General features: G+C 36.7%; 7 protein-coding genes across 8 annotated transcripts; 3 read left to right on the top strand and 4 right to left on the bottom strand.

Moving 5' to 3' along the window:
• Window positions 1–1,531: 1,531 nt before the first annotated feature.
• On the bottom strand, window positions 1,532–39,143 carry LOC121431999 (carbohydrate sulfotransferase 15-like). 2 transcript variants are annotated; one of them, XM_041629807.1, is made up of 9 exons: window positions 39,038–39,143; window positions 23,662–23,791; window positions 19,595–19,683; window positions 17,605–17,830; window positions 16,596–16,691; window positions 15,139–15,292; window positions 10,336–10,489; window positions 3,633–3,777; window positions 1,532–2,317 (listed from the first exon to the last, which is right to left on the bottom strand). In XM_041629807.1, exons 2-9 carry the CDS (start codon window positions 23,783–23,785, stop codon window positions 2,130–2,132), a joined length of 1,176 nt encoding a protein of 391 aa, XP_041485741.1. In that variant the 5' UTR covers window positions 23,786–23,791; window positions 39,038–39,143; the 3' UTR covers window positions 1,532–2,129. The 2 variants fall into 2 exon arrangements, with proteins under 2 accessions (XP_041485741.1, XP_041485742.1); XM_041629808.1 differs by lacking the exon at window positions 23,662–23,791.
• A 14,165-nt stretch (window positions 39,144–53,308) lies between these two features.
• Window positions 53,309–84,051, top strand: LOC121431926 (carbohydrate sulfotransferase 15-like). Its single transcript, XM_041629704.1, has 9 exons — window positions 53,309–53,535; window positions 54,529–54,652; window positions 59,348–59,496; window positions 60,801–61,017; window positions 61,623–61,718; window positions 62,779–62,932; window positions 80,469–80,622; window positions 81,360–81,504; window positions 82,728–84,051. Exons 2-9 carry the CDS (start codon window positions 54,532–54,534, stop codon window positions 82,913–82,915), a joined length of 1,224 nt encoding a protein of 407 aa, XP_041485638.1. The 5' UTR covers window positions 53,309–53,535; window positions 54,529–54,531; the 3' UTR covers window positions 82,916–84,051.
• Window positions 84,052–87,413: 3,362 nt separating this feature from the next.
• LOC121432059 (mushroom body large-type Kenyon cell-specific protein 1-like) lies at window positions 87,414–106,691 on the bottom strand. The gene is given in 3 exon segments (XM_041629886.1): window positions 87,414–90,130; window positions 90,132–91,318; window positions 106,538–106,691. Coding segments are annotated over 2 exon segments (1,518 nt in total). The 5' UTR covers window positions 91,230–91,318; window positions 106,538–106,691; the 3' UTR covers window positions 87,414–89,710.
• Window positions 106,692–112,146: 5,455 nt separating this feature from the next.
• LOC121431621 (SPARC-like) lies at window positions 112,147–130,956 on the bottom strand. Its single transcript, XM_041629203.1, has 6 exons — window positions 130,482–130,956; window positions 119,970–120,108; window positions 119,459–119,707; window positions 116,900–117,110; window positions 115,811–115,959; window positions 112,147–113,334 (listed from the first exon to the last, which is right to left on the bottom strand). Exons 1-6 carry the CDS (start codon window positions 130,533–130,535, stop codon window positions 113,318–113,320), a joined length of 819 nt encoding a protein of 272 aa, XP_041485137.1. The 5' UTR covers window positions 130,536–130,956; the 3' UTR covers window positions 112,147–113,317.
• Window positions 130,957–134,883: 3,927 nt separating this feature from the next.
• On the top strand, window positions 134,884–142,889 carry LOC121432069 (visual pigment-like receptor peropsin). The gene is made up of 5 exons (XM_041629911.1): window positions 134,884–135,445; window positions 136,665–136,775; window positions 139,413–139,592; window positions 140,647–140,987; window positions 142,096–142,889. Exons 1-5 carry the CDS (start codon window positions 135,370–135,372, stop codon window positions 142,399–142,401), a joined length of 1,014 nt encoding a protein of 337 aa, XP_041485845.1. The 5' UTR covers window positions 134,884–135,369; the 3' UTR covers window positions 142,402–142,889.
• An 11,408-nt stretch (window positions 142,890–154,297) lies between these two features.
• LOC121431620 (WD repeat and FYVE domain-containing protein 3-like) lies at window positions 154,298–259,517 on the bottom strand. The gene is made up of 71 exons (XM_041629202.1): window positions 259,395–259,517; window positions 239,925–240,190; window positions 236,683–236,806; window positions 231,029–231,342; window positions 229,872–230,064; window positions 228,381–228,567; window positions 227,581–227,747; window positions 226,547–226,602; window positions 225,980–226,224; window positions 224,750–224,925; window positions 221,491–221,592; window positions 219,918–220,111; window positions 218,494–218,632; window positions 217,367–217,467; window positions 216,552–216,694; window positions 215,848–215,934; window positions 215,027–215,327; window positions 214,224–214,438; window positions 213,210–213,667; window positions 212,476–212,697; window positions 212,004–212,182; window positions 210,888–211,116; window positions 210,134–210,285; window positions 209,074–209,185; window positions 208,243–208,433; window positions 207,178–207,330; window positions 206,350–206,585; window positions 205,077–205,192; window positions 204,112–204,238; window positions 202,874–203,091; window positions 202,174–202,361; window positions 201,502–201,636; window positions 200,296–200,475; window positions 197,209–197,241; window positions 196,301–196,406; window positions 195,612–195,733; window positions 194,838–195,039; window positions 194,595–194,666; window positions 192,736–192,822; window positions 191,772–191,904; window positions 190,069–190,273; window positions 189,511–189,548; window positions 186,867–186,914; window positions 185,641–185,737; window positions 184,865–184,963; window positions 183,094–183,171; window positions 182,357–182,578; window positions 181,627–181,810; window positions 181,010–181,170; window positions 179,754–179,902; window positions 179,103–179,223; window positions 178,298–178,383; window positions 178,044–178,127; window positions 176,840–176,894; window positions 176,225–176,344; window positions 175,357–175,474; window positions 173,696–173,725; window positions 166,714–166,820; window positions 165,586–165,739; window positions 164,870–164,961; window positions 163,933–164,145; window positions 163,478–163,610; window positions 162,833–163,080; window positions 161,535–161,597; window positions 160,851–161,030; window positions 159,712–159,834; window positions 158,708–158,767; window positions 156,697–157,381; window positions 156,209–156,320; window positions 155,293–155,490; window positions 154,298–154,823 (listed from the first exon to the last, which is right to left on the bottom strand). The coding sequence occupies exons 2-71, from the start codon at window positions 240,108–240,110 to the stop codon at window positions 154,697–154,699; spliced, it is 10,971 nt and encodes a 3,656-aa protein (XP_041485136.1). The 5' UTR covers window positions 240,111–240,190; window positions 259,395–259,517; the 3' UTR covers window positions 154,298–154,696.
• A 3,833-nt stretch (window positions 259,518–263,350) lies between these two features.
• LOC121432039 lies at window positions 263,351–268,957 on the top strand. Its single transcript, XM_041629858.1, has 2 exons — window positions 263,351–263,871; window positions 266,499–268,957. The coding sequence occupies exon 2, from the start codon at window positions 266,499–266,501 to the stop codon at window positions 268,782–268,784; it is 2,286 nt and encodes a 761-aa protein (XP_041485792.1). The 5' UTR covers window positions 263,351–263,871; the 3' UTR covers window positions 268,785–268,957.
• Window positions 268,958–274,224: the final 5,267 nt, after the last annotated feature.

Genomic DNA, 274,224 nt, shown 5'->3' with positions numbered 1-274,224 from the left:
TTAAGTGATCACTAAAGTTATATATTTACGTTTCATTTCTGCGAGCGTAGAGAGCAAGCGGTTTGGGGGAAAAGTCAAATCTGAAGATGTAAAATTCACCTTTTTAGTCAATACTGTTAAAAGGGCATCCTTGTGAGATGTTGCGAGCGAATCACGTGCTCAAACTTTTGGAAATTAAATGTGGGCCTAGAATGATAATATTGATATAGATATCATTTACCCAGGGAAGCCACTTCAGTTCTGAAAACTATTCTCCCAGCTATTATTATTTTTTTTACAAGAATGCTTAGAATGTCCAGTTTTCAGGTTGGAAAATCGGAAAAATTTGGCTCACGTTTCTCGCTCGCATCAAGTATTGTTTATTGAGGAACTCATTCTATTCCTGGTTACAAAAAAGAAGTATGAAATGTCCAGTTTTCAGGTTGGAATACCACAAATTTTAAGCTTGCGGTTCGCGCTCTCATTATTTAGTTCGTGAGATATATATTCTATTCATGAGTCACTAAATGCAGTCCTTAAAAGATTACTTTCTGAAGCCTGTTGCATAAAACTTTTTACCTGAGAAAACTCTGGTAAAAACTGAAAACTAAGGTTAGTCTGATTTCCGCCAATGACTTTAGTAGAGGGCAAAAACTCCTGTAAAAACAACCTGAATTTTCTCAGGTAAAACGTTTCATGCAACGGGCCCCAGGTCAGTATATAAACAAATTACAGCTTGCCCTCGCATTAATTCTTTAAAAAGATACACGTCTTTCTCACGATTACAAAAAATGCTCCGAATGCTAACTTCACGTCTTGTTACATGAAATGTCTACTAGTTTCAGCTTGCGATTCGCGCTTTCAACATTTCACAAGGATCATTATTAGTATTATTTTTATTACCAGCAGAAGCTGTAATTTAAAATGACATCCCCTCCAATACAAATCCTATTATCTAGAGGTTGCTCGCACGCTTCCAACACACTTGATCCCCTGCATCTTTAATTAAACCATTTGCTTATAGGCAGCAATTACTCAGATAAAATCGAAATTAGCATATGCTTGATCAGGGAGCCATTCTTAAATACATGCTTTGGCCCCAACACACGCATGTATCATCGATCGATATTACTATCATTGCATAATATCGTGTAATCTTGTAATGACAACATCGTTTTTGTTACCAAAATGAATTATTTTCATTTTCGGATTAACGAACCTTATTTCGTTTTCGGATTAACGAACCTTATTTCGTTTTCGGATTAACGAACCTTATTTCGTTTTCGGATTAACGAACCTTATTTCGTTTTCGGATTAACGAACCTTATTTCGTTTTCGGATTAACGAACCTTCGGAATTACGAACCTTATTTTGTTTTCGGATTAACGAACCTTCGGAATTACGAACCTTATTTTGTTTTCGGATTAACGAACCTTCGGAATTACGAACCTTATTTCGTTTTCGGATTGACGAACCTTCGGAATTACGAACCTTCGGAAATACGAACCTTCGGAATTACGAAGCTTCGGAATTACGAATGTATGCGGAAAATTTGGCGTGTGAGAAAAGGAAAAGATTAGTACGGGGTTTATAAAAAAATCCCGTTTAAAAAGACTAGAAAACGTATACCCAAGACAAATGAAAATGGAACTGTTACATCAATAACCTTTAAACCATGGCAAGCATTTTTCAAAAACACAAATATTGCGTAATTTTTCAAGAAATAAGTGTCAACCAAGCCGAAAGTCAATATACACTGCCATAGTATATTCCCCTGATCAACAGCGTGCATCCACTTACATGTATCTTTAACTATAGAGATGTTAAGGTGGAGTGTAAACTTCTAAACCCAAGCCGAACTTCTGATAGAGTCTATTATTTTCTAAAAATGTAATCAATTGCCGTTGAACGAATCTTTCAAGTAGTTTTTATACAGTGGGTAGAATTGAATTAGGACGGAAGTTATAGGAAGATTTTCTGTTACTAGATTTTTGTCAAGATGTTGATTAACCATTTAGATCAGAGTTCGTGGATTAAGAAAGACCTCGGAATAAGGGTTGATTCCAACGACCGTGTTTCTGAAGCACCAATGATTTTAAATATTAACAATTTAATAAATTAATGATTGGCAGTATAAGCACTATCTGGTGTCATTGCTTCCACAAATAGCGACCATCGCCCAACATTTTACTCAGTTCTCGGTTTGACTCTGCGTAGAAATTCACTAGCAGCTGACGTGTTTTGTTCATCATTGCTCCAATCTTCACTAGCTTCTCAGTTCCTGAATTTGGAATTCTTTGAGAACAAATCTCCTTCAAAGTTTGGTCCGGTAGACTATCTGTAAAGTACATAATGAAGTTTTTAATTACTCTGATTAAAATGCACTCATTGGTGATTGTAGAGCCGCAATTAAAAAAATTTAACGTTGACCAATTAACTTAACGTGCTTATTCAGTCAGGAGGAGGGTAAGAAAAATATTAGTGCCAATGAAGATTATTCATAAAGTGGTAAAACAGAAGTAAACGAATTTCTTTCTCTTCTCCATTCACTATTTTTCCTCCTCATTATTTGCTGTTTTAGTGCCTGATTCATTCTATAAGGTTCTTGTGATTTAGATGATTTCTGAAATTACTAATAGCGTAGCCAACTGATGATGAATGGGGGGGGGGGGGGTAATATTGAATGAGGAGAGAAATGGCGCAAATTCTAAACCAAGGGCGTAGGCTGGCTTGAGCATGCGGAGTTAAACATCCTGGGGGGGGGACTAAAGTGGTATAAGGTGTACACATCTTGGGGAGGTGGAACAAAGATTGGAAAATCAGCTGTTAAAAGCAGAAGAAGGGGTAGAAATTTCGTTTTGCTTGCCAGTGTCGGAACTTCACTGCCTCAGCGAAAGGGAGCACATGCACCCAGCCTATGCCCTTGAAAACATGATTCGAATGGGTTTTCCTTCAAAATTTAAAGCGAAATTCCGTTCAATCTGCCCCATATCCATACTTCATAAAGCAAGTGTAACAGCTCGGTAATGTGCTGTTATTGTGATGAAAAATATTAAAATTTCTTCAAATGTGTTTCAAAGACGATTGTCACAAAGTTTTTTTTTAAAATGCGAAAGATTGAACTTCATTGAATTTAAATGAAAAGTTGTCAATATTATCTAGCCATGTTGACATATAAATAAAATAAATAACAACACTCAATTTTAGATCTACAGAGTGTGCAGCCGTATCAGCCTGGATTCGTTTCCAACCGGATGTGCAGTGTACGTGCACGCTATGGATTTAAAATTAATTCTCGCCAATTACATTTTTAAAATTTCATCTTGGCGTATATCAACCTCTCAACAAGTCGATAGTACTCGAAAGCTTCCGTAGATACTTTCCCCAGTTTTAAAGGATTCCAACCCTATGAAGTGTTGAGAACGGCTTTATGGTACAACCTAAGTGGCAGAACCCCCCCCCCCCCCCGGATATATTTTTTAAGACAATCGAAAAGTGTACAAATACTCGATGACTTACCGGAGACCGGAGGGGGGGGGGGTGAAGGAAAGACTATTTTTTGGCTTGTGGACCCCCTTTCCTTTTGGTGCCCCTGCACCAAAGACTCGGGTCCACCGCTGGGGCTCTATTCATGCTACATGTACCATACTTACCAAGTTCTAGAAACTTTAATACTTCTGAATAAACCTTAGGGCAGTTTTTTCTCCAGTCATCAAGTCTTTGAATCCGTATTTGTTCCCATGGAAATACCTTCGCCCAGTCTCGAATGAAAACGCTGTATAGGCCAGTATTTAATGTCTGTATTCAGCGAGATTTTGACAATTGAAGAGAGAAATCATAATAAACGACACTAGAATTTGAATTGTTACAAGATCACCAAGTTATACACATTTAGAAAACATGAAAAAGGGGGCTCTTAGAAGGTTCCAAACTTGTTTCGTATTTGGAACCTTTAAAGGTTCCGTAAAATGTTGTAAATCACTTCAAACGGCCTCTTTAGAACCGAAGTCGAAAAAATTCTAAGTTCACGAACATGACTTCAGGTCAGGTGACTTAAAGTGTCCTGACTTGAGGTAAACTCTTAGGTGAGCATTTCCATTACTGCATATACATATATATGTATATATATAAAACCCAGAGAAGAACAGAAGGAAACATACACAGCAAAAACTGTGGTGTTAACTGGTGTACATAGGGGACCACACCATTTATGTTACACCGGTGTTAAATTGGTGGTGTTAGTTTTACACCTATAGGTGTTATTACAACACCTTTGGTTGTTACATTTACAATCTTTGGTTTTATGTTCAATTTTTAGGGTGCAATTTTAACACCTCAGGGTGTGGTCCTCTATTAACACCAATTGGTGTCAGTTTTAACACCGCAGTTTTTACAGTGTATGGATTCAAGAGCACAGCGTCTCCACCACCCATACTTCAACTTAAACACTTCGAAGACAGCATCCTGAAGTTGATCGAAAATATCAAATTCAGAAAAAACAACTTCCAGAACAAACTCAAGGAAGACTCAAGAAAGATTCGAGACGAGAAAAACATGCTAGAACCAGCCGACAAGACAAACAATTTCTACTCCCTCAGCCCACATCAGTACGACACACTGATGAGAAACAACGTTACCACTACATACCAGCAGGCCGACCAACAATCAGTTCACACAACCAACCTGGAAGCAAAAAGAATCACCAACAAGCTAGAACTGGCTGACAGGATCGATGTACTCGCTCAAAAACCTGCATACATCACACTCAAAGTCCGTAAGGAAAACTTCAGAAGCCACCCCACATGCAGACTAATCAATCCTGCAAAGAGCGAAATCGGCATTATATCAAAACAAATACTGGACCGGATCAACAAAAGAACACTAGAAGCTACCAAGATCAACCAGTGGAAGAATTCTGGAGCAGTGATAAACTGGTTCAAAACTAGACAAAAAAGATGCAATTTTCCATTCATCACATTCGATGTCGTCAACTTCTACCCATCCATCACGAAAGAACTGATGGTCAAAGCACTCCAGTTTGCAAAGAAGTTCACAAAAATAACGCCAACAGAAAAAGACATCATCATCAAAGCGAAAAACACCTTGCTGTTCCACAACAACACTCCGTGGAAAAAGACAAACTAATCAGACTTGTTCGACGTCACCATGGCTCATATGACGGAGCAAAAACATGTGAGATGGTGGGAACATACATCCTCGCCGAAATCAACAGCATCATACCCAAAGAAAACATCGGCCTCTACAGAGACGACGTATTAGCCGTGATCAGCAAACCACCAGCCATAGCTGAACGCATTAAAAAACGGCTCTGTGACAAATTTCAACAACTAGGCCTCCAAATCACAGCCACAGCTAATGCAACAGTCACCGACTTCCTCGATGTCACTTTCGACTTGACCAAGATTGAATACGCCAAACCAGGAAACACCCCTACGTACGTTCATGTTGAATCCAATCACCCAACCAGCATCACCAAAAGAATACCCAAATCCATAGAAACCCGACTCTCCAATATCTCAAGCAGCGAGGAAATATTCAACAATGCCAAACCGGAATACGAAAAAGCCCTGAACGAAGCCGGCCACAATGCTACCCTCACCTACAATCCCAAGAACAACACGGATACAAGGCCAAGCCAACAGAAAAGGAAAAGGACGATAACCTGGTTCAACCCGCCATATAGCCAAAATGTCATCACAAAGATCGGGAAAAGATTTCTGGCCCTGGTAGACCAACACTTCCCCAAGGAACATGAACTCCATAAAATCTGCAACAGATACACCCTAATAATCAGCTACAGCTGCATGGATAACATGGGCAAATTCATAAAGGCACACAACAACAAAGTATCGAATACAGAAAAAAGCCGAGAAACCGAAAAGTGCAACTGCCGGAAAACAGAAGACTGCCCTCTATCAGGAAAATGCACAACAAAAAACGTGATCTACGAAGCTAACGTTACCACCCCCACGACCAAAAATCCTACATCGGACTGACCGCCACCACATTCAAAACCAGACATGCATCTCACAAAGCGTCATTTAAAGTTAAAGAGAAGAGGCACAGCACCGAGCTCAGTAAGCATATCTGGAAACTGAGATGAGGGCACACCCCACAAGATAACCTGGAGAATCGTACGCCATGCATAATAGTCGATTTGAAATTTTCCGAACCTAGAAATGTTCTTTCCGATGAAGTTTTTTTCTTGATTCGTGTTCCTATGGGGTCCTAGAACAAATTCAGCTTGGTTGCCAAAAGTTGCCGTTTGGGCAATTTTGCTAATTTGCATAAATCCAAAATCGCCGCCAGATGCAATCTTGAGAACTTAACTTTTGAACCCCTGTCCACAAAATGATGGGTAATGAGTCGTTTTAGGGGTTTAGAGATATGTAGAACCGATTTCTGTAATCATTTTTGCAATATAAGGTCATCTTCAGGTCAAATCCAAGATGGCCCCCAAATGCCATCTTGAAAAATTTACTTTTGTTCCCCTTGCCCCAAAATGACGAGTAATACCTCTATTTAGGGGTTTTGGGGTGTGTAGAATCCATTTCTGCTTTCTATTTTGCAATATAATGTCATCTTCAGGTCAAATCCAAGATGGCCGCCATCTTGAAATATCAATTGTTGAACCCTTTGCCCCACAAATCATGAATAATAACTCTATTCATGAGTCATTTGGTATGTTGATTCAATTCATGCAGTTATTTTGCACAAAGGATAATCTTCAGATCAAATCCAAGATGGCCGCCGACCGCCATCTTGAAAAATTACTGTCCGAGGCTTATACGTGTTAGAACTAATGTAAAGGGATTTCAGTTAGAATACTGAATCTTTTATTAATTCTCAAGTTCAAGGTCAAGGTGAAGTTACATCATAGATGTCAGATATCAACATTTATTGCTCAACTTAGAATGAATCCTCTTTAGGTTTGGGCTATGATCCATTTCGAGTGTATTTTTTATTTTTTTAAGGTCCATCCATACCTTTGTACTGAAGAGGCTTTTAGGGTCTTATTTGAATTTGAAAGTGTTTTATCAATATTTTTTTCTAAATCAATGTGTCCAATGATTGGTAGGCATCAGTTCGCCTTAAAAGACGATGGTGTAGCGCTAGACCTTACATTTTCGAGAGTGACTACAGAGCTCTAGAGTGGCAGTCTCTAGAGCAATTTTTTTACAGATGAAGGAGGATGGCGCTGGGACACGTTTATATATAGATGCTGTCCTAGCCTTCCTCCTAGGCCTTTGGTCTGCCAATTTAGCATTCCGATTATTTTCTGACGTCTTGACCCCTGTACTTAGTAGCTCTCCATAGAATGGCGACTATCATCTACACCTTCATAAGTGTTAGTGTCTATGCCGGCAAGTTTTATGTCACGTTTGCAGGGGTCTTTATAACGGAGGTGTGATCTACCGATGGGGTGAGACCAATCACACAGCTCACCTTACCTTGGCGAATCCAAGAAGGGATTCGCCAAGGTTTCATGCGGCAAACATGCCCCAACCACCTGAGGTGCCTTTGACTAAGGAGCCAGAATAAGCTTTTCAGCAGGTACGCTGAAGGGCCTCTATATCTTTCACTTTGTCCTGCCATTTAACGTGCATGATACGTCCGAGGCAGTTGACATGGAATGTGTTTCCCCACTTTTCTTGGTCGGCGTACGTTTTCCAGGACTTACTTCCGTGTAGGAGCTTTGCCATGACTGTGACAGATTTTACAATCCTGATGCTTATATGCTGGTCCTGTGAAAGGGGGCAAGAGACATAAAGTCGGTCCAAGGTAGGTGAGGAGTCCACCACAACCAGACAAGTGTGTGCTGTTGATATACACATCTGGAGGACAGTCGGTGTCTTGAGTCTATCAGGATTTCTGACTGTCTCAAAGGCTGATGGATGATCCAAACCCCTTTCATGCACAGGACAGGCAGCTGTTATGTATATTCCACTTGAGAGGCATGGGCGACATCGTTTTCGTGAAATATTTCACGAATGAGAACAATCCTGACCGTGGAACAGTCTTGGGGAGCCTATCTTCTGCAGGAGGCTGAAGAGTGCACTCCTGCTGACCAAGTCAATGGCTCTTGTCAGGAGGAAAAGTCCAATAATAATTATAAAGGAAGTTAATAAGTTAACTATTTTTTTTTGAAAAAAAAATAAGGAGAAATCACTTTTTAATTCAAATAATACTTTAAAGTCATTTCACTGGAAAAGTATGGTTGCACTGAAATAAAAAAAGATCAAGACTCCCGAAATCATAGCCCAAACCTTGAATGGTTTCATTCTAAAGTAAGCGGTTGATGACGAAATCTATCAACCATCTGACCATCTTAGACATGACTTGACCTCGAACTAAAAATGGAGTGATTAAAAGAAATGAATCATTCTCACTGAAATCCCCTTACATGAGCTCCAATACATAACAACAACCTTATTAGGGAGAGCACTTCTTCAAGGTTCAATAGTCTCGGAAGTAGTTTTTTTTCTTAATATGGCGTTTAGTGGTCATGTTGGATTATTTTGACCTGGAGATGATCCTATGTTGCAAAATAATTAAAAGAAATGGAATCAACATAGCAAATAACTCACGAAAAGAGGGATTATTCATGATTCTGGGACAAAAACTTGAGAATTAATAGAAGAAATGAGCATTCTTACTGATATCCCTTTACATTAGCTCTAACACGTATAAGCCTCGGAAAGTAATTTTTCAAGATGGCGGTTGGCGGCCATCTTGGATTTGATCTGAAGATTATCCATTAATATGCAAAATTACAGCATGAATTGAATCAACATACCAAATGACTTACGAATAGAGTTATTATTCATGATTATGGGGCAAAGGGTTCAAAAGTTGATATTTCAAGATGGCGTCATATGGCGGCCATCTTGGATTTGACCTGAAGATAACATTACATTGCAAAATAGAAAGCAGAAATGGATTCTGCACACCCCAAAACCCCTAAACAGAGGTATTACTCGTCATTCTGGGGCAAGGGGATCAAAAGTCAATTTTTCAAGATGGCATCTGGCGGCCATCTTGGATTTGACCTGAAGATGACCTTATATTGCAAAAATGATTACAGAAATCGGTTCTACACATCTCTAAACCCCTAAAACGAGTTATTACTCATCATTTTGTGGACAGGGGTTCAAAAGTTAGGTTTTCAAGATGGCATCTGGCGGCCATTTTGGATTTATGCAAATTAGCAAAATTGCCCAAACGGCAACTTTGGGCAACCAAGCTGAATTTGTTCTAGGACCCCATAGGAACACGAATCAAGAAAAAACTTCATCGGAAAGAACATTTCTAGGTTGGTGTATTGAGCCTATGAGACTATAACCCTACTCTCCACTCACAAAACGCTGAAACCTCTGCCTATTGGAGAAATACTTCATCATCACCGCAAACAAAAACAACAATTTGAACTCTCGAACTTGCACTCATATCTACCTGTAGACATAAGACAAAGTTCCTCCTTGCTGGATATGGATAGCCCCACCAGCCCCCCCCCCCTATTGTAACCATGTAGTAATGACCCCTAAGTTACCCTTATGTAATAAACAAAGCACATGTACCCCTTCAGCAACCCATTCATCTCTGTCAACCCAATGTTATACCCTAATACCATGGTCACATTTGTTCTACGGCGGCCGTACGGCGAGTCAAAAACAGCCGTTTTAACATTTTTTGTGCCAGCTAAATATAGGTGGTTTGAATAAAAATTAATAAAACGGCTGTTTTCGACTCGCCTTACGGCCGCCGTAGAGCAAATGTGACCATGGTATTATGCACATGATCTATATACTTTATTCTGTCCCAAAATTGTGTTCTTCATACTAATCAGCCGCTGATGAGCCTTATGGCCTAATCATACCGCCCGAGAGTTGTTGGGGCGGTCGTGGAGCAGATAGAAAAAATCATTACCGCTCTCAAATTGGGGAAAAAAATCGAAAAAAACAAAAAAACAATCGAAATCGAAAATGGTGAACGGTAGCGAGCGGTGATGATTTTTTTCTCTCCGCTCCACGACCGCTCCAACAACGCTCGGGCGGTGTGACCAGGCCTTCAATGTTTTCTTAAATAAATTGCAGTAATCCCGCATCATTTAGAGACTAGATTTCGGTAAGGGAGGCCTATGGTCAAAGCATATGTGCAGAAATTGTATGCCTAATCCTTGCCTGACGGCGTAATTTCTATCACTGAGGGAGGATTAAAAAATATGCAGATATTTTGCTAATATTCTAAGCGCTATGCTGGATTGTATTGCGCCTCTGTTTAGTCAAACCAACCTAGTTTAGGGTGGATTTGACCTCGGGTAATCGGATACCTTACCACGAAATTTCGGCGCCTCTCTGCATAAGCACACGCCCGTGCACTCAGACGAGTCCGACATTTTTTATATTCTGCGATTTCCGAAACCACGCCTTCGTGAAATTCTTCAACTGATCCCTTCTCGTGGTTGAAGTGCAGGTAATGGGAGTACAATCTGTCGGAGAAGACAGTCAACACAAAACAAGAAAAAAATGATGTTTGTGATTGGGATATTACAGCGTTTTTCACTGTGAGGGGGTGAAACCTTCTCCTATTTGCCCAATAAGCCAGTTCGTAGTTCCTTTCTGCGCATGATCAAAAGATTCTATGCATGATCAGAGGAAGGTCATTGCTACTAAAGTCACATGGTGGTATAAAATCTAATGAGATAAGCACCAACTTTGATGTCTTGATTATTCATATATTCTTTTGAATTGTTGTTTTCATTTACATCCACAAAAACAACAATGCGTCCACGAACGACTAGTATTTCACAGTTTGCCAAGTACATTGTGCAACATGCTATGATATGATTTTAAAGTAGGAATGCAACAAATACTTTCATAAAGTGTTCATTGGTGTGCTATTCTAGTCACCTAGTCTATTCAATTTCTTAATCCTGCTATGTAAGGCAAGCTTACGTAATATCTTGCTTTGAAATCTGCCTATCATGATGAAAGAAATGAAAGGTCATTTAACCAAAATTGTCCATGAAGTAACTACGAACTGGTCTATTCCGCTACAGCGGGTTTGGGCAAATAGGAGTAGGTTACTTTACATCGATGACCACATTGATCAACGTCCCCATGTGGATTGCTCATTGTGTAAAATTTGATGAAATTTTCATGGATTTTGTCATGGACGAGTAACATAGCTTTAAACTCATTGTTGTGATCTCGTGAGGTCTAAAAATGCCAAATTCTTTTGGATGCGCAATTCTTAATAATATCATTCATTTTGAAGCTCTAGAGTGCGTATCAAAAAAAAAAGTTTACACTTTGAAAAAGAGTTGGGAATTCAAAAATATACAATTGAGTATTTTTTTCACATATATTCTTGGGTTTGGGTCTCATCTGTCAAATGGAAGTAAAAGTTTTGACAGAATGTTATTTTGGGTGAGCACTGTCTATTTTTTGTAAAGCTCGCAGAAATCTGTTTGCGCAGAAATGCTTTTTTTCACGCTTTGCAAAAGGGGAAAGGGCGAAATCAAACTTACCGTGCGAAACACTTCTCATACATTTCCCTTTCACTTTTAGTTAATTGAAATAAAACGGATACATTCAAGCGTTTTGTAAAAATTTTGCCACCCAAATTGAGATTTCAACGTTTAGTAAGGACAACCCTTTTTGTGCCAGCTGGATTTGAGGACATAACTGAATCTGTACAAAGTTTATATCAGACATCTCCAGTATTTGTCACTAAGGTTTTATCATTTGAAGTGGTTTAAATTTCATTTTTCATCTAATACTTGTTTCGCCACACTTTTCCCAGGCTTGACAATGATTAACAAAATTAAATCAAGCCTAAGCCATTTCATGTAAATTACTTCTCAGTGTAAAGCTAATATCGTCCCGATAGCCTCGGTGTGTTGGAGAGTGGGGTGGGGCGCAATGCACTCTTTGCAGTGTTTTGGGCAAGGAAACAAGTTAAAAAGGTTAAAGATATCTTCAAATCAATTTTACTAGCTAAATTCCACGTTTTCTTCATGATTAAAGTCTACTTTTATTTGCATAACTATTTCAAAGTTCTGCGCAAATCATTTTTCACTAAATTTTCAAAAGTAAGCGGTGCTCACTCGAGCGGAAATATTTTGCGACAGTTATATCGTCATTTGCTTAAATGGACCAGGGGGGTGTTTCACAAAGATTTAAGTATGACTTAGGTCGCACTTAAATGTCGACGCGTACATGATATGCAACGCGCAATCTTATTGATCAATACGCAGTAGTGCGCGTCCTCCTGGCATGATCTCACCAATGGTGTCATGCCTTTTATACTGCGCGCAACTAGACATTTAAGTGCGACTCTAAGTCATACTTAAATCTTTGTGAAACACTCCCCTGTACTTATGTTAAAATGTGGAAAAATCTTCAGGAAACTACAAATGTATAATTTTACAGGATTTTTTCAAAGTGAAAACTTTTTTTTGATACGCACTGTATAGCACAAAATCAAGCACAGGGGCCCTTGTTAATTTTTGCAGATTTGGAATGATCAGGTGCTAAAGTATCTTTGTGCAAAGTATGATGAAAATGACATGGATTTTCAATGTTTGGGAGCAAGACTACGGAACCATTCGCATTTTAGACGGTAATAACAGACTTTTGCTTGTTTTCGGCGCATTCTGGGCTATTTCAAGCCAACTTGCAATTCTTTGGACACTGATAATTTAAAAATGAGCACATGGATCCCATTTTTTTTTATAAATATTTTAACGTCTTCAGAATATATTCCTCTACAAATCTAGAGAGTATGATAAAAAAAAATAACATAGATTTTGAATGTTTGGGAGCAGAACTACGAAACCATTTGTATTTCAGACATTTTGGGCGTTATTATCAGACTTTACTTGTTTTCGGCACACTTTGGGCTGTTTCAAGCCAACTCGCAATAGTTTAGACGCTGATAGTTTAAAAGCGAGCACATGGACCCCATGTTTTTGATATTCTAACGTCATCGGAATATATTCCTCTACAAATATGGAGAGTATGATGAAAATGACATGCATGGATTTTGAATGTAGGAGCGAAATATGGAACCATTTGCATTACAGAGGGTATCAAGAGACTTTGGCATGTTTTAGGCAATTTTTAGGCGATTTTCAAGCCAACTTGCAACACTTGGGACACTAGCAGTTTAAAAACAAGCACATGAACCCCATAGTCTTAATATTTTAATATTCTTCTACAAATATGGAGAGTATGATAAAAAAGGACATGGATTTTGAATGTTTGGGGCCAAAAATACGAAACCGTTCGCATTTTAGACGGTATTATTAGACTTTCACGTTTTGGGCGCATTTTCGGCGATTTTCATGCCAACTCGCATCACTTTGGACACTCACAGTTAAAAAAACGGGCACATTGACCCCATATTTTGTTTAACTTTTCTACACCTTCGATATGTATTCCTCTATAATTTACCAATAGTTTATAAAAATGACATGGATTTTGAAAAAAGTGCAGGTTACAAAATACTTTAGTTTTTTATTTTTGAGTAGATCCACGTCTTTGAAGATTTGTTTTTTTTCTGAGTGTTTGCACCATTCTTGCCAAATGAGGGCGCTTCTGACTCCTAATAGATACAGTTTTATCAATTAAACGACTTTCTCTTACTTTGGTATACACTTTGTTATATATCTTGAAAATTTGATGAAGTTTGATGCGGTATCCACTGAGTAAAGATGGCTTAAACTCATTTGGTGAATTCGTGAGATTTGAGAGAGGCATAATTCTCTTCTTTGCGCAAGATTTCATATCATTCAAAAAAACGGCGACTTTGAAGAGCCGAAGAAACAGAAAAATAAGCACATGAACCTATATCATATTTTGCATTTTCATAATGCTTAGATACCAAAGTAATTCTGATTTTTTTTTGGTGAAAATGACATGGAATTCATTTTAACTTTGGAACGTCCTTAAACCGTTTAGAAACGACTGTGAGGGTCACATAGTAAACAGTGTTTTATATATATATATATATATATATATATATATATATATATATATATATACAGCGTTTTTCACTGTGAGGGGGTGAAACCTTCTCCTATTTGCCAAATCCCGCTACTACTAACTTTATATCGATGACCACATTAATCAACGTCCCAATGTGAATTGCTTGCTAAGTACTAACGCTCTAGTTTCGGACGATTTGGAATTGACCGCAACGTCCTTGCGACGCTCCAATAACCAATGTTTCAGTTAATGTATCCATTTTTAAAGAAGCGTTTTCCTCCTTATTTCGTGATTAAAATGGTTGTGATTTTTTTATTCAATTAGTTATGAAAAATCATAATTTACAACTGTCTATTTTCACTTATAAATACAATATGCTTTATGCATTGACGTCATTACGCCGAGGCTGAAGCCATTGCCTGCATGCGTTGGTGGTCTTCAGCTGGCGCATCTCCGACAACTCGGTTTACGCGTAATTCTGTATCCTCTAAAGGAGGGCACCATGAGATTATGACGACATATGCATAAGATCTATAGCCTCGGAAATAATAGCTTGCGTTTTCACCTTCACCAAGATAATGCTTACTATTCCTACTCTCAAAATCTAACAAAAAGTCCTTATATCCGATCAACAAATTTGAACCAATTTGGCACCCTCTTTTTACCTGGGTCTGCCCAAACTTGTTTGATGAATAATTTATATACAAACACCACCTATGAAGATTTTACGGCACTATTTTTACCCAAGTGGAGAGGTACCGTGGCCGAGTAATCTAAGGAGCCCGACCATACATCTATCAAGTCCTGGGTTCAATTCCCAACACGGTCCCTGATTACGGGATTTTAACTGCATCGCTCCTTTAACTTGCGTCAAATAAAATGAAATATGCTAAATGCATTGACGCGTTTATTATGCTTGAAAAGTGCTTTCATACCAAAATAATTTCGAAAATTACTCAAACATTCTTAGACCTGCGTTGGTAATCATGACAATTTTGCCGTTTAAATATAAATATTGATAAATAGCAGATTTTCAAACATGTCGGTTTTTTTACACTCTGTGCTCTCTTACTTCATCTGACAAAGAATTCACACTTTGAGCATAAAATGTAAGGATATACTAATTTATAAAATCTATATAACCCACCTGTCAATTGGATCTCTAAGTGTTATGATGAGTTTTGCCTGTGGTTGTGCCGCATAAAGAAGGTCTGCTGTGGTACACTTTGGACCATCATAATTCTCGCCAAAAAACTTCCTCCAGCTATAGAACTCATAGATCGTGGTCGGAGACCCATCGGCTTTGAAGGAAATCATAAAGACAGATTAACATCACAGAACTCTACATGGACCAAATTGTTTAATAACAAGTATGAAAGGTATAACGCAGACTAGTTTTATATCTCACCAGTGGCGTAAGAGGCGGGGGTGGGGCAAGTTGCCCCCCCCCCTGACGAGTCACAACCCATGCAAATGGCATATCCCTGCCCCCCCCCGACGAGCTTGAAAACCTATTTTGCCCCCCTGACGAGCTTGAATACCTATTTCCCCCCCCCCCCCTCTGACGAGCTTGAAGATTTTTTTTGTTTGCTTGTTTGCTTGTCAATTTTTTTTCTGGTACGATTGAAGACCTTTGTGATTGAAGACCTTTTTTTTTTGCTTGTCAAAATTTTCACTGGTTTCCCCCCCCCCCCCGCTGGGAAAATCCTAGTTACGCCACTGCCCCCCCCCCCCCTGCCGGAGTTCACCGGGAAAATAAAAAAACGGGAAAAAGAAAAAGGGGAGAAAGAAAGAAATGGAAAGGAAGGGAAAAAAGAGGAACGGGAGAAAAGAAAAAGGAAGGGGAAAGAAAACTAATAAAAACATAGAAGGGAAAACGGAAAGAAAACGGGAAAAAGTAGGAAAGAACATGTGAGAAAAAACAATTCTCCCGATATACAAATACAATAACATGATTAGTAAGGCAGGGAAATAAATTAAAGATGACAAAACGGCGAAAAAGCGGGAAATTGATGTAGAATGGAATGTGCCTAAATTGGAAAATAAAGAAAAGGGACAAGATAAAACTACCGGGCTGCCGAGGATTGACGATAATTATCATCATAAACTTGCTAAATCTCCAAAGCTACCGGGGGCTCTGTCCAAGACCCCGTGCAGTGGGGGCTCTTCACCTGTAACCTTTAAAGGGCTCTTTAACGGACCCTGTATGTACCCTTCCTGCATTGAACTTTGTGTTTAACAGCCAAGGGGAAGTTTGGATTGGTGACGTCATGAACGAGCAACTGCCCCATATGTTATGCAATATGAATTGCATATTAATCTCATTTTTCAATTGTTCGTGGTGACTTAATGTTGTTTTCATTTTAGGAAGGGGTATAACATGATTTGTTTACTGATACACTGAACGTACAGTAAAAACCATTTTCATTCTCCCCAAAATAACATTTCATTTATTTTTAACTATGATTCTAATAACTTTTTTTTATTCTTTGATGGATTTTTTCTCAAACCTTAGAAAAAAAAATTATTTTTTTAATGCTATTTTTAACGTCAGGGTGAACTTCCCCCTTAACATTTCAGCTTATTGTTGATACGACGACGTACCTGTCACAAGCCATTTTCTCAGAGATTCATCCCGCTGGAACTGTTCAACCATTTTCGCTGACCTTAAATCCAGGTAAGTTGAGAAAGGCATAAGCTCTAAGAGACAGGGAAGAACATAATTATGACGAAATACATTTGAAAATAACAACTCATTGCTGCGACGCTTCGCCAATTATTAATTGGCTTCTGCGGGTGAATGGCGATCCCGGTGAAGAGGAGGTCCTTATTTTGAATCTATTATGAAGTTGTATCTGTATCCAGAGCGCGAAAGACGGCTTGGAATCTTTGGAATTGCCCGCGGTCCCACACGTGGGACAAGTTGAAGCCGAGGTCGTCTTTCGCACGCTGGACAAAGTCCATTGATGTTCTATTCTTCTCATATGGTTTATGCATTTTGTGCATCCTGCTATGTCGGGCTACCTTGCTTTGAAATTTGCCTACCCTAACATGGAAATAAGAAAACGTCATTTGAGGAAAAAAATGCCCATGAGCATGAGGTATCTCCAAACAGGGGCCCATTTCATAAAACTTGTTATAAAAACACATTTACAAAATCAGTGTTAAGCTACTGAAACCATGCGATTTGATAGGCTAGTTGTGAACTTTCTGTAGAAATTGTGCATTTGTTACTACAACACGTCACATTTAATTGATTAGTTGCGTGCGGTAGAAAAAGGCGCAAAAAGGTATGATGACCGCATGGTCTGGGGACCGTTTTTCACGAAAGGACTTGTCGGACGTTTCATCCGACAAATCCTGTTTTATCCGACAGTTACCACTAAAACAGTGCCTCTCAGCCAATCCAAATCTAGGGAAGATGTCAGATCTGACAACTTGTCGGACAAAAATGTTGATGAAACGCTCGCAAGATCATGTCAAGAGGACGCCTATACTACTGCATATTGATCAATAAGACTGCGAGTTGCGTATCATGTTCGCGTCGGCATTTAAGTACGAAATGTAAGTCATACTTAAATTTTGGTGAACCACACCTAGGTCTATTTCTTACGATTTCTCTCCGGCGTCCACCATTCAGACTCCTTTTCATCAGAACAGAAGGAAAGTTGAGGGTGTGACTGCAGTTTTTCCCACAGTTCAGTGGTTCCACACTTCGTAATTCCGATGATATAGAAATGAGGCAAGCACCGCAGCACTTCTTTGCCTTTCTCTCTGATCATAAAACACGGACCTTTATATCCCGGAAGAAACTCGTTCGGGATACCCTCGAAGAATCCCTGAAAGTGAAAATGAACATGAGCATGTTCAAGTGATAATGATATTGGGAATATATTCAGAAAATGCATGCCCCCACACTAATCACTAATTAAGCAGTGGCCGCAGAATGGAAGCGCCCCTTTTCCCTAACCACGTAGGCCTACAAAACACGTAAGAATTACCATCTGATTGTGATTTTGGCATGGTCAGCCCCAAAATTTCTGCTCAGCCCCCCCCCCCACACACTTTCAAAATCGCCCCTATTAACCTCCCTACACATACAAAGAGACGAGCACTCAATGCATTCATACACTTAAAGAATAAAAGAAATTAGATGACCTCTGAGTTCAAAGATCTTTAATGTAGCAGGCCTAACTTATTTAGAATGATATGGATGTATCTAATAAAGTAAGGTGTAGTTTTGATGAAAGTTCTCACCAGCTTTCGTCCGTTTTTTTTAAAAACTTAACTCAGAACGCCACGGTGCAGTAGCTTTAACCACTAGACCACCGAAAACCACTGGGAAGGTCGCGTGGTCAGGGGCCCGTTGCAGAAAGAGTTGCGATCGATCGCAACTCTAAAAATCATGCGCAACTTGATTTTCAACCAATCAACAGCGCGCATTTGGGACTTGCGTTAGATCTTTTGACTTGCGTTTAAACGCAACTCTTTCTTCAACAGGCCCCTGAGCGAATAAAACGAATTAACAGCTATTCAACCTCACCGAACCTTTCCGGTGACACGATATTTGCTCCTGCGACAATTACTCCGATCTTATCTAACAGGGAATAGGGATAGAGTTTTTGGTTAAGAATAATGTAAAGATAAGAATTAGGGTCTATTCATTTTGGGAGGTTATAGCTTTATGATCGGCTTAGTGCGCATATTTGCCATCGGAGCAATTGTCGCCGGAGCAAATGTCATGAAACCTTATTTCCTTTGTCGGGTGTAGATGAATTATGAAAAAAAAAGACAGATCGCCATGCCTTTAGTTTGATCTAACCGTATGATTTGATGTTTTACTGTAAGAAACAATGATTGCTAACATTGGAAACTATTATACAAAACATTATGCGAGTTGTTTCACAAAGATTGAAGTATGACTTATGGGGCAGTGCGTGTGTCCAAAAAATCAATCATGCATCTATATAGGTTCGTTAATTGCATATTAATTTGGTGCTTGTATTTTTCTTGTAGCAAGCAAATTTACATTTCAATCATATACTTGTCATTTACTGCAAGTATCTTCTTTCAACGCCCCTTTCAGTTGCGTATGGTATATGTGTATAACGTATCGCCGCATTGGTCAGATCATGCGCATGGGGCGCGCATTCAAATCGTATAATCAATTAGATAACGCGTAACAAGTGCGCGTAGAGGCTTAGGGATGACTCTTGCGAACCACCCTCATGTTGTTAAATAATTGGGGATAGATAATAGGAGGCGTTGCTGAAAAAGGTTCATCATGATTTTTAGAGTTGCGTTTGATTGCAACTCTTTCTGCAACAGACCCCAGAACTGTCTTCTATCTTGGTATCGTCTGAGGATATTTTGGCATGTTTCATCCTACCGTCCGAGCTGACTCTGCAAAACCGATTGATAACTGTTTTCCAATCGATCTAACCGGTCTGTAAATAGTACGAATATCGTAACATCACAGTAGGCCATCCTTAGAAGATCGTACGATAACCAACAGGGTACAATATCTCTACGTGGTTTCTATGGAACTTTTAGACCAAACAAAAATGGGGCATAAGCGACAATTTTCGTATGACAGTTCTTACCGGTTTCCCCATTCTCTGTAGACTATTCGATGTGCACTTGTTCTCCTGTCGAAAATCGGGTCTCACCGGCCTCTCGGCTCTGAACACTCCTAAAATAATCATTTAAAATATCATTAGCAAGTTCTAGCACAGGGAGGCAGAGTGAATTGACGAAGATACAAATGGTATCGAAATAACTGTCAGATGACAATGAACAGCTGGGATGTGTTTGTCGAAAATTGGTGAACGGAATAGCAGTTCGTCCTAAGGTTCGACTGACGAGAAATTGCAGGTATATGTCGTTTGTCCAGAATCGAGGAAGAAACTGCTGTTCTGATCGCCAATAATAATAATAAAAATAATAGGCATTTATATAGCGCCATCTATCTAGAAATATTCTATTCCGAGGCGTGTTGTTATTATTATTACCCCCACTTTAGCTCGAGCTGCCTTTTAGCGTTCATGCATTCAAGGAATAAATCCTGCCGGGTACCCATTCACCTCACCTGAGTCGAGTGCAGCACAATGGGGATAAATTTCTTGCTGAAGGAAATTATGCCATGGCTGGGATTCGAACCCACGACCCTCTGTTTCAAAGTCAGAAGACTTATACACTGGGCCACAACGCTCCAATATTCCACAAATATTTCTTGGTCGCGCAATGGCATGAAGGGCATTCGACAATACATTTCTTATGTTCTTAAAAGCATTCTGCGTCGCGGTGCTTATCAATAAATTGACCAATATACACTGCAAAAACTCCGGTGTTGATTAACACCAGCCCAGAATCTATATTATATCCACACCAGAGAAGTACTGAAACAACACCAGTTTGGAATCAAACCGATGCCGTTTTAATGCTAATTGGTGTTGTATAACCATCTGGTGTTAGACCAAAACGAAACTAGTGTTAAACGTGAAAGTGAACCCCTTGATTAATGACGACCAGGATAGGACTTGGAATTCATCAATATATAAATGACTTGTAGAAAATCATATCGGTATTGTTTGCTTGATTGATTGATCAGACATGTAGATTGATTTATTGATAGGAATTTCACTTCAAAGACTTGTTATAATAACAAATGCAAGATTTCTATAACAAATTTAGTATCAGCCAATCAGATCGAAGAATTTCAGTGGTTTATAACTGTTATTTGTATTTTTTTATTGTAACAGGTTTTGTGAGACCGACCCCAAAACTATTAAAACATAATGAAGTGAAAGAGAAACCTTCTGCGAAGCATCTCTTGTTACTGAAAGTTTCCTCATAGATAAGACATGAAAAGGTGAAATGATATTATCATCTGCAGTTTTCAGTGCAAAGACAAAAACAGGTTTCTTTTCTCTCTTGATTTTTTTTTATATAAATGTAAAGAATACTCTGCTGATGGTGGGTGCTTATTTTAACACATGGCTGACTTCTCATGAAATTAAAATGTCACCGTGCATACAAGAACCATGTCGTACATCATTACAAAGACATATATAGGCCCGAATTCACAAAGGTGGTCTTGAAAAACCAAAGGTCGATTTCTGTATGAATTACGCTTAATTTAGCGCGTATCGGGCGCGTGTATAAAAATGTTAAATGCTGATGCGCGCTTTTGACATAGTGCGCCAAATTGACGCCTGTTACCATGGTTAGATACGCTATTTTATTTATGAGTCCACTGTTTGAAGAGTGGACTCATGAATAAAATAGCGTATAGGAAATCTGCATAAACCATGGACTCAATCGTGGGTTTTCAAAACCACCTTTTTGAATTCGGGCCATATATTTTCATTTTACTTGGGTTTTATCAATTGAAAAAACGAAGGAATTATGCAGGTACGTGGTATCTAAAAGTACCGTGCGAGTAATAAAAAAACACCTCACAAAGGCCTGGTCAAACCGCCCGAGCGTTGTTGGAGCGGTCGTGGAGCAGTAGGGAAGAGGGGGTCGAATTTCGCTCACAAAATTGGGGAAAAATCGGAAGAAAAAAAATCGAAATCGAAAATGGTGAACGGTAGCGAGCGGTGATGATTTTTTTCTCTCCGCTCCACGACCGCTCCAACAACGCTCGGGCGGTGTGACCAGGGGACCGTTTTATCAACATTTTTGTCCGACAAGTTGTCAGATCTGACATCTTTCCTTGATTCTCATTGGCTGAGAGGTTCTGTTACTATAGTAACTGTCGGATAAAATGGGACTTGTCGGATAAAATGTCTGACAAGTCCTTTCATGAAACGCCCCCCCCCAGTCCTTAAAGGGAAAAAATGTCATGAACGCCTAATCATTACGGCTGGGAAGCGTATCCTTTCCCCCAAAAGTGATACCATTTTTGTATGATCCATGTCTTCACCTTGGATAAGTAGTATGATGGTGGGCCCCAAGTCTGCGCACCTAACAATTTGAGTTCAGATTTAACATGAATTTCTTCTTATTTCACAAAATCTTTCAGTTGATAATGTTCCTTACATCATAATGAGTTAGTGTGCCAAATATCTCATAAAAATTTGAAAGAAATATATAATTTTCTTAGAAAAAATCTCGGGCAGTCATTTTCAGATTGAAAAAAAAAATGGTACCCCATGTCTGCGCACTCATTCACTTTGCACACGATTCGAGGATTTTGATGACAAAAGCTGTATTTTGAGGCTGTCACATGAAATGCCCTGAATTCATTATTTTTCCACCATTTTGAGTCGGATTTTTTTATGAATACCTGTCTATGTAGTGCCTGTGTAAAGTTCGTGCTCGTTGCGTATCTTCTGTAACTAAAATCGCGCAGATACGCGGGTGCGCAGAGACCGCGCAGACATGGGGGAACTGATCATAGGTATTATTTGCAGCGATGTCAATGTTGATTTGCTCCAAAGTATGAAGACATGACTACAATGAATGAATCCAAATGTCAATGATGTCATAATCCTACATGAGTAAGCATACCTGCTGATCCCTTTTCACTGAGATTAATTTAAGAATAATTTATGCTAAAAAATTGTTCCGCTATAACTATCATGTTAATTATATAAAATTGTTTTGAAATGGATTTTAATGCATTATGACATCACTGACATTTAGATTCATTCATTGCAGTTGTGTCTTACTTTGGCACAAATCAAAATTTACATCGCTGCAAAGAATACATTTTTATCAACCAAGCGTTAATACATACCACATAAACATGGCATCAAATTATTTGATGGAACGTACTTCTTCAGGCCATATATAACAATTATGTGTTCATGGCGTATTTTTTCCTTATATTGGGGATTTGTTAGGTGTCAAGTTAGTTTTTTTTTTACTCACATGGTAGTTTAACTGACTTTATTCGAAGGAAATCAATCACACGGATGGGAGAGGACGAATCAATTTCATCACCGTTTGGTCTCCTTTACTTAACCGCAAGGCCTTTACTGCTTACAATTTTTTCTCTTTATAAAAAGATGTCTCGACATTTAATGTCGAGATTTAATGTTTTATTCAAATCATTTTGTACACTTGATTTGGGTTTAATAACACTAAAATCAACTGGGTTTATTTTCGTCCTACTTAACGGTTTATTTCGTCCGGTAGAGAGATTTACAGTATGTCAATGTGATTTGGTAATTTTGTTTGAAAGACGAGCTGCATGACCCATCGTGCATGGTATAAAAACATGTTATGCAACACGTCCTTTAAGAAAACGAGGACTTATGATTGACGAATGACACATCATTACAAGGCTCATTGGGTATTATGGTAATTGTAGATTCAAAGAAAATGCCATAATTGTCATCATTATTTGATTAGCCTAGTTTTTTAGATCATATAAACCATGGACCTACTAGTAGGTCCATGATCCAACCAACCGCATCTATGGAAAGCCAGAAGCTCCAATATATAAAATGCATACCGTATTTGTTAAAAGTTTTTTCTAGATAATGATGTATATACTCATATATTCCTCATTGTTTTAACAATCGAGCGTGATTCTGCTTTGTTAACCAAGGACGTTGTGCACATTTCTTGTAATAAAACAATTTTGACAATGATGGATTTCCATAGAGTGGAGGATGGTTGGATCTTTTACAACTCTTTGTAAATTGGGATCCTAACGTACCTCTAATGATTTCAAGGTAATCTGCAGTATTCCTATGCTGGATGTGTCTGTACCACACCGCTATCGATCCGGAGAACGCCACAACTAAAGCAAGGCCAATAATCTTTCGGCGTGGTAGATGCATATTGTGCTGATAAAAAAAAAGATGTAAGTAAACGAGACGCTCAATAACAGTAATAATAATAATAATAATTAGACTTATATTGCGCCAAATCCACTCTGTAGAGTGCTCATGGCGCTTTTAAGGAAATTATAAAAGAAATTAAGAAGAATTGAGCAAAAATGTTTTGAGGTAACTTTTGAAAATTTCAGAAGTCAAGCACTGCTTGGTGTTATGAGGGAGGCTATTCATAGCTTAGAGGATGAGTAAACAAATGATCTTTCACCCCAGGTTTTTGGACACTTTGGGGGTAACAAGAGAATTGGAAAAGGAGGGACGTAAGGATCTTGAAGGGGTATAACGTTTGATCAGGTACTGGGGAGATGAGCCATGAACACAATGGAAAGTTAACAACAAAATCTCAAACACCGCTCAATGACACCGTACAATTCCGCAATTTAAAGGAAATTATGTCATTAACAGGTTATTGCCATAAATTGCCTGAAAAGGTATTTTTGCCATCATAATTTCATACCACACCTCTGTGATATGTGTTAAGGCGTGGATAATCAGGAAGTATACTTTAATACTGAGAATGTTTACATGCACCAAAGTAGTAAGGCATGGCTGCAATGAAATAATCCAGATATCAATAATGTCATAATCCTACAAGAGTCGTAGTAAACGTCACTGCAAACCCATTTTCAAAACAATATAGTCGAATCTAATAAGTGCTGATAAAACATGCCAGTTATTAAGTTAACAAAATTTTGCATTCGATTTTACTGCATAATTTTTGGAATGGACATTTAGAATTATTTAAATCGATTGCCTATGATTTGTATTTTTAGAGGAAAGTTGAATAATTTTGTTTTTTTTAATTCAGAAGTATTAAATATCCTGTATAAATGTGTAATTCAACCTTGTACAGATTATGCAATCTAAAATTGGAACAACTGTCAAACATCCTATATGTCCCTAACATGCCTATTAGATTGCCAAAAAAGAGCTACATTATGTACCTCTATCAAATTGTAAGTGGCAGAACACTGAGTAATAAACTTTCCTGGCAAACTGTTGATCGTTGTCAGGTATTTTTTTTTTGGGGGGGATATTCTCATGTACAAGTGTATCAGGGCGACGCCCCTCCCCGCTTATCTTATGAAATTGAAATGTATTTTGATCGTCATGGCATGAATGCAAAAAAAAAATATTTTATTTTATTTTATTTTTTTTTAATTTTTTTTTTTTATTTTTTTTTTTTTTATTTTTTTTTTTATTTATTTTTTTTTGTACTCAAAAATGCAACACCGGAATGCGGAATGCGGATCCTGTGAAAATCCTGTGAATATTCCTGTGAAAATTGTTGAAATTGTGAAATTTGTCATACTAAACTGAAAACTATCTTGCACATCAGTGAACTATCATCACGGAAAGCCGAAACTGACTTTAGGAGTATTTCTTAGCAAGGAAATGTGTTTCTAAGTATGCGTATGACCATACTCATTTATAACATCGGACATCTCCATAGTCCCATGTGTGCATCTTATGAAGCACTGGACTCATATTCGGCAATTTGCAATGGTGAGACATAATAACTATCATCTCTACTTATATATATTGCTATATCAGAACTTTGTCCCCTCAACAAACTTATAACAATGGGCAAGCAAATGAAGATGAACTCGTGTAAAGGTATACCTGGCAATCTCAACTTCAAATATAAGTTGCCAAAGTATGTCACAAAGTCTAGCTTGTCAGTAGCTATATATCACATTCATCAGTCGTATTGTGCCAGACCTCGGAATGTCATGAATGAATCTGATTTCATCGAAAATGAATTATGCCGAATTATGCCAAATATAGAGAGAAAAATCTGTAGACATTTTGTACTAGTATCTTCACCTGATGAATACCCTCCTGATGTTTCGTTGATGGAAAGTGAAGATGATGTAGGCCGCCATCTTGAAAGCGACAATAGTCTGCATGAAGACTTTCAGACAAAAGAAACTTCGGAAGAAGGGGAAACAAAAGATGACGGACAATGCATTTGGTGCGGTGAACCCACTGACAGTGATTATGACAAACCCCTATGTCAAAGCTGTGTTGCCATCCCTGACAGATTAGGAGCCATTGAATGCAAGTTAAACTCCTTAGCTGATCTCGACAAAGGATCTCATCAAATAGTCACTTCTCCGTCAGTAAATCTAAACAGTGAGAAAGGGACACAAATCCAGTCCATCAATAATGGCAAAGAAAACACAATCATTCAAAAGGTTAATGACCTTGCCATTAACATAGATGAAATCAACTCAAAACTTAATCTACTTGTCGCCGGAGATGCACCCACCCGAAAAAGAACGGAAATCACCGAACATACGGAAATCACCGAACATGCTGAAATCAGCACGGACAATGTTGATAAGAATGAAGAATCCAACGATCAATTTGTAAAACAAAGTCTCAACTTCCAAATACGTGAATATAGACAAAATCAACGCAATCAGTTTAATAACTCAAAACCGAAGACCGATGTACTCATAATCGGAGACTCGATGATCCGGAAAGTCAAGCCCAAGAAACTTTCAAACTCTAAACGTGTAGTCTGCAAAACAGTCCCAGGTGCCAAAATTGAGCAGATATGTGACATTGCTGTTCCAATTGCCAATGATCTTAAGCCCGAGGAAATAATCGTACACATCGGGACAAACAACGTCGAGCTAAATGATCCACAGGAGATTGTGACAATGGTCGAGTCAATGGGGCTCCATCTAATAAAATCCTGCCCTTCTGTGAAACAACTAGGCATAAGTTCGATCATATCAAAGAAATCAAGTCCAGAAAAGACGATATACATCAACAGAGAGATGAAATCTATGCTTGATATGCACGGATGGAAATATATCGACAACTGTAACATCCATCCCGATCTACATGTTGGAGCAGACGGAACACACCTGAACAGAGATGGAGTTCGGCTCCTTGCCAGAAACCTCATCAGCTACTTGGACAACAATGAGATTGACGAATCTGGAATCCTTCATCAAATAAACCGTAATCTCTACAGCAACATTGTGAAAAACGGAACACAACGATCACAATATACCAGAGAAACACAATATGAAGATTACTCAGGCTGCTACAATTGTGGTGAGATGAATCATAACAGAGCCAACTGTAGACACAACACTATGATTCAATGTCGACAATGTTTCCTCTGGGGGCATAAAGCTAAAGCCTGCCCATCCGTCTACCAATACTAACAACTTGGCCAGGAAGAGAGTGCCGGTTCAGACACTGATGAACTTGGCCCTGAACACCACCATTTCTTGAAAGACATAGGGCATGTTGAGCGAAGTGATCAATTCATAAATCCAGAGGCTCATACCAACGATTACCATCTTTCTACTGATGACGACCTGATATCAAATAAAGAAATTCATGATGATCAATTTGTTCACCAACCTGTACAACAACATGTTTTTACTGATGACCTATTATCAAATAATGGAAATAATGATGATCAATTTGTTCAACACCCTGTACAACAAAATCCTCCTACGGATGACGACCTATTGTCAATAATTAATGGAAATCATGATGATCAATTTGCTCACCAACCTGTACAACATGGTGATGAAGAAGAGCATGTATTAACAAACAAACGATATCCAAATAACAATATAGCAATTAACAATAAAAATGGTCTGAGAATAGCGCATCATAACATAAGATCACTTCTCCCGAATTTTGATGAAGTGAAAGTTACGACCCAGGAACACCGCTTCGATGTGTTAGCACTAAATGAAACTCGTCTTTGCGAATATATTAATGATGCCAGAATTGCCATAGATAACTATGTTGTCTACAGGAAAGATCGTAATACTCGCGGAGGAGGAGTACTTATTTATGTGAATGAGAATAGATTGAACCATAAATTGAGGCAAGACTTGATGATGGATGAAGTTGAACTTGTTGCCGTTGAAATAATGCAACGTAATTCATCACCAATTATAGTAATTGCCTGGTACAGACCGCCTGGCTCTAATATTAGGTTATTTGACTCTATTGAAGTGATCTTAATGAAAGCTGATGACGAAAATAAAGATATAATATTCTTAGGAGATTTCAACTGCGATTACCTTGCAACAGACTCTAATAATTGTTACACGAATAGATTAAGAGTAATATGTGACTATTTTCCTTTAACACAGGTCGTTGAAAAACCTACAAGAATCACTTCTGATACATCTACGATGATCGACCTAATTTTCACGAGTAATGAAGCAAAAATTGTTGAAAGTGATGTTATGCATATTGGTACAAGTGACCATTCATTAGTTTATATCGTCTGGGGGAAAACCAGACATTCGATAGCCAAACACGTTTACAGAACCTACAGAAGTTATAAGAATTTTGATGAAAATGATTTCTGCTATGCATTGAGTGAGATTGACTGGAATACAGTTTATTACCCACAAGATGTAAACCTGTCACTACTTGCATTTGAATGTTTGTTTTCTTTTGTGTGCAATGTGCATGCGCCTGTCAGAACAAATAGAGTACGAAATAACAAGTCACCCTGGATTGATGTCGAAATATTGAATTTAATCCATGAGCGAGATTATCTTAAAAAATGTGCCATAAAAACGAAAAAGAAAGAAGACTGGGAAACTTTCAAGAAAATGAAAAATTATGTAAATACAAGAATAAGATCTAAAAAAAAGACAAAAGTTTCAAGAAAAAATAAAAACTTCATGTGGCAATGTAGGCCAAACGTGGAAAAATCTTAATCTTTTGATCCCTCGTAAAAAGAAGGGTAATAAGATTACATCTTTAATGACAGACTCGGGAGAAATCAATGATGCTCAACTAATCGCTCATGAACTAAACGAATATTTCGTCAGTATAGGACCAAACTTAGCGAATCAGATTATACGGGATTTTGATATTCACTCATGCTTGTACATAGACAAACCCGTGTTCAGTTGCTCCTTTGATTTTACTCCTGTCGCAACTAATACTATTTCAAAGCAGATAGGTAATTTGTCTAACGACAAGGCCATGGGAAACGACTTTCTACCGATTAGATTGATAAAACTAGCAATGCCATACATAAAAGAACCACTTACGCATATAATAAACTTGTCCACAACTTCTGGGATCGTTCCAGAAAATTGGAAAGTTGCTCGGGTGGTGGCATTGCATAAAGGTGGAACGAAGGAAGCATGTAATTATAGGCCAATCTCAATCCTTCCAATTCTATCAAAGGTTTTAGAAAAAATAGTATTTAATCAACTTTATGAATATCTAAATAGTAATGGAATAATTAACAAGTATCAATCAGGCTTTAGGCCTCTTCACTCTACAACCACGGCACTTTTAAATGTAACTGATGACTGGCTTAAAAGCATCGAAGATGGACATATCGTGATTGCTGTAATGCTAGATTTTAGAAAAGCTTTCGACACAGTAGATCACGATCTCCTCCTTCAAAAACTGAAAAACTATGGCATTCAAGATCGCCCTCTACGATGGTTTGCCAGTTATCTGGAAAATAGATCACAAGCAACGTGTATAAATGGCAAAGTATCTGAGTTTTCAGCTTTAAAATGCGGTATCCCTCAAGGGTCAATACTAGGCCCCCTAATGTTTGTACTTTATATTAACAGCCTACCCGAAGGACTCAGATATTGTAAGGTGAGCATGTATGCTGACGATACCGTCTTGTATCTGTCTGGTAGTAATGTTTCTGTCATGATAAATCAAATTAATAAAGATCTGGAATATGTAAGGCAATGGCTCGTCCTTAATAAATTAAGTTTAAATGTAAACAAAACCGAATATATTGTACTCGGTACAAGACAAAGATTACAAAAAATTGAAGATGAGAATATTGATATCAATATAAGTGGAAATTCTTTGAAACGAGTGCAATCATGTAAACATCTCGGAGTTATAATTGACGAAAATCTCACATGGCGAGGTCATATTGAACTATTGCAGAAAAAAACTAATTCAGGATTACATATGTTAAGAAGTATAAGAAATATAGTAGACAAAGAGTCACTAAAAATGGTTTACAATGCATTGGTATTTTCTCACCTAAACTACTGTAACGTAATATGGGCAAACTGTGGAAAAACGCTGTTAAACATCTTACAAAGAATTCAAAACCGAGGTGCCCGCTTAATAAACAACACTCCTTGGTTTTCATCAGGAAAGGAGAACCTTAACCTACTTAACTGGGAACCTATTGTTAAAAAGTTAGAAAATGATACTGCAATAATTATGTATAAAGTTATGACAAAACAAGTGCCTCCGTACATAAGTGAAAAGTTTAAATTTCGAACAACTATTTACAACACGAGACAAAGTAACATGTGTGTTGATGTACCTCGCCCCAAAACTGAATCTGGTAAACGTAGGTTTTTGTATAGAGGTGCTCAAATATGGAATTCACTTACTGAGGATACTCAGAAGTCTTCAAGTATTGGTATTTTCAAGTCTAAATTAGCTAATTAGTAATATAGAATATGTTTTGAACTGAATCATGTCAAAGAAAGTTTATGAAACTGTTTAAATAAAAATGATATGGTGGTATTTTGTTGCAGTAAAATCATTTGAATGGCCTTTCAGATAACATTGAACATTCTATTGATTGTAATTCAGATGAAAACAACAACTCTATGTATTGTGAGAACGGGATGGAATATGTGCACTAACTTTTTACTATTTACAATTTAGTATTCATTAAAAACATTTAATATCCTTATAATATTATATTATTCATCTCATATATACGTTCATCAGTCAAACCGTCTGTTTTTTGTTATTTTTTATAAGAATTCTTTTATTCTGTTTTACATTACTTGCAATTTTGTGTTATTATATTATTTTTGAGTTTTTCATACATTTTAGTCCGTATTATACCTCCTCTATTTCAATAATTTAATAAGTTTGTGCATCTCACTTTACTGCATTAATTTGTTTTTATAACTTACATGTTATCATGGTATTAGGCATATTTAAGTAAGCCTTATATATTTATTTTATTCATGACATAAATTATAGTTCTATGCTTTTTATTTATTCATATTTCCTTAGATAATCTTAAATACGTTGCAATTTTGTAGCTTAACGAAATTTATAATTGTATGTTTTCATTTTACATATACACAATTTGATTTTACTTTTCATTTTTCCTTTATCATTGTGTCATCGGTAATTCCTATTTTCATTGAGTTCTGTATAATATGTATCTCTATTGTCATGCATGTTTTATGTATTTGTTATTTTGCACGGCCCCTTTGTAAACCAGCCTAGTAGCTGAACAGGGCTTTTACCGTCAATAAATAAATGAATCAAATCAAATCAAATCAAATCAAATGCAAAATCCATAAATGTAGTTTTTCCAAACCCAACATATCCCTATAAAAAAACATTATGCAGGAGCAGTGATTTATAATATAAAATATAAAAAATCTCGTTTAAATCATTAATAATTTTACTTTCTTACTTCATAATATTGCTATAATCATGACCAAGAATACCCATTTATGATATCCCTACATGATTTTTTTTTACATAATCTTTTTTCTATTCTCTCATCAAACAAATTTGAAAATAGTAAAATATTACATTCATGATCATTAATTCAAAACAGTATTAAATCAAATTACCTCATAAATACAAAGCTTGATTTTAACGTACAAATATTTTGATCAACACATCCATACTTTTGAGAATTCTTAACGAAAACGAAATAAAACGATCTCATTAATAAATTCTAAATGAATTCCATTTGTTCTCAAGATACCTGATATATACATTTTTAACAAGATTGATTCCATAATTATTTGTTTTCCAGGGAATATATATTCCTTTCTCTTACATTTATAGCATACATGATATATACTTTTCACTAAATTTAAACATGATATGCGGCATAACCTAAAATCAAATTATTTTCCATTCCTTGATGGCCGTATCGCACAAAAAAAATCTTGAATCCTGTAAAGAATACAACTTATAATTCTCCTAAATGCACATTCCATAATTCTAAAAGAGCTGCAGTAAAATCCAATGTAAAAACTTTTTTAAAAATCAATAATTAGCATTAAAATTGTTGAATTAACACTTTCTAGATTCAACTTAATTTTATTGAAAATGGGTTTGCAGTGACGTTTACTACAACTCTGTCTATTGATATCGATATAATTCACGATTTATGAAATATCTTTCGTTTCACTTCCCACCTTTTATCTCACACTAAGCCAAACCTTTGCCTGTTTACTTTTGTGGGTTTTTTTCTTCTTTTCGTTGTATTGTATATATTTATAACTATTTTGTAATCTTACCTTTTAACTCGTGTATTTCCCTCTTTATGCAGGTCATTTATGGGAAACAGTCTGCGAGCTGATTAATGTATAATCCAATGTTTGTTTTACTTTATAACACAGATCTAATTTTGTGATGGATTTATACATGATATTTTAATATACATAAAAAAGGAAACCCGTTTTTAGAGATAATTTAACAATTATTATATATGTTTTATTATAAATTTGATACTTATGGCAAGAGTGGAATCCAGCAGCTTAGTGAATTATTTACGCGTGGCAGGTTACAAACAATAAATATCAAGGCCTATCATAAACGATTTGCACAGAAACTCACGTTAAAATCTGAATAGACTCTCATTTCAGGGATCAGTGAAACTTCACAAATAATACAAAAGAACTGCTAATGAGTCAATTGTCGAATAAGCAAGGTTGTCGTATATCACGAACCAATATTGTCCATTTTTTCTGCGCAACCTGATTTTGACATTAAAACTTTTAACTCGTCTTGCTCAATAATGTGTTCGTCACATATCAGGTATCAAAACGTACAAGAATAATTGAACTGCATGATGATATAAATGGAATATCATTAATTTGCCATCGGAGAAAAAAAAGATGTGGGAATTCCGGTTCTTGTTTTTCTGGGACTCACTGTATATCAGATCGTCTTTCACCCTTTTTCTTTTCTCCTTCTGTCTTGGCTGTGAAACGTTTTAGGGATCTATGGTCCCTAAGTTCCATATCTGTACACCAATAGGACCAAATTTCAAGTGTAATTTTAGCTTTATTTCTACAACAAGACGAGGACTGCTGGATCAATAAGTCAAGCGCGAAGCGCGGGCTGAATTTTTTGAAACATTGACCTAAATTTAGCAATTTTTTAGGACTCTTGAACACTTCTCATTTCTTTTGTCTGTTCTCCGCTTATTTGACATCATAAATCTGAAAAAAGGAAAACTAACAAAAAATTAAGTGATATTGAATTTTATTTTTTTTCATTTCGTTTTTTTTCCAATTTCACCATTTATAATTTGTTTCGGATATGTTGATATACAAATATACATGTCAACAAGAAACATAAAGCAAATTGCTACGTACAAAAATCAAAGTAAAGATTAGCATATAAACAGGTTTCGATTGAGAAAGCTGCTAAAAATGGTACAGCCGCCTATTAAAAATAATCTTGTGAATAGTACAAAGACAACCCACAAAATGACAACTTGAGCATAAAACAAGTTAAAAGTAAAATCAGGGGGGGGTCAAAATAAGAAAGAAAATGAGAAAGGGTGGTTAAATAATCGGGCCACATCCATGCGCTTGGTTGCGGGGATGGGTCAATAAAAAAAAATGATGTCATGTACAAAATATATACACATGGACATGTTATTCTATTTCGTCATGGATTTTTTTTCATCATTCATATGTAAATGAGTGGTTTCCTCAATGGCAATAAACATGAGAAAATTATGGGGGGAAACAGTAACAGTTATATCTGTTTGCATACGTACGATATCCAGCACAATTGTCATAAGAAGCTTGGTTATTATCATAATTACTATTATCATTACTATGAGGATGATTATAATATATTTCTCATATGATTGACTGAACAGTTATGATGTTCGATCTGAAATTATTGGGGGATGACAAAACAGGCCACCCCCAACTGAAATATCTTCTCATTTTTTTTTTTTTGGGGGGGATATCCCTCGGAATCGATACACCCATCATGCTGATGTCATTAAAATGGGAGTGAATCCACGGTCAGTCGCATTACACTTTTACGTGTCTTTTCTATTAATGATTTACGTTTTACAGAGCCGATTCTTCTATCAAGTTAATACCGTGAATTTTACTTGACAACCAAGGCTTTAAAACAATGATACGGAAGGGTAACAGCCTGTACATTTTGGATGCCATGACATCATAAAAATCAATCAGTCGCATTAGACAAAAAGGACATGGAAAAATGTAAATTGTTGATAGTTCTTTCAAATCAAAACATTTTTTCCAATTTCATTACATGCAAAGCACTATAAATCTAAAAGTCTAAAATAAGACATTTGAATTTGGTAAGCAACTTCGTCTTTCTTTTGTGGACAGAAAAACTCTGGTCATTCGCATCTAGTATCCAGCACCACTAATCTGATATTTTTAATACCCTTCCCACAAATTATGTTTGAATACTTTATATTTGAATTAAGTGTAAAAAATAATGTATCAGTATAGTCCATATATGTCATGTATTGTATGGTTCGGGTTCTCCTATAGGGATATGCGTAAGGCAAAGTTTTTTTTTTAGGCCGACCATGATCCCTTGTATTCATGAAAATCCATAATGACGTTAGGTCGAAAATTTTGAGCCAGTCACTTGTTCACTGCAACCACCCTAGCTGGCTGTGCATGGGAATTCTACATGTAGATCTATGATATGCCAATGCAGTAGGCCTACACAGCACGCACTTAAAAAGGTTCACTAAAATATCACTTTTCTAACCAAAAATATCAATTTCCATATACAATTGCAATTTATTTTTCATTAGTAACTTGGGGATCATATATCCATTGATTGACCATCCTACCAGAATCACGGATGACACAATCTCTTTACTTGATAATATAATCACCAATGATATACATGCAGACAAAGTTGAATCGGGAATACTAATAACTGACATCAGTGATCATTTACCTGTATACTCTATTAGTTGGAACGACATCAACACAGCAAAATTTTGATAAACCGCTTCGAATAATCAATGACAATAATTTTAAGTGTTTTTTAAGATCTCTTCTAATGGTCAATTGGTATTGCCACAATAATAATCCAAATGCAAATTACGTGCAATTTTTAGGTAAGTTTTTAAATGTATATAATTCATGTTTCCCCTTGGAATATTTGAAGAAAAAACCTAAAAAGAATAAACCATGGATTAATTTTGATATTCGAAAGTTGTCAAAGAAAAAATGTCGTTTATATCGACTTTATCTAAAAAAATCCATCACCATATCGAAAAGAAGTGTACAGAAAATGTAGAAATAAAGTTAGTAATATGATTAAAGAAGCTAAAAAACATTATTTCTTTGAAAGTTTTGCAAATTCCAAAGGAAATATGAAAAAAACTTGGAATACTGTTAATTGTGCAATGGGTCATGCAAATAAAAAGTGCAATATTGATTTTTGAAATGTAATAATCAAGTATTATATGATACCTCTGATATTTGTAATGTATTCAATGAATATTTTATCAATATTGTAACTGAAATTAATTTTCCTGTTGATCAGGGTAATAATTTAAATTTGAATTTTTGTAGATATTTGGATAGAAATCCAAGGACTTGTCCTTTCAAACCAATCACTTGTACTGAGATAATTGATATTGTGTCAAACATAAAAAGTGATTGCGGTCCTGGGTATGATGATATAAGTATCAAGGTTATAAAAAAATCAATACATATTTTATGTCAACCCCTTTGTGCAATATTCAATCAATGTTTAGATCTCGGTATATTTCCTGATGAATTAAAGATTGCTCGTGTTGTTCCTGTATATAAAAATGGTCCAAGTGAAAATGTTTCAAATTACAGACCCATATCAGTCTTGCCAATTTTTTCTAAGATTTTAGAAAAGTGTATGTATAATAGATTATTTGATTTTACTAACAAGTGCAATATATTATCTCTCCATCAATACGGTTTTCGTGCTGGTCATTCAACTTCTTCGGCTCTTATTGATTTTGTCCATACTGTTACCAACGCACTTGATGATAAGAAATATTTGATAGCAATGTTTTTAGATTTGAAAAAGGCTTTCGATACAGTTGATCACGCTATTTTATTGAAAAAACTCGAATTTTATGGCATAAGAGGTAATGTACTTAAATCATATAAAAGTTATCTATCCAACAGAAAACAATATGTTGAAATATCCAAATGCAAATCACAGCTTCAGATTATCTCATGTGGGGTTCCTCAAGGATCTATTTTAGGACCGTTGTTGTTTCTCCTCTTTATTAATGATCTTAGTAAAGTATCCAACTTGTTACATTGTATTATGTTTGCTGACGACACTAGTCTGTTTTTATCTCACACAAACTATCATGTTTTACATAATTTATTCAATTCTGAACTTGAATTAATATCTGAGTGGTTTTATGCAAACAGAATGATAATTAATCTTGCCAAAACCAATTATATGATATTTAGTAATTTATGTTGACCAGATAGTCTTTCAATTAGAATGTGCAATACAGATATTAAGTGTGTATCGTCAGTAATTTTTTTAGGAATAACAATAGATAATAAGTTTAAAACTGATGTATTATGCTATTATATATCCATACCTCAATTATGGTATTCTAGCCTGGGGAAGTGCAAGTAGCATTCACATTTATAGATTATATATTTTAAAAAAACGTGCAATAAGAATTATGTCTCATGCTCCTTATCTTGCCCATGCGAATCCTCTATTTGTCGAATTGAATGTATTAAAATTTTGTGATATTCACGCATTTCAAATTCTTACATTCATGTATTTATGTAACAATAACCTCTTGCCAGATTATATCAAAACATTCTTAAAGTTCAATAGTGATTTCCATGGATACAACACTAGAAATGCAAAGGATTTTCATCTACCTAAGCCTATGTGGAGCGTTGTGGCCCAGTGGATTAGTCTTCGGACTTTGAAACAGAGGGTCGTGGGTTCGAATCCCAGCCATGGCGTAATTTCCTTCAGCAAGAAACTGATCCACGATGTGCTGCACTCGACCCAGGTGAGGTAAATGGGTACCGGTAGGAAGTAATTCCTTAAGAAGCTGTGTGCGCTATGAACGCCTAGCTTAGCCGGGTAATATAGGATCGCCTTGAGCACCTAACAAGGTTGAAATGTGCGCAATATAAATATCCTATATTATTATTATTATTATTAAGACTCTCATCTTTTAAAAACTCAATTTTATTTCAAGGACCACTACACTGGAATTCTGTTTCTGTAGATATCAGGCAATCAGTTTCATTAAATGTTTTTAAGTCAAAATCAAGGCAAATTATTTTAAATAGTTATTCATAAAGTTTGTTTGTATAAATTTAATTTAGGCATATTAGGCAACCCCGCACATTTATGTTGTAGTTAAGTGATTTTTTTTTCTTTGTTATTAAAGTATGATTATTATGTTATAGGGTCAGCTAATCACAAGGCTCGTTCCTTTCTTGCTTTCCCTCTCATATTCAATCCAATGTTTATTTCTATTTGTTGTTGTTGTTTTTCTATTTTGTTAATACGATGCTTTGTATATGTTGTGTTTTTGTATGGATTTTTATAAGAAAATAAATTGAAATTGAATTGAAATTGAATATATGCTATGTAACTACAAGAATATTTATTAGGAGGTTGCACTCTACAAGCTCCGCTTTTTAGCAGCCTCCTCCATTTCCAACCTGATATGTAACAATCTTGAATATATTTTTACATGGATACTTAAAATATGTTTTATTTATATGTCAAAATGTACAAAACAAACTGTAATTGTTGAAAATGGAAATAAACGAAACGAAATGAAAAACAAAAATCAATTTTGTAGGCTATTCACCAGTGTCAAAAATGATATTTTGGCATATTTTTTGTACGCTTTCTATTGTTGAAAAGTAAAGTTGCAAGAAAATTATCATTTTCAATCTCTATTTTTAATTTAGAAAAAAACAATCAGTTTACTTAAGAGCCAAGTTATATGATGAATAGCTGTAATGAAATCTGAGAGTGTAAAAAAAAAATAAAAAAATAAAAATCAAGCCTTTGTCCTCAAGAATAAGAGGTAATAAGCCAAACATTCCCAACCTTATTTCCCCACATAGGGCAGGGGCCGCGAAACGGTTTTCAAAGTGTGGGGGGGGGGCTGACCATGCTAAAAGTCACAATCATATGGTAATTTTTACGTTTTTGTACACGGTTTTGGAACTTAAAGTGCGGGGGCTGAAGCCCCCTCCCCGTTCCCTGGCCCCTGTAGAGAGTAGTAACCATGATAACAGAGAGCATCGAATGAGTGGAAACAGTCTTGAAAAGAGCAAAAGTACAGGATTCTGATGTTCTCTTCTGCTTGGAATGATTTAAGGCAGTTTTTGTTTTAAATCATATTTCATTTCTTCCTCATATTACATGTAAAAATAAATATAACATGACATCATTAACATAATTGTTTCAAGTTTACGCATAAACCTTTTAACATGGTAAGAAAAGGAATATATATGAATTTCAAATGTAAACTTAGAATCAATCTGCTCACATTTCTTTGAAACTTATAATCACGAAGGGATTGATACAGAACAGAATCCGGGTACAGCAACAACAGCAAAAATCTCTATTAGCTGAATTACGGAAACACACTTATAATCTGTATATAAAACTCCAGTTATACAAGATTCTTTTTTCCTCACTCGTTTACCATACTCTTCAATTAAACTGATTAATGAGGAAGTTAAATAAAAAAAAATACACACAACTTAAACCAGACCCTTCGCTACACTTAATCCCCCCCCCCTATATACCCCCATAAAAGACGAATAAAGAATAATAATAATAATGGTAATAAAAAAAAATAATTTGAGAAGAAGAAAAAAAAATATACTAAGTGGTGGAAGACTGTGAGGCTGATTCGTCAAAGTGCTCACATTTTCTTAAATGAAATGCCTAAGTTTCCCTTTCGGTAATGGCCGTCGACGGATGCTCGATATTCATTTAAAATAAAATCATCCTCACATCTATAGGCTGGTTTACCTGTAGTACAGATGAAAATCACTCGAATACAATGCACAAATACAGCTCCAGTGGCATATACATCCATATCGATGATGATGAGGATTTCAAATGAATATAAATATATATGATATTATTCATTTGGTGATAAAATCATGGAACTCAAATTCATTTACTTACCAATTAGTTGTACTCCTCTATATCAAATTCAGCTCCGAACAGCACGCCGACGCGACGTTTGTGTTGTGATGCTCGATCTCAAGGGCGACTACAAATACATGCTGACGCAAATGTCATATCATTGTGTTGATTGGTGAGCTGGCATTGCAACGTGCATACACACACGATACGACATTCGACCATTACACGCGCTTTTCCAAAATCTTCACAGAACAATGCAGCCATAATAATGAACATATACGAATGATATGATAAATATGCAACTATTATACGTCTACTCAGAGTTCAAGTTCAAGTTCAAGTTTATTTTCCATTTCCATTATCAACATTACAAGCAAATACAAATCAAACATACATTATAAATATAGACAAAAACAAATGAAATGTGATAACAATGATTACAAATCAATTACAAGTTACAAAATATTTGTAAAATAGTTTTAACAGAATCTGATATGGAAATGAGGGGATCCACTAAAAAGCATTGCTTGTAGAGCGTGGATCCCCTAAGAAAGTATATCAAACATTTGAGAAATGGGACTCATTCGCAGGTGTAAATACAATAAGTTAAAATAGAATATTGGAAATAATAACAAGATGGTGAGTGATAGCGAGAAATGATAAAAAGATGACAGAGATACAGGACGATACTAAAAACTAAAAAGAAAACAGACATGATAAAGAATAGAGGGAAGAGAGAAGGAATAAAGTACTGAAAGGGGAGCGAGAGGGAGAGAGAGAGGGCAAAGATAAGTAGGGAGGGGGAGGGAGAGAGATGGATGCACACACACACACACACACAGACAGACACAGATTATGTGGAGAGAGAGGGTCAGAAAAAGAGAGAGATAAAGGGGGGGGGGGGGCAAGACCGAGAGTACAAACGTGGATCAACGAGAGTGTGACTCAATAGATGTAATTGCAGAATGATGTAATTGCAGAAGTAAACAATAAAATCAAAAAAATAAAAAATAGCGTGCTTAGATAGTACTAAAAATATACAAACTAATTAATTACTTTGGTAAGACAGTAAAATAATTATTTTTAGTTTTCTCTTAAAGGAGTGGATAGAGGGGGCCTGTTGAACATCTTTATGGAGTGAATTCCAAAATTTGGGGGCGGTGAAAATAAAAGTATTTTGCGCAAAACGAGTTCTTAAGATAGGCAGATGAAAGTTATCGGCTTGTCTGGTAGGATACCTATGAAAATTGTTATTTTGAGAAAACAAATGATTAAATGCAAAAGGAACCATACTATTTTTATACATAAACATAAACTGCCCAAGCTGAAATTGGTATAAGTCTTGAACCTTTAAAATTTTGTAATCAAGGAAAAGCGGATCAGTGTGAGAACGGGGGTGTGAGAATGAAATAATACGAAGGGCTTTTTTTTTGTAATAATAATATTTTGTTAAGTAAACTTTGATGGGTATTGCCCCAAACAAGGATCCCATAGTTGATGTATGGTAGTATAAGAGAAGAATATAATGTAAGTAGAGAAGTAACAGGAATAAACGTTTTCAACCTATTTATGATGCCTATAGTTCACACCTATATTCCCACCGTCAGTCGCATGCATGGGTGGATGATATCAAAGCAGGCCTAACCAAAATTCTTCCGCGTAGCTATATACAGGTAGTCTGCAGACAGAGACACTGATGGGAACTTTGATCAACAAGTGTGTCTCCAGACAAAGACTAGAACATACAAAACTTGCTGTTCGAGATGAGCCTTCAGTACACATAGCAGGAGTAGGCTGCATAGTCAGACCATTAACTCGCGTGACGGGTTTGCCCAGCATGCGCGGATCCATGGGGGAGGTTAAGGGGGCCTTGCACCCCCCCCCCCCCCTCAAAAAAGGAGTGGGAGGAAGAGGGGGAAAGGAATAGAAAACAAAAAGAGAGAGGGAAAGGGCAAAATAGAAGAAAAAGGAGAGAGAAAGTGGGGGAAGGAAGGGAAGAAAAAGAGAGAGGGAGAGATCGGGAAAGGAAGAGAAGAAAAAAGAGAGAAGAGAGGAAAAGAAAAGAAAAAAAGTGAGAGGGAGAGGTGGGAAGAAAGAGAGAAGGAAAAAAGGGGGAAAGGGGAGAAAGGAAGGAAAAAAGAAGGGGAAAGTGGAAAAAAAAGAGAGAAAAAAACGAGAGGGAACAGAGAAAGAGGGGAAAAATAACTTATAAATGAGCCTAAGTGCCCATTTGATGTTGACCGGGGCGCCAAATTGATGTTCAAACTAGGGGAGCGCCGAATTGATGTTTGACCAGGGGCGACAAATTGATGTTCAAATTAGGCGACGCCAAATTGAATTGAATTTGAATTGTTATGGTTTATTGGAAATACATGTAAATATCAAACAGGCAGCTAGCAAGCTGAAAATGTTCAATTTACAAGCAAAAAATCAACAGAGATATATCATTATACAATGGTGAGAGAAAAAACATAGATTAAATAAACATTGATAAAATGCCAAATGCAAATGATAGAAATAATAATAAATTAATATTCTACTATTATGTTTGAAATCAAAATCGAGAAACAAACAAATAGGTATAAATGAACAACAATGAACAAAAGCAGAAAATGATTGGTGTAGTTAAAGCAAGGGTCAAGTGATTAAAATTTAAATAAAGTACATGTGTTGTGTAGATAAAAACAGAATGAATATTACTTCGAGTTTAAATACTATCAAAAGAAACAGTAAATTCATTGTGCAGCAAAGTGTCCATGTTAAAGGAAATTTGATGGTGGCTCGGTGGTAGAGCGTCCGCCTCATGAACGGGAGGTCGTGGGTTCGATCCTCGGCCGAGTCATACCAAAGACTTATGAAAATGGGACCTTCTGTCTTCTTGCTAGGCGCTCAGCATTTAGATTGGAGAAGGGTAATAATAACATATTATGTTATTATTACCCTTGCTAGGCGCTCATGCATTTAGATTGGAGAAGGGTAATAATAACATATTATGTTATTATTACCCTTCTCCAATCTAAATGCATGAGCGCCTAGCAAGAAGACAGAAGGTCCCATTTTCATAAGTCTTTGGTATGACTCGGCCGAGGATCGAACCCACGACCTCCCGTTCATGAGGCGGACGCTCTACCACCGAGCCACCATCAAATTTCCTTTAACATGATATTATTATGTTATGCAGGGCCCGCTGGAAGAGCAGTTTCCTAATTGAATTAATGGCAGAGGTAAAAATGGCAGAGGTAAAAATGGCAGAGGTAATAATGGTAGAGGTAAAAATGGCAGAGGTAAAAACGGCAGAGGTAAACATGGCAGAGGTAAAAATGGCAGAGGTAAAAATGGCAGAGGTAAAAATGGCAGAGGTAAACATGGCAGAGGTAAAAATGGCAGAGGTAAAAATGGCAGAGGTAAACATGGTAAAAATGACAGAGATAATAATGACAGAGATAATAATGGTAGAGGTAAAATGACAGAGGTAAATATGGCCAGTCTTAAACCCTCTTGCCAAAAGATCCAAAAGCCCCTCCATGTACAGTAGATTAAATAAGAAACGTTTTGAGAAAAAAATTAGAATTATAATGTATGGAAAGGGTAACATTTTTAAATCATACTGTAGATTTTCTGCACCAAATTGATAACACCCAAGTTGTTTTTTTATTAATTTATTCCTGGACTTATATGAACAGCTTTCTCATGTCAAATCGCTCTTCTAATATTCAAATCTGAAGCACACTTTGGATCCCAAGTATTGTAATTAGTTCATTAAAGGGGAAATTCACCCTGACATAAAATTCATTTTAAAAATAGCAGAAAATAAATAAAATGATATTGGTTAGGGTCTAAGGGAATCCATCAAAATTTAAAAGATATTAGAAATTTATTTTAATGGTGACGTCATTTGCGAGCATTTTTTTTTTCAAATCTGGTATAACAAAAAATATCAATGAAATGTCATTAAAAAAGAAAATGTTTTTTATTTTTCAATTTCAATTTATTTCATTTTCAACAGGACGAAATAAAGTGGTCGAAATAATTATAATGAACTTATACACACAGTATAAATTGAGGCATGTATAATATATGATATTTTTTCCATAGGTAAAACGAAACAAAGTATTATATATTAGCAAAATATCATTATAAAATTCTGAGAAAATGGAAGGATCCACTAAAAAGCAGTGCTTTTATTGTGTGGACCCCTCTGAATAATCATTGTAGTATATCAACATACAATCATTTCACATCCGCTCCTGAAAGGCTTTTTTAGTAATCATGAACCACGGATTAAAAATTTGAAAAGTAATACGGAGCAGCTGCTCGTATATGACGTCACAGATCAAAACCTCAAACTTCTAATAACTTTCTTAATCTTTGATGGGTTTTCCGTAAACCTTCACCAATAAATTTTTCTGCTATCTTTACAGTAAATCATTTGTCAGGGTGAATTACCCCTTCAAAGTAGGTCCATATAAGAAAAGCCTATAAAATTGAAATAAAATACTTGATTCGCTACACACTTCCAAATTCTTGCTGTATCTGTTACCATAGAAACTAGTTTAGGAACATGCTATCCACTGGACTAGCTGCAATGAGGTATTGCTCTGAAAAAATCAAACACTATTATTATATCATTTACTATTAACTATATACGTATCATATCAATATCTATTCGGATCCATTATGATGTTGAAATATGAAAAATTACTGTTTATTACAGAACGTTTTGTTATTTTTCTGTTATCCAAGTAATGCAAGTGGTTCGAAGAAATCCCGAACTTGTCTATTTCAGTGTGTTAATGGTAGTGCACATTTTGGTGTTTACATTAAAATTCGTTTGGTATGTATGTGATGAAGTGCTGTTCTACTCCAAGATAAATCCTTTCATCACTCACTAATTAAAGTCATTCTGGCATGAAAATGTTTGAGTTTAATCATATCAACGATAAATTATAGAGCTGACCTAAAATTATTAAAAAATCTAAATAATATCTTTTCAGTTCATAATGCTCATTCCGTCGATAGGATTCAATTCAAGGCCAATAGTTATGACTGATATTAACTGGAAAGGCTCTGTCTTTTCCTTGTTGATGTAGTATGTCATGATCCTTACCTCAGTCATTTTTAACTCTTGCCATTTTCACCTCTGCCATTATTACCTCTGCCGTTTTTACCTCTGCCATTTTTACCTCTGCCATTATTACCTCTGCCATTTTTACCTCTGCCATTATTACCTCTGCCATTTTTACCTCTGCCATTTTTACCTCTGCCATTATCACCTCTGCCATTTTTACCTCTGCCATTTTTACCTCTGCCATTATTACCTCTGCCATTTTTACCTCTGCCATTTTTTACCTCTGCCATTTTTACCTGGCACCTTATTTTACACCGGTGTTAAATTGGTGGTGTTAGTTTTACACCTATAGCTTTGGTTGTCACATTTACACTCTTTGGTGTTATGTTAAATTTTAGGGTGTAATTTTAACACCTCAGGGTGTGGTCCTCTATTAACACCAATTGGTTTCAGTTTTAACACCACAGTTTTTACAGTGTACAGTATAATTAAACACAATAAGAAAATGTCTCAGTATGTAAATATGATTCTTATCTTGCAAATAAGATCACTATTGTATTACCAGTACTTCTTCAAAAACAATTAACTAATTAAAGAGTTTAAGTTTGATGTTCAAACTGGGGGGGGGGTTGGGGTCACGCAAAATTGATGTTCAGAATAGGGGCGCTAAATTGATGTTCAAACTAGGGGGGGCGAATTGATGTTTGAACTAGGGGGCGCCAAAGTGATATTCGAACTACGGGGCGCCAAATTGATGTTCAAACTAGGGGGCGCCAAATTGATGTTCAAACCGGTGGGGGGCACACGCGAAATTGATTTTTAAAATAGGGGCGCCAAATTGATGTTTGAACTAGGGGGCGCCGCATTGATGTTCGAACTAGGGGAGCGACGAATTAAAGTTTGAACTGGGGGAGCGCCAATTTGATGTTTGACCAGAGGCGACAAATAAATGTTTTATAAACGGGGGAGGGCAAAGTCATATTTCACATGGGGGCTCCAAATTCATCTTCAACCGAGGGTCAAATTGACCTTAAACTAAAAGGGTGCCATGCAAATTCATGTTCGACAGGGGGCGTAACATTGCTCAGAGTGAGATACATGTCCTGCCCACAAATGATAAATGCGGCTGAATTAATATATCCCGTTTAACGATAATAGGCAAAAACAATGTGCTAGCGTTTGAAGTCTGTTTAGCGAGATAGGTTCGCGCTACACACTCGTAATATTTTATTAGTGAGGCGCGTATCCTCTCCATCGATCCCATGTACATTTGTCCTTTAAAAGGCTAGTTTTTTCAGGTCAATATGCATAGGTGGATCCAGGGTGCAAAGTGGGCGCAAAAAAAGGAAAGAAAAAAATGGAATCAGAAACTAAAAGAGTCCTTCTTAAGTCAGTTCATAAAAAAATCTGCTCGCGCTTCGCGCTCGGAGTAATTATTGATTTAATTGAGGGGGGGGGCTACACAAAGTTTTCTTTGGTATAAGACGATTAGAATGTCATTTTTTAGATCGGAATATTTATTTATTTATGAAATCTTTATTCAAGATAACATGTTCAGGTAATATATACATGTACACTGTTTTTCGACACGGTCCAGAAAATACGACATAGAAAAATGCATATGAATTAACTTAATGTTTGATACAACAATTAAAGAAAGAAAAGAAAAAGAAAGAAAGACAGACAAAAAAGGAAGTGACATAGGTATTTTGAACAACAAACATATGAGACGTTATATGGTACATGTGCATCGGGTGATAAATATCAAATTCCAAATTAAAACCTTCAGAAGAAAAATGTGCACCATGGTGAGCGGATTATTAAAGAGAAATACATTCTCTTGATTTTTTTTTAACAGTCGATAGAAATTGCATTTTGAAGATCAGGGTTTAAATTATTTTTCATTTTCATTTCATATATTTTTTCATTTTCATTTCATATATTTTTCCGTTTCTAACAGTCATTTACAATAGGTTTTGTTGCATACATCTTGATATAATTATAATCAATAAAACAAAGAAACTTATTATGACTATAATAATCAAGATAACAGATCGAAAACGGAGGAAGCTGCTAAAAAGCGAAGCTTGTAGAATGCATCCTCTTATTATATATTCGTATGAACAATGTAAACAAAACACAAATACAACATGGTAGAAATTTGAACTTAAATCTATTCGAATGAATAGTTTAAAAGAATAACTTCATCACTTTTATCAGAAACAAAATAACAACATCATCTGCATATATATTGCATGAACATGACACTAAATATTCACTTAATCATTAATAAAAACTAGAAAAGTAACATTATGCGACGCACGCGTCTGTAACTTTGGGAAGCACAGTAGGAAACGAGATGACGGCGTAAACATCGAGCAAGTCTCTTCCATCTTTTCATAATATTTTTCTCATTTTTTTGATGAATTCTTGTTCAAAATATAATCGATAGTGTAGAAATGTCGGAAATGAAGTTTTATCCCGTGTACACGATTTAGGGCTAGATATTTTAGAAGGAAAGTAGAAATCTCGGGGTGAAAGTTTCAGGTTTTGGGGCCCTTCGTGCATATGTGAAGGAATACCTGGCTTCATTGAGAGTATAAGCTACGTTAGTAAATGATTTTTACTCTCTAGAAGCCGCCTGGCTAGTCGGGATGACAGCTTTATTAGGCAAGTCTCACTAAAATTGAGTTCTGGCTGAATTTTATGTACTGTGCTGAAACCATATAATATGGCTGAAAGCTATCTACAACTTTTACATGTTTTATTCTTGAACCTTGCAAAAGTGAATAGTAACTCGTAAAAAAAGAAGTTGATATAGGTTTCCATAGTCAAATGCTAAATAAGTCTGTCTGGTGATATACTGACAATACCATTTCATTTACAATATTTTTCTTCCCTGTCTGATATGTCGAAAAATGAAAAAAAAAAAGAAATCCTGTACCTTTTGTTTCTAAACTACAATGTGTGCAAAACTTAAGTACCGTCTTGGAAAAAGCACCTTTTACGGTCTGACTGGAAAAGAAGTAATCTATTTTAGTTTTTGCTCACTAGGCCTATATACCTTTGGCCTCTGTATTCATACGTACTGCTTAACGTTCAAATTTTTAATCAATTCCTCTCTTTTAGTACGTACATGACTGCATTACTATGGTGGCCCTGAAGGGACATCGCATATAGACCAAATCGCGAATATTCACGACGAAATTGGCGACGAAATTCACGATGTCGCGAATTTCGTCGTGAATTTCGACGTCAATTGGGACCTTTCGCAATCCTCACCGACGCTAATATTAGGGTCCCCTAACACAAATGTTAACGCTTAGTTATACACTTGATTTTTAAGATTGATTGTACATTATAGTCAATAGAATCAAACGTAGAAAACTGTTCTACAATCAATGCTAAGCTTTGTGTTACCGGGGGATTACAGGCCCTACATATCTGCCTTTCGTGTGCAAAATCCTTTCCCGCGACACCCGCACCATATGTGCATGTATATTACGACTGATGGCTGAAGATATTCGAAATGCAGGACCTAAAATAAATTATGACATGGATAAGAAAGTGGTTTTTCAAAAAAAATCGACTACATATTGAGAGAGGAAAAACTTACTGAATGAAGACTTAGATATAGATCATTACAGTCCATCGAATCGATATTGCATTTAATGTGGATTATTGGTGGATCACTGGCAATTGATTTCATGGTTTAGATCAACCTCTCCAGCCGAACATTTCATTTCGCATGCGTTGATACACGTATGTACACAGCATGCAATACGTTTGACCAGGGACGTGTTGACCTCGCGGGTTTCTTTTGTTTCTTTTGTTTAACCCCTTCTACACAAACGATATGCCTCTAGCACACGATGTAATGGGCATTATGTTTTACTTTCCGCAGAAATGTGGATTAGATTCAAATTCCGGGGGGACCACTTCCATTGATGAGTGGATACCAGGCACGACCACGGGGTTTCGAACAGTACCCCGCTAAACAAGGGAAGCGATTAATTATTTTCCAGATTATGAAAATGCATTTCTTAACAAGTGTGAAACCCTACAAGTATTGGATATGTATCCTTTTTTCAGCATTTTAAACATCGTTTTGACACCTTTATAACGTTACATAGGTCTATACGTAATGTACTTGCCCACTCTGTCCCCCTTTACGCGTGGTCGCTCTTGGTATCCACTAATCAATGGAAGTGGGCCCCCCGGGCGGCCTCTCGAGCTCTAGGAGGAGTCAAATGTTGATTTGGAAAGTCGTCCTCAATCGGATATATCGCTGTTACCATAGTAGCAACCAGAATTTTGCACACGAAACCCATATTGAACGTTTCCGTCGCAGAAACGAAAAAAAAATCTCATGTCACACAATTTGCATTGCCGGCCAGAGTTTTACGACGGACCCAAAAAGTCTCTTCCAAAATCAACTACCGTTGTAAATTAGCGTCCGCGTCCTCAAACGAAAGGTCGGGAATATTCAAAATGGCGACGAAATTGGCGACGTCGCGAATTTCATCGTGAATAATTCGCGACGAAATTGACGACGAAATTCGCGACATCGTGAATTTCGTCGCCAATTTCGTCGTGAATATTCGCGATTTGGTCTATATGCGATGTCCGTTCAGGGCCACCATACATTACTTGTGTGCATACAAATAACTGTTAATATAACATTTCTACTGCAAGGTCTTATCACTGATAAACTTTCCATGGAAAGACTATCCTGCTATACTAACTGCAGACCAAAGATGAAGGTAGAATGACACATTATAATGCGTCTAATATTTTGTACCCCTTTCCCCTGCTGCAAAATGATATTGTATGTACTTTGCATATCACTAATATCTTGTTTAAATCAGTAGAGGTGCTATAAGTCAACTTTCCTTTCTCAAATAGCAATTTTCAAAGATTTTTTTATGTCAATTGCTAGTAAAAACAGATAAGCTTAAATCTTTATCATTTAATATATTCCTGCCTGAACGTTTGAAAAATGTAAATTTGTACTTTCTTTATGTTCTTGTAATTTGTATCGAAACTACACAATTTGCCTGCATGATTTCTCTTCAAGGATGTACTTATGAAAAAAAAATCTGTTCTGATTTTGCATTTAAAAAAACAAAACAAAAAATCTCAAACATTTAATGATCACACTTTATGAAAGTGAAGATAATTTTCGATGTCATATACTTGTCTTTTTGATACTGCATGATGATGAACCTAACAAAATCAAACAAATTAATATGATAGTACAATGTTATATGATTTCAATATAGGGCCCGCCTTGTCATTCATTGCAGAGCAATGTTGTAGGCAAGACGACATTTTACTTTGAATTCTAATTTAGTATATGTTTTGACCTGCCACTTAAATGGTATCTGAAATGTACTTTGTATTTTTATTTTAATTCCATTGTTATACCAGTAGAAGAAAATGTGACATTTCCTGGGAAATATTATTCAGACAACTCCCTTCGAATTCATCGCCATCTCCCACCGTATGCAATCTAAGAATTTGGGTTTGTTTGTATTGTCTAATTGTTTTGTGTCTTGTCTGTATGGGGGGGGGGCAGGTGTGAGAGCGATTTCTTGTGTGTGTGTATGAGCGTGTGTGGAGAGCGAGCACTCGGACCGTTTTCCGTTTTTTTTTTTATATTATAAATTTCATTCAGTTTCATCAATGTTGAAAAATGAATTTTCTGCATTATTATTGTATGATTTTGTGAATTAATATTGGTTATAAATGGTTAATTTTTGTAACTGAATTTATCCACTGTATAATGAATATGTCAATACTATGACATTTTGTACGATTATTTGTATTATGGATAATTATTTATCCTTTGTGAACAGTGTTTAGTTAATATTGTTATTATAATAATTTACAATGTACCATCACTTTGATTTTGAATTGAAGGATTAATAAATATTATTACAAAACAAATATCGGCTTCTCGTATATCGCTTTCTACAGTGCGTATCAAAAAAAGTTTACACTTGAAAAAAATATTATGAAAAATTTAAAATTTGTAATATCCTGAGGATTTTTCCACATTTTAACATTGGTACAGAACAATTTAAGCAAATGACGATATAACAGCCGGAAAATATTTCCGCTTGAGTGAGCACCACTTGCTTTTGAAAAGTTAGTGAAAAATGATTTGCGCAGAACTTTGAAATAGTTATGCGAATAAACATAGACCTTAATCACAAAGAACACGTGGAATTTAGCTAGTAAAATTGATTTGAAGATATCTTTTACCCTTTTTAACTGGTTTTCTTGCCCAAAACACTCCGAAGGGTGCATTGCGCCCCACCCCCATCACTGACTCCCCCACACACCGAGGCCATCTGACGATTACACTGAACTGTAATTTACATGGAATGGCTTAGGCTTGATTTTCATTTTGTTATCATTGTCAAGCTAGGAAAAAGTGTGGAGAAAACAAGTAATAAATGAAAAATGAAATGTAAACCCACTTTGAATGATAAAAACTTAGTAAAAAATTGCTGAAGATGTCTGATATAAACTTTTGGTCAGATTCGGTTATGTCCTCAGATCCAGCTGGCACAAAAAGGGTAAAGATTGTGCTTACTAAGTGTTGAAATTTAAATCCGGGTGGCAAAATAGTTTAAGAATGCTTGAATGTATCCGTTTTATTTCAATTGACTAAAAGTGCAAGGGAAATGTACGAGAAAATTTTCGCAGGGTAAGTTTGATTTCTCCCTTTTCCCTTGACACAGTGTGAAAACGAGCATTTCTGCGCAAACAGATTTCTGCGAGCTTAACAAAAATGAACAGTGATCACTCAAGTTTAACATTCTGTCAAAACTTTTACTTTCATTGGATAGATGATACCCAAACCCGAGATTATATGTGAAAAAAATACCCACATGTTGTATATTTTTAAATTCCCAGGGCTTTTTCAAAGTGTAAACTTTTTTAAAATACGCACTGTATAGTATTATGTGTAGCAATAGAAAATACGTAAGTTTAGATGGGTATATACGGGCAAAATGCATTTTGGTATCCAGTAAAACTCATTTGTTTTATGGCATCTCTTGGAAAAAGTAGAGGAGACATTGCTTGGCAGGTTGCTATAATGAAGCTCATGTATATTAAAAATAAAACCACACGAATCATGACGAATGTACCCACCTCAATACATATTTATTATTAAAATCATTATTAAAATATTTATCTTTTGGAGACCCAAAACTTGTATGTTTTCGAAAATAATTGTTTGTCTTTAGAACTCCCAAAAGATTACTTTTGTTTGTATTGATATCTTAGAAAAGATTGAGGAGAAAATACTCTACTAATGACATGTGCGGGTAAAGTGGTACATTGGAGAACAGCCACACGCAGAGCTCTAAACTACCCCAATCCCTTTCTAGATTCCACTCTATGTTAAAATGAAATATTTTTAGTGCCTCATCGGAGGAAAGATGCATTTCAACTATACACAGTAAAGATGATTTTTGTAGGTTTTCCTTTCTTTCATTTTGCATAGATACGGAGGTAATTTGCATAGATACAAAGTGTCCCTCTAGATACAAAATTTATAATTGGTTCAAGGAATATACAACCAAGAGGCACAATTGTATTTAAAAAAATGCAGCGTTCACCCTTTTTTGCAGTTAACAAGTCTACTATGACGGACAATTCGTGTCCTGAGCAAATCCCTGAATCTGACTACACCTAACTAACTTACAAAACTTGGATGGAGAGGTTTCAAAACGTTTCATCAACATTTTTGTTCAACAAGTTGTCAGTTATGACAACTTTCCTTGAATTTGATCGGCTGAGATGCAATGTTACTATGATTACTATTGGATAAAATCTGGCATTTCGGATATTAAAACATCTAACAAATCCTTTCATGATTCGCTCCTCGATCTTGTGTGTTCTTTTTAATCCTATATTTCATATCATTTTGTTAACACTTAATTTTAATTAAGTTTTCCTGCAATTGTATGTATGTTATATTGGAATTAAATAAATATCTTTGTGATTATAGGACGAAAGCACATAAAATTTCATCTAGTCGAATAGAAAATGAATTGTAGTTTGTAAAGATGTAGACAATATAATGTTACAGTTTTTATATTATAACCAAAGAGTTAATTATGAACTATACCATCTAGAGTGCCATTATCATTTTTTTCATGTTTGTGGGACACGCTTTTTGGGGATGAATCCCTGTATTTGTATCGTCATAATTTCAGAAATACTATCCGGTAAATCTTGCTTTCATATTCGAATGTAAAGATCATCTTGGTGAATTCCCTGATAAGAAATTCAATTATCATATAAAAATATATCCATCTCTTGTTAAGATGACAAGAAAATATCATAAAAATACATATTAATACTTTTTATAAATCACCTTATATTCATGAAAAAAGGGAATCAATTACAATAAAGGGCCAAGGTTATTAGTTCTAAACGAACGTAATACAGGGCAACATAAATTGAATACAGTATAGGTATACATAAACAAACATAAAACAAGAGATAATAATTATTTACATATCAAACGCGTCAATTCAATTCATAACAAAATCCATACTTAAAGTGATTAGAAGGGGGAAGGAGGGGATATGCTATCCCGTGGTTTAACTTAAGTTGTTCTAATTTTAAACTGAGTTCAATGTACTAACATATGGTATCACAAAAATATATAAATTATGCAATTATAAATATATGAACAGATAAAGTGTAAATTCACATAAGTAGGCCTAAATCTTAAGTTTATATTTTATATACATAAAAGGTGTCATTTTGTTTCGTAAATTGTACGATATATTACAGTCTGGCATACATAAATAAAACAAGAATTGTTGGAATGAAAAGAGATTACGATGGGAAGAATGAGGAAGCAAAGGCTGATGGAAAAGAAAAGGTGTGGAAGAGATTGGAAAGAAGTAGGACAAGGGGAGAAGGGAATAACGATAAAGAGGTAGAGAGGGGTGAATTATAACGAAAAGGGAAGAGGAATTAGTCCTTATGCCATAATCTGAACAGCATAATATTTACAGGAAAATAAGCAAATAATATCTCTAGATGTCCTACAATCATATTGGGAAGATTCAGATTGAGAATTGAGATAATATTCTCTTCTAATCATGTAAACTTGCTTTTGCTGTATGAAGTAACATATCAAGACTGTTGAGCTAATACATGAATGGAGATTTCCTTCAGTGATTCCACAATGAATCAATGAAGAGTAGTGCTTTGTCAAAATGACAAAGAGAGCAAGAGAAGTCCTTGTAAAAACTCAAGCAACTGGACCATCAATTTCTCCGAGATTGTGAAAGGCGGTATAAAAGCTACTTCTTCCTTCCAGAGTATAATCGCTTCATCGCACTGCGATCACAATAGATTTCAACGAGACCACCTCCCCGTCGGCTGCGCATATACGGCATTCACGAGTATATCGGGAACTGCATTTCGAAAAGGTGTAAGTAGATATTACGGGGATATTACATGACTTAATTGAATTAAACTCTTCATCAAACTTAAACAATTTTTTGTATGTAAAAATATAAATGATAAAATCTAAGCTATGTTCATGGTCTTTCATGACACGGTCTTTTGGGGAAGCTCTGCTGTATTTTTGGTATATTACTTTCATTATTGTTGTCGGCGATTCGTTTCCGTTTGTTACTCGCTGTGATGTGTTGTTGATGTTGTTTATTTGGTTGGGTATTGAGGCTCGTACCATTCATATGTGAGTATTATGCGCCTGTAAGGTCCTGAAAAAATATGATGCTTATTCTTGTTTCAGGTCTGATATCTGTGAGCTAGACAAGTATCGGGTTAACGTGTATTTTGAATTATGATTCCTCCCAGTTATAACGATTTTGACGTCCTGACAACTTGTCGAGTGACAAATGTTGATGAAATTCTCTTAGGGGGGAACGTTCCCTAAAAGGACATGTCGTCCGTTTATAAGTCTACGAAGTCTGTATTATCCGATAGTTACCATGATTACTACAAAACAGGGATACTTAGCAAATTGAAGTTTAAGAAAGTTTTCAGATCTGGCAAAAATTTTCAGACGGCAAAATACCTTCTCTGCTATTTTCCTCGTACCTCTGTGGCAGAAGACAATAATCATAATCATCATCGCATTTGTCCTCACCGTCATCATCGCCTTCTATACCATCACTGTCGTCATCATCATCATCATCGTCAATCACGACGATCAGCATTGTCCACTTCATCGTCACCATTCTATCACGATCACTATCATCAACATAACCTTCAGTATCATCATCATCATTATAACTTAGTAACGTCATAATCACCTCCATCCTCGGCTGCATCATAACATCCATCATCATCCTCGCCATCATCGTCGCCACTGATCTCCGCTATCGTCACAAGTCATCTCCCCAGCCGCTACCACCGACCTAATAATTTTGTCCAACCCATACTTTTCTGTCAACAGAATATGAATCCATCAGGCCGAAGGATTGTTGTCCTTGCTTTCGCTGCGATGTTCTCTGGAATGTCCTTGATATGGTGCATGTACTTCAAGCAGATGTCCACCCTGGACACTCGATCCGTTTCAGGTATACATCAGTTTTAATAGCACTAGAAAGTTTTCGCACCGCTACGCACAACGCTCTTATGAACATAGAAAACGTATTGCCAAACGCCCTTCATGACAAAGACAACCCAGGATGACTTCGTCGAAAATTGGTGAATGAAAACAACAGTTTCGTCTTAAACCCTGGACAATCGACGTGGGTGTTTTTCAATTTTTACCCTTTTTACACAGGATTTTCTTAGCCCCGGATTATCGCTAACCCCGTACTATTTTTTTTTCCTTTTCACACATGCCAAATTGTTATTGCTAATCCCGGATAAGGAATGCTTGCTTTTTACACACGAAACTCGCTAACCCCGGACTAGTGGTTTTTGTCGATCATTCGTAGTACAAGCACTTCACTCGTACCCTTTTTACACACCCTAAAATTTCCTTAACCCCGTACTATAGGTGGGGCTAAATTCCTATTTAGCCCCACCTATATTACGGGGTTAAGCTTAGCCCACTTTCGTTTTACACTAGCGATCTTAACCCCGTACTATCGCTCTTAGCACCGCAATTGCTGGGATAACCCTGCTTTTTTGCAGGGCCTAATAATCCCGTACTAAAGGTGGGGTTGGCCCACTTTGCAAAAATGCTGTGTAAAAAGAAAGTGGGCTAAGCTTAACCCCGTACTATAGGTGGGGCTAAATGGCAATTTAGCCCCACCTATAGTACGGGGTTAAGGAAATTTTAGCATGTGTAAAAAGGGTATTTGGTTAGCTCCGGGCTTTAGGACGAAACTCCTGTTCCGGTTGACCAATTTTCGACAAAGATCTCCAGCTGTTCATTTTGATTTGACTTGAACGTTCAATACAATTGACTGTGTTCTTGAATTTTGTCTGCGTAGCGGTGCGAAATCTCATTAATGTCATCACTCCCGTGACTATTGGTCTAATTGCTCTACTTTTCCTAGACGATAATTGATATCTTGTGTACTGGAAAACTATCCCTCCCTGACGAGAAGTTAGTTCTAATAAAAGTATAAGAATGTTAATTAAACGATATTGATAAAGGCTGGTTTGATAAAAATCTGTCAAAGGATTACAGAGATGAATTTCAAAAGGTTATTATTTTATGACGTCACAGGCAAGCAATCCCTCTACACGTCGTGTGATATAAATTCCCCAAAAGCCACTTTTTCAAAAATCTGAAAGTGATTATTCTGCGAGGGAATCTATCATCGTACACATAATTTCATTTCCCTTTTGTAAGACAAATATTTCTATTGTTACATTAAATTTTTTTTATTGAATTCATATTACATGATACATGGTCAGATGATGGCACATAACATCACGCATGAAATTTTAAAATCAGCATAACTTTATTATTCTTTGATAGATTTTCCTTAAACCTTTACCAATATCTTATCTCTCTCTTTCTGATTTTGTTAAAACAAAGTTGTCGCTAATGTGAATTGAGTGAATTTCTCCTTATAATGTTACTCAGTTTATTTCAAATTGTACAAAACAAACAGGAGCGTAATGGGACAACAATTCTGAGGGGGCCAAAAAGGCGTATCAGGTAAAATTTATATTATACAAAACAGTTTCGATCATGCAAAGTGAGCGAGCAAAAATGTTTACATTTTTTATTACATAAATAAAATTTTGTAATAGAATTTGACATAATATTCAGAAAATATTTTATATCACCGTTCTCTTTCCTGTTCTTTTTTCTTGGTCGGGGGGGAGTCAAGCGCCCCGGCCCTCGACCCCATCTGTATGCCACTGAAAACAAAATATACAATTGCTTGGTAATATAAATTGTCAAAATGTTGACATGATTTCTCACTTCTTACTTTTGTTTAAGTTCCCAGATGAATTAGCCTATACATGCTTCAGTCATTGAATGTTTTTAGAAGATATGTATCATGTATGTGCACCTGCTATATTTTCTTTTTTGTTTGCTTTTTTTGGCCTATTCATGCATTGTTTTTTTTTGTTTCGAGATGCATTTCAAATAAAAATCATAAAAAAGTTGACGATAATAAAACTGGAATAGGGTTTTCTTTCTTGTTCCTTATACAGCATGTACAGTGTGCGACGAGAAGACCATACGGTAATAATACCCCCCCCCCTTCCGGGACCTTGGAATTATGAATAGTACTCGTGGCCCTATTGTTAGATCGAAACGGCCAGGCAATAGTTTTTGCCATACCACTATTACCGCGTACCTGCATTATTCTGGTTTCCAATACTATTAAAAGAAAGAAAATGAGAAACAGGAATTTCAGCGTTCATGGTAAAACAACGTAATCGGTAGCTATTTAGATGGAAACCATTAGTGAAGGATCGAGCGAGAAGTAATGCAGTTGAAATCATGAAGCATTATCTCCCGGGCATTATCTTATTTGATGTTCCCGAATTGTTGAAGAAGATATTAGTGATATCATGGAGCTATTAATATCGATGAAATTTACGACAGCGTGGGATGGGAAGAATTCAGAACTAAAATAACAAGGACCACCTTGATAATACCATGGACCTACTAATCTGGTGGCTAAGCTCTAAGTCTATGGTATTTAGCTAATAAGCATGAAGTCTCATTTATATCCCTCTTTTATTTATTTGTTTTATTTTGGGGGTGTAACATTTTAGGTATATACTAAACATGCTTTCATTGGTCTACAGGTATAATTATCAAATTTTCTCTGGTATTGACTATAAGTGACTGGGCTGGAACTGGGAGTCAAGTGTTAACGGGAGGTCTGGGCCCCGTCTTACAAAGAGTTATGATTGAACCGGTCAACCACAACCATGGAAAGCCAGCAACGCCAACATCTAAACTGCCCGTTTGTTCAAAGCATTTTCTAGATATGTATTTTCATATATTCATTTTTTTCTTTGGCAATTCAGTATGCTACTCTTCGTTTACACAAGACATTGTGTAGCCTATATTTCTGAAGAAAAAATATGACATTGATGGATTTCCATATGTTACAGGTTGATTGGATCAATTAATCACAACTCTTTGAAAACGGGGCCCTGGGCCTCGTCTTACAAAGAGTTACGATTGATCCAATCAATCGTAACTCTATGGAGATCCATCAGTGTCATAATTTTTTCTACAGGAAATTTGCAAAAATGTCCGTTGTAAACAAAGGAAAACACACCAAATAGGTCAAGAAATCAATGACTTTATGGATATACATTCGTATCTAATTTTTTTATGAACAAAAAATACATTTCACATGTTGACTCTGCTGGCTTTCCATAGTTGTGATTGATTGGATCAATCGCAACTCTTTGTAAGACAGGGCCCAGGTATTCAAAATGTCATTGGGAATAGATAAACATGATAAAGGCGAGCGACTGAAACAAGGACATCTAAATAAAAATTCAAATTTTATTTAAAAACTAAAAAAAAAAACATTTAGTAAAATTTACCCAATATTGGAAACATGCGTGTTTGTTGTGCAATATCTTCTCCCATATTAGGCAAAATTCACGTTTTTAAATTTCAGCGCAACATTGCGCAAAATTCACAAAGTATTTGGTATCATTTTACCCAGCAGACATGCATGTTCCCAATATTGGGTAAACTTGTTTTTAGAGTGTAGAGATGGACATGGATCAAGGGCTAAAAATAATTATATCTTGATAAATGATGTACAATTAACCGAGCACAACGCTAAACATTTCGCCAAGCCCCACTAGGTGGTTTCAGACCGCCTCGAAGTTCGCCAGTTCCAGGTATTCTCTGATCGGGAAATTTACCCCGATCAGAAAATACCAGGTATTTTGGTAATGTGAAAGCAAACTACGCGTAATCTCCCCGAAAGAAAATACCCGCTAAATAGTAGGTACTTGGCGAAATTACGAGAACTTTCGTGGGGATTTTTCCAAGGTCGCAGGTATTTTGGCGATGTGAAAGCAAATTACGGGAACTTTTATCCCAGCGTGTCGTTGGGCGCGGCGGCGTGGGTGGCTGCTGGGCTAGAGATTTTGAATCTCCCGCCTTGCCTGCTTATCAGACCACACTGCGCATGCTCGTAACTTCGGGAACTTATCCCGAAGGATGTGTTTCGGGGCGGTGTGAATGCAGGAATAATTAACGGGTATTTTTTAGCCTTAAAAAGTTCTCGTAATTTAACGGGGATTCTTGTGATCGAGGCGGTTTGAAACCGCCTACTCTCTTTTGTTCTTACGCTATTACATGAAATCATAATATATTTTATATTCTATATTTTTTTATCTCATTATTAATGTTTGTGTATGTCTTCATTGTAAAAAAAAGTTCCAGCAATGATTGACTTACACATTAAATCATGAAGGCAAATAGTCAATCCATTTTTTGTATATTCTTAGAGGAGAAAATTTGAATTGATATTTTTTTTTTCAACAAAAAACATCCAAATGCCAATTTATTTGGGAATTGTTGAATTTCAAAGGTACAATCACTTTGATATAATATCCGTGATTGTTCATCTCATTATCAACCTACCCCTATAGTGATATAGGGTATTTACATTAGCGACTCCCGAATTATGAAACATACACACACGTCCTATAAAGGAATCATCCATTCTTAATATGTTTACAAGTCGCCTTAGACTTATCTTGTGAGCAATACTACTTGAAATGTATCAATTATATTTTTATGTGCAGTAGTAGGTGCGCAATAAGAATGTTCCCTTATTTTTATTTCTATTATCAACCACACTCTTATACAGTTTTTACCAAAGGTAAAATGTTATACCCATCAGCAAGATTCAAGGAGCCGATGGTTTCAGAAGTGACCACAAACAAGAGGCCAGCTTTGCCCGATTTTCGCCTGGAGAATAGATGTACACGGGATAATCTCAAGAAAATGGGAAAACCGGTAAGCACTGTCAGGCGACCATTGTCATTTACCCATGGGGCCGATTGCACGAAATGGTCTTTGCAATAACCGTCTTTCGTGTCGCCCATTTATTGTGATGCGCCATGTGAAACGCATTTTGAATAAAGTACCTGCAAACATAGTTTCTTCATCCGTTGAAGTAAACAAAATATTTGTTTATAAAATGATGTGATATATCATAAAATCGTATACAAATTGATTTAAATGCTAGCTATTGAATTTTATTTGTTCATCATACATTTCAGAAATACCCCGCATTCAGCTTATCATAAAAGATGGGCGACACGAAAGACGGTCCTTGCAAAGACCCTTTCGTGCAATCGACCCTTGGTCTACGACCGTAGGGTAATCGTATCCTGCCGTATGACGATTGTACGATATCCATAAAGTTCACTGTTATCGATTTTTCTTTTTTTACGCGGAGATCGTAGGCAATGTCTGGCATACTACGCTCATCGCAGAGACGACGTGCCATCAGCAAAAAAGGTATCGCACAATGTGTGTGCTTTGTAAGGTCTCCAAATAACCATCGAACATTTTCCGTAGATCTATACAAAGCACAAACTAATGTGACTCGGTGGTCTATGAAGTACTTCTCACTGTTCAAATAACTGAAGAGTTGAATTACAGTTTAACCCTAGAGATGCATTCCTGGACATTTAAAGGGATGGTCCGGGCTGAAAATGTTTATGTCTAAATAAATAGAGAAAAATTCACAAAGAAAAATGCTGGAAAGTTCATCTAAATTGGATATCAAATAATAAATTTATTGAATTTTAGATTTTATCAATATTTTGTGAAAACAGTTATGCACATATCCATGAATATTCATTAGGTGGGGTGATGATGTCACATCCCCACTTTCCTTTTTCTTATGTCATTACATGAAATCATAATTTTTTTTCATATGTTCATATGTGTAAATGATGTGTCTCCATTATTATGAAATAAGTTGCGGCAGTAAATAACTAATGCACTTAATCAGTTGTCAATCCAATTGTTTTAGTTCTTGGTGGAATTTTTTAACGAACCTAATTTCATAATAAAATACAAAAGAACATCATAACCTTATAGCTTCTATGACTGTGGCTCTAACGTTCTAACGAGGGCGTCTTTTCATGCGGCTTATATTTGGCCTTTTTTAAATCAAAGTGGAGACAATGGCAGAGAAGGGCTTCGAACTCACAACCTTGTGATTATGAGTCCAATGCTCCAACCACACGACCCGTGCATTTCAACCTTTTTGCTTGAATGTGTTCATACTGTTCCATTTTCACTTTCAGGGATTTTTCGAGGGTATCCCGGAGCAGTTTCTCCCGGGATATAAAGGCCCGTGTTTTATGACCAGGAAGAAGGTGTTGCGGTGTCTGCCTCATTTCTATGTTATCGGAGTTGCGAAGTGTGGAACTACTGAACTATGGGAAAAACTGGAATTGCATCCTCAATTCTTCGTATCTGGCATCGAAAAGGAAGCCGATTGGTGGTCCCCCACGAGGAAACGTAAGCCATGGGCCCGTATTCTGAACTCAGGTTTAAATTCTAGTTTAAAGTTGTGCTTTAACTATGGAGAGCCAATTCGAGCACATTTTCTCTTACAGTACACATTTATTTTATTAGCTCATAATGACACCGTAATTGTTCATAATTGTATGGGAATAATGACTGAAGCATTCTTCTTCATTATAAAATCAAAAGGAAACAAAATATTAAACATAATTAATATACAATATAAGCATATATATATATTTGGCTTCCTTTAGTTAGACCGTGGTCTAAGTTAAACTTGACTTCAGAATACAGGAGATATTGTTCTCATTTTCTTATTTCTTAATTCTTATTTTTTCTGGGGGGGGGGGTTACCGGATTATTTATATTGACCGAATGATTTCAAGGAACGCTTTTATGCCAGAAACTGACCGATTAGTAGATTATGGTTCGTCAGATTTAGATTGAGTTCAAATGGTAAAGATATAAAACAACAAATAATTTCTCACACTCCAAGCTATTATTGATCTTAACATTGGTTTTCACGAGCTAAAAAAACGTAAAAATAATGTCGTTCTAACGAAGGCGTCCTTTTCATGCTATTCCTTCCCCTCTCTTAGGATCAACACCTTTCTCAACTTACCTGAATTCGAGGTCAGCGCAAATGGTTGAAAAGTTCCAGCGGAACCATTCTATGAGAGAATGGCTGGTGACAGGTAAGTGGAATCAATAATTCGCGCCATTTGCAATACAGACAGCATTTTTTTTTATAAAACAAGTGCACACCTAGTTAGCAATAATGCATATAGCATTTCCATTTATTGAAAGCAGGATAAAAGAGCATTGTATATTAAATGATTCTCTTTGTGAACTAGGTAGAGTGTGCAAATTTCCTATAGAAAAATTATGGCATGGACGGATTTCCATGCAGTTGTGATTTAAATTAAATTAAATGCCTTTCTCACAGGCATAAGTGCCGCGGCCGGGATCGAACCCCGGACTTTCCATGTATAGCCAGGCGCCTTAGACCACTCGGCCACGGCATGACCCCGTTTTAAGATTGAGCCAATCGATCACAACTGCATGGAAATCCGTCCATGCCATAATTTTTCTATAGGAAATTTGCACACTCTACCTAGTTCACAAAGAGAATCACACTGAATCTTCAAGAGAATGATGAATGTATGGATATACATCATATTTGAAATATAATTAGATCAAATTTGCATGTTAGATGTTGATGTTACTGGCTTTCCATAGTTGTGGTTGTTCGGATCAATCTCAACTCTTTGTAAGACGGGGCTCAGGCGTCGGCCTGTAAATATTCCCCATCGACACTTGTGTCAATAATAAAAAATATGATATAAATATAAAATATGAAATATACTTGCGGACATAACATGAAATAATATGAAATGACATATCTGACCATCAAAAGATATATTGACCAGCTATGTTCGGAAATGACTTGACGAGATAAATGAATGGCGTGGCGAGATCTCATTCACCTTCTGAAATGCCCTAATTCTTCCGCCATTAAACTAGTTCTATAAGTAAAGCTATACTACCCCCCCCCCTTTGGGTAAAGGAGGTTCAGTGATTGCCCTTCCAAGAATCAGCGTGAGTGACCCTTTTGCAATTCAGCTCTAAAAAACTACAGATCTTGGGAGAGGTTTGGTTTAATGGAAAAAATATTATGCTTTAATTGCATAAATCATATTCCATGAAATTAAATGCTTCCTTTATTGTTCTTTATTTCTTTCACCACCCTTGCAGCGGATGGCTCTCCGACCACTCTCTATGAATTCGATAACTGGAGGATGTTCTTCGGCAACAGGTATGATGGACCAATTTGCACAACGGCGGACCTTCTTTATGCCGTACAACCAAAGGCAAAGCTCGTCATAACGCTTAGAGATCCAGTTGACAGGTTGGTTAAGACTTGTAGTATGTCTTTTCTGTGGGGTGTTTCTCAAAACAAAGTGTGGCAAAGGGGGTGTTGCGAGAAAATATTTGCAATCAATTGCAAATATTCTGTTGCATAATTGATAGATCAGTTTTAGCTGTAGCAATTTAGATAACACTCCTTGTTTCAAGGAGCAGATTAGCAATCAATTGCAAGACATATGATTGATTGGGGACCAAAAATCGACTTGAATTTTTTCAAATTTCATGCGGAGTAAGGCAGGGCTGCCCTTTAAGTCCTCTTCTTTATATCATTTGTAATGAAATTATGTGTTTATGGATAAGGGGAAACAGTGATATTAAAGGTATAACAGTGAATGGAATAGAAATTAAGCTGAACTCTTATGCAGATGACACAACATTTTATATAAATGACGTCAAGTCTCTTAAAATCATTATGTATATTTTGGATGAATTTAAGGTTTTTTCAGGGCTTTGCGGCATTAATCGAAATAAATCTGAAATTGTGGCACTTGGTTATTACAAAGCACATCCTCCAGACATATCCTTTTCCGGATTAAGATTTTCTAATGGCCCATTTAGATTATTGGGAGTATATTTTTCACCTGACTTAAAAGACATATTTGAATTGAATTTTATTCCAAAGCTTAAGAAAATAAAGAATGTTTTAAGAGTATGGAAAATGAGAAATTTAACTCCAATAGGGAAAATAACTATTTTGAAGTCACTCGGCCTTTCTCAAATTATATTTCTGTTGTCTGTATTACCAAAACCTCCTGAAGATTTTTTGAAAGAATTAGAACATTTAATTTACTCTTTTATTTGGAATGAAAAACCGGATAAAATCAGTCGTCTTACAATTATTGGAGACTATAGTCAAGGTGGATTGAAAATGTTACATTTACCTTCTGTAATTTCCGGCTTGAAAATTGCGTGGGTTAAACGTTATATGAGCACAGAAAATAAAGGAAAATGGAAATATTTTTTCGAACACAACTTGGTCACCTTTGGAGGAGAATTGTTTTGGACATGTAATTTAAAATACGATGATCCCAAAATATTACAAATAAAAAATCAATTCATTCGAGAAATTTTGATTACTTGGAGTCGTTTAACATTCTCTCCTAATTTATCTGATTTGAATATAAAGAATCAAGTGTTATGGAATAACTCATTGATCAAAGTAGATGGGAAAGTTATATATAAACAACTTTGGCTTAAAAATGGGATCATCAGTATTAAACATTTAATGGATGAACAAAACAATTTTCTCTCACATACAACTTTTTTACAAAAATACAAAATTTATTGTAATTTTCTTGAATATCATTCATTGATTTCTGCAATACCCAATGAATGGAAACATTTTAGTCAACATCTTGTTGAGAGTAAAACAACTCAAGAAGATTTGTTGTAAGTAGTATAAGGTTGTCTCCAGCGTCATGACGTAATGTTACGTAATCATCATGAATATTAATGAGGGTCATGAATATCAATGAGGGTCGTGAATACATAATGAGGGTGTCTTGGGCGTCATGACGTCACACGAGCCCTAGGCTCAACCCTAGCCGTAACCCTAACCGTAAGAGTACCAGCAACTGCAACCCTACCCGAAACCCTAATGTACCAGCAACCCTAGCCCTACCCCAAACCCTAATCTATCGATGTCACTGAGCGCCTTGAGCACCTAACATGTGGATATGTGCGCAAAATAAATACCCTATATTATTATTATTGTACAATTTGTCATTTTAATGTCATATTTTTGTGTTAATCCCATGCCATCGTTTTTATTTTTATTCTCGTTACGTCATTTTGATAATTGTCGATCAGTCATTGTTCATTTTCTCCTTCTGTCATTCGGCCATTTCGTCGTTTTGTCATTTTCTTCCTTACGTCTTTGTTTCATTACTAAAAACAGTTTCCAAAAGATATGGTATCATTGAAAATAAAAAAGATATAAGAAAACAAACTAGATGGTCATCATGCGTATATACAATGATTGTTCATCTTCTACTCCCTCCTTATAATTATGTTCATACTTGTCAGATGATTCATAACAATTATTATAATGTTATAATATATTGGGAGAAATATATCTCCCACAAAGGGCCCACGATCGACATCCATGTCAACGATTCAAGGAAAATAATATTGCTGCCTCGTATTTTCACGCATTTTCATACACGCGAAGTCTTCATTAATTATGGTCATGACACCATTTCCTCATTATTACATTTTATCATTTAGTCATTTGGGCATTGTTTACTTAATTCAATTTTTATTCCGTCCTTCAATCCTCTCATCATTTTACCATTTTCACCATTTTTGTTTTCATTTTCTCATATCACCAGTCATCATTCGCAAGATCGTATTTCCTTCCACTCTATCTAGACATAGTTCAAAATTGAATTGCTACGTATATTATTTGTCTCTCTAGGATATCCAATTAAGTTTATTTATTATGGTAAAGCACCATGTGTAAAGCTAGCCAAATATAATGAAAAAAATATGAAACACATACAACGCACACACACTAAGAAACAGAAATCTTGGATAAACTTATTTTAATTTATGTTTATTACACAGAACACAGGGTAATCACATATAGCATGGTATTTTTAGAGGGTATTAGACTCGTATCAGTTAATTTAATGAATATGCATTATTTATTTCCTCCCTATAAGAACGGACTCGATACATATAGATTCCGTACTAATTCAATCAATGCAGTATTTTAGTAATGAATTTCTTCGGTTTCTTCCATCTCATCATCATCATTATCACCATCATCCTCTTCAGCTTGATATTGGAATAATCCATCGAACTTGAACATGAACATGAACATCGAACTCGTGTCGTTTCGTCATATTTCGATGTCATTGTTTTCCCATCTTCTCCTTTCATAATTTTGTCACACTCTCATTTTTCTTTCCGTAATTTCGCAATCACATATTGTAATTTATTCGTTTTGCCAATCGGAATTCTGGTTGTTCTCGTCATTTTGATAATCCTGTCGTTCAAATCGGTGTCAACGGCGTTCAGTAATTGCCGCTCCTTGCGCCGGCAACGGCGTTATGCACTTCCGTATTACAACGTTGTAACGTTACTTGCATGCGACATCATGGGCAAATTTGCAAACACTACAAAAAGTACAGATTCAGCCATTTCTTTTCATTTTGCGAGTTAGGAGCCATCAAGTCAACAGGATGAATAACCTCGATATATCAAAACGATACGGCTGTTCACTGTGTCATAGAACGTATAGTCGTAAATATGACATGAAAAGGCATCAACAAAATGCACACCCTGAAATGGAAAATGCTCATGATTATGCTGAAAATGAATACGAGGATGAAGATTCCAACAAGTGGAATGCCCTGGCCGTCTCACCTGCATCACGCGGTTCAATATAGCAGCAGTGCTGACTTTGAATACTACTCTAACTCGCACAAGATGTTCAGTGATACATGGTTACTCTTATGTCCACTTTTTATGAACTAGACCAATAAACTTACAGAGATATGATGGTTATTCAACAAAAAAACCCAACATCGCCAAAGTTCATTGACCTTACATGACCTTTGACCTTGATCATGTGACCTGAAACTCGCACAGGATGTTCAGTGATACTTGATTACTCTTATGTACAAGTTTCATGAATCAGATCCATAAACTTTCAAAGTTATGATGGTAATTCAACAGATACACCCAATTCGGCCAAAGTTCATTGACCTTTGACCTTGGTCATGTGACCTGAAACGCGCACAGGATATTCAGAGATACCTGATTACTCTAATGTCCAAGTCTAATGTACTAGATCAATAAACTTTCAAAGTTATGATGGTAATTCAACAGATACCCCGATTCGGCCAAAGTTCATTGACCCTAAATGACCTTTGACCTTAATCATGAGACCTGAAACTTGCACAAAATGTTCAGTGATGCTTGATTACTATTATGTCCAAGTTTCATGAATCAGATCCATAAACTTTCAAAGTTATGATGGGAATTCAACAGATATCCCCAATTCGGCCAAAGTTCATTGACCCTAAATGACCTTTGACCTTGGTCATGTGACGTGAAACTCGTGCAGGATGTTCAGTGATACTTGATTAACCTTATGTCCAAGTTACATGAACTAGGTTTAGTCTGGTCTGTTAGCGTCAAAAATGCCCTACTTGTGGACACGGTGGACAAAAGCATGATTTTTTCTCCAGACCTTTGTTTATGTATAAGAATTAAGAATGGGGTATGCTCCAAAAAATCTGGCTGCAGGAACAGTGAAAAAATGGGTGAAAATGTCAGAATTTAGGAGTTCAGATTTGTCTGATATATAGACTAGCGCTAGTGCAAAACTCAATAACAGTGCATTATTTTGCATTGGATTAGTTCTTGAATTCAGACCCTTTTTGAACAGATCTTCTGTTTGTCCTCGCATCTCAATCTGAATGAAGATGCTAACCAAGCCGAAGGGTGACGGTGGAGGGGGTTGAATGTTGGTGTGTGTGTACATATTTTGGTCTTGGGGTAAAGGTGTGCAAGACGCATTTTTTGCATGTGTTGGAAATTGTGTTGCCATGGTAACAGTGTATTATTGCAAAAATAAGGTAAAAATCTTGCAGTTAGAACCACTTCCTCTGTTTTTAACCGATTCTCATGAAATTTGGCACACACATTGGTCTTGAGGTGAAGATGTCTAAGACATACTTTTGTGTGTCTTTCAGAAATCTTGTTGCCATGGTAACAACATATCTGGTGAAAATTGGGGAAAAAACCTTACAATTCAAACTGTTTCATCAGTTTTCAATCAATTTTCATGAAATTTGGCACACACATTGGTATTGAAGTAAAGATGTACAAGGCACTTTTTGTGTGTGTTTCCAAAATTGTGTTGCCATGGGAACAACATATTATATGGCAAAATTTAGGTAAAAACCTTGCAATTTGAACTACTTCATCAGTTTTTTGTTGTTTTGAACCAATTCTCATGAAATAATTATGGCTCACACATTGGCCTTGAGGTAAAGATGTGCAAGAACCTTTTGTCAGAGAGTGCATTGCCTTGGTAACCACATTTAGCCAGAAATATGGGGGAAAACTCACTGTGGATCAGTCTACTTCTCAGTTTTGAGCCTGTGCTCATAAAAGTTGACACAAATATTCATTTTGGGTAAAGATTCATATTCAGTATTAAAAGGGAATCAAGACTTGGTCATAATGTTTTGTGCATGGAAAAGGAGAAAAATAAGAATGGTGAAAGTTTTAAAGAAATCGGACAAGCAAAATAAAGTTATGGCTGCTTTAAAATTAAGATCCCTAAGGCTACTAGTATGTAGAATTCAAATTGGCAACTGGGTAAGTAAATTATGACAAGGGGTGGGGCCGCAAGGACAACTTTCCCATAAGACTAGTAGTTATCAGGATTTTTGGTTTTCTCCTAAATCCCTATTCCATTGGGGCCGTAATATAAACCTGGTAGTATGTTTTGTGTCCTCATGAAAGAAAGATATAATTTGAAGTAAAACTTTTGAAAAAAGAAATTTTAGCTAATTAATTATTCCAGTACATGGAAGAGTGGTCCTTGCCTTCTTAAATCACTGTGACATCACATATGCGGTCAATTTGAAGTCTTCATGGGTATAGTGATTACCAATGTTTATAACTTTAATATGTTCACAACTTTGTTATGGTTTGTCCGATATTGTTCAAACTTTGACCTATAAACTTGTCTGATTTTTCATTTTCCTCTAAAAACATGTGTTTATTTGGGTTTGATTCCCCTTTATATTGTCATATAATAGCGCAGGGTATTAATCACCTTCAATAATATTTATAGGCTTTTTTTGTGGGGGGGGGGGGGGGTGGAGAAGGTCCTTAAAAACTGACAACATAAAAATATAGAAGGTTAAAGGCCATGACCATGAGGAACTTAAACACTCTTAAAATAACACCCCTTACATTTTTTATTTGGGGGGGGGGGGGCTTTAGAAAATTGCCACATAAAGATTAAAATGAAATTATAACGACTAGGAACTTAACCCCCCCCCCCCAAAAAAAAAAAGAGAAATCCTTTACACTTCAGCATATTAATTTAAAGCCTCAAACATTCTGCTTTGAAAAAAAAAAGTTTCCGGTGTCCAATTAATCAATGTTTTATTTGAAGCATGAAGCAGGGGCTGTCACAGAAATATACTGAAAAAATGAAAGAAAATGTAAGGCTAAAATCTATTGTGCACATAGGTATATTTTTGATATGGTATGTTACTGAGTCATGGATTTGCAAGTGAATTTCTAAAACAAGTGCAGATATTTTTTTATATATTTATATTTCTATAATAATTAGTTGCATGATTAAAGGTACACTTTAAAATATGTCAGAAAAAAATATACTTAGAGAGAGACAGGAAACAGAAGGAGATGGCATGGTGAAGCTCAAAATCAAGAGTGATGTGAAAGTTAAAAAGAAAGAGTAGGAACGGAATATGAATATGAATAAAAGACTGAGTAGGAGAATATAAATAAACAATGGTTAATTGGGTACTGTAAACAATTTTTTTATCAAATCAGAATGCATTAAGCTTCAAATGAATGGTCTGAACTGCAAAGGACTCTTCTTACCTTTGAAGGGGGGGGGGTGATTTTCTGCTAAAAAGTATTATCATCCCCTATTTTTTCGGGGGGGGGGAGTGTTAAGTTCCTAGTCATAATCCTTTAACTGTAATTTTAATGAGGTCATTTTCTAAAGACCCCACCCCCCCAAAAAAAAGAGTAATGTCTAGCTTTAAAAATGCATTGACCCCTGAGGGACAAAGGTGTAGACTGGTTTGAGCATGGGGAAGTAGAACTAAAAGTGGTATGGGGAGGGGTGCACATCTTGGGGAGGTGGAACTAAGGTTTGGAAAATCAGCTGTTGAAAGTAGAAGGGGTACACATTTTGTTTTGCTTGCCAGTGTTGGAACTCCTCTGCTTCCGGTCAGCGGAAGGTTTCATATTCACCCAGTGTACCTCCAGCCTATATGCCCTTAAGGGGATGCGTTTTTTTAAGAGTGTTTATCATTTTTATGTTTCTAATGGCCACTGCCTTTAACCTTCTTTGATGTCAGATTTAAAGGACTAATCCTGCCCCTTCCCCAAACCCAGAAATATTAATGAAGGTGATTAATACCCCCACATTTTAATACAGAGAAGACATTTAGAATTTAGTATGAATCTTTACCCTACATTGTAAGATGAATATTTCTTCCAATTTTTATGAGCACTGACTAAAAACAGGGGAAGGAGTTTGATCCACAATAAGTTTTCCTACATTTCTGGCTATCATATGTGGCTACCCTGGTAATGCACTCTCTGACAAATGCAAAAAAAAAAGGTTCTTGCACATCTTTACCCCAAGGCAAATGTGTGAGCCAAATTTTCACGAGAATTGGTTCAAAACTGATGAAGTAGTTCAAATTGCAAGTTTTTTACCTAAATTTTGCCATATGCTAATTTGTTACCATGACAACACAGTTTCTGAAACACACACAAAAAGTGCCTAGTACATCTTTACTTCAATACCAATGTGTGTGCCAAATTTCATTAGAATTGATTGAAAACTGATGAAGCAGTTTGAATTGTAAGATTTTTTCCCAATTTTCACCATATAATATGTTGTTACCATGGCAACAAGATTTCTGAAAGACACACAAAAGTGTGTCTTAGACATCTTCACCTCAAGACCAATGTGTGTGCCAAATTTCATGAGAATCGGTTAAAAACAGAGGAAGTGGTTCTAACTGCAAGATTTTTACCTTATTTTTGCAATAATACACTGTTACCATGGCAACACAATTTCCAACACATGCAAAAAATGTGTCTTGCACACCTTTACCCCAAGACCAAAATATGTACACACACACCAACATTCAACCCCCTCCACCGTCACCCTTCGGCTTGGTTAGCATCTTCATTCAGATTGAGATGCGAGGACAAACAGAAGATCTGTTCAAAAAGGGTCTGAATTCAAGAACTAATCCAATGCAAAATAATGCACTGCTATTGAGTTTTGCACAAGCGCTAGTCTATATACCACACAAATCTGAACTCCTAAATTCTGACATTTTCACCCATTTTTTCACTGTTCCTGCAGCCAGATTTTTTGGAGCATACCCCATTCTTAATTCTTATACATAAACAAAGGTCTGGAGAAAAAATCACGCTTTTGTCCACCGTGTCCACATAATTCCGCTAACTGACCAGACTAGTTCATATATTTTCTAAGTTATGATGACATTTCAAAAACTTAACCTCAGGTTAAGATTTCGATTTTGATCCCTCCAACATGGTCTAAGTTCATTGACCCTAAATGACCTTTGACCTTGGTCATGTGACATGAAACTCTAATAGGATGTTTAGTAATACTTGATTAACCTTATGGCCAGGTTTTATTAACTAGGTTCATATACTTTCTAAGTTATGATGTCATTTCAAAAACTTAACCTCAGGTTAAGATTTGATGTTGACGCCGCCGCCGTCAGAAAAGCGGCGCCTATAGTCTCACTCTGCTTCGCAGGTGAGACAAAAACGAGGACATATAACAGTCATAGTGATGACGAGGGAGTAGAAACGAGTCATTCACAAAGAGATGACCATACAGAGGACGATGAATCTTCTAACTCAGAGACACCTGACATGGACGACCCAGCAGACAACCTAGCTTATCAAGAATGGTACGCAGAGGCGATGGCAGCTACCGAGCAATTGAGGAATGAAAAGTACGACAAATACATCTCCAATGGAATGAGTGATGAAGAAGCCAAAGAAAAGGCTCATGTGAAAGTTCTTTGGGCCGTCAAACGGATCTTTTTCGACCGCTACTCTAATTTTTTGAGACAAAGTTTGTACCTCGAAGAGGACGACACGAATCAGGAAATAATTTCTGATCTCTCGGAAAGAGTAGAAAGTGGCATGAACGTTCGGAAAGCAGTACAACGAGTCTTAGCAAGACAAGGAACCAAGTTCGATGGATTATTCCAATATCAAGCTGAAGAGGATGATGGTGATAATGATGATGATGAGATGGAAGAAACCGAAGAAATTCATTACTAAAATACTGCATTGATTGAATTAGTACGGAATCTATATATATCGAGTCCGTTCTTATAGGGAGGAAAGTAATAATGCACATGCATTAAATTAACTGATACGAGTCTAATACCCTCTAAAAATACCATTCTATATGTGATTACCCTGTGTTCTGTGTAATAAACATAAATTAAAATAAGTTTATCCAAGATTTCTGTTTCTTAGTGTGTGTGCGTTGTATGTGTTTCATATTTTTTTTCATTATATTTGGCCAGCTTTACACATGGTGCTTTACCATAATAAATAAACTTAATTGGATATCCTAGAGAGACAAATAATATACGTAGCAATTCAATTTTGAACTATGTCTAGATAGAGTGGAAGGAAATACGATCTTGCGAATGATGACTGGTGATATGAGAAAATGAAAACAAAAATGGTGAAAATGGTAAAATGATGAGAGGATTGAAGGACGGAATAAAAATTGAATTAAATAAACAATGCCCAAATGACTAAATGATAAAATGTAATAATGAGGAAATGGTGTCATGACCATAATTAATGAAGACTTCGCGTGTATGAAAATGCGTGAAAATACGAGGCAGCAATATTATTTTCCTTGAATCGTTGACATGGATGTCGATCGTGGGCCCTTTGTGGGAGATATATTTCTCCCAATATATTATAACATTATAATAATTGTTATGAATCATCTGACAAGTATGAACATAATTATAAGGAGGGAGTAGAAGATGAACAATCATTGTATATACGCATGATGACCATCTAGTTTGTTTTCTTATATCTTTTTTCATTTTCAATGATACCATATCTTTTGGAAACTGTTTTTAGTAGCCGTAACCCTAACCGTAAGAGTACCAGCAACTGCAACCCTACCCGAAACCCTAATGTACCAGCAACCCTAGCCCTACCCCAAACCCTAATCTATCGATGTCACTGACGTCAGGCAATGACATGGACGACATCGATAATGACATCGTTGGATTGGAACAGGGGTAACATGATGAGGAAAAACGATAATTAAAAGGCGACAGTTTCGTCATTTGGTTATTTTCATCATTTTGATAATTCTGTCATTTCGTCATTATTTGCTATTCTGCCATTTGTCAATCGGTCAGTTATTCATTTTCTCGTGCTGCCATTTCGTCATTCTATCCCAGACAGGGAGGAGCATGGGGATAAGTATCTGTCTTTTCATTATTGTACAATTCGTCATTTTCATACCATCGTTTATTTTTTCTCTCGTTTTGTCATGTTGATAATTCTGTCATTCGGCCATTCGGTAATTATTCTAGCATTCGTCGATTGGTCAATAATTTGTTTCTCATTCAGCCATTCGGGCATTTCGCCGATTTATCATTTTCTTCGTTCCATTATACGCTGTTGTTCCGTTTTTAGCAGTTTCCTAAAGAAATTGTTTCATTGAAAATCAAGAAACATATGCATCATTTTGTTTTACTTTGTTTAATTTGTCTATTTATCATTGTGGAGCGTTGTGACCCAGTGGATTAGTCTTCGGACTTTGAAACAGAGGGTCGTGGGTTCGAATCCCAGCCATGGCGTAATTTCCTTCAGCAAGAAACTGATCCACAATGGGCTGCACTCAACCCAGGTGAGGTAAATGGGTACCGGTAGGAAGTAATTCCTTAAAACGCTGTGTGCGCTATGAACGCCTAGCCTTAGCCGGGTAATATAGGAGCGCCTTGAGCACCTAACATGTGGATATGTGCGCAATATAAATACCCTACATTATTATTATTGTACAATTTGTCATTTTAATGTCATATTTTTGTGTTAATCCCATGCCATCGTTTTTATTTTTATTCTCGTTACGTCATTTTGATAATTGTCGATCAGTCAGTTGTTCATTTTCTCCTTCTGTCATTCGGCCATTTCGTCGTTTTGTCATTTTCTTCCTTACGTCTTTGTTTCATTACTAAAAACAGTTTCCAAAAGATATGGTATCATTGAAAATAAAAAAGATATAAGAAAACAAACTAGATGGTCATCATGCGTATATACAATGATTGTTCATCTTCTACTCCCTCCTTATAATTATGTTCATACTTGTCAGATGATTCATAACAATTATTATAATGTTATAATATATTGGGAGAAATATATCTCCCACAAAGGGCCCACGATCGACATCCATGTCAACGATTCAAGGAAAATAATATTGCTGCCTCGTATTTTCACGCATTTTCATACACGCGAAGTCTTCATTAATTATGGTCATGACACCATTTCCTCATTATTACATTTTATCATTTAGTCATTTGGGCATTGTTTACTTAATTCAATTTTTATTCCGTCCTTCAATCCTCTCATCATTTTACCATTTTCACCATTTTTGTTTTCATTTTCTCATATCACCAGTCATCATTCGCAAGATCGTATTTCCTTCCACTCTATCTAGACATAGTTCAAAATTGAATTGCTACGTATATTATTTGTCTCTCTAGGATATCCAATTAAGTTTATTTATTATGGTAAAGCACCATGTGTAAAGCTGGCCAAATATAATGAAAAAAAATATGAAACACATACAACGCACACACACTAAGAAACAGAAATCTTGGATAAACTTATTTTAATTTATGTTTATTACACAGAACACAGGGTAATCACATATAGAATGGTATTTTTAGAGGGTATTAGACTCGTATCAGTTAATTTAATGCATGTGCATTATTACTTTCCTCCCTATAAGAACGGACTCGATATATATAGATTCCGTACTAATTCAATCAATGCAGTATTTTAGTAATGAATTTCTTCGGTTTCTTCCATCTCATCATCATCATTATCACCATCATCCTCTTCAGCTTGATATTGGAATAATCCATCGAACTTGGTTCCTTGTCTTGCTAAGACTCGTTGTACTGCTTTCCGAACGTTCATGCCACTTTCTACTCTTTCCGAGAGATCAGAAATTATTTCCTGATTCGTGTCGTCCTCTTCGAGGTACAAACTTTGTCTCAAAAAATTAGAGTAGCGGTCGAAAAAGATCCGTTTGACGGCCCAAAGAACTTTCACATGAGCCTTTTCTTTGGCTTCTTCATCACTCATTCCATTGGAGATGTATTTGTCGTACTTTTCATTCCTCAATTGCTCGGTAGCTGCCATCGCCTCTGCGTACCATTCTTGATAAGCTAGGTTGTCTGCTGGGTCGTCCATGTCAGGTGTCTCTGAGTTAGAAGATTCATCGTCCTCTGTATGGTCATCTCTTTGTGAATGACTCGTTTCTACTCCCTCGTCATCACTATGACTGTTATATGTCCTCGTTTTTGTCTCACCTGCGAAGCAGAGTGAGACTATAGGCGCCGTCAACATCAAATCTTAACCTGAGGTTAAGTTTTTGAAATGACATCATAACTTAGAAAGTATATGAACCTAGTTAATAAAACCTGGCCATAAGGTTAATCAAGTATTACTAAACATCCTATTAGAGTTTCATGTCACATGACCAAGGTCAAAGGTCATTTAGGGTCAATGAACTTAGACCATGTTGGAGGGATCAAAATCGAAATCTTAACCTGAGGTTAAGTTTTTGAAATGTCATCATAACTTAGAAAATATATGGACCTAGTTCATGTAACTTGGACATAAGGTTAATCAAGTATCACTGAACATCCTGCACGAGTTTCACGTCACATGACCAGGGTCAAAGGTCATTCAGGGTCAATGAACTTTGGCCGAATTGGGGATATCTGTTGAATTCCCATCATAACTTTGAAAGTTTATGGATCTGATTCATGAAACTTGGACATAATAGTAATCAAGCATCACTGAACATTTTGTGCAAGTTTCAGGTCTCATGATTAAGGTCAAAGGTCATTTAGGGTCAATGAACTTTGGCCGAATCGGGGTATCTGTTGAATTACCATCATAACTTTGAAAGTTTATTGGTCTAGTACATTAAACTTGGACATTAGAGTAATCAGGTATCTCTGAACATCCTGTGCGCGTTTCAGGTCACATGACCAAGGTCAAAGGTCAATGAACTTTGGCCGAATTGGGTGTATCTGTTGAATTACCATCATAACTTTGAAAGTTTATGGATCTGATTCATGAAACTTGTACATAAGAGTAATCAAGTATCACTGAACATCCTGTGCGAGTTTCAGGTCACATGATCAAGGTCAAAGGTCATGTAAGGTCAATGAACTTTGGCGATGTTGGGGTTTTTTGTTGAATAACCATCATATCTCTGTAAGTTTATTGGTCTAGTTCATAAAAAGTGGACATAAGAGTAACCATGTATCACTGAACATCTTGTGCGAGTTAGAGTAGTATTCAAAGTCAGCACTGCTGCTATATTGAACCGCGTGATGCAGGTGAGACGGCCAGGGCATTCCACTTGTTGGAATCTTCATCCTCGTATTCATTTTCAGCATAATCATGAGCATTTTCCATTTCAGGGTGTGCATTTTGTTGATGCCTTTTCATGTCATATTTACGACTATACGTTCTATGACACAGTGAACAGCCGTATCGTTTTGATATATCGAGGTTATTCATCCTGTTGACTTGATGGCTCCTAACTCGCAAAATGAAAAGAAATGGCTGAATCTGTACTTTTTGTAGTGTTTGCAAATTTGCCCATGATGTCGCATGCAAGTAACGTTACAACGTTGTAATACGGAAGTGCATAACGCCGTTGCCCCGGCGCAAGGAGCGGCAATTACTGAACGCCGTTGACACCGATTTGAACGACAGGATTATCAAAATGACGAGAACAACCAGAATTCCGATTGGCAAAACGAATAAATTACAATATGTGATTGCGAAATTACGGAAAGAAAAATGAGAGTGTGACAAAATTATGAAAGGAGAAGATGGGAAAACAATGACATCGAAATATGACGAAACGACACGAGTTCGATGTTCATGTTCATGTTCAAGTTCGATGGATTATTCCAATATCAAGCTGAAGAGGATGATGGTGATAATGATGATGATGAGATGGAAGAAACCGAAGAAATTCATTACTAAAATACTGCATTGATTGAATTAGTACGGAATCTATATGTATCGAGTCCGTTCTTATAGGGAGGAAATAAATAATGCATATTCATTAAATTAACTGATACGAGTCTAATACCCTCTAAAAATACCATGCTATATGTGATTACCCTGTGTTCTGTGTAATAAACATAAATTAAAATAAGTTTATCCAAGATTTCTGTTTCTTAGTGTGTGTGCGTTGTATGTGTTTCATATTTTTTTCATTATATTTGGCTAGCTTTACACATGGTGCTTTACCATAATAAATAAACTTAATTGGATATCCTAGAGAGACAAATAATATACGTAGCAATTCAATTTTGAACTATGTCTAGATAGAGTGGAAGGAAATACGATCTTGCGAATGATGACTGGTGATATGAGAAAATAAAAACAAAAATGGTGAAAATGGTAAAATGATGAGAGGATTGAAGGACGGAATAAAAATTGAATTAAGTAAACAATGCCCAAATGACTAAATGATAAAATGTAATAATGAGGAAATGGTGTCATGACCATAATTAATGAAGACTTCGCGTGTATGAAAATGCGTGAAAATACGAGGCAGCAATATTATTTTCCTTGAATCGTTGACATGGATGTCGATCGTGGGCCCTTTGTGGGAGATATATTTCTCCCAATATATTATAACATTATAATAATTGTTATGAATCATCTGACAAGTATGAACATAATTATAAGGAGGGAGTAGAAGATGAACAATCATTGTATATACGCATGATGACCATCTAGTTTGTTTTCTTATATCTTTTTTATTTTCAATGATACCATATCTTTTGGAAACTGTTTTTAGTAATGAAACAAAGACGTAAGGAAGAAAATGACAAAACGACGAAATGGCCGAATGACAGAAGGAGAAAATGAACAATGACTGATCGACAATTATCAAAATGACGTAACGAGAATAAAAATAAAAACGATGGCATGGGATTAACACAAAAATATGACATTAAAATGACAAATTGTACAATAATAATAATATAGGGTATTTATATTGCGCACATATCCACATGTTAGGTGCTCAAGGCGCTCAGTGACATCGATAGATTAGGGTTTGGGGTAGGGCTAGGGTTGCTGGTACATTAGGGTTTCGGGTAGGGTTGCAGTTGCTGGTACTCTTACGGTTAGGGTTACGGCTAGGGTTGAGCCTAGGGCTCGTGTAACGTCATGACGCCCAAGACACCCTCATTATGTATTCACGACCCTCATTAATATTCATGAGAATTACGTAACATTACGTCATGACGCTGGAGACAACCTTATACTACTGTAGTATAATTTAAATAATGTTTTTAAGGTATGCAAGTTTATCCATAGAATTTCTGTTGATAAAATCTTAAAATCCCCCACTTCACAATCAAAATGGGCATCCATTTTAAATGAACCGGTTAATAATTGGAACAGATTGTATATGATTCCCTTTAAATGCTGTCTTTCTACAAAACTCCGCTACTTTCAATATAAACTTTTCAATCGGATAATGGGGGTGAACAAACATCTTTACGATATTGGCTTGTCTGAATCTAATTTATGTACATTTTGTTCTTCCTCTGTTGAAAGTATTTCACATCTGTTTTGGGACTGCCCTGTAACTCAACAATTTATTCAAAACTTCCAAACCTCTTATTTGAACAATAACGTGTATTTGAATAAGAATTTATTTTTGTTTGGCTGCCCTGACGCTCAATACTCTACTGTAAACCGTTATATTCTTTATGCTAAATATTTCATTTTTTCCACACGTTGTAAGGGTAATCGGTTGTGTTTTAGCTCTTTTAAGAGCGTATTGAAACGCTATTGTGAAATTGAAAGGGTTCTCAGTCAAAAACATCATAATTTTGTCATATCATTAGATAATAGCACGCATGTACAGTTGTTGTAAACATGTTCGCTTCATGATTTTTTTGTAAATTGAAAAAAAAAATTGATCGCAAGTTTCTTGCAACACCCCATTAGACTCGCACTTAAACTCTCTTTTGCGTGTAGTATAAATGGCATCACCGTACTGGTCAAATCGCGCTGAGAGGACGCACACTCCTGTGTTTGAAAGAAAGATTGAAAGTCTATTGAAACACAAGACCCTCTCGGGGTATCCGAGTACAACGAAAAGTCACAACATAACATATATGCATTGAACACTTTTTATTGATGATAATGATGGCAATAAATAGCAATAGTGATCATGATTATAATAATAATCATAGTGGTGATGATTATATCGATATATGATATTAATATCAAAAACAATGTCATGACAATAATGACAAAAAATAATAATGATTAATCATTTTGATGATAAAATTATGTAGTAATAGAAGAAAATATTGTATATAAGTGGAAATAATTAAAACCTGGCACATCCTGAAAAAAGGTTACATTTTCAAAAAAAAATAACAAATAACAAAACATAAACACAAGGATATATTTTAAAAATCAGAACATTAAAAATTGAATGATTTAAATAAGATATAACATAAGCACAAAATGTAGCTAAATTGGAAAGCATGGACTTCTTCTTGGCATTTAACAGTTGATTTATTTTATATGTATTTGGATTAATCCTGTAGTAGCGTTTAAAAATATTTATTTCGCTGTTCTTCAAAAGGCATTGAAAAAGGTAATGGATTTCACTTCCGATTTGATCTATTTTAGAAAAAACTGCAAAATCATTCCTGTCTTGAAAATTAATCAGCTTTACTAATTAACTAATATACTATTAGAAATCAATCACAAATTGGCGATTAATTGCAAGACATGATTGATTTAGGGCCCCAAAATATATTTTCAATCGGTCGCACGTTCCTTGCAACGCCCCATTAGTCACACTAACCTTAACTCGTCTTGAAATGTCACCCACCTGTTTTACGATCTCGAATTCGTTGTCAGATGAAGACATTGCATCACAAAATTCATAATGTGTGAAATATGTCATCGTTAATGTAACACGCATGAGTGACTTGAAGTTTATTCTTTACTATATGAACACTTTTGTTGACTTTTCAAGCATATAAGGACAGCATTGTCAATTATTCATCAAATAAGGGTTTAAGGAACCGATTGTCGCACAAATGTAGACAAATAGAAGCCTATTATAAACACATTTAGATCAGAATACATCTAAAATTTATTATAGAATGGGTATCATGCATGCATGACTGTAAAAAAATAAATTTTCGCCTAATAAATTCCACCATATAAAACAAATTATACACAGACTTTTTTCGTGCACGGGTAGGACTAGTGAGCATGCGGTATCTATGAAAACTAGTCCAAACCCACTCGGCTGCGCGTCGTGGGTTTAACAGTTCTATAGTTATCTTAATATGGCCACAAAACCTACCGATGCCTTGCATCTTGCATCATCATGTACTATTCCCACCATCGTCATCATCGTATGGTTCTCCCTCTTTTTACTCCCACAGGTTGTACTCACATTATCTTCATTTCCACTATAAACATGGGTCTGCTCAACAATTTCATGAAGGCGTGCTTTCGGAAATTGAAAAGTATGAATCTTGTCGGAGATATCATAGTGCACGTGCTTGTGCGTATGGTCGCAATATTAACGACTTTGTGGTGAGATATTTCTGGTATTCGAGTCATTGCGTAATGAAATAAGATTTAATACATTTTTAATTTGATTTGATTTTGTTCGAAAGAGAGACATCCTGCAAGCCAAGCGCTTGATATTTTTTTTTCAAAATCGTATGCAAGATGTAACTTTAAAATTTTGCTTAGGTGCACAAATTAATGAAAATATATACCACTGGTATAAAAACACAGAATGATGAATCAATGATCGCATAACTCTATCTCTGTTTACTTATTCTTGAATATATGATTTTCCTTCTACAGTGTGAAACCTGGTTTGACTCTTTGAATACGCGAAATGTATGTTTAATATGATATCTAAGATCGATATCTCTCAAGGACAGCAGTTTGTTAACTGATGAGGCCACTCTGATTAGATAAAACTGAAAATAAATAAAATAAAAATTTCTAAATCTACCCCTCCCCAAAGTGAAATATACTACACATCTATAAAAAGCACATCGTAGTGTGTGTTGTTTTGGGCTCTCCAATTTGCTCTATCCCTGTGCTCTGCCTAAACAAGTAAATAGACACGTGGTAATATGAAAATAAATTCTTATTGAAACTAAAACTACTTGTATCTTGATTAGATAAAGTTGTTTATTGGTTTATCATTGTATAGTCATTTAATTACCATGTCGATGTAACCTTAAGAAACATATCAATGAATATTAAAAAGATAATTTCTTCCCCATTTGTTTGAATTTCCCTTCTATCTGCAGACCCTCCATGTTGGACTATATAGTGTTTTCATTCGAGATTGGTTGAAGGTATATCCCAGAGAACAGTTGCTTATTTATCGGCTTGATGAATGGAAAGAAGATTGCCCTAAAGTATTTTCTGAAGTATTAAAGTTTGTAGAACTTGGTAAGAGCGGCTTATTTAGAACAGATCAAGTATCGATTTTTATTTATTTATTTATTTTTCTTTGGGGGGGGCACCAGCAGCTGCCCACTGTTTTTTTTTAGTTTGATTTTGATTTGATGTATTGTTTTCTTCTGCATCCATAACATTCGTATAGTACATTTTTCATAACATAATAAACATAATATGTTAGCATTTTTGGCATGAATCATAAATAAAGAGTACTAAAAAGATAATTCCAGACAAAAAAAGATTAATCATATGATATTCACAATTTGCATGAGGATTGTCATCATAAGCAGATTGCTTGAAAAAAATGACAATCCCGAACTTATACTAATTGAATTCATTAATACATTTATAAAGCAGAATGGGCATATATTTTCAAATACGAAACATGAATTCATGCAATATTATAGTATGAAGATGATGATGATTTCCCGACATGCCAAAAAAGGGTCTTCACTCCAATCAGTCCGCCATATTGTCTGTAGAGGCCTTGGGGGCTAGATCATCACCCCCCCCCCCCCATTTGAATGGTATTTTAAAATACAACAACAGCTGGTTACACTGGTGGCACTTGTTTCACATTACTGTCATTCGTAAATTTATATATGATTTTACAAGCAACTTCCAAGAAGATCAACAACTATATTATATAACAAGAAAAACAACCACACGAACAATAAGAATCAAAGGAGAAATATATTAATTAAGAACATATGGCCTTATGATATATCAATGGAAAGGTGGTGATTATCATAAGGTCATTCGTAAATAACTAAAATAATACATCACGTGGAAATCGACAAACAAAAATCGCTGAAATGCCTCTCCGAAATTTGTCTCGCATCGGTCTCTGAATTGACTCGATGACGTGTATGATGGTACCAGACGTGATTGGCTCTCCCACATCCAGCTCCACGTCCGTGCAAAACCTACTGCGAATGCTAGTGATCATGCGATTTATCCACACTGTCACCGAGAAGTTCGATCATATGAAGAAACCCAGAAGTTCATAATCAGTATATTTCTCCTTTAATATTGAGGGGGTGATCTATTGTTTCATCCTCCCTAAATATAATGACGTCACGGATTCACGCCCGGGACACTCACAGAAACAGATGATCATATTCTTTGATTTGACGTAGATGAATTTTGCTGAACCGTATCGTGTTTAATTTCATAGTTCTTGAAGTGTAAGTGTGTGTTTTCCCTCCTCGCAGATAGTCTTCCGGACGAAACTGTACGAGAGATTTGTGCTAGGAAAATGGCAAATTCAGGTGCTGACAAGAAAAAGATGGTGGGACCCATGATGGATCAAACACGTCGGCTGCTAATGAATTTCTACGCAGAGTCAAACCGAGAACTCAGTAAACTCTTAGGCGATGATCGATACTTGTGGAAGCGATGATAGAGGATTATCATACTAAATATCCTTGCATTCCGTAAGCATGGTAATAATGAACGTGATTTCTGTCCATTGGCGGAATCGGCAAATTTAGGTCCGTTAACGAGATTTGTAGATCTGAGTCCGCGAATTCTGTCGGATGTATCCTGCAACACTGAAATTTGAGCTTGCCAACTGAAACAATCAATCCAGCTGCAGTGTCCACTATTTGTCGTTTTAATGTATAATTATAGTCAGATAATTATCTTTTTCAAAGTTTGGGGACCTTCCGCTGGCTTGATCCCACCGGGGTGGATTTTCGAGGGGCGTCAGCTGCCCCTTTCTGACTACCTTTCCCCTTAGAATTTGAATTTTTGTAATGTTTCGTTTCACTACCTCCATATAATTGGGCTTGATGGGGGTAAATTGAAAACGGCGATGAGGCGTTCTCATAATGATCCCCCCCCCCCCCCCCCCGGTCCAAAGCGTGTCAGTATGTGTTTCCATTTACTGATTCGCATTCATGTACTTAGAAGGGAAATTCATCTTGTCGAAAAGTTTGTTGTAAAGATACCGGAAAATCTATTTTAAATATATTGATTTGAGATAAATCCACACTGTACAAAATATATGACTCAGTAGTTAATACTTAATGAATATAAGAAGAATTCATAATTTGTAATTATGATTCATTTTTTAAAGTAGTTTTTAACTCGTCTTGACTTGATTTATTTGGGTTCAATATACATTTAAGAAAATTCACGTATTGCTGGCTTGCTTTGATTGAGTGAATCTAACTCAATTAGGCAAAGATGATTATTACTTATAAATTCTTGTTGAATGTACTTATATTTTTCAATTAACGCCTTATTTAAATAATGCAGGAATATTCATTAGACATGTTGGAGCAAGTAAATGGGTTTTTTTTATAACTGTCATATCTACTTGTGTTTGATTTTTTTTCAGATAAGGGTGTGCTAACTATTTTATTATTTTGTTGAATCGAAGAGAGAGCAACATTAAATAGTCATTTAGCAGAACATTTTTAGATGTCTGTTTAGGTTTTCGGAAAATGATTATATTGTTCTCAATGTTTTATTTGTAAGAATGAAACGATCGCGTATAGATATCAATGTAAATACCTATACATGTAACAGGTAAGTGAAAATGCACGAAGTCTAGTATTTAGATAAAAGATGTCTAAGATGAAAATGATGCCACTAAAGTAAAAGTGGGACGATGGGGGAGTGGACTTTCGTTATTCGAAAGTCCACTCCCTATTTGATTTTTTCAAAGATTTTAGGGATTGTTTTACTAAATTGATTAAGTTATTATACCTTAATTTTGCTGAGTGAAATTGATGCAAAGAAAATAAGTAAAGTTTACTTAAAACTGCCAAATTCATAAATACTTGAAAAAATAAAGGCAATCTGTTGAAAAAAAAATATTGAGTAATTCAACTATTTTTTTTTACAATAAGAAAGTCATTTTATTTCTTTTTGCTTGTGACGTTATACGAGCATCTGCCCCATTCAAAAATTTCAATTGCATTTTTTTCTACTGCTACTAATTATTCTTTTTCTTTCTTTCTTTCTTTCTTTCTTTTTCTTTCTATCTAACTTTTTTCTTCTATACTTCTTTTTCTTCTCTTCCTCCTCCTCTTCCTCCTTCCCTTTCTTCTTTTTCTTTTTCTTCTTCTACTTTTTTTCTTCTTTATTTCTTTTTCAGCCGCTTTCTACTTTATTGCTAGTGTACATACATATCCATATGCCCAGTATTTTAATACGTTAAAATAACTTTTCACCAACCTCTGTACATGTACATTGCAATCATTGATGCACCCATGCAATTTTGTAAATAATAGTATCATATGTAGATGTATATACAGGGTATTTTCAGGGGATTGTATTTATTTCGAACTATTTATATCCTCTGCATCTTATGCAGTTTTTATTAAACCAAAGAGTGTCGATGTTCTATAGCTCGAGCTCAAGAGCTTCATTTAATATTATTCTGCCTTGTTGGACGCCCTCTTGAGCACTGGTAGCTCACCCTACATAACATCATACATCGTACATGACGGCATAAACTCGATGTTCGCGGGGGGAGAGGTGGGCGAGCCCCTTTATCGCTTCAAAAGTAATTACCAGAAAATCTGACTTATTTTTAAAGATTTTTTTTTATTGTGACATTTTCGAAGAAGCAAAAGTTGACAAATGATCTGGAGTTTAAATATCCTTGTTGGCCTGTCACATTCTCCAGGGGAGCGTTTCATGAAAGGATTTTATCCGACAAGTCCTGTTTTATCCGACAGTTACCATAGTAATAGTGCCTCTCATCCAATCAGAATCAGGGAAAGTTGTCAGGTCTGACAACTTGTCGGACAAAAATGTTGAAACGCTCCCCAGGAGGCAAATTTCACCAGATCCCCTTTACTTATATAGTTGACCCTCACTCAAATAAAAATCTTTCAAGGGCTTGCCCCACATGAGAGAAAACATACTGGTCATTCCTGCTGGAAAGAACGCGATATTCCACAGTTTGTTATTCCTTAGTGTGTCCATAGCATTCCACAGTTTGTTGAAAATCCACAGTGCGGAACTCCATGTGAAATCACCTTTACACAAATTCCACTATACACGAACACACTGTAAACGCACACGCTATTGAGGTTGCCACGGTGCGATATATTAAATGTTGAATATCAGAATATTATATATATTATATAAGTTGAATATTTTAAACGCTAACGCAATCGAAGTATCCACAGTGTGAATTTATCATCTACACCCTGCTAAATTGTAGCATTTTATAGTCCACTGTGTGACCATATTGTAAACACACACGCGGTCGAGGTACCCACAGTGTGATATTATCCACATTTACAATTTAGCATATTAACAGTGTGGATATACACAGCAAAAACTGTGGTGTTAACCGGTGTACATAGAGGACCACACCAGTTATTTTCCACCGGTGTTAAATTGGTGGTGTTAGTTTTACACTTATAGGTGTTATTACAACACCTGTGGCTGTTACATTTACACTCTTTGGTGTTATGTTCAATCTCTAGGGTGTTATTTTCACACCTCAGGGTGTGGTTCTCTATCAACACCAATTGGTGTCAGCTTTAATACCACAGTTTTTGAAGTGTACCATGTTTACCGTTCTGTTTTTGTCATGTTGCTTTCGTTTCTGTGCAGACACTTATTTTTATTCGTTCCATTTTCATTTGTCTCATTTAGCAAAAACAAGAGCAAGGCTACGTGCCGAAAATTTTGTTTAAAAAAGTGCTTATTACTTTGCCATTATGTATATGAGGTGTGTGTGTGTGTGTGTGGGAAGGGTTGGCACTCGTGTGTGAATGTGATGAAGTGGGTGCGTGACAATGTGTGTGTGGGCGTAGAAAAGGGTGTGTATTTGTTTTTGTATATGAGGGTATGGGCGGGGTATGTATGTACATGTGTGTCTAGCAAGTTTCTAATTGTGTTATACCTTTACGTCGGTTGGACTCTTTGCCATATAAATTTCAAATTTCTTTCTCCCCCTCATCCCCCCTCTCTCTTTCTCTCTTCATCCAATATTCTTCTCATTCTCATACCATATATCATTTATGTTATAAGTGAAAGGAATTTAATACAAATTGTACTTTAGTTTATTTTTGCAATTTTGGTCTTGATAACTACCTTGAAATAAGTTGATAATGATGATTATGCTGCTGCTGCTGATGATGATAATACTGAGTAAACTTTTATAAAGCTGTCTCTAAGTACGAAAAACTTTAAGCATAATTATCTGGGGACGATTTTCTGGTGCCAAATCAGATCCTAAACCATTGTATTTTTGTCAGTTATAAGTTGACTCTGTATATTAATTAAGATACGAAAACGAATTTTAGGAATTCACTCTAAACAGGGCAAATTTAGTATTACAAAAATTTCACGAGACAAGCCTCAAATCCTGCATTACTTACAAATAAATTTATTTTTTAAAGAAACCTTGGTGGAAAAGGTGATGTTGATAATTATTATGGTGATGGTGGTGATGACATGATGGTAACGATGATGATGATTGTGATGGTGACAAAGATGCTGGTGGTGATGATGATGATCATGGTGATAATTATGGTGATGGTGGTGGTGGCGGCGGCGGTAATGGTGATAATGCTGCTAGTGATTTTAATGCTGATTATAATAGTGATGGTGATGGTGATAATGGTGATGTTGGTGATGATGTTTATGGAGATGGTAATGATGATGGCTGTGGTGGTGTATAGTGGCATAATAATGACAATAACAATGGCGATGCTAAGGACCACGTGTTCATGAGTTCAGTCAGGACAAGAAAAACAAAAAAGTGATATATATATATATATACAGTATATATGTACATATATATATATGATAATAATAATAATAATTGAGACGGATGGAAAAAAATCATCTTTGGTCCTGATCTAAAAATTACATCATCATCATCATCGTCATTATTAAAATAACAGACAAGGCCACAGACTGGAATATAAGTTTTCTTTTTCTTTTTCTTTATTAGCTGTTGCTGGAAAATAATATGAAGTATTGTGCTTATGGGATCTTTGTAACACAATATATGAGCGGGTGATCGTTCTCACGTAATACAGCTTTATTCAATGTGTTGTTTAAAAGAACCTCGGTTTACCCAACAAGGATACTTTGAGCTCATTCTCATTGTTCTCTTTCTTCAGTCTGAAGTAGTAACGATTCTAAACCAATACCTATCAACCGCTTCATGAAATGTAAGAGAAAAAAACCTTAAAATTGCGCGAGGTTCTTCCAACAAGCAACACATAAAAACTCTTCAGAAGAAAATAGACTTCATCTTTCGCGCCTTGCGAAGTTTTCAACATATTGAAAAATAAATTTGATATTGCCATTTTTTCACCACATACGTTTGTAACAGAGTAAGAACGAATTACAATGTTTTAATATCACCATCGTGAAATATCTTTTCAGCTTAGAACATATATTTTTCTGAAATAGAAATAAAATAATGAGTTTATTACTAGCTTTATTATTCATTTGTTTCTAAGGCAAACTAAATGCGTCGAAAATTTTGCATCAAGCTTTTGTAAAGCAAAATGATTTGATCAAAACGTCAACGACACAACAACATATAGTTTCCAATGAGACCGTGGGGTCAATTCCCGCAAAACAACGACTAAAATACAGAAACAACGATGACATCACTTTCTTTAAGATGATAATTATTATATACTTTCACACAGTTTTCAAAATGAAACAAATGTTGCGATTTCGATGGCATCAAAATGTAAACGCATCGCGGGCAACGTTTGCAATACAGACAACGTATCCCAGAAATAAAAAGGAAATGAAGTTTTGAAAAGATGTTATAATTAAATAACAATTATAATATTGTAAAATTCTATTTTGATTTATCGCAGTACTCCATACACAAATGAAAATAACTTGGGAAACGAACGTTACCATTTAAGTATTTACTTGCTATACCCATTCTTGCTCACCCCTCCGCCATCCCTCCCTCCCTCACCCACACACCCTCACACACGCACACACACTCCATCATTTTACTCTCTCTTTCCATCTCTCTCTCTCTCCCTACATCTATCTCATTTTACTATACTCGCTATGTTTATCTGTTTTTAATATATTTCAAAAGTGGAACACTAATGATAGTATATACAGGGTGAAAAGACGCACCACTGAAAATGGTCGCCAAATAAATCTAAATCACCATAGCAACCATTTTCTAGTTTCAGTTGCTAATTAAAATGGAGAAAAACACCGACATGCAGTTAACAATCATTTACGAATTTGGAGTCAAAATGGCTGCTGATCAATTTACATTTTATTTATCATGCTTGTCCTTCATGAATACATGCTAAAGGATTGATTATTGGTATTTACTTATTATTTATATAGACTTGAGTAGGGGCAGGTTTTGGTTATGTGTGTAACCATTTTTTTTTCAACACAATATTTGATAGTATGTTGCTCGAAGCTATATACATCATCTATGTACATGGCTTTTCTTGTTTTCCTATCCCCCTTTTGCCACCCCGTCTTTTTTCTGCCCCACTCGCTCGATATTCTTTTTCTATACATCTCTCTCTCTCTTTCTCACTTTGCTCATATGGACCAAGGTGAAACTTGTAAGAGGAAACGCGTAAGAATTGATTTTAAACACTTCTCTGAAATCAAATGAGTTTTACAGCAAACACTATTTACATCAAATTATCAACAGATCTAATAGGACATGCAATAAACACACAAGGGGTACTGCATGCATGGAGACATTTGATTTAATTTTCATGATGAATTTTAATTTGTTAAAGAAAATAAGGTTACCAACAACTCATAATTTGTTATAATCTTTCCATTATTGTTTTTATTTTCATACAACTTTAACAAGAGGAAAAAACGGGGCAAACATATCAGTGATAAGGCAGAAGATATTTATGTCTATGTATATACTTAAAATACTATATTGGTGCGTTAATTACATGTTAAATGAAATTCGATTAACCCCAGTCGGCGTTACACCTATAGAAATTCGAAGTGAAAGGGAGTTCTGCTGGGTAGGGTTGTACCCAGGCCAACTCATATGCCTAACAAGGGCACCCTGTTGGTGGGATTGTTGTCGCCCCGCCCTTCCCCCCACTGGACCACGCCGTGTAACATTATTACCCATCTGTTTCTTACCATCAACACTACCACCACCACCACTACCACCACCACTACCATGACTACCTGATCCGGGCGAAACAGGTGACTGCTGCATCCTGGTGGTATGTGGCACGAGTCATAAATCATCAGACTCCAACATTCCACTCCAGCCTCCGGGACCCGCCGCGTAAGGAGCAGTGGAAGACATCCTTTGCTGCTGGGGTGGTCTTTGTTGCTGGGGTGGTCTTTGCTGCTGGGGCGGTCTTTGCTGCTGTTGCCTTTGTTGCTGTTGCTGACGTTGCTGTTGTTGCTGCTGGGCGGGCCTTGATGGCGAGGCCCTAGACTGGGCTGCTTGTTGATGACCACCTCCGTACTTTGGTCTTGGTTCCTCAAAGGCCGACGAAAGGGTGGTCATGGATGGACGGTTGCCGCTGTAGAGAGCTTCTGCGTCCTGTTCGTCAAGACCTATCGGGTTCCAGCCTGTAGCACGCTTGTTGAAATCATTGTATTGTGTCGTATTCTTGGATTTGGTGCTCTTACTGACGTCAAGTCTAGGGGGCTGCCTTGATGTTGGGGCTCTTCTTTGGTGCATAAGGGTCGTAGACATCTATATCTTCATCGGAGAAGGTATCCCTGTATTGTGATGACCAACCCTGGGCACTGCGGTTGTAGTTTTCTTCATATGGCTGCACTCCTGGATGGAATTTCGAGGTGACGTTATCCTTGTTCCAGGTGCATCCGGTAGCAGGTGTTTGCTGGTTGCGATGCTGACGCGTTTTTGCATTATACTTGGGACCATTACCCGCAGCTGGCTTTGATTGACCGTAGGTTGATGCATAGGATGATTGTTGCTGAGCCTGTTGGCGTGCCTGTTGCTGTTGTTGTTGTTGTTGTCTTTGTTGTTGTTGCTGGCGTTGGGCCTGTTGATATTGCTGCTGCTGTTGTTGTTGTAGCTGCTGCTGCTGTCTCTGCGCAGGAGAAGGCTGAGGCGCTCCATACTCTGAGGCAAAACCCGCTCCGGGGGACACCGGCTTTGGGGATGGTTGAGAAACTGGTCTTGCAGCTGGTCTTGCAACTGGTCTGGACTGCTGCTGGGGTCTTGCCTTCTGCTTGGGCATGTCATATTCATCGGAACCACCATGACGTGCTTTCTGAACTGCTTGGGGTGTCACAGCTTCATCATCAATGGCATACTTATCGGTGTGCTCCTTCGCACGTTTGAACATATCAGCAGCGCGATTTCCTTTTGGATTGTAAGTCGGCGAGCCTCCAATAAGCTCCGTGCTGTCAGAAGAAGGGCGACTACCGTAGCGGCCGAAGGGACGCCTTCCACCAGTATTTCGCTGCGGGTATGACTGCTGATGCTGGAGCTTCTTATCCGCACTGTGGATGATGTGCTGACCTACTGCATGCTGATCACGTGGTTGTTCCCATGAACACGCGTAATTTCCGGCCATGACTTCCTTCGGTAGGTTACCAAAATGTATAGAAACGGGTCGTCTCGCTAAAGGGTTGCGATGGGTCTGTGTGGTATCGTTGATGATTCCTGTGCGAGTCTGCTGGTCCTCTATGTACATAGACCGACCACGAAGTGGACGTACCCCAGATAGTTCTTCTATACTCCTTGCGTGTGCATCTAGGTGGGATAGATACATCTACGCTCTACTTTGGCAATGCAAATTCTTTCCCTAGCCTTGCCTGTATCTTAATGGCAGCGGGACAGGAATCTAGACGGGTTGTGGAACTGTGCAAAAGAGAGAAAAAAAGGGGTAGAAATGTATTTTAAAATGAAACTCAGGTATAAAACTGGGAAATAAATATCAACAGTTACATTACAAGCACTTGTTATCAACTGAATGGAATTGTTAGCTTACTGTATGTAGTATGTCGTCAAATTAATAATGAGGTCATATTACAAAAAAAATGGCATCTACGTGAACAGTATAATGATATGAATACTAGTATGGGTATACACCAGCACCTCCCCCCCCCCCCCCCTCTCGTACTATATTCTTACCATTTACCAATGCAGCAAAAATTACTGAACAAACGGTATGGTACAAGTAGAAAAAATTGGAGGAAAAAATGTTGAGATTACCACGATGGAAATAAAAAGGAACTACCATTTCAATCATTTTAGTGTCATCAATTTGGAATCTCTGAAGCGAAAAAAGTGGAAGAAAAAAGTGAAAAATACAGTGGAAAAAAATACAGTCCAGAATTCAATCAGAGCATATTTTGTACTAACTTGTTATCTTCCTTATAAGGAATATTTATCGATGCAAATATATCCTGAAGAATGCGATACCTGTATTGTGTTTCACAAAGCTGTTCGTAAAGTTACGCACAACTTTACGCACGACTGGAACATGTTCTTAGGTCATATATCAATTGTGTAGGGATATCACATAGCATAAGAAAGTCATTCGTATCTTATGAACAGCTCTATGAAACACCCACCAGGATGAATGAACCGAATGCTACCGGGCGGGATCAAAATTAGAAAGAACTTTGCAGCATAATGATTGTGACGATGAAATTCAGAAAAAGAGTTTTCATCTGGCCGTACCAGCAAGATTTACCCGGAGTCCAGGAAGGTTGGTAGGATTACTTGACAAGATAAAACGGTCCAGGGGGTGTTTCATAAAGCTGTTCGTAAAGTTACGAACAACTTTACGCACGGCTGGAACATGTTCTTAGGTCATAACTCAATTACATAGGAATAACACAGGGCACAAGAAAGGATCACCAGTCGTTCGTAAAGTCATTCGTATCTTACGAACAGCTTTATGAAACACCCACCAGATTTAAAAAAAGTCAGAACGTCTTTTGCACTAACTCGTAATCAATTGGATAAGGCATATGATGAGTGTCAGGGTTGGCCTATCCTTGAGGATTTAATAATAATAATAATAACGTGTTATTTACTCAGGGTATTCACTTCAATTAGAAAACTGCTCTGATGATGATGAATCAAAGTTTTATCAATAGGTACATATACGAAAGGTCAGAGCCACATAATCATTTGTCTGCATGACAATCTGAATAAGAGTCTTTAGTTCCATTAGGGCATTGACGAACAAATAGATTCTTGCTGATGTTCTGCCCAAATATATCACATTATATATACAGTGGTTCTCTAAAGTTAGTGAACCCCGCCGGAAAATAAACATATCTAAAGTGTTCGAGCTCTGCAGTGTTTCACATATCTAATTGTGAAGTCAGGTGATAAAATATTGCAACACATGAAGTGTGTTTGTCTGTCTGGGTTCGCCAAGCATTGTATTGTTGTTGTCTACAATCAACACTCAGCATGAAGGAGTGCATTTTGTGGTGGGGTCCACTAACTTTTGAGCACAACTTACTGTATGACTTAATAGTCTAGTTGGGATTATTGTATATATCAAAACAAAAATGCTCATATTCAAAGGTATTGCGAGTCATTGGATGCGGGGTTGCACAAATACGGAATTTTGTTTGAAGTCGAAACATTTATGGGTTTGAAGGGGAATTAAGTCGAATTACTCGAGGCCTTGTTTAAAATCCAATGGAATTGGGCCATTGACATGAGCGGCAGGTAGGGGGTGACCTCCTGTATAATTTTTCTCGCTCTGAAAATTGAAAAGAGGATGAAAAGGAGAAATCGGGACGGCGTAACTCAATAATTTCTCTTTAATTCAATTGAGAAGTCTATGACGTCACATTTACGTCGTCTTTTCCAGTGCCTCCCCTGGTTAATGGTATGATACTCGAGTCTCTTTGTATATGATTCCATAACAAGTTACAATTAATCCAAACTTATTCGAATAGCAGAGAAGATGAAGTCTAAAGTTTGTGAAGCTTTTTCCTCACAGTTCCTAAGATCTGCACAGAGTCAGGGCACTGAGAACGACTTTTTAACAGGGGGCGCTGGCTTAAAACTGAGAAGGAAATACATGAATCAAAATAAATAAAAAGGAATTCGTTACAGATGGAGGTGATTTTGGTTCCAGAAACCACGCTTCCCATGGCCATACAAATAGTTCACTATAAAAAAAGGAGAAACCGTATTTATTTATTTTGTTTATTCATTTATTTATCTATTTATTTATTTGTTTATTCTTTACATTTGCATTTCGCCCTGTGTTCATTTCTCTGTCTAATTTTCCGGCTATCAATAATGGTGTGATGGGGGGGGGGCGATCAGTTCCACAGAGACAATTAAACATTTCTTTACGTGCCTAATGAGATGTTCGTTCAATATTATTGTTGGCTGGTGTATGAGAGCGGCATGGCCCCAGTTGCCCCGGTCCGTAATACCTATTCACACAAATAATGTGGAATCTTTGGATAAAAACGTGCGATATGGGATTAACAAATTTACATGATTAACATAACCCCTGTGTTATCATATGAGGTGAGATAGGGTACGAATGATGCCTAACGAAATTTCATTTAACATTGACTTAACAATATAGTTTGAACTTTGAAAACCTAAGACAGCTAAAGGTCGTGGATTGAAATGTGTCGCTTCAGGCCCCCCCCCCCGACCCTTACTATTTTTGTTCAATAAATGTGCACAAAAATGTATAAATCACCATCTGATTTCGGATTTTTTGGCCATGGTCACTCCCTCCCCCCATATTTTACCCTTAAAAAAAACAATACGATTATTTTCTCGTGGATCAATTTGTGAACATCAGGGGGGCGTTTCATCAATATTTTCGTCCGACAAGTTGTCAGATCTGATAACTTTCCTGGATTCTGATTGGTTGAGAAGCACTGTTACTATAGTAACTGTCGGATAAAACAGGAATTGTGGGATAAAACGTCCGACAAGTCCTTTCATGAAACGCTCCCTGGACTCATGAAATAGCATTTTCTCACAATTTGACATTTCAAGCATACAGTTAACTTCATAAGTGGTTGATTTTGACATCGATATTTATGACTGATGTACATCTATTGATAATCAATAGGGCGCCTGCTCACACATTACAATTAAGTAAATAATTAATTAAATAATTATGCATTATAAACGTTGGTATATAATTACTATTATCGAAAATGATCAATAATTTCGAGTCGAATTGATATAGCAATATTTCTAAAGCGAAGCTGAAGAAAGTTCTAGTCTTAAATGAAATCAATGACTATCATATTCTGCCAACGGTGTAGGGTCGTTTGCTGGTAACTCTTTGATATATACAACACTACCATAGCTATTTCTTTTTATTTATTAATTCATCTATTTTTTTTTCATTCATTCATTTGCGTAATCATTTATCTATTTCTTTATCATTAAATAGAAATATGAAATAAAAATTTTCGGAAGCTGCTGTCTGTGGGTATTCAATTTCAATTCAATTTATTTTATTTCATTTTCAACAGAACAAAGTAATGTGGTCAAAATAGTAACATTTGGTTCTAAAGAGCCTCTCTCTCATCACTGCTCTGCATCTGCGACCAATATGTTACATCTCTTACGGTCTAAATGATACACGTGTGATGGCGCAATTTAATTGTGATGAACCTATACAGACAAAATAAATTGAGGCATGTACAGTATATGATATTTATCTATAAGTAAAAGTAAAACAAAACAGAGCATTATATATAAGCAAAATATCATAACCATTATAAAATTGAATTCTGAGAAAATGGAGGGATCCACTAAAAAGCAGTGCTTGTATTGTGTGGACCCTCTTGTGTGGGTAGCAATAAAGAGGCTAATATTTCAAATATGATTTATAACTACAGCATTAATATAATGACCTTCGATTAAATTATGATTCATGAAAAGATAACAGGCCTATTATACAAAGTTTCATTTATAAAAAGCTCAAAGCAAAAAAATTAATGAGTTACTTTTGAGTTTACAGTTCAAAAATGAAAAATGAAAGGGGGGGGGAGAAACGTGTTAAGGGCGAAAGTTGAAGGACCGCGAATGACATGCGAAGCACGAATACAGAAATGTTTATTTGAAATTTGAGACGTTGTCTAATTTGAAACGCATTTGGTTCTTAAGAGCCTCTCTCTCATCACTGCTCTGCATCTGCGACCAAAATGTTACATCTCATAACGGTCTAAATGATACACGTGTGATGAGCGCAATTTAAAGGTGATGTACTGATGTGGAATAGCATATCGCATCAAAACAATCTATTCTTATTTGTCTGCTAAGTTTGTTTGTTAAATCGTGGTGAGTCACTTACATCGTCAAATTGATAACAGACATTTTCTATATAATTTTTTCCAGTTTACAAATCAACTTTGGCAAGATGAGCAGCCTTTCGGTGTTCGTTGGATACCTTTTTTAATTCAAAACTTCACAAGAAACTTTAATTTGATACAATTGTAGTATTTTCCATCGGAGGAGAAGCGCCTCTGCAAAACATACACAGACTTACACAGACTTAGCTGGCTAGCTAGACATACTTAGTAGGCTACTGAGCCAGAACTACTTGAATTTCAACAGTCATAAGCTTAAGTTTCAAGTTGAATCAACTTGAAGTCTAGTGGTACCAAGTCTAGTGAGCTACCTCAGCTCAGGCTCTGATACCTAAGGCTAAGACTAGTTCTGGCTCAGTAGCCTACTATAAGTAGGTCTAGCTAGCCAGCTAAGTCTAGCTGCTATTTAGGCCTGTCTCTCAAACTTGACCCTCAGCTCAAGGGTATACCCAGATTAAAATATTTTACCTACCTACCGAGATCGAGAAGACAAATTAAAATAAGTCTGGTAACCAACATAAGTTCTCTACACCGTTCTCCAAACGAGTTCTCTTTGGCACCACATAATAGTTTGTACGTCTCTACAACGCTATCAAATTACGCGCGCTATGACACTGCTATGACTCTTCAATTCCCGAAAATCAACAGAATACGTCATTCATAATGAATATTCATTTCTCACTCCGGTTATTGGGATTCATCGCTTACCACAAAATATACACAAAGAAAAAAAACAGGAGCATTGACGTACGGCCAAGGAAATCTCGACCTTCCCCATAACCTCCTCACACTTCCGCCGCGCACACCAAGAATAGCTCCAAAGAATGGTAATCAAATATCAGATTGACGCAACAGTGACGGGTACCGGATAACGTAGATCATCTCAAGATGTAAAAATGATCACCAGTCGACATGGGAGAACTCGTACGTGAGGAGTCAGTAAGGAATAAATGATGTTTTAATTGATGGTGTTGTGGTGATGAGAGGGGAAGAGAGAGCAAGGCAGAAGAGAGAAGGGGAGGGGAGGCGTGCGAGAGCGAATGGAGAGTGGTATTAAGGGAGGGAGAGTGAGAGAGATGGAGGAAGAAAGAAGAGTGGGAGAGAGTGTAAGAGGGAGGTAGAGTGGGATAGAGAAAGAGAAAGATGTTGGGATACGTCTGTAAGAGTATACAACTAAGCAACAAATACCAAAAAGAAAGGGCTAAGAGAAGGGAACGAATAGAAGAGAGGGGGGAAAAGAACTCAATATGTGAGCAATAAGAACGGACATGAATTACTCCGCATGATACAAGATGAATATACATGATTAAAATAGTAAAAGAGGCATATTTATGAAAAAACAACACGCGTTTACTCGGAGATGTAATTGCAGGCATATATCAGGATGTGGCATATATCAGGATGTTTTTAAAACTTGCATTTGAAACTTGATGTCGACAGCAGCGACTTTCTGATATTTCATGGAGAGCATTCCGTATTTTAGGACCGGTAATCCGAATAACTTTGCTGAAAGATTGCACTCTACTAATTATGTGATCAGCTTTTCGTTCTGATACCCATATCGAAATACTGTTTTCACATCTTCATTAGATGAACAAAGGTTTGGTCATCATGCCGTGTTCACACTAACCAAACCAATTCACCACTGATCAAAGCTATTACGTTATCTCCAATGCCACACAATCGTCGGGTAGACGTCTATTCCGTGGAAGCGGGGGTGCTGGGGATGCATTCTCCATAGGCAACACCCCCAGGTATTCTGGAAGATGTGTAAACGTGGAAAATAAATTTACAAATTACCTTCATCTCGTACAGAAACCCTTTTTTCTTTTGCTTTTCAAATTTCCTCGGACCAATTGGACTTCCAGTTTGTAGTGAACCCCCCTCCCTCTTTTTTTATTTTCAAATTTACATCGGCACCCCCACTTTAAAAATCGTTTTCTGTTAGCGCTTCAGATGTATATCAAGTGCAAAAATTTGAGCTTTCATGGCGTTGCAAGAAATTATGACTGGTTTATGAATAATTCAAATCAAACTGGACTTAGACTGTTTATAAACATCGTCACATTTGAATTAGGAGTACATAATAAATGCCAATACATGCCATCTCCCGTTGACATATATCCAAGAATACTTCGGAAAGTTTGCGACGAGTTTATGACCATCTCCCTTTTCCTCCGCGCACACATATGCTTACAATTCATGTGTAATCGAAATTATTTCTAAATAACAATACTAGGCCCCTGAAGAAAAGCTACTTGGCTGATTAGGAAATGTAATCATATGCCTCTAGAATGCCTCAATATAGATAAGAACTTTTGAGTACATTTCTTTCTCGAAAATGAAAAGTGATGTGTTATGTGTTGTGCCCGGTTCAAAGTGTGTTTAAATGGTAGACTTTATCACTACACATAGATATAATAATGAAACTCTCAACATGACATCGCAATTTGGACCGCATGATGTCTTCACTTGAAAGTATGTTCGAATGTCTTCCTTGAATAGTCAGCCAATACCAGCTTGCCAACTCCCACGGGCAGTATATGTCATGTAGGCCTGTAACATACAGTAAGACCGTATGTTACGTTGTTGCCCCCCCCCCCATCATGCCTTCCCCAACCCCTCCCCATGTCCCTCGCATTCCTGACCGTTTTTGTGAGCAGTCTCCCACGGCTGTTAGTCCCATCCGATCGCATTGATGTTGTTCTGGCCTTTGGAATCTACTGTTTGATCTTTGATTTGGTGCGCGACATGATATCTGTACATAGCGACATTGCTGAAACACTGGCTCAAGTTTATGCTGAAGTACCCAATACAACGAAGTAATCTAATCATGATGTTCATGGTCTTCATTCATTCTCTAACTAGAAACTCTATTGACAAGCAGTAGTTATATGATAGTTTGAAAATATTCTCCAACGAAATCCCAACATGCGTATACATTGTGAAAATAGACACAGGCAAGTGCTCTATATCCTTTACAATTGAATAAACATACTTTACAATTGAATAAACATAACATTGAAATACACATTCGCTCTTAAATAAAGCAACTTTTAAGCTGAATACTTTAGGCTAAAATATGTGTGCACGTGAAATCATTCCATTGGGCGTGTGCATGAATAAGCAGACATTAATGGCAAGCTTGCCACTTTTCAAAATTCACAAGTCATTTTCAAACGTCATTTGATTAACACTTCCTCATAAATGTTCAAGTGGTAATTTTTAATATTCATTGTTAGTTACACTCGGTCGAGTTAAATAATTACTGTGTTTTACGGGGCCAGAGTCAATAAACACAATCATGACAATTTCAGGAGAAAAAAACAATTTGGTTAAGCATTCCTAACTATGATTGCTAAATAAAACTAGACGACCTTCAGACCTTTATTTTGCAGTGAAACTTTTTTTTGCTTGTCAAATTTCTCGGGAGCAAACTGTAAAAGAAATTGTCAGGGCCCTGCAATCTTAAACAAATCAGAAATATAATTCGCTTCCACACGTATGCCACTTAGTTGATTAATCACTGAGATAAACGCGAAAAATGTTGAAATCCAATATTAATGATATGCCATAAATGTCTCATATAACCTTTGAGAATAATTGGCCTTGAATGTGTTCTCACCCAGACATAACGTACGGATCAGTGTCATGTTAACAAAGAAGTTGTTTAAAATGAGTGGAAATACACGACCTATATAATTTGTCAAAACTTTGTTTTAATTAACCAACTCTTTCTTCTTATAGTTTTCAGACCTAACTTCAAACGTGTTGAAATCATGAGGGGTGAATTTCAATGTGGATCGAAATCTGTTTTATCAATGCACTGTATTTCATAACGAAAAATGCGCAGTATTTGTTACAACTGCTTTTAAAAAGTGTTGTTACCTATTTGATAAAGTTTGTTAAGCCAGTCCACGTCCACTTATATGCTGTCAATAACTAGAGTTACACGTTTGACACATTTGTTAATCAAATGCATGAATATTCTTGTAAAACAATTTATCAGGGTATTTTGCAGAATTGTTAATAGGTGGAAAGGTGCAATGTATTTGATTTTGGAACTAAATATTTTACCAAAATGTTGAATAAGTTTCCTTTTTCTTAAGAAAGTTTTGCCCTATTTATTCTTTAACATTTTATTTCATTTTGCTCGGTGCCTTTCTTGTTAACACCCCACGCGCGCACGCACACACTCACATCATACATGATACCATACCACTGAATTTCCTCATGTAATTGGATCGTGTCAACGGTTTCAGTGAAAAGGTGGACGGACATGTAATAATGTCGCACTATATCCAATAGGCTGTCACCCTCACGAGATAAGATAAAACGTTCAAATAACATTTTTTCAGAGATAAGGAGAGAACGAGCCCCCGAGCCGCGGTCATATCTATCATGAATGCGTCTTTTCCCATTCCCGCAGTCACATAAACGAAACGATCCCCAAGATTGATCAAATCTATTATTTTGAATGGCATATCATTGGTCGGTTTGGAGTCGGTTTCATTGGTGGGACTGAGCAATATATATATACTGCAGTAGTATCTTGATTACTTGATTATTTGATTGTTTGTGATTTCCTTGCTATATTATATGGTTGTATTTTTTATATTCAATAAATAAATAAATAATAAATAAATAAATATATTCATTATGTTTTTTACCGCTCAAATACTAATATCAATTATCCGAATTTATTTCCCTGCGCATGACAATGCCCAGAAAACCCAGTTAATCTCCTTTGCCGGTAATACCTTGTCTTTCTTCACAGTTTAAGTTACCAAATCCTCTTCTATTGTACTCAACCACCTCGTTTAATTCATTACCCCCTCTTTTGTTATTTTTTGTGTTATTTTACTGTTACCCTTCTGTTCTGTACTTTTTGTTATCCTTTATTTACTTTGTTGTTATTACGATTTTATTTGTATGGTTTTGTTCTGTTTTGTTTTGTTTGTGTCAATACATATAGGCCTGATGAAGGCCTACTGGCAGAAAGCTTCCATGCCTGGACTTTTTTACGTATATATATATATATATGTTTTTATGTATATACATATACAATGGTACAGTCACACCCACGAAACCGGCTCCAAAACCGATCAAAGCTATTACATTATTTCGAATGGCATCATTGGTCGGTTGGAGTCTGTTTCGTTGGTGTGACTGTCATATTGAAGTTGGCCATGTAACGAATCCCCGAGTGCCATATAATACTATCACGTTGCAACCAGGCTATTCCCCCGTGGTATATATACAATTTACACGTCTCTCGTGAAGCTTTGGAGTAATATTCCTATCAAAGGTCATACGTTAAAGACAGGTATAGGATTGAGATATGAAATGACATCTCAATGACGTGAAAGATAAGGGGAGGGGTGAGGAGAAGAGTCGGGGAGGGGGGGGGGGTTGGATTTGTGGTGGACTCCGCATACAGGATTTCGAACTAATCTTTATGAATGTAATGTAAACTGTCCCAAAGATAAAGACTCATTTATCATCTTCATGGTAGTTGCCTAAATGATGAGCATGACTTGGATGACGTGATGTTGGTAGAGGTGGCGATGATGATGACAATATAAATAACAGTTATGACAACGCGATGATCATAGTGATGATAGTGAGTATACAGAAGAGGAGAATAAACGGACAAAGGAAATCAAAATATTTTGAAATACCCTGTAAACTAAAACTTCGAGGATAAGTAGTAATTTAATTTTCCAGAGAGCACATAACACTTATATAAAGTAGGTCATGATTGTTATGTATACCCTAAAGTAAAGACAAAATAAAAACAACGCTTGTTATTATGGAAAACAGTTGATTTAGGGTTAATCACTCGTATTAATAAAAACAACGATATTTTTTTAGTTTCCCTATGTTTCCACGTAATCCAACATCTACTTTATCAGAATATTTTACCTATACTAAAATAATGATGATGATGATGATGATGATAATAATAATAGGCATTTATATAGTGCCATCTATACAGTGCGTATCAAAAAAAACGGGACAGATTTGAAAAGTCTATAAAATTTTTGTTTCAAATCATGATCTCTATATTTTGGTGTCAAAAGGTGCTCTTGGGTCTTATCCTTCAAATGTAGTTTAAAAGATGTAGTTTTGTTTATGCTTGAGTGAACACGGAATGTTTTTGTCTGGGGTTAAAAAGGAGGCTTGCGCCAAAATGGCATTAAATGATAAATATGATGATCGACTTCTCGCTAATCAGCAGACTTCCTCTTAATCTTTTCATTAACTTTGCCATAATTTTCGAATTATGCGGTCTAAATTCATTTCCAGATCTACTTATTTGCTTGAATATTTCTGTTGTTCCTTTTTAATATGTTCTCTTTCAGCTTTGAATATTCCTTCTTTAGGCAAGAACAATTTTTTTTAAACCGAAGGGAGAGCGTGTTTTCTTTTTTTTTCAAATCCTTTCATTGTGCTACAAAGGTTATGATGCCTTTGAACAATGGCATACTGATGGGTGGGGGCTTGGGGTGCTCACCCACCCCCCCCCAAAAAAAAAAAAAATGTAAAAAAAATCATGACCGAGAAAAAAGGTGGAAAGAGAAATAACAGAAAACATAGAAAGTGAAATATGATATCATTTTCTGAATATTATGTCAAAATCACAAATTTTGATACTTTAATGAAAAAGTGGAAAGGTTTGCTTGCTCGCTTCATAACTTTTTAATACATTTTACCCGATCTGCGCTGTCTTACTCCTTCAAAATTGACTCAATACACCATTGCAATTGAAAGACATGAATCTTTTCCTGTTTGTCCTGTCAAGCACATAATTAAACTTGGTGAAGGATTTAATAACCCATAGGATTCATGTCTTTTAAAGGTACCATAACAGAATTTGTTTCACATAATAAAAGGATTTGAATAATTACAAATTCTCCCAATGAATAATGCAAATCTTCCTACTTGGGTTGACAAAAAGTCTTATTTTCTTACTCATGAAGGAAAAATTCAAAGGTAAAAGAAGTTTAAATGAAAAACAAAAGAAGTCAGGTAAATAATTGAATTTGTAAATGAAATTTGACAGCATACTTCGAAAATTATGGCAAAGATAAAGAAAAGATTAAGAGAAAGTCTGCTGATGAGCCAAAAGTCTTATCGTCAAATTTCTCATTTCTGCCATTTTGGCGCAAGCCTCTTTTTGAACCCCTGACAAAAACGTCCCGTGTTCACTCAAGCATGAACAAAAATTATTTTTAAAATGACATTTCAAAGATAAGATCTCAGAGCATCTATTAACATCAAAATATAGATATAATATTTTGAAACAAATTTGTTATAGACTTTTCAAAACTGTCCCGTTTTTTTTGATACGCACTGTATAGAAATATTCTATTCCGAGGCGCGTTGTTATTATTATTATTATTACCCCTGCTTTAGCTCGAGCTGTCTTTCAGCGCTCATGCATTCAAGAAATTAATTCTGCTGGGTACCCATTCACCTCACCTGGGTAGAGTGCAGCAAAATGGTATACTATTATTCAGTTGTAGATACCAAATATACCGAAGACGGATTGACATTGACAGTGACACTACTGATAAATGACAGACAACGGGATAGATTGAGCGATGACTATCGTAATCGTTGTGGTTGCCATAGTTGTGGTCGTGGTACATTGTGGTTTGGTGGCCATAAATTACTTTCGGAGTTGAATTACGATTTAGCAACGTTCATCGGACACTCATCACGCTCAATATCTCTTGGATTTAAAACAAATCTATATCGACTCTGGATAGTGACCAGTCAAAAAGAGTGGATTAAATCCTGAATATGCTCTGATTTAAATGTCACTATTCAAATTTGCGGAAAAAAATGAAACGTAAAGAAAATTAAGATTAATCAGATCGCGCCATCCCAACAGGAAAGAACATGATAAAATATAAGGAAACTCAAAGTCAGTCAGCAAACAGAGCCATTTCATATCAATTTCATTAACCTTGAAAAGGATCACAACTTTTGTTAAACAGGCCAAGGGCCGTGACATTTTGTGAGCAGGGCCCTTGTTTAATAGACCTTCTACGAAATCAATGGAAATTCCCTCTATTTAATCAACATCCGAACGATGTATTCATTCTTTGATATCAATGAAACAAACAAAAAATATGAAAAATAGGGCCTACCCTACACTTTTAGAAAATTTATCCTTAAAATAAAAGAAGCACCTGCAGCAGTCTCGAGAATACCTGTAATCTTCCCAGATTGCGTAATCCTACAGGAAATTGTTATTTGGTGTATGGAATCTTACAAATTTCCTTTAATAAAACACCCTTTTCTCCTTTTTTAACAGACCTGTTCTGTCAAATTGCAGAAAAAAATCCTGTTTTATGAATGTACAGGGTGATTCTGTTATTGCTTTCTGCAAAATTTTTTTTTTCTGCAAAATCACGTTTTTTTTTAACAGTGCAGCCAATCGAACAACAACAACATTTAGTCATTTTCCAAGACATATAAAATAATACCTTAGAACTTTCCATTTGTAGTAACTAGGCCTATCATATATATTTAAAAAAGGGGGTACGGTTCAGGTTCACAAACTTATAATCAGCAAGAAATCAATTTCAATGACAAATTGATCTCACAATCACAAAAAATCATTATTAGCGTATACCGTCATTTTAAATAATTTTCCAGTTAACAGAAGTATTATGAAACAAACCTATTACCCCATTTTATAAAATCAATATCAATATTGTTCAATTTCTCTTACAATTTTGGCTTTGCTCTAAGCCAATCACAAACCATCAAATCAATGGCTTATAAGAGTTAGAATTTAAATTGCAAGTATTGGAAGGTCTGTGAAAAAAGAGCCCTTCTTTGGCCCCATTCATGAAAAGTAGCATCAAGGACAAGTGTATAATTTCTAACACAAATTTGCTCTCAGCTAATCACAAATTTTATTTAGATATAACAGGAGCTATAACTTGCTAGTGAACACAAATGTATGATAAAACAGAGCAGTCGTGGCAAATTAGCCTTTTTTTCATACAAAGTAACAAATGCTAAATTTCTATATCAACTCTCAGCCACTCACACACAATCAAAAGCTTAAAACAGTAGCTAGGAACTTGCCATTGATGAGAAGTTTAATGAAAAAAAGCACTTGGTCCCAATTTCATCTAACCTTTATCAATAAAACATGCTCAATGCATAATAATATTTCACTCTCGGCAAATAACACACAATGATATCAATATTATAGCTTTTAACATTGTATATAAAGCTTTTGAAGCAAGAAGGTTTATGAAACCAGACCCCTGGCCTCATTTTCATAAAACTTGTTATTGATAATAAATAATCCCATAATGTTGCTCTCAGCCAATCACACATAATCATTTCAATAGCTTATAACAATAGCTAGTAACTTGCCAGTGATAAGAAGGTTCATGAAACGGGGGCGCAGAAGAGCATCATGATAGCGTATGATTAAATGGTGATGTTGGAGTATGAGCGTGAAGCAAGCATCCAATAGATCAACAACAGTCGAACATTTTCAAAGGTCAGAAATGATAGTGACAGGCCTCTACTATTACAAAGATCATCCCCACATATTGTTTGCCTACGTTTTATCCACCGGCATCGATTTATATTGACACGAAGAATCGAGTCCCGACGGTCTTCATAACAACTTGTGAAAATAAGAGCGGGGGTATAAACTTAGAAAAGTTGAGTAAAATGACCAAATTTGAAAAGAGGGTTTGAATCTCTTCCCCCTTAGCCCCCCCCCCAAAAAAAAGAGAAAAAAAACCAATAATGACAAATAACATCGCTACGAAATGAAATAAGTTTTAAAGTCATAATTACAGTGGAACCATTCGTAAGAGGTTAGTGCACTATGCAAAGTGCATAAAGAACAACCAAAAGAAATTATTGGTTAATGATTTGAATCGTTATGTTATTTGGGTATGAATCTGGAAATCCACGATTTGCACAAACATTTAGAGTGCCCGCAATAAGTACAAGATAGATCCATCATGGCCTTTATAAAACTGAAAAAAATCGATATCATTTGAAAAAAAAAAAATAGATTTAAAGCAATCTTGCAACCACTCGTATTACATAATCCGCAACGGTAATGCAGCCTCGACCACAAATGCAGTATAGGCCTACACGGATATAAAGCTATACTGTAGATCCAGTTCAATATACAAATGAAATTATAACTGTTTCAAAACAAAGCAGGATATAGGCCTCCATAGAAATGATGATCAGAAAGCATTTTGAAAATCAATCATGAAAGCACAGCTGTGATGTGATTACAACAAATTATATAAAATTATTAGTCTATACCCGACGATAAAATGCAATGTAGATCCTTCGTATATATGTATGTACAACAATAAATAGAAATATACGAGTAACCATGGAGTGAGCTGGCCTTTCCCAATTTCACAAATCACCGCTAAAGGTAATAAATTTGTCCCTATTTTCATGTCCGCGTTGCCGACGCAAAAACGTAAACAAAGTTTCACCATGGTCCCTGGAAACCACGGGAGCCACTGCACTACTTTCATATCCACTTTAGATAGCGTAGTCATAACTTTCGAAAAGAAATCACCGTTCTGGAATTTCCATTCATTATATCGTGTCAACTCAATCTGTTGATAATAGTTTTTTTTTCCTCTTTTTAACATTTTGTTTGTGGGTTACGTGGTTTATGACGTCATGCGAGAAAGATCAGAAATGGTAAAAAAAAGTTCTGGAATTCGGTACTTACCGGAAATGAGATGGATTTCTCTACGACGGTGAAAAGTGAGGTTGTCCCCCCGCTTGCGGGTACAGGTGCCAACAAACCGACAACATCCACTTCCCATAAAACACAGGAGACCTGGTGGGTTCGCTTATTCCTACAAAAAGAACCATCTAACACTCAGCATTGAATACGAATCGGGTGCTTTGCGGGAGGGAGCAGCGAAAGAGACCACCCCTAATGAGCTGACGTCACAAGCAAGAAGTGCAGAGCGACAGAGAGCTCGGGAAAAAGGACCCGCGATCGGAGCCAGCTATGCAAGGCATCTTCGACGGGGCGAGCGAGGCAGGGTAATGTATGCAAACTGCGCCGGTCTTATATGGACATCGGGCACGAGTGGGTGAAAACTGCACATGGATAGTTGCTTGGATGTACAGTCTATCATATCAGGCCTTTTCGTATATTTAGTAAAAATTGGACATTATGCGTTATAAAAATGGAATAGCATAGCCTTCATTACATGCAATAGCACAATATTCAGTATTGTGGATCACACCACACAAAATCAAAGAGGTTCTCTATCATACGTGCTACAAATGAAACTTGGAAGGAAATATATTGTTTGATTTGTAAGACTACTGCCCTTAAGGTCCCGTATTCTCTTGGGTGCTAATAGCTGAAAGCTGTCACTTAAAGTCGGATGGACTCCTACGATCTGTCAATCAATTATCATCGCCTGGTGGTGAAAAATAAAAACAAACACACACTGCCAAATCTTTTCTCACATCTGATTTAGTTGTAATCTGAAATAAAAGTAACGTATTATATCATTTTAAGAATTTCTTTTAGTGTTTTTGTTTTACTTATCCTTTTACGTGAATGCCATTTTTCCCGCTAACTCGTTTTATAAAACAATATTTCTAGGGTGACTCTTAACAATTCAGATTGAAGGAACGGTACACTTCGGAGAAATTTTGTAAAAGTTGTTATATATGAAGCTGATTTGAAAACGCCCCCGTCTCCTCTCACTGCCTACTCTCACTCCCTTGGATCATAAATAATGGGTTATCGGCTCATGATCTCACGAAGATATTGAACGATTTTTCTTCGTAATGTTTTTCAAGAAAAAAGTCATCTTTGTTTCCTCTGTTTATTTCATTTCCATGGACTTCGCAAGACAATGAATAATTCATCAAAATATATTTTTTAAAAATATAATAAAGAAACATAAAATAAAGTTAGTCAAACAAATTACAAAATAATAATAAATATGATTTCGCCTGATTTTTGTAGCATATTCGCTTTATTTTCCCGTTTTCTTTTTTTTTCTGCAATCCACTCTCCATGCATGACCATGATTACTTCCCGCTATTTGGGCCATCATCAGGTCAGCTTTCAGAAAACATTTCTATTTCGTCATGGTATCTGTTGAATTAACCTCATAGGCCTATAAATCATGAACTTATTTTGTTGGATATTTTATTTATGCCTAGCAGTAATGTCAGTATCAATCACGAATTGTTTGCTGTTTGCGATTTTCGAAGATATATTTATCTAGTTTTTTTTTAAGTGCTCTATGTAGAATATGTATTTTATTTCATAGAGACTCTAAATTACAATTATACACCTTCCATATCAAAATGGCTGACTTGTTTCCTATTTGTTTATTTTTTGCAAATACATCTGGGGTAAATAATTTAGTTACTTTTAGGCTTAATAAAGCAGCAGAATTCCTAAGAAGCACGAAAGCGAGACCTACTCCCCCCCCCATCGATAGCGTATGCATTTCCATGCTCTATGTCGATTCTATCATTTCAGATATTAGTTTAATATTGTTTTATTATGTAAAAAAGGAATTATGTCAATAATGCATTATGCCATGTCCTAAAGTGGGAAATATATCGGGATCATTGTGGCTTATTTTTGTCTTCTTTTTTGTCCTTACTGGCCGAGTGCAAGCACTTTGATGGGCTCACATTGCTTCCGTGATAATTCAATGATATTTCCAAAACAAAACAAAAAACTTGTATACTACCATAGTTTATTATTGTTTTACCATTAATAGTTTGATGAATTTTAATGTTATTTGAAACTGGACTATTTCATTTAGGGGATTTTGTTCAATATCGCCCGAATAAAAGGCGGTTATTTTTCTTCTTTTACGCAGGTCAGTAGTTAAACTGCTCAAATCCTGTCAGTCGGTATATCATTAATAATTATCAAACACTTTGAATGCTTCCCTTAAGCATGTTAAGGTAATCATAAAGACGAATACATGCTATAAAAACAAACGGGCTCTTATTCGGATGATGTAGTAGGCATCAATGGGCAGATACCATTCCCAGCCCAGAGGAATGAAAGGTGAATGAAATACAGTTATGCATACCGTTACGCCTCAAGCCGTGCAGCCATCTGGGTTTTCCTATCTACCCCCTCCCTGTCCTCCCCCACCCTCCCGGATGATATTACCCAGATAGAGGATGGTATGGGTGAGATAATTACACTTCGTAATTCCGAAGGTTCGTAATTCCGAAACACGTAAATTGCCTATACCTCGATGTTCGTTAATCCAAGAACGTAAAAGGGTTCGTTAATCCGAACATTTGTGGCCGCCCGAAGGTTCGATAATCCGAAAAAAATAAGGTTCGATGTTCCGAAGGTTCGTTAGTCCGGAAGCGAAATAAGGTTCGTTGTTCCGAAGGTTCGTTAATCCGGAAACGAAATAAGGTTCGTTGTTCCGAAGGTTCGTTAGTCCGAAAAAGAAATAAGGTTCGTTAATCATTTCGTTTTCGGATTAACGAACCTTCGGAATTACGAACCTCATTTCGTTTTCGGATTAACGAACCTTCGGAATTACGAACCTAACTTTGTTTTCGGACTAACGAACCTTCGGAATTACGAACCTCATTTCGTTTTCGGACTTCTGAACCTTCGGAATTACGAATCTTCGGAAATACGAACCTGCGGAATAACGAAGCTTCGGAATTACGAATGTATGTGGGGTGGGATTGGGTTCACCGCGTGCGCTCGATCATTGAGACTTTGAGTTGGTGATAATAGGGGCGCACCTCCTCCCCTCGTGAATTTCCTTCTTATCACCCCCCCCCCGCATCCAATTGTGTTCTCTCTCTCTCATTCTCCATTTTATGCATTTCGCTTTCTCATCCCTATCCTTTCAATATTTCCTTTTCTGCGCTATAGCGCCTTTTTCAATCTTTCACCCTCATTTCCGTTCTCTATTTTATTATTCATGAAAAGGGCCATGTCTCGAATGTTAAACTCTCTCACTATACTCTCACCCTTTCATTGCCCTAGGAAGTTGGGGTGCTGAGGGTGTATTCTCCATTGGCAGCACTCCCTGGAATTCACATAGGTGTTAAAAATTGAGAAATGACCAATATTTTGTACTGAAACCATTTTTCTGCTTGTCAAGTTTCTCGGGACCAAAATATCTATTATTTTGTAATGAACCCCCACCCCCTTCTTTTTTTTAATTTATCGGTTCCAAAACAACTTAGAGTAAAAAATCCTTTTATTTTTTTGTTTTTCAAATTTACATCAGCACCCCCATTAAAAAAAATAAAACCTTTCATTTCGTCACAATTTTTCTCTCTCTGCAGTGTTCTCTAACTCCCTCCCCTCCTAATGTTTATCAATTATCTCTCTCTATTACGCCCCCCCCCCCCAACTCTCTCTATTATTCTACCCTGACCATGGGCGTAGATCCGCCTGTGCTTTCTATTCATTAGGGGTTGGGATGGCGCTTCGTATTATTACGTAATACCCCCCCTCTGATGAATAGAACCGACACCAGTGGCCCTACCCACCCCCCCCCCCCCTAATCATACTTGAAAGAAGAGGCATAACTTTACTGGATTTTGACAATGATTTGCGATTAAGGGTGTAATTGTAATATCCCATTCTACACTGTAAAAAATTTGGTGTTACAACTGACACCAATTGGTGTTAATAGAGGACCACACCCAGATGTTAAAAAACACCCAAGAGATTGAACATAACACCAAAAAGTGTAAATGTAGCAACCATAGGTCTTGTAATAACACCTATACCTATACCTATAACACCTATAGGTGTAAAACTAACACCACCAATTTAACAATTCCAATTGCTATTTCCTATGTATTTTATTCCTACTTTAATTTATTTGCTGTATTTGTATCACTGCAATCTATTTGTCATGGATCCCCCTGCTTTGCTTTTCTAGGGTGTTTGATCCTCACATTTTACAATGTACATATCTACTCAGGTGATTTTTTTTACCTAATAAATAAATTGAATTGAATTGAATTTAACACCGGTGTAAAATAACTGGTGTGGTCCTCTATGTATACCGGTTAACACCAGTTTTTGCTGTGTACCAGTCGAAAATAACTCGAGGGACCCCGTTTCATAAAACCTGTTCCATATGAAAACAGCCTAACAGATCCTAGAAATCCGCACTCTCGACCAATCGAATCAGGGGAGCGTTTATTGAAAGGACCCATCAGGTATTTTACCCGACAGAGTCTGTTTCATCCGAAAATTATCATAGCAACAGCGCTTCTTATCCAATCAACATCAAGGAAAGTTTTTAGGGCCCCGTCTTACAAAGAGTTGCAATTGATCCGATCAATCACAAGTATAAGGAGATCCATCAATGCCATAATTGTTCTTTAGAAAATTTGCTCAATGTCCTTTGAAAACAAAGAGAAGCATACTGAATTGTCAAGAAAACAATGAATGGATGAATATAGAATTTCTAGAAACTATTGTGAATAAACCTGTAATTTTGTATGTTGACTTTGCTGGCTTTCCATAGTTGTGATTGATTGGATCAATCGTAACTCTTTGTAATATGGGGCCCAGATCTGACAAACTATCGACAATAAAATGTTGATGAAACATTGGACTGTTCATGCGAAGTTTTCCGGCATCCTCATATTGTCATTGGAACAGGTTTATGTTTCGCGAAGTAAGTTACAGAATGAAAATAGACAAATATAAACAAATATCTTCGATATTAAAAACAGGGATTTTATTCTAATATAACAGAACACACGAAAGCAGAAACGGATATGTAATAATGAAATAGCATGGGGTAAGTTTGCATTTTGAGTTATTTAAATTACCTTTTTATCTTGCGACTTCTTACATACAGTTTTTAAAATCATATAGGGTAAAAAAAAGCAGTACAAATGGCTAATATACACAGGTTTGTAAAGGGAGGCTACTAAGAGGCTATGAAAAGGAAAATTAGAAATTTTATTAAAAATAAATGAAAAAGTGATATAATGTGTACGATTACGAAAAGTTCTAGAAAAATATTTTTGTATAAAAAATGCACCCTGCGTACGTTGTGACAAACTCCAATTTCCTAGTATCGTTTTGTTCATTACCTATTTGCTATGATTAATTTTGATTGATACAACAATTGCGATGCTGGCAAGAATTTGGAAGACTCAAAATGAATAAGGCACAAGAGGAAATGAGATCAACTGATTATGAAACTATGAATATATTTGATTGATTCTGGACCAAGATAATATGAAATCATCTTCAAATGATCTAGGGAAAAAATATTAGTAGTGACAGATTTTTTTTTTTCAAAATACGTCACGTGCATACGTTGGTTTTAATAATGCATAACGCATTTTTATTGATTTGATGCGAGATAAAAGGAGCAATGTATAGAAAATTGCATTGGTCAAGAGCCGTGTTGGAAATCGAACCCCAGACTTTCGTGGTGTAGTAGAGCGCCTTAGACCACTCGGCCAGGGCACCATGATACGATATCATCTCCAGATTCAATCATTCTTAGTATGAAAAAAAAAATCCAAGTTCATCTGGAAGGGTAACTTTACTTCAACATTTAAGAGAGCAAATGAGTGACCACATCGTCGAAATGTCAGATGAACTGTTTTAATAGCAGGAATTAGCAAGACAATAGTGGACTCGAAAGCTAATAAATAAGAAATGTGTCTCACCTAACGTTTTGCAAATGTGGTCACTCGAGTGTTTATCAAAATGTGAGGTTACATCTGGGAGAGTAGTTACAACTGCTTTTTCATTGAAAGCACACACACACATTTTACAAGGCAGCAATTACAAACATTAGTCAATTGTGGAAACTTAACTACGTAGCACCAAGTTGAATATTCTCCAGTTGTTAAAAATATCAGCCTTTTTTCCTCGCATCAGCTCACAAAAAGTTACCTACAAAATCTTAAATTCACTAGATATAGGGATACATTTATCATAAGTAAACACCCGAATGGGTTAGCATGTTATAGTGTGGTCCTACTCATCTGTTCAAAATATAATACTAATATCAAGTCATGCAGGAAACGTAGGATATCTAATAAATATTTTTTTCATTGAAGCTGGTAATTTTGAAACATTTCCATTTTGGTGTGAATGCTCACACGCCGTAAAATATGTGCTGCTGTCATCTGAGCAGGAGGAAAAATATCAGTAAATTATTTGGGGAAAGTGGCAAAGTAATTATGTCTAGAAATTTGGTCAGCATCACCATCATTATACAGACCCCCTGCCCTTGAAGAATAATGGTATCCTCTTTATCAAAAACGGACCACCGAGTTTTCATAACACGATCAAGTCAAACAACAAGGAAATTCAAGACTGCTGAGACATTTTTTTTTTATTTCTTATTTTCCGAAAATGGTGTCATCTGGTACTTCCTCTTAAGGATGACAGAACAGAGATAGGGTTATAGTTGACTTTCTTGTGGCACTCCATGGAGGATGTGGGCTGAAGTTGTTCAAAGCTGTTTGATTCTTCTATCGGCCACTAGTATGGGATTTGCTCTGCATATTACAAACAGAATAGAAGAGAGAAACATATGTTACATTCTGGTAAATGAAATTGATTTATTAATGTTCCATTTTAGCTACATCAGTTTACATGTTTTTTAAAGAAAATATAACGTATGAACTAGTCTGCACCAACCAAGGTATCATACATATTCAATGTTGTGATCGTCTTAAAAAAATCATAGTAATAATACTACTACTAATTATAATAAAATTATGATAATAATAATATGTTACATTTATAAACCGCTAAATACAATACTTATAATAATAATAATGTTTTATTTACCCAGGGTAGCCACTTCAATCATATGACTGCTCTTCCAGCGGGCCCTGCATAACATATTATGTTATTATTACCCTTCTCCAGTCTAAATGCTGAGCCCCAAGAAAGAAAGCCGAAGGTCCAATCTTTTAAAATAAGTCTGTGGTATGACTCGGCCAAGGATCGAACCCACGACCTCCCATTCATGAGGCGGACGCTCTAATACTGAGCCACCATGCCCGTTCTAAGGTTGCATACTAATATCCCGGCTTATCCCTAAAGGACTGGGGGCATGGTGGCCCCCCTCCCTCCCCCCCCTAAAGGCTTCCCGCGATATTTCCAAGAGCAAAATAGATAGCTCCACAAAATTGTATGACTGTTTTCTTTGAAGTCTCGCACAAATTTGGAGACCAAATTCGCGACATACGGGTATAGCATCACGACGCCACATTTCTTCATACGAGACAATGTCATGCCGAAAAAAAGCTCACTTTTTATACTTTGTGTACAAAGTCTATGGGAGATGGAATTAAAAGAAAAGGGTGATTATCTTTCGTTCGAATTGGTCTGCTTAATTAATTTAGGGTCTAATTTAGTTGTTAAATGGTCTGTAATAATAATTATTGAAAAAAACAATAAAAAGTAATACATAAGAAATTCTAACAAAAAATCATAAGGAAAAATTGGCTTTTGCAACGTTTCTTTGTGGAAACTTTTAAATTAGATTACAAAGATGTCATCTGGAAAAAAAAAAGAAACTTTGAAGTGAAATTCGGAGTTGAAAAGAATGTTTTTCACTAATGAATTTACATATTTTATTCATAATGAATAAAAATAATTATTTTCAGATTTTTTTATGCTGGGTTGTAGTTTACACGCTGCATCTGCTCGCGGTGCAGAACGAAAAGGCGATGCAGAATCGGCTTTTGGTTTATCTTGCATTGCGTTTACACGCTGTCACAGCTCGCGGGGCAAAAACCTGAAATTATCCGCGCACCAAAAAGATATGTCATAATAAAGACAACGCTGGATCCGGGCGATTACAAGTTTGTCATAATTGTAAAGTAATTAAAACGCGCGCAAATTGCCGATGAAGAATCGGCTTTGTGCTTACAAGTAGAAAAAAGACCGATTCTGCATGCATCGGTTCGCGGTTCTGATCCTTCTAATTTGGCGGTAAAAAATGCCGATTCTCCACCGAGAGCCGATTGAAGTTAATCGCATTTACACGCAACTAAAGAGCTGATTCTGCATCGGCTCTCGGTTCTATACCGCGAGCCGATGCACCGTGTAAACACGTGTGTGCCAAATTTCGGCGCGAACGGCGGCCGAGATTAGAAGGGGGCAATGATGCCCCCCCCCTCGTCCTCAATACATCTTAGATATTAAATAGACAAGTCCTTTCGGGTTAACCACCCGGATATAGTTCTATTTTATGAACTACATCTGGGTGCAGACTGGCAAATAGTTTGATTGAAGGTTCAATATGTCCTTTCTTCTATTCTTTCTATTTCTTTTATCTCTTCCTTCTATTCTCCTCTTCGTGTTGTTATTGTTGTCACTGTTTTTGCCGTTGTTCTTCTTATTATTTTTCTTCCTCATCCTTTTCTTCCGTCTCTCCTCCCCTTTCTTCTTCCATTCCTCCTTCTTTTCTTCTTCTCCTTCGTTATATTTTTGTATATATTATCTATAAATCTTATTTATTGGTAATAGTGAATTCTGATTTTTTTTCCTTCATTTTTTAATGTAAATATGTAAAGAGTATAATTTAAGCATTTATTATCTTAATTCTGTATGTCGAGGACCCCACTGGAAATAAGCTTTCGAGCTTTGTGGGTCATCCTGTGCAATCCTGTTGTTTTAATGCTACTGTATATATGTTATGGTGACTTGCCAAATAAAATCAATCAATCAAATGTAGTGGATGTTTCGGCGGCTTGCTCGCAGTCTCTAAAATCGTAAACGCGGTGGCAATTTGAGAACAAGCTTTCAAACTCACAGTGAACGGAATTGAGGGGGTTTTTTTGCACCCCCTCAAAGTAGCAACCGGGGTACATACCCTGCGTACCCTGAATATGGTAACCATGGCTCGCGTCCCTACCCGATGTTTCTTTCTTATGTGTATTGCCTTGATTGCGCCCTGAATATTTCAATTGGACACGTACGTGCCCCCCTTCGCCCCTCACTTGATACGCCATTGCTTACCTGGTTTAAGCTCGAGGCAGGCTCCGAACTCAAGGGCGCTGATTTGGCGGTCCTCGTCTTTATCACAAGACTGAAGGAATGGTTTGGTGCAAGGTTCGAAGAGGACAATTGGAGCACGAAGAGCTTCCAACTCAGTAAAGGTAAGGTAGCTGCGGTTAAAGATATATGAAAGTCGTTGCAGTAAACACTGGTTTCATGAGAAAGTCGGTAAAATCAAGTTTGCCATTAAGATCATCATCGTAGATCTAGATCTGGTACATATGCATAAACCTAACACTGTGAAATAATGAAATCTAAGCTGAAGAAAAAAAGTCACCCAGAAAAGCATCAACATAGATTGATAACATGTGGGACAGTGTATTTTTATTATAAGGTAAGAACCATTCAAATAGCTGGAATGTCATGCTTATTTTGCTAATATTTCAGCAATTAATACAATTTCTTGAAGAATCATTTTGTTTTATTCATATACACAAACACTGAGTGTTAATTTGATTAGATTCTGTATGAGCTCATTACAAATTTGTTACCACAACTGGCATTTATCTTGAAGAAGAGCATAGAAATGTTTGATGATCAGATTTTATTTTCTTTCATAGAAAGATTTTCTTCAAAATCGAACATGAAAACAATCCGTTAATTTTAAACCAATGAGATAAAGCAGGCATATAGTCTACGAGTGTAGTTTTGTGTAATGATAACAAAATCTTTTGAGGCTTTTTATAACAATGCATTCAATTTTACAGTGACATTTTAATATATTTATAAAAAAAATAGATAACCATCTTCCCTTACAACCTGTCGATGGTACAACACATTTACATGGCGAAAAAAACCCAGATTAAGCGTTTGAGCAGTCCAAAAACCGAATTCATAGATATTTGGAAGTTCTGGATGAATTGGTGAGTTCCATGTACTCAAGGGTAGATTCCTACTAAATTGCAAGTAATATAACAGGCTTGAAACTCGTATTTTGATGGCTCAAATCAATTGATAGACCTTCCTTTCTCAGATGAATCAAACTCACATCATCATAACGAGTTGTTTTGCAAAAATTGAATAAGTAAATCATCTTTAACTAGGGCTTACAGGTCAGCAGGGTTCTTGTCAAGGCGGCCGAACTTCCAATAGATGACATTGGTTTTTTCGCCCCACCCCTCCTCAAAGAACTCCATCTCTTTCTGGGTGAGTCCTCCGTGTTCCTCAGCTCGGTTCCTGATCAGATCTATGGAGTCGTTGAACCATCTGGTCATGCGGCCAGGGAATTCCTTCATATCAGCAGAGGAACACTCTCCCATTTCTGCAAGTTTTGACGATAAATTTGAAAGAAAATAAACAACACTTTGATTATCATCTTCAACTTGGCAGGGAGCAAAAAATAAAAAGTTATTTTTCTTCTAAGTTTGGAGCATTCCAATGAACTTGATAACCAGGTGGCCATTGGCTCCGTGTGTTCTTGAATTGCATGAAAGTGGTTTCAGGACCAGGGGCCTGTCTTACAAAGAGTTCCATTTGATCCGATCAATCGCAACTATGGAAAGCCAGCAAAGTAGACATATAAAATATATGTTTCTTCAAAAAAATTCTAGATATGAATGTAAATCGATAAATTCTTTGATTTCTTGACACTTTGGTGTGTTCTCCTTTGTTTACATAGGAAATTTTGCAAGTAGAAAAAATTATGACACTGATGGATTTCCATAGAGTTATGTTTGATTGGATCAATCGTATCTCTTTGTAAGGCAGGGCCCTGGTTTTAAAACAAGGTTTTCAATCAATAGAGATGGAAAACAAGCAAACCATTCTTTAAAGACAAAACTTTACAAAGGTCTTATTTGAAAAAAAAATGCTTAACTTTGCTTCATGTTATCTTTAAAGGACAGGTCCACCCGAACAAAATGTGGATTTGATTACAAAGACAGAAATCCAACAAGCATAACACTGAAAATTCCATCGAAATCGGATGTAAAATAAGAAAGTTATGACATTTTAAAGTTTCGCTTAATTTCGAAAAAAAAACAGTTATATGCACATCCTGGTCGGTATGCAAATGAGGAAACTGATTACGTCCTCCACTCACTCTTTTTTTTGTATTTCATTACATGAAATATGAAATATTCTCAATTTATCTCCATTTTCAAGTGAAAAAAGGATTAATTCCTCCCTGAACATGTGAAATTAGCATTGTGTAAAAAATGAAATATTGTATAATTAAAAAAAAATAGTGAGTGAGAGACATCATCGACTGTTTTATTTGCATGTCATTGAGTTGTGCATAGCACTGTTTTGTGACTGAAAAATAAGCGAAACTTTAGAATGTCATAGCTTTCTTATTTTACATCCAATTTTAATGAAATGTTCATCGATATACAAGTTTTATTTGTCTCTATTTATGCAAATCGATGTTTTCTGGGGTGGACTTGACCTTTAATATTGTTCATATGGATGAAAAAAAACGCCTGTTGCACGAAAAACATTCTTGCAGACACTTTCAAGATATTGGTGGCTAAAACTGATAATTTATTAAACCACCTGAGATTAATGTAACACATGTTAGTATATGGGATGAAATTAAGATGCTCTTTCCGGTCACATCGAATTTTGTTAACCCTATTTCGACTGGGCCATTTCAGACCTGGGTCCCGTAACACAAAGGTTAGCGATTAATCATCCTCTTGATTTTTTTTACGATTGATTGTACAATGCAGTCAATGGAATCAATCGTAAAAATATGTTCTACGATCATCACCAAAAAAGATTTGTGTTACGGGTCCCAGAATATACGGGGGTCAATTTGAGCCCCTCCCCTCAGATCTTGGCCGTTGATTAAATCGCAGCGAAAATGTGATCGAGCGTAGCGCCGGATGTTCACTACAAGACTATAATTTTATTTTTTTTTTACTTTTCTTTATCAATTAATTATACAAATAAGCGTATGAAATTTGCCCTATTTTTTATGTTTTTGCCTGTAACTGTAACTCACTTTATATAGCTAGTTGAATGCTAGTTTTTGGTGTGAGTATCAATTTTTCCATTTGTAGCAAATATATTTTTAAAAATTGCCATACTATTAAGAAGTGTTTTAATGTATTTTATTGTTTTTATTCTTATTTATTTCTTTGTTTTTTTAACTTGATTTTTCCGATGAACTTTGGGTATCTTTTGCGATCATAAATAGCATAACGTATATCCATTTAAACTAACAAAAGTAAAAATAGTCATACATATATGATTTGTTTGGTTGAAAATCACAAGTTGCATTGGCTTTATACACGTGGGTCGGACATACACTTACAAATGTTTCGCAACCATGTAGTCGGGCGTCGCAAATTTGGTCTCAAAAGATGCAAAAGACTTAAATGTAAAAAGTCAAAGAGAGGCGCGGTCCAAAAATGAGTATTGACGAAATTTGACAAATTGACCCCCCCCCCCGCGTTAAATCAAAGTTAAATCTTTACTAAAAAAATTTTTTCTGTGCTACATTTTTATTAAATATCCGTGTTGCCCAGATTTCTTAAAGTCATATCAATGTTAACAAATTGATGCCTTTAATTAAGCTTGGTGATGCCATGGTGGAGTGTAGATCAACCGATTTCTGAGAACATTGGTCCATTATTAAACCAGGGTAAAAATTCCTCGTTTCAATACCTGCACATTCTCCGTAGTAGTCAACATCGATCCTCTTGAGTTCGGAGTTGGTGTCCTCGCACTTCCGGCGGTGGAACTCACACAGGTTGGTGTAGGTGACATTGTTGGTGGCGCACACCTTTGTCCTGTGGATTGCGTCGTTGGAATTCTCTTCTTGAGGACAGCTCTCGGCACACACACAAAATGGCTCTCGGAACTCGTCTATGGTACACTCCCTGCCGATGCTGCACTCAAAGTTCGCACATGGGTCTAAAGAGATATAAAGAATGGAGAGAATCATGATGAAATAGGTGGCTTCTTAAAGGTACGTCAGTTATTAAAAGCTTAAACAGTTTTCTAAATCTTTCATCCACAGTGCCTGCATTCAACCCACGTGAGGTAAATAGTAACCCGGTATTCCTCACATGCTCGAGCGCCCGAAGTGTGTTCAATTGCTTTTTTATCTCAACTTTTTGTTGGGGTGGACTTGTCCTTTAAACGTTCCTGGATATTAAACATAGGCCCATCTTACCTTCGACCTCATTCTCATACCCTGTCTCCCTCTCTCCATCGTGTCCCATCACGTTGTAGATCAGCTCCTGCTTTGTATAGGTGAGTTCATCAAGAGCTATCTTGGCGTTGGCAAGTTCTTGATCAGCAAGCCTCTCGTGCTGCAAGAACAAACGGTAAAGGTTTAAAAAAATGGTTAAAATTACACAGGAGTATTGTTGTTATCAAAAACAACCTGAACATTGATTGTGAGCGTTGCGTTTAGTATGGATTAAAACCAAATGCACTCAGATGATCTTTGAAGGTTTGCATGGTGGAGTTTATAACGTGGAGAAGGTTTATGGTTCACCATGTGTAATATGAAGAAGGGAAGGAAGTACAGGCAGAAAGATTGATATTGAAAGACGAGAAGGGATGAAAAAAGGAAATTAGAAGTATTCTTTTCTTGAAAGTGAGTCCTGAAAAGGACTGTAACCAGATGGGATGAGCTGAATACGGCTTGAGTAGCGATGGATTGATGAAGTGAAGAGAGCTTACTCGACATTTCGGGCAGGTTGACTCGAAAAAAAATCGATGTGCAGTCACTTTCAAAATATATGTAGCTAAAGAAAAAACAGTCATTAAACTTCTGACCAGGGGACTCTAATTGTGTAGAAAATATGGAATTAAAAAAATGGGCAGAATATTTCAGGATTTTTGCCGGTCATTTTAGGGACTAATATATTCACTATTTGAAGCACAAATAATGATTATCAGGTGGCATTGGTTCAGCACTTCATTTGAAATCATATATGGCAGGCACTGGCAACAATCGGACCTTACAGCTAAGATTTTCAACTAAATTAATGTTCACCAATGCCTTCAACAACGCGGGGTGAAAGGTTGCTCCTTTGGGATTAATGATGTTCTCATTCTGTAAATTACAAGGAAACAGATATTGTGCGACCTAAAAAAAAATCACTGTAGTGTTAAGGTGTATTATTATATTTCAGATGACCTTTAGAATATCGTAGCCCCTAAACCTCATTCGATCTACTAACACAAATTCAAGTGATGAACCTATTATTCGGGCGAAGAGTGAATTATTGTTTCATTTTCACTTTGTTTTTTTTTATCAACACCTGAATGAAATGAATGAAATAAAATTTGAACTGAAAATATTTCAGACCCAACCACCCAGCTCTTAAAAAAGTAGTTTCTAAAACTAGAACGCTGCTCATTTGTGGAAGCGTCGTGGTGTAGCGGTTCTGACTCTCGCCTTGTAATCAGAGGGTCGTGTATTCGAATCCCACCATGGCCTAGCGTCCTTTGGCAAGGCATTAATCCACACTTTGCCACTCTCGACCCAGGTGCTAAATGGGTACCCGGTAGGATCCGAAAGCCTATGTAGTATGCCTAGCAATAATTGAGTCTTGGAACTCTCGTTGGAATGCTCCCCAGGGAGTGGAGAAGGTGCAATGTGAATTGTATGCGGACATGCAAGGATCGGATGACCGGGGTAATAATATATCTGTAAAGCGGTTAGAGACGTCGTTCCGATGTGTTAAGCGCTATATAAATGCGGATTATTATTATTATTAATTAGGAAACTTTGATGGCCATTGGGACTTCATAAGACTAATGACAACACAATAATACCTCGCGCTGAGTTATTAGTACACCACTAAAACATAACTGCAGCTATGAGTGAATGTAGGAAGGATGCTGATAAATGAAAATTGGCTGACAATGAAGAACTTGAAACAATATCAATGACCTTTACTGGTAGTACTACTGTTTATTGTCTGGTATAACTTCCTGTGGTTTTGTCTCGTCAAGTCAATAATTGACATAGTTTATAGTCTCAGAAGGAAACGGCATGCCCACTTTCACAAAGCGAGTAGCAGCCAAATATAGCTCTGAGGTTTCTTACAGCCTATAATGTAGTAGGTTGCACATCAACTGAGTTTGGAAATTCTTGTTGAAATGCTCCACAGTCATGACAGTTAGTGGATATGTAAAATCTAGGATTAAGATCCGATGACGGGGAAACAGACATCGTTCTGGTTCTATCCGTTGATGTGTATGTTATTTTTCTCTTTATTTTTTTCTCCTCCAGCGGGCTATTCCCATTGATTGCGATATCAGAGAAATAACAAACACACCAACACATAAATCTACACTCGTTAAGCGATTCAAAGAATATAAGCAGATTATTAGCATCATTATTGATATTAGTAGCCCAAGTTGTAGAAATAGTAGTAGTAGTAGTAGTAGTAGTAGTAGTATTAGTAGTAGTAGAAGTAGTAGTAGTGTAGTAGAAGTAGTAGTCGTCGTAGTATAGACGTAATAGTTGTAATAGTAATAGTAGTAGAAGTAGTAGTAGTAGTAGTAGTAGTAGTAGTAGAAGTAGTAGTAATACTTAGTAGTATTAATACTACTACTACTTCTACTACTACTACTACAACTAAATACTACTACTACCACTGTTATACTACTATTCCTCTCATTATCATTACTATTATACAATACATGTATGATAGTGAACGAGATGATAACAGTGAACAACGGACGATTTCAAATTTGGTTTAAATTGAACAGATCTGTGAAAATATATTATAGGTGATTTTTTTAGGGGGAAATTTACTAAAAAGGGAAGCAACTGCCCCTACTTAAACCCGGTCTGTTTTTTATGGTCATGCAGTATTTCGCATTTTTCGGGGTTTCTGTATAACCAGGCTCGGGCAAATAAGCTTTGACTTGCATTAGATTAGACTATCCTATTTTTAAGGGCAAATGATAAGCTACACACTGAGGTGCAGTAGCGGCAGCATGACTATGTAAAGTGGGGGATGAAGGAAAAACGTTTTGGCATCTTTGTCCCATTCATTCATTTGGTGCCACCTATCTTTATATCTATCTATCCAGAGGATGAGGTCATTTTTTGAACATGTATCATAATCATAACCCACGCTGTTACAGTCATAGAACGAACTTGGCCTCTCGTATCCTTTGACCCTTATGATACGGCCTGCCATCTGCTTAATAGAAGCATGGATCAGGTTGCATAGAATCGAACAGGTAATACCTGTACCTGCATGGAGCAAGAGTAGCATCGCAGTGATAAATGCACTAACAGTGTTTTCAATGGTCGGTAGTATATATATTGGTCGCTTAACTAGTAAATCATGTATTATAATGGTAAATTGCCAATTCGTCTACTGCCAACTCGTCAATTCACCACATGGTCAACTTTCACTACTGCCACTTCATCCATTAACATCACCATTTCGTCTATGACCATTTCGCCTCATAACCAGTTGATATAATATCCATTTTCTTTTCATTCATTTCGCCCAAGTAACACTTAATTCAATTAGACCAAATGGTATATGGACTAAATTAAATGGCTATTGGACCAGCAGGTTATTAGATGAAATGATAAGTGGACAAAATGACAGTTAGACTGTGTGGATAGTGGACGAACTGATGGTAGACCAAATGATAGTAGACGAGTTGGTCATTGGACGAATTGGCATTGGACCGACTGGAAATAAATTATGAGGTATACAGTGGCGGGGGAAGCAAGGAGCTTCGAAGCTGCTTGCTCGCGCTACTTGTCGTGCGGTATGCGTGAGTGTGGGGGTATAATGGTCGATCATTTTTAAGTCAAATTTCAAATATTTTCTAATAGAATGTGGCATCGCAATGACAAATGCAATATTAGTGCTAAGACAACTTTTCTCGAAGATTAATTTTTGTAAGTCGATCTTAATGCCTCCACAGAGTGGAGAATGTACACTACTACAATAGGGCTTGAGACAGACGGCTCTGTGCATGCAGTGGCGTATAAATGAAACTTCAGATTTGAATGGGTTCAATTTTGGTACATGTGGTATTTTTAAAACTGAATTTGTATTTTGTACTGCACCAACATTTTTTCGAGCGAACGAAGTAACGAACCAAGCGAGCGAACCGAAAAGAACATAATTTTTCCTACATTTTTGATACTTTCGTGTATTTGGAATGCAACAGTTATGACTTAATTATGATTCCAGACACATTGTGTAGTTGGTACTTTCGGTTAAAAAAAATCTATTGTCCATCGATCTAATTGTTTCAATTACAAAAAATGTTCTGGTCTTATATGTAACCATTGTCAGATTGTGAAAAAAAACATATTTCAATGTATGTAATTTCGCCTGCGATGTTTGATATCCACAATTCAAGATACAGCGTAGGCCTTGTAGGCCTATACCTATTAAAATTCCCGTAGAACACTGCACATATGCATATATATATGCCATTCTCACTATTTAATGGAGCTAGGTTGTAGTGACCTCAAGCTGAGCTAAAATTGACATATGGTTGGAATTTGCATGACAGCAATTCATCGACCAAGCCTGCACCGATTTGCATAGAGTTGGCCATAACGGTAACAGCCAAAGTCAATCTCACCCCCAGTTATTGCAACCAGTAATTACATGTTTACATAAATCATAATCACATTATTATCATCATTATCTGGATACGGAGTCCTAAGCTATATATCCCCGTCTAGTAAGTAGTAGAAAACAAATATTCCAAATATTCCATGAAAATTTTGGAATTTATTACATAATTTATATTACATAAAATATGGGGGAGCCGCTTGAAAATGACATCACAAATTAATAAAACTTTAGAAATCCATAACTTTCTTCTTCTTTCTGCTTTTATTGTAATCTATAATAAAAAAAACTTGTCGTCAGAGTGAACTAACCCTTTAAATTCATACAAGCATATCCGCATGCAGGAATTTCACTTAACAAAAGTTTAATTTTTTTCAATTTGCACGGTTTTACAGGAAAATTGCATCTACACCAGACGAAGCTCTTCACCAGAGCGTTTGGGTATGATAAGGCAAACTTGCAAAGGGTGGCTGATTTTGATCTGAATTCTAGAAAGCTTTAAGACGATGAACAAATTTTCAAAAAAATTGTATATTTTTTCACCATAAAATAACCATATAAATGTCGCCATGAAAGACAAAGCATCTTTCAGTGATCTTAGAGGATCCGTTTTCAGATCTTTGAACAGAATAGTACACGGACCGGTGTGTACATTAAAGATGTAACAATCGAACACCTACATTTGTCACCATGCTGGTGTTGATTCAAAACTGACAATACGGGATGCTTATATACATTTAAAAAAATATTGGGTAAAAGTACTCCATGAGGGTGAATATGTGTCAAACCAACATTGGGCATTTCTTTGGGGCATTTTTAGTTATCCAGTGTGGTGAAAATTTTGCTCACTCTAAAGAAATTGCTGCTTATTTTTTAACCGTACTGGACATTATGCTCCCAAATTGGGTAAAATACTGCCCCAAATTGGTTAGACACTTAATTACCCTAATGGTGGTAAAAACCCTACCCTATATTTTCTTTTTTAGAAGACTGTGTTACTGTCCTGAAAGTCTTTTCATACATTAAGTGTAGATTTTTAAACGAAAAAAAAATCATCAGTTATTATTTTTTTATAAGTCAACAGAAGTCAAAATGAACTATTGTATCCCGAACCCGAAACACTTTTTGATAGTTTGAGGTGACACCAAACATCACGCTTGTTTTGTAGCATTATGTGACACCCGACTTTCGCAACGGAGAGATAAACGTTTTGAAATGCTGTTGCTGCATTTATCACAAACCAAGACAATCACTTTCATGAAATGGAACATTCGAGTAAATAGTATAGAGCGTACTACGTTTTAACTCAATTTTGCAAATGTGGCAAATATCATTATACCGAGTCTAAGGACACATCCCGTGGGGATGAATCGGTAATGTCAATGAATAACAACCCAACCCTCCAAGTTTGAATTAGCAGAACTCTCAAAAGTCGTGTTCACACGCGATACTGACAAGTGCACCGGACGATCTGACAATAAACCAACAAAAAGGATAAAAGAATAAAAAGGAATGGATTGAAATTAATGGAGTATTGAATTATTTTGTAATTTTGCATTGACATCAATCAACACGAGCTGTATTGATGATGACATCAGCTCACTTCTCCTTTCTCATAATGAAATCGAAAATGTTTATTTTTTTTCATTTAGTTTACGCATGACAATTTTAAATCCACTAGTCTCTGCAGTCAATATCAAGTAGAGAATCATACAAGGCATTCAAGAACTAAAAAGCCTAACTGTCAAATGCCATTCATGACAAAGCACAACCAATCAATCAAACAAATGGTAAATCAAAATCGCATACATTCGTATTTCCGAAGCTTCGTTATTCCGAAGGTTCGGATATTCCGAAGGTTCGTTATTCCGAAGGTTCGTATATCCGAAGATTCGTTATTCCGAAGGTTCGTTAGTCCGAAAACAAACCGAGGTTCGTAAATCCGAAAACGAAATGAGGTTCGTAATTCCGAAGGTTCGTTAGTCCGAAAACGAAATGATTAACGAACCTAATTTCGTTTTTGGATTAACGAACCTTCGGAACATCGAACCTTATTTCGTTTTCGGATTATCGAACCTTCGGAATAACGCCACAAATGTTCCGATTAACGAACCCTTTTACGTTTTCGGATTAACGAACATCGAGGTATAGGCAATTTACGTGTTTTGGAATTACGAACCTTCGGAATTAAGAACCTTCTGAATTACGAAATGTAACCAATCAAAACAGCAGTATCGTCTTGGACTCTGGACAGATGACATATTTGCAATTTTTCGTCCTGTCCGAAATTTGGATGAAACTGCTGTATGTTCCGGTTCACCAATTTTCGACAAAGACCTCCCAGCTGAACGTTGACATTTTGATGAGCGTCTTTCAATACATAAACTGTTTTCTTGAATCCGTTCTCGTTGTGATTGCGAAAACTCCTTCGTATCTCGTCGTGACTCGTGACATCGATTCGACATTCATAACGAGATGAAATATCTCACCGTCTCGTCACTTCGATGCCACTTTACAAAGATCTGGATCTACTGAAGATGACACTACCGTGTGAACCTTACTTAAATTGGACGCTAGGCAAGGTGGCAAATAAATCAGTAATAAAGACCGATCCTCCCTTCTGCAACTGGGTTAATGGCAGTCTTCCCCAAGCACCTTGAACCTTTACTTCATCCCCGGACTTCATCTAATATCACAGTCACACCTGCGAAAACGACTCCAGACGGACAAGAGTTTTACATTAACTTCAATGGCATACAATTGGTCGGTTTAGAAGGAATATCGTTGGTGAGAGTGTGTCGCAGTAGAACAGTTCGTAGTTACTTCATGGACAATTTTGGTCAAATGACCTTTCATTTCTTTCATTATGATAGGCAGATTTCAAAGCAAGATATTACGTAAGCATGCCTTACATAGCAGGATGAAGAGATTGAATAGAACAGACTAGAATAGCACATCGATGAAGTTTATGAAGGTATTTGTTGCATTCCTACTTTGAATGCATATCATAGCATGTTGCACAATGTACATGGCAAACTGTGACATACCAGTCGTTTGTGGACGTATTGTTGATTGTTTGGATGTAAATGAAAAACACAATTCAAAAGAATATATGAATAATCAAGACATCAAAGTTTGTGCTTATCTCATTAGATTTTAAACCATGTTACTTTCGTACAAATGACCTCCCTCTGATCATGCGCAGAAAGTAATACGAACTGGCTTATATGGGTAGAACATACCAATGGTTGTATGAAGCCGGGGGTGGTCTATCGAAATTTCAAGTGTAATATTTTTCTGAAATTTACAAAACGTGCACAAAATTATTCAATGTCAAGTTTATATAAAAAGCGTGAAGACCTTCTCTACTAAACTGCTGATAGTTAGCTTTCAGTTTTAAAAAAATCCACCTTTCCATTCATAAAATGCCTTAGTCCTGAAGTCTAAATGATACATATTAGAGATCTTGCATGGCAGTATATTATATGTCTGACAATATCATTACGGTCATTAATCATGAGACGGTATTAAGAATGAGAGCCCCGATAGATATAATAGCAGGAAAGGAGAAATGGGGCAGTGAATATGCACTTTGTTTTTAATGGTATTATCAAGATTATTGTATGATGGCCCTCATTTGTTAGAGGTAATACTATTTTTTTTTTTAATTATTACCGCAATATCGTTTATTATACTTACATTGTACTGTCCGGGATGAAAGTATTTATAGCATAATGCATAGACCGGAATTCACTGTACAAAATGCCGAAAATTTCATCAAAATCGGATAACAAAAAAACAAAGTTATTGAATTTTAAAATTTAGCAATATTTTGTGAAAACAGTCGTCATGACATAAATATTCATTAGGTGGGCTGATGATGTCACATCCCCACTTGCCGAAAATTTCATCAAAATCGGATAACAAAAAAACAAAGTTATTGAATTTTAAAATTTAGCAATATTTTGTGAAAACAGTGGTCATGACATAAATATTCATTAGGTGGGCTGATGATGTCACATCCCCACTTGTTCTTTTGTATTTTATTATACGAAATTAGGTTTATTCAAATTTTCTCCTCCGAGAACTAGAAAAATTTGATTGACAACTGATTTAGTGCATTAGATATTTATTGCTGCAACTTATTTTATTATAAGGGAGACATATTATTCACACAAGTATGAAATAATGAAAAAAAAACATTTTATGCATTAACATAAGAAAACGGAAAGTGGAGATGTGACATCATCAGCCCACCTAATGAATATTCATGGCGACTGTTTTCACAAAATATTGCTAAAATTAAAACTTCAATAACTTTATTATTTGTTATCCGATTTTGATGAAATTTTCGGCATTTTGCTCAGTGAATTCTACTCTGTGTATTAAGATATAAATATGTTCGGCCCGGACCACCCCTTTAAGAATAATGGCAATGATCGTGATGATGTTGATGATGAGGACAATAATGATGATGCCGATGATCATACTTATGATAGTGATATTGCTGCTGATGATGATGATGATGGTGATGATGTTGGGCTTGATGATGATGATGGTGGTTATGATAAAGATGATGATGATGATAGTGGTGATGATGATGATGATGATGCTGATGAAGATGACTTGAGGATGATGATGATAAGGGGGAGGAGGATGATAATTGATAATGATGGCGAAGATGATGGTGGTGGTGATGGTAGAAGTGATGATCATGGCATTTGTTATTACGCTCATCATTGGGTTGGAGCAGACGGCGTTGGTGGTGCTTGTGGTGATGAAGAGGAGCGTGCGCGATGGTGGTGGTGGTGATGAAAACAGGAAAGAGGAAGATGATCATTATTATCATCATGATGATGATGATGTTGATACTGGTGATGTTGGAAGTGTCGGGGCACGGTAGTGCACTAGGGCACGGTGATGTTGGTGATGATGACTGTGATGCGGCTATGGCGATGCGGATATGAAGTAATTTTGATGACATACGTGCAGATATAGCAGGAATAATCAACTGAACTATTTTATGTTTGCATTCATTTCCACTCATCCATATATAAAACGCATTATCTTCAATATCAGAATTCATTCATTCTCTTGTCGGTAATATATTTTTAAAGTTATTTAGTAACTGACTTAATATTACGCATGTTCATTTATTTGCTTATACATGTATACCTAAATCCTTTCATTCAATTATTTCACAATTAGATCGATCATTAATCTAATTTTTATTTTCATGTTGCGAGGCACATTCAAGACCAAAATATGATCTATGAACGTAGGCCTATACATTCAAGCCCAGGTCAGCGATGGTTACATAATAACTGACGGATGCATGGTGAAACTTGCTTGCATCAGGCATACATTAATATAATCAGTATTATGTAATACTGAATCTGTAAAGGAAATTGATCAGGCAAATGTGACGAGGCTACTTTTTTTTAGCAGTTTCCTTGCCTTTGACATTTAATTGGCAGTCTCTAGCAATACACAAAGAAGAGACAGTGATCGACTAGAGACACTTTTTCGTTAATTTATACTTCATCAACTTTTTAATTATCGTGGGAATCGTCATTTACCAAAGGAAACACAAGACAAGAACGAATTTGCATGCATGTACTCACTTCAAACCTGTACAAAAACAAGTTCAAGTTATAAAATAAAAATAAAAAAAACATAGCCTCGACGCATGCACATAATAAAGTGCATGAAAAGCTGCAGCTTTTAATATCCTTTTTATATTGAAGTGAGATGTAGGCCTATATAGTTTTATCATCTCTTTTATGTTATACCTTCTTGATACAAATATGCGACATCAGTTTGCTGTTTTGCACATGTACTCATTTGGCAGTTTGGGGTTAAAAAATCAGAAGAGCACATAAATTTGAATACACGAGTAATAAGCTTCCAGCTCGCACGTTGTCTCAATATCTCAGTCGGTAATGACGATTCTCATCTCATTTTTAAGTCATGTTCATCACTGTCAATGTGGTATTTACAAGTTATTCAAAAGAAAATGCTATAACTACGACAGAAACAAACTAATATGCAGTACCACATTTTAAAGCACGCACCAACACGTATGATGAGGTATATATACGCACCTCGTTTGCACAGGCCAGTGATGCAAGACAGAGAACAATAAGAATCTTCATCATGGATGTCAAGAAGCTCTAGCTCCGCAACTTTCTTGGACACTGAGATGTCGTCAGCTAGCTGGTTCTTGCACAGATGATAGTAGTGATGAAACCAAGCTACTCTGATCGTGAGACTTTCCCCGACAAAACTGGTGTGAAATGTTCCACTACAGGGCAAATTTACTCGTCAAATTTCTCCCTGTAACAGTAATGACGTGGCAGACTCAGTCCTTGGCGAACTCCAGTGGTGGGTATCCCTGCACGGTATAGACGCGACACAGGGCTGGGCTCAGCAATTTTTGTTGTTGTCGGTCAGGCGCTGGGAAACTGGTTTCGGAAACTCAGTCAGTGCTCTGGCATGCTGACCCCTTGAACCGCGCTCAGCTGTGCGTGCAGTGTGTATATGCAATACAACGCACCAAATGGATGTGCCAGACGAAAGTAATTTGTCTTTCAATGCTTTTCCAAGCAGCTCCCAATAACAGGCCACTCTAATTATTGTCCAACGTCAAAGCAAACAATATGCGGATTAAAAACCCACTAATGCGAAACGAATGGGGTATATAATAAGTGCTAATCCCCACACAAAAAGTTTTAAGGACTTTACAAACATAGAAAAAACAAACTATTTTCTGTATTGAGAGGGATATAGGCCTCGATAATCACAGAGAATTGATCGACCCCTTTTAAGTATTTCCCGGACATGGCTCTAATCAAATAGGACAAAATAAAAGCTGGAAACGAATGAAGAACATTCTGCACTTGGAAGGATTAATGTTTACCGAATTATTCTCGATTCAAAAAGTCAAGATCCGGTGATTTTGAGTCAGTATGGACGTTCATTGCATGGGGTCAATCATTTTAGTTGGGATGGAACTACATCTGTCGAGTTTCAAAAATATCAAACAATGTTTCTCGGCGCATGAAAAAAAGGGAACGACTTGGATTGGAAGGGCAGAAATGAGAAGAAAAAGAGTACTAAAAAAGTGAAAGAAAAAAATACACATAGGCCTGGCATCATTATATTTGTCAACATTTATTGTTGGCGGGTATACCATCAGCCATTCTAAATTTCAGGTTGTTCAAACGCTTTCAATTATGTCATACTCTGTAAATGTATTGAATTTGAATACTTAGGAAAAAAAACCTGTAAATGTCGGGAGTCATCCACGCGATATAGGCTTGTCAAAGAGCTGCTACCGTCAATGGTAGATAGTTAAAGTAAATTAAAATAATTACAGATCGGTATCCACTGAATGACGGATTAAATCATTAAAAAAAACCGGGGGACTGTTTCATGAAAGTTGTCAGCTCCGACAATTTCTGTGAAATCCTTGATTTTGATTGGCTGTGAGGAACTAGCCTCTGACTGTTACTATGGTAACTGTCGGAGAAAGACAACTTCAGAGCTGACAACTTTCATGAAACAGTCCCCCGCAGGTTTCAATTTGTCTATACAATCGAAGCACTTAAATGGCTTAAGGAAACTGAATATTGTAGTTTATATTGGGATTGGCATGTATCCTATATTTATTTATTTTGGTAATATTTTATTTTCCCGTTTTAAAGATTGGGAGACTACGGAGGTTACCACGTAAATCAGAGTTCACCACGTCAGAGCTCCCCACCCACCCCGACTTTCTCGGTTCAAGAAGCCGGATGGAAGAAGAAAGAGGACCAGACACCCACAAAAAATAGAATCGGTTGTAAAATTATATTTGTCTGCTGAAAATAACCGTCGTAAGAATTCCTGTATGAAGACATTTTTACAGATTTGCCTGTGCATAGCAGTGCGTCCAACTTAAAAGGAAACCCGTCATCAAATGTTTAAAATATACCATGGAAAAAAAAGATTTTGTAGGCTATCATAATAATATAGGCCTAGACTGAGCATATATAGAGGGTGTTTCTAAAAATAAAAAAGGGGGTAACCCAAATTAAAATTTCAGCTTTTTCAAGAATGAATGAGTTAGCCTTATGATTTCTACTCTACATAACCATGGACCTGGTCCATGAAATAACTGAGTAACTCATCAACTTTAATTGGACACCTTTCTTGTGTCACAATTGTCAAGGGTCACAGAGTTATAGTCAAGGATGCTCCTAATCATAATATGATTTAAACATTTTTTTTTTAATCAGAAAGGCAAACAAAATATTGAAAATTTAATCACAAATCAGACGAAGAATAACAAAGTTATGGCACTTAAAAGACTTGCATTATTCCAGTGAAACCGTTCTTGGCATGTCTTCATGAATATTCAATGAGCAAACTGTTGATGTTATATCTCCACTTACTGTATGTAATTAGGTTTATTCAAAAATTTTCTCCCAAGAACTGAAAAAACTTGGATTGACAACTTATTTAGTGCATTAGGTATTCAATGTTGCACTGTATTTCATTATAAAGGAGACACAGTATTCCCACATGTATGAAAATGAAACAAGTGTGATTTCATGTAATAACAAAGAAAACGGAAATTGGGTATCTGACATCATCAGCCAACTTAATGAATATTCATGATGACGTTCATATATTTTCACAAAATATTACTAAATTTTTTTAATTCAATAACGCCGCTATTTTTATCCAATTTTGATGAAATTTTCAGCATTTTGCTAAGTATGTTTTACTCAATTTCTTTACACATAAATATTTTCAGCCCGGAGTAGCCCTTCAAAGGCGAAGATCACAAAACCTACAATTTCCAAGTTTTGGGGTTTTAATTTACATGCACGAAACCCACTTTGTTGTTCGTGAGGTTTTGGTTTCATCAAAGTTTTCCCTTAAAATTTCATGAAATTTTATCCCTTCTGCTTACTTTTTTTTCGAATGAATGTCACATAACTGGTGTCTAGTCGGAATTTTGGTTGAGCACATCTTTGTGACTTGCTGACATGTTTGTCATGTACAATAAACCCCCAAAACTTTGGAAAAGTAGGTTAGGTACCCTTCGCCTTCGAAGGACCATAACTCCATGACCAGTGACAATTGTAATGCAAGCAAGGTGTCAAATTAAAGTTGATGAGATGCTCAATTATGTAGAATAGAAGTCACAAGAATATAAATCATGTTTTCGTGAAATTTCTAACCTTTGAACTTTGGTTACCTTTTTTCCAGAAACAAATAGACTGTTTGGGGTATACAAACGAGAGGTGGTCCTTCTGTCATGTATGTGACATCACAAATCTTGGTCGCATTGCCAATTAGCGGATCCCCATGTAACGTTAGTGATTTCGACATTCAAGTGCTTATAATTTTCTTCTTTTTTTCTCAGCCTTTCATTGATTTGTTTGTTTGATTTCTACTTTTGCACACAAAGAATTATCAATATAATTCAATCATGTATATATCTAGGCGTATTGGTAAAGAGTAATAATTTGATTTGATATACCAATCAGCGTTTGATACCAATAACTTATTGAATAGCCAGAAGCAGAGGGGGAGGGGCAGTCATTGTGGATTACATCATCGTAATTGTTAGTGGCTATATCGCTGGTATGCATTAGATGCTACTACAGTGAACTCATTTGGGAAGTTGGAACTTGGAAGTTGGATCCCCTTATACAAAAAGTTGTAAGAAAAGGAGATAATCAGAAATGACGAGGAACGTCACAATGACGTTTCTTCGTAATGATCATAAATTTTTCATGATATTGATTTTTTTTCTGTCATTCTTTATTCTATTCTTTATAATTAAACAATTAACTTGACATCAAACATGTCAAAGAACGTTTCATGAAAGCTGTCAGTAATGGAAAGTTATCGCTCTTCAAGAGTTGCCATAGTTACGGTCAGCTAGACACGTGAGCTTCTTTCATCCAATCAAATCCAAAGAAAGTTGACAGATCTGACAGGGGGCAGGCATTGTGGAATACAGACAATAAAATACTGAAAAATCATGACATAAACGATTTGCGCACAAAACTCAAGAATGAATCTGAATCCACTTTAATTTAGAGATTAGTTGAGAAAAACTTGACAAATAGGCCTACAAACTTTGATAATGAGTCCTCCCTTTCTTACGCAAGGCCGTCTCGTCTAAAATTGAAACATACTTTTTCTGCGCAACTTGGTTTGACCAAGGACCAATCGTAGGGTCTGGTTTTACCATATAGGTTTGATTTAGCCTTGGACCCCGGGCTTGGACCCTATAGGGTCCATTTGAATTTCAATCTCGTCTTGCTCTCATCTATAAAGTAAAAGAACATATATGTCAATGACGCTGGAAATGTTGGAAAAAATGGTTTCTGTTTAGGGACACGCTGTTTATCATGTTTATCGCCATGTTTACGGTAATCTTCAAATTTCACTTCTATTTTAAAATGGCGGACACGATTATGATTCTAGAATTATCCGCCTATGGCTTTGTTCCTCCCCTTTCTCCATGGCAACACAACATCTTCCCAAACAGAGCTTCAATAAACATGATAAAGGATATCTTAATATGAGATCTTGTACTGATTCTCTTCTACGTCGTGAAAGCTGTGCGCTTTGTGCCCTGGAAACTGGCGCCATTTTGTTCATCACTGAGACAACACATAACAAGCGATTTGAAATTTATCAGTTTACACGGGGTTTTGTTTATTTATTAGTTGAGGATTTTTTTCGCTTTCGTCGCCTTACAACACAGAACCATCGTGAAGGTATTGTTGAATTGTACAGGATAAAAAGCACCTGGAGAACAGAACATTTTTTTGCTTAAAATCAAAACAAAAGAAAACAACCGGGCTTAATTTCGTTCAGGGTTTTTTTTTGCATTGTTTTGTGTTTCGCTTTCGTCGCCTCCTGCCGCAGAACTTATGTTGAGTTCTTGTTACGCTGTTCTGGACAAGAAACGCCTGAAAAACCACCATGGATAGCATCCTTGAAATCGGTCCAGAAGCGGAACAACTTCATTATGCCGTCGGAACTATTCTCATAGTCTGGTGTAAGTATCATTCTTTATATGCCTTTCTTTGAAAAATTACGCAACAAGAGAATACATGTAGTAACCAAATTGAATCATAAAAAGGCATAAGTATACCTTACGGACATATTTGATTTGATAATATGTTCAATCAACCATTCAGAAATTCTGATATCATATTCTCTGATTGGTTCAAATATTGATCTTGTAAAAATACAGGGGGAGTTGTTATCGTATATTTTATATGAACCTTTTCTAACATCCAAACAGTAGTACACTACAAAAACTCTGGTATTTCTGCACGGATGATCAATCAAAAAATTTTCTTGTCCGCTGTATCCGTTATGAATACGTTTTGTGTCCGTCGGCCAGTGGGACTATATGAGAACAAGTATGGAAAAGGGAAAAAAGAATATTGGAAACACACGAACAAAAATATGAAGTCATGGCATGTTGGAAGAGGATTCTCATTTTCCCTGTAATCATTATAAACAAGAAATATGGATGTCAATATCCTTTTATACTTTCCTTGCTGTAGTTATACAATAATAATAACACCAATAATAGCAATATTATTATCATCATCATCATTACCATTACTATTTTTAGTAGTAAAAGTAGTATTATTGTTTTATTACCATTATTGTTATCATTATAATGATTATTATTATCATTATTATCATTAGTATCGTCATCATCCTAATTGTTAGTGGTTATATTGCTGGTGTTCATCAGATGCTACTACAGTGAACGTCTTTGGGAAGTTGGAACTACTAACGATCCCCTTATACAAAAAGTTCATTGCAAGAAAAGGAGATGCTCAAAAATGATGAGTCACGTCACAGTGACGTTCCTTTTTAATAATCATAACTTTTTCATGATATGGATTTTTTACTGTCATTTTTTTATTTCATTCTTTATAATCAAACAATCAACCTGACACCAAGGAACGTTTCATGAACGTTGTCTGCAATGGCAAGTTAACGTTTTTTTCAACAGTTGCCATAGTTACAGTCAGACGCGTGAGCTTCTTTCATCCAACCAAATCCAAAGTAAAGAAAGTTGACAGATCTAACATTTTGTCGGACAACAAGCATGAAAAAATAATGTTCATGAAATGCTTCCGAGGGCGGACTTCACTTTTTAATTCATTCGAGTAAAGGAATAGATGTATTTGTTCTCGTTCATAAAGTGTTGATAGTTTCCGTCTTTTAATTTATTTTCTTTAATGTTTATTAAGGGGCTGGTGGTGTATTTGGGAATGCGACCCTTTTCGCTGTCTTCGCCAGATACCGGCAGCTGTGTAGTCCTGTCAATGTGCTTCTTTTAAGTCTGGGGCTAGCGAACCTTGGTAAGTATTATATATAACGAGAAATAAGGGGAGGGGGGGGGGCAGATGACCGGATGTCGATTGATTGAAAAGGGAGAACGGGGCAAAAAGGAAAAGGCTGGGAAAATGATGGAAAAGGGAAAACAAAAGGTCACGGATGGGGATTTGTTGAAAAGAAGAAACTAAGAAAGCATATTTTTGTATTTTCGTATTGGGGGGAATTGGGGGCATTTTTTAAAGCCCATCCCTGGTTATGTTTTAGGCATATTTGCAATCATATGTATCGTTACGTCTTTATTTCATAATTGATTATTTTTTTATTCTTTTGTTCTTTATTTATTTCTTATTTTTATTCTATTAATTTTTTCTCAATCATGAATTGGAAATAGCTACACGGCGCATGCAGGTTTTTCCTTTTGTTACTCTCTTTTTTTCTTTCTTCCCTTTTTTTGCTTTCACTAATTGATAATTACTTTCTTCTATTCAGTCATTTATGTATTTTTGTTTTAATCATTTTTATTTATTTATTCATTAATTTATGTATGTTATTTGTTCGTTTTCAACATTTTGTATTCATTCATTATTATTCTTTATTTTTTAGTTTTTACTTATGTTTTATTTTATATTTGTGTTTCCTTTGGAAGGGCCTATTATTGTTTTTAAACGGTATACATTAGATCTCTATACAGTCCGTTGTAATGATTTTAGAAAATTTTAGGATAAAACCAGTGGCGTAACAGACTGGGGCAGGCTGCTCCCCCCCCCCCCGGGGGGATTTCACCAGGAATATAAAATAAACGGGAAAAAAGATAAAGAGAGAAAGAAAGAAAGAAAGAAGGAAGGAAGGAAGGAAGGGAGGGAGGTAGGGAGGGAAGGAAGGAAGGAAGGAAGGAAGGAAGGGAGGGAGGGAGGAAGGAAGGAAGGGAAGGAAGGAACTAAGAAAAGGAGGAAGGAAGTAAGGGAGGAAGGGAAGGAAGGAACTAAAGAAGGAAGGAAAGAAAGAAATAAAGAAACGAAAGAGGAAAGAAAGTGGGGATAAGGAGGAAAGGGAATAGGGAAAAGACAACTATGAAAAACATTCCCAAACAGGAGAAAACTGAAGAAAAGCAGCTGAAAAGGAAGGAAAGAAGAATATGGGAGAAAGAACTATAATCATTCCGAAATACTAATACATTATCATGATTAGTAAGAAAGAAAAATGTATTAAGATTACAAAATGGCAAACAAAAGCAGTAAATGAAGGTTGAATTGAATGAGACAAAAGCTCAATTTAAAAATGAAGAAGAGTGACATGACAAAAAGAAAAGAACTTGTTGAAGACACGACCCGGCTGCCGAGGATTGGAAATACAGAATGGAAAGAAAGATCGACATATAACATTGTGCATGAAGTCCATTGATAAGCTTGCTAAATTTTATGCCAGAATTATCGCAATCAGGACAAAAAGGGTCCTTCGCCAAAGGCTAGACATATTTCCCTATTATACGTTATAATACGGTAGCTGCCCCAGACCCCATGCCGTACGGGCTCTTCTTCAATGGGCTCTAAATAACGGGCACTCTGCGTACTCTGGACCCTACCTGCATCAAGCTTTTATACGTTGAAGTACTGCACAGGGGGAGGGCGGAGGGTCACGCATGGTTACACAGCCAAGGGGAAATAAACAAAAATAAATGAGACAACGAAATTAAATGAATGGAAAACTATTTGCTGAATGTAATGTTAAAATTAATTTATCACCAAATTAGAATTTCATGTAAAAAGGCCCTTTGTTCTTGCTTGCTTCGCTCGATGGTGACTTTTTACTAATTTTCCCATATTTGCTATGTTGTGCCCCCTCAAAATATTTGGTTTACTATGCAACTGCGTAGAATTAATGTGTTGTGTAGAAACTATACCCGCAATTCAATTACAAAACGCAACCATCTAGTTTTAAATGGCTTTAACATCGAGAGGTACCGGGGGCTCCCCCCCCCGGATCACACCAGCAAAGCATTGGGACATGGCCTACAAAAGTTCTATTTCCAAGAACAAAAAAAAAAGAAAAGGAGAGAAGAGAAGAGCCAAGGGAAAGTGTAAGATATGATGTTATTTTCTGAATATCATGTCGAAATCTTTCTCAAACTTAGATTATCACGAAAATTTGATTTGTTTTTTCTCGCTCGCTTCGCTTCGCTCGCACACGCACACGTGCCTTACTGTGCCCCCTCTTGTATGACTCATTACGCTATACTGAAGCACAGAGTTTTGGCCTAATAATGCTTGCGCACAATAATGAAAAAAATCCTAATCACAGTGGCGTAAAGACCAAGAAAAAAGAGAAAAGACAAGGAAAGAGAGAAGGGTGAAATATAGTAATTTCTGAATAGGCCTATTATGTCAAAATCTATCATAAGATATGATTTTTGTTATAAGATGCCGAAATTATTGCTTGCTCGCAACTGTTATTTTTCTAAATAAATTTTGTCAGATACGCTATATCTGGTCCTCTCAAAATGTTTGCCTCATTACGCCACTGCCTGTTCATACCACGATATGACCGGAAAATTTTTAGCTCTAGTTCCACCCCCCCCCCGGCCATCGACCCCTGATACGCCCCTTGATATAACTTTTTTTTTTAATTATGAAATGTTTCATTTTGTTATTCTTCTTCTGTAGGAATGACTGCATGCTGTATTCCTCTCTCAACCACATCAAATTTCATCCAGATATGGATCTTTCGGTGGGAAGGCTGCAAATTCTATGGCTTTTTCTTCATGTTCTTTGGTTTAAGTGTTATCGGTAATACCGTCATACTAGCAGTTAGCCGATATCTTATCGTCTGTCGAGGAGAACTTGGTAAGATAATTTCAGAGCTTCTCCTTCTATCGTATTAGTTTTTAACACCGTTTATTTATTTATAAAAAAATTAAGTTTGTTCGTATGGAACCACAACGTTTAACAGATAATTGATGATAATGTAGACTAATTAATGTTTAATAACTGATTTTGTCCTACTCCTTTAAGCAGTATAACCAAATATGTCAAAGAATTTATTCAATTTCGTTGAACGATATGTATGATTTTGTACCAGACTAAATGAGAGAAAGTAATAAATTTTTTTTTTTAAAGGCACAGATCCAACAGGCGTCGGGGAGATATGCCCCACTCCCATTTCCTCCATTAACGGTTCTGGCCTCCCTGCGAAGACAACGCCCCCCTATTTAAGTGAGCGTTAAATTTCATCGTTTCCTTTGGCGTATAGACCCGGCATTTTCTTTTATCATACCTGTTTGGGAGGAAAATGTGACTATATGGGGAGTGGTACCCCTTTTTTGTTGTTGTTGAAAAGGCTTCTTGTGAAGGTTTTCGTGAGGACAATCACTGCAAGATCCAGGGGGAGGGGGGGGGGGCAAGGCCGACCCGTGCCCCTGAGAGACACAATTTAAATTTTTAATGTAAAAAATAACGTTTGAATAGAAGTGAAGACTTTTCTGCTTGTCACACTTTTTCATGAACGAAATGTCCTTGATTTTTGGTTGAAACCTTTTCTTTATTTTTTGCGTGTCAAATGTTTTTCCTCAGGAATATGTGCCCCCCCCCCCTCCTCCCTTTTGGAAAATCATGGATCCGCCCCTGATGACAATATCAAGGCCTTAAGGGCTGAGACATCACCTCTTTTACTTGTATTTCAAAAATAGAAAGAGAATACCAACATTTTTTTTTTTTTTTTTGGGGGGGGTACAAAAGCCATGTGAGAACTGAACTAATATCTTACTTCCCTCTACAGGCCTATTGTAGAAAAACGTTTTTAAATTATAAATAGAAATATCGATATGATTTCTCATTTTTATTCTAAAAATATGGTCTCTTTTTGTTATTTTTTCTTTGTCTCCCTTTTTTTGAAACGCAGCTCAACAGTTGACCTTTTCGCATTACCGTTACTTCGCGATGTCGGCCTGGGTGAATGGGCTCTTCTGGGCCGTCATGCCCATATTTGGCTGGAGCCGTTACGACATCGAAGCGCCTCTCCAGACCACGTGCTTCGTCGACTGGCAGCGCACCGACCTCTCCTACGTGTCCTACATCATCTCGTGGTTCGTTGTCAACTTCGTCTTGCCTCTGTCGCTGATGGTGTTCGCCTACGTCAGCGCCTTTCTCATGAGACAGGAGGGGCAGTTCGCTGATCCCATACGCAACAATGAGCCCTTGCCTTCGAATGTGGACTGGGCGAGCCAGCCCGAGGCTCACTGGGTAAGATAGCAATCTGAAATATATCGAGGGATGGCGTGACAGGGGTCGTGTACCCCCACCCGTCCCTTTAAAAAGCGAGAGAAAGACTTCTTTTTAATGGACATTTTAAGCCGTTTAATGAATAGGATGCATGGGTATTAAATGCAAGCACAAAGCGCGAACCAACATTTTTAAAATAACTGTCATGAAAAGAAGATTTTAAGTAGTTTGTTACAATTAATCTAGAAGTGTACATAAAAAATTTATGTAATTTCTCTTTGCTCTGCGGTTTTATGTAATTTTGCTTATCATTTTTTTCATTTTAATAATGCATATGCATGTTTTTTATGTGTTACTGTAATACTTTTAAATATTTTCGTAATGTCTCACCTTTACATGTTTTTTTAAAGTTCACGGTCTTGCTGAAAATCAGTCTGTTATGACTGAATGTCAGTTTTACCGTGATTAAATGAATAAAATACAATACATATCCCCGGTATTGATCTCACGAATCAAAACGCGAGCAAGCAGCGCTAGCTGATAAGCTTTAACAATCGGATATGAAAAGGGATATTATTTAGAACTTCATATTGCATACGAAGTTGATACCCACTTCACAATCAAATAATGTGAACGCGCGTAGCGCGAGCTTAATAACATTGGTATTTAGACCATAAAACGAATCATTTTTCCGAGCACCCTTTCAAAATCATTTTTGTAAATCAGACAAAAACTATCAAAGCTCGACGTCCGAACTTAAAAATGTTTTATGTAGCATATTTTATTATATATTTCATCTTATTGAGCAAGATATGTATCTCTTGGAACAGGCAATGCGAGCGCGAACGATTTTTTTATTGTGACATGAATGGGTCCCCCCCCCCAAGTCTCCAACTCACCTTATTTTATTCACTCGTCTTCCTCCTCTTTTTCCTCATCTCATTTCCCTCCCCCCCTTGGGCCGCCAATAGCGGGCCACAGACCCTCCCCTGGATCCATTATGGTTCTGTCCAGCAGGGCCCTTGCATAGTGATATTTCAAAGCTTGTGATTTATCGGTCGTTTTTTCATTCTATAGGTCGGTACGTAACCGTTTGTCATCTGACTTCTCTTTCGTTTTTTCATACCAGGTCGGTATCGCCACCGTAGTCGTCTTCGTGCTCTCCTGGCTTCCGTACAGTGTTGTCTTTCTCCATGCCATCGCGGAAAACATCGGCGACATGCCTCCAAACCTTCCCATCATCGCTCCGTTGTTCGCCGAGATCACCCTCTGGATCCATCCCATCCTATTCCTGGTCTTCATCAAAAAGTTCCGCTCGTACGCCGCCATGATGATCTGCTGCCGTACCGAAGTCGAAGAGATCGAAATAAACCCGCAGGCCGACAACAGCCATCGTACGTCGGAAACGCGACGGTTCGCCGATCATTTCGTCTAGCTCGGCGGCGACCCGATTGCGTTGTCGAGGTAAATGTAGTTCATGCACCTATTGTGCATTGTACCAACGCTATTTTTCCTTATGAAAACCAAAAACACGAGGTGAGCGTTCCCGCATGCGTAGAACGAGAATTCCTTATTCTCCAGATAATGAAACTTCCCTTCTTAAATCATTAATATCATCAATATCATGTCACTTTTACGTTCTGATCGCCCCCACGTTTCATTCACAATAGTTAATGAATAATTTGCTTCTGTACATGTTGAAGGGAAATGAAAATAAACAAATAACAAGAAACAAAATGATGTGAGCTTCAAACGAAACGAAGCATGATGATTTCATAAAAAAAGGACCATAAAGAAAATATGAAGATATCTGTTAATTTCTACTGGAAATAATTTCCTGAGATTTGTAATGTAAAATTGCTGCATTTTTAAATTGCATTCTAAAAATTCGCTTTTCTTTAACATTTATATGTCAAATTGATTCTACATTGCTTCCTCCACAACGTATTATGTTTATGTTATACATGTACTTTCTGTGATTTTTTTTTACACCCTATTAGGTAAAGATATTTCAGCCCCTCTCACAACCGGGGAGGGGGACCGAGCATCACCCTCTTGTACAATGTATCTGCAAAATATTTGGGTCAATTTTCTTTTTAAAATATCATTTTAAATTGATTATGAATCAATTATGCTAATTTGTACAGAAAATCATTAATATGCTGTAATTTATTGAATAGAGCCCCTAACATTCTCCACTCTGGTATTGACATTCTTTGTGAGATTGTTATCAAATGTTTTGTTAATCAAAATGGGCATGAAACTCTTTCTTTATCTGTCTTACCATGACATCTAACTTTAAAGAGTAAAATTCAGAGCAAAATGTTGAAAATGTCATCACAATCTGATGACAGATAACGAAGTTATTGAACCTTAAGATTTAGCAATTTATAATATATTCTTTAAAAAAAACATATGAACGCCCTCATGAATATTCAATAGGTTGGCTAAAGTCCCACTTTATTTTCTTTGTTATGAAATTATAATTATTTTCATAACATCATACATGTCTCCCGTGTTACAAAATAAGTTACAGCAATGATTATCTGACACATTAAATCACTTGTCAATCCATTATTTTTGTGGTCAGAAACTTTACTTTCATATAATACAAAAGAATAAGTGGAGATATGACATGATCAGCTCACTCATCGCAAATTCATGGAGACGTGCATAGAGCTGTTTCAGCAAAAAAAAACCATCAAATGTTCATAAGGTTGTTATTCCTTGTCCGATTTTGATAAAATTTTAAGTATTTTGTTTTTCTGATTTGACTTTATCTGTTCAAATCGTATCATTTTCAGCCTGGATTTAACACCAGCACGGAATCTATATACTAGTATGTCCACACCAGAGAAGTTTTAAACAACACTAGTTTGGTTTTGGGATAACAGAAAAACGAATCATAGAGGAAGTATGAAGATTTTGTTATATATTTATATTAGAAATATCCCAACTGTTGTGATGTAAATTTGCTGAATTTTTATACTATATACCTTCTAAAGATTCTATCTATATTCTAGATATGCACGCGAGAAATCAGAGTATGTGTAATAGACAGTTGTTTATCAATATTTTATGTTTAATTACTTTTGTAGTCTCAAAAGCGATTTTAATGTATTATATTCACAATTACTGTAGCAGGTTATTTGTGTGTGTGTATATAATTCACGTATCAGCGTCGTCACCACAAATGCCCTTAACAATATCAACAAGAAGCAGTATACTTTGACATCATCTTCATCACATCATTATCGTCACCATCAACTTCATCATCATCACCATCATCATCGTCATCACCATTCCATTTTTTTTATATTACACTGATGTGGAAAATAATCTGAAACCTCGAACATTAATATCACACTGTTTTTTCCACATTCCTACTTATGACTAATACAAAAGATTACAATACCTATTAAAATCTCACAAAATATAAATGACAAAACAAAAATCAACTGACATTTTTATAGTTTTTAGAACCATTTTGGTCATTTAATCCTTTTTTTATTATAGCAACGGCTGCACATAAACTTTGAATCCATTCTATACAATATTACATTCATGACATCTTAACACACATTCATAAGCCATACTTATATTAAAGCCAATTAAACGTATGCCATTATCACAAAAAGTATCATCATCATCACAAACAAATTCCATATCATTTCATTTTTTGTTTTCTTCATCATCAAACAAGTTCTTTGGACAACATGAGAACATAATTTCAAGTAGAGTATATATCTTTCATATTACAACAATCATAACTTACCACCAAACAATATATCATTTATGTTTTATGTACAAGCATGTCTATTTACAGGTAGCAATATTATGTTCTATACATACATCACAGCTCTTTTTACACCATGATCCACACTGCCCCAAAATTGTAACTTACATGTACGCACAATTACATTGGTTTGTGTGGTGCACAACCCCAAATACGTCAGGACTGTGGGGATACATACATGTGCAATTTTTGTGTATGAGATGTTACCTTACAAATGAGGACCCAAGTACAAAAATTTTCAACAAGTGACACAATTAATATTTCTCTTCTCTGAAGTACATGCTAGGCAGTATTTGACACTACTCCACTGCAGGGAATGATACGTATAGTTTGTGACATATTTCAAATGGCAAAAAGATGTTTTTACAAGTATATATGAAATATTCATGAACACATTAAACGATTTTATCAAAATAATCAGCAATTTAAGAACTTGGATGTCTGAAATGGGGGGGGGGCAAGTCTTCCTTATCCACTCATTTGCTTCTTTGCCCTCATAATTAAGGAAAAGTTGCATACCTAATGATCTTGACAGTGTAAATGAAAATACTTCTAATCTTATAACTCATCTGATGAATACTCCCTAATGGATTGCTTAAATGGCACAAGCTAAGATTTCAAATAAGTTTTTTTTTTAATTTGCAATTAAGTGTCAAAGTGGAAAAAGAATGGAAGAAGGACAAAGAGGAGGGGACAGGGGGAGGTGGGAAAGGAGGGTAAGTGGATGGGAGAAGAGGGGAATATCACAAGGGGAGGAAGGAAGGAGAAGGGGAAGAGGGGAGAAGAGGAAGGGAAAGGGAGAAGAGGGGGATAAAGATCACAATGAGAGGGAAGGAGAAAAGGAGAGGGGAAGAGGAGGGAGGGGAGGAGAGGGAGGGGAAAAGAGGAAGAGGGGAAGGGGAGATTATAGCAGGAGGGGAGAGAGGGGGAAGGAACGGAGGAGGGTGAAGGGAAGGGAGGACAGGACAGAGGTTTAAGAATAGAAAAACAACACAAACGGCATTTCTTCTAAAAAAAGAAGTCCATTAAACCAGTTAAATTCAATGTATTTAATGCTTTCGTAAGGGCTAAAAGCAAAAACGGCAATTGCATGGCACAAGTGAATTTTGGATTTAAAATACAGGCAATAATCGAACAGAACGGAAAAGAATAGAAATGTATAGAATAGTGAGAACTGGAAATGAGAGAATAAGAACACCTCACAAATTAATAATCCTATATTTCAGTTCGTTCCCTTTCTTAACCAATTTTAAGTTTGCTGTTTTCGGTGTGTATGTGTGTGAGTAGTATTGTTGTTTTCATTCATTTATTTATTATTCATTCATGCTTGCACTGAAAGAAAATCAATGTGGTCACTGAGAAAATATTTTTTCCCAGTTAGAACCACCGTACAATATAATCATCAATGTTATGCTCATTGATAAGAGTACCAAGTTTATCCATATTAATTTTGTAAAAAGAATAATTTTCAGTGTGTACATGCTGTGTTTAAGTAGAGAAGCCTCATGTACAGTATGTATGTCCATGTACAACTGATTAATTTTTTTTTAATGTGAATTAGTTAACATGTTTGTTTTACTCTTTTAATATATTTTCTATACACTGTACTTATCTCATTGTCTTCTTTTTCAATGCAATGTACAAATATTGATGTATATTTTCACATTTTCATAAGAGATTTTCACAAAATGAATATTCAAATTAAGGTTTTATTTCAATTTCACTTATAAGTTGAATTCCCATACATAACTTGATTTCAATGTTTCTGTTTTCTTATTGTTTGTATTTGCTCTATTAGGATGTAGCTACAAATTATGATATGTGATGCAAAATTGTGTATTCTAGCAAATAATTGTAGTTCTTGCATAGTGTGATTCTATGTTTTCTGGTTAATTTGTTGATTTGTTTATATTTGTACTTTTTTTATAAACAGGAGAACTGTTACCGAGCCATATGCATATTTGCACAGTGTATGTCATCTACACAATTATCTTTATTAATGTTTAGAGGCAGAAATTCATTTTTGTAGCATTGAACTTCACCTTCCTGTTATAGCAGATGTAAATCAAAGTGGTGTTGTATGTATATCTGATCAGGCTGTGTTTCCGAACAAATAGTGATAATCAAATTTACAAGCGACATTACTTTTCAATTTCTTTTGAAAATGCTCTGTACAGAATGGGGAAAATATCATCTACAAGGGAAAGGCGTGCATAATCATCTTTAAAGGGCATATTCCCCAAGACAAAATGAGAGGGCTTTCTAACCAACCCTCACATAAAAAATATAATGTATGTCTGCTTAGTTGAGTATCTTTTTAGCATGTTTGAGTTCATGCTTTCATGTGAAATAACATTCTTGATAGACTTGTATCAGACAATATGTATGTGTAAACTTTTGTGCGCATGTCACAAGTCAACGTAATTGCAATGTAAAGATTGTCTAAGAAAAGTACATACACTTAGCATACTGTGGTGAGCACAATTATACTGTAATGGTGAAAATTCAAATGTAAATAAAAAATTTCTATCAAGTGCAAAATGAAAGAGTGTTAGAATTGCATGATTTGTGCTGAAAAAAATTCTAAAGAGACATAGTGCCTAAACAAACAATTGATATGGGTTTGCCAGTTACTGCTCGCTACATATATACATGTATATATACATAGAGGGGAGAGAGAGCAGAGCAAATGTATTACTTTGTAAATTAAGGGGCCCTCCATCTATCCTCTTTGCAGAGAAGGCATATTTGTAATTATTTTTCTTCAACACCTGGTGCGTTGGCTCAGTGCGTTGGCCGCATCACGCCAAAAGACGTTAAAAGATGGGAGTTGCTGATACCTTGTTTGGCATTTAACAATTAATAGGAACAGAGCCTTATCGATCTGGTGCACCACAATGGCTGCCAGGTTCACGATCAATTGGGCAAAGCAGAGTATTTCATTTCATGTCTATTTTAACCATTAAAATATGGATTTCATCTTCATGGAATGTATAATTCTCTTGAATATAAAACAGCTGATTATTTGGAACAGTACATTATCTACTGAGAATTAAGAAATCAATTATAAAGAAGAGGAGTAGGATACAATCCCAGTTGAATGCTATCAGTGATTTGATAGATGAATATCAATGATACTGTTTAGGATGGAGCTGGATCTTCAATACTTCATTGAAAACAAAGCCCATCACTCTTAATTCTTCTGTTCAATACATGTTCAGCATGTAGGATCAAACCCTCATTTTTGCTAAGTTCCATCAGTGAAAGTAGACCATTAACATCTGAAGAGCTAATGCTGGAAAGTAAATTCATAGTAACACCCGCCCCTCCTCCTCCAAACACATAATTGCACACACCTCTACGGATAGTCCCACTTGTACTAATAAGATGTGTTTTCAATTTGGTAGGGTTTAAAAGCAATTGCTACAAAGAACTATCCTTCATGTATGTCAAAATGTTACAACAAGGCATTTTACAACATCTCACTTCCAACATGGATTTGATAATTACATTACCCTAGAAATGAATTATTAAAAAAAGGTTTTCTAATGAAATCCACAATAGTCATGATATAGGTACAAGTGAAAACAAGAGAAAATGGTACATAATTATCTGAAAGATACAAACTTTGAAGATCAAATCTGGGAAAGAAAATGACCAAAGGAACCTTGCCTATAGATACATGTAGTACTTCTCAAACCAATCCACAATCGTAAGTATGGAAATTAGACATAAATCCTCAACAATCACATGGCAAGTTCACATAGGCAATGACTTCAAAGCCATTTACCAAGTAAAATAACTACAAAATAGCTACTTTTCTAATAAATATGAATCATATAATATAATAATCATAAATCTCTCTTGAAGTCACAATAGTTATAAACTCGTCAATTTTTGCACAATACAATATATTTTCATTGATTCACATTCTGACATACAAAATACTCGTTCCAAGGTCAATGTTTGCTCAGAAATAATAGGAAAAAATTAATAGGATATTTTCTCTCCAAATATATATAGATATAAACAAATATTTCACTATCACAGAATTATGTACAAATGTGTGATGCAAAATCAAAATGGGAAGGGTATATAGGGTTAAAGTAAAAAAAAAATGAATAAAAAAATGAAAGGCTTTGAGGATAAATTAAAAAATGCATCTGATTATGATACAAATATTACAGGTTATATTACAAAACAGATAGATTGTGTCCTTTCCCGGTTTCCAAATTCACGAGTCCATATTCTGTTTATATAGTGAGAGAGGCATTCAGCCCCACCAATGCCTATGTAGAACAAAATAGGTGGCAGGATGGTGCCTTGGGGTACACCATCTGTGTTCCAATCATGACATAAACCAGGCAGGGAAGAGGGCCGTGAATAGCACATGGTAATTACGTGTAAATGCAGCCATGGGAAACTTTCAACATACACTGTACACCTTACGAATACACAAACCATTATACACACAAGCTTAAATGTAGTATTGCTTTGATATAATATATATATAATATACGCTTTACAAAACAAAAAATTCAACATTAACTGAAAAAAAATACATAATTGCAAACATAAATAAGGAAGAAGCCAAGATTCCAAGTGTCAATCATTCATTAAACACATCACAGAATAAGTCATGTTCATGTTATTTTTGTAACAGTCATAATTATAAAAAAAGAAAATCCGAGGACAATTTCTTCCTCGAGGAGAAACACCCACGTATCATGTACATTACCATGTTTCTGATAATATTTCAGACAGTCCTTGCTTAATACATGCATACAAATTGCGCCCTCGTGTGACATCACTCCTCTGCGTTTATCCTGAGAGAGTGGTCGACCTTGGTGTGATACATTTTACAACAGTGCAATACAATGTAATACACTGTACAATGCAACATAATACAATGCCAAAATGTAACACTTTATGGAATAATTTAGTACAATGTAATGTAATACATCATAAAGAATGTAAAACAATACACTGTAATGCAATGTAATACATTGTAATACAATGCAGTAATATGAAATGTAATACAAATATAGAATTCTGTAATACAGCAGTTATTTTCCCAGCTACATGCATGCATGAAGCCCTATAAAAAAAAAACTCTAAAACTGGAAAATTACAATCTACATGTTTGCTATATTTGGATGGCATCCACGGATTTGCACAGGGAAGTTTTATATGTTTTCCACATGCCTGCCAAACCAAAGAATACATATTAAAGGAACCCTGGCATGGGGAGTAGGCAAGCATATTGATGAAAAATCCGCTGACAACAAAAATCAGATGCATAGACTTTTTACATGTTTGGCAACCAAATGCAACGCGACAGTCAGATCAAAGACTTTCTATGAATATTATCATGAGAAGAATTAGTATGAGTAGCAGTACTATCTTTATCATTATTATCTATATTACAATTTTTATAATTTTAATTATGATTGTGCGGGGAAGTTTGATATGTTTTCCACATGCATGCATCACTATTCTATTACTATCATAATAATTTTGATTCTATCACCATCATAATAATGACCATTAGTATCGCTATTATTATCACTATTTTGATTATTATGATAGCTATTATCAGCATATTTTGGTTCGATCTAGATCATTATTTCAAAGCATGGGGTTCTGTTACCATATCATGGGGGTGTTTCACAAAGAATTAAGTATGACTTAGAGTCGCACTTAAATTTCTAGTTGCGCGCAGTATAAAAGGCATGACAGCATTGGTCAGATCATGCCAAGAGGTCGCGCACTACTGCGCATTGATCAATAAGATTGCGCATTGCATATCATGTACGCGTCGACATTTAAGTGCGACCTAAGTCATCTTTGTGAAACACCCCCCAGATATATCTTGATTTTTTTTTGTAAAGCCATTCTCACAAAGTCAATGCCCTCTGGAATCATTTATTTTTAACTATAAATGAAAATTGAACAAGTTTTTGCTCACATGAAAATTATATAACCGCAAATCGACCCCTATATGATCAATCTTTTTTTTTTGAGGGGGGGGTTACACTGTACATGTATTAGTACTACATTACTTTCATTTTAAAAAAATGGGGAAGATACAAACCCTATGTAGAAATAAAAACAAAGCAGCCATATGTATACATAATCCTTGTTGGCACAATTCTGGGGAGCGTTTCATGAAAGGACTTGTCGGACGTTTCATCTGACAAGTCCCATTTTATCCGACAATTACCATAGGAACAGTGCCTCTCAGCCAATCAAAATCAAGGAAAGGTGTCAGATCTGACAACTTGTCGGACAAAATTGTTGATGAAACGCTCACCTGTACAAAATTATAGCTTGAGTATGAATCTTGTCTCATTCTGACTTTGCAATGAGACATCTGTATTCTGAAGTAAGGTTTAATGTAAAGTCTGGTCCAAAGCTGTGGTTTAACTATGGATAGCCAATTGTGACATAATTATCTAACAGTAGAGGTTCAATCTATCAGCTCATTTGACACTCAAATAATTCCTAACTGTCTGGGAATGATACATACGATAGTTGTCATCACCATTAAAGATTTAAGAAAAGAGCATTGTAAACAAAACATACAATGTAAACAGAATTTTTGAGATCTTTGGCTTGCCATAACTTTAGCAAAGATTTAGACCATGACCTAGCTAAGTTAAATCAAACTTCAGAGTATGGTCCAACATTTCTAAAAAAATAATACTAGGGCAATTCTATAAAATAATAGACCTATTTATACATCAAATCTCCATTTTTTTCTCAACTTTTACTTCGCTCAATCAACCCATGATAATTTGCATCTCTTCATACAAAGCACAAAGCATAGATGAATCATTTTCTGAAAGTCCCACATATAGGTTGACAGATGTACATGTATTTCATGGAATTTCCATATAACAATTCTGAAATTAGATTGCACTTAATCTGTTCATGGCATAACCTTTTCCCCAAGTTTAGAGTACTGACACCAAAATTCTTGGAAACAAAAAAATAATGCCAAGAACCTCTGATGACATGAGAATTAAAACAATGCTGGAAAATCAAATTGCTAATAATCCACAAATTACTTGGGTGACCAATGGTCAGTAGACCAGAAAATAGGAAACAAAACGAAGTAGACACACTGGTCACTAGATGACTTCGCAATAGGAAGAAATGATCACTAGATTACACCAAGTGGGGATTATATAAAGAGCAGCTTAGACCAAATTACGATTGGCCCACCTTAACAGTACACCAAACGGGTTAAACCTATGTTCTATCAGACATTAAGAGAATGAGATCGGTTGCATGTTTTCTAGATATGACATATAATCATACATTCTTCTGATAGCTCAGTATGCTCCCTTTTTTGTTTGAAACAGAAACTACAATTTCCTGTAAGAAAATTATGACATCGACAGATTTCCATGCAGTTGATGTTGAGCGGATCAATCACATCTCTTTGTCAGGCGTGTATCAGGTCAGTGGCGGACCGTGACCTGGAGGAGACAAAGCATTGGATGGGCACAGCATTGTTCACAAACAGAACAGTGCCCCCTCCTATGCTTTGTCTCCTCTGGGTCGCAGTCCACCACTGTACCAGGTCGCGCAAGTGGAATGTGGGGGTGTCGTGGTCTTGTGGTTACGACTCTCGCCTTTCAATCGGATGGACGTGGGTTCGAATCCCAGCTATGGCATGTTTTCTTTCAGCGAGAAATTTACCCACATTGTGCCACACTTGACCCAGGTGAGGTAAATGGGTACCCGGTAGGATTTATTCCTTGAATGTTTAGCACCTTTACATGGCGGCTCAGTTACAGCCAGGGTAATAATATGATACCAAGTATCAAGCGCAGAGGAGAATATGCAATTATAGTATCTGCGCTATATAAGTGGACCATGTTATTATTATCATTATGTTTAAAGTAGACAACCGAAGAATCAAAAGTATTTTATAATGACTTTTTTTGGTCATCATTGTAAAGGGGAAGTATTACTAATCAGATATATAACTTCACCTTTTAAAATAGTGATTAGAGTTTGCAGAAATCAGCTCTCAAAAATGACTTATTTTCATGGCATATTTCTGCCTTCGTCCGTCCTCTGGCGAGCTCCAGCTGAGTGACGTCACACCACGAGCAGCGAGCAGCTGAGCTGACAGCAGCCCATTGAAGACGATCTTTCCAATCAGCGTTTTTTGCTCTTAGAATAGTTTATTCCTCTCAAGATTGGTCTTATTACATAGATAAAAGTTTGAATTTTCTGAACAGTAAAATGAAATGCACATTTAACATATTTTGGTAACCGATATTTAGCTTAGAAAAAATTATTTGTTTTCAAGAAATATACGTGAATAAACAAAGCATATTTTCACTTAGAAATCATGCTTGCACCACATTGATATTATTATCAATATAAAGCATAGACATTCGTCTTCACAACTGAATAAAAATTATGAAATTTAATTACGTAGCAAGTTCAGGAACCACAAAAAAACACGGCAATATATGATCGCGAAATGATTGGAATTGCACTTGGATTGCCGAAGCATTGCGAGGCAACTGCAGCGAACGCACAGCGAACGCACTTAGTTCATATATCGTTATGAACACGGTCTATATAACAACATGGTCTGTGGACAAATCTGTACGCACGCAGTTTTTTTATGAGTGCGGGGATCCTGGTTCGAAACTCTGATTTTTTTTTTTTGGTTCTGGATTTTTTTTTTAATTATGTTCCTTCCCCATTCCTATCAGCTCTTTTTTCTCTTTTTATTTTCATGTGAGATTCTATTCAGTCCTGTATTTATTAAATCTTACTTCTTAATTGCTGCTTTTGATTTTCAAGTTCTTGATTAGATTCTCTACTTATATTATTTGGGCAGCGACTCACTCACTCACTGACTGGAGTGGAGCAACACAATGACGACTGCAGTGGACAAAATTGGTCTTTACAGTCCACAATTCAATAAAAACGGGCAAAGGAACACAGTTCTGAATCACGTTTGGTCTGAAGTTGTCGAAAACAGAAATTGAATATCACATTACATGAAGAAAACGGTAAATTCGGAAGATATTGAACAGGTCAGTAAGGTGATTCAGTGCATGATGCACAGAGAGATGATGAGCACGTCGATTGTGTGACGTCATAATTCTCGACCGTTTTCGGCTGCGTGATTGTCGGTCTGGGGGGCTGAGAAGGGTGTCTAATAATTTCATTTCTTGCATTTCCACGACATCTATAAGACTTTTTAGTGACATATTTGTGTATAAAAAGACAATACCTTTCCATCCATATATAATTTGTCTATAATCATCACTTTCGTGAAATTTTCTTCGTGTGTCTCCTTTAACAGTGTCTTGCATGGCCATTTTCATGGTATTAAGTGAATATGAGACCACTTTTAACAATAATCAACTGCATTTCTAAAATCTTCAAGAAACCAAGCATCTTACCTCTCAGAAAACCTATAGATACATCGTCTGGTCATAGTCAGTTTAAACTTGATGGCACTGGTACAAACCAGATTGCACTCGTTTTTGTGTAACTGACTTCCAGTATGACTGGTGTCTGAATCAACTTTCCAATAATAGTTCCTATTTGTGTTTCTTTCTCTTGGTTGCCCTCTCTCTATCTTTTGAATGACAGGTGTCTACATGCAACTTCTAAATTGATGTTGATTGCTTTGTAGGCAATCTTCACTCATATTCCTATATAGCACATCTGATCGTTTTTAAGCTGGAATTCATAGAGTGATCCCTAGATTTGCCAAGACCATTACACAAAGTTACATAACACCAACATCATCCAAATTGGTATGAACCTAGGTAACGTGAAACACACCTATATCCACACACATAAAGGGCTTGAACACACACACAGGATCACACATGTAGTGTTCAGACATTCACTTTACAACGTTACTTTAAGCTTGGGAAAAGATGACTGGTCAACTTTTAGATGAGCTACCATCCATGATTGGAGGGGGCGCTTTCAGCTGTATATAGCACACTCCACAGACCCGAACAGGGCGGTTGATACGAAGTCTTGGGATGTCAGATTCATAGCGACTGCACCTAAAATATGACAAATAAGGGGACGAAAATGATTTAAACGATGAATCACAAATGAACAAAGATATCAAAAACAAAAGAAGAATGCATTCAGATGTAAATGATGACATTACTACTCTACTACTTACATGTATTTACCAACCAGATCAAAGTTTCGTTGCAAAAGCCCAGATAACACAAAGACAATCAGGAAAAACCCATATATATCACCCTCCCTGTGTCAGTCAGTCATCCAGAGTATAAAATTGGTTAAGTCCCAACTATGGGGTTGGCAGAAGTCACCTCACACTCACAGAGATCACCCCCACCCCTCCCTCCCTCTTTACTCTATGTGGGGCATCCTCCTCCCTCAACCCAACCCTCCTACTCTCCTCCACCACTTGCTTCTTCCATGTCTTCTTCAGTCGTCCCCTTCCCTTTTTGTCTCTTGCATCAAGATATTTGAATAAAGGTATTGCATCATAGTTCTTACTTTTGGCAGAAGAGTTTTCCGCAGTTCCTGCAGTGATGCCTCCTTTCCGTCAGAGTGAAGCGAGTGGGACAGGCCTGGCAAGTATCCCCGCTCTCGTCCTTCACCCAATGGTCAGCAGCGGCCTTGCCCGGCTGGTCCACGACAGACCAGGAGAAGACTCTGCCACGGTCATCACCGACGAACACCTTCATGTGGTCCCTGGATATGATGGAAGAAAAAAAATAATAGTAATAATAATAAAATGCAATATGTATAAGCAGATATTACAATGTTTCTGGGTGATGCATATTATCACGCCTATCCTAACTGAACGATGAAAGAATTCCTTCCTACAGGGTACCCATTTACTACACCCGGGTGGAGAGTGGCAACTGTAGATAAATGCTTTTGCAAAGGATGTAAGTGCAGAGATGCGATTTGAGATTACTACAGCAATTGATTGCTCAAATTAAGTGTACTTGGTCGGGCTTGGAAGAAACTTTTACTGTTGTACTAGTGCTAAAAAAATGTGCCTTGAGAGTGATGGGCCATTGTTGAGGAGAAAAGATGATGAACCTGTTAAATTATCAAGGGACCTAGACATGATGACAAAACAGGAAACGGAACACCAAAGATTACAGAATGAAAACATTAAGTTTGGCCTGAACATGGAGGATCCTCAAGACAGAAAGGAGTTGAAGGAGAGTGTCTATATATGTCACTTTTCAACTTGGTCCTTCAATGAATAAATCAAGAAATATTTAATGTCTAAGGTACAATTCTTTATCACTTGCACAACAGTAACAGTTTTTTTAGAATGAACAATAAAAGGTAGAGGTGAATTCTTGTTGTAGACAGGAAGTTATCAACCTAATGAAATTTCTCGATTAAAACCACCTTTCTACTTTGGTCACCTGAAATGTCTCCTCTCGCTTACCTTGAAATAGCCACAGCTGTTACAGCGGCAGGTTGAGAGTTGTCTTTTCTTTCGAATGCTGTGTGCATTGTGAGCTTACTTCGGAACACTAGCTGACGTTGCCACTTGAAACCTGAAGGATGATAGAAACAAGATTCAAACTCATTTAACTCCATGAAGTTGTGGCACTTTACCTTTCAAGATACTGTACAACAAATGTTGTAATTGACAATCAAATCTTTGAATTTCAAAGACAAATCATAGTTCCTGTCAATAAAGTGGGAAGAATCAATCTGACTTTACACATGGCAACATTCCAAATCCATACTTCTCTGTAATCAAATGTACATTTTTTTTGTATTTATATAACTTATAATTATAATTAATCACTCAATACTGGTACTGATTTATTTTTGTCATAAATCTTTATATACATGTATTTTGGGCAGACATAACTATATTTCATTCCATGTTAACTGCCATTAACTTCACGATACAAAGCTACTTACCCGGTTTTAACTTGTTCCGATGAGCTGCTGAACGTTCCTCCTTATCCAGTTCATCCTCATCGAATCCTTTCAGATCATTCTCAGTCACCATAATGTATTCTTTGGAAGGGCTCATCGGAACATCACCCAGGATCACTCCTGTGCCATCAGGTACTGTTGGCGTGCTACCGACGCTGCTGCTGAGACTAGTAGCATCACTACTGGACTGTTTACTCAGTTCTTCTCTGCTCTTTTGATCATTAATGTCCTGATTTTGAGTCCTGTCATCTTCAGCACCTTCTTTGTTGCTCAAGAGGCTACCCGACGACCCCATCTTCTCCAGCTTCCGTTTCCTGGGTGGCGCAACCGGAAGCGACGCCGGTGGCTTCAACCTCTGGGATGCGCCTCCATCCTTCTCCTCCCGATCGTCCCTGACGATGGGGGAACTTCGTCCACTGGAAACATTGCTGTTGACTGACAGGGTATCCCGAAAGTCTTCGGACAGCGAGTCCGTCAAGGATTTGTCCGTGTTGTCCCTCCTGGGTGTGGATCCTACACTCTCAAAACTTTGACTGTCCTCCTCCGAGGGACTGTCCTCCGATGGGTCGACACCCACTTTGGAGTCTACCATTGTGCTTTGAAGGGCGCCGTTCTCGCCTCTCCCGTTGCTCCCATCAGGTACCTGGACATACTCAACACTCCACATCTGCAATCAAAAGATATCATCGACAATGTTAGGTGGAACAGTATGTTAAGGGCCTGGTCACACCGCCCGAGCGTTGTTGGAGCGGTCATGGAGCGGAAGGGAAAGAGAGTCGAATTTCGCTCACAAAATTGGGGGGAAAAATCGAAAAAAAAAATTTAAAAAAAACAATCGAAATCGAAAATGGTGAACGGTAGCAAGCGGTGATGATTTTTTATCTCCGCTCCACGGCCGCTCCAACAACGCTCGGGCGGTGTGACCAGGCCTTTAGGTTAAACAATAATCACAAAGAAACACCAATTAGAGCTCCAAGGATTAGAAGGCAGATCATGACCTGTGGAGGATTTCATGAAATAAATAGACAGTGATACAAGCTAATGATGTAATCAGGGGCCCGTCTTACAAAGAGTTGTGATTGATCCAATCAATTGTAACTCTATGGAAATCCATCACTGTCATAAGTTTTTTCTACAGAAAAATTTGCAAAATATCCTTTGTAAACAAAGGAAAACACACCAAATTGTCAAAAAATCAATGACTTTATGGATATACTGTCATATCTAAAAAAAAATCCTGAACATGCATTTCATATGTTTACTTTGCTGGCTTTCCATAGTTGCGATGATTGGATCACAACTCTTTGTAAGACAGCCCTGGTCTCATTGGCTGAGGACAAATTACTCTGTGAAAGCCAAAGAAAAAAAATTATAAGAAATAAAGCCATGGTCTATGTCTTTTGACCAATTTGTATTTGATACCCGCTTTCTACTCTGCCCTTTCTGAACTTACCATTTCCAAACTTCTCAGTATATTCTAAATGCAACTACATGTATTTCATATTATCAAATGAATGAAATCGACTTGAATGGAAGTTGGATTGAAGAAAACTTAGGTGACTTAAAATTATCTGGACAGAGATGAACTAAACTAGACTGAACTGAACCGGACCACCTTGCATAGCATTGCAATAAAATGAATTGAATTGACATGAACTGCAATGAACTGAACTTCTTTGAACAGAAAAGTACCTGACCAAATCAAATTTAATTCAATTGAATTCAGTTAACTTACTTGAATTTCAGATTAATTTAATTGAGTTGAGCTGAATTGAACTAAATTGAAATGAGTTGAACTGGATTGAGTAAAAATGAGTCTGGTTGAATTGAGTTGGATTGAGTTGAGTTGAATGGATTTGAATCGCATGAAATGGGATAGATTCTAATGAAGTTAAGTCAAAGTGAAATAAATTAGATTGAATGGAGTCGAGTTGAATTGAATTGAGCTGAACTGAACTCAAATGAATCACATAATAAAGATTCAATCGCTTACCCGGACCACACCATCGCTGGAACCTGTTATGACCACATTCAGTGTATCCCATTCTACCAGCTGTGAAGGAAAACAAACAGGGAACAAATACAACCACAGGAATTTTAACAGTCAAGATAAAGGTCACCAAACATACGCTCAACTGTATATTTCATCTGAATTAGTATCATAATCATGGTTACCATTATTCCTGTAGTGGAACAATAGCTCTTGCCATCTGACCAACACGCAATAAAATGTTTTGCAGCGATGGTCCAGTCTGGAGATATTTATATCTCAATGAATATAGACAAATTCACAAAGCAAATGCTGACAATTTTATCAAAATCGGATAACAAAGTTATTGAAATTTAAAGATTTGCATTATTCTGGTGAAACGGTTCTAGGCATGTATTTATGAATATTCATAAGGTGAGCTGATGTCATATCCCGATTTGTTCTTTTGCATTTCATTATATGAAATTTAGGTTTATTCAAAACATTTCTACCAAGAATTAAAACAATTGGATTGACAACTGATTAAGTGCATTAGTTATTTATTGCCGCAACTTATTTCATCATAATGGAGAAACATCATTTATAAATGAATGAAAGAAATGAATCATGTTATTACATGAATGATTTCATGTAATAACATTAGAAAAAGGAAAGTGGAGATGTGACATCATCAGCCCACTTAGTGAATATTCATGACGATGTGCATGAAACTGTTTTCACAAAATATTTATAAACTTTAAAATTCAATAACTTTGTTATTTATTACCTGATTTTGTGAAATTTTCAGCATTTTGATCTGTGAAGTTTACTAAATTTATTTAGATATAAATATTTTCAGCCCGGACCATCCCTTTAAACCATCGGATACCGAGCCCATACACTTATGGACTGGAGTCTATTTAAAACATTTCTTTCTTCTTTATTTTTGTTTTTGTAATTATTTCAAACATGATAAACATGATAAAAACATAACTGGATAGAAAACCTTAAGCATGAACAAATCTTACTTCAGACATAGCACAGCATAGGATCTGTTGTTCTCTCCCTGTCGATGTGTTCACACTCGCAATCATGTCTCCATTGATGCTCCAAACGTAGAGATACACTCCAGCACAGATTGCTATGTCACCCTACATGAATATGCATGAATGGGACCACAGACATAATGATTACTTACATATATTTCACAATTCAAATGCAGGAAATTGCGAAAAGACAATTTCAATGACAGAACCTACATGTGCTTTAAATAGCCAGAAAGTATGTTCCAAGAATTTAAACATATTCTAAATCTCAACATCACATATTCCATGAAATACATCACAGACTATCTAATTAATAAAATAAATTTTCATCATGTAAAAATATCCAACTTAAATAAACTTAAGAAATAGGAAAAGATTCCTTGAGGGGATTTCATCAAAAATAAATTGCCAATGATGTCAGTAATTAAATGTCTATGATGACACAAAATCAGGAATGAATTCTACACGTAGCTGACATTATGAGTCACGAATAGCATAATATCTGTTTTCAAATTTAAAACAACATTGTAACTATGAATCTGTGTTGATGCAAATATGATTTTTCAATCATGCATTATACAAATCATGCATAAAATGTAACTAACAGGGTGTTTCAAGAAAATATTTGCAATTAAGTGCAAAGTTCATAAGCATATTTACAAGTAATAAGGTTTTTTTTTTACTAAAGCAGATCAATTTACACTCGTTGATACAAGAAGCACGCCATCTTTCAATTAGAAATTTGCAATAACATACATTTTTAATTGACTTTGCGACCTGAAATTGACTTGCGAATGCGATGAATTAACACCCAATTAGGCATGCAGTATTTATCAAGAGTTCTTTCTTATTTCCAATAAAACAATACAATGTAATGGGGTAATTCTAAAAAATAAGTACATCCCACCTTTGATATATAGGGACTTCCTGAATTTATTCTTCCTGAAATAAATTATTCTAGTTAATGCAAAAAGTTGTATTGCTCTAAGATCATAATGAATTGAAAGATTAGTAAAAAGTTTAGTAAGAATTTCAATGTAAGAAGGATGGTCAGACAAACAGAAGGGAGGATCAACTAATGGAATTTCCCACTAGATTACCACTATTGACTTCTGACTCACCGATAGCTCATTGATACAGACTGCCGTGACCGGGGCGCCAAGCGCCCTCATCTGTCGGACGAAGGTCAGTCGAATGAGATCCCACATGAGGCACGATTGGTCACGTGACCCACTGACGATGATGTTGTACGAGGTGGACGCAGCCAGGCATGTCACGGCTCCCATGTGCCCGTACAATGCCTGAATGATAGAAAGACAAGATCATAGCAAGCGTAACCACTTGTAAGTGTTTGCTTGGAAATTTTTCTTCATTTCCAGTAGATGATTTTATAACTGATTATTGTTACACAAGATCACAGGACCACGAAGGCCTCTCATCAAAAGTCAGAGACAGGTATTCCCGCAGAGAGCCCCGCGAGCAGCTCGAAATTACCAATTGTCACATTTCATGATCAAGACAAAACATTTGGGGAATGCAGGCAAGACGCTCTGAACACATGCACTATGCCTTTATAGAGGGGCTCCTGCTAGACAAAGCAGTTTAGACTTTCTAGAAGTTCCATAAACAAAAATAAGGTGGTATAATCAATAACTCTGGACTAAACAAGAATTTCAGACCACACTTCTATTAACTACTAAATTTAATTTTCCTTCAGTACTATCCCTCCTTCAGTACTATACACATACACCACAAGAGTAACACACCAAAATTTCATAAAATTCAATCAAGTGACGATACCATACCTGCTTGAGTGACATCTGTTTTGATCTCTCTTTGCCCATCTCAAGCTGCCACACATTTACAACCTGTAAAAACAAAAAATAATATATTCATACACAACATTAGGAATTTATATGCATCTTAAAATTATAAGGTCAAAAAAACTGGGCAAACCATGTACATTTGTGCTCAAAGGCTGTGAACCCCACAACAAAATGCACACCATCATGCTGAGTGTCGAATGTACGAAACAACACAAGCCCACAGAAACAACCTTCATTGCATGTAATATCTTATCATCCGACTTCATAATGAAATATCTTAAACATCGCAGAACTTGTACACTTCAAACATGTTCATATTCTGGTGGGGTCCACCACTGTACAGGACAAACAGACAAACTGTCATGCTCCTACTTATCTTCACATTTGAAGAATATAAAATCTACTACATGTATCAATGAAAGTGTCCATCCATTCATTGATACATGTAGTAGATTTTCAACCTACTGAATTCTCTTCTCCCCATAGGCTTTGTAAAGGGATTAAGTTTCAAAGGCAACAAGCTAAATAAAACCTGCATTAGGCATTGTTTGTTGATAAAGATCACCTTCAAACATCACAATTACATTTTCCCTTCACTATGGATTTGCAATATAGCATGTAATATAAGTAACATATCCATACATAACTCCGACCTTTAAAAACCATGGACGGTATTCTGATAATTAAACCTAGATTTAAGAAACCCTAGTCTAAACTAGAATTTTAACCCACACGTCTATGGAATGCTGGCTTCATAATAGTTCTTCCATAATCGAGGAAATTATCATGTACCAATTAATCCATGAAAATTCATTATAATGTTACATTTTCATATACTTTCTATTTCACGATTCAATTAATTTTCTGACAACCTTTTGAAGCAGGACAAATACGATTATAAATTGGTGAAAAAGTTGACTGGCACTCCATAAAAGTGTGGTCTAAGTTAATCAAGGGCCCCGTCTTACAAAGAATGATGATTGATCTGATTAATCGCAACTATGGACAGCCAGCAACGTCAACATCTATTATGCATGTTTGTTCAAAATGTTTTTTAACTATGAAGCACATTTCATGGTATTCATTGTTTCCTTCAAAATTCACTACACTTCTCTTTGTTTAAAAAGGATATTGTGCAAATTTCCTGTAGAGTTACCATTGTCAGATCAATCGTAACTCTTTGTTAGACAGGCCCAGGTCTAACTATACCATGTCTATCTGAATACCACCCCATGTTTTTTTCCTCTATAATCAAAGAGAATGAATTTTGAACTCACAGTGCTACTTCCGCCTGTAATCAATGTCTTGCTGTTCGGACAGACTGCACACAGCACCTCCCCACACCCGTTGCCCTCTGCAACGGTCGTAGCTTTGTCAGAGTCATAGCTGCCTATACGCAAGCTGTAGTCGGCATAGCCGAACGCAAGGTAGCGGTTGTAGGTCGGAGGAATGAGGGTTTTGTTCTGCTCCACAGCGAGGATCGATTTGTCAACCTGGCGGATCTGACCGACGGCTCCTTTTAGTTCTGGAATAAGAAAAATGAGGAGAGACACTGCATTAATTGGGTATCTTTCGAGATATTGGAATGTTAAAGGCATGAACCCAGCTATTTAGATTGCATTGTTGATGTTTAAAATATAGTCTGAACACATCTTGGAATGAAAAAGATTTGAATTTGTTTACCCTATAAACATTTTTTTTTGGTTATACTCAACTAATTATGAATCCCCCCCCTCCCACCTCTTCAAGTCCTGGTTTTAGTTTAAAGTTATCCACACATTCTCAATTTGAAAAAAAACTTTTATGAACAATTACAGGTGTCATAACTTACTGCTATAAGCTACTAAAATCCTGCAATGTAATTGGCTAAATGCAAAACATCACCTAAGTTTTACTTTTGTACACAATTTTTAAGTACACACCTTTGAGGGGTTGTAATGATGGTCTGAGAGTGTCCAGATTGTGGAAGAACAACCTCGATATGGCGATGGAGTTCCCGGCGTTGTCTCCGACCCTGTTACTCACTCTCTTCTGTAAGTGAGGTTTCTTGAAGAGCTGCAGAATATACAATAGAAAATGAATATCCATCAACATTTCATTATTCAAAATAGATATAAGGAATGAAATACTCAGAAAATTTGTTTTGCCCAATTGATCATGGGCATGGCATTCTAGAAGATAACATGGCTCTCTCACCTGTTTGGGTACCTGACCAAAGTTGTTGATGACCCCTATGACATCATTCTTCTTTAGGGGATCATCAATTCTGTTGGTATCAACTTTACCACCAAACCTTAACCTCATCAAATCTAAAACCTAGCCCCTTTATCATGAAGGAATCAAATCACAGAAGATACATATATCATAACTCTCTCACCTGTTTGGGTACCTGTCCAAAGTTGTTGATGACCCCGATGAAGGCATTCTTCTTGAGGGGATCGTCGATGCTGTAGATGTCGACGTTGCCTTCGTAGAAGAGATAGTGGAAGACGTTGTGGGCCTCCTCTGCTTCTTTGCCTTGCTGCTTGTAACCGAAGATGAGATCGATCCACTCGTGAAGGTGGGCGCTGACGTAGTCGCACTCTAAAGCCTGTAGGGAGAGTTTGATATTCGATGCTACATTAGGTCATGATATTCTCCATGGTCATGTTTCATATAGCTGTTTCTAAATTACCCACATTTTTCGCAATAAATCTGCTGCTCGAAATTTCATGTCTTCTTGGGTTCCCTCCTTCCCTTCTAATATTACATACAGGATTCCAATACAGCCAAACCTGTGTTAGTGGCACCTGTCTATAGCAGCAATCTGCCCATAGTAATCACTATAACTGATTCCCATGGAGGCAGATTGTGTGCATAAGAACCTGTCTATAGCAGCCACCTGTCTATAGTGACCACTAAAACTGATTCCCAAGGATGCAGACTGAGTGTATAAGGACCTGTCTCTGGCAGTCACCTGCCTATAGTGACCACTAAAACAGATTCCCAAGGATGCAGACTGAGTGTATAAGAACCTGTCTATAGCTGCCACCTGCCTCTATTGACCACATTCCCATGGAGGCAGATTGTGTGTATAAGAAGTTAAGAACCTGTCGACAGCAGACACCTGCCCAAAGTGACCACTAAAATTGGTTTCCATGGAGGCAGATTGTGTGTGTAAGAACCTGTCTATAGCAGCCACCTGCCTATAATAACTACTAAAACTGATTCCCATGAAGGCAGATAATGTGTATAAGAACCTAAAGGCCATACTTTGTGTTTTCCATTGGTGGTCACTATAGACAGGTTTCACTATTTCAATGAAATAAACCCACCTCTCTATGAAGACGGATAAACTCTTTGGGATCTCCCTTGGCCCAGGGGGGTAAGACGATGTCCCCAAGTTCTACTCCACTCTGCTTTACACCTGTAGAGAAACGCAAAAATCAAAAACAAAAACATGAATAGAAACCCATTGATTGCCAATTGCTTTGGTTATACAAGAGCTGTCATATTCAAGGTTACTTTTTCAGAGAACATTTGCTGACTGATCAGGGATCGGGGGGATCAAAATGTGGTGTCTTGACAATTTTCCTTGGTTGTGAAATTGGCTGATCAGCAACGATGTCTGTTACTGCAGTGGTAATGCAGAGCTTACTCAATTACATACTATTCAGTGGAAGAAATCAATGTATGAATCAGAGAGATGTTGAAAATCAGTGGGTTTTCACTCTAAAATTTGTCAATTTTCCAGGGCGTCTCGCTGACAATCATGTAGTCTTGACAGCCATGGAAATGGTCGGATAATGACAACTTAGAGCTTGATGGAAGTTTGGAGTTGATTTGTCAAACTCATCTTTAGTTACCGTGACAAAGTAAACGGAACGGAGAGAGGCTCTAAAACAAAATGCCTTTGGCAACTACATGTACATACAGTCGGTGAAGCCATAAAAATAATTCCACTATGGTGCTATTCACAAACTTATAACCTCCTTGTGATCTGTTTGTCTATTGCTTGAAAGTGTGCAGTATCCAAGTTCTTCCTACTCACCAAGATCAAAGTGGTTGTGGTTGGTGAGGAATTCTGGTAGGTAGAAGAACTCTGGAATGAGCTCTTTGACATCAGCAGTGTTGTGTTTGGAGGCAGACAGCCAGCTGTCTTTGATACTGTGGAACATCCGATCAGCTAGATCAAAATGGCCACCCTAAGATAGAAATAGAAATCAGACAACTGCGTTTGTCTCGGCTATAATTGTTATTTATTACCAGCATTATCAGGACAACCAACAATCATATAGTTATCATCACCAACTTATCATTATCATCATTACCATCACCACTAAAGGCACTACCATTATGATCGAAGATAATAGAATTTTGTCAGTTTTTGACAGAATTTTGTCAGTTTACCACCATCACTAGCGTTACAATTACATGTACTGTCATCAAGCCATCGCCATCATCACGTACATGTGCATCATCACCACCATTAACACCACTCCTGTAATCATCATCACTATCATCATCAACATCCTCATCTTTATCACCGTCATCATCATCACCACCACCACCATCATCATCACCACCATCATCATCATCACCATAATCATCATCACCATAATCATCATTACCACTATCATCATCATCATCACTATCACCGTCATCATCATCACCATCATCACAATCATAATCCCCATCATCATCATCACCACTATCACTATCATTATCACCATCATCCCTACCATCATCACCATCATCACCACCATCATCATATCATCATCACCATAATCATCACCATCATCATCACCATCATTATCATCACTATCACCATCATTATCACCATCATCACCATCACCATCATTACCATCATCATCCTCATCATCATCACCACTATCACCATCATTATCACCACCATCATTATCATCATCATCATCATCACCATCACCATCATCATCACAACTATCACCATCATTATCACCATCATCACCACCATCACTACCATCATCATCCTCATCATCATCATCATCACCACTATCACTATCATTATCACCATCATCCTCACCATCATCACCATCATTCACCATCATCATCCTCATCACCATCATTATCACCATCATCATCACCACCATCATCATCACCATCATCATCAACATCCTCATCCCCATCATCATCCACTCACCTGTAACCTGAGGAAGTGCTGAGTGAAGGGTTCCATACGGATGAGGTACGATGCTACAATCATAGCAGAGGAATAATGCGTGCTGTAGTAACACGGAGGAGTGTCGTCTGAACCAAGGATTAAAAAGAAAACATTTGAAACATTACATGTTTGCAGTGTACCGGTATCAATGTTTCTAGACAGTGGCCCCAATTCATGCGGGATTTGAAGGGGTTTGTACATTTTCATGGATTGCAATACAGAATCTCTTGAGATCGTCAATCCAGGGTCATCCAAGTGACGTTTGGCATCACCTAGTACAGTACATGCCTGTGATTCATCCGGCATCACCCTTGGTGTGCCGGCAAGTCCAAGAGAAAATATGAGCTTGCTTGCTGTTTAATACTGGAGTACATGAATGAAAAATCATCCATTTTCATCGTTACAAGATGTGTACATGTACATACATGTATAAGGCTTTGTTGCAGGACAATGAAACACATCCCAGGACATCATGAATATGGGCTCCAAAGATGCCAGAGACTTTGAAGAAAAGAGTGGTGAAATGCCACAGCACAAAGCCTCTCTTTCTCTATCTTGGGCCTATGAGGGTTAATTCAGTCATGCATAAGGATCATTGGGTAAAAAATGCAAAGGCATAAAATCCTTCCACCAAAATTTAAGGGAAATATAAGGATTTGAAGAAATTACTGCACAAAAATAATGTACAAAAGAATATGGAGGCATTCAAGCAAAATTTGAAGGATAAAGGGGTTCCCAGAGTTTCATGCCTGTCAACAGGGGAAATTTATTTAGGATATTAAGAAATTATATTGCAATCGATTACAAGTATCAATTTTAATCTTGCAATTACTAGATAATGATAATGAAAATGTAATACCCATTTATATGTATATACAGTCCTGCAACTAATGACCTCTGTTGACCTAATATATACTCTATTCTGCATGAGATAATATCATCATTAGATCAATTCTAATATAGCCCTCAGTTTTACTTTCAGTTAATAGAAGAAACATGCAAACTGAAAATTAATTGCAAAATATAATGTTGATTTATTTACTCACATGCACAAGAAATTTGCATTTGTTGTTTGATTTGTTTGACAAGTAATGACAAGTCTCTAAATTGTCAAAACATCTTTCCCACACAAAGAGCATTTTGATTTTTAAATGGTAATACAATAAACTGGTTGAATGTTTTTATACATATACACAGCCGTAATATTGATTGTTTAATAGTTCCTTCCACATGTATGAGAGAGCTGTAGCATGAGTTTGACAAGTTGACAAATCTAAAAACTTTACTTGATTTTTATTGGATGAAAAGCACGGATGTCTGTTACTATGGTATCTATGGGATAAAACATACTGTCCTCTTGGACACAACATCCAACAATTTGTTTTTATGAATAGCTCACTTGGTCCCCACTTCATGAAGAATTATGATAACTTTGCAATTATTTTAAATTTCATGGAAAACCCTAATTTTGAATGGCTTCCAAGCCGTTACCATGGCCAATACCATAATTTCAAGTTACAAACAGGCTGCTTGTAATCAGAACTGATGCCTTCCATAAGATCAATATCATATTGGTTTAGTTATTAATCAACCAGTGTAAATGTCCCCTAGTGGTGATCAACTACATGTAGATCAATTTTACATGAGATAAAATCCCCTTTTAACCAGTTTCGATAAGATTTGATTGGTCAACTGCTTAGAACTACATCAGGAGGTGTTTCAAGAAGATTAGTGTGACCTGATAAGTTAAATACATGTAAGTGTGACCCAAGAGTCACACACTTAAATTTTAGTTTCGTGCAGTATAAAACGCACCATCGCATTGGTCAGATCACATGCACACATATATCCATCAATCAGACAAGTGTACAGTATTAGTTGACGTTTAAGCCTGACACTAAGGAACTCGTAACTCTTTGTTAAACATTTGGATCCAGCTCATATAACCACCCCCCCCCCCCGCTTACTTTTTTGTTTTAATACAAACTGGATCATTGCACCTCCTTGGTATTAATGTAAATGTTATGATAGACAGAATATCACTTCAATCATTTTCAGATGTATCATGGGATATGAATTAGTTGCAATAAATGACACTAGTATGTTGTACTGAAAAAAAAACACACACAGTGAAAATACATTTATCACAGCAACGTTACAATCATCATCCGACCATCAATGAGTACAAAAATGAAATTAATGTAATTAAATTATTTATGAACTGTATCATGATTGTGGTTTAGCAATGGGTTTTTACAGTCCAGTGATAATGATTGTATTTAATACCAGCGTACTTATAATCGTGGAGTAATCGTAGTCATATTATTAGATCGTATAAGATCATGTCAGGGCCCTGTTGTACAAAGAGTTACGATTGACCAGATCAATTGTAACTCTATGGAAATCCATTAGTGTCAGGATCGCACAACAATGAAAACAAGGTATAAACAGCCAAAATATGTGAGTTTATGACTACATGAAGCAGTTATTTTCATGAAGACATTCTTGTACAATTATGGCAACTTTTGCGCCTATATTGTAGCTACCATGGTTACAGGGCTCAACATAAAATAATAAAAATCAAGGTTTCTCATTTATTGCAATTTTACCATACATGAAGATGTACTCAGATCAGAATGGTTGAACTATAAAAGAAAAATTAAGTTAGGCATGGCTTTACACAAGACTGGAACATATTCTCAGCTGTTAACTCAGCAACATGGGGATCATTTGGCGCAAGAAAGGGCCACCAGTTGTACATTAAGTCCTTTGTTATTTGCAAACAGCTTCATGAAACAACTGCAAGGGGCCCGTAACACAAAGTTTAGCAATGATCAAAGAAACACTTTTCTACGATTGATTCCATTGACTACAATACAGAATCAATCATGAAAATCAATGGTACAATCAATCACTAACCTTTGTGTTATGGGACCTAGGAGGAATTGTATATGCATCAAGTTAAACGCAAATGGACTATTGTATCTTTTAAAAGATATATATTTACAATACCGATTCACAATTTAACAACATGTCTTTATTCTGTAGTCAGTAATGGATGCACTAATCTATTTTTTGTCTCCAGTTACAAAATGCAGGAATATGTGTTATCATACAAGACTGTGATATGAAAATGAGTTCACATACAGGTACATGTACACACAGTACCTTAAAATGGAAGTTTTGCTCTTTCGCGATGGAAATCTGACAACTACGTGTAATGACTACATGTACATCATGTGTGTCGATGAGCAAAATAACACAACATTTGGTAATGCATTGTTGGCGATTCAAATCTACAAGCTCCAATTTTTTTGGGAAGGAAGGGGGGGGAGGGACCTCCTCTTCCTATTTTGAAATTGCATTTTTATCCCTGAGGAAGAGAGCTGCCATCAAACATTGCAGAATATCATTCAATGGAAAATAATGCATCACCTTCAATTATTATGCTACGATGATTATATGAGGGTACACAACAATCCAAATAAATAATTCTAGCTAGATGGTGCTATATAAATACCTATTATCATCATTATTACCATCAACTATGTTTCATAATTGTTATATGAATACATCATAAACATTCTAGCCCAGTAGCTGAATAAGGAATAACATTCAAATTTTAAAGATGACTGAAAGAGATTTGATCTAACTTAAACTCGGAAGAGTGTTAGGTGTCCAGTAGCCAACATCAGACTCAACCCTCCTCCACCGAAAATGCTAGGTAACCTCCTCAAATCAAGTAATGAAATGTCAAAATGTTAGAAGTGGGTCCAGTTTCAAAAACCCTTGTTACAAATGCACAATTTCTGTAAGTTCACAATCAGCCAATCAAATCAAATGATTTCAGTAGCTTTAAACTGTTATTGCAAATTTGTTATTGTAACAAGTTTTGTGAAACAGGTCCCTGAAGATCAAACTGCATGTCCTAAGACCACTCAAGGCAAAAGATAAGTGAACGTTAGGGTGGTCCCAAGGGTAAAATAGTGTGTGATTGAATGGAGTATCTGCAGGTTAACATGTTGCCATGGTTACACAACAATGAAATGCAGTTATTATGATATCATATGGGTCTGTGATGCCGTTGCTTGCTATGTTAGGCCCAGTACTAATATACGTAAAATGGCATGTATACCCAATCTTGTAATATATATATATATTTAAAAAAAGGTAATGAGAAATCTGAAAACCCTTGGGATTTCGACCATCATCTAATGATTATTAGTAAGCAACAACTCAACCACCAGGCCATTCCTGGTTCGTGGCCCAATCACAATGAACTAGAACCAAACAGGAGAATGTTTCACAAAGATTCAAGTCTAACTTTTATAACTATAAATCACATTTAAATCTAAGCTGCATGTGATATATCACAAGTCATCACATTGGTCAGATTATACCTTGGTCACATTTGCTCTACGGCGGCCATACAGCGAGTTGAAAACAGCCGTTTTATTCAATTTTATTCAAACCATCTTTATTTAGCTGGTACAAAAATGTTAAAGCGGTTGTTTTCGACTCACCGTACAACCGTCATAGAACAAATGTGTCCAAGGTATTATGCTCGGGGTTAGTCTATAAGAACAGACATTTGGTTTTCGTAATTTGCATCTACATAGTGCATGATGCAGTCTAGAGTAGTTAGACTAGATTCACTATGTACTGTGGCTGCCTCTACCTTATTCGACACAGACAGAGATTTGTTTTGGAGTCTAGTCTTCATTCTAGACATTGTATAATTGGTCAAAGTGTCAAATTTGAGTCTGGGCTTTGAGGCTAGATCCACACTACTGCACAATAGGCCAATGATTATGCATTAAATATCAAATGCATGTTGGCCCTGTGCAGCAGTCACACCGGCAAAACTGACTCCAGACCGATCAAAGCTATTACACTAATTCCAATGACATACCATTGGTCAGTTTGGAGTAAGTGGCCCGTATTCTGCAGTCCGGTTTAACTTAAACTCAGGTTTAAAGTTGTGGTTTAAGTATAGATAGCCAATTGTTACATAATTCACTAACAGTAGAGATATCATATTTCAGCTCATTTGGCTCTCAAATCATTCATAATTGTCTAGGAAGTATAAATAGATGATTGCCTTCACCACCGATGAATCAGGATAGAGCACAGTAAATATAAGAAACATACAACTTAATAAAAAAAATTGGCACTTTTGGCTTCCCATAATTTTAGCACAGAGTTAGACCGTGGTCTAAGTTAAACCTGACTTCAGAATATGGGGCAGTATCATAAGTGTGACTGTATCATTAAGCATGGTTTTTAGTCAGACTTAACATTTTGTGAAACATCCCCTCCATTCTATTCCAATTGGACGTAATTACATAACCACTTTAAACACTCTGCAAGGGCAATTCGAATCAAAATTCAAGGCTTTCTTCGGGAGAAGTACCTATCCTGGCTGAGATTTTCTTTTTTTTTCGCTTGCAACCAATGAAAGATATTGCATAATCAGTCATACCATTAAACTTAACCAACAAAATAAAAGGACGAGGAAACAGCATACAGAAGCCTACACCAGAATCAAACAAAAAGATTTTTAAAAGTTTGATCATTACTTTGCTTTAAATCAAAGCATGTTTTTCTATCATGCAAATTACTTATTGTTTTGTTAGTACATTTGATGTGTTGCTAGTTGTTTGGATGTCAATGAAAAATGATATGAACGAGGGGCCAACTAATATACATGTAGCTGATTGTAAGTTATGCACAACTTGAGGCACGGCTTGTGACCCTTTCTTGTGCTAAATGAAAAACCCCAAATCGTCCATCTTAGAGCCAGGCGCACACTCTACAATTTGTTGTCATCCGAATTTGAAAGATATTTGTGATAATACGTGATATGAACAGTCCAACCAATCAAAGCTTTGCGATCAGAGTTCAGAATAGTTGGACAACTGAAATTAAAAATTCAGTCTAGTTGGGACCTCCCTGTAGGAATAAAAGCAAATTCCATTCCAAATCATCATGATGTCATCGTCCGATGCAACTTGAAGCCGACTCGGACTTTACTCATACCACAGGGCATGCCGCAAGGCAAAATCGCAATTTCATTGTTCCTATGCGAACTTCAAATAAAATCATTTTACTTCTTAGAACTGCCACACTAAATGCGAAACGTGATTTGTAAAAAAATCGTGTCGTATCAGATTGCGTAGTTTGCGCTGGGCTTAAAATGATTGGAGATTATTCCCTACCACCCTTATCAAATGTTTAAATTAAATGAATTTTGAATTGAGATGCTAGTTGTCAAGGAGAATTTTAATCTACAGAGATTCTAGGTGGGAATAAAAATTACTTGAGAATCTGATAGAGTACCCAAGAAAGTAACCAGGGGGGCCGTATCATGAAGCTGTTCGGATGTTACGAATGACTTTGTGACCAACTGGTGACCCTTTCTCGTGCTCAATTATATACCCCTGCATGTAGCTGACTTGGTGCCTAAGAATTTGTTCTAAAAAGTCATTCACAAAGTTGTTCGTAACTTTACAAAAAGCTTTATAAAAAACCCATCCGTTTTGCGTGAAGTTGTGAGTAACCTACAAACAGCTTTATGTAAGACCACCCTAAGGAGTTAATCAGAACCCCATCTTACAAAGAATAACAGTCGATCCGATCAACGTCAACTGTACGGAAATCAATCAATGTTAAAATTCTTTTCAACAGGAAATTTGCACAATGTACTTTGTATACAAAGAAGAGAGAAGCAATCTGAATTTCAGGAAAGTGATGAATGTATGAATATACATCATATCTAGGAAATATTTTGAACAAACGTGCATTTTAGGTGTTGACGTTGCTGGCTTTCCATAGTTGTGGTTGATTGGCTCAATCGTAACTCTTTGTAAGACGGGGCCCAGGTCCCTTTTCACACTAAAGTTAAAAACTTCAAATGAGTCAGTCTTTGCGGGAGTGGAGGTTAGTGAAATCAAATGCTTACCTAGTACCCAGCACGAAGGTCTAGCACATGCTTATGAGATAAAGCATTCATAAACAAAAAGGGCGTTATTGATTTATTATGGTAGTCACAAGCAAAACTTGATGAGGGTTAAGAAGCGAATGATTAACGGGAAGTTCACCCTGATAATAAGTTGGTTTTCATAAAAAAAAGAAGAGAAAGTATTAGTGAAGGTTTGATCAAATCCATCAAAATATAACGGAGGTATCAATTTATCAAGTATTCATTTTGTGACGTCACGGACGAGCAGCTCCTCCATATGTCATGTGATATAAATTTCTGAAAAATTGTCACAAAAAAATCCATTTTATTTGTGCGGTGGAAATGCTGTATATCATCAGACACATCTTACATCCTTTTCTGTAAGTTAAAATATTTCTATTCATCATAATCAATAAAAAAATCGAGAATAGATGGGATTTATATTTCATGGTATAAGGAGAAGATGCTCGCATATAACATCACATACATGAATATAACATTTTAAAATTCATAACTCTTTTCACGGATAGATTTTTCATGAAACCTTCACCAATATTTTTCTGCTTTTCATTAAAACCAACCTATAATCAGGGGGGGGGGGGGTAATCACTGTCATGGGGTTAAGACAAGGTAAATTACTTATTGGTTTACGTCCGCTTCTAATCCTTCTTCGTTTACAGTTTGTCTTCTAACTATTTCTTAGCATTGACATTGGTCTAATTGACATTTGGGCCCCGCAACACACAGGTTAGCGATTAATTGTACGCGTTTTTATCACGATTGACTGTACATTGTCAACCGCAAAATATGCTACGAGGAATGCTATCAAAGCTTTGTGTTACAGGCATCGGGACCATTTACCATTTTGTCTAATTTCCAGTTAGGCTTTAACCATTTGCTCCAATATCCGCCTGGGCCCCGTTGCTTAAAAGTTACTATTACAATAACTTTGCCATCCAATGGTAACTTTCATGGAATCCTTGATTCTGATTGGCTGAAGAGCACTGTTACCATGGTAGATACTATTGGAAGACAAAGTTACCAAAATAATAACTTTTATGTAACAGGCCCTGGTCTAACACTGCTAAGTCTTTATGATTTAAAGAACTCTCAATGAACCAACGTTTCACTTTGCAAAGTAGACAGCATTAAGTAGACGAAGTGGAACTTGGACTAATTTGGCATTAGGCTAAATGAGAATTGGACCTAATAAAGTGTAGACCAACAGCAATTAGGCCAAAGACCAAATAGGTTTAGCTTATGTGGTACTAGACTATCTAAAAAGTGGACCTAATGTCTAAGACTATTAACTGAAGACCACTTCATTTGCTGTAGCTAAAATTGATTTGTATACAATCAAGTATTAATAACATCTATTTTTTTTAGTTTTGTAGGGCTACATTATAAATCAATCCAAAAGAATGCCTCAGTAACAGTCCATTTTTTAATGAACACTCACAACCCAAAATCACCCACAATGCACTGTAATAATCCAAATGGCTGATTATACGTATATAGCAGTTGCATATTTTAGACAAGACATGACATAAACAAACATTTGTGCTAGTAAAAAAAGAAGTTAATATCATAGGTACATGCTTATCAGTTATAATGATTTGTCATGGGTTATATGATTATTCCAACTTTGAGCTCTTGCCTACCTTGTAAATCAGCCCAGTCTTCAAATCGTTTCCTAAACTGGGCTAGTCTCTCCCAGGTCTGAGCTCCCATTGGTTTACTCAAGTCCCGGAAAGTCCTGGGATCCGTCAGGTCCAGTTCCTAGGAAGGACAATGGAAGAAAATTCTCTGAGTCACAGTCGGCAACGACTAACAAAAAGATACAATACTGTAAGACCTATTAGCTAATATTTTTAAAACGCTTATGTATTCAAAAGTCTGCAAAAAGGAATAGTTGGTATTTCAGCAAAGCTAACCTCTAAGTCGTAGGAATTCACAAAATGACATAATATGAAATCATGTTACTGTAAGATCTATCAGCAAAAGCATTAAACAAGATTCTGTATTTTATTAAAACATAGCAAAAATATGCACTTCTGTCTTCAAGAAGAAATGATTTGTATTTATGTAATCCTCCACCCAAAAGCTTTTCTCAGAGTCGCAGTCAGCAAGAATTGACCTCGGCATCCGCGTCCTTTTTCACGGCATTTATCTACATTTGCCACTTTCCACCTTGGTGTAGTAAATGCGTGCTTGGTAAGGAGGAATTCCTTGAATGCTCGAGCACCTCATCAGGGTTGCTGTGCTAAAGCGGGGTAATAGTATGCAGCACTTAGAAACATTGTATTAACTACTTTATAAACGTTGCATATTATTATTATTGTTATCATCATCAGCAGCAGCAGTATCATCATCTTCATTATCATCATTGTTATTATTATTTTTATCATAAATTACAAAGATAGATATTGCATGAGATTGTTCTAGGATCTATCAGCTAAAATATTCAAAACACTTCTTTATTCAAAACACTGCAAAGAGAGGAATATAATTTGCATTTCTGTAGCTTACCTCTGAGTCGTAGTCGGCGAGAATCCATGGAAAGATAGGATATTGCATGAGGTCATTGTAAGAGCGACCAGCTAACGTGTTTAAAGCCATCAAGTACTGGAAATTGCTGATTTCTCCTCTCTACAAACACAAAAAAGAATACGATCCATCATAAACTTCAATATTATTTTTTTCAGGATATCATCATCAACATAATCCTCCTAATCATCATCATCATTAGTCTACTATTGTCCTCTTCGTCACTACCAGATGAGGTTTATGGGTACCTGGCAGGAATTTATTCCTTAAAATGCCAAACGCTGGAAAGACTGCTTCAGCTAGAGCTGAAGTCCTTTGGAAGTGCATAGAGATGTTATTCATAATGTGCTATGTGTTATACAAAGACTATTATTATTATAAAGTTTGTTTTATCACCTGAACTCACATCTAAATGTCTAAAACATGGCAGAGCATGAAGACTTTTAGATATGTTCATTTTCTGGAGGGGTTCATTAACTTTTTAGCACCACTGTATGTTATAGGTTCCTGGTTCAACACTTGCCTTCCTTGTCAAAACATCCCAAATTGAATAAAAGGAGTGGATGAAAAAAAAAGGAAAAAAAAATATTTTCTTACCTCCCATCTCTGAGTGACTGACTTCATACCAATGATACTTCCAAGAAAATTTGGTCTGGAGGGGAAAAAGGGAAATGTTGTTACATTCCTTCCAACATTCTTTTTATACAACACTGAAATCCAAACTAAGATCTTAGATACATTGTTCATGAGATATGCAGATTCATGATTTACATGTATTTGTCACAGAAATAATTAAAGAATAATAATAAACATTGGTGGGGGCGTTAGTAAGAACTACCAACACAGATGAAATTAAGAACAAAGTACACAAAGTAACATTACCTGAGGGACATACACAGTTTGATTGAAATGAATGCATGCAAGGTTTGAAATTTTAAATGTTTGAAGAATCAGTCAATTGAGCAAGGACAAAAAGTTCATTCATGACAGTATCAATGCTATACACATAGCATAGCACAGTCACGGAATGCATGCATTCGTGTGCACACGCCTTCTCTATTTTAGAGAGCATCAGCGAGTTAATCCGTATGTATCTAAAAATGTCATTCGCAATTTTGTTGTCTTTCCGTTGTTGCCCACAATCATGGAAAATGATTATTATGGCAAGTTGAATGAGGAAGATCAGTAAAGAAGACACCAGGGGGGAGGTTTCACAAAGATTTAAGTATGACTTTGAGTAGCACTTAAATGCCTAGTTGCGTGCGGTATAAAAGGCATAACCGCATAGGTCAGATCATGCGTATTGATCAATAAGATTGCGTGTTGCATATCATTTACGCATCCGCATTAAATTGCGATTCTCAAGTCATACTTAAATCTTTGTGAAACACCCCCTGTCCTGCAATGTCTCAAACCAGAGATCTAGTATCATCCCCTTATCTGCTTGCATTCTTCTTTTCTTTTTATTTACAGTGCAGATTAATTTTTGCTGCGCACTTGCTGCTCTCTGGTGCATGTCCACGCAAAATAACAAACGCACACGTGACCCATTTGCGCGTGTGTGATTGGCTTCAGTCTTCAAACAGGTGGGTGTTTCATAATGCTCTTCATAAGTTAACAGCAACTTTACGAACGACTGGTGAACCTTTCTTATGCGCTAACCCATCGCCAATGGTGTATACCATTTACAACGAGAAAGGACCACCAGTCGTCCTTAATTTACTCCTTAACTTAACTTACGAAAAGCTTTATGAAACGGCCCCCTGGAATATCAACAAAGTTATAACAGTGTTATACGTACCCTCCTTCCACCTGTGCTCGTTTGCTCTGTAATGCTACTGACTGTACAGCATCATCTGTTAACCTCGTTGCTTCAGTATTGAATCTGTATGGAAGACAAAACATCACCATGGTCATAATTCATAAAGCTTGTTACAATAACAAATTTGCAATAACAGTTATAAGCTACTGAAATCCTTCAATCTGATTGGCTGATAGTAATTTTGTAATGGAAATTGTGCATTTGTCATGATAACAAAGCTTTATGAAACTCACCTTTGGTAAACCTTATTCCTCACTTTCCTGGGGAATGCTAAGAGATAATTTCTTCCATCGGATGAGAATACTTCAATGGCAATGGGCTGTAAGGAAAGGACAAATAAACCATTTAATTACTTTAATCCCAAGAATACAGTTTCATAGGGTCACAGCCTAAGCGAAGGCTGGTAATCTTAGACTCTTAGGCCCATATTCTGAAGTCGGGTTTAACTGAAACTCAGGTTTAAGAATGGATAGCCAATTGTTACATAAATCGCTAACGGTAGAGATATATTTCAGCTCATTTGGCTCTCAAATCATTCATATTTGTCTAGGAAGTATAAATAGATGATTGTCTTCACAATCGATGAATCAGGAAAGAGCACAGTATACATAAGAAACATACAACTTAGTAAAAATTTTGACACTTTTGGCTTCCCATAATTTTAGCAGAGTTAGACAATGGTCTAAGTTAAACCCGACTTCAGAATACAGGCCTCAAAGTTCAATTGTTTGACATTGAATCCTGTCTCCAAAAACATGCTGTACAAATAATCTACATATATAAAAGACGTACTGCAAGTTATTGTTGATCACTGTAGTTTATCATCAAGAAATATAAGCCGCCATGATGACTTCCAAACAGCTACTACTACTTCTAGTGTTTTAAGAAACACACTTTCCTCACTATACAAGCTCACAATCAAAATATGTCTATACAAACCATAATTCAAGATCCAACATTCTGACATTTTCTATTCTAAGGTACATTTTTGTGCAAGGTCCTTCCTTTCACATCCGTTTCCTAAATTTTTCAATTTACCTGCAATAGATATCTCCTCTTGAGGACCTCTCGGATTTCCTCGTAGGCAAACTTGCTGCACATCCTCTTCCCGCTTGAACGCTGCCCTCTAGAGGCACGTGGAATGATAGGGTCTTGGTGTCTGTAAGTGTAACGAAAGATGGAGATGAGGTAGAGGGATATTGATTTTTTAAAAATCATGACATCTGCTGAGCTTGGTAACTGCAGACTATTCCTTAAGACTGTGGTGACAGACATTTTTTTTCAGTCTCGCACGAATTTAAAACTGTTAGCATCACTACCATCATTACAATCATTATTTTCACCATCATCCCCATTATCATCATTGACATCTTCAGCGACATCATCAATAACAGAATCAATCTCATCAACATGTTAACATCATCACAGCTAATCTAACAACGTCTGCCACTTCCACCTCCACCATCACAATCAACTTCATCATCACCAATGTCATCTCAAGCTTCTGCTCCATTGCAACCTCCTCTATTTAAACCAACGTCAACATCATCATCATCACCCATGCCAACACCATCAACAAAATCATCAACTTTTTAATCATCACCATCATCATTATCATCTTCATCATCATCATCACCACCACCACCACCATCATCATCACCACTTCCATCATCAGTCTCCTTTACTTACTGGTCGGGTACAGAGTCAATGTCGCAAATCTCTCTTGAACTGAGAAGGGTGAAGCCATCAACAATGTAGAAGTGGTCTTTGCAGAACAGTAGAAGCCCCTCCATGGTGTCCAACCCTTGGATTCTGGCACAACGGAAGATGTGACGGATCTACAAAAGGTGAGAGAAAAAAAATTGTAATCCCCTTTCAATCTAACTTGGGAGTGTTTCATCAGAAGTGACAACTTTCCTCAGCTGTGATTGGCTGAGAGGCACAAGTGTTTGACTTGTTACTATGGTAACTGTCGGATAAACAAACTTTGTTGAATCATGAAATGCTCCCCTAAAAAACCTTCACGTTGGAAAATACATCGTCTTCCATTTCTCTCATACACAGTAGATAATATTGAGTCTCTGGACATTAGACCTGGAAGTTAGGTCAAATTTAAGCATGAATTTTAACTGTCATTTTGTCATCCGACATGTCCTGCTGACTATCGACTGTTTTCACAGCATCTGGATTTATACAGGAATTACCCAGTTCCTCCTAAATGACGGGCAGTCAAGCTGCTCAGAACATTGACACTCCTCATCTTGTATATTCTTCATTGCCGAGACTCCTCACTCCACCTACTCTTCTCATGCTCCAAGACATCAACATAGCTCACCTAGCTTACATTCCTTTTCCAGACTTCACCTTATCCCAGGAAATACATGTATCAATCTACTCTTCCAATCAATTCTTTTTCACCCTTCATGCCCAACTCATTCTCTTCTATTTTCATTCCTTAATTACATTCTCTTCGTTCCCCCATCCCAGAGATGCCAACCTGGTCTAGAACATTTCAGTATTCCAAATGCTGAAAATCAGTATTTTGGTAAGGAAAATCAGTATTTTCCCAGAAATACCACAGGACCACACATAAACTTAACTTTAGATATCAGTAATTTGCATGAAACCACCAGTATTCTTTCTCATTTTTCAGTAATTATTACTGAAAACCAGTTCTACTTGGCAGCTCTGCCATCCCCACCATTCTTTTTCAGGACTAACCACGTGGTGAACCATAAGCCTTCTCAATACAACCCAGTTTCAGAGTTTAAAAGTTGAAAATGACAAATGAAGCAAAACCTTTTCTCCTTGTTCCAACAGATTTAAGCCTGCAGTGCCACATTTTATCTCACATATCCTGTTGAATGTTAATTGTTTTCATTGGCATGAGTTTTATACATGAATAACCCTAGTTCCAGTATTCAAAAGATTCAATATTGTCAAACCTTTTCTCCTTGTTCCAACAACCGAAGCACCATTTGGTTGTCAGTCTTCTGCTCTTCCAGCGGTTTGTCATTTGGATTCTCGTTGTCGGGCGTGTCATCGTCGTCATCCTGGTTGTTACGGTTGCTAGGCTGCCTCGTCATGATGGAAGAAGCTCTCACATCTATAGACAAGGAGACAAAAGATTTAAGCTTATCGACTTTCATCCTGAATTCCAACTACTGTAGTTATCATTCGTTTTACCAAATTTAAGTAAAGTGCTTTTTGTCCAACTACTACACAAAATTCAATAGATGGGACAAATGCCAAGACTCGGTGAAGACTTCAGATTCCAAAATCATGTTTTATGACATTTTTTTTAAGGATAAACGCAAAGATGTTTTCCTTATGCATTTGAAAAGCATTTTCAATTGCCCAATTTTTGTGAGCCAAACAGCATTTGCACAGAAACACATTTCTGCACATAATGTTAACATTAAGGTGTTTTGAAATGCATTTGTACTTTGATCACTTTCAGTTCTACCCAAAGATTTTTCCCTTTCAGATTTATAACTTTGGATTAAAAAAATTTTATTGTGAACATCACTATTCCAGTTGTCATGGTAACCCCTCAACTGACCTGGTCTGGTATCGTCGACATCCATCATCTCTTCCTGGTTGTTATCGCTCTCCATGTTAAGATCTGAAAGACTGCCCTCGTTGGGGGTGATGCCTGGTGCCGATTCCAGGAGGTTCTTGGTCTGTTTGCATTGGCTGTACTTCTTACTGTCGAAGCTCACCGCCTTCCTGCCTTTAGAGGGCTTCTGTAATTGACCAAAGATGTCGAGAAAAACATTAACCGTTTAGGACAATGAATCATTTGTCGCCCTTAATGGATAAGCTTTTATTCTCCAAAATGGCAACCTTAGTGTTCTTTTAGTAGAAAACTCTGAATAGCTTTTAACCGTTAAGGACAATTAAGTATTTGAAGCCATATTAGATAAACTTTTATTCTCCAATTTGGCAACGTTAGTGTTCTAGCAAAAAAAATTCTGAAGAACTTTTATTTTCAAATTGCTTTCAGCATTAAGGAGGCTTCTGTTACAAATCAAGGATGCCATCAAATATTCAAGTTTCTTGTTTAACTCAAATCAAATTAAATTGAATTGAATTCCTATGTTCAACTTTGACATCATTGTTTCACAAATTCACATCAAACAATATGTACATGTATATGCGTATATTAGAAATATCTTGACAAACAATCTAAGGGGATCATACAACTATCAGGATACAATCTGCACCTGATGATTATTGTAGAACATTATGCCCCCCTCCTTCCCCCACCATTAATCTCAGACCGCACTTACATTGAGAATCATTTCATTTTCCGCCCGATACGGGTAGTCCATGTAGAAGTCTGGATTGCGTATCATCTTCTTCCTCATCCTCGATGGGCCTTCTGTCATATCAAGCATCCATTTATCCAGGTAGGAGCCGTACGGGGGTCCCCATAGCCCCCTCTCCCTCATCAGCTCGTGTTCTAGCTGCTCCCATTTCTCCTTCATGAAGCGCATCAGGTGCCTTTGGCTCTGCAAAGGGTGTGATTGTTGATGAGAATCGATTAAAAGAGAATACAATCAACGTTAGCTGCAATGTGCCATCCTACGTACAGAATTTGATTTTTTTTGAAATGCCAACGGTATCAGAAGAAAGTATTTCAACAAAGTTATCAAGATAAGAGTACTCTGAATAAGGACATTCAGCACAAATAGAATGAAGGGAGAAATAATCATAAAGGGGAAATATTCTTTGATAAATGGTGATAATAGTGATGACGTCAATGATGGTGGTCACAATGATGCTGCTGTTGATGATGATGGTGATGATGATGACGATGATGATGATGGTGGTGATGATGATGATGGTGATGATGATGATGGTGATGATGATGACGATGATGATGATGGTGGTGATGATGATGGTGATGATGATGATGGTGATGATGGTGATGATGGTGATGATGGTGATAATGGTGATGATGATGGTGATGATGGTGATGATAATGATGAGGATGATGATGGTGATGATTATGATGATAACTGACCTGTTCATGTTGCTTCTGTTGGAGCTCCATCAGTTCTCTCACGATAAATACATGGGTGTGTGTCCACATTAGAGCTTCCTATAAAATGAACAAAATAAAATACAATCTTTTCAAAATCAAGTAAGACATCTTATCACATAACTACTAATTATATTTTCACAATATTGTGGGGCTGCAATTCATATCTTGTTTTGGATAACAAGTATATTCTACCATTTCTGTGATAAATTTTAGTTGTAACACTTTGGGAGAGGGGCAGCACTCTATGTGAAAGCCGCATTATTTGGGGGCATTGAAGGTTTGCAAACGGTAACAGTTTGCACGGGACAAATAACACACAGCAGAAAATGATGAGCACATAAAACGTGTCAATAATTACAAGGAAAATTGTGACTGGATACGTTTCTCATCCACATTGACAGAGCTGCCAACCTGAACAAGAGCATTTCAGTATTTTCAAGGCTGAAAATCAATATTTTGGTGAGGAAATGAGTATTTTCACAGGAATACCATAGAACACATAAACTGAAACTTAAGAAATCAGTATTTTGCATGAAACCATCAGTATTCTTCCCTATTTTCAGTACTAAATACAGAAAATCAGTACTATTTGGCAGCTCTGCATTGACTTAACTTCAAATATGGGAAATTATTGGGAAATAATCCAAGTTTCACATTTATGTAGCTGACAACAGCAAAGCGATTTCTGATGCAATGAGACAAGAAAATTCAGAATAATTCCAGAGGGCTATACCAGGAATGCAGAGAAAAATCAGACTATTCATAAGTTTGTACTCAACGATCCTCATAAAATGGCCAAGAAATAATCAACCTGGATTTAAAATGCAAAATTGGCCAGAGAACATGTAGCAGCGCTCCACATACACTTGCAATGACACAATGAACAGAGACTGAGAGACTACTATTGCTCTAAATATGCAAAACTAAAAAGCAGTTCACGATAAAATCATCAGCACAGTAAGATTGCAAGCAGGTATTGCTGATAAGTATTTGAGCAATGGAAAGCACTCTCGATGAAGTATTCTTATTCAGATAAGTGGTTGGAACTTAATCACTTTAAAACTTGAATTACTCATGATTTTGATAACTTTTGAAAAGTTCTTTCACTTTCAATCAGTTTTTGTTAGGGAACACTGGCAATCTGAGTAAAACTAAACAAACCAAAATATTGACAAAGGCCTTGATTGACAAGTTACAGTTATAAAACTAACATCCGTGATTTATTTCTTGTTTTTATTTTCAAAAGCAGGATATACAAAATCACAAATCAAGTTTTTTAAGTGTATATATATATATATATATATATATATATATATATATATATATATATATACATAAAATATACACAGACGAATGTTAGATTTCTGAGTGATTATACTCTTTTACTTCAGCAGGAAGTGTATGCTGATGACCATGAAAGCAACTACATGTATATAGGAAAACTGCTGGGTTTCTTCAATCTGCAAAATTGTCAGATTATCAATTTTTGTGCATTAAAAAAATTATAAAATTAACAAAAAATTTTAGGCTCAAATGTAGAAGGTTCAGAAATTTGTAGTCGGTTACAATTGAAACATGATAACTTAATTCATAAAATATTTAAAAGATTGGAGATGTAAACTTAAGACCAAAATAAATAAGTTACAATCGACAAATCATGAAATAAACAATATCATTTCATAATATCATAATATTACTAAATTCATCATATTTGAAAAGTTCTGGATCAAAGGCTACAAGTATTATTTACCTGCATGAAGTTAAGGCTAAACCTGAAGGTTGCGCTCTCTCGTTTGCTCTTCAGTGAGGGAAGCATCTGTAGTCCGCCAATGACCTTACTTGCTAATCTCTGAATATTTCAGACAAACATGATCAAAATCAGATAAAAAGAACATTTGTTAGATTTCAATTTAGTGATTTCAATTGAGTCTTGGAATCTTACAACCGACAACACAAGAGTACAAACAAAAATAAAGTTGTTTTTAATGCTTTAAAAGAGAATGAAGATTTTTTAAATATATATTTTTGGAAATATACAAGGTTTTTATCCCCATTAAATAATCATTACATTTACTCAGTTGTGTTTGATGCATTAAAAGAAAATAAAGATAATGATATTATTTCTTAAACATATGGGTTTCTTTTATCCCAAGTAAGAAATTTGTACATGTCCTTTCAATAATTATAGAAAATAAATTTGATTGAAAATATTGGGAGTTATTCAATTCACAAAGACATTACGTGAGGACCACCAATAAAATGACTGAACACAAATGAATTAGCCTGTGACTTTCCTCGCATCTGATTGGTTAAGAGGAAATATGTTGGTGATGATGGCGTGTCGTGAATTGCTCCCCCTTTTCCACAATAGACAGGGAGTGTTTCACAAAGGAATGATTTTTATTGACAACAGCAGAAATCCTTGCATTTGATTGGCTTCAGAGGAAATATGTCAGGGAGAAATATGCCGTTGTCAAATGCTTCCCGTTTCCCCAAGTCGACATGGTACGTAGTAACTTTACTTACAGATTGATTAGTTTGTGCTTGTTCTTTGGATGACAGTTTCTTCTCCACTGACAAGTAATTGTTCCACATCTTACAGGCAGCATCTCCCATAGCAGCCCTATGAGAAAATAAGAGATCAAAACAAGTTCTAAAGTATGAATCAAGATCATTCTTTATTCTTTAATATATAAATCCAAAACATTATTCAATATCTAGTCTTTTAATTTGGTGTTTAAATAAGTTTATTAATCTGAGGCATGTAAAATAAAGATATAATGGACTTTAACCCCAGCCTAATAGAACGGGCGGGGGATGTTTCACAAAGATTTTAGTATGACTTAGTCGCATTTCAATGCCAAGTTGCATGCGTTATAAAAGGTTTGATCGCATTGGTCAGATCATGTCAAGAGGACACGTACTACTGTGTATTGATCATTATTTTGAAAAATAATCATACCTTTCAGCAATTTTAATCTCAACTGTTTTTAAGCCACTGCCATGGCATCAAAATTGTCAAACCTAATAATGAAAGCAGCTTGTTTACTTTTTCTGTTTATAGTGACTCCCATAGGAACTCGGCAGGACAGCCAAGCTGGTATATAACCGATTACCTAGGACACATTTTAGTCTAGGTTAATCAGTCATAGTGGCTGACGTTATAGATCACAGATATTACTCTCGGGTCTGAAGAGGCTACCTTAAATAAATGGTAATAAGAAAGATTCCATGCCGTGGAAGCGCCGTGGTATAGCGGTTCTGACTCTCGCCTTGTAATCAGATGGTCGTGTGTTTAAATCCCACCGTGGCCTAGCGTCCTTTGGCAAGGCGTTAATCCATACTTTGGCACTCTCCACCCAGGTGTTAAATGGGTACCCGGTAGGATGTGAAAGCCTATATGTAGTATGCTTAGCAATTGAGTCTTGGAACTCTTGTTGGAATGCTCCCCAAGGAGTGGAGAAGGTGCATACATTGTATGCGGGCATGCAAGGATCCGATGACCGGGGTGATAATATGTGTGTAAAGCTCTTAGAGACATCGTTCCGATGTATTAAAGTGATTATTTCACTTTGTTCTGATTTAAAAAATTCTCATTTTGGTTCTTGAAAATGGGCTATACACATGTTTCGTCTCAGTTTGAGAATTTTTTAAATCAACTGCTCACAAAGTGAAACGATCCCTTTAAGCGCTACATAAATGCGGAATATTATTATTAAGATGAAATGAAAAGGGCTTCAACAATTTCTTACCTAGCTACTTTGAGATCCACAGTGACTGTATTCCTGGTTCCAGCAGACCTGTAAAAGGAGGAGTCAATGCAGTTTGATGAATGACAAAATTAATAGTGATAAAATCAAATCAGATGATGAACATGACAAACAAAATGAAAATGAAAAACCTTAAAGAGAAATTCCAGTAGTTGCAGTGAACACTGATTTCATGAGAAAGCCTTTAAAACGAGGCTTAATTGTCAGTATATCATCGAGGATCTAGATCTGGTACAGTTACATAAACTGAACTTTGTGAAATCTTGAAATCTACGCTGAAAAATGTTCACACTGAAGATCACCGACACAGATAGGCACACGTGGGACAGCGTATTAATATTGCTGGAATAAAGACCCGACGGAAGTGACCGAATCCGCGCTTATTTTGCTTATTTCTCAGCAATTACACAATTTCTTCCAGAATCCTTTGGTACATATTTTTTATTCATACAAACAGACACTTCAGTGGTCATTGTATTAGATTCTGTCAAAAGTCATTTTGAGGTCGTTACCAAAACTGGAATTTATCTTTAAGCTGTTTTCATAAACAACTATTCATTTTCAAAACAGATTCACTTGGGATGACTATTGGTTCCAAACATCCATAACAAAGTTACAAAATATGAAACAAGTGGAATGCCTCTGGCCGTCTCACCTGCATCACGCGGTTCAATATAGCAGCAGTGCTGACTTTGAATACTACTCTAACTCGCACAAGATGTTCAGTGATACATGGTTACTCTTAAGTCCACTTTTTATGAACAAGACCAATAAACTTACAGAGATATGATGGTTATTCAACAAAAACCCCAACATGGCCAAAGTTCATTGACCTTACATGACCTTTGACCTTGATCATGTGACCTGAAACTCGCACAGGATGTTCAGTGATACTTGATTACTCTTATGTACAAGTTTCATGAATCAGATCCATAAACTTTCAAAGTTATGATGGTAATTCAACAGATACACCCAATTCGGCCAAAGTTCATTGACCTTTGACCTTGGTCATGTGACCTGAAATGCGCACAGGATGTTCAGTGATATTTGATTACTCATATGTCCAAGTTTAATGAACTAGACTAATAAACTTTCAAAGTTATGATGGTAATTCAACAGATACCCCCGATTCGACCAAAATTCATTGACCCTAAATAACCTTTGACCTTACTCATGAGACCTGAAACTTGCACAAAATATTCAGTGATGCTTGATTACTATTATGTCCAAGTTTCATGAATCAGATCCATAAACTTTCAAAGTTATGATGGGAATTCAACAGATATCCCCAATTCGGCCAAAGTCCATTGACCCTAAATGACCTTTGACCTTGGTCATGTGACGTGAAACTCATGCAGGATGTTCAGTGATACTTGATTAACCTTATGTCCAAGTTTCATGAACTAGGTCCATATATTTTCTAAGTTATGATGACATTTCAAAAACTTAACCTCAGGTTAAGATTTCGATGTTGATTCCTCCAACATGGTCTAAGTTCATTGACCCTAAATGACCTTTGACCTTGGTCATGTGACATGAAACTTTAATAGGATGTTCAGTAATACTTGATTAACCTTATGGCCAAGTTTCATGAACTAGGCCCATATACTTTTTAAGTTATGATGTCATTTCAAAAACTTAACCTCAGGTTAAGATTTGATGTTGACACCGCCGCCGCCGTCGGAAAAGCGGCGCCTATAGTCTCACTCTGCTTCGCAGGTGAGACAAAAACTAATAGTTTTTCAAAGGCCTTTTCTCAAATCTGCAATGTAACATGTGACTTAGTGAGTGACTGGTTAATGTCCTTGTGTGCTAACCTAGATTCTCAACCAATGTAATTCCTAATGGCTCCGTTTGAATATGATTTTGTAAATTAAAATCATTGTTATTAACAAGCTTTTGACCCCCCAAAATCACTAGGATTATAGAATACTGTCCAACTCTCTTAAAGCACCAGGGAAAATGTAAAGGTGTCTCATTAAGAAAGGAAACATGTTTCATTAATTGAAGATTATTTTCATTTATAGACCATCCTTACAATACAAGAAATAGAGAAAAGCAAAATGTTAATCTTGACAAAAATAATACCAATTTGGGAAAATAATCCATTTCATTTCTGGTCCTACTTTATGGAATCATCTGCCAAGTAATATTAGAAACACACAAGTCATGAGATATTTTAAAAATCGTTAAAATTAATGCTACTGGAAAATTATTATCAATTTGGTATGGTAAAATACTGCCTGAAAACAAATAATTCTATTTAAAGATTTTGTGAATAATTAAGATATTTTTTCTTGTAAATAGTGTAAATATATTCACTGAAAATGATCAAAATTTTCTGCAACAGTAATAAGTAGAATTAGTCCTGAATTTGATGTACAATATTGAGATTTAGTTAAATTTTTTGTTTAAACTATGACAATGACATTATTTGGGGCTAACCTCAATTAGCATCTTGCTACTATGTTAGCTCCAATTACCAAATGTTTTGTTTGATGTACTATTCCTTGTAATTGTACCTGACAGTGATATTTGGTAATGAATTCAAAAATTCAATTCAAATTCAAAATTCAGATATCAAAGCTTGAGAATAGTTGGTATAATTTGTTACACATATACTTACGAATTGGGCAAAGTGACTTTGAAGATCTCTTCAATAACCTGAATAAAAACATACAGAACAATGAAAATTTTAATTAATTTAGTGATAAAAAAATTGCCAGTCATCAGCATTGTCTCAACAGAATATCTCAAAAATCTCTTTGAATGGATATCCTTCAATGAAATCAATTCATATCACATTATCTCGTCTGATCGGATTACGATATATGGACTTAATAAACATAAATACTGACAAAGTGTTCAACACTGATCAACTTTATCTGAAGTCTCCAAGCACTCCCAATAAGCTACTACATAAATTGTATCTATCTAGCTTTAGCAAAGCAGCTCTCTCCCACTCTGCACTCCAGGTAATAAATAAATTCCAGGTCCCTAACAGGTTAAGCACACCTCCATATTACCGGTATGCTATTTCTTGCTCAAGGAAATTCATGCCTTGTGTGAGGCTCGTAGCAGTTGTACTTTGTATTCTCCAGAAAAGTACCATATAAATCCAACAATTGTAATTACTATCATCATTATTATCATTACCTGACAGAAAATATCAAAGCATCCTCACCGATTTCTTGGCCATGATGAGATCTTCCCACACCCGCCGTCCGGCCTTCATGACCAGTAGCTGACCCTCTTGGACGGAGCCCTGTTGGTTTTCGTCTTCTATCTTCCGCTGTCCTTTCTTGTTGCCCTCTATCATAGGGTTCACGTGCCAGGTCGTGTTCCGCCTCACTTCCCCAAGGTTGCTGGGTAGTGCATTGCCTTCACCACTAGTTACAGAGAGGAGAGAGAATGGGATAGAAAGTGAGAGTGGAGGGGAGAAATGGAGTGAGAATGAAATAAAGGGAGGGGGAGAAAGGACGGGTGATGGAAAGAGAGGGGAAGAAAGGGTGAGTGACAGAGAGAGGAAGATAGGATTAAGGAAAGAGAGAGAGAGGGTGAGAGATGGAAAGAAAGTACAGAAAGAGGGTAGAGTGAAAGAGAGGAATGGAGTGAGAATGAAATAGAGGGAGGGGGAGAAAGGATGGGTGAGGGAAAGAGAGGGGAAGAAAGGGTGAGTGACAGAGAGAGGAAGATAGGATTAAGGAAAGAGAGAGAGAGGGTGAGAGATGGAAAGAAAGTACAGAAAGAGGGTAGGGTGAAAGAGAGGAATGGAGTGAGAATGAAATAAAGGGAGGGGGAGAAAGGATGGGTGAGGGAAAGAGAGGGGAAGAAAGGGTGAGTGACAGAGAGAGGAAGATAGGATTAAGGAAAGAGAGAGAGAGGGTGAGAGATGGAAAGAAAGTACAGAAAGAGGGTAGAGCGAAAGAGAGGAATGGAGTGAGAATGAAATAGAGGGAGGGGGAGAAAGGATGGGTGAGGGAGAGAGGGGAAGAAAGGGTGAGTGACAGAGAGAGGAAGATAGGATTAAGGAAAGAGAGAGAGAGGGAGAGATGGAAAGAAAGTACAGAAAGAGGGTAGAGTGAAAGAGAGGAATGGAGTGAGAATGAAATAGAGGGAGGGGGAGAAAGGATGGGTGAGGGAAAGAGAGGGGAAGGGTGAGTGACAGAGAGAGGAAGATAGGATTAAGGAAAGAGAGAGAGAGGGAGAGATGGAAAGAAAGTACAGAAAGAGGGTAGAGTGAAAGAGAGGAATGGAGTGAGAATGAAATAGAGGGAGGGGGAGAAAGGATGGGTGAGGGAAAGAGAGGGGAAGAAAGGGTGAGTGACAGAGAGAGGAAGATAGGATTAAGGAAAGAGAGAGAGAGGGAGAGATGGAAAGAAAGTACAGAAAGAGGGTAGAGTGAAAGAGAGGAATGGAGTGAGAATGAAATAGAGGGAGGGGGAGAAAGGATGGGTGAGGGAGAGAGGGGAAGAAAGGGTGAGTGACAGAGAGAGGAAGATAGGATTAAGGAAAGAGAGAGGGAGAGATGGAAAGAAAGTACAGAAAGAGGGTAGAGTGAAAGAGAGGAATAGAGCATTCATGAGTTCTAAACAATTTTTACACTAAAATGACCTACATGTACATGTATTCAATATTCACATAAAACATAAGATTTTCTGGCATTATTACCATCATTATGATCTTAGTCTCCATTGATAAAACTATCACCTACATCATCATCATCATCATCCTCATCATCACCACCAACATCATCATCATTTATCATTATCATCATCCTCACCACCACCATGACCATCATTATCAACACCATCACCAAACTTACAATCGTCATCACATCATCACCATCACCACCATCATCATCATCACCATCCCTGGAGAACTCACTTGCTCGCATTGGTGAGTACAAAGAGACAGTGACACAGACATCCAACAAACTCCGACTCGTAGTTGACCGGACCAAACAGCAACGTCCTGTTCTCTGTTATGTGCCTCAGAGATTCCAGAAGGGATACATGGTCTGATATATCACAGGAAATAAAAATGGTAAAAACTTACGTGGGATACAACTATAAAACACGAGAAAGGGATGGCTCATTAGCACTTCTCTAGTGTCATAAGTTGTATTTCTTTCACCTAATTTGTGAATGAGGATGGCGATTAAAACATAAATTTCTGTGCAAATAATTTATGTCGGGCCTCAGTTTTTATTGGCAGCAATCTGCCACGTGTGACAGATCCCCTACGACTTTGGTCCCAAATCAAAGAAGAGATTCACTCATTAAATCAGTGCCAAATTTCAAACCAAAACAGATCTAATGTCTGGGATATCTATCAGAGAAAATCAGTTTAATTTTGTTCTGGGACACACTGCATTTTGTTGCTTGCCTTTCATTGCATTCTTATTCTTATTTTTGTAATTACTATTATATCATGTCTTTTTATACACCAGGACCAAGATGCAAAACAGTAATTTTATCTCTGATCTTGTGAACCTGTTTAAATATGTGAGAATAAATAAATTCATGGATCCACTCCCCAATACAATTTTTCTTTTTATCAATTATTACATACCCACTAGGTCCCTACGTTCTTCATCATCTTATTTGCTTGTGGTTCAAAAAGTTATAAAAATCCTTTGCACATGCGTGCCCCATACTATTTAACAGACTTCTTAAAGACATTAAAAATTGTATCTCTGTTGAGTCTTTCAAAAATGTTCTTAAAACCTTTCATTTTACTTCTCAATTTCTTCTATGTGCCTTGAGCACTCTACAGAGTGGATTTGGCGCTTTATAAGTCACAGGTATTATAATAATACTCTCTTGTTGTTGCATTTCCTGACACTCACCAGCCAGAGATTCCAGGGGCCTTGACAGTTGGTACAGCACTGTTCTGTTCAAGCAATGGTAGATGTTATCTAACTGGATTCCATGTGCTGAAAGGTATGCAAATAAAAAAAAAAGATAAGGAGTTTGACAACATGTGCTGCCCAGGTGCCCACTGCATTATCCATTCATCCATAGATTTGTTTAACCAAGAATTGGATCAATTTTACATTTATTTGTAAGAGATATGATGAATGAACATTACGAAACATGGATATGATTCACAAGTTGAGTCTTGCCAAGTCATTAGAATGTGTCTTTAGCCACCTGAGCCTGTAACAAAAAGCATTGCAATCATTTTAGAAAACAAAATTTAGAATTAATTGCATTGACTAGAATAATAAATCGTGAAAATCAAGTGTGCAATTAATCACAAACAATGTTACGAGACCCAGGTGGGTGTTTAACCCTATCTAGGCGGGGGGGCCTCAGAGGCCCCCCCCTCAACGAATCACGCAATATTTTTGCCGTGCAAATTTTTTTACTGCGCCGCTCGCAGACTTTTTACTTTCAAGTCTTGCGCAACTTTTGAGACCAACTTTGCGTCACCCGGGTAAGTAGTTCCGAAATTACTCAACATTATGTAAGTGCATGTCAGACAGAAAATTGCTCAAAAACATGATTTCGTGTACAAAGTCAACGCAAATTGTGTTTTCAACCAAATTCATAAATGTATGATTATTTTTAGTTTTGCTGGTCTACATGTATTTATTTTATGCTTTTTATGATCACAGAAGAGTCCCCAACAAATTTCATTGAAAAAACAATGAAAAATGAAAGGTAAAAAAAAAACCAAAGAAATACATAAGAAATTGCAAAAAACAATAAAATACTGTACATAAGAAAATGATTTGATATCGCAATTTTTTTCATGTACACTTGCTAAAAACACCACAAACAGTTTCTATACCAAAAATTAGTACATTGGAGCTTTATTTAGGGAGTTAGAGGAAAAAGAATGATTTCGCATACTAATTACGCATAAATTAGCATAATCACTTAATAGCGATTTGCATGAAATAAATTACTATACAATCTTGTAGATTATGTCCCAGGCAACCCGTGTGCCAATTTTCGGCACGATCTCGCGATCAGGCCGAGAGGCCCCCCCCCCCAGCCATATGAACTCCCAAAATACCCCGGCCTAGATAGGGTTAATAAAGCTACATGTATCCATAAATTGCGAGTGACTTTACAAACGACTGGTGATCCTTTCTTGTGGTGGATGGAACACACTAAATTATCATTCATGTTGATTTAGTTTCTAAAAAAGGGTCACCAAGCATTCATAAAGTCACTCGTAATTTACAGACAGATTAATGAAACATGCTCTTGATCTCACACCTTGTTTGTCTAATTTCTTGATCAGATAGCAAAAAATATGAGTGTCTTTCTATTGACCTATACATCTACGGAAAACTGTACAATATACCAGAAAAAAGATGGTTTGGAATGGAACAAACTAGATGGGTAACGGACAAAAATAGTTGGCTGAGGAAAAAAATTTATAATGAAGTAACTTCCGTAGGAACTCGGTAAAGCAGCTTTCCGCCGCATTAAAACCAAGCTGGTATATAGCCAATTACATAGGAAAAATATTCACATCTAAGTTAATCAGTCAGACTGGCTGAACTAATAGAGGACAGCAACTAATCTCGGGCTTTTTTGGTTAAAGTGGAGATAATGACCGACCTGGGATTCAAGCTTGTAACCTTACGATCATCGAATGCCCCGCCCACTAGACCACACAACCATTGGATAAAGAACAAAACTAGTTAGGTATAAAGGAATAAAATGTTCAGTGTAAAGAATAAAGTCTTACATCTCTTCTTGGCCTGTCCTATCAGCTGGGCAATGAACTCAAACACTTCTTTGGACTTCCTGGAGAATACACCTGCAAGACAGAAAGGGCAAAAACAACATAAATTATAAAAAAAAATCTTGTGTGTTTATGATATGCTGTGATATCCTATACTTAAGTTTAATGCATAGTATTGTTTGTACTTTATTACAGTGTGTTTAGATAATTACAACTGAACACTCTTCGGATGCAAAGAACACTTACCAAGCCAAAGCTTGTCCACCAATCTGGAGCAGAAGTAGAAGATATTGGACACCAGGTTGTTGTAGGATCCCCCTTGGGCGATGGGGAGGGCGCTCTCCTTCCCTAGGAGAGCGTCGCCAGCCAGGAGTCGCTCCATCAGGTTGGCCAGGATGGCCGTCTGGAACTCGTTGATCTGGCAGGGTGTGGCTCTCTCGGGGGATGACTGAGGAAACAGAATTCATAAGTTTACAACAACAGGTTGTAAGGTCTAATGGTTAGAGCATTGGACTCATGATTGTGAGGTTGCAAGTTGGAATCCATAATCAGCCATTATCTCCACTGTAACCCCAAGAGCCATATAAAAGAAAATGTTTCATATGTCATCGGATATACCAGTTTAATATTAATGTGGTGGAAAGCTGTGGTGCCGAGTTCCTACAGGAGTTACTTGCACAGAAACAGAAAAGTAGTGTTCCATTATTTTAAATAGTTGTATGCCTGGGTGGCTGCTAGTCTAAACGAGATAAATGATGAATCCACAAGATTAAAACATGACACATAATGTAGCGTTTCATTCATTGAAGTGATTGTATGCTTGGAAGGTTGCCAGGCTAAAACCAGGGTAATAACAAATTTCCTTGTTGATTACGTACAGTTTTTACGGACAGTTTGCCTTATATTTCTTAGGTTACCTAAAGGGCTGCCCATTAGTAATAAGATTCACTAGATTAAACTGTGGTATAAGGATTATCTCGAGGCTGATATTGGAAAACTCAAATGAGATTATGCACTTACTTCTAAAATGATGTCAAGGACAGCTGGACTTCGGTTTGGCAATGGCAAGGACAGGCTATCAACTACTATGACTCTGATGAAATCCATTACATAACGCTTGGCTGGGTGACATGTCAGGTTAGCTGAGGAAACGTCAACGAAATAGTTTCAATGATTGGTGAGAAAGAATGATAGTATGATCCTAATTCATTAACATCACTATTGTTACGTCATTTTCATCATCAGTTTCATCATCCTCATCATCACCATTAGCATCCTCATCATCATTAGCATCATCACCATAATCATCATCTCCATCAACATCATCATCATCTTCATCTTCATCATCATCATCATCATCATCATTATCATCTTCATCATCATTATCATGGTCACCATCTTCATCTTCCTTATAATCATAACTCTCACCATCATCATTAACACCATCTTCATCATCATTAACACCATCTTCATCATCAGCCTCATCATCATCATCATCTTCATCGCCATCATGGACATCAGCAAAACATCATTCATATCCCAATCATCAACATCATCCTCACAATTCTGATAATCATTATCATCTTCATCAATCTGTTCCCAATCATCATCATTGCTTCATCATCATCATCATCAGATTATCATCACCTTCATCATTGACATAAACATCATCCTTACAATCATCATTATCTTCATACTTCTCTCCTCACCTTGACTGGTGCCATTATCGATCTTGAGGCCTAACCCAGGTATATCCAGATCGGGTAGATACTGAATGTCATCCAGAGGTGAGGCCAGGTCACCCATATCATCCAGCTACAGAAGCAATAAAAAACAAGGCAAAGTATACAACGCTGTCATTTTGGTAAATCGCCAATTCGTCTATTGCCAACTCGTCCACTCCTCACATGGTCTACCTTTATTTAGTGTGATGCCATTTTGTCCATCAACATTTCATCTAACAACCATTTGGTCCAATCATCACTTGCTCGTCTATGACTATTTCGTCTTATAACCAGTTGGTCTAATGCCCATTTTCTTTTCATTCATTTCACCCAATTAGCACCGAGTCCAATCAGACCACATGGTATATGGACCAATTTAAGGCTATTGGACCAACTGGTCATAAGCCGAAATGGTGAGTGGACGAAATGACAGTTACACCATGTGGATAGTGGACGAACTGATGGTAGACCAAATGATAGTAGATGACTTGGCAAGAGGAGAAATTTGCATTAGACCAATTGATATAACAACAATCCCTTTAGGAAAGTGTAACATGAAGAGAAAGGCTTGATATTCATAAGCTGTGAGTATCATAATACAAGCTGTTCTCCTCATTCACAAAGATATGACTGGCTAGATTAAAGCTAAATGAAAGTAGTTGCAGTAAAACACTAATTTTGTGAGAAAGTCTGTAAAACCAAGGTTAAGTATTACTTTATCATTGTGGATCTAGATCTGGTACAGTACATAAATTGAACTTTGTGAAATCATAAAATTTAAGCTGAAAAACGATTATAATTATGTAGTTTCACAATCAAGTTTATGTAATGTAAAAAAGTGTTTATTAAATACAAAAGCTACAAATTACAAACTTGTTTAAACAGTTGCCTACCATTTCTGAATTCTCCTCTGGGATGCTAGCCATCTTTAGGAATTTAACGACGAGGATGGATGGAGGTGAAAATCAAAGCCAACGATCATGCAATAGACATGCAGAGGTATGGGAGAAAAACATGACTTCAAATAAAACATGACATACATGTACTGCCAAATAAGAAATAACCACAGCCTATGGCCTGTATTTTGTCGTTTAACTTGGTCAGTGCTAAAATTACAGGAAGCCAAAAATGTCAACAAAAAAAATAGTTCACTTTGTATACTTGTCACGTTAATAAAGCTCTTTACCCATGCATGAATGATAAAGGAAACTGTAATTAGTTAAAGGGAAAGTTCACCCTGAAGAAAACTTTGTAGCAAAAATAGCAGAAAAAATAGTAAAAAAATATTGGTGAAGGTTTGAGGAAAATCTGTTAAAGAGTAAGAAAGTTATTAGAGTTCAAAATTTTGGATTTGTGACGTCAAAAACGAGCAGCCGCCCCATGTGTTATGTAATATAAAATGCATGAATTTCAAATTTTGTACGGTTCCTGATGACTTAATTTTGTTTTCTTTTCATGATCGGATGTGAAATGATTTGTCTATTGATATACAAACGTTACAGTGAAAACCATCTTCAATGTTCTGAGAAAATGATATTTCATTGATATTTTACCATTCTCTATGTAGGAATGCTGCTCGCATATGACGTTACAAATCAAATAATTGAAATTCTAATAACTTTTTAATTATTTGATGAATTTTTCTCAAATCTTCAGCAATATTTTTTATTATTTTTTTCTGCTATTTTTACAATAAACTTTTTGTCAGGGTGAACTTCCCCTTTACTATTCTCACACAATTGAGAATGATTTGGAGTGCCAAATAGGCTGATACTTCAACCTCTACTCTAAAAGACAAAACTACATCAAACCAGGGCCCTATCCAACAAAGAGTTGTGATTGATCCAATCAACCACAACTATGGAAAGTCATCAACATCTACAATGCATGTTTGATCAAAAATATTTTGTAGATCTGAGAATTCAGTGTGCTTCCCTTTGTTTACAAAGGACATTTGGCAAAATTCATGACGAAAAAATTATGACAATGATGAACTTCCATATAGCTGAGGTTGATCAGATCAATTGCAACTTTTCTTAAGATGGAGCCCAGAGTTAAAATCAAACTTTAGTTCAGAAAACGGGCAAATGACATTATAGGATCAACAAGATTTTTCATAGACAACAATTGCATGCAACAAAAGAGTAAAGATGAAACAGCTATTCCATTGAATTGAGATGACGTATAACATAAACTCCCCAGGGATACTCCCCAGGGAGTGGAGGATGTGCACACATTGTGTGCGGGAATGGCTGATTGAATCCGATGACCGGGGTAATAATATATCTGTAAAGCGCTTAGACACGTCGTTCCGATGGATTAAGCGCTATATAAAAGCGGATTATTATTATTATTATAAACTGAAAAGATAAATAAAACCCAATGTTGTTTTGAGACTATTAAAGCACACATTGCAGACTGGGCTGTTCAATGCTACATGTAAAGGCCACCACACAACTTATGATTGGCCTGTGTCCCAAGTTTGAAATTCGCTACACTTTATTTAAGCATAGCAGAATTTCATGCTAATATTGAGACATGGAATATCTTACTATGTAATGTTCCAAATCATTGTACGAATACCTATGTTCAAATCAGTGACTATGCTATCATCCTTCTGACAATAAAGGCAAATTTTATAATCTAGTCATAATAATGTCATAGCAATTGTATAATTGGCTACGATATGAAACTAAATTTGCCTTTACTCCAAAATAAAGGCTTGCAATCATCCAAAATTGTGATATTAGCATTCTTTCAATTGATTTTTACCTCAAATAAAAAGATTATTATTTCTATTCACATTTCCAGAAAATTAGCAAAATGCTGTTTGTTCCAAAATCGGATCGTGAACCAGTCGTAAGGTGTGTGGTGGCCTTAAGATATACAAAAAAAAAGATCACATCTCACAGTAAAATGGGTACTGGGGCTTGTTTTACAACAGGTGCAATCTTAAACAGCAATTGTTAACAATTTGAGTAGCTCAGAGAGGTATTTTAGATCACTCAAAATTTAAGATTTATCAGATACAATTGCATGGAACCATTGCGATCTGAGCCGATTTGGCTACTTGAAAATGTTCAGAAACACATGTCATGGGTGCTGAACAGCTGTGATGTCACACTTCTTTATACTTCAAACAAATTTAGAAAGGGGTAGGCGTATGGGGGACCAGTCCTCATCGCCAATTTGATGGCACACCGTGTAAAGAAAAGTAGACATGTCCAGATTAGTTTCATTCATTTTATGATGAGTCGAACATAGGGTTTTGGCAAGCAGGGAGGGTTCAGGCAGGAAGGAAAACAAGGTGAAGAGGAGGGGAACGAAGGGTATATGAGTGGTACATTATCATACCTGGGGCCCATCTTACAAAAAGTTACAATTGATCCAATCAATCTCAACTGTATGGAAATCCATCAGTGTCATACTTTTTTCTACAAGAAAATTGCACAATATACTTTGTAAACAAAGAGAAGCACACTAAAATTGTAACCATTTTTTTTTTTGTTGAATTATGCATCTCTCTTTTATTCCCACATTTGTTATCTCTTGAATGTGTGTATACCTGGTACCTTTCTGCTTACACAGACGATATCCTGGGTTATTTATTGCAAATATGCTGGCATTAAACCAATAAAGTATATTTGCTAGGAATAGAAAATATATATCAAATCAAGAAAACATTTTGAACCAAGATGCATTTTAGATGTGGGCATTGTTGGCTTTCCATAGTCATTGTTGGCTTTCCATAGTCAAGGTTGATTAGACCAATCGCAACTTTAAAAGACGGGGCCCCTGATCAACTTGTGTGGTTAAAGCAACTCATACAGATTCGATTTACACGTTTGTTTTTTTCTTACAGTGAGCTATAAAAGGTTGTGGTTGCCAGCAAGATGTTTGGGACAATGGGGAAGGCAGACAAAGGAAGACATGGAAAAGAGAGGGGGGCGAGGGGTGGGGGAAGAGTATAAATGCCATACCTGATCAACTTGTGTGGTGGGGTACGGAAACAGCGTGGACGCCAGGCCGCATAGGAAAGGTGCGCTCATACAGGTTGGCTTGAACTCGGTGACGTTGTGGTAGAGATAGAGCAGAAACTGGACCAACGTCACAGGGTACTCCTGTAACCAGCTGGCCTTCTCGTCCTCTTCATCATATGGCTAGAGAGAAAACAGAGAATGCGATTACAATGCAAATTACATGGAAGTGAGTGATGTAGAATAGCTGTTCAGACTCTTGGCGTGTGATCAGAGGATCATGTGTTCAAATCCCCCCCCAAGGCACCAGCATCCATTGGCAAGGCATCAATCTACACGTACGGGGTGTTGCAAGAAAATATTTGCTATCAATCGCAAATATTCTGTTGAAAGTTTACAATTGATTGATCACTTTTAACTATAGCAAATCAGATAACACTCCTTGTTTTATGGAGCAAATTAGCAATCAATCACAAATTTTCAATTACTTGCAAGGCATATGCTTGATTTCGGGAAGGAAAATTGACTTGCAATTGATCGCAAGTTTCTTGCAAGCCCCATTGGCCCCCTCCACCAAGGTGTGAGATGGGTACCCATCAGGATGCAGACGTCAATGTAATTGGAGATTAGTGTTTGATTGAGAATAACATTGACAAACCTACATCTCACACGCACGTCTCCTTTACACCAAACACTGAGTTACACCTTACACTCATTTTGTTAGGTATTTAACTCTGATCTGAAGTAATTGATTGTAAGAATTTGATTTAAGAATAACACTTCTATTTAACACTTCATATCATACAAACACTTCTTCTTTACACCAAACACTGACACCTTACACTCACCTGGTTAAGCATATCTCTGATCTGAAGTAACTGATTGTAAGAATTTGATTAAAAAATAACACTTCTGTTTAACACTTCACATTATAATAATTATAATAATTAATAATTATACTTGCTTATATAGCGCTTAATACTTACTTTGTCAGAAGTCTCTAAGTGCTCTACAGTATATGCAGCATAATTAGCAGTGCAGCTGTTACGCGCGCTGCGTTTCAAGGAATAAATTCCTGCCAGGTACCCATTTACCTCACCTGGGTTGAGTGCAGCACATTGTGGATCAATTTCTTGCTGAAGGAAATTACGCCATGGTTGGGATACAAACACTTCTTCTTTACACCAAACACTAACACCTTACACTCACCTGGTTCAGCATAACTCTGATCTGTGATAATAAGATCATGACTGCATCCGGGCAGAGATTAGTAGAGAGTGCTCCGCTGGCCGACTGACTCGCTGGTACACCAAATATATACTGCCACATTGAATTCAGATCCAACTGAAAAGTCAACATCATATTTTTTAAAGAATATTTAGCAATTTCTATTCAAACTTCTTCTCACAAGCCACAAAAATAACCTTTATTTTGATAGTACATGTTTACAGAGCACATAATGGCAGATAAACAGCAAAAAAAAGAAGAGAAACTCATTGAATTAATGAATAGAAAAAATGTAATTACTAGTCAATGTATATTGTATTTAACAATAAATATGGTTTATGAGGCACACATAAAAGGCCTGAATGCCTGCAAGCAAGGTAACCAATAGACAACCCCAAACTAACAATAAGTTGCAAGGGAAGGATCTCTGTAAATAGCCAGAAAAAAATAAATGTCTGAAAGTTTCAAAATTAGCTCATATGGAAGACTAAAAATTTGTTAATACTTCCTCACTATGCACATTTTTGCAGTTATAATGTTAAATAGAAGACAAGATTTTTTTCCGGACTGCTTTATATCCAAATATTGAGAAATTCAATTAAATACAGTAGCTCCAAACAATTAGTTCTTAAAAATCATGTACAAAGCTCTTACCTGGCAATTATCAGGTAGTGGTTTTGGAGAATGTCCAAGGGCCAATGCAATCAGGAGGAAATAGATCTCGGGTACATCAGCGTGTCTTGGGAGGAGAGTCGGAAGCATGAGAAATCCTGGCAGAAGACACGCTTCTTGGTTAATCTCTCTGGTCTGTGGCTTCTTGCTGCTCTTACCAACGTTGAATCCTGAGTTTTCAACAATAAAAAGCAATAAGTAAAATTGAAATACATGAATAGACAACACATGAAAATGAAACACCAGTGTGTCTTGGTAGAGGAGTCAGAAGCATCAGAAATCCTGGCAAAAGACATGCGCATTGGTTAATTTCTCCGGTCCGAGGCTTCATACTGCTCTTCCCGACGTTGACTCATAAGATTTCCACAATTGATGGCAAATGGTAAAATTGTTACAAAAAGAATATTTTGAAAATAAATATAATTCAAGGAATACAAAGATGGAAACAAAGAAACATCAGTGTATCTTGACAGGAGAGTCGGAAGCTTTAGAAATCCTGGCAGAAGACACACTTCTTGGTTTATCTCTCTGGTCTGTGGCTTCTTACTGCTCTTACTGCCGTCCTTCAATCTGATTGGCTGATGATACACTTGTTATAGAAATTGTGCATTTGTTGTCATAACAAGCCTTCGCAACACAGGAAACAGCAAAAATCCATCATCAAACAGAAACACTGACTCACCCAAGACAACCTTCATTCGGTTATGAAGGACGGGCTCCGTCTGGTCCAGCCAACCCCCTCCCGTCGTTCCCTCGCGGAACTTGTTGATGGTCGTCTGGTTGTTGAGCATCGCGATCAGGATGCGGAGGGCGATGATGGCCGTCGTCGGGTGGAGGTGGCCTTGAAGGAAGAGGAGGAGCCAATCGAAACCAAGCACTCGCTGGACCTCATCACATGTCCTGCAGGGATGAAAGAGAAACCATACAGGGATAATTTCATGAAAAAGTGATTTTTACTAACATTTGTTATAAGCTACTGAAATCCTTGCATCTGATTGGCTCACGAAACACTCCCTAGGACAAGTAAGACAGATAGGATGGATATTTTCACAACAATTTTGTTACATGTTGCAGGTAACTCAACAATAGACCAGTTTGTAGTAAGCACTGGTCATACAACATTTTGAAACACGGAGAAGGTTTCTCCTTTACTTAGATCAGGCACTCACAAAGTAACAAACCACACTTTCCTATTCTCAGTCTTAGCCCTTATTTGAAGTGGGTGCATTAATATATTTACTATATTCAAAGGACCCCTCCCCTCATCCTCCATTATGGGGCAAACCTATGTTACTGTAAGCCTACCAACCTCTGGGAATGAAAGTGTATTCTGTGATTAAAAAAAGTGTATTTTCCCCCCCCCAAAAAAAAATGTATTTCATAATAAAATCCATGGCACACTCGCTCATCGCAGCGCTCAAGCTGCATGCAAGCTAAAATGCGCACTGCTCTTGCAGATGGAAAAAAAAAATTAAACATGTGTATATCTCACCATGATTTTAACAAAATGATTGAAAAATCAAACAAGTTAAGTGAAATTACATTGATCTAATAACCATATTTGTGTAAGTTTTATGAAATAGAAACACAAAGAGATGATCTTCCTCAATAAATTATGATTTTGTAACAAAAATTAATTTAAAAAAAATGTACTAAATACGCCCAAAACGTACTGGTTGGCAGGTCTGCTACTGTAGGCCAACTACTAATGCACTGCCAGCACAATCACCACCCCCCTCCATACCATTGTAGTAGGACCCACCTATGTTAATATACACTATGCTGCCAGGGGTAAACACCCCGCCCCCTCCCCCTGTAATGGGATTCCATCTACAATATTCTACTTAAAGGATACTTATGCTGCCTGGGGCAATCCCCCCCCATTCCTGTAATGGGACCCACCTATGCTACTATACTTACGGAATACTAATGCTGCCTGAGTTGGCATAATGTAGTATCCTCAATAGGGTTTCTAATAAGGTGTTTCTCAAGCACACGGTGTGAGCAGATACAAGGGCTGTGGAGTCTTCTGACATGCTGTCTGAATCTAAAAGAGAACAGATAAAAAGTAATCAGAGAAATTTAATTCAAGATTAGAGAATCGGTTTTCAGTGTAATGTCAAGGGAAATATGCTGTAAGAATCCATGAAAGAAAATCAAATGCTTTTTTTTTCATCTGTAGTGCTTGGTTTTGCATCAAAACTACATTTAAGTGGCAAATTTTATCAATTAATGATCAGTTTTCCAATCATGTACATGTACCATCATCAACTTTGTAATTAATGCTGCTCCATTCATCCACTATAATTTGGAATTGGACAAAAGAAATATCTTAATATGTACATGCCGAGTTCTCACTACATGAATTAGTATTTTTTCCAAGAAATGAAATTCAAGACATTGCCTACTGAAACTGGACAGTCCGAGTACTAAGTCAAGGGGAATAACAGGATCCAGTGGTCAACAGGTTAAGATTAATTTTCTTACTGACTGACAATTGCAATAAGCTCCTGCATGTGATTGGCTTAGTACTAAGTCAAGGGGAATAACAGGATCCAGTGGTCAACAGGTTAAGATTAATTTTCTTACTGACTGACAATTGCAATAAGCTCCTGCATGTGATTGGTTTAGAGCATTCAGATTTTTTTTTTCATATTCAATAACTGAGAAAACTTTTGTGAAATTCTCCCCAAGTTCTAGTATTACCATTCAAGCTCTTGGGAGAGGGTTCAGACTCACAAATCAACCATTCCTGTAACTCTTGAAGAACATTTCATGAAAAACATTTCCAAGTGATATCTACAGACAACTGTTAAAAGCTCCTGAAACTCTTGCATCTGATTAACTGAGAGCTTCATGAAACCAACCCCAGGTTCTGGTATTACCTTTCCAGCTCTTGAGCGAGGGTTCGGATTCACAGGTCGACCATTCTTGTAACTCTTGGGGAGTGATGTTCTTCTCGTCAACGGACGGGAGGGTGGATGCCAAGAACTGACCAAAACTAAAGTACAAAAGACAATATACTTGTGATATCCATACAAGTCATATTCAATCTCATTGGACAGAATCTACTGTGCGAAAAAATGTGATGAATATTTGATCTTAATGACCCGAATTCACAAAGCTGGTTTTGAAAACCAACGATCGAGTATATGGTATATGCAGATTTTCTGTATGAATTACGCTTATTTTTACTGTGTATATTGAAAAAATGTCAAATTCTGATGCGCGCTTTTGTTACAGTGCGCCAAATCAACACCAGATGCCGTGGTTATCCACGCTATTTTATTCTCTTCAAACAGTGGACTCATGAATAAAATAACATATCTAACCATTGTAATAGGCGTCAATTTGGCGCACTGTGACAAAAGTGCGCATCAGCATTGGAATTTTTTCATACACGAGCCCATTGTGCGCTAAATCAAGCATAATTTATACAGGAAATCTGCATAAACCATGGACTCAACCGTGGGTTTTCAAGACCACCTTTGTGAATTTGGGCCATAATGCTCTCAAGAGAATACATAATCTCATGCATGCTTCATATGATTTTACTAAACTTGACTTGCTTTGTTTGGTGTTTAACAAAAGCAATGAAAACACACTTAAAAATTTTTATCGAAATCCTGATAATTTTCCAAACTAAAGATTGATTCACAAGTCCTATTTGGGAAGCCTTACAGGGCACCATTCCATAAATCAAAAGGGTTTTACATCAAAGAGATCAAAACACCTATATATCTTATTTTTGTAGGGCATCTAATAAAAAATAATTTTTATGTAAACTCACCATATTTCTCAAATTCTTATTTCATATCTTGCACATCAGAACAGTTTTAGGAAGACATTCATTAACCTTAATGGAATAAAATTGTGACATGCACTTCGGAGGATTTACCAAAAGCTTTACATTGTAACTTCTGAAGGTTTCCATGGCAAAGAAGAATAGTGTAATAGGTTTTACGGTACACTATGTATCTTTTTGGGGCAAGCATTGGTCCTGAAGGGGACACTCTCCTGAAGACCACAAGAACACACTTGTTGAAACGTTGAGTTTGGGTGGTCCTTTTCAGGACCAACACCTGCCTAAGAAAGATACATTGTGAAACCTACTACACTAAGCTTTACATTCTTGAAATAACGATAGAGGTGTCTTACATGAGCAGTGCGGGCGGATGTGGCACTCCCTGAAGAAGCACACCCAGGACATTGGCTATCGCCTTGACCGTTCCGCTGACCAGTGAGGAGTCCTGCAGGAGCAGCAGGAGCTTGTTGACCATCTGGAGCTGCCGGAGGAGCCGACGGTTCTTCTCCGCCTCGCTGGAATCTGTCAGCAGCTCGTGGAAGTGTTCAAAGAGGGAGCGCTGGAGTTCGCTGGGAGCATTGTGCCAGATCTGCAATGGATGTATGCAGAGGTGGAGTGGAAAGGTTCATAAATGAAGGTATGTATATTTGAGGAAATGAGGTGGGACTAAATAAGAATTACAGCTGCATGTAGACTGTAAGCCAGTTCCATGACATTTGCTCCGATGAGAATTGCTCTGCTGTGAATTCCACACTAATGAAACAGTATGCCCTATCTTAAGCCGAATCCTAAAATAAAACCCTATTGCAATCCTAACCCTACATCTTAGACGAAATTAAGCCTGGAAAATTTGTCATGTCACCTGTAAGCCACCAACAATGACACCACTTCAATAAACAATACTATTATGGCATCAAAAGAATGATATAACAAATAAAAATACATTACAAACATATCATACCAGAGTGAGAAGTTGGATTGTCAGGCCTTAAATTCTGATATTTCGAAGGGAACACAAATTTTTTTCTGGGGCACATTTCTAAGGCCAGCCATCGTAGTATCTGGCACAAATATTCACTGCTGAACAATGGCTATGGGCTTGGGTGGCTTTGGATTAATCTAAGCTCTGGATTATACAAAAAAAGGAAAACAAAGAAATGAGAAAGTAGATCATTACAAACCTCCAGGTCGCAGAGCAGATCCTCAAAGGCTGTGTGGTGTGGAATGACCGTTGATTCTCTGCCGCTGTCGATCGTTCCCACCAGGGAGAAGGTCAGGTGAAGAATATGGCTGTTTAAAAGGTGTTTCTTCTTCTTCAACAGGTATGCCAAGATCTAGGAAAATATCATTTAAAGATAAATGAAAGTAATTGCAGTAAACACTGATTTCACATGAAAGTGTGTGAAACCAAGCTTAATTGTTACTATATCATCGAGGATCTAGATCTGGTACAGCTACATAAAATGAACTTTGTGAAATCTTGAAATCTACGCTGAACAATGTCCACACTGAAGATGACCAACACAGAAAAGCGCATGTGGGACAGTGTACTATTATTGCTTTAAATGTCAGCCCGACGCTTAACCCAAATCCTGGCTTATTTGATAATTTCTCAGCAATTACAAAATTTCTTCCAGAATCCTTTGGCACATATTTTTATTTATACAGACACTTTGGAGGTCATTTCATTAGATTCTGTACATACTCATTTTGAAATCGTTACAACTGGAATTTATCTTTAAAATAAAATCAATATTGTCACAAAATGGTATTTGCTGAATGATTCAGAGCATTGTTTGAGATGATACACCTTTTTATACTTCAGAAATAATTCTTCAAGGCATGTCATGGGTGATCAATTCACTACACTGCTTGAAAGTCCTGTGTCAACTTTCATGATTACTTTCTATTCAAATTGTTAAAGACTTTTGATGTCATTTCTTTTATGTTGGAATTAAGAGTTCTAATGACTTTAAAACATCTTATCGGAAGAAACTGATGTGAATGGCCCGGAAAACCATAGATGGTACATGGTCGTGCAGAACATGTTTATATGGTCTTTGTGAGGAGAAACATGGTCGGGTGGTAGGACATAGAAAAAGGTCAATCACAATGAATACCCTCTTACATACCACATCCAACTGCAAAGTATGATACATGTACATGTATATAATCAGATTCTATTTTGTGAAACACCCCCCAGATTTTAAAGTTCCTTTTCTACTGCCTCGAACTGTCCTGTTTACCTGGTATCCATGCGTTCTCTGCATCTCTTCTATCGCAGGACTGTTGTTCTTGATGACGCAGACCAATGCCTTCACGGCTGCGTACAAGCCCTCAACATCCGTTGCCATGGCAATGAGACCCAGCAGAGGGGCGGACCCTCCGATGTTGGCAAGAGTTCTGGCAACGGGCTTGGGACAGAATGTCCTCACCCCTGTAAGAATGCAAGAATATAATACAATCATCATAGCTCCTTATCTCTGATTTCTATGTATTACTACTGGGGTGTTGCAAAGAAAGTGTTTGCAATCAATTGCAAATTTCCCTTGCAATTTTGGAATAGATAGATCAATGTTAACTGTAGCAAGTCAATATGAACTTCTTTTTTTTTCAATATTCGTGATTGTTTTTCGGACCTGAAATTGACTTACAACTGATTGCAAGTTAATGTATATATATGCATAAAATACACAAAATACGTAAGGGCACTATAATATCTACAAACAATTAAAAAATAATAATAATGAAAACCAAAGAGATTATTTCAATAGAACATTCATTTTAACTTCGATATAAAATTTGAAAGACCATCAAAGCATGAGTAACCTTTGGTGAATAGGCTTTTTTTGCCTCAGCACCTTCTCCTCGGAAATAAAGAAATATACCAACACCAGAGACCTCAAAATCTAAAGCAAAGTCTTTTCCAACATTATCAGTTTTTAGCACTATGGCCCTCATCAAAGCTATATTCTTTTTTTGTTGTTCTTCTTGTGCCCCTCCACGGAATATTTGAGACAGATGACGCTATCTACATGGCTATTTCTATTATTTTATTATGTTACAGAGATGCTTACCTAATTCACCCATGAGTACTGCACCAAAAGACCGCCCAGGCCCGGTCAGGTGACCGGCCGAGTTATGTAATATCCTGATGGGCGTGGCATTGTCGTGACCGGATAGATTCAACTGAAAAGAAGTAGAACGGTGGAATTATGTTTTCTCTCTTTGCTAACAAGCACTCGAGGTTTCAAAAGGTAATCCTTTACTAATGAAGTGCAAGTACGAAATAAAAACAAACTCCCTGTTAAACATATGTTTCAAACATTTATAACAAACTGTTAATATATTCATACAGTATTTCAATGATTGAGCTGTATAATTTACTACATGGGGCTAAAAATCAAAAAGCAAATATATGTATCACTATTCAGACCCTGTAATACATCTTTATGCGAACACAATTAATTAACTCTACCTACTATATTTTGCCTCTTTTTTTATACAGGCAAATCAAATCTGCAGATAAAGTGTAACCAAAATGTAAGAATCTAGGGGGACAAGCAGTTGGTCTATGTGATAGTCAGATAGTCTTATACCACTAGAGCTAAACCCATTTGGTTTATTATCAGTTTGGACTAAGTTCCACTTCTTATTCTTATCATTTTTTTAAAATTCATCAAAGAAATTTGGTTCATAAACAGTTTATATAACCATATATACTAAGTTGTGTTGGACCAAGTGGATATTTGACAGAATGGGTATATCCTTAATAGAAATTAGTAAAAAAAAAAAAAGAATTGTATAAAGTCTATGAGGTTATCACTGTAGATTAAAAGGTTATTAGAAAAACTGATCGTAGAAAAAGGGGATTAGGCCATGTGGATCAAATGATGATGATGATGACGATGATGATGACGATGATGACAATAATGACGACGATGATGAATAGCATTTATACAGTGCCATTTATCTGTAAAAAACATTAAAAGGCACCGGCTCCCCAATGTCACATGTTATTTTCACAAAGTTGCTGGAACAGGTGGGTGTTTAGTTCAGACTTGAAGGTCTCAATGTTGATACAAATGGGTAAGAGACAAAGTGCTTATATGCCAATCGGCAATTTACTCTTCATACCTGTTTGGCTACTGCTTTACTGTCCACTTTGTTGAATGCCTTCCTTATCTTTGAGACAGTGAGGACCGAGAGAGCATGAGCATGGAGTCCAAAGACAATCTTATCCTCCGGGATAACGATGGCATTCAGGTCCACTTTGGCTTGGCTCAACTCTGTGGATAATAATAATAATGATGATAATGGAAATTATAATATCAATAATAACAATTATAATAATTCGACTTATATCACGCCAATCTCCTCTGCTCAAGGCACTTTAAAACAAAAATTTAAGAAAATTAAGAAGAATACCGGGAATAAAGCCACAAATAAATTACATCTTCAATGACAAACGGTATATATCACTTGGCAGTTAGGAGTCAGTTTTGACAGTGGCATGTCTTTAATTTAATTCAATTGAAAATTGGGACTTTAGCTGAAACTCCAATGTTAACGTGTAGTGTCGTGGCCCAGTGGATTAGTCTCTGGACTTTGCAACAGAGGGTTGTGGGTTTGAATCCAAGCCATGGTGTTATTTCCTTCAGCAAGAAATTCATCCATATCATGCTGCACTCAACACAGGTGAGGTTTAAACGACCCCCAGGAACCAATCAGAAGTGTTCTCTCACATTTGCTATTCATCGCTGATCTTTGTGTTATGAAGCCCTGGTAAAGAAGTGTTCAGCCCTATAAAAGCAAGTATTATTATCATTCTGAACGTAATATTACAAACATAAAATATAAGAGGTGACAAACAGAAGGATTTTTATTTTACCTTCTTGCCTTGGCGCTTGGAAGCTACCCACATACGTTGGTCCCAGCTGATAGAGGGCCGTCACCGTGACGGGCTGCAAGGTTTCCTCAAACAGGTGGGTGGGGCCTAATCTCCATAGTAACCTGGAGGGTGCCTTGAGAGAAGGAGGAGTGCCCACGTAGGCATAGACAGTGGTCAGGCCGGCTGGGTTCGGTGTGGAGCCACCAGGATTCACCTGGATGTAGGGCATCTGATACACAAGGACAGAGAAGGTTACAAAGTATATCACACAAACCTAAATCTGTTACGAGCTATCTTCCAAATACCTTGGCAGGATATTCATGTTCATACCGCAGCAGGGTCAAAGTTCATTGACCCTATTGACCTTTGAACCTGATGATGTGACCTGAAACTCATGCTAAATGATTAGTGACATTTAATTACCCTACGTCCAAGTTTCATGAAATAGATTCTTATGATGACATTAAAAAACAAAGCTTGATTATTAAAGATTTAATGTTGACGTTATCCGAAAGAGACAGCTACGTCTTGCTTCTGCTATGTACATGTAGGTAAGAGAATGATGACTTTAAAAACATCTAATCATGAAACTCAAACTTTTAACCGCTGTGTTCAACAATAAAATAGCTAGGGATTCACACCTAAAACTGATATCCTGCAGGCAAGGTATAAAGAAGACAGTACCGCTGGTACTAAGCCTAAATTGTTTACCTTGACAGTCAATACAGCTCGCCGTTTAGCGTCAATTGTCTGTTCTAGTTCTATTATATCGCTCTACCATTCTAGGCATTCATGTGATTTTACTCCAATGAGCGCATGTCAAAAAGCTTCAGTATGCCTGTTTTTAAGGCTATTTGACAATTTTGCGGTACCAAACACTTATCTATTTAGAAGAAAACAGTATTAGAACAGAAGGGTTGGGGCACAGAAATAGGAGAAAGGTCAAGTTAAGTGAAGAGTGAAGAGTGAAACCTTGAAACTTGAACCTTGAAGAATCAATCCTTTTATGGTTAGGAAGTTGAAAGAAAGGATAAAAGGGGAAGTAGGTAGAAAGAGAAAATAATGAGTAAGACTAAAGCTCCAGAGTAGAAAAAACAAGAAATTTGGTCACCATACCTTTTTGATGGGTAGCTGCACACCATCGACATAGACCGTCGCCGAGCAGTGTCTCATGACAGCCTTGTTGAACGTGACGGCTAAGTGATGCCATAGACCTTCCTGGGCCAGCTCCGGGATCCATAGCTTGATACCGACAGATGCATGGTTGGCGGTGATTTCCGACGCATCCACCGACCCTGAACAACATAACAACAACAAATGGATGATAATGGAGATGTTATGTGTATGCCTCTTTTAGACCCCTTGGGAATGGTGCCATCAATGTCCCTAAGGACGTCATTCCCTTGTGGACCCAACTCTTTCATAGACCTGCAAAATTTATGGGAAAGAGTCCAACATACCACCTCTAAAAATGTAAAAGGACCTAAAATATGGCATCTATGTTCTCAAGCAGTTTCAATGAGGCATTATATACATATATTTAAGTTGTATACCGGGTATTTTACTTTCATATCAAAATAGGTCATACCTGGTTTTGGGAAGGGGTCCTCAGATGTGCTGATGACAAGGTTCCTGTCGTGTGCGGTGATCCCGACACTGAAGCATGCAAGGTGATTATCACCGCTTCCCACGCTCCGTACGATGGTTATGAGACGGATGGGATGCATGTCGGTCTCGGAGGTACCGTAGCGATCTACGCAGAACCAGACGCAGAATGACAGCCCGGACTGTGGTGGGAATAACCGCTCTCCTGAAAATGAAAGACACATACAAATACAAATTCTGTCCCTAAAAGATGGAACAATCTGACCAACACTGGTGTCACTCATTGTCTGAGAGTTATTAATAGCTAGTCTTATACTTTACCCTTTGAGATAACTATATATAGTACACAGGATAAAGTAGCCTATGATATTATTTGTACATAAACTGGGTTCCAAAAGAAACTGATCAAACTTTACAAGGGCACTGCACAAATTCCACTCAGTCAAAATGAACATTATATTTACACAGGCTAGCTTCAATGATAGTTACTAAGCACATGTCAATAATTTAGTGATTGGTTCAATCACAGAGACGCAATAGCCCCTCATATCGATTGGTTTCTGAATCTGAAGTTACAAGATGGCAAAAGAAACACCAACCAAAATGAGAAGGGATTAAACAAACATCCCAGTTAATTTCATGATATAATTGTCGGTCGCAACTGCAAGTTCTTAGCTTTGAAGTTTGAAGGCTGTAGAGGGTGTAATAAAAACTCACCTGACCCAATCCCACTTGAGATGGTTCCATCCCCACCACCGGCCATTCCAACGGACACCACACTCTGGGCGGGAGAGACCTGAGGGGCCATACTGGGTAGGTACAGGCATCCAAACCCTTCAGCACTCATGTCAAACTCCACGAATGCCGGCGTCAGGGAACTCGTCGCCAGCCTTACATCTCTAGGCGTGGTCATAGATACCAGGCACTTCACCCTGGTAAGTGGCACTTCTTGCCCTTGGGCCGTTGCGCCCGATCCCGCCGTAACCGCTTGATGGTGGTTGTTGCTGTTGGTAGCGCTGTTGCTGTTGCCTGTGCTAGGTGTCTGAGGACTGATGGAGGTTGTGGACATCTGGGAGTCAAGGGACTTGGTTGGGCTGGTCTCCTCGCTGGTGTCCTGGTCTCCATTCCCCTCCAGTGGGTAACAGTTCAGGGGCTTCCCCAACCGTAGGAAATCCCTAAAGCAAACAATGTCAGGCATGAACTTATACAGAAATTAGAATCTCACTGACCTGTCAGTCTTCATATAAAACTTGCAAACATTTTCAAAATCTCATTCTTGTTAGGCATATCTAAAACATCCTCAAAACTGCACAACTCTGTACAGAAAAATGTTCCAGAGAAGAGACACTCACATTATGTACAGTAGCACAAATTGAATAACAACTTTCAAGTACATGTTTACATTTTCATCATCAATATATCATTATATATTAATCATTCAAAAGATCAAATCAATGAAAACTTTCAAATTCTCTCACACAAAATTTCAGCTTCTTAAAAGGAGATTTTCAAAGGTTCAGAAAGGTCTTTCATGTTGTTATTGAATCAACGTATGAAAAAAAATCATTACATTACATTGACTCATTACATTCATTGGCTATAAAACTTTTAGAAGATTGAAAATTGTGGATTATACTTGAGAATAATTCATATCTATTGTCCCTTTACCAAAGCATGAGCTTTTTAAAAGCTTAAATATTCTTTCAAGTTCTTGTCAAACTCCTGACATACCTCAAGTCCTTAGGTTCCAGGGCCTGTGATGCTAGTCTCTCCAACATGTGCTGCAATGGCATATGAAGCGGATGGCCCTCGTTGGACAATGCCACAGAGCCAATCTGAAGCAGTCTTTGAGGAAGTCCTGCTTCACACATGATCTGTTGGTTGCGTTCGCTCTTCACAAGGTCCTGGATCACATCAGCCAGGTGAGTTTGAAGAGCCAGGATGATCTAACAAAAATTAAATTTTCTTAAAATATGATTTGTTACCAGAAACCCTTTCCAAGCAGAATAAATAACTTGCAAATAAAGCCATCAATACCTCGACTAACCAAGAAAAAGAAATAGCTACAGATATGATCTGAAGCAGTCTCAGAGAAGTCAGGATGATCTTACTTAAAAAATATAAATTTTCTTGAAATGAAATAAACAGAATAGTTCATTTTGAACTAAAAATCCATGATTAACCAAGAAAAATAATGCTTTCCATTATTGAACAATGCCACAGATCCAATCTGAGCTGGTTACATTTCACTTTTTATTAAGTCCTGAATCAAATCAGTCAGTTAGGTTTAAAGGGCCAGAATTTTCCTCAAATTGAAATTTCTGACAAGAAACGTTCCTTTCGAACAAAGAAAAATGACCTCATGTTGATTCTTCAGGAAAACTGTAGTATTTAAATTAGGTTTGTAATAGCTTTAAAAGAAAAATGATGTAATTAGCGCATGGCGTTAGAGTACACTTTTGATGAACCAATCTCTTGAAATCAAGGGATGAATTTCTAATCTAGGTAAATACAACTACCAAGCTTACGTGTACCTTGTCTGAGCAAATTGAGTCTATCGAGGGCAGCAGATCCATGAGCGATAGCACAGCACCAGGATGAACTATGGTAGGGTGGGTGGGCATGGGGGCGCCCTGACCCCATCCTACCCCAGACAGCCTGCCGACCGACCCCCTGGGGGTGCGGCCAGGGACCGGCGACACCGCCGTCGAACAGGGCGTGGTGGGGGCGGAGAATGGATGCCGCGGGGACGGAGGAGAGGTAGGAAGAGGGGTGATTGCGTCGTGGACGTGACGGCTGACGGCAGGAGAGTGAATCGGCATCTCTGCTGATTTACTGCAAGAGAAACATGTGAAGATAGCAAATAATTAATACCCAGTATTAACAAATACATATATTAGATAAATTATGACAGAAGTCCTCATTTTTGGTTAAGCGATCGGTAGCCAAGTTTTAATTCAGGCGAAATGCAATAAAAAAATATTTTAGCCTCTACAAAATAATCTTAGAGAATGATACATACTTCATCTCATTGTCAATATCAATATTGATAGTGCTGTTAATGTAGCCCATGTCATATTCTTGAAGCACAATTAATATAAATCTGAAATTGACAAAATATACTGTCAAACTATTTGCCCAAAATACATGTATAGTGATAAGTGTGAGACTCAACTGGCATATCATTCACAATTTTTTGGGTAAATTCCACTCTATTCCTAAATAGAGTAATTTGCAACCAAAACAACATTTACAAAGGCCTAAAAACTGGAGCAGAGTAAAAATGAACCTCTAGCCAAAATAACTAAACAATGTGCAATCTACAAAAGCATTACAAATAAAGTGCAAGACTTACCTCCCATACGCATCGATGGCAACGTCATAGATACATCGTAATAATTTGCACGCTGAATGGAGGGATATAGGTATTGCACTTAGTTCTCTGTAACAGAACCAAAATCATGAATATCAGTTAGATGTATCAAAAGTCTGTCACAAATGAAGGGATATAGGGCTAACTTAATTCTCTGTAATCAAATTAAGTCCCAAGCATCAGTCAGATGTATAGTCTTTCATAAATACTGGCAAATTTGAAAGGGAATTTGGAAAGACCAACAAGTTTCATACAGCAGCCAGTTCTCACATGCATAATCAACTACCGGTATGTTTTTGAATAATTTTAAGAATACAATAACCATATTATTTTCATTTTCAATGGGGAAATTAGAGCCAATCGGAAATTTCAAGCAGTGGACAATTCCGAAAGGTGCCCATCACCATAGTAAAAAATAACTACATGTATGTTAGAAATACTGGACAATTTCTGTTCTTAAAGTACCAAGTGTATATGCTAAATAAACATAATATATCATGAGATCTCCAAGGATGCCACTTAGAATTCATTACAAAGTCTGGAAATCATGTAGAATGACCATTTTCCTACTGTTCTCTAGGGCCAGAAATATGTATGAATCCAGACTTCAATCTGAAGGGTAGCATCCTTGAAGCTCCATAATGCATGAGTTCAATTAAAGCCATCTGGACAAATCTTGAACTCACCCTTTAATATTGAATAGATCAGAGAAGCTTGATTCCATTGAATCCAGAGACAGACGTCCATTTTCTGGATAATTGGTCAGCTCGGCCGCTTTGGAGAAGCAGCCTAATGACCGTACTGCATTGGTCAATCTCTCATATTGGATCTGTTCAGGCAAAGGAAAATAACCAACTCATTCATTTGATGTCTTAAAATTCATTGATTAACTCAAGGAGCAACCTACGAAGAAAAAGACCCCAAGAGTTTCAAATCACAGGAGGCAGGTATTACATGTGACAGAGGCTATAGATATTTTGTTGAAAAAAAAACAAAAATGCAGGATTTTGCTTATTTGATAACCAAACCACACAGCTTTTTATTCAATATATTTAATCACTTATCTTGCACACACCAGGAAATTTAAGTGCAATTTTCAGTCAAACTTGTACTTATCCTATTTGTGAAAAAATCCAGGAGCATTTCATGATAGGACTTCTAAAAATAACAGCAAAATAACAGCTTTATGAAACACCCCCCAGGGGGGCATTTCATAAAGCTGTTTGTAAGTTAAGAGCGACTTTTAGAACAATTTACCACAAGAAAGGATCACCAGTCGTACTTAAAGCCGCTCTTAACTTACGATCAGCTTTATGTAATACCCACCAGATTTGTCAAGATAAATATGCATACATGAGACTAGCATGGATGATAATTAGACAGCAATTTAAACAGATTTATGCATTCAAGACGTTGGTTGTGCTGGCTTTTTATAGTTGCGATTGAATAGATTGATCCTAACTCCTTTTAAGATGGGGCCCAAGATCCTGTGTTGGCTTACCTCTGTGGCAAAGAATTTGGCATTAGCTGGTTCATGTCTCATTGCTGCTGTCAGTGTTTGAAACACTACGTGAATGAGTCCAAATATTTGGTCTGTGGGAACTGAAAATAAAGAATACATTGAAATTGGAAGTTGGTTCTGTCTCCTTTAAAAGGTTTAGCCCATTGGACCCCCCCCCCCCCATTTCTGTTATCAGTGAAAACAATGAAATTGATAGTTCATTGGTTGATTATATCAATTAAAAGAAATAATCTAGAATTTGTATAGCGCAAATGTCCACCTTGCTAGGTGCTCAAGGCGCTCCTATATTACCCCAGCTAAGCCAGGCTACCGATTCCGGTGCACACAGCTTTTTTCCTTGAGAAGTGTTATATCTTTTACAAGACCCCCCCCCCCCATTGCTAATACAGTATTCAAATCACTTTATGAATGACTCCAAATATTTGGTTCGAGAGAACTGAATATGAAACATTAAAATTGATGGTTAGTATGACTAATTCAATCTCAACCACATTCAAAGGCACTTTAATTCGGGTACTGTGAGCATTCAACCCCAGACAAAAGTATCGGCAACACCACCACGACCATCCATACTACTACCATCACCATACCAAGTAACATTCTGATCTCACCACAATATCATTACCACTATCAATCCATCCACCACAACAAACACAAATACCACACCACGGCAAGCACTAAGCACTAAAACTACCCACATTCATCACTAACACAGATACCGGCCAATAACATGAACATCAACGACACCACTACCACCATCACTACAAATAGGTAGTTTTCGCTTTTACTACAGGGAAACTCTACAACGCATCGATTCCTTTGATAATGCAATTAAAATCACAATGGAAAGCTGAGAGGCTTTTGTCGAACGTTGGTGGACCGAGAGAGCAGATCATCCAAAGAATAATTGCAAATATGTCATTGCCCAGAGTCAAGACATCCCCATGCTGTCCGGGGTCCACCAGCTTTCGACAAAAGCCTCTCAGCTTCTCCATTGTGATTTGTCTTGCATTTTCAAAGGCACTAGGTGCATTGTAGAGAGTTTCGGCGTAGTAAAAGCGAAAAGCACAGAACACCACCATCACCACCACATCTAGTGCTCCCACCTGAATTCCAAGGCTCCTTGATAGGATCTTCTAAGCATTCCTCCACAGATACTAGTACTGAGATTAGGTTGAGGAATCCACCCACTTTCCTGAACATTGTCCTTGATCGACTGCTCTCCCGAAGTACATACACAAGAGACTGCAAGAAAAAGGGGGGCAATAGTACAAATACTGACTGATCAATATGAAGGGTAATAGTTAGAACTGTACATGCAAGATGACCTATAAAATGCACCTTTCCCTGGCAGAAATCTAACCTGCTTTCTAGCTCAATGGGCACATACACAAAAACATGTACACTGTTTTTCAAATACCGTTACAGGATAACATATTCATAACATGTATCTCAAGAAATATCAATATTTCTAAATTCAGCCAAAAGCATTTTTGCATTCTCTTTCAATTCTTCTCTTTTTGTGGCAAATCCTAAATGATGGCACACTTGTTCAATTACAACTGCAATCCTGCAAAAAGATAACAGGGAAAGTAGATTTGACACTATAGAATTTGAAAAATGTGAATAAATGGCTCTTAATACAGGGTTTTGTTAATTCTGATTAGAGATTCACTGCTTACTTACAGCTGGTGAGCAGTAAAAATACATGAAACTTGCATTGTTGTATTCTGATTCTTCACAGCTTTCCAATAATAGATCATTGTTTTGGTTCTGATATGGACTTTTAACATCAATGTAAATTCAGGTACATGTACATAATATAAAATCTCATATCCTACAACTTATCCTATACACACCGCATTCCATTGAATATTCTGATTTATATGACACCTTGATAGATCCTCTTGATATGATTTGTTGTTTGATATCGTTCATTCAGCCCATTTTGCAATGACGTCATCAACCGTGCAATTTTTTATCCATATGTCAATTTTGTCCATTGCACTTGCGCACCGAGAATGCAGCTCGCGCTCATGCGCATGTTGTAATGACGTAACAATCAACAGACCAAACTCGCACTGCATGAGCATGTTTTTCATCGAAATTCATAAATTTATATGAAAAAAATAAATTTTTAGGTGTCATAAAAACCAAATAATGAATGTTTATGAGAGCAATGGACAGAATACTTCATTCAGTGAAAGATGAAATAATGATCCATTCAACTCGGCTACGCCTTGTTGAATGGATCATTTCATCTTTCACCTCATGAAGAATTCTGTCCATTGCTCTCATAAACAGTCATTATTTATTTGTATATCAACTAGCAATCTCTATTCCAATCCTATCCCCTTGCCCACTCCAATACAAATTTCAAATCCATTTCTAAATCGAATGTGGCCAACAACAAATTCTATCCAAGACCGAACATGCCACCTCTCCAAGTTCACACTCACATTAACAAATGTAAATACATTATCTTAAAAGTAAAAAAGCATGTTTTCTCAGGATAAATCTGCTAAATTACCTGTAATATATCGATCTTAAGCGTAATGGCCCTGATATCCGAAGATTGCATCACCCCGAGCAAGGTTCCCATGTCATCGTCGCCTTCCTTGGAGAGTACGAGCTGCTGAACGATGGCTAAAGCTTGCTGTCTGCACTGGATGTAGGGAACCAGATTGTGGACGCATCGAGCTCCCCCGCTCTCCCGGAATACAGCTGGAGAGGAAAGAATTCAATTTGAAAATGGTTTATTGAAAGAAACAAGTGTCATGGATGAAAAAAATGAATAAAACATGTGTGCTTTGGATATAAAAATTTAATTACAATCAGATAATACTTCAATGTAGTAGTGAACCAACAGCTTTATACATTTATATCACCATCTCAGGTCCTAAACTACTCAAATCTGGCCGGGATCCTTACCCATGATGCAACATTCCGAACAGTTTCGTCTTGTAGTAAAAGTGTGAACGCCTCTATAAAACTCTACTATAATATGAACATATAAACTTATCATAAACTTACTAGCATCGAAGGTAGGAAATCATTTTCATTATTTAGGGGCTATTTTTCTTTCCACTTGGGGTTGATTTCATATTTTGGGGGGATATTTCTTGCATTTGAAGGGCTCCTCTTTAGGGGTAAAAGGTAATTGTGCAGTAACAGCAAAATATCATTCTTCTGCCAAATTTAGAATATTGATTTTCTAAATAATCTTGAAAATTGTTTGGCACAAACATGAATTTGGGGTGAATTTAAAGGTCAAGTCCACCTCAGAAAAATGTTGATTTGGATCAATAGAGAAAAATCAGACAAGCACAATGCTGAAAATTTCATCAAAATCGAATGTAAAATAAGAAAGTTATGACATTTAAAGTTTCGCTTGTTTTTAACAAAATAGCTATGTGAACGAGCCAGTTGCATCCAAATGAGAGAGTCGATGATGTCACTCACTATTTCTTTTGTTTTTTATTGTTTGAATTATACAATATTTAAATTTTTACGAATTTGACAATTAGGACCTTCTTGCCTGAAGCACAAAATGTTTAAAAAATGGAATTCCACGTGTTCAGGGAGGAATTAAACTTCATTTCACATAACAATGACGAGAAAATAAAAATATTTCATATTTCAAATAATAAAATACAAAAGAAATAGTGAGTGAGTGATGTCATCAGTTCCTCATTTGCATACCGACCGAGATGTGCATATAAACTGTTTTGTGAAATGAAGCGAAATTTAAAATGCCATAACATTCTTATTTTACATCCGATTTTGTTGAAATTTTCAGTGTTATGTTTGTTCAATTTTTCTCTTTTTATTCAAATCAAATTTTTGTTGGGGTGGACTTGTCCTTTAAGGGGTGATTTGGGCTGTCATTGGGGCAAAATCATCCGTCGCCATCATGTATTCCCTACACTGCTAGCATCAGTATTATCATCGTTCAGTAAGTGCGAACACCTCTATAAATAGCCTACTATATGAACATTTAATATTATCATGCATTGAGACTATTATCGTAAAGTAAAATGTGTGAACATTCTATACCAAAGCTACTATATTACCATATATTATCAATATCATCATGAACTTACTAGCATTGGCATTATTATCGTGTAGTAAAAGTGTGAACGCCTCCATTACTAGGAAGGCTAGATTCTGTTGATCTTCTGGAATGTGAACTTCAGCTTTAGGACCTATAAAGGAGAAGAAAAAAAATGAATGTATAACAAAATACACTAAAATTTGATTTGATTTCAGTGCAAACTGTAAGAAGCATTTAATTTCAACTTGAATGCAGTTACTCAATATATAATTCCATTTCCAATTACAATTACAATTAAAATTCCTATACCAATTGAATTCCAGTTGATATTCATATTCCAATACCAACTCCAGTAGTTAGTCATTCCAATTTGCATTCAAAATCCAATTCAAATCAAGTCAGATCCTTATTTCAAAAAAGAAATTCTCAAATTCTGGTTTCAAATGCAAATAATACCACAATCTAACTTTCAATCTTACATTTGGTCATTTTCAAACAAAAGTGGACATGGGGGTGAAAATTAAAACTTGCTAGAAATCATTAGGCATCAATGTTTTTTGAAACTAGACATCTTAAAGTATATTTTTCCATTTCATTTACATAAAAGTATTAATTATGTCTTGAGATACAGTGAATTTTATGCAAGGGAAATTAAATGTTACAAAATGTTGATTTTTGCATTAAAATTCACATATTGCCTATCACAATATAAAATTTGTATTAGAAGCACATTTGTTGGCAAGATACAAGCTGTGTATTGTATCTAACTCCTAAATAGCAAAAAAAATTCTGTGAAGTGTTTTTCTGAAAAAAATTGGGTTTTGAAGTTTTCAAAACTGGTTGTCGTGTCACTCACGTTTTAAATGCAAAAAGTTTTCTAGAGCTGTGTATTCTGAAAATTAATTTATCCCAGTACTGGAGCAAATACAGTTTATCTGTACCTTATTGTATATAAAGTAACTTGGTCCAATGTGTTAAGGTAAAGCTAAAATTATCTGTTAAAGTTGTGTCGTGTCACTCACAATGTCGTGTCACTCACAAAATGTCGTGTCACTCACAGTATTATATTGTGTATAAAAAAGGACATCCAGTAATTTTTGAAGCGTTTTACCAGGGATACAGTCAAAATGTTGTTCCTGACATCATTTAGGCCTATTTTAGGCTAATAATTTCCTCCATCTTCCTAATTTTACTCCTTTTTATGGAAATATTGAATTTGACATTGAGTTCATCTATTTTCTCTCCTCTCCGTGGTTGCCTTGGTTTAAAAAATCCTGACAATTTTCCATTGGTTTGAAGACTCGGATCCTAATTCATATTTTGGTGAATGTACTGTGATTAAGAATATAACAACATAATCAATCAACACAAAATTATGAATGTATCAAGAGAAAAACCACTATACTTTAGCAATGGACATATTTACAATGCATAAAGGGTTGGTGATGGTGATGTTTCAAGTCATACCTAGGTATTACTCGAACATTCACTGTCTCCATTTACAGAAATGAGCAGAAAGTTCACCTTTCTTTTGAGCAATGTATACTCATAGAGCTTTAGAAAAGTCAGGGATCCTTTTTTGAAATTTGCAGAAATTTAGTGGTAAAGTAGTGTACATGAGATATAAGAGATCACCATGAACACCAAACATTTTTTCAAATTCAGAAAAGAAAATATTTTTCTTTTCCTTCTGATTGATTAAATCAACCTTTTCATTTGCCATAAAGCTTGTATTCCAGGACATGAAATAAACAAATTTGCAAGAAAACAAACATTTCAGGTGAGAATGTACTGAGATTTGATAGAACATTTTGGATATTGCTTGAAGCAGCTACATGCCAAGTTCAAAATCATTATTTGTTCGGCCACCATTCATACCGCTAGTGATTAACTACATGTAGGGTCTGAACAGCAAACTACCATAAGTGGGCTGATGTGTGTTCAGAGCAGATTTGCAGTTACACATATTCATTACAACAAAATGATGCATGTTCATGTAGGTCCCAACAAGTCCCAACCGAGACCGCATTTTGATTTGAGCAACTTTGGATGGGTTGCCATGTACCAGCAGATCAATTTTTTTTTTTGGGGGGGTACCCTGATAAGAACAGAGCTGGACCTCGAGGGGGAAAAGCTATTGAGGTATAAAGGGACCATGCCAGATGATGTTAGCTACTATTGAGAATACCTTTCTTACAAGAAAAAAAAAATTCCATCCGTTGTGGATGCTGAATTGTAGGAACCTGTAAACTTTCATATACAGATAGGGAGTAAGAGTTAAAGTTTTGAATGATATCAGGCCACAAAAAGAATGTTTGAGTTGATGTCAATGCCAAGACCTTATAACACCTCCTTCAAGTGCCCCCTCCTCCTCTAAAGAGGAGAGTGGTAGAAGCCCTAGTGTGACAATGTGGTATGGTATAGGGAATGTGAGTTGATGGGCAAATATGACCATAAACCAAGAATAAAACATCAGGATGACATATTATGAACTTTAAAGAAAGCAGTTATTATGTAATTAAGCTTGTTTTTTGATTAATGGTATTTTACTTTTCTAGATCATGCAAAAAATACTTTCAATGTTGAGATAAATGTTGTATTTTTGCACTTGTCGTGTCACTCACGTTTTGGATGTCGTGTCACTCACGGTATATAGGAGGGTACCATTTTCCATAGAGGTTTGATTGATTTTGACTATATGTGTTAGATAGGTACACTATTTATGTCCATTTACTGGTACTCACAGTACTCCATGACAATTACTTGGGCACGAATCCAACCATATGTGTTAGTGGTCAGAAACCCATGTCCAAAATTTGTCGTGTCACTCATGCACCGTTTTTTAATCATATCTACTAAACAAATTGTTGAATTCAAATCAAACTCGCAGTGGCCCATGCCAGTCCTACATTGTATATAATATAGTAGTCATGATTGATTCATAACCTTTAAGTTTGAAGATATGAGCCCTTAAACCTCTCCGATTGTCGTGTCACTCACGTTTGAAAATGACCATTTCAGAGTTCAGATTTTTATATAACGATTATGATTCAAGTTTCCAATTCAAATTCCTATTAAAATTCCAATTCTAATTCTATTTCCAATTCCAATTCAAATCCAAATCCAAATTCAAATCCAAATTCAAATCCAAAGTCAAATTCATATTGCAATTCAAATTTACAAATATGATTCCAATGTCAATTCCAAATTCAATCATAGTTTCTATCCTACTTTGACATATTTGGGCAGTAGGATGTGAAAAGTGGTCCCCAAAATAGAAAATAAAAAATCATTTTTTTCTGACTCACTGTATGTGTAACCATGGTTCTCTGACTGGTTGTCCTTGAGGAGGGTTGCATAGCGATGCAGACATGTGACCATGACCTCCAAGAGCCCCACCTCTCGGAAGACATCTTTGTAGATTGCACTGTGACGGACCAGCCTCAGGAGGCTGTTAACAGACTTGTTGCAGCATTCCACGGAGCTGTATTGATAAAGAAATTAAATACTTCTTAAATAGTTGTGAGATAATAATCTGTAACATGCACGTATCCCCTTTGATGCAGCATTTCACGGAGCTGAATTTTTAAAGCAAGTGAATGGTTATCAGAAGTTTCTAGATACTGCTCAGCAGTGGGAAGCATGGGATGAAGGTTTACGGACTTGTTGCAGCATTCAACGGTGCTGTATTGATAAAGAAGTGTCTAGATACTGCAAGGAGAACTCAGTAATGTCATATGGATGGCCAGGAAAACAAACAGTATCCTTATGAAATGAATAACGGTTCATGATCAAACATTAGTCTACACCAACTACAGGGACGGAAGGAGAAATGTCATTACGCACAGTGGTGTACACTGGTTCCAATGTTAAGTTCAGACCATAATTCAAGGATTAAAATATCTACAAATCATCTGCAAGGTGCCAGCCTTCCAAAGCAAGCTGATACTGATCTGGGGGTGTGTCACAAAGATTTAAGTATGACTTAGAGTTGCACTTAAATACCTAGTTGCGGTATAAAAGACCAAGAGGACACGCACTACTGCGTATTGATCAATAAGATAATAATAATAATAATAGACAGTTCTTGTATAGCGCATAACACATTATAAATAACGTCTCTATGCGCTTCCAAAGGACTTGGATATTATAACCCTGGCTTTAGCCCCGCAGCCTTTTACAGCGCTGTGGCATTTCAAGGAATAAATTCCTACCAGGTACCCATTCACCTCACCTGGGTTGAGTGCAGCACAATGTGGATAAATTTCTTGCTGAAGGAAACTACGCCATGGCTGGGATTGAACCCACGACCCTCTGTTTCAAAGTCCGGAGACTAATCCACTGGGCCACAACGCTCCACTTATTGCGTGTTGCATTTAAGTGTGACTCTAAAGTTATACTTAAATCTTTGAGAAACACCCCCCAGTTCCTTGTACGGATCAAAGCTGAGATTAAAGACAACAAACTCGACCAGTTACAAATGGCGTCATAATTATATTCACACCTTTAATTTAAGGATTTACATATCTACAACTCACCTGCCAGCCTTGATAAGCAAGCTGATACTGATCAACTCTTTGTACGGAACAAAGTTGAGGTTAAAGACGACAAACTCCACCAGTTCTAAGATCTTGGTCTGGATAGTTGGCGTCTTGGTGGTCATCCGGTCAATGAACTGTGAGAGGGTGTTCTGAGGTTCTAGGATGAAGTAGTTGGCCACGTCCGAGTTGTAGACCGAGGTCAAGACGTCCAGAACGATGCGACATAATGATTCCGTGGTTGCCTGTTTTTTGAGGAGTAAAAGATGATTGTCGTCATAAGAATGACGATAACAATATAGTTAATTATCATGTTTAATACCACATATATTGATGTAATATTGAAGTACATGTAATACTACTCATGCACATTATCAAGCATTTTCACAAAACCCAATTCATATATGCCTAAAGATACCACAATATTGTGGCATATCGCCTGATATATGTCAGATAAGTCAAAGTGCTGTAATATATATATAAACAGCCAATGCGGGTAATCTACAAAAGTCATCTAAATCACAAGAGATGATTCCAAAACAAACAAACATATGTTATGCTACTCACCTTTAGAAACACAGTCTGGAGTACTTGAAACGCTTGAAGATTTCTTACACTATTACCTGAAAAGAACAGAGCACACATGGTACTTGGTTTTACTCATATTTCATTCAGATTGGTAAGCATTGATTGAATCAACTCAAGTTTATTCTTAACAAGGATGACATCAAAAATATCATTATTTTAGATATCCCTGTAAATTTTGCAATTCATTATCAGTCAGAAAATTGAGCGCTTGAAACATCTGTATTGAGTGCTTTATAAACGTTATAATCAATAATGTATTTAATATGAGGCTCACAAAGTAACATTAAGCACACGTTTGGTACACTTTTGCGGCATAAAAGGCAAATGTTGGACTCTGCCATTTTTTTTTATATTTGCATCCTTCACAAAAATTTTGCAAATCATTCTTGAGCCCCAATGAAACTGCACGTTTTAGCCAAGGTGATATATTAAGGTACCTAACAAGGTGAATATGCATGCAATGTAAATTCCTTTTCTTACTATTATTAATCATTGTACAACGCCTACTTAGCTTGTTGTATGCGTGCAAATGGGAGGCTGAATGTCAAACATTAGTACCGTTGCACAAAAGACAAACCATCCAAAATGTACCGTTGCACGGCTTAGGAGGTGACGTCACAATACGATTTAATTCATTGCGCTCAGTAAAACAAAGGTGCAATACACGTATAAGCCTGATAGCTAAATGCGCAATGCTGCCCAAGGTCATGTGCGCTTGTGGGATTTTGCTTTTCGCTTTCAAAGCTCCTTTTCCATCGATTACTGCAGGAAAAACTCTTGTTTTTTCATATTTTCTCTAAATTCCGAGGCGTTGTACAACACAAATAGCGAATATTCTTATTCGTGCAATGGTGCGAGATTTTGCATTTGGTGAAAGAAAGAGACGCTCTATTCAACTCAGCTACCGCCTCGTTGAATAGAGCATCTTTCTTTCACCTCATGCGAAATCTCGCACTATCGCACTCATGCCTATTCGCTATTTGTATAATGTAAGAAAAAGGACCTACATGTACCTTTGCCGGTAGGTTGTGGCAAGCTGAAGCCAGGTTGCTGGAATGGTGCATCGTAGACGATAGAGCTCGGTCTCAACTCCTGGAATCCACAGGAAGTCAATGAAGAGATGAGGAGGACAAGGTTCCTCAGGGAGTGCAGAGACTCCTCCGTTGACATAGCCTCCAGTCTGGGATGGATGATGATGATGATGAAAAAGATGACATGAAAATCTGGTTTCTAAACAGTTCATCAAATCATGGGGCTTTGCAAGAAACTGGTGTTCAATTACAAATCAAAGCTAACTTCCAAAATCAAGTGCAAACTCTTTGACTAAACGCAAATTTGTAGATTTGCATGTAAACTTTAACGTTGACCTGAAAATGACCTTTGACCTTACCATGTGACCTCCAAACTCACACTGATTTGCAAATGAGCTTGAGGTTCTTAGTCTAGGAGCATGGACCGTGATTGAAACTCTGATCATTATGGGTTTTCACACAAAGACAAGCACATTCAAACCTTGCTGTTTCAAAGAGTCAGAGGGCCTTCAGTAGTCATGTCATTGTGGGCTTTGTATTCAGACCCCTTTAATCTGAGTGAAGAGTTTGCAAAGCAGAATATAAGTTTCTTACAAAGCCTTATCAAGAATGATAAGCTTCATTAACATATAATACACAGTTTACTCAATTAGATAACTAGATCTTGTTTGAACAGGGCTCACTTTTTTTTTTCAAAAAAAAAGTCATTGTCTAGTACAATATGAGATTTGTCACTTGATGATTATAGACTTTACGCAAAGATGCAACTAGTGTGAACTCACCTTAGTACAAAGTCAGTGAGAAACATGTATCCCTGACACGTTCTGAAATCGTCCAGTAAAACGTGAGACTTGTCACTGGAATCCTTGAGGAAGCAGAAGACGGTGAAGCACATCTCCACGATCTCTAGCGGGGACAGTTCTTGGTTGCATTGCATGTTGTCCACACAGAGTCCCAGGCAATTCTTATCTGCAATGCAAAGTATGGGAGACAAAGTAGGTCAAGAAGTTGAAAGCATTCACCGGGTAACATAATCCGAATAGCATGGGTAAAATAACAGTGACTTGACATTTGCTCCGGAAACAATTGTTCCTTTAAGCTCCTACGCAGGGTTAGGGTTGTAATAGGGTTTTCTGTTAGGTTTAGGTTTAGCTTTAGGATAGGGTATAGTGTTAAATCCAGGGTTGAAGTTGGTCATTCCATTAGTGTGTAGATTTACAGCGGAGCAGTTGTCACTGGTGCAAATGTCATGGACCCAAAATTAGATTGAGATGGTGTGCATCAAAAATTATTGAGACTAACTGCATGTGGTCTTGCAACGTGGCCCAGGCTTGATTGTATGCAGAGTTTGGTCTAGCAATGCGAGTGGAATGTGAAGAATCACACACTAGGTTTGGAAGATCACCCTCGAAAGAGTATTGACTTGTATGTGACTAATGTTTAAATGGCCACTCTGATAAATCGGTCAATTTTTTTGCTCATGCTAGGGCCTGTGGAATTCTCTCCCACACAGTTTGAAAACCCAGACTTCAGTGACCACCTTCAAGGGTAACCTGAAAACATACCTGTACTGACTTATTGTTCGGACATGTATTATATGTAAATAGTTTTTGTTGTTCTGCTCTGAAGCACTTTGAGCATCCAATCAAGATGGAAAGTGCACTATATAAATCTCATGAATTATTATTATTAAGTTTGAAAGATCACACTCAGATATGGTTGGCATTCCAGTGTGGGTGGGTGAGGTTGAAGAACCACGCTGCAACAAATTTGATCTCAAAGTATTACTCATCTATAACTTGTTATAATAACAATTTTTTGCAATAACAGTTTAAAGCTTCTGAAATCCTGCAATATGAATAGCTGGCATTTAACTTGTTGAACTTAGAAACTGTTCAGTTGTTATTATAAGAAGTCTTTATGAACCAGAAGCCCGGTATTGGAGTACAACCCAAGTGTGTAAATTAAGGAAGGTGTGTAGGAAATGATGTGGCCGAGTGGACTAAGGCGCCCGACTTTACATGGAAAGTCTGGGGTTTGATACCTGGCCGCGGCACCTATGCCCGTGAGCAAAGCATTTAATCAACAATCTTCTTTTATCCTGCATTCAAATGAATGGAAATGCTATACGCATTCTTGGTAATAAAACTAGGTGTGACCTTGTTTTAAAAAGTGTGTATAACTACATTCAGACAGGTTTGATCTCGCAACACAAGTGAGATTCAAATGACCTCACTCCTGAAAGCTTCTCAGCTTCACACGCAGGGACTTACTGTGGATGTATTCCACCACCTCCTGGGTGAGTCCATGTCTTGAGATGGTCGTCAGGACCTCTGCAGCCCCCTTCCTCCAGGGCAAGTTGTGGGGAGGACAGTAGCTGGTGATGGCACTGAAGAGAAGGGTCAGGTCATCCTTCTTGGCAAGCTCCTCGGCGGGCTGTGTGAAGTGGCATAACCGGCTCAGTAGCTGAAGGATATAGGAAAATGAGGAGGCATTGGAATGCTCAATCGCAAAAATCCTTCAGCACTTTGAAAAAGGATACCATAGGGTTGAGGGCTATAAACTCCCTCCCCTCCCCCCCCAAAAAAAAATTGTATAATAGCCCCCACAATTTGCAAAACTTTTATCAAGTCCATACAAAAGATTATTGGGATGATGAGAAGCATGGAAAGTATCCCTCGTACCAGGCAAGAATTTTATCTTTTTTATATATCGGGTACTACTCTCACAAACCCCTGCCTAAATCTGCAAGATTGCATAATAGCTTTAACATGGCAGTGAATAGCAATTTTCCAGGGCTATTTTTCTATCCAGGGCTCTTTTAAGCATTTTCAGGCAAAATCGCCTCTGGTACATATATATATATATTTTCCTTCTGCTTACGAACCCTTTATGATGCACTACAACGCAGACAACAGGTGTGATATGATAAAGAGTTGCATTGATTTATGTACACATAGTTAGAGTTTGAAATCTACAGAGGCTCAAGAGAGAGAGAGAGATAATTGCCTCTTTGCATGGGTTTCAGGGATTGAAATTATTTCAGATTAATTCTTAGTGTTGAAAAGACGACCAAGAGGAATATTATACTACAGTGAGACCTGTCTATAGTGACCATACAAGGGAAACAAAAAAATGTTGCTTTCATAGGCAGGTGGTTGTAAATCAGGGAGTTTTATAATGTGCCTTGATAAAATTGAATTTTACCAATTGCTATAGGTAGGTGGCTGCTAACGAAATGTACCCACTAACAATGGTTTGACTGCATTATGACAGTTGGAAGAAGTCACATAAAAATGAGGTAGAAAAAAATGTCATATTTCTACCAAAGACCTTTTTCAAGGTCATTTGGCCCATGCTTTTGAAAGACAAACATGTTCAAGGACTGCTGCATTTACAACAATAAATCAATCTTTTTATATGAAAATACCTGAACGACCGTCCGATGGAGCAAGTCTCGTCTCTTGGACGGCGTCAGGGCCTGCAGGCCGTCCTTCACCTCGGCCTCCTTGGTCTCCGCATCTGGCGAGGTCGTCGATGTCGGCGCCTGTATCTCGGGCAGGTCAAAGAAGAGATAGAGACACTTGACGAGGGTCGAGGGCAGCGCAGCCATGGTCATGGTGTTGACAATGCTGGCCCCTCCCGTTGCTAGGAGACTGAGGGTGGTCAGCAGCATCCAGCCGTTGCTAGCCTCCTCCGAGTTCTGGATCTCCAGGTAGCTGGCGATGGCACAGCTTGCTGCTTCTGTAGGTGTGCAAATGATTGATACAAGGCAATTCAATGAGTGAATACCTTCTATCATTTTTATACAATTTCCCATATTCTAAAGACCAGTTTATAGGCCAACTACATACTGTATGTGCTAAAATTGTGAGGAGACCAAAATGTCAAAATTTTGTTTACATTGTATGTTTCTTGTTCTAACACATGCTATACCATTCTTTCGGACAATTGTCATATTTATTCAATGAATGATTTTGCTGTCAAATGAACTGATAAATCCAACACATACAGGAGAGAGTTGTGTCATAACTGGCTATCCATAGTTAAACCACAACTTCAAACCATAGTTGGATTAAACCTGACTTCAGAAAAATGGGCCATTGAAGTTTTAAGAATTCATGACCAAATTTCACTTTCAAGTACTGTACATAAAAAATAGCTATCACATAGTGTACTATATAGAAAAAAAAACATTTTGTAATTGGACCAGTTGAGAGGGAGAGAAATTGGCTCTGGGAGTACATGTAGGTAGAGTTTTACATATATTTGACTTCAGAATCATTTTAATCATGATATCAATACTCACTGAATTTTAAATGATGGCAACATTTATCAATGTTAAATGAACTTACTCTTGACTCCTTGTACTACTAATAATGAACCTTTTTCAAACTGAATTTGAATGAAGCTACATGTATATTGTTTTTTCACAGTATTTTCACCAGGAATTTTTCAAATATATCAATTGAAAAGGGATAAAAGAATTCTATAAAAAATAAACCTGAATTCTCTTCTAAAATTGGTGAATTTTTCCCCAGCTGTCATCAACATCTGCCTCTAATTAAAATTCCTAGCTACACATTACCCAGGAACATGTGTTCATGAATTTAATTGGCTTGCTCAGACATTTGTACTCCAATTCACATCTAATGCAGAAATACTGATTTACATGTAGTTTCTACATAATTGCATGCACACAAGTGCATTGTGTACATTTCCATAACTTCAAAATTGCATGTACATGTTGTAAAAAGGTATATTCTAGAAAAATGTGTTACCCATGAAATCAATATAACATGTACATGTTTGTCATGATGACAATTTCTTTCAACTATGAAAAACAATAATCAACCATCTACTGCAATGAACATGTATAGTACATTGGTGCTCAGAAGCTAGTGAACCCCTCCAGAAAATGGAGTTCTGCCACGTTTTACACATTTCATTGTGAAGTCGGGTAATATAATATTACATTTTTTTAAAGTTTGTTTCTCTGGTCTCGCCAAACTCTGTAGTGTCGTTTTCTAAATTCAACACTCAGCATAAAGAAGTGCATTTTGTGATGGGGGTTCACTTTTAAATATTTGAGCACAACAGTGCAGTATGTTACTCCCAATTACATACAGTTCAGGGCCCCATCTTTAATACAAAGAGTTGCAATTGATCAATTCAACCACAACTATGGAAAGCCAGCAACATCAACATTTCTCATGCATGTTTGTTCAAAATATGTTCTTAGAGAGTATATCTATATATATGGTATTTTTAGGGACAGGGATTTTCCGCGATCGCGGAAAACGGACGGAATTCACGGAAAGGGCCTTTTGAAACGGAAAGTGGCATTTCAAACGGAAAATCACGGAAAACGTATTTTCCCTCAAAATACACAGAATAGCAACACAAATTACTCCAAAATCACGACAAAATGAGAATATTAAATGGCCCCAAAACCCCAGAAAACACGATCTCACTTCGCTACAATCATGACAATTCACACATCGTGACTGCACTCGACATCAGCACACTCGATTGTACCCCGCGCCCGTACCCGGCCGGCCGGGTTGGGCTTCACTGCACTGTATACACATATATCGTTCAACTACACGGTCGTGTGTTGCTGCCCTCTACGTTTGAAAATGTAACAGTACGATATCGTGGTCTTAAAATCCAAGATGGCGAATTGGCAAACGCTGTTGACTGATGATAACGGTGTCAAAAATCCCAAAAAAATTATCGATGAAATATCATTTCACCGTGAAATAATGCTAATAATGTGAAAGGTGAGGATGTATGCATGCTAAATTTGTTTGTAAAAATATCATATATACCCGCATAGATTCGATTAGAACGGATTCTATTGTGTTGTTGGTACAGTAGCAGATACAATTTTTACCAGTGCGAGTGTACGGTACGTGAAATTTTGCTATTCAATGTGGAAACGGAATTGTCACTTTTCCATGTGTACAAAGTCTATGCTGAAACGGAATTTGAGATTTTCTGAAACGGAAAAGGCAATTTTTTGAAACGGAAAATCACTGTCCCTATATTTTTAGAGAGTATATATATATATAAATATTACTCTCTTAGAAAGTCAAAATATTTTCTATCAGGTATAGTCATACATGCACCGTTTTCTTGAAAATTCAGTGTCCTCTTTGTTTTCAATTCACATTGTTCAAATTTCCTGTATAAAATATTATGAAAATGATGGATTTCCATAGAATTGAGGTTGATCGGATCCATCGTAACTCTTTGTATAAGACGCGACCCAGGAATCTATGTATGCTTTATTGAAGACAGCATTACATGTACACTCTACATGCAAATGAGTAATGTGAAGTACCAAAGAGGCTTCGAGGCGGTAATTAATCATCATAAATATGACAATATTTCTGAGTAGGACTCTTAATGAACGATGATAAATATACTCCAGAGTGCTTCAGTATGGCAATTACTTCTTGAAACTTAGTACAATTTCATATGCAATTCGGAGTTAATAATGCTTGTAATTACATGTAGTTTAGAACAATTGACAAAATAATGCACTCAAGACTTACATGTACATGTATTGCTGTATGTTAAATGAATTTTAAAAAGCCTATTTTCTTTCTTCAATAACCTTTTTCTTTCTTGATTTTTATATAATTTCTGTTTATAAAAATATGCATGTTAATAGCTTTACTTACACAATAATTGTACTGCTATGAATTATGTATAAGAAAAAATCTCTCTACTATTTCTCTTTAATGTACATGTATAAATATTACTTTTCTCTTTCTGCATATGAACAACAATATGTTCATTATGCTCTACGAGTGTATATTGTGTATTGTTTTTCCACAATTTCTTAATAATGCAAAATTGCAGTGACAAATGACACAAGTGCTCCATGAGATACATGTACATTTTATGTGTATCAATCTTATTTTCCTTTTACGTGTACAATCAAGAAAAACAAAATATTTAAACTTTAAGTGGTATCAATGACAGCATGTGCAAAATATGATCTACATGCAGATACATGTATGCATAATTTACATGTACATGTTATCCTGCACACATGTGAACTTGTTTTCAGTAGTGGACGGAATGAATACTGCATTTGTTATCCATGCATACATGTAGGATAAAAATTAAATACTCAATATGAAAATTAAATATTCACGAAGAAACTATTTTGTATGCAAAGTGACCATGGTATGCAAATGATCTCATAAGCACAATATGAAGATCATTGGTGCAAGTTTGATATAAAATCACAGCAAGGTTCCCTGGATGAATAATTAGATTAGGCCTTGAACATTCAGGTCAGCTGGCTGAGACAGTAATTATCACCCTCATTCTAAGTGTTAATCACTGACCTTAATACATACACAGGTCTATGAATCATCATCAGACTCTGTTGACACAGGGGCTATATGTGTTTGCAAATTGCTTTTGATATTAGGTGGTTTCAAACCGCCTCGATCACAAGAATCCCCGTTAAATTACGAGAACTTCTTAAGGCTAAAAAATACCCGTTAATTATTCCTGCATTCACACCGCCCCGAAACACATCCTTCGGGATAAGTTCCCGAAGTTACGAGCATGCGCAGTATGGTCTGATAAGCAGGCAAGGCGCAAGATTCAAAATCACTAGCCCAGCAGCCACCCACGCCGCCGCGCCCAACGACACGCTGGGCTAAAAGTTCCCGTAATTTGCTTTCACATCGCCAAAATACCTGCGACCTTGGAAAAATCCCCACGAAAGTTCTCGTAATTTCGCCAAGTACCTACTATTTAGCGAGTATTTTCTTTCGGGGAAATTACGCGTAGTTTGCTTTCACATTACCAAAATACCTGGTATTTTCTGATCGGGGTAAATTTCCCGATCAGAGAATACCTGGAATTGGCAAACTTCGAGGCGGTCTGAAACCACCTATTGTGTGTGAGGGTGTATGCATGCTTTGGGGTTTTACAGACATGTATCCACGGGGGGGGGGGATGTTTCAAAAATATTTAGAGTATGACTTAGAATCACACTTAAATGCCAAGTTGCGTACATTGCATATATCATATACGCGTCGGCATTTACTTTGTGCAACCCTTAAAGGACAAGTCCACCCCAACAAAAACTTGATTTGAATAAAAAGAGAAAAATTCAACAAGCATAACATCAAAATCGGATGTAAAATAAGAAAGGTATGACATTTTAAAGTTTCGCTTCATTTCACAAAACAGTTATATGCACATCGCAGTCGGTATGCAAATGAGGGAACTGATGACATCACTCACTCACTATTTCTTTTGTATTTTATTATATGAAATATGAAATATTTTTATTTTCTCGTCATTGTCATGTGAAATGAAGATTCATTCCTCCCTGAACACATGGAATTCCATTGTTTTAACATTTTGTGCTTCAGGCAAGGAGGTCCTAATCATCAAATTCGTAAAAATTGAAATATTGTATAATTCAAACAATAAAAAACAAAAGAAATAGTGAGTGAGTGACATCATCGACTCTCATTTGGATGTATACTGGCTCGTTCATATAACTATTTTGTTAAAAATAAGCGAAACTTTGAAATGTCATAACTTTCTTATTTTACATCCAATTTTGATGAAATTTTCAGCATTGTGCTTGTCTGATTTTTCTCTATTGATTCAAATCAACATTTTTCTGAGGTGGACTTGACCTTTAAAGTCATGCTTGAATCTTTTGAGAAACACCCCCAGATTGTTTTTATAGACCTTTCTGCCCCTTGGCAAAAAGCTAATTTTTAGGCCTATTATTTCTACATACAGTATAACCCTATCATTTATAATTAAAGGTGCAAATTCAGGTCTTTGGAGGACAGTTTTATTTTTTTCCTGTCAGATTTTTCAGGGTTATCATGTCTGCTCAGAACTAATGACCTCCCTCTTTTTTAATTATTTTTATAGTATCATATCTTTTTAAAGACAACATCCTCACAGGGGATGAGAACCCTTTTTAGCCAAACAAAACCGAGCAACATACTGGCACGTCACCCCCCCCCCTCCCACCCCACTTATGAAATCTTCAATCCATCCACCTCAGATGGCCGTTATAAGACATACCTGTTGATTGGTCAGATGCTCTCCGCCTGACTTCAGTAACAAACAAACGAGCAATATGATTGGAGAACTGCAGGACATCTCCAAATTTGTCTATCATTTCTGTGGCTGGGCTGTTTTCAAAGACCTGAAAAAAATAATAGTTCAAAGAGAGCATGTCTTTAGTTCAAGAGTATTTCCTAATACATCCTCCATGTCAAATGGAAGCCTCATTGGGAAGAGACAGCTGCAAAAAAAAAGAGAATGAAAAGGTTTGCATCATGAAGTTTAGGAGTTAGAATGAAAATGTGACTACTGCTGCATAATTATCTTTTTCAAGTTGATGTACAGCGCGTCCCAAAAAAAATGTCCCTCTGACATAGGACTGAATTAATTCAAAAATGTGGTAGGATTCTCAAATAAATGTTCATGAGTAGAAAGCTCATTTCATGTTCTAACTTTTATGAAAATTTCATTGGTCGCGCTTCAGCGGTTTTGAATACACACTCTGTTACGTAACAGTGGTGCACTTTCATTCCAGGTTTGCACCATTGATGCATTTCTTCATTGTCTATGGCATGTTAACCCCCATTCTTACATCCAGGATCTGAGCAGGGATAATTCCCTATTAATCATATCTAGGCTCATCAAATCATAAACTTGAGCATGTTCAGAAGGACACGAAACATAAAAAATTAAGTATGTTTGATGATTGATAAGAGGAATCAGTGCAACAACTTGAAAGAAAATGTGAACGATGGATGAGTAAAATAAGCTGAAAAAGGGGGAATCAACAAGTTAATCACCCTTTGCAAAAAGGAACTATACCAAAGAAATTTTAGACTTTTTTCTTTTAAAAAGTTACACTGAATTATTGAACTTGACCTTAGTAGCTAATTAACTAAAAAAGTAATGAAAACAAAAATGCAGTATTGTTGGAATTTTGCATGAAACAGACGTGACCCGTTGTCTCAATCATTGTGCATCTCCCGTTTATCAAACATGAAATGAACTGTCAAATACTGTTTTGCCCTTCTGAACATGCTCAAGGTTGCGATTCGATGAGCCTGGTTAGATCATGGAGATTTCCCCTGGGGGGCCACTTACATTGACGAGTGGATACCATGCGCGACCAAAAAAACACGTAAAAAGGATGTCTTTTTCACGATAGGGCACGTTACGTACGTAACGTGATAAGGGTGTCAAAAACACAAAAATAATGAAAAAAGGGTATCTATTTCGCTAGGAAAACTACGTGTTTAGGGTCGAATTTGCGGGGATGATAAAACAAAGATAAAATGTTTTATAAAGGATGTCTTTTTTGCCCCAACACTTCGTGTTTAGGGTCTGATTTGCGCGAGGTGTAGAAGGTGGGGTCGTACTAAACCAAATAAGGTAAAGCCGACGACCGAAGGACCCGTAACAATAAAACATTCCTTTACTTGTTTAGGGGTTCATTTCAGGGAACATTTGCCAAGAGTATCGTTTTGTTTCCAATACTTGTTAAGGGTAGGGTTTCAAACGCCAATACTTGTTAAGGGGTGCATTTTCAGAAAATGGAAATTACGTGTTTAGGGTGCTTTTCGAGACCCCATGGTCGCGCATGGTATCCACTTGTGAATGGAAGTGGCCCCCCGGGAGATTTCCCTGGTCAGATCAGGGAATTCCTTGGTCAGAACAAGGAGATAGAGGTGATATCTCCTTGGTCAGAATGGTCAAAGGGGGTTGATATGCAAGAAAGTGCAGAACACAAAGCAGTGTTGCATGCATATAAACTTGGAATGGATTGAAAAGCACCACTTTTACAAAATGGGCTGTGTATTAAAAACTACTGAAGCGAGACCAATGAAATTTTTTATAGAAGTTAGAACATGAGATGGGCTTCCTATATCCATACATTTCATTGAGAATAATTTTTATTTTTTGAAGTTATTAAGCCGCATATCAGAGGGACATTTTTTTGGGACGCGCTGTACAGTGTATACAAATGCATGCAGACGCAGCTCAAGTAAAAAATAATGTATCAAGAAATACACCTCATGAGTGATGATTACCTTCATTTTTTATGAGTTTTATTTTTTCATGCACCCCCCCCCCCCACAGTTCATCCTTGACCTACATGTATCCATCTGTACATCAGTCTGTCAAACATATGCCCTGCTTTCTGACTACGCTTCTGACAGTTAATAAGAAATCAAAACAACATCTACAATGTATACCAAGCAAAGGCTCCCCCCCCCCATAAAAAATAAATAAATGTAAATATTAACAGTAAAGTACACACAAATTACTATCAAACATTATACTGAATGCAGAGAGAGAAACTCTCAATTAGTAGGCCTACATGTAACTTTTTCAGTTGTATTAAAACACATATTATGAAAGATTCTCGTGTAAAACATGAAACCTAAAAGACAATCTTGATTTTGACAACAAAAGACTCTAAACCACACAAACCAATAATTATTGTTGTCATTTCTCATTGAGACCTGACAAGGGCTCCACTTGATATTTATTACATGTATCTCATCTCTCAAATCTTAAATTACTGTAAATGTACATGAATGCCCCACTTACAAAGCACATGACTGATCTGTATGTACTTTACAACTCAACAAAACAGAAATTAATGTCCATCACCATTGTCAATTTGCCAGGATTAAATCACATGGCACACAGGAAGGGCAATAGGAAACAATTCTTTCTTTTCCAAATGAGAATTTAAATAAACTATTAAAAGGAACAAAAATACAAGTACATGTGCAAGCAAATATAAAAACAAAACATATCTGTTTTGTGCTGCCTGATGGAAGATTCTCTCTGAAAATAATAATTGTTTACAAATAATTGTTTACAAATAAAATCATCACACAGTGGCAGATCCTGTGGGGTATTTCACAAAGATTTAAGTATGACTTAGACTCGCACTTTAAATGCCTAGTTGCGTGCAGTATAAAAGGCATGATCGCATTGGTCATGCCAAAGGACACGCAGTACTGCATATTGGTCAATTCATATTGTGTATGCGTCGGCATTTAAGTGCGACTCTATTTCAAACTTATACACCCCCAGGTGTTTCATAAAGATTTAAGTTGTTCATAATTTACACAGGGTTGGTGACCCTTTCCTGTGCTTTGTGATACCTGTTTTCCTTATTTTATTTCTCTTGCTTTTATTTCTCTTGCTTTATTCAAAAGATTCTAGTTTCAGGAAAACGACTCTAATTATTTTCACAGAGCTCCAAGTGAAAAGGGGGCGTGACTGACCTTGCAGAATAGGGGCAACATCATGTAGAGCTTGTCCTCGTGCTCCTTCTGCGAGAGGGGCTGGGCCGTGCAGCACAGCTCCACGTAGAGCTTCCGCAGGTGCATCAGTCCCAGTGCACTGTCCTGCGTGTTGGTTGAAGAGGAGCCGGGGAGCCGCAGGCCCCTCCCCCTCATGAACGAGAACATGATTGGTGGGTGGTAGATGGGGGGTGTGTCCTAGATTGATGTAGCAGCAGCCAGGGTCTCCTACACACCTACTCCACCATCTGAATATATACATGAAGAAAAGATACACACATGATAATAATACACAACAACATTAAACATCAATCAAACAACAACACAAGCAATAATAACAATTTTCAACAATAATTAGAACATCATTAACAAAACAAGCATCATTATACCACAATAACAATACCATATTAAATCAATATATTAAAGTCAAGATATACATGTACATGTAAAAATTGAACAAGTTTGTGGAAAATGAAATTATTATGTCATGGGTTTAAATGACCATTAGCAAAAATCTCAAAAACAATGTTTCACAACATAATGTACATGTACAGTATTCCACATGAATATAGAGTACATGTACACATGTACATGATGCAAAAAAGCATGGTTTTGGAAGGGGGACTTTTGAAATCAATAGAGATAGATCTATTAAATAGAGATCTAATCTACATATTCATCTGGCACATCTTTCTACAAAATACATCTACATGTACATGTTCACTATAAAACTCTGGACAAACAATGAATAACCACAAAACAGAATGTCTCCTATAGAAACAAAAATATCATGTACATGTATGCCCTAGAGGTATGTAATTAATACTCGTTCAAATCATGCAATACATCAAAAACAGAAAAATGAATCTACATGTACCCCTCCCTTCCCAAAAAATAAATAAATAAATAAATAAATAACAACAATAATGAACAACAAATTATAATAATAAAAGTTTGATAATAATAATTTAATAATAATAAACAACAATATTAAACAATAGTAACCTTGCTCAGATATACACGTATGCAGAACTGTACAGCAGTTCATATTCTGTACTAGCACAAACAGCAGTCAACACAAATCAACAGGAACCTCACTCAACTACTTTTTGTGTAAAGGGTAAAATCTTGACAATGATATTCCTTCTAGGGTAATCACAGCTGTAATCAAATACAGCACCAATCACACAACCAGCACACAGCGCTCTTCTTTCACCCTCTTGGCCATGTACAGCAACAGTCCTCACGCAATGATCGGACGGCCTCTACCCGAATTGACACAAGCATGCCATGGGCAGATATTGATCCTAGAACCTGCTCATACATGTACATGTACATGTACTACAGCTACATATCAATGGCCTTCACGCCAAGGCCAGTTGGAGATGGCTTTATCAGCGGACGGACGGGCACAATTAATAATCACTCGGACAAGAGTTTCCTGGGATTCTCGGCGCAATTATAAAATCCTGATACGTTCATGCCTTTAGGAGCATCACCTGTTCCACCATGAGAAAAACCTGTCCATGCACTAGTCTCATTTCAAGGCTGCAATAGTTTTCTTTATTATTCAATCTTGAACTTCAAGAATGCTTTATACAGAGCGTCACAGAAAAAAGGAAGCCAGGATTCCCACACCTAATACTTCAAAGGCAAATTAATTAAGATATTTCATTTACGTTATCATACAATTCAATTATTCCTCTACATTTTGATACCTAAATATGTGATGAAAACTTCACGCATTAATCAACTAGACGAGTTTGAAATTTTAAAAATCAGGTTGCGCAGAAAAATTGAACAAGATTGGTTTGTGAAACGACAACCATGCTTATTCAACGACAGGCTCATAAGCATTTCTTTTGTTTTCTTTGTTAAGTTTCTCTCACTGATCCCTGAAATGAGAGTGGATTCAGATTGCGATTCTCTGTGCAAATCGTTTCTGATAGGCCTCAATATTTATTGTTGGCAATCTGCCATGTTTTATTGATTTGCTATCAAAGTCGTTGGTCTCAAATTAAAGATGAGATTCCACTAATACCACATTAAAAAGAATCAAATTCATAGTAAAAACATGAGTAATAATTGTGATATCTAGCTGTGAAAACGGATTTCCTTTTTTGTGGGATGCACTGTATACATGTACATTTGTATATCATCCATCTAAAATTCCTTGTTAATACTGAATACAATGACCAGATATTAATACATGTACATGTATCTACTATCTAGAGCTGTATTAAAGGGCATACCAACCAGAAGCACTAATAGCGCCACCTCAAGTCCTCAACTACTAATATCTGGCCAGGCTCATTACCCATGATGCAATATTTTGTGCAGTGTAGTCTTGTACTATACAGTACATTTGTACATGTACATGTAGGCCAACTTGAGCCATAACACAGTAATTCACGACTTGATGCATCCATACTGCAATAAAGCAAAACAAGTACATGTACTTCTCCTCTTAAGAGCAAATAGTTTCTCTTCACAAAAATTATAGGCTAATTTATTCTCAGAATGTCAGTCTCTGTTACCTCCTCAAAGAATTAATAAATTTCTTCGAAATGCAAACAAATATACAGAATTCAAATACAAGACAAACAGATTTAAAAACAGTGCCCTCCATAATCTTGTACATGTACTTGTGCTTAACAAATATTACAAATCATAACTGAAATAATTTGAAAATTCTTTAAAAAAAACGTTTGATATATATATACATGTTAATAGAAATAGTGAAATAGTTTTTAATTACCATTCACTTTATTGTGCTTTTAAAAGTTTTATTATGAATGAATATCATTCTACCATATGAATTCTCCCATTATTCATTCATCTTTATCAATAATTTATTGTGCAAATGTATGTGAATTATTTAAATTGTCTCTGTGTTTTTTAACATGTACCCTGTAAAGCATGTGTAATTCAGTTTTTGCTGCAATACATGTCTACAATGTATTGAATAAACCATTAAATGAATGAATGAAATAATGAATGAATGAATGAATATTATTATAAAGATAAATCTCACAAGGTTCATTTTAAGACTAGCTATTATTAAACACAGTCAATGACAGTGTTGGTTAGATCACGCCCCTTTTTATAAGCCACTTACCGATATCTTTACAATGAAATATTTATGTAAGTACCATATTTATAAAGAGGAACATTTTTTTAAATTCATTATATTATCATGCTGTACCAGGAATTTCTTTTTCTTTTCCATCCATGAGCTACTCTTTAAACTTACATGTTTACAAGCCTACTTGCATGACTGAAAATGCCTTGTTTAGCATTATCAAAAGGGAGATGCTCATTAGCACAAAGTCTCAATGAAAGAGAGTTTTCCATACAATGATCCAATGTTTTAGACCAATACCATTTAAAATTCATTTCATGTACCGGTACATGTAAATCTCACACGCAGTCTGGGCAAAATTATAATTCTGAGTAGAACTCACCGAGCATGCCTGAATGCAAGAATAAGGGCCATACCTCCTTCTCCTGAACTGACTGATTTTTGAAGGTACAGGGTAGTCTGTAAGCACAGACTTTAATAACATTGGCACTTTAACAAATAATATCAAGTTTAGGGTGAAGACTAGACTCCAAACCTTATTCATATTTATGTACAAAGCATTTGCAGGTAAAAATATTATTTTATTTCCAATTTTCTAGGCTTTTTTTCATGACTCTATTAAAAAACGCATAAATCTGCATCAGAGCTATAATATACTGTAGGCCTACATGTAGGTACATGTATATAAGCACATTGAATGAGGCTTTCCCTGTGTTCTTTTTAAGGTCAAGTCCACCTCAGAAAAATGTAGATTTGAATCAACAGAGAAAAATCAGACAAGCACAATGCTGAAAATTTCATCAAAATCAGATGTAAAATAAGACAGTTATGACATTTCAAAATTTCGCTTATTTTCAACAAAATAGTTAAATATGAACAAGCCAGTTACATCCAAATGAGAGAGTCGATGATGTCACTCACTCACTCTTTGTTTTTTATTGTTTGAATTATACAATATTTCAATTTTTACGAATTTGACGATTAGGACCTCCTTGCCTGAAGCACAAAATGTTAAAATAATGCAATTCCATGTGTTTAGGGAGGAATGAAACTTCATTTCACATGACAATGACGAGAAAATAAAAATATTTCTTATTTCATACAAAAGAAATAGTGAGTGAGTGATGACATCAACTCTCTCATTTGGATGTAACTTCATATGAACTATTTTGTTCATATGAACTATTTTGTTGAAAATAAGCGAAACTTTAAAATGCCATAACTTTCTTATTTTACATCCGATCTTGATGAAATTTTCAGTGTTATGCTTGTTGAATTTTTCTCTTTTTATTCAAATCAAGTTTTTGTTGGGGTGGACTCGTCCCTTAATATCATCCTGGATTCTTCTAAGCTCTTTTGAGCATTTCAGGGGCAAAATCTCCCCATGCTTCCCCCCCCCCCATGCAATTTCTTCCCTGGTGTGTACATGTATAAGTAGTCTCATTCAGACTCTGCACTATGCAAAAAACAAAGATCCGTGCCTGCAGACAACTATGGTACAATCAAGGTGAATGAAGGAGAGGAAATATTCCCATGGCGCAGCAACAGCGCATCTTGATGTGGCGACTTAAGTGGCTGAGTGGTGTCAGGGCACTGACCAGCTATGTAGCTTCTACTCCATTAATGCATGGACCTACCACTCAGAGTGGTAGGTCCATGATTAATGCAACCATGGGTTGGCAGGGATTAGTCTCATCTCAAGTCATACAAATTTGTAATTAGTGTAAATGTATGGAATTCAGTCCCATATTTGTGGTCAGATGTTCAAAACTTCAAACCTGTACGTTATTTTTTTTTACGATAAAGTTGAATATCTGAGACCAAAGAAATCTGTTCAAGTTTCTGAGAAATTTAACCTCAAAGATAATATTAATAACACATTGAATATTCAAAACATTAACTTTTGGTTAAGTTTTTTTTAACGTTAATGTCAGTTTATTCACCCCCAAAATGACCTTTGACATTAGCCTAGTGACCTGAAATTTCATTAATCTATTTGCCAATACAAAAATATCTATTAGTATTTGTATGTAAAATCATTAGTTTCAATATTACACTGTATCTTGAAAATTCAAAATCATAAATCTTGGTTTTAATTTTGAAAAAAGGGTTCTGATGTTGAAACAGCATACATGCAGTCAGTTGATTGGCACTACATGTATGACTCTTTACCTTGATCATGTGACCTAAAACTTGTGCTAAATGATCAATCAGATCAGTGGTACATCCCCTTCACATTATTATTTGAAGGTTTGCATGGTGGCATGTACATGTATGTTGTAGATGTGGTTTACAGTACACCATGTGGAGTATTATAGATGAGCAGAAGCAGTAGAGAGACTCGACGTTTCAGGCAGGTTGACTGTTCGTCTTCCTCGAGTCTCTCTACTGCTTATTTATTATCCATACATTCATGAAAAAAATAATAATAATCTTGGTTAAGATTTCATGTTTACATGTATACCAAACACACTTGTAAGTTCACTGACCTTCACAACCTTCGACCTTTATCCTGTTACCTGAATCTAACGAACAATTATCAGTGATACTGCATTGTAGCTTTAATATATCCTTACGGAATACATGTACAGTATGTAGATCCATATGTACATGTACTTCCAAAGTTAAGATGACATTTCAAAAAATAAAGATTTCAATATTGACGACATCACTCTCATTGCCACCATCGTGCCCATGTCTTGCTTCTGCTACTGCAGGCAGGCAAGACAAAAAATTGTGATTTGGGGGCATGAGAGTGAATAAATGTACCCCAGACCCAGACATTTAATTTTTTTTCTCATGACATTTTTAGTTAACCCCAGACAATCCTGTAAAAAAAACTCTTTTCTGCACAGTTCAAATTTTCTGCCTAACCCCAGCTACATGTATTAAAGAAAACACTTTCTTTTCTCACACAAAAGTCAGTAAATCCGGACTTGTGGTAGCCATAGGTGTAAAGCAGTTTACATCAGCGCTGGCCCAGTCGCAACTCTGGCCTACATGTACATGTAAGTACACATTTTACATGTACATGTACATGGAGCATTGACTGCATCATCCTTGGCTTGGCCAGGTTTCTTTTCTCACTACAACTTATAAACATGATAATTGCCCGGCTAATCTTGCAATTTTGCACCCTGGCAAAATAATCCTGTACACACTATAGGTGGGGTTAGCCCAAGTTGGAAAAAAAAAACTTTGAGAAGGAACGTGGGCAACATTTTAATAACCCCGGACGATACATGTCGGTGGGGCTAACTTGCCATTTAACCCTATAGTACTGGATTATTAACTAGGAAAATTTTGCCAGTGTGAAGGGGTATCTCTGCCCAGTGCAAACCAATATGCTCTAGACATATAACACTCTCGGGTGACCTTTCACGAATCTTCCACACTATATAAGATTGAACATGATGGTAATCTCCCCCGAGATACTCCTGTATTAAAACTATTTTAGCTTGCCACGGCTAAATCTGGGTAAACTGAAGAGGCAGTCTGTCTGGCCTCTATGTTGGTAATTGGTTTTTTTTTATGATAAAATTAGCATAATATATTTCTGATTTCCTGAACATACATGTACATGTATATTGACATTTTTCTGTAATTGCACACTCAAAGAAGACAAAATAAAGATAATACTGTACAACCTGCACAAGAAAAATATTGTCTTATCTATGCACATGTACATACATTGTAGTCATACTGTCAGGGAACGTCCCTGGTCATATACAGTATGCAAAAAAAAGAGGAAAATACAAACAAAGTAAACCTAGGTCATAATCTTAAAAGTGATTTTTTTTTATATGTACATGTATGCATGTACTGCTTGCCTTTTAAGGATATGTACAGACTTTGTATAAGTAGAAAACACATGAACACCAGTCAAACTCTTTCTCATTTTCATACAGATACCGGTACAGTAGGCCTCTCCACAGAAAACATTTTAAGACCCATCTTTCTCAGAAATTACCGTTTTGGGGAAAGAATAGACTTCCACTTTGAAATTTTTCATTATTCATTTGATGGTTCATGCCTGCCATCAATAAATATATATACAGACTCCAAGTCAGAAGTCTCGCAAGCCAGTAAAATATTTATAACATAGGAATTTATTTGCATTAATAGGCATTTATATAGCACCATGTACATGTGTCCAATTAATTTCATAATAAATAATATACATGTATTCCAATTAATTTCATAATAAAAAACATCTTGTTCCTGCAGTGAAGGTACGAATATACATGTACATGTGTATTGTAAAAACATTTTTGTTTGTGGCGTTTACTTGCTTGAAAGTGCTCTATGATTTTATGAGTGAAACTGAAACCTCATTCAGGGGATCATCACAGAGAATTAGTGCACTTGGCTGAAAGCATACCTGGAATCAAGACTACCTTTTAGAGGCTTAAAGTGGCCGAGCTCCGGGGATGCTTCAAACGTGCACGATGCGCAACATGGTGTATACATCTACATACATGAATGAGGGATATATATGTACCTGCATTTGATTTGAGGGAAAATCTTGAAAAAAGGGGAGAATATGGGCACAGTATGTACATGTGTAGATTCCACTACACTACTGTACATGTACATGTACAATGAAATGCACTCTACAATTAAAAAAGTCGATGTGATGGTGCAATGTACATAATAAATAATAATAGGCATTTATATAGCGCCATCTATCTAGAAATATTCTATTCCGAGGCGCGTTATTATTATTATTACCCCGGCTTTAGCTCGAGCTGCCTTTCAGCGCTCATGCATTCAAGGAATTAATCCTGCCGGGTACCCATTCACCTCAACTGGAGCATAGCACAACGTGGATAAATTTCTTGCTGAAGGAAATTACGCCGTGGCTGGGATTCGAACCCACGACCCTCTGTTTCAAAGTCAGAAGACTATAATATCCACTGGGCCACAACATATGTACATACATGTATTGTATACACTGTAGGCCTTCAAGTAATTATGTTGTAATCCAGGTTTTTATGTCCTTTTTTATGCCTGCAATCATGTGATATAAATGTACCGTCTGCCCAAGATGTTTACTTGACTGCCACGAGACCAGCTAGCACTCATCCAAAGTGAAGTGGCCGCAAATGAGAATAATATACACTGTACACGGAAGGGACAAAGTGGAAATTTGGACGTTTATAGGCCTATTAGGTAGATACAGTATGCAAGGCTCCACACTAACTTTTTTTCTTGGTGGCCCAAACAATCTACCAAAATCATCAATTTCATATTTTTGGTGGCCCTAAAACAATAGAAAACATTACAATTTATCAAGACTTTGGTAGCCCAACCGGGCCACCAAGTGTTGGCTTTTACAAAATTTTGGTGGCCCGACTCTCATTTTTGGTGGCCCCGGGCCACTGCTAATGTCGAGCCCTGCAGTATGTACATTGTACATGTCTACTACATGTACATGGGGGGTGGATGATTACTGAAAAAGGCCCTATTTGAGAAGACAATAAAAATGAATAAATTAGAAAATTAGGCCTACTCTTCGCTCTGGAACCTTAGTTTTGATTTCTACATGACATGTACTTGACCTGGGTTCTGTACATACAATGTATATTAAGCCTAGCGATTAATGGTAGAGTTAAAGAGAAATTCCAGTAGTTGCAGTAAATACTGATTTCATGAGAAAGTCTGAAAAACAAGGCTTAATTGTCAGTATATCATCGAGGATCTAGATCTGGTAGTTACATAAACTGAACTTTGTGAAATCTTGAAATCTACACTGAAAAATGTTCACACCGATGATCCCCAACACAGATACATGTAAGCGCACGTGGGACAATGTATAATTATTGCTTAGAGCGTCGGGCCCTACGCCCTACCCAAATTCTGTGCTTACATGTATTTGCTGATTTCTCAGCAATTACACATTTTCTTCCAGAATCCTTTGGCACATGCATTTTATTTATACAAACAGACACTTTGGTGGTCATTTCATTGGATTCTGTACGAACTCATTTTGATATCGTTACCAAAACTAGAATTTACCTTTAAGTTTTACAACTGACCAATAATGCAATTGATCATACTAAACATCAGCCCCATAATAAAACTTTCATATGTTACAGGGCGCTGAAGACAAAAACAGATGCATGCGCAACTGAATGAAGAATGGTGAATAGTGTTTTGAGACTAGACTAGTGTGCAGGCACGGACCTTGATTAAAACTTTCATCAACAAGTGGGTCCTCACACAAGACTACTGTAGCACAAAGCAACTTGCTGGCCTGAGCCGGCCTGAGCAAGAGGGACTTTCTGTAGACAAGTCATCGTAGGCTGTACACGTAGGCCTTTATATTCAGACCACTCAAGTTGGACTGCACAAACAGTAACTAGGCCCAACTGCACCAGCCCGAGTTTTCAGTTAAAACTGATCTGGCAAATTATCCCAATCTCGAGAGTATTTGTAATGGAGACGCAATTATCGCGCTAGTTTGCTGGATTAATCTCGAGATTGCAATCCCAAGTCAACTTGGGATTATTTGCAATATACATGTAGTGCGCTATTTTACAAATTATTTCACTAATTTGCAGGCGCAGACGCACTCGGGATTATTTATTCACGGCATCAGACCATGATGCAACAATGCCTTGCTCGGGCACGAATCGCCCTTCTTGCGATGGTGGAGACAGGGTTTCTTGAATCTTGAGATTAATCATGAAGAGAGACGATCCGGCTAAAATCTCGAGATTGACCAAACTCGGGCTGGAGCAGCACCGCTTTATGTGTGTCTCATGTCTGATCTCAGTCTCTGTTTGTCTCAGGATCATTGTCTCGGTCTCTGTCGGCCTTATGATCTACATCAGGGGTGGATCCAGGATTATCCAGAGGAAAATTTGACAATTATTATTATTACTTGTATGGCGTCACCTGTGCCCGGGAGGCCAAAAGCGAACTGAATCACTATGACCCGCAGGTCTCTCCTCCCGATATAACTGATTGGGGAATGCAGGTGGACCACTACACCGGAGTTTCCCCTACTCTTATAGGAATAGTGCAGTGGGTTCTTAACGTGCAAAGGTGGCGACTCTCCTCTACACGGGGCCTCCATTTAATGTCCTATCCGAGGGATGGAGTGTTTTCCATTGTAACATAGCCTGCATCTATGAAACATGAGAGAGACGTTTACACACAACGCACTGGCTTCAGCCATCTGCCCGGGGTGGACTCGAACCCACAATCTTTGGTTCGACGGGCAGACGCGTTTACCGACTGAGCCAACACCGCTCTCTAATTTGACGAGCAATCAAAAAAGGTATTCAGGTCATTTCGTCCATGAAAAAAACAAACAAACGGGGGGAGGGGCTGGATACGCCAGTGATCAGCATGTACATGTACATTAGATCTCAGAGTCTGTCTAGATCTTGTCACAATATGGATCTGTCTCTTAATCTTACTCAGACTTGGTCTAAGTCTCATCACTTCTTCAGAGCTGCTAACCTGAACATGAACATTTTCAGTATTTTCAAGACTGTAAATCAGTATTTTGGTGAGGAAATTAGTATTTTCACAGGAATACCATAGGACAACACATAAACTGAAACATAAGAAATCAGTATTTTGCATGAAACCATCAGTATTCATCTCTTTTTTCAGTAATAATACGGAAAATCAGTACTACTTGGCAGCTCTGCGTCTTGGTCTCGGTCTCACGGATACTGTCCCAGTCTCTGTCTCAGCTATTAAGACTGTCTCAGATCCAACACTGATGAAGAAATTTTTTTTTCCTTGATGTTCTCCCTCTATACCAATCAGTGCTTTAATAGTTTGATCACATCTTTATACATACCGGTATACATGTACATGTAGGTAATTGTAACCAGCAGAGGCAATCCCAACACATATCATTTTACTGATTTGGTCACTAAAAAAAGGTTTATGGTTTTACACAATTTCCTGTTTTATGTAGATGACTGATGGCGAGTGTCCAGGACATATGGATTAATACACAATAATATGAGGATTTATGACTAGCTCTGTAATGAAATTATCAAATTGGTCGATCTGGAGAGATCTGCATATATGCAGAGATCCCAGTCAATGGCATGAAGCAGAGAGTTCAAACTTGGATTGCAATCTTGTTGCCATAGAAACAATCAAGTTCAATGGCTGACTTCATAAAACCCTAAACCAAGCCAACATTGTTGAGTAGCAATGAGTACAGTATATGTACATGTAACTGTACACATTCAAGTTGTTCAGTCATGCTGGCTAGTTGAAAATAATTCAATTTATTTCATTCAATCCTCAAGGGTTTTTATCAAAATACTCAACAAAATATGAGTTTACAAGATACAATGACTAGACACGTCATGTACATGTACGTAAACACACAGCAATTGACCTAGTACACCAAAATATCAAGAAGAAACACATTATTTGTCTTTAAAATGCAATATACATGTAGGATTCTACTGTGGTCTAGATTAAATGCTCACTCCAGGGGCCACACCCCTTCCACCCAATAGGGACCCAAAAAGGCAGTTTTTATACTGAAGCTCAGTGCTTCCAAGCAGCGATTTTTCTCTTAAAAATGCATATTATTTCGTAATACTGAAAATAGCAGCCAATTTTCTGGTTTCGATAATGTGTCATATGATTACTCTACATGTACAGTATATATACTTTAATTCTGCAGAATACCTACAATGTACATGTACAATGTATCTTAGAGGCCGTTCTCATTACGCTTTCTAAAACTAGTTTACTGGAAGCCGATTCAGGAAACCACTTTGGAAGATCGCTTTGCTAGCGTTCCCACTTGATCACACGAAAGTGGTTTTCAAAATCACTTCACGTAAAGCGCTCTTGTTGCTATGGAAACGCTCTCAGTAGGGTGACACGTTTCGCGCGAAATTCGAAACCGCAGCATAGGCATTCTACACCTGTCGTGTGGAGTAGCGCGCTCAAAATGTGCGAAGATCGCTTCCCGAAGAACGGTTGTGTCCTCACTTACGCTAAAACCACTTTAACGAGGCAAAGCGATCTTGAAAACTACATCGCGAGGTAGTTTTCCAAACTGGTTTGGAAGATCGCTTCCAAGACCGCTTTGACCGTTCTCACTACGCGTTAAACTAGTTTCCACTAAACTACATGTAGTTTCCAGTAAACTAGTTTTAGGAACGTAGTGAGAACAGCCTCTCTGATAGAGAATTAGCCACAGAATCAATTGTTGCAGCAGGCGAAAAAATCATTTTGTTTTGCTTTCTTTTTGGGGGGGCACTACTTTTTAGACCAAATTGCCTATTAAAATCTGCAACATTGGATACATGTATCAAAGTTTCAATATTGCTAACAGTGAATGGGGAAGTTCGGTCCCCAAAATGAATCTATTGACAAGTCAAACAACAACATCCAAAATGGTTTACAGTCTGTACAGTGTATGTTACATATGCATACATACAGTTTATAAAAGTACGAGACTAGATTGTGGACTCAATTAATTACATGTTATAATGTACATGTACAAAATATATATTCCATCTGGGAATGTACATGTAGTGTACAAGTAGGTGAATCAGGTCAGCAATGATTTGAAGGCTAGCGAGGCAGCTGAAATGCAATGTCATTATTATGTTACTCATGGCTATTCGCTGATTGATTTACAGTGTGCGCTAGCCGATTCACCCAGACATGCACTGTATATCGCACATCCTTGCATACATACTCCACCACTTCATTCAAGTTTCCACTACATTCTTGGCACATTCAATACAAAGGGGATGTCTCGTTCATGGCGCTCCAAGAAATGCATCCATGCCAGGGGGGTGTTTCATAAACTGTCCGTATGATACATGTAAGAGCGACTTTACGAACAACTGTGATCCTTTCTTGTGGTAAATTGCATTCACCATTACATATTCATTGGTGATTATTTAGCGTGTAAGAAAGGTTCACCAGTCACTCTTAATACGAACAGCTTTATGAAACACGCATCTGGACGTTCAACTTCAAATCAGAATGGGAGGAACAGTGCATTTTTTTTTTGAAATCCATAGAGATAGAGTCATTGTCTCCTCAAAGATAAAGTCTGACCTAAAAACATATAGATTATTTAATTCTTGCAATCACTACATGTACATTAAGAGAAAAAAAATTACTAAAAATAGCATGTCCAGTACATGTAGACATGCACATTATTTGATACCATAGCCATTCCTGCATGAAAAACCATGGATCACAATGAAAATAACAACACTTTCTATAATAAATGAACCATTAATTTTGGTTTTAATATCCATATATTTCATCTTTATAAAGTGTGGAATGAATAGAGAATTATTAACCATGGTTTTTATCTGAATCTGATACCCTTTTCATAAACCCATCCTCCAATTAGCCGCCTATTAAAGAGTAATGCGGATAATTCAATAAAAATTGCGTTCACAAACTCCGAAAATAATCCGCACTATTTTTACGAGCGCCCGACCTGAAAAAGGCGAAAGGCGAAAAGGCAATGTCAACTTGATAGAGCCAGCAAAATGAAAATAACAGGTACAAGTGTTTTGTTTACATTATGTATTGAGCTTTAAAGAAAACGATTACCAGAGGTACATATTCAGTATGGCCTATACACTATAATAATAATAAACAGTTCTTGTATAGCGCATATATATCACAATTATGAATAATGTCTCTATGCGCTTCCAAGGACTTGGATATTATTACCCCAGCTACATGTATAGTATGGCAGCCGTAATTACTAAGATTACAGGACACACACATTTCAAGGAATAAATTCCTGCCAGGTACCCATTCACCTCACCTGGGTTGAGTGCAGCACAATATGGAACATTTTGGGGGTGAAATTGCCGAGCCCCAAATGTTATCATTTCCCTGCACAACAGTACAGCATGTAGGGAGTCATCCAATGATTCAATAACATTATTTTGATGAAATTTTAATTTTTGAAGTATAAGAATTTGATGAAATTTTAATTTTTGAAGTATAAGATTTTGATGAAATTTTAATTTTTGAAGTATTTAAGGGAGAGTCACACTTCATATGCTATAGCTTGCGGTGAGTCGTGACTGTCTTTTGAGTTTCTATTGATTCATGATTGTGTTCTTGGCTGGAGAAACATAGCCTTTACAGTCTGTAGTAGACACAAGTACTGTATACTTGTATCACTTACATCTTTGAAATATACATGTAGAGTACAGTATTTCATTGTCTTTTTTTGTTAACTATTTTTTTTATTTGTTTCATATTTGTGTTAAGTATCGATATATATAGTACAATATGTATGAGGAAATTACATACATGTATACATGTACTAAAGAAACATATACTACAGCATAAATTTAATGACAAGGAAATAATCTGTCCTAAATTACACTGTAGTTCAACTTAAAATTCAAATATTGTCATAATGCACTTCACTTGCTTGAAATCTGTACGAACATGGAAACCTTGGACTCAGTAAAAAGGTTTTATTGATAAACAGTAAAATCTTTTTTATCAGACACCAAAAAAAATCACTTCCAGTTTGCCGTCAAATCGTAAACCATGTATGGGATTTTTTTTAAGAAAGAAAATTAACATTGAAAAATCCATACACTATACGTACATGTATGTCTCTCGACTGTTCAAACATTACTTCTTTGCAAGTAGTTTTGATGTTCTGTAGTTGAAAACCAACAAGAAAATTGGTCTATGACTCTGGAAGATTGATTTCTGGGAATTTGATACCCCTTTCATAAACCTATCCTCCAATTAAGAGTGATGCGGATAATTCAATAAAAATTGCGTTCACAAACTCCGAAAATAAGCCGCATTATTTTTTACGAGCGCCCGTCCTGAAAAAGGCGGATAATCGTCATGACAACTGGACACGCCCCCTCTGATGCGGTTGTGTTGAAAAAGGGTGACCTTGTGACCGCACCATGGCAATCATCCGCATTATTTGGAAATGCGTTCATAAACTCAAAATCTTGTCCCAATACTGCTATTACGCGGATAAAAGCAGCATCAAAATAATGCGGATAACTCTTGTCCTCCTCCAATTTTACGAACAAATTATGCATCTATTAGCCGCATAATTGGGTTTATGAAAGGGGTATCAGTTGACATGAATCTCTACATACATGGACAAGTTGGGACAGCATCAGAGTCACTGCTGGGTCATTCCATGGGGTTGGGGCAAAGTTTGCATGCAATGTCCATGTAACGGAGGTATCCACCTTCGCCGTTCACCATGAAGATCAATTTAGATGTGGTTAACTTTTGAGCCATCAATAAAAAAATTGCTCTCTTTTCTCTGGAATAAACATTAAATGTGGAAATCTTTTATGAATTTGAAGCAACAGGCATACAAAAATCTACCACCATTACATGGACATCATATTGTTTTTACATGGGCAAGAAATTTTCATGAGTCAAACTTCAATATGCCGTGGTCTTTGAGAAATAATACTGGATGGGACACCATTTTTTGCTCATGCCATTATTGGAATATATTTGCCTGGTTTGAAAAACATATGGATTTGTAGTTGTGGCATGTCGCAAAAATTGCCCCTACCCCTTGGAATCACCCTGCTAACAAAAATTGAATAAACCTGTTATTCATACATGTATTTCAATGTTTAGATATCAAACATAAGTTATAGAGTCATCACTTTTGAACGTATATATATGTGGGCTCCTTCGTTCAACCTGAAAAAAAAATAAAAAGCTACATTAGAATGGAGTCATAGGGTTAAAAAAAAGCAGAGTTCATCGACTTTTGTACCTGACTGGCAATACTTTATTTTTTATCATTACATTGTGTGAATTACATGTATGTAATAATCATATTAATGTATGGTTCTGTGATTAATATCAAACCATGAATACATGCTGAGCTCAGCACTGTATTCAACTCAAGCAAAGTCTGGGATTATTATCACTGGCCGTGAAATTAACACAGGAATTAGCAAATCAATGGATTGGATTAACAATGTCATGCCAATCCATTCATGAATTAGATTCCCTCGTGATAGTGGATTATACTGAAACCGAGCCAACTGTCAAGATGAGACAGCTTCCAATCACATCATAATTACACTGTATGGCACAATTACATGTACATGTTACATGTACGGTACTTGATTATTGTGTTTGTAATAATTAGGTTGGAGGGCAATCCCTTGGTTTGTCAAAATAAACCAGTGGACTGATCATTATAATGCATAATTTGAATTATTTGCTGTAGCTATACCTACATGTACAATAAATGTCAAGTAAATAATCATATTTCTTTTTATTTTCAAGGACTATCTATTAACCTACATACATGTACATGTAGGTGTACTGCCTGAAACTGCAACACAAAGAGATAAGCTTTAAAACTGGGAATTCCCTATCAAATTATTTTTCTATTTTCCAGTCGCTCTTTTTTTAGCATTTCAGGGGCAAAGTTGCCCTACGCGCTCATGAAATATTTCCCCTGCTAGAGTATATTGTACAATCACCGATGTAATGCACATTTTACAGCAACAGGTAGGCTGCTGTGCAAACACTTCACTCGAGAATACATGCACATGTACAAGGGTCTGGATGTGCAGCCTACATGTATGAATACCTTATGTACTGAAGCCCCTCTCGCCTGAATTGAAACAGCAAGTATACATGTGCTTATCTTTGCTTAGAGACCCACTTGTTGATCAAAGTTTCATTCAGGGTCTGTGCCTGCAGACTAGCAACAAGAGGGGGGGAGAGGGGGAATGGGGGCGGTATTTTTCTGGCAACCAATCAGACTTGACTATTTTGGCCATAAATTTATATCAAGGTGATGTTTACTCTTACACTGTAGGAGAGACGGGGGTTAGTTGGAATGTGGGGTAAGTTGAAACACTGAAAATTTCTTTTTTAATGCCTGTCAAACAAATTTATCCAATACTGCCCTCAAATTATTGCGATAATAAATTAATATTTAGCAATAAATTGAGGGCAGTATTGCATAGAATTTATTTTACAGGCTTTAAAGAAAATTACAATGTTTCAACTTACCCCGCGTTCCTACTAACCCCCGTCTCCCCTATGTAATGATTTATAAAATCATTTGCTGTGATAAACTTCATCTACTGTACCTGTGTACTGTGATAGCTTTATATGTATCATTGATTAATAGAGTTTGCGCATACATGTACATGTATTAAGTGTGCTAGTAAAAAATCCTGGGTGCATGGTGATGGACTACAAAGAAGTGGAACGCCTCTGGCAGTCTCACCTGCATTATGCCATTCAATAGCAGCAGTGATGACTTTGAAAAACAACTATTGAATAGTTATTTACAAAAAACCCACAATTCATATGATAATAAACAATGTTCATTGACCCTAAATAACTTTTGCCTTGGTCATGTGACCTTAATCTCAAGCAGGATGTTCAATGATACTTGAGTACTTCTAATTTACAAATATTATCAAGATTCATGTACTAGATCTCCAACTTTCAAAGTTATGATGGCTATTCAGCAAATACCTCCAACATGGCTAAAGTTCGTTGACCCTAAACGACCTTTGACCTTGCTCATGTGACCTGAAACTTGCACAGGATATTTGCTGATACTTGATTGCTCTTATATCCAAGTTTCATTTAACTAGATCTATAAACTCTCAAAGTTATGATGGCAATTCAACTACATGTAAGTTCATTGACCCTAAATGACATTTGACCTTCGTCATGTGACCTGAAACTCACGAATAATGTTCAGTGACACTTGATTACTCAATATGGACCAGATCCATAAACTTTTTTTTTATGATGGAAATCAACAAATACCCCCCCCCCCTTTGGCCAAAGTACATTGATCCTAAATGACCTTTGACCTTGGTCATGTAACATCAGACTCTGGCTGAATGTTCAGTAAAAATTGATAACCATTATGTGTCAAAGATTCATGAAATAGGCCTATACATGTATACTTTCAAAGTTAGGAAGATTTGATGTTGACGACGCTGCCGCCATCGCCGTCGGGATAGCGGCACCAATCGTCTTGCTCTGCTATGCAGGCAAGACAAAAACGAGGAGCCAGAACATGTTCCTCATTAATACCTACATTGTAGTAGGCCTATCTTTTCGGATACATGATCAGCTCTCTCATTTGCTTACCCACCAAATTATGCTTAACACTGGGAGAAGATTATTTACTGTAATAATCTCATTTTACAGCCTTTTTTTATTTCAATATTGAGCTTTTCAACTCTTCTCATTTTATAATTAATATGTTGGTACACTGACTGTATGTACACAGTACACAGAAATACAGTGGAAAGCATTTTTAAAAATATGAAGTGAACTTGAGATACATGTAACATAATTTATAATTCAATTTCATAGCCAATTTCTCTTTGCTATCAAACTTGTCACCATTTTTTGAGCAAGCATTATTTATTTGAAGCATACATGTACATGTCGTTGCACATTTAAGTACATGTATATCAAAGAGTTACATGATACATGTAGATCCATTAAATGAACTGTATTTCATATTCAAAACTACAGTATATCCAGTTGTGTGTCCGGACAGGTTGTGTATCCGGACGATCAATTATAGAAAGTCGTTTGGAAATATTTACAAGCGAAGTTTCATCATTGTTAAGTACAAACTATTAGGAAATACACTGTATTATAGAGAACAAAAAAGAAGATGATTACAACTATTGAATTCATGTGTAATCAAAATAAAAAAAAGAAAGCTTCAAAAATATAAAGTGTCCAGACACTCGACCCCTCATCCTACTGATAATTAAGATCTGAAAATACTTCATCACAAAGTCTGTGATATTTGGCGGTATAAAGATTAATTTTAATAATACAACATTTCATTACTTCACTTCATCATATTGACATCCAGTCAGGCTCAAGCATGATGACAAATATTGACATTGACATCATTTGTAAATTTATTAAACATTCTTGAATCTTGGAAAAGCGTTTTGAAAAGGCCAGGCAAGCACAAAAAAACAGCTGTCATACTGACCACTGGCACTGGCCTGTAAAGAAAGTCACTCACAAGTCACATACTTCAAATTCAACAACACAGCAAGATGTCCGAAAAAAATATATTGGGATTAGGATCAGTGACCACTTCGCCATAGCAAACAATTCACAATTGGATTTTCACTGCCTCAGACCATTCACATGCAGTGCATGCAGGCAGTTGACACGACTGTTGCTGTCTGCCCTCATCTGTCACACTCACTCACACAGCGCAGCGGGCACCCATCGTCAAGAAATGAATGAATGAGAAATGCTCATTTCGGGGGAGAAATTTAACAATATCATCCCACTAATACACCTTTCATCCACATCAAAAGCACAACCAAATGCAGAGAGATCACATCGATACAACTTACCCTACGACAAGTCGAAATTATGCACCAAAGTTGAATAACGCTGTAATTTATTTCCAGTTCCGTATCCAAATCGATAGTCTACACAGCGGCCATATTGGCTTAATGTTATTATAAGTTTACGCATGCGTGATCGAGCATTTGGAGAGAGGGGCGTGCACGTGTGTAGTAAAATAAAGATCTACGGTAGATCATGAATACTTACTTGCACCACTCGCTGACAATGCAGGATCACAGGTAGAAGACACCCCTCTCCTGAACTCTTTTGGTGAAATGGATGTTTATTTAACCTCGTCTTGTGAGAAGAGGTGTCCATCATCATAATCATGATCATCGTCGTCGCACTCATCATATTCACCAGCGCCACAATCACTCACAATTCACCGCCATCACATAAAACACCCGGCATATCACCCGCCATGTCGCCATCATCACCACCGCAATCTTTTCCATCATCATCATCATCATCGTCATCATCATAGTCTTTATGATGATCATTATCATCGCCATCATCGTCATCAAAATCACCACTACCACCATCATCATCATCATCAGGATAACCATCGATCATAATCATCCTCCCCAACACCATCTCCGTCATCATCATCACCACCATCGATCATTATTTCCAACGTCAATCATTATTTTCATCATCATCACGATCATCACCACCGTTATCATCGTCGTCATCACAGGCCCTAATCGACATCTTCATCATAATCGTCGTCATCATCGTCATCATTACCATCACCCAGGGTCGGCTGAACCGGGGGCCGGGTAGACACTTTCCCCACAAAAAAATCCCCGTATAAGAAAAGGCGGGTGTGAGATTTTTTTTTTTCATAGTGAAATGTGCCCCTTTTCAAAATGGTAAAACAATACATTTTAGGTTAGAAAATCACAACATTTTTAAATCGTGCTTTGCACTTGCATCAATTGTTGAAAGGTATACTCACCCTGGTTTTTTTAATTATTATTACAAGAATGGTCCAGTTTTCAGGTTTGAATATCACAAATGTTTGGCTCGCGTTTCGTGACGGTCCGGGCTGAAAATGTTTGGATCTAGATATATATAGAGTAAAATTCACAAAGCAAAATGCTGAAAATTTCATCAAAATCGGATAACAAATAACGAAGTTATTGAATTTTAAAGTTTATCAATATTTTGTGAAAACAGTTATATGCACATCGTCATGAATATTCACTAAGTGGACTGATGATGTCACATCTCCACTTTATATGTTATTACATGAAATCATAATTTCTTCATTTTTTCATACATGTAAATGATGTGTCTCCATTTATGATGAAATAAGTTGCGGCAATAAGTAATGCTTAATCAGTTATAAATCCATTTGTTTTAGTTCTTGGTAGAAAAAATGTTGAATAAACCTGATTTCAAATAAGAACAAGCATGACAAGTGGGGATATGACATCATCATCCCACCTAATGAATATTCATAATTAAGACATGTCTAGAACTGTTTCATCTTTAAAATTCAACAACTTCGTTATTTGTTATCCGATTTTGATGGAGTGGGGGTTGATTGCATCTCTTTCTGCAACAGGCTCCTCAAAGCCTGAAGTTCAATGCCTCACATTAGCAATCACAACACGACATGAATTTGTACTGTGAGAAGAGCCGCTCCACGAAACAGATATAGTCATGTCATTGGTTGAATGCACGTTAGTCTGTGAAAATCGCTTGCAAGACTTTCATGAAAGGCCCCCAGGTGTCTCATTCATTACCTTTTCTGTCAGGAGGTCGAAATGAATTGAGATAGTTTTATTTCCATTCTAACAACCAGAATAGGGCTAAATTCATAGACAGATAGGTAGATAGATATACACACTGTGAAACACTGTTTTAAATTTTAAGCACGTTGTTTAAGCCTGTCACTCTAACAACTACTGTTTAAACTTTTTGAACAAATGTTTAGACTTTAACAATAGAGTTAAAACAACTGTTTAAACTTTTTGAACAAGTTGTTTAAAAAGTTTAAACAATTACAAAACAGTTTAAACAACCTGTTGTTAATTAGAGTGACAGACGTAAACAACCTGCTATAGATAGATAGATAGATAGATAGATATATAGATAGATAGATGGATAGATAGAATTTATGGTTTACTAGAATCAAAACATTGCAGCTAAGGCCGAATTGCGATGCATTTACAAGGTATGACACAAAACTCACACAGATAATTAACGTATTAACAAATATAATACGGTATTCAAATTACATATCATTGTGGGATTTTTAAAATTTAATATCAACTGGAAAAGGAAAATCGGGTGTCAGGAAAATGAGTTGTAGTATGCCGTTTATAAACATGTATGTATTTATTTTGTTTCCGTGTCAGAGCGAAGCTTTATTTATTCGAAAGTGAAACGACTGTTAAAAGGCAGATCTAATATTCTTAGAGAGCTACATGCCTAACGCAAACAACATTTTTATGCTTTGATTGAGTAATGTATAATATACAAGTGAAAGTTTATTATCACCATTTATATGTTTTAATAAGGGCATGATTATTTCGTAAAATGAATATTTTATTCGTATATTTCATGTTTGTAAAAATAAGTCATCAGCTGAACGTTCTATAATGATCCTTATAAACTTAAAGGTCAAGTCCACCTCAGAAAAATGTTGATTTGAATCAATAGAGAAAAATCAGACAAGCACATTGCTGAAAATTTCATCAAAATCGGATGTAAAATAAGAAAGTTATGGCTTATGGCATTTCAAAGTTTCGCTTATTTTTAACAAAATGGTTATATGAACGAGCCAGTTACATCCAAATGAGAGAGTCGATGATGTCACTCACTCACTATTTCTTTTGTTTTTTATTGTTTGAATTATACAATATTTCAATTTTTACGAATTTGACGATTAGGACCTCCTTGCCTGAAGCACAAAATGTTATAATAATGGAATTCCACGTGTTCAGGGAAGAATGAAACTTCATTTCATATTACAATGACGAGAAAATAAAAATATTTCATATTCCATATAATAAAATACAAAAGAAATAGTGAGTGAGTGATGCCATCAGTTCCTCATTCGCATACCGACCGAGATGTGCATATAACTGTTTTGTGAAATGAAGCGAAACTTTAATAATGCCATAACTTTCTTATTGTACATCCGATTTTGATGAAATTTTCAGTGTTATGCTTGTTGAATTTTTCTCTTTTTATTCAAATCAAGTTTTTGTTGGGGTGGACTTGTAATTAAAATGTGTTAGTTTGACTGTTAGGATTTAAATCCACGATTTAATGATCCTTATAAACTTAATGTTTTAGTCTGTTAGGATTTAAATCCATTCCGAAGTTCAAATTCTCTTTCCCTCCATCATGTCCACTTAAATCCTTTTTGTGTTTCAAACTTATGACAGACGGGTGCTCATTGTGCGTAAAGGGGTCGCGATTGTATGGGATTAGCTAATCCGACAATGAACTTAAGAGGCGTAATGACACCTCCCATGAATAGGATTATCCGATTCAATTGGCTCTCACACATTCATGATAATGTCACTCCAACACACGACAGTCGATTACCACGTACTCGTGTTCATTGTAGAAACATTTCCCTTTAGAAATGGACGTGTAATTAAGAAGTTCAAGGTAAGAGGTGTCAATAAAAAGTGAAAAGGTGTAGACAATGCAACTGAATAATAGCTCTTCCGGTGAACCTCAACTCAGATCAATGTCAAAAGAGCTCTTTATCAGAATTTAAAAGAATTGACCAAAGTCAATGAGAATTTCTTCAATAAAAGGTATCAGGGGGGCGACTATTGATGTAGAAGATAGTCATGTCACCGATCCTTTCTTTACTTCTGATGATTGACTGGATGATTGACTTGGATAATGATGCGACAGTCTCAATGAAACCAATCCCTAATCGGCCGATCATAATGCCATTCAACATAACCTAATAGTTTTGATCGGTCTGGCGTCGGTGTCGCCGGTATGACAGTGGCGTAAATGATGTTGAAGTAAGGGTGTTGTTTCTGAGGTTACCAGCCAACGTTAGTAGATCTTGGAAACCGCCAGGAGCGCATCCAGAATTTTCACAGAATGAACTTACTCGTGAAATTTTGACCATAACAAGTGGACGCCTTGTCGCCACAACCGCGTAAAACGTCGAGTGACACTGCATATTCAATGTCGAATCGAGCCAGCATCCCTGGAAATCATTTTATATTCTAATGTCATTGATTAAAACAATTATTCAAATATCCTCATCGAAATATTCTTGATAAAAGAGTGATGGTTTACCACTTCATTCCCATGGGATATTGAGGATTCATCTTTTTTCCGCAATTCGAAAGTCATAGTCATCAACGTAAAGAACATGCAGATTTAAAGAAGGAACATAGTCGCGAATGAATTTCAACTTGTTGATCTTGAATGACCATTGATCCCTTATATTACAGTTTGATGTAATTCCACTGACTGTGGATTTGCTGTTACGAGGTGAGTAGAATTCGTCTGCCTGATGCTGGTGCATTTAAAGGATACTCCAGGATGAACATATTTATAGGCCTAGCTGTATTTAAAAATTCACAGAGCAAAACGCTGAAAATTTCATACAAATCAGATAACAAATAAAGTTATTGAAATTCAAAGTTTAGCAATATTTTGTGAAAACAGTCATATTCACTCGTCATGAATATTTATTAGGGTGGCTGATGATGTCAGTTCCCACACTTTCCTTTTTCTTATGTTATTACATGAAATCATAATTCTTTATTTTTCATACATGTGTAAATGGTGTGCCTCCATTATGACTGTAATAATGTACTTAATTATTTGTCAATCGCATTGTATTAGTTCTTGGTAGAAAGTTTTTTTGTAAACCTAATTTCATATAAGACCAAGTGGGGGTATGACATCATCAGCCCATATTAACGAAGACGTGCCGAGAATTATTTCAACGGAATAATGCAAATCTTTACAATTCAATCACTTCGTTATTTGTTAACCGATTTTGATAAAATTTTCAGAATTTTAATTTGTGAAGTTTACTCCATTTATTGAGATATGAATATCTTCAGCCTGGAGTATATCCCTTTAACACAGACATAAATTAATTTGTAAATCTATATTGTTATATTAAAAAAAATCACTTGTATTTAATATTTTGTTATACCTTCTTTTTGCCTTGTTTTGCATTGTGCTACTTTCCCTTAAATGTTCCTCAAACTATGTGTGAAATGTTTTGTGTTATTTTATAGTTTTGTCTTGAACAATTGGCAGATACCAGTGATGTTCCAATAAAATAAATTCGATTTATGTGGGTGGTAGTTTTAGGTCCATTTTTTTAAAAATTGGATTATGATTGAGTAGAATATTATTCCTCTAAATAAGACAAAATTGATTCAAATTGCTCTAAATGCGGGTCTAAATTATCTTTTTGTAACATATACTCTTAAATGATATTTGTGAAAGTAACGGATTTGTGAGTGAATATGTGTCGAATCGACAAAATTGTCAAAACCAACCATCATTCTACCAGAATTTTGGTACTCTCCATTTTTACATTGTTCGTAATTTACACTTTACATTGTCTACGGCTTTGCTGGAAATCATAGCTTCTAGCGAAAATACCTTATATCTTTATTAAATGAATTAGATAGTTTCTAAAATTTAAAAATAAAAAAAAAATCTTTACCATGTTTTCAGCGATAGTAACGAGATTTTCCCCCGATATAATTCAAAACAAATATTGGCCGGTCATGATATCCACTTTCTTTTTGATGAGAATGAACATCAAAATAATGACTAAAAATTTAAAAAAAATCTTCAATTAATTGAGTTCGATTCCATTTCACGGGCAAGCATTATTTGCTTTTCTTTTTTCCATTTTAATTTCAGCATGTAATTAATATGTGAAAAGGTTTTGTCAATGAACATGTTGGTGTACTAACACATTTCTGCCTCGCCTATGATAAGCCATGTTCCGCTGTTTGTGCATCGCGCTCTCAACGACCGAGAACAGCGATTAATATGAACAGTATAAATTGATGTGGATTTAAATTATATATTATTTTGGAGGTTTTTATCAAATAATGCCATTTGTCTTTCCTTTCTCTGGGTTTTGTTCTCGTTTTCTTTATTTTTCCTTATCATTAAAATGTATTCGCACATCCACATAGTGCGTTAAGAAGTGTTCTGAAAATAAATGAAGCAAATTTAGGTTAGTCACAGTGCAATTTAGTTAATGGACAATTCTACATGTATATTTCATTAATCTTTATAATTTGATTTGATTTATTTATCTCAGCATAACACAACAATAAGCAAATTACATAATGAATAACATATGCATAAATACATACATGCTAACATTCCAATTTAAATATAATCATACCTGATATTTGTTTATTATTGAAACATATAGCAGAAAAATATATATACACATATATCGATATAATATCGACATAATACATTTTGAAACTGATGGAGGACTCGAAAGGAAAGGGAAAGAAAACCAGAAAAACAGTGCAATCATTAATTGTTTATCTTTATCAATTTTTACGGGGGAGGGACGAAAATAAAACGTTGTTAGGTAATGTACATTTTTCTTATGTTTATGTATTTTGTGATGTTAATTGTTCGGGAAGTTAAGATCATTTCCAGGGATAAATATATATTACATACACTGTATACAAAAATATAACATTTGCACATAGGCCTGAAACTTTTGTCAAAATCATCTGTAAATTTGTAATAAAACATACAAAAGATTGTTTTATTCTTAAAGGCATATAGGTTAATAGTATTTTTTAAGCAAAAAGAATTTGAAGAATTTCTAAAATCCATGAGTGCTTTGTTTATGTAAAATACCTGGAGCGAATCTTCTTATATTGCATTAACTTGTAATATGCTGCTTTTCTTTTTCAACAGAAAATCTCGTTTCCATAAGAACTTCTTTATCTAAATGATATAATAAATGAAAATTTTAGGAATGAAAATTTCATCTCGTAATATAAAAGAATCTGCCCAAGTTTCAGTTCTACATTTTCCCTGGTTATTCAATTATTGTAACCCTACACGTTCCAGCCTACTCATGTTATAACATCTCTTTTATCATTGTTCAGATGCCTTTGGCTGCGGAGCCGTTCACCTTCACCTGGTCGCTTCCAGCACTGACCTGCAGACATGGTGTTTCTCCCGAAGAGGCCAACTTCCAAGACGAGTTCTTCCAGAAGGTCAAAGAAACCAAGACCACCCTCGACCGCATCTACCTGTCATCACTCACAAGAAACAGGGAAAAGGCAATCATTTACGACTACGAGAAATGGGCGCGAAAAGACGGGAAGCCGGCCGAAAAGAAGTCCGAGGACATGTCGCAGGCGTCTGCGTCGAAGCACCGACAGCGTCCAGCTCGTGGACCCGTACGTCCGCTCGGGGTTGACGACCGAAAGATTGAAGCGGCGTTGCAATGTGGACTCTGGGACGATTCGAGACCCCGGCAGAAGAAGAAAAGTCTCAGGATGCCGCACATCATGAGTCGCGTCCAATGCTACGATTTCGATGATGAATACCAGGGTGACGTGGAAAGACCGCATCAAGAGGGTTGCGCTTACTCTCTGGATAGCTCGAAAGTGTTTAGAGTGATTCAAGAGGAGACCAGAGACCAGGCAAATAGGAGACTGAAGAAGGGTAAATGCGGTGGTTGGAAACCAAAGAAACCGGTGCGGCAGGTCTCCCCGTCAATGATCGACTCCGTGGATGAATCCGACGATGATTACTCCTCGTCGGTCAGAGTAACCATTGAGGAGGAGCACTCCAAAACACGCGGTGGTGTCGTGACGAAGGTGACGCACAGACAAAAGCTGGGCTTCTCGAGGATCAAAAAGCGCGGGGTTGTACAGAGCGATACTGTCGAGTATCGCCTACCAAAACTGAACAGCAAACCGATCATCACAGAGATTGTAGCAGAGGAACCTAACGGGGAACATGATCACACCGAAAATGTGGTGAAACTTCCTCTTCTTGAGGGTGTCAAGAAGAAGCCATCGGCGGAAAAGCCGAAGAAGAAAGTCAAACACTGCAAGAAGCTTTCAAGAATGAGAAGAAAGAAAAAGTTGGAAAGGGAAAAGGAGAATGACGAATCATCAATTGGGTTGATCACCGATGACGAAGTTGAGACCGAGCTCAGCCTAGAGACACCGGTCTTGGAGAAAGTCTCGAACAAGCTGTCCGATATATCTCGAGGAAAGGTCGACGACATCGACTCGAAGACCATCAAGAATAAGCTGACGTGCAAGAAGGCAGTTGATGAAGATGCCTTGAGTGAATATCCATTTATGACAATGGGGATTGACGATTTATCATCGGATGAAGAATGTCTCTGTGACGAATGTCTCGCGGAAATGTCATCATCAGCGAAACCAAAATTGGACAAGAAGCCAATCAAATCCATTCTGTCACCAAGACGACGAAGACGGACAACGTCATCCGGAAGCACCAAGAGCGTGAGTTTTGCCGAGACTGAGAATCTAGAGGACATTCGGTTGATATCACCTCTTGCTGTTCGGAATGAAAACATGAAAAAAATCGAGGATGAGGAGCGACGGGAGAGGTTGAAACAAAAGGATATTAAAAGGCGGGAAAGGCGGCAGCGAGAGCGGGAGAGGTTCGCTGCACTGAATAAGAAATCGATGAAAAAGGCAGAGGCTCAACAAAAAGTCAAAGACATTCAGGAGAAAATCAAAGGCATGTCTAAAACAATGCCAACATGTCCTGAGTCCAAGCCTCCTTTAACCTCAATGAGTCAAGATACCATCACAACAAGCCATGATAGTATAGATGGTAGTGATAATGATGCTTCTCTTTCGGGGGAAAAGGAGAACCACAATGACAGAGACAATGAACTGCTTTCTCTGGGTGATAAAATGGATGGCGACAGTGGGTTCGAAGACGGTACCCCGAGGTCTCCGACACCGAATTCCGAAGTCCACGAAGTCGAAGCTCTTCTGCTCGATCCTCAAGACGGTCGGTTATACGAGGATGTTGTCTTAGAAAAAGGCAACGGGAAGATCACCGTAGCTCAACTCGGGTATCGAATCAAAAGTATCTTTGATCGTGATCTACCAACCCCTGCTCCTCCCAAACCACCTCCGACAGCTACGACAAAACACGACGTCGTCGATCACGAAGTTGAGAAGTCACCGGCGGAGGACGAGGATGACGAGAAGGACAAGGCGTTTGTCACGAAATGCGTCGATTGGAACGAAACGACGGAATCGGCGAGTACGTCCAGATCCGCCACGCCAGTTGAGAAGGAAGACATGTCGGATTTCATCATGTCGATGAAGAACTGCCGCTATATCAGGTGGAGTAAGAGCTACCAGGATATGTTAGAAAAGATGGAGAAATGAAACAAAGCGGTATCAATAGGCAGTGACTGTACTTGTTGGAATCAGTAACGGGCAAGAGGAAACATTCCCCTAAATTGTTTATTATAATTCATCTTCATGATTTATCTTCGATGTCTCCTTAAAGGACAAGTCCACGACAACACAAAGTATATATGAATAAAAAGAGAAAAACGTTACAAGCATAACACTGAAAATTTCATCAAAATCGTATGTGAATTAAGAAAGTTATGACATTTTAAAAGTTTCGCTTAATTTCACAAAACACTTATATGCATATCCTGGTCAGTATGCAAATGAGGAGACTGATGATGTCATCCACTCACAATTTCTTATGTATTTTATTATATGAAATAGGAAATATTCTAATTTTCTCCTCATTGTCAAGTGAAGCAACGATTTATTCCTCCTGAACATGTCGAATTAGCATTGTTTAATACTATATGGTACAGTGAAGTTGGTCCTTATAGTCAGATCTGTAAAAAAATGAAATATTGTATAATTCAAACAATAAAAAAAAAAGAAATAGTGAGTGAGTGACATCATCGACTGTCTCATTTGCATCTCACTGAGTTATGCATATCACTATTGAAACTGTTGAAACGCGAAACTTTAAAATGCCATAACTTTCTTATTTTACATCTGATTTTGATGAAATTTTCAGCATTATGCTAGCTTGATTTTTCTTTATTTATTCAAATCAACATTTTTCTGGGGTGGATTTGACCTTTACAATATTCATCGCTTATATTGATTTCTTATTCATTCGTGTTGTTTTTTTTTATTAATCTTTTCTTCCAATTGAATAACGCTCCCTCTGCGATCATTAGCCCTGAGGGCAGCCACCCCATTGCACAAAAAGCGGTGAAGTGGGTTGGAAAATTTTTGGCGAGTTATTTTGACAGGAATATAAGGATTTCCTAATATGTGATACATTCAATTCAGCTGATTTTACATTAAAACGATGCCCCTGAAAACTATCCAGAACGACAAATTAACCTACTGCCCGCATGCCCCTGTCATTGCCTGTTACCTATCCAACGACAACTGCTTCTACTTCTTTGAAAGAGTTGGATAAGTATCTTCCGTATTAAAACATCACAAATCAGTGTTGTGAAGTCCAATGAATAACATCCCTTTAATGACCCCTTAAGCGCTTAAACCGGGAAAGAAGAAACTAATTCTGTATGTCATGAAACTAAACTGAACGATAACGATTTGAAGTGGCAGTATGACGATATAAAATATTCTTTCATAGGAAAAGTGGAATAGTTAAATTAGAAAATCTCCTAAGGTTTAGGTACTTGAAACCATCGATTCGTGCAAAAACTGAAACACTTATCCAACAGTATATATACAATATAAAATTCATTTAGCGAAATCATTTTTAATTGTACACCCGATAGATAATTCTTTTAGTTTTTCATCGACTGTCAAAACATGTGACATTGATCATTTCAATGTTTATAATACACTATACCCATTTTCATATTCATCATCATCATCGTTATTAATATTCTCATCATCATTATCATCATGTGGTTCACATTAAATAACTTTGATTGGAATGGCAACGATTTTTTTTTAACAATAGCAAAACCAGCAAACCTAGTTATCATGAATGCGTATAGCACTTCCATTTATTTGGATGCAGGATAAAATAGCATTATCGATATACACCTTTGTTTCAGAAGACGATGCCCTCTATAGCCGTGACAACGGCTTGAGAGAAAAAAATTAAAGACTATAAGAAATCGTATTTGGTATAATTAGTTTAGTTTTTCATTGACTATCATTGTAATGTTTACAGTACAGTCATGACAGTATTCCCATTTTCATCTTCATCATCGTCATTGTCGTTATTATCATCATCATAACAATAATAATAATTATAATCATCATCATAATCATCATCTTTATCATCATCATTATTATTATCCATCATCATCATCATCACCACCACCACCATCGTCATCAATATCGTCGTCATTATCACCAGCACCACTATTATCCTTCTCCATATTATCATACTCGTCATCACCATCATCATAATCATCACCCCCATCATCATCATTATCCATCATCATCGCCAACACCACCACCATCATTATTGTCGTCATTATCACCAGCACCACTATCATCATCCTCCGTATCATCATCAATCATCATCATCGTAGTCACATCTTTACCACCACCACCACCACCACTACTACTACTATTATTGCTGTTTTACTATCAAGGATGAAAGTTGAAATAGTGATGTTCAAAGGTCATCACTCGTTTCAGATGAAATACTGCTTAACAATGTTTTATATGTAATAAACGATTAGTAAACAATTAATCTAGCCGTTTGCATGTATGACATTTGTCAACTCGTAGTAGTACCAAGATTGAGAGTAATCGATCCACCCCTCCACCAATACCACCCCTTGGAAATAAATTAAAAGAATAAAAACAAAATAAATCATATTATATGAGAAAACCATTGCATTGTATCATTTTTGCAAATTGAATAATCAGCAGCGTATTTTACCCATTTTTAATAACTTTTTTTTTTGGTAATGAAAGTAATTATTGTGGGCTCACTCGAACCCTTTGCTCAATCGCATCTTTGCCCATTCTAAGCTCCCTCAAAGTGTTCTCTCATTAGCAAATTCGAAAAAAGTAAACATATGACAGAAAGAGGTGGTGATGGGAGAAAGTAGAAGGGAAGAGAGGGGCTATGGGAAAGAGAAAGGTGAAAAGACGTAAGAGAGAAGGAGAGATAAAGAGAGAGGGAGAGAGAGAGTGAAGGAAGTAAAGGGGTGGAGAGAGGTGTAGGGTACACAGGCAGACTACGAATGGAGGGGGAGAGAGAGAGGGGTAGACGAAGACGTATGGGGAGGGGCAACAGGAGGGAAATATAGGCACGAAGTAAAATCCCGAAGATGGATAGAAATCAAGTGAATTAAAGAACAAAAGTGGGAGGGGATGAGAGGCAATTCAGATTGATTGATGACGTAATAAGGAGAACGAATTAGTGATTATTTCGGTGAAATCGAGACCATGCATTGTGTGTGAATGAAATACTGAGGGTATTTACGAGGAAGATTGATTGATTGATTGAGTGAGTGATTGAGTGAGTAGGTGAGTGAGTGAGTGATTGCATTTTTTTATTTCTTTTCCTTTTTATTCCAAAGAATAAAAAAGAACCTTTATTTCATAATATAAACAAAACAATAACGAATCAAATTATTTTACATACAATCTTTGAAATACATTCATTTTTACATGTTGTCCATTTATTATTTATCATTTCAACTTCCAACAAAATTGGCAATTGAAAGCAAAATACAAAATCCAGAAGATGAAAAGAAATAAGGTGAACAAAGGAGGGACGGAAGACTTGTATTAAAAATATAGCATTAGCACTGGCTTGTGTCATCACATCGGGCTACGCGTCCGATAACCAGGCCATTCGAGAAAGCCCCCCCCCCCTACATTACCAGAAGTTAGAATCCAATTTACCCGAGCTATATGAAAATTTCAGTTAATAGGCGAATGATCGGGTTCAATTGACCCGATTTTTTCTGAAAATAGTAAGTCAGATATACAAAGAGTCGTGTATAATTGATTTTACTTCATTTTATTTATTTATTTTTATTTATTTATTTATGTATTTATTTATTTTATTTATTTATTTTTTTTTTTTTTGGGGGGGGGCTTTTCTCGAATGGTCGCGTTTAGCAAATGCCCGACCAGACGCGATAATCCGGTGTGATGGCACCAGTGGCAGATCCAGGGGGGGCACAGGCTGACTGTGCCCCCCCCCCCCCCCCCCTCTGAGCCATAATCAAATTTGTAATGTAAAATATACCGTTTTTACCCAAGTGTGCCTCCCCTTTTGGAAAGTAAGGAACTTTTTGTAATAATAATAATAATAACAATATGATCCATTTATATAGCGCAGCTACTATAATTGCATATACATTTTTGTCATATTTTCATGGGGAAAATGGCCCCCCGTCCCCCTTGCAAAATCCTGAATCCGCCCCTGGATAGCACAAGCCATTACCATACAGGGGCCGCGGAACATTTTTGTGTCAAGAATAGGGGGATGACCGAGCAAAAATTCACAATAAGATTATGATTTTTACATTTTGAACATGTTTGCTAAAAAGGGGTGGGGAATGATGTCTTCTTAGGATCCCAGTTCCACAGGTCATGACGTCACCCCTGGCTTGCCCGTCAGTTAACAAACATCAAAATAAAAAGCCAAAATATTCACATTATACACATATGCACGTCATTTAATACATTAAAATACAACACTATTTGGCACCTATATTAAATGAACATTCTCATCATAACATTTTATCTATTAAAAAATCAACTTAATTGATATATGATCATCCCTCTGCAATAAAAACTGGACGGATAATAAAGCTGATATATTTATAACAATAGGGGGGGGGGCAGAATAGATTTTCAAGGACGGATTGATTATCATTGACGGTTCAATATAATTCATAAACACAGATCAAATGAGACAGGCAAACTGAAAAGGGCATTTATTTTAAAAGATAAATAAAATAAAAAGCCGCGACAATCCAAACGAAGATTGATATAACAAAGAGTGAATCAAATTTTCTATCTCGGACAGTAAAATGAGTTTGTTACTTTTTAACTAAAGAATGCACTCTTAGAAATATAGGCCCATATTTCAAAAAAAGTATTAGCATTATTCTCTTTTGAAAACATCATATGTACATCAGAAATCATTTTACCCAAAATCACATAAATTTAACGTAATAAAAGCAAATTTGTCGCTCTGAGTTGCTCGTATCCAATTTCTATTCGTGTAAAATTTCCAGGATTTTACATAAAAGAACAAATTTGAGCGATAATAATTTCAACTTAAACTAATAGTCTTACAAATTAGAACCTAGTAACAGCTCAGAGGAAATACAAAAGTTTTATTTTCCGGGGATGCATGATACATCATTGTATCACATTTTAAGCATCATAATTGTTCTTTTATTTTCCTTTGATATAATGACCTATTGATCGTTTACCCGAGAAATATATTACAAAATTGTTCATGTATTTGAAAAATGAAAAATCATAATTTGTATTCACTTTCATTTTCCAAATATTGTTCTGAATGAATGAACCAAGCCCCTCATGTTTGTTGCCTCATTGCGCCACTGATTATAATTATAACTGATAGCACATAAAAAGAATATGAAAGAGAAATGAAATATTAAGAAGAGATTCCTTGTATGGCCCACACTGTTCAAAAATTAATCCTTAAAATAAAAGAAGTTCCTGCAGCAGAGTCTCGAGAACACCTGTAATCTTAACAGATTGCGTAATCTTACAGGAATTTGGTATTTGGTGTATGGAACCTTACAAATTTCCTTTAATAAAACAACCTTTTCCCCTTGTTTAAACAGACCTGTTC

This window comes from Lytechinus variegatus, chromosome 18 (genome assembly GCF_018143015.1).
Source record: "Lytechinus variegatus isolate NC3 chromosome 18, Lvar_3.0, whole genome shotgun sequence".
Classification (NCBI taxonomy): Eukaryota; Metazoa; Echinodermata; class Echinoidea; order Temnopleuroida; family Toxopneustidae; genus Lytechinus; species Lytechinus variegatus.
This window is presented reverse-complemented; position numbering and strand designations above follow the sequence as displayed.

What these genes read in the sequence shown, in the direction of transcription:
- LOC121431999 (XM_041629807.1), bottom strand. Translation starts at nt 23,785, where the DNA reads ATGCATCTACCACGCCGAAAGATTATTGGCCTTGCTTTAGTTGTGGCG. An exon ending in GAGAAAATGGCTTGTGACAG is followed by an intron (nt 15,293 to 16,595) that starts GTACGTCGTCGT and finishes TTTCCTTCAAAG; the next exon opens with CCGATGGGTCTCCGACCACG. An exon ending in ATTAAAGTTTCTAGAACTTG is followed by an intron (nt 2,318 to 3,632) that starts GTAAGTATGGTA and finishes TGTACTTTACAG; the next exon opens with ATAGTCTACCGGACCAAACT.
- LOC121432069 (XM_041629911.1), top strand. Translation starts at nt 135,370, where the DNA reads ATGGATAGCATCCTTGAAATCGGTCCAGAAGCGGAACAACTTCATTAT. An exon ending in AACTATTCTCATAGTCTGGT is followed by an intron (nt 135,446 to 136,664) that starts GTAAGTATCATT and finishes ATGTTTATTAAG; the next exon opens with GGGCTGGTGGTGTATTTGGG. An exon ending in CGTCTGTCGAGGAGAACTTG is followed by an intron (nt 139,593 to 140,646) that starts GTAAGATAATTT and finishes TTTGAAACGCAG; the next exon opens with CTCAACAGTTGACCTTTTCG.
- LOC121431621 (XM_041629203.1), bottom strand. Translation starts at nt 130,535, where the DNA reads ATGATGAAGATTCTTATTGTTCTCTGTCTTGCATCACTGGCCTGTGCA. An exon ending in CACTGGCCTGTGCAAACGAG is followed by an intron (nt 120,109 to 130,481) that starts GTGCGTATATAT and finishes TTGTTCTTGCAG; the next exon opens with CACGAGAGGCTTGCTGATCA. An exon ending in GACAAGAACCCTGCTGACCT is followed by an intron (nt 115,960 to 116,899) that starts GTAAGCCCTAGT and finishes CTTTAACCGCAG; the next exon opens with CTACCTTACCTTTACTGAGT.
- LOC121431926 (XM_041629704.1), top strand. Translation starts at nt 54,532, where the DNA reads ATGAATCCATCAGGCCGAAGGATTGTTGTCCTTGCTTTCGCTGCGATG. An exon ending in GTGGTCCCCCACGAGGAAAC is followed by an intron (nt 61,018 to 61,622) that starts GTAAGCCATGGG and finishes CCCCTCTCTTAG; the next exon opens with GATCAACACCTTTCTCAACT. An exon ending in GCAATATTAACGACTTTGTG is followed by an intron (nt 80,623 to 81,359) that starts GTGAGATATTTC and finishes TTCTATCTGCAG; the next exon opens with ACCCTCCATGTTGGACTATA.
- LOC121432039 (XM_041629858.1), top strand. Translation starts at nt 266,499, where the DNA reads ATGCCTTTGGCTGCGGAGCCGTTCACCTTCACCTGGTCGCTTCCAGCA.
- LOC121431620 (XM_041629202.1), bottom strand. Translation starts at nt 240,110, where the DNA reads ATGTTCTCGTTCATGAGGGGGAGGGGCCTGCGGCTCCCCGGCTCCTCT. An exon ending in AACAGAAGCAACATGAACAG is followed by an intron (nt 182,579 to 183,093) that starts GTCAGTTATCAT and finishes CACCCTTTGCAG; the next exon opens with AGCCAAAGGCACCTGATGCG. An exon ending in ATTGACTCTGTACCCGACCA is followed by an intron (nt 179,224 to 179,753) that starts GTAAGTAAAGGA and finishes TTACACTTACAG; the next exon opens with ACACCAAGACCCTATCATTC.